General features: G+C 37.6%; 21 protein-coding genes, 4 long non-coding RNA genes and 1 other non-coding gene across 59 annotated transcripts; 16 read left to right on the top strand and 10 right to left on the bottom strand.

Annotated features, from left to right (window-relative positions):
- Window positions 1–658: 658 nt before the first annotated feature.
- On the bottom strand, window positions 659–33,752 carry LOC124178100. The gene is made up of 3 exons (XR_006869741.1): window positions 33,685–33,752; window positions 13,528–13,632; window positions 659–1,766 (listed from the first exon to the last, which is right to left on the bottom strand). It is a non-coding gene; the product is annotated as an uncharacterized LOC124178100 (long non-coding RNA).
- Window positions 30,135–32,949, top strand: LOC124178099 (venom carboxylesterase-6-like). Its single transcript, XM_046561244.1, has 8 exons — window positions 30,135–30,352; window positions 30,452–30,758; window positions 30,830–31,027; window positions 31,125–31,303; window positions 31,415–31,589; window positions 31,678–32,013; window positions 32,127–32,250; window positions 32,324–32,949. The coding sequence occupies exons 1-8, from the start codon at window positions 30,152–30,154 to the stop codon at window positions 32,577–32,579; spliced, it is 1,776 nt and encodes a 591-aa protein (XP_046417200.1). The 5' UTR covers window positions 30,135–30,151; the 3' UTR covers window positions 32,580–32,949.
- A 5,354-nt stretch (window positions 33,753–39,106) lies between the features above and the next one.
- LOC124177995 (tubulin alpha-8 chain-like) lies at window positions 39,107–47,526 on the top strand. The gene is made up of 4 exons (XM_046561012.1): window positions 39,107–39,127; window positions 45,911–46,127; window positions 46,312–47,305; window positions 47,397–47,526. Exons 1-4 carry the CDS (start codon window positions 39,107–39,109, stop codon window positions 47,524–47,526), a joined length of 1,362 nt encoding a protein of 453 aa, XP_046416968.1.
- A 7,247-nt stretch (window positions 47,527–54,773) lies between these two features.
- LOC124178416 (modular serine protease-like) lies at window positions 54,774–73,355 on the top strand. Of its 5 annotated transcripts, none has more exons than XM_046561723.1 (13): window positions 54,774–55,223; window positions 59,794–60,117; window positions 60,196–60,255; window positions 60,289–60,516; window positions 60,589–60,611; window positions 61,528–61,835; window positions 63,137–63,247; window positions 63,549–63,826; window positions 65,603–65,818; window positions 66,986–67,150; window positions 68,319–68,617; window positions 68,892–69,048; window positions 70,030–73,355. In XM_046561723.1, exons 1-13 carry the CDS (start codon window positions 55,160–55,162, stop codon window positions 70,218–70,220), a joined length of 2,424 nt encoding a protein of 807 aa, XP_046417679.1. In that variant the 5' UTR covers window positions 54,774–55,159; the 3' UTR covers window positions 70,221–73,355. The 5 variants fall into 5 exon arrangements, with proteins under 5 accessions (XP_046417679.1, XP_046417678.1, XP_046417680.1 ...); XM_046561724.1 differs by having other exon boundaries at window positions 54,776–55,223; window positions 59,794–59,922; window positions 59,968–60,117; window positions 60,196–60,516; XM_046561722.1 differs by having other exon boundaries at window positions 54,775–55,223; window positions 60,196–60,516.
- Window positions 72,984–83,362, bottom strand: LOC124178427 (dihydropteridine reductase). Of its 2 annotated transcripts, none has more exons than XM_046561750.1 (5): window positions 83,234–83,362; window positions 75,360–75,443; window positions 74,547–74,793; window positions 73,731–73,923; window positions 72,984–73,373 (listed from the first exon to the last, which is right to left on the bottom strand). In XM_046561750.1, the coding sequence occupies exons 2-5, from the start codon at window positions 75,423–75,425 to the stop codon at window positions 73,274–73,276; spliced, it is 606 nt and encodes a 201-aa protein (XP_046417706.1). In that variant the 5' UTR covers window positions 75,426–75,443; window positions 83,234–83,362; the 3' UTR covers window positions 72,984–73,273. The 2 variants fall into 2 exon arrangements, with proteins under 2 accessions (XP_046417706.1, XP_046417704.1); XM_046561748.1 differs by lacking the exon at window positions 83,234–83,362 and adding an exon at window positions 81,672–81,872.
- LOC124178421 (E3 ubiquitin-protein ligase KCMF1-like) lies at window positions 82,292–99,886 on the top strand. Its single transcript, XM_046561740.1, has 8 exons — window positions 82,292–82,522; window positions 84,589–84,756; window positions 86,642–86,781; window positions 86,886–87,082; window positions 88,188–88,380; window positions 88,695–88,915; window positions 91,908–92,370; window positions 97,076–99,886. Exons 1-8 carry the CDS (start codon window positions 82,507–82,509, stop codon window positions 97,271–97,273), a joined length of 1,596 nt encoding a protein of 531 aa, XP_046417696.1. The 5' UTR covers window positions 82,292–82,506; the 3' UTR covers window positions 97,274–99,886.
- A 2,455-nt stretch (window positions 99,887–102,341) lies between these two features.
- LOC124178424 (ribose-5-phosphate isomerase) lies at window positions 102,342–106,482 on the top strand. Its single transcript, XM_046561744.1, has 6 exons — window positions 102,342–102,522; window positions 102,667–102,727; window positions 103,728–103,843; window positions 104,249–104,382; window positions 104,969–105,110; window positions 106,052–106,482. Exons 1-6 carry the CDS (start codon window positions 102,367–102,369, stop codon window positions 106,244–106,246), a joined length of 804 nt encoding a protein of 267 aa, XP_046417700.1. The 5' UTR covers window positions 102,342–102,366; the 3' UTR covers window positions 106,247–106,482.
- A 1,143-nt stretch (window positions 106,483–107,625) lies between these two features.
- LOC124178428 (ADP-ribosylation factor-like protein 3) lies at window positions 107,626–113,111 on the top strand. The gene is made up of 4 exons (XM_046561751.1): window positions 107,626–108,147; window positions 108,778–108,964; window positions 110,018–110,199; window positions 111,353–113,111. The coding sequence occupies exons 1-4, from the start codon at window positions 108,004–108,006 to the stop codon at window positions 111,551–111,553; spliced, it is 714 nt and encodes a 237-aa protein (XP_046417707.1). The 5' UTR covers window positions 107,626–108,003; the 3' UTR covers window positions 111,554–113,111.
- On the bottom strand, window positions 111,878–122,661 carry LOC124178423. The gene is made up of 5 exons (XM_046561743.1): window positions 122,557–122,661; window positions 120,074–120,080; window positions 115,036–115,299; window positions 114,439–114,778; window positions 111,878–114,066 (listed from the first exon to the last, which is right to left on the bottom strand). Exons 3-5 carry the CDS (start codon window positions 115,134–115,136, stop codon window positions 113,299–113,301), a joined length of 1,209 nt encoding a protein of 402 aa, XP_046417699.1. The 5' UTR covers window positions 115,137–115,299; window positions 120,074–120,080; window positions 122,557–122,661; the 3' UTR covers window positions 111,878–113,298.
- Window positions 121,147–125,409, top strand: LOC124178418 (threonine--tRNA ligase 1, cytoplasmic). 4 transcript variants are annotated; one of them, XM_046561729.1, is made up of 6 exons: window positions 121,147–121,293; window positions 122,555–122,594; window positions 122,946–123,032; window positions 123,094–124,649; window positions 124,784–125,073; window positions 125,187–125,409. In XM_046561729.1, the coding sequence occupies exons 1-6, from the start codon at window positions 121,280–121,282 to the stop codon at window positions 125,333–125,335; spliced, it is 2,136 nt and encodes a 711-aa protein (XP_046417685.1). In that variant the 5' UTR covers window positions 121,147–121,279; the 3' UTR covers window positions 125,336–125,409. The 4 variants fall into 4 exon arrangements, with proteins under 4 accessions (XP_046417685.1, XP_046417684.1, XP_046417683.1 ...); XM_046561728.1 differs by lacking the exons at window positions 121,147–121,293; window positions 122,555–122,594 and adding an exon at window positions 122,330–122,462; XM_046561727.1 differs by lacking the exon at window positions 121,147–121,293 and having other exon boundaries at window positions 122,458–122,594.
- On the top strand, window positions 121,858–121,930 carry Trnar-acg. The gene has a single exon. It is a non-coding gene; the product is annotated as a tRNA-Arg (tRNA).
- LOC124178434 lies at window positions 124,721–126,642 on the bottom strand. The gene is made up of 2 exons (XR_006869805.1): window positions 125,582–126,642; window positions 124,721–125,010 (listed from the first exon to the last, which is right to left on the bottom strand). It is a non-coding gene; the product is annotated as an uncharacterized LOC124178434 (long non-coding RNA).
- Window positions 126,643–126,727: 85 nt separating this feature from the next.
- LOC124178432 (bis(5'-nucleosyl)-tetraphosphatase [asymmetrical]) lies at window positions 126,728–127,587 on the top strand. Its single transcript, XM_046561755.1, has 2 exons — window positions 126,728–127,146; window positions 127,236–127,587. The coding sequence occupies exons 1-2, from the start codon at window positions 127,035–127,037 to the stop codon at window positions 127,550–127,552; spliced, it is 429 nt and encodes a 142-aa protein (XP_046417711.1). The 5' UTR covers window positions 126,728–127,034; the 3' UTR covers window positions 127,553–127,587.
- Window positions 127,588–127,590: 3 nt separating this feature from the next.
- Window positions 127,591–130,398, bottom strand: LOC124178429 (GTP-binding protein Rit2). The gene is made up of 5 exons (XM_046561752.1): window positions 129,828–130,398; window positions 129,703–129,759; window positions 129,568–129,641; window positions 129,288–129,479; window positions 127,591–129,179 (listed from the first exon to the last, which is right to left on the bottom strand). The coding sequence occupies exons 1-5, from the start codon at window positions 129,976–129,978 to the stop codon at window positions 128,943–128,945; spliced, it is 711 nt and encodes a 236-aa protein (XP_046417708.1). The 5' UTR covers window positions 129,979–130,398; the 3' UTR covers window positions 127,591–128,942.
- A 1,408-nt stretch (window positions 130,399–131,806) lies between these two features.
- LOC124178413 (spatacsin) lies at window positions 131,807–141,841 on the top strand. 6 transcript variants are annotated; one of them, XM_046561709.1, is made up of 23 exons: window positions 131,808–132,166; window positions 132,254–132,583; window positions 132,664–132,830; window positions 132,976–133,329; window positions 133,390–134,190; window positions 134,293–134,465; window positions 134,551–134,825; window positions 134,907–135,077; window positions 135,160–135,360; window positions 135,436–135,627; window positions 135,709–136,003; window positions 136,953–137,173; window positions 137,269–137,429; window positions 137,584–137,902; window positions 137,977–138,145; window positions 138,225–138,608; window positions 138,694–138,852; window positions 139,255–139,403; window positions 139,486–139,596; window positions 139,790–140,083; window positions 140,539–140,610; window positions 140,806–141,128; window positions 141,385–141,841. In XM_046561709.1, exons 2-23 carry the CDS (start codon window positions 132,311–132,313, stop codon window positions 141,593–141,595), a joined length of 5,475 nt encoding a protein of 1,824 aa, XP_046417665.1. In that variant the 5' UTR covers window positions 131,808–132,166; window positions 132,254–132,310; the 3' UTR covers window positions 141,596–141,841. The 6 variants fall into 6 exon arrangements, with proteins under 6 accessions (XP_046417666.1, XP_046417665.1, XP_046417664.1 ...); XM_046561710.1 differs by having other exon boundaries at window positions 131,807–132,583; window positions 140,809–141,128; XM_046561708.1 differs by having other exon boundaries at window positions 131,808–132,583.
- Window positions 141,842–144,092: 2,251 nt separating this feature from the next.
- LOC124178426 (aquaporin AQPAe.a-like) lies at window positions 144,093–149,748 on the top strand. Of its 3 annotated transcripts, none has more exons than XM_046561747.1 (6): window positions 144,093–144,319; window positions 147,909–148,084; window positions 148,901–149,044; window positions 149,139–149,369; window positions 149,460–149,540; window positions 149,632–149,748. In XM_046561747.1, exons 2-6 carry the CDS (start codon window positions 148,013–148,015, stop codon window positions 149,734–149,736), a joined length of 633 nt encoding a protein of 210 aa, XP_046417703.1. In that variant the 5' UTR covers window positions 144,093–144,319; window positions 147,909–148,012; the 3' UTR covers window positions 149,737–149,748. The 3 variants fall into 3 exon arrangements, with proteins under 3 accessions (XP_046417703.1, XP_046417701.1, XP_046417702.1); XM_046561745.1 differs by lacking the exon at window positions 144,093–144,319 and adding an exon at window positions 144,836–145,171; XM_046561746.1 differs by lacking the exon at window positions 144,093–144,319 and adding an exon at window positions 147,300–147,694.
- Window positions 149,749–152,368: 2,620 nt separating this feature from the next.
- On the top strand, window positions 152,369–155,246 carry LOC124178430 (odorant receptor 9a-like). Its single transcript, XM_046561753.1, has 6 exons — window positions 152,369–152,809; window positions 153,391–153,490; window positions 153,641–153,745; window positions 154,297–154,358; window positions 154,741–154,834; window positions 154,930–155,246. The coding sequence occupies exons 1-6, from the start codon at window positions 152,619–152,621 to the stop codon at window positions 154,978–154,980; spliced, it is 603 nt and encodes a 200-aa protein (XP_046417709.1). The 5' UTR covers window positions 152,369–152,618; the 3' UTR covers window positions 154,981–155,246.
- Window positions 155,247–156,223: 977 nt separating this feature from the next.
- Window positions 156,224–159,228, top strand: LOC124178433. Its single transcript, XR_006869804.1, has 3 exons — window positions 156,224–156,376; window positions 156,938–157,062; window positions 158,120–159,228. It is a non-coding gene; the product is annotated as an uncharacterized LOC124178433 (long non-coding RNA).
- LOC124178431 (protein lethal(2)essential for life-like) lies at window positions 156,280–166,135 on the bottom strand. The gene is made up of 4 exons (XM_046561754.1): window positions 165,995–166,135; window positions 163,201–163,449; window positions 158,473–158,694; window positions 156,280–156,708 (listed from the first exon to the last, which is right to left on the bottom strand). Exons 2-4 carry the CDS (start codon window positions 163,447–163,449, stop codon window positions 156,619–156,621), a joined length of 561 nt encoding a protein of 186 aa, XP_046417710.1. The 5' UTR covers window positions 165,995–166,135; the 3' UTR covers window positions 156,280–156,618.
- Window positions 166,136–168,407: 2,272 nt separating this feature from the next.
- Window positions 168,408–189,887, bottom strand: LOC124178415 (high affinity cAMP-specific and IBMX-insensitive 3',5'-cyclic phosphodiesterase 8-like). Of its 7 annotated transcripts, none has more exons than XM_046561715.1 (20): window positions 189,505–189,887; window positions 187,063–187,167; window positions 180,350–180,435; window positions 174,492–174,551; window positions 174,180–174,370; window positions 174,030–174,089; window positions 173,885–173,951; window positions 173,613–173,780; window positions 173,331–173,545; window positions 172,981–173,216; window positions 172,773–172,909; window positions 172,118–172,222; window positions 171,830–172,032; window positions 171,389–171,667; window positions 171,177–171,303; window positions 170,771–170,914; window positions 170,430–170,591; window positions 169,418–169,547; window positions 168,887–168,954; window positions 168,408–168,728 (listed from the first exon to the last, which is right to left on the bottom strand). In XM_046561715.1, exons 1-20 carry the CDS (start codon window positions 189,614–189,616, stop codon window positions 168,648–168,650), a joined length of 2,736 nt encoding a protein of 911 aa, XP_046417671.1. In that variant the 5' UTR covers window positions 189,617–189,887; the 3' UTR covers window positions 168,408–168,647. The 7 variants fall into 7 exon arrangements, with proteins under 7 accessions (XP_046417671.1, XP_046417674.1, XP_046417675.1 ...); XM_046561718.1 differs by lacking the exons at window positions 187,063–187,167; window positions 189,505–189,887 and adding exons at window positions 181,825–182,234; window positions 185,972–186,257; XM_046561719.1 differs by lacking the exons at window positions 187,063–187,167; window positions 189,505–189,887 and adding exons at window positions 181,825–182,110; window positions 185,972–186,257.
- Window positions 169,431–195,565, top strand: LOC124178419 (protein Cep78 homolog). Of its 8 annotated transcripts, none has more exons than XM_046561737.1 (6): window positions 169,431–169,562; window positions 191,882–192,190; window positions 193,155–193,378; window positions 194,227–194,393; window positions 194,460–194,912; window positions 195,023–195,565. In XM_046561737.1, the coding sequence occupies exons 2-6, from the start codon at window positions 192,042–192,044 to the stop codon at window positions 195,554–195,556; spliced, it is 1,527 nt and encodes a 508-aa protein (XP_046417693.1). In that variant the 5' UTR covers window positions 169,431–169,562; window positions 191,882–192,041; the 3' UTR covers window positions 195,557–195,565. The 8 variants fall into 8 exon arrangements, with proteins under 8 accessions (XP_046417693.1, XP_046417694.1, XP_046417692.1 ...); XM_046561738.1 differs by lacking the exon at window positions 169,431–169,562 and adding an exon at window positions 190,304–191,059; XM_046561736.1 differs by lacking the exon at window positions 169,431–169,562 and adding an exon at window positions 192,826–193,052 and having other exon boundaries at window positions 192,056–192,197.
- LOC124178435 lies at window positions 192,223–209,158 on the bottom strand. Its single transcript, XR_006869806.1, has 4 exons — window positions 208,410–209,158; window positions 207,887–207,944; window positions 207,468–207,763; window positions 192,223–192,300 (listed from the first exon to the last, which is right to left on the bottom strand). It is a non-coding gene; the product is annotated as an uncharacterized LOC124178435 (long non-coding RNA).
- Window positions 195,901–199,965, top strand: LOC124178422 (coiled-coil domain-containing protein 112-like). Of its 2 annotated transcripts, XM_046561742.1 has the most exons (5): window positions 195,901–196,151; window positions 196,226–196,335; window positions 196,413–197,268; window positions 197,381–197,605; window positions 197,696–199,965. In XM_046561742.1, the coding sequence occupies exons 1-5, from the start codon at window positions 195,901–195,903 to the stop codon at window positions 197,709–197,711; spliced, it is 1,458 nt and encodes a 485-aa protein (XP_046417698.1). In that variant the 3' UTR covers window positions 197,712–199,965. The 2 variants fall into 2 exon arrangements, with proteins under 2 accessions (XP_046417698.1, XP_046417697.1); XM_046561741.1 differs by having other exon boundaries at window positions 197,381–199,965.
- Window positions 198,673–207,400, bottom strand: LOC124178412 (nipped-B-like protein). Its single transcript, XM_046561707.1, has one exon. It carries the CDS (start codon window positions 207,368–207,370, stop codon window positions 200,726–200,728), a length of 6,645 nt encoding a protein of 2,214 aa, XP_046417663.1. The 5' UTR covers window positions 207,371–207,400; the 3' UTR covers window positions 198,673–200,725.
- A 1,362-nt stretch (window positions 209,159–210,520) lies between the features above and the next one.
- Window positions 210,521–238,164, top strand: LOC124177592 (aryl hydrocarbon receptor nuclear translocator homolog). 5 transcript variants are annotated; one of them, XM_046560113.1, is made up of 12 exons: window positions 210,521–210,696; window positions 211,011–211,059; window positions 220,495–220,575; window positions 228,010–228,170; window positions 231,852–232,172; window positions 233,384–233,587; window positions 234,040–234,234; window positions 235,159–235,317; window positions 235,384–235,692; window positions 235,817–235,998; window positions 236,082–236,229; window positions 237,002–238,164. In XM_046560113.1, exons 1-12 carry the CDS (start codon window positions 210,654–210,656, stop codon window positions 237,226–237,228), a joined length of 2,079 nt encoding a protein of 692 aa, XP_046416069.1. In that variant the 5' UTR covers window positions 210,521–210,653; the 3' UTR covers window positions 237,229–238,164. The 5 variants fall into 5 exon arrangements, with proteins under 5 accessions (XP_046416069.1, XP_046416068.1, XP_046416067.1 ...); XM_046560112.1 differs by lacking the exons at window positions 210,521–210,696; window positions 211,011–211,059 and adding an exon at window positions 213,768–214,429 and having other exon boundaries at window positions 234,067–234,234; XM_046560111.1 differs by lacking the exons at window positions 210,521–210,696; window positions 211,011–211,059 and adding an exon at window positions 213,768–214,429.
- On the bottom strand, window positions 237,672–240,974 carry LOC124177593 (U3 small nucleolar ribonucleoprotein protein MPP10). The gene is made up of 4 exons (XM_046560116.1): window positions 240,736–240,974; window positions 238,971–240,318; window positions 238,742–238,850; window positions 237,672–238,655 (listed from the first exon to the last, which is right to left on the bottom strand). The coding sequence occupies exons 1-4, from the start codon at window positions 240,810–240,812 to the stop codon at window positions 238,282–238,284; spliced, it is 1,908 nt and encodes a 635-aa protein (XP_046416072.1). The 5' UTR covers window positions 240,813–240,974; the 3' UTR covers window positions 237,672–238,281.
- Window positions 240,975–243,793: the final 2,819 nt, after the last annotated feature.

Genomic DNA, 243,793 nt, shown 5'->3' with positions numbered 1-243,793 from the left:
GCCGAGCCCAAGAAGATTTCCTGTACAGACACCGTGTTCCCAACAGATCAGCCGTGCTCTGCATCCAATTATTCGCACCGCTGGTCCTGAGCCGCCACTTAAGTTGTGTGCTTCGCCGAACACCGTCAAGCTCCATACTCGATTCCACCTTCTCACCCCATTCTCCACCCATTCTCGATGAGTTCTGTGTATCGGTGCATTCGGAAGACTGTTGTACCTTGGGATATTTTTCCTAGTTTCGGTTGTACGTTGGGCAAGTAACTTAAGTTACGTTACTTGCTACCAGAAAAATTTACCAACTTTGACGGATTACGAGAGATTATTAATAATAAAAATAAAAATCCGTCCATCAAAACGACCGGTAATACAAACCACCTTTGCCACGTTGAAGGGCATTAGATAGAAATAACATAATCGTACGATCTTTGTATTATTATATCATATTTTTCACTCGAAAAGTTGCTCCCTGTTAGATGGCGTTGGGATCACAATTTGAAAATACTTGCCCAGTGTATGAATTGGAAAGTTTCTAGTTTCATTTTAAAGAGCAGCTGTTCCAGGACAAGACTCACTAGCATTTATTCATTCAAATAACGTGAGTTCAGTTGAGAGAATTCTAAATGAAAAAAAGAATTGCACCAGGGTACAATAACCGGCAAACTCGGACAGATCCAATCACTACTCGTTGAAGTAGAACTCACAACAGACCACCACTTGCATATTACATTAAATATTTCATTTCAATATTTGTCGACACCTTGTTCTAAGGCGAGGTGGTGATGATATAGTATATTGTGCTACAAGTGCGAAAAGTGGGTGATTGAGGTATGAGCCGCAAATTAAGCGAGGGCTGCTATCGCATGAGTACTACATAGTATGATCGCTAAGGACAGATGTCGAGTCCATGGCGACCAGCAGCCCTCTTCTGAAACATCACATACCACCAGATTGGCCAATTTCAAACAGCTATAATTCGCAAATAGCAAATTTCCTGGATATATATATATATGAATATATATAAATCTATTCTTATACTGTTTTTTTCTGAATTTATTTTTCGTTTTTCTCCCGCAAACCTAGTTTCTTCTGGTGCCATCAGAGCCGCTTAGGCCATATTACGAAAATTATTTATTTATCAGTACTCGGTTCCATTTAAAACCCGATATTATGTTAACTTTTGATAAAGCAAGACCATTCGCGTTAATTTTATACATGTTATTTTTGAACAATTAGAACTGAAATTTTCCTAGACTTCTCACAACGACAGAAATTTGAAGTATCGACGTCAGTTTCGTTCGCCACTTCTAATTTTGTAGAATTATGCCAGTAGCTGCTCGTAAATTCTTACGTAAGGCCGTTAATATAAATACCGTTATCTACGATCCCTTCAGGTTTATTCTACAACCAGAAGTATCATTTCTAAACAACAAAGAACGATCCATCCTTTCCACAAATTCTCCAGCTAAAGTAAAACGATGGAAATCAGGTGCTTTTCGCCACGCATTGGTTCTGTGAAGAATCGGAATCAGGGAATAGCTGGCACGAGCAGGTGCAGCATGCCGTTCAGTCAAGGGCTTCTTGTCTTCTTGCTGGTCTCGCCTCTGCCAGTCCAGTAGACGATCAGGCATCGTGAGCCATTCCACCTGCCGATCACGTGATACTCACCTTACCTCATACTCGATTTGGTTTCCAAAGTAGGTACCGACATCGTTGAGTACAAGGTACAGGACTGCACGTTAAAAACGGGTGAGCCACATCCTCTGGATCTATAGTCACGGTTTAAAAACCGTTCAAAAAATTTCCAAGAATGTTATTTCTGCCAATTATGGTGAACCCGAGTGAAAAAACATCCCTACTATGTGACAGAAATGAATCCGGGAAAATCCCAATATCACAAGCGAAGATACGAACGATTGAACTTGAAAAGATATGAACTTGAAAAAGTGTTTTTTAATTGGAAGGTTTAATATGATGTTTCAATAAAAAAAAAATCTTACGCTGTAGTATAGTTATAGTATTGACAAACATGTGTTGTACCGTAATTACACAAATATACTTTTAGCCGCTCCAGACACGACTATTTGTAAAAAAAAATCTGGAAATCTCGATTTCCAGTAACATCAAAATCTGATTAAAGACACCAGAATTCAATTGTCTTGAACGTTCGAATTCAAAACTTTTTTCAAATTCTTCTGATCTTAGTTTGGGTTGTTCGCATTTGCTGGCAATCACTTCTATTAAGTAAATAGAAACGTTGTCTTATTCTTTTTTAAACGGTCATTTTTCTTCCATCTTTTCACTCCGTCGGTGCGGCCAATTTATTCTCAATAACCTGGAACCGACTAGTATGGCCACACTTGAATTTCTGCATGCTGCTGTAACCGCAAGATTTAAAAAGGTAACATAAATGCACAGTGGCTCCGATTACAGCAAAACCATCATCGTGCATTCCTGCACATACTTATTTCCTTGAGTGGAAATTTCTATGTTATCCACTACTTATCTCTTACAACTAGTGACTGGCACGATTGAATACTGCAGAGTTACGACATTATTTATGTGTGCCGCATTTTTCCATCGCCCTTCGCTTGTTAAGCTCACCTGGTGTTGGATCGTGGAGGTTATTTTATACAACACAAAAGACTCCTGTACTCGATATGTTCGTTCCTTCTGATCAACCCTGATAACAATTGGCTCGTAAAAGAAAGGGTGTAACTCCATGTCCCGGAATATATCGACCGTATAAGTAAAAGAATGCGTGTGTTTCGATTGCCTTAACGTGATCCTATCGGCCCCAACCTACAGATCCCATAAACCCCCTCAGAACGACGAAGACACATATTAAATTGGGCAGTAAAAACATTGTGTCCGGAAGTGAGAGAGTTATTTTATTGAAATGTAAGAAAGAAAAAATAAATGATTTAAAAGAAAGAGAATTAAATTGTATGAAAAAGGAATTGATAGTCAAGAACACGCATCTACGAAGATCAAAATTTATAAGTAGCATAGAGAGAGGATTGCAAAGGAATGAAGTATATACCTAGGCCATATGTAAAGGTTTATACGAAAAATAACGCAAGTCCTATAAACTCTAAGAGATTTGAGACATAATAATACAAACGTGAAAAATTAAATACGTAATCTGGATCCAAGATTTCAACTACCGATGACTAACGAGGTTATTACAGTGAGTTATCTAGTGAAATGATACACTGATGAATTAGATTTGTTAAGAATAGTTCTTTGTTATTCGTCGCTTCGTAGCACCGCTGTTTTAAAGGCTTGACTTTATCTTTGTATTCTACTTTATTCTTATCTGCACTCACGCAGCATTTGCAAACTCATCGTAAAATCAAATACTGACTGAATGCCGAATCAGTGATCGACGAAATTGCAATTAGTCTTTTGAAAAATTACAAATCAGGAATATAATTTTTAATCGAGACAGCAATAAAATATAAATTATCAGGTTTATAATTCGTAATTGAAACGAAATGCAGCATCGATTAGATTTTTATTTTATCGTTAAAATAAATGTAATATAATTTGTGAAATTTTATTTTACTCTTGTCGTTACGTAATTTGTATTTCATTGTTCTCTTATTACAAAATACAGATGTTGGATAGTTTTTATTTTAGTAACTTACTAATTACAGGATACCATTCTTTTTTATTCTTACCGGCATACGTTAATTTAATGGGAAAAACTTCAGGACAAAGCGGGAAGAAATTACTCGTTAAATACACAATAGTTTGTAAATATTTGGAAACGTTCATGTCAGCGACGAAACTTGTCTTGAATTTGAAAATGTTGTACATTTCCATACGGACAAAAAATTCTATGACAATGCTCATCACAAAGAACGGCAGACTTTGTTTGACGAATTTAAATAAAATTTTCATTAGGTATTCGAACCTGTCTTTGCCTCAACCCTTTATTCACCCCTCCAGTTTCCAACATTATTAGTTATTTGTCTGCTGCCTAATTGTTCGGTAGTTCCTACTGATTCCGCTTACCAAGTTCAATATTTTGAACGGAAATTGATCTGCCTCTACCGATACGAGTGAGCATCTCACACAGTTTCACTTGAATTCCCGAGATTTAATCATTCATTTACATTTTACGCACCGGAATTTCTACTCCGGATTTCACTGTACTGTGAAAATGCAATCAGCCTAGAGAAAATATATTACGAAACAAAAGCTTTTCTATCATTATATCGACTGATACTTTTTGATAATAATTTTTTGCTGACATTTTAAGACTGATTTATGAAAAATGTGCATATGTTTAAATTATACTCGAGGTATTTGAATAAAACAAACGCATACGTACGTATGACGTAAATTGACGCATATTGATTACCGCTTTAGCAAATACATTCGAAACTTTCCACGTAATAAGTTGCTATTTAATGGATGACGGTTAATGATGCTCTATTTTCAGGGGACTAAAACTGGTGTACACTTGTTGACAATAAACCTGAGACGGTTAATGTTTTGGACAGTCGGTTACGTTGCAATGGAAAAACAGCCCGTTAAACGTAACATAACCCATTCGAATTTCGTATCGTTGAATCTATTCTGATTTTCCATTGCCAACGTAATCGACTTGTCCAAGGAATTAGTCGTCTCTGAATCACACACTGAGAAAATTTTCATTTGTTACAGTAACTAGAAAAATTGAGTAAAGCAGGTATCGTTGAAAAAACTGTTTGAATATTGTTGGAATGACGAAAAACGAGATAAACGTAACCATTTTGCGCTATCGTCGATCCTTTTTTGGTAATTGCAACGCAAAATCAGTTTCTGAGGTTAACTCTACATTTTTAGTCATACAAAGCTTTAACGTAAGTTTATTGCAGCACAAGCGTTAAATTTTTGCAATAGCTACAAGAAAATATAGTAAGAGTGATCGTAATGAGAAAGAAAAGTAACGGATACTAGACTTTCGGTAACGGCTAGAAAACTAATTTTCATTTTCTACCTAGAACTATATCTTTCGATTGCGGTAAAAAATAATAATAGTCTATGACCGAGCGGTAACCGGAACTACAAATTTCTCTCACAAGTACAGTCGTCAAGCGTACCCGAAACAATGTCTCACGGCTTTAGTATTCAAATTGCAAACTCGCGAAGCTTTTTCTGACCTGAGATACATACCCACGTGTATCGCAGACGAGAGTTTAAAGCGCGCATTAGGTTCTAGTGAATTGGAAAGCCGATGGCGACGCTTGTCCCATAGAGGTAGCTTGTATCCACTGTCGTCGAGAATGACGAGGGTCGACAGCAGGGATGGTGCCGGACCTTTGACGATTTTCTCGACGGCTAGACAACAGGGGTAGGTACATCAGCGTCGAGATGGCAGGAAACAGGAGGTGTTATTAAGGAATGCCGCCTCATAAATAACTTCCGATCGTTCGAGCCACGAACATTTCATCCCGGTGCGTCCGTGCTGAACGTTGAATGCTGGAAGCGGATGATTCCTTTTCCAATTACCGTTCAAGGAGGCTATCACCTTTTTACGCGCTAGTTTTTAGATCACTTGGAATAGCTGCTGTTGCTGCAGCAAGGCTCGCTAATAATCAATAAATATTTCACTGAAAGATACTAGTTTTGTTCCATTTTTTAACGTTTTGGAATTCAAAAAATTCATACAGCACGTTACGTTGCAGCAAGTTCGCTGCAAAATCCTTTTGCAAGATTCTTAATGTTATAGTTAATCTACAGCGATGTTGTGACAACGTTGTCACGTCCGTGAGGAGATTCTGGCTAGATTGCTACGGGGTAATATCGCACCCATACAAATGGGTGAATAGTTTGATACTCACAATCAGTAAGAGTAACAAGATCGGACGCAATTGGGAGCAATGCAAAATGCTAATACAGCAACATCCTTTTTGTGAATCGGAATGAACAAATTTTACTCGAGCAAAATTCGCTTCGACTAATTAAATATCCGAAATATCAAGTCTAACACCCAATATCCTCACGATGTGATAATTGTGCTATATGATTGGATTTGTCGCACGAAGCGTGATAATGAATTGATGGGCAAAATGTTACAAGAGCCTAATTTGTTCAACGATTCAACACGCGTAAAAATAAATTCAACGAAAAATTATGCTAATGGAATATCGTGTACGTACCGACGTATAATGTAGAAATTGCAAAAAAAAATGTATCCTGTAAGTAACAAAAAAATGACTACCGCGACGTTGCAATTTCGCAACAATATCGTCGAATCTTATTTCGCAGTCGGAGATATCCGGAACATTCCATCAATATTGCGAGTATGATGCAAGATTGCAAGCTCCGTTCGATATTGCGGCAATATAAAATACTGTAAGGGAACAGAATACGATATCAGGAGAGCCGTGGAATTATTTTAAGAGCTGTTAAATTTTTATTAGAGAAGGTTTAGCGCAAGAAGCTTTCGAACGAACGTCAATTTTTAACGTTATTTGACACAATGCTTCGAAATTCACCAAGTACAATCGATCCAAACATGCGAGTAAAGAGTCGTTTATGAAACTTTACCGATAAGTCGTTAAAATTTCGTGTCAAAAGAAAAACTTTACTTTCTCCGACGTGTCCCTTCAGACAAGGTTGCGAGTGTACCAGAAATTCGTTCAAATATATGGCATCATTCGAATTCTGAGGCATTCAAGACGGAAAAAATATTACTGTTGGCATAAATTTTCTCTATGATTAATTGTACTGTCGATCTAGTAACCCGGAGCATTTATACAGTAACTTCAACAAAAACCTGCACGCATATTTGCATACCAAACGTTGTTCAGTTTTTCAATCTCTTAATTGTCAATATTCATATACCTTTAATTTTTTTAGTTCTCAACTCTGAAATCTAGTACTTTTTTGAGTGTAATCAAAATTTGAATCCAATTTATGCTCTCCGTAATAGTACATACGGTGTTACTAAAGTTTCAAATTTTTCACATTCCAATTAACCAGCATGCGTTCTAATCCACCACAGCAAGATTTTCTCTACTAAACTTCACCAAAGTTCACCCATCCTTGTGGGATGCAGTGGTAATTTGAAACCCTCACTCGCTGAAAATAGCAAAAATTTTCTTTCCGCGAACCGAGCATCCGGAACTCTGATATCGAATATTATGCAAGTAGCGTAATAAACTACCTCCAAATATAACTTTTCAATCTTTACTGAGCACGGCAAGGCTAAAAGGATTTCGCAAAGGTACAGACGTAAAATAAACGGCGCAGGTAGCTTGCAGAGAGGTAATTGCAGCAGCGAAGAGACACGCGTAACTTTCCTTGAAGGCAAAGGAAGGCGTCGGTGTTAAGGTGAACGTGCAATGTAATAAAAATCTCGAGGTTCAAGCGCGCTGCACAAATATTTAGTTCCCAAGGCGAAATAACAAGAAGTTACATCGTCGCATCCCGGCGTCTAGGTACATGTCCGTGTTAATTGCCAACACCTGGTTTCGCCTAGAGTAGCTTGCACGTTTCGCGTATTTCATCCCCCTAACGAAGATGGAACTATCAAAAAAGGTCATCCTTGTAGTCGGCAGAGCCACTGCAATATGTTCGCAGCCATTTTCTCGGAAACATCCAAAGGGGGAATACTACTGTTTGACTGAACCTCAACGTGTTCTGCTGTAATTGAGAAAAAATCTAGAATTTTCGATGGAATATTAGGCTTAGTGCAGATGTTAATTAAATCAATACAAATTTCAACGTCAAAGAAGCTGAATAACGATTGCTTAATTAATTACTCAGTCATGGATTCTGATACAGATAATTTTTTCCCTAGTCGATTACATTGGTAATGGAGAATTTCAGCGATCCGGTCGATCCAAAAATAGCTAATCAGCTAATTCTAACCGGCCAGACTTAAAATTGCAGAAAATTGAAAAGTAAATGAATCTTTCATCTTTTCGTTACGAACTTTTAACCAAAATACCACGTAAATAGATGTTTGCAACTTACAATCAGACCCGTTTTTGAGCGAACCTAACTTTAATATTACTGAATAACGTACTAACTACAATTGGGAAATAATAGGCATTAAATTATTCGAAAATAGTCTGAGCTTGGTAAGTTGCTTTGAAAAGTTAATCCAAACAAGTATCGCGATTTGACGGATGTTTATTTTTATTCTCAGTTTAGCTGATTACACTGGTCTGCAACAAAATCCTCCTTCAAAAATCTATGTCATAAATATGAAGATTTTGATGCTCTGAATCTGTTCCCGATTGCCGATTTTTTCTATCACGTCTCAATTTTTCGATATGAATTTTTTTCCGAAATATCATAAATTTAGGTTTTTGTTTCATTCGTTTTATGCGTTAACATTATATACAACGTATACACGTACGAAATAGGTTTTAGCTAGTCGTAAGAGAAAGGAGGAAAATGGTCAGCAGCAATGCTTGCTGATTTTTGTTGGTCGATTCGCCGAGAAACTTCAATGGAAACGATGGAAAGAAAAAAAACTACAAAATAACATGAATTATATTACCATAACAAGATGAATATACTGATATTTTTATAACTTGTCACTGTAAAATTAGTATTTTTCGTTGTGAAACTTAGACCGTAGTCTTTTAGTCTTTTTTCACTTTTTTGTAATTGTTGTTACTTTGATCATATCGCTTTATAATTAAATGAACATTGTATGTAAAATCTATGTGCTGTATTTATTTGCATGTTAAATTCCGTGTTTAGAGCACCAAACACGATGTTATCATGCGTGAAAACAATGGGGACAAAAAAAATAATTTTTCTTTGCAGACCAGTGTTATTATTGACCGATAAATTTTTTTAGATCACCTCTGACAACTGAATAACAATAATTTTGTAAAGTGAATGTAATGAAGTTTATTTCAGTTCCAAGTTCAAATCCAAAAGGTGAAAAATGCATTTCCTTGCCGATTTTCTAGGCTTTTAGATCCAGCCGACCGAAATTAGCTAACCATCAACTCAATCAACTACGCCAGTTAACCAGCAAACTTTTTTGACCGGCTAATCGTTTTAGCCAGCTAACTTTGAGGAAATTAGTCAGATTAACGGTCCTGGCCGGCCAAGCCGGCTAAATCTTACAGCACTATTATTTATCATCGAGATCAATCGTACAAATGCGCTTCAAGCATTGAAAGAATATAGTTCCTTCAACAGCGGAGCGAAAATGCTCGTTTTCACGAAGGGTACAGCTTAGATTATGTGATCAGCTAGCGATATTTCAAAGAAGCAATTTTCCAGGGATGTTTGCAAAGCACGCTGTGTGCACCAGGTCCTTTGAGACCCGCAACCCTGTTCCGCGAGGCATCGTGAGCTACGATTATAATCAATGCGCGAAAAGATATTCCGCTCTCGCAGAGCCGAGCTCAATTAACTTTAAACGAAGCGTGAGTAAATATAATGGCTGTAACGTTCGTACAATAGTTCCTGCAGCTTTTGAATAGTTCGAAAATCCAACGGTAGAGATTTATTGGCGAGAAAAATTAGCCCGTTACAAAGTTTCAAGTCCCGGAACGGTGCTCAATTCGCTGGTTGTGTGCCGTAATTTCATGAAATGTAACCTCCCTGAGGTGGATAAAAAACAGCTGGGTTCCCCCTGAGATATATCGGCGTCGTTATGCTCAATTATCGCAAATCATTGCCTCGGCACTATTCAGAAGTATCTTTCCTTGGTAATATTATGCTAGAATTTAGCACGAAACCCTCACCGAAGAAAATGCCGCGGAGCTTTCAGGGATAATAACGATTATTTGAATTTGCATACTCGTCTTGGATGATTTTCTTTTCAGGATAGAATTTTTTAATGTCCCGGTCTCACGCATTTATCTGCTAGGGCAAAATTTGTGTACGAAATATTCCAACACAAGCATTCACAAATTCTCTTTGCCCTTAATTGTAGATTTTGGCTTTGATCGGTTCGGTACTTTTATAATTATTTAAATACTTGACAAAATTTCAAAGAATCAAACAAAAATAAGGATATCTTGAAAATGGATGAATGGATTTGAATGAAAATTGGCTAATCACGAATCCGAGGTCAGATTTGTAAAATTTAAATTATTCAATAAGCTGTAGAGAAACTAAAAACATTTGAATTTTTATGAAAATTGGTACTCGTTGGGTGGTTGGGTGGCTGATCACGACTCTGAAGTCAAATTACAAAATCGAAAATGACAATCCAATGTGGTGTAAAATTCCGATTCACGAAACACATCCGTCTTCAATTAATTCAACTACGATATTTAGTTGCATTGAAAATACGTTTTATCGACATAACAGGTACAGTCGAATAAGTGGCAGTTGATTTAAACAATCCTTTGCCTGAGTTATACAATTAAAAATGTTTGTATTTATTTGACTTTTTATCTCTTCGGAATTCGACGAGAAATTTTGAAAAAAAAAAAAAAAAAATGTTTGTAAAATTGTTAAAAATTTTTGATAAACCGCCGATCAAATACACGCCGGCACTTTTCAGAGGTTCACCAACGGCCGTACGGACCACCCTTGTGATATAAATATAATCAAATTTCAACGCTGGCTGATGCGATGGGGGACAACCATCCCTCCAGGAGGTCAGATCTAATTTTGGTCGACCAGAGTCAGGGCCGTTTGGGGTGCCGGGGGTGCAACGTGGCACGGCGTGTCATATCGATATTGTAAATAATTGATGAGTTGATTGCAGCCCGTCGAGCGTCGGTCACAGTTAGACCGGCAGGGCGCGAGGGGGAAGAAAAAATATTTCCCGAAGCCGAACAGGAATGTGAAATTTAGCTCACGGTGAGGGCGTAATTTCAACGTTCGCTGGCTGCATTTTTACTTTTTTTTTTTCTGCAATTTTAGTCTTCGATACAGAGAAGAAGGCAAAGCCTGCATCAAGACTATCAAGGATCTCGGATGGCTGCCGATGACGTTGATTGAAAAGTATCGGGAGTTGAAAATAGCCGTATTTGGTGAAAAAGAAATGGACGATGATTTTTTCATACGATTGATCGCCTTTCCGTTTCCGCGTTTCTTTTTCTTCTCCTTAGACTTTTTACCTTGTCGACAAGAAATAAAAGTCGGCCAATTACGACCGAGCAAACAAATTGGCCGAGTTCAAGCACGTGCTTTGAAATAATCCGTTATTTGAAACAATTTTCGCGAGTCTCTGTGTTGCCACGACGTTATAAAGCTCAAAACGAATTCAGGGATTCTAGAGAGATGTGTACCGAAAATATTTTTTCAGAATTATAGAAACATAATGAACAAATTATACATTCACTTTCTAATAAGGTTGAAATGAAATTCGAATTACATTTGTAATTAGTCGTTATTCTCGGTTCAATTACAACTTTTGCGAATAATTGATATTATTATTATTATTGTTATTATTATTATTATTATTATTATTATTATTATTCCTATCAATTGTAATTTTCAAATCTAATCAATATTATTGATGCAATAAATTACTGCATTAGGTATAAAGTTTCTTACAAGTGAGTATCTACGGTAAAATGCGAATGTGTACGGAAGTAAGTATTAATTATTTACACGTATACCGACATATTTTGTGTTCCATTTTGTTTTAATTACAGAGTAAACTTTCAATTTATACTAATTTTTCATAGGCCGTGACTATGAAATGAAACGTCTAATCTTGAATATAGTGAAAGTCCTTGTTTATTCTACTCTTGTGTATTCAACCGAATACAAATTGTATATTTGTGTTTTTCAACCTCTAAAAGTTGACGCAGATGCGACCCTTTACCGATGACTCGACCGAGAAGAAGAAATTGTTTATCGATTAAAGTCTACCTTGAGTTTTTTTATTCGACATTTCATTCCTGTTGTATTCCATTCATTTCACCGTTTTGATTTGATATCTTTCCTTCACCGTTCAACTCTTTGTAAAGAAATGAATGTTCACCATGCTTGAGTAATTTTAATTTCCTAACAGGCACAGTACGCTTGCTTCACAGTATCAGCACGGACGAATGAATAGTGCTCCATTTTCAAACGATTTGTTTGATCTTTATCACTGGCAAACGGCAACATCGTTGAATTTACGTCGCATCTGGGGAAGAAAAACCCTATTTCAGATGATGAGAGATCCGTTAACTACTGGAAGCTGCCATTTTGTTCGTTAAAAATAAAGCCTATGATCATTGGCAACGGCACGAGAATAGAATGCTTTATTTTCGAATTGTAGCCCAATAAAACCCGTAAATATATCCTGAACTAAAACAGATTCATTGCAGCTCAATATTCCAATTTAGATTCAGAATTAGTATATTGAAATAAGTAGTACTACTCGTTGAAATTTGCACAGCCAAGATTAATTTTACGGGGTTCTCGTCAGAGTTTGATCGACAACGATTGATATTTTCTTTTTCGATAGCGAAATGAATAATACACTTCGTTTCATCACCAGCATTATTTTTACAAATTTGAATGTACCTTTTAATCATATTTTGATGCTTAATCAAACTCAAGGTACATTCAAATTTGTAAAAATAATTCCGGTGATGAAACGAATTGTATTATTCATTCCGCTATCGGAAAAGAAAATATTAATCGTTGTCAATCATACTTTGATGCTTAATCAAACTCTCGCTAAACTGAAATAGAAAATTAATTCATCCGGTAGAAGAATCGAGGAGTTGTTCGCTTAGCGCAAAAATTGAACAGGCTAGAAATTTGTGTAAAAAAAAATATCACGCAAGAAATTTGACGATGTCTGTTTCTGAATCAAGAATAGAGTAAGAAAGTAATTAACGATTCTATAAAGATTTTGTGCAATTTACGGTCATTTAGATGACCCAAAAATATCTAGTCTAATTTTTTAAGAAACTGAAGGACTATAATCATCTAGTGTTTTAAGAGAACGAATGAAGACGATCTTGAACGGCGTATTCGTCTTAATGATATTTTTCCCTTTTGATTTCAACGTTTTTACATTACACCTATTTTTAAAAAAAATATTTATACAACAATGCCTAACGTCCCTGAATATTAGACCCATTCAGCATCACCTACGTATTTTAGGGATTGATATACTCTTTTCATAACACATTCCAATCTTCATCGTTTCATTTCAAATCAATCTTGTATTTTCCTCTGAATATCTTTTATCTTCCAACCGTTTTGGGAAACATTTATCTACGTTTACGCTAATCTTGTAGTTAAATAATATTAACGGCAGTCTAAACCCAAACAGACTTACGTGCACGTGCGTACCAGAAGGACCGTACCAGAAAACGACTGGTATCCTCTCAATATGACATGGCAATGGTCGAAGGATCTTTACAATGCCTTTTACAGTTCTATCTATTTGTTTTGTCAGAACTTATCGAGCAACAGTCCGTTAAGACAAACCAGATGCCCGTAAATCACCTCACGATATTTTCGGACATGCAGGAACTGGCCTGCACGTGCAGTGCAATAAAACCTTTTATCCTTCAAGTGGTGGTTGTTTGGGCATCGACGACCCAAGGCTAGAATAGGGTATCTTTGTATACGTTGTGCAAGTACGGAAATTCTTACCTTCATCGGTGGGAAAGGCTGAAGTTGGCGTAAGTAATCCAAGGCGAATAAGAAGGCCCAAAATATCATCTCGACGTACGTAGATCTTCCTTCTTGGTCCTCGTTCTATTAAAAAATGGATGGAACCAATTAGGAAACACGTTAGAAAACTACACGCTTAATAATGAACTCGAAAAAACGTTTCCCAGTGCAGTTCGTAAACGTCATCTAACCAGAGCAGACTGTAGTAACTCTGAAGAAATTTCGTACTTCTCTTCTTAGTGAATGTTATCATTTTAATGATACTGGTGCAAGGATCTTGTTTGAACAATAATTAAAGGCCCCCCACTTCTTTGTCGCCCTATGGCCTCTACGCCTTTAAATTCGACCCTGCAACTAACATTATCCAATAAAATATTCATTGAGACAGATCTAATTACCAAGTAACTCAAAAACTAACAGTTCAATCGAATCCAGATGTTGATGAGTTCTCAAATTGAAAGATCAGCGTCAGTAGAGATCAAAATCGTAAGAATCCGTTCATTCGTTCCCGAGATGTATCGTTGGACAAAAAATTGATCACACACCCAGCCATCTGTCTAAAAATCGTTCAAGGTGATCTTCTAACCTTAAATCGTGAAGATCTGGTGAAAACTCAACTTTTCATTTTTGGGATGGTTACAAAGGGGTTACACGGGTTTGGAAATGGAAAAAAATCCATTTTTATTTATCTAATAGTACAATATGTCAAGAATATTATTCCAAACTTTCGAGTCAATTGGAGTAAAAGTCTAGGAGAGAGATCCTTTTGAAATTCCTCTCATTAAGCTCGACCATATCTCGTTCTTTTCTCAAAACTATATTTTCGAAATGTTATTCAAATTTTTTACACGTCTTCTAATTAGCATCGTTAATGGATATATCTGCTGCCCCGAGTCCCGCTCAGCGACTTATCACACCGAGTGATAATTTTAGAATGATCTCTCGCGCCGAGCGCTCCGATCCTCAGCTTGATCGCTTCGATTGCCGGTGGCGCCCTCTGATCGCGATACTGATTTGTCGCGCTTTTCCACGATACAGTCGACAACAAGTATTGATCAGTGATGGATCGAAGGATTGTCTTTTCTTCGATCGCAATTGATTTTACAAGGCAATGCAAAGCGTGGATTTCACCGAAAATCGCACTTTTCTGCATCCAACTCTGCCAAAAATTCAAATTTCAATTTTTTTAACAATCTTCCATTCAATCACGAGCTACACTTACCTGCTAACAGAAAATATTTAATCTTTTGATTTCAGATGAAGCTGTCGGGAGTTATCATGGCCACCGAAAGGATGCTTCTTTCCAACGCGGCTGAATTTTCGACATTTTTTAATAAAAATTTTACAAAATATTGTTCGAATGTTGTTCTTTTGCATGCTTAATAGATCGAATAAAGTAATTCTTTCATAAAGTAAAGTAACTCCTGAAGGAAGCGGAACGAAAATTGGAAAGTTGAAAAAAATGTTGAAACGACGTGTTTGTTGAAACACTGTGTCTGAATTATCTGGAAATAGGTATTCCTCACATGCGAGCCGCAAACCTCCCAGCTACTCCGGCTCAATAACGATGCACCGTTGCACACGGGATACCAGGAGAACAGCACAGCTCGGTGCATCGGAACAAGTAGCATCCCGGTGCAACGTCGTTCGCCTGCACTTCCGCCTCCACGTAATAGTTATATTCTTTTCTGCCCGCGAACTAAATTAAGTTCCGTCTGCATTTCCTTCCTCTCAGCACCCCTTCTTTCCGCTTTCTCTCTCTCTCTCTCTCTCTCTCTCTCTACCTCTCTAAAAGCTCTTTCTAAAAGATACCAAAATAGCAAAGAAGAAGAAGAAGAAGAAGAAGACGAGAGTAGCGTAACTGATGAAAAAAAATGTAAAAAATCCTTACCTTCCTACACTGAGAGAAATTTTTACTTCCGGTTACCGCTCAGTTCTTAACTATCTAACAAATGAAATTTTTATCAGTGTACAGCATGAGCTCATTAACCTTTACCAAGAACAGATTAGGATTCTTTCCCAAAATCATCGAGACAGTATAAATTCTAGCTGCAAAGTGTTATAACTAACGAAGGCAATGGCGCGACGACTGCAGCGACAACTAACTACTATAAGCACTAGAAGTACTTCTATGTTCTTTGGCAAGTGGCCATATCTCTATTCCGCAGGGCGCACATTTTCCTGATAACACGAAGAATGCACCTCGAGATAACCTTCGACGTCTAAAGGGTGTAGTCTCACATTTCGATGCCTTTTTTTAGTAAATTTTTTTTCGTAGTATAATTTATTCAATAATTTCAAAGTTTGTACATACAACTTTCATCGATCTGAAGAAAAAAAAAAAGAAACTATCAAAACGTACACTTGTCGCTATTTTCTAAAGCACTATGAAAATTACTTATCAATATTTAATTCATTGTTTAAACAATTCAAGTTGAAAAAAGGCAGAAAATTCCAAGAGTTCGCGCCATTAAATATATGTATATATTTTTTTTTCATCAAATTTACATGATTCTCCTTCAGACGATCGTGAAAAATGTAATTTTTCATAATCTCTTTGTTTTTTTGTTTTTTTTCAGACGCGTGAAAGTTGAGATATCGTGCAAGCCAGATCTAATAAAGGTAACCAGCAAGATTTACCATCAAAAAGGAACAAACAAATTTTCCGTGTTGCTTTACAACGTTCTCTTTTATGTGTAAAAAATTTTAAATTATTGCAAAAAGTCATTGAGATGTGAGACTACCTCCCTCATTAGGTTTGGAAAATATTCCGACCCGCGTAATATTGAAAGTAACCTTACTGATTTACACAGGGTGTTTCCAAGTCAACATCGTAGCATGTCAATTAACTACTTGCACCGCATTCCATCCAATCGATTTCCGTAACAGTTGACTATGCGAAGTGCAAACACATTCATGTCCCGCAGCGAAGATCGTGTAGCGTACTCATTTAATAGACAAAGTTTTGGCTGCCGCGTAACGTCGAGTTTACGATAATTCGATGTGATTAGTACAATAATTGCCAGCCTAGCCGCCACGTCTTCATCGTGAGAGCGATCGTTTACTAGCGTAATTATTTAATCGATTTACACGTGACAACGGTCGGTGTAAAGTTTTGCGGCAGCGGCAGATTGGCGATTACTGGCAAATTTTAAGTGAAGAGAAGAAGAAAGTGTTTTTAAAAAAAAACGGGCATGTTGATGGATTTGTGTCGACCAATGGCTTAAAGCCAAATATTTGTAAGTAACGAGTTCAACCCCGAAGTACAAACTACGGAAACAATTTTACGGAAGTCGCGAAAAATGTCAATACGTTACAGGTTTTCAGTTATCTCCCGCACTGCTTTCAAAATTGTCCTCAATATTTTCGTCACAAATACGACAAACTGTCGTCAAAAAGCTGCATGATATGTGCAAACGAAAACTTTATCGGCCATTTCCATAGGAATTATGTAATTTTGTCCTTCGCTCTCCAGGATACGTGAGATGTTTTTTCATAGCAGTGAATTTCAAGACAAAGATCTGTGCAAAGATCACGTGAAAGGAATGCGGCTTTCCGTTATCACTGCACGTTTTACGTGTGACGATCAGTTCCGACACATGTAGCTGATGGTTTATAAGATAGTTTATCTTTGAATTATGCGGAATAATTTAAATTACTTATCCTGAATTAGCCAGTGAAGCGTCCAAAATTTTCAGATTATTCGAAGAGTGAACCCACTTAACGATCAGTATCACGTACAAGGCCTCGCAAGTCTTTATCGAATGTAATCCTGAGTACGGAGAGTTTAATAATATAATTTACGTAAGAAATTGGTCTGCACAATGCTTCGAGACCCCCGCTTGTTTCAATTGGCTGCGCAGATTAAAGTCGGCAGTATATACCTGACATTAAGTAGGAAGTATTGACGGCCTCTGAGTAATTTCCTCGTACATTTTATAGCCACTGCACAAAATGCGAAAATCAAGGGTTCGAAGAGGACAGATGGGTTCAAATCCACATCTGTACCTCGACTATGGAACCTTATCAAACCCCGATCGTGAGCAGCCCTTATCTGTCTCAATCTTGTCTTTATATTCTCCTGGACCAGTTGCTGCAGTGGGCAACATTCTTTCTATCGCAGTCTCAATCACACCATTTTCGCATTTCTCGTCATTAGTATGCGTCAGTGTAAAATGTACGTGAAGCTGTGAGTTAAGTAAGTCGATAAACCTGTAATTATGTATACGGTGTACCTCTGATCGTGGCCTCTTGGTAGAACTTTGATTGGAACTTTACGAAGTTATCACCTTATAGTCTGTATTAGCAATGATCTAGATAACCAAATGTGTCTGTGTAAAGAGTGAAAAGTCTCTTTCACTTTATTAGTTCGATTCTTATTGCCCCTTCGACGAACACTTATCGAGAAGGATTCCTTTGCAACAAAGTTACTGTAATAATTGTTACGTCACTTCGTGAATACATGATGCTATCTGGCGTGAGTAGAAGTGTGGCCACAGGGTAAGTTGCTGTTGTAATCCGGTGTGCATATGCCCTATAATCTCATGTGCCCTTTGCTATCTTTTGTAATCCTACATGAACCTTGTAATTTAGGTAATCCTTTGCAATCCCTTGTATTCCTCAAATCATCAGTGTAATCCGTGTTGACACTTGTGATCTTTTTAAGCCAATTTACGATGGAATGTTGATATTTTTGAATCTTCAAACGCAAATGAAGAAGGAGGAAAAGAGCAATGATGATTAAATTCGATATTGGATGGGCCGAAAGTAATCTCTTTGATCAACAGGTATTTTCTCACCAGTCGCTATCGTTGGATTGAAATATCGATGGCTCTCCATCCATGTTGAGTTCCGACAAGCTGTTAGCTGATTCGTAAAACCCCTTGGAAAAGTGGCGAAAGCGAACGAGAGCTAAAGGCGGAAAGGCGGAATTGAATTGCCATCAACTGTCTACGACTTCGGTCTGTTCTTGAACATCGTTGTGCGGAACACAAATATCATAAAAAATGTCCTCATCGAATATTTTTTCGTCGAGAAAAGTTAACTTTTCTGCTGAACTTTGTTAACCCCGAATTAATATTAAAATTTCATCTAGACGCTGCAATATCCAAGTGATGTATTAATACATTAATCTGTGAAATTTACTATCAGTAACAATTATCGATTGTCACTGCGTTTGTTTCTTATAAATTTATCAACCTTCTGCCGTTTTGCGATACTCGAAAAAAATAACTTATTCATACGCATCTACAATACTGTTACGGTAAGCAGGATATTCGTGTAATAATTTGTTCATAAAAATCACATAGATTCAGTAATTAGCCTAAGATCCTATAACAGTTTGTTTCCAATACGAATCAATAATAATTAGAAATAATTTTTGCAATGGTGAAACGTTCGTTTACGACATTTGTTATTATAAAACCAGTTTTAAATCCGTTTCAGGGAATGAAAAATCTCAAGTAAATGAATAACAATAATCATCAAACGGCGTGGAATTTCACGTACATTTCGACCCATCCAAGAGTTTCAAAGAAGAATTTTTAAAAACTTCGTACATCAAATCGATGCTAATACAATATAATCGGATATTCGACTATCGTTTAGCTTACTAGTCGTACGACTAGCGTATCGTAATAAGCACCGATTACCATGCACGACGAGTGTGCGGCGGAAGGAAGCGGTAGTAACGTGTTCCGGAGCCAGTCAATCGGTGCCACATGACATCCGCGCCTCTACGATGCTTGAGGAACCGCATGCGTGGCGTCCTATTATAGATCATAGAGTAAAACCCAGTTTGTTTGGGCCAGCTAGAGGCTAGACAAATTACTGATTACGATTGCAATTTGTAATGAGATAAAAAAAAAAAAAAAAAAAACTAATTGTCAATTACGATTGTAATATGTAGGAAACTTTTTGACATCTAGTTACTAATCATATCTGCAATTTGTGTTAAAATTTTGTTCAATCATAAGATACAATTGTATTCAGTATCGATTTTTTTCTAGTCACTAATTGTAATTGTTGTTCCTGTCTAACCACAGTGCACATGTGTTTACACACTGTAACGTGGCGTTTCAGAGTCGCCCGTCACAAGGGCACACAACCGTTATTATTTCTAGTTTACGCGTCCTCAGCAGGGTACTCCAACCGAACTCGATACAAAATAGGCAATAACTACTTTTAACTAATTCTTTCTTTGTAAATTCTTTATTTCGCGCTTCGGCGCAAGCTAATAAGGTACTTGGACGACAACGATCCCGACCACCGAGGGACCGATATCTACCGTTTCCAGCTCTCGACGACTTCGCCTACCGACGGTCTAATCGGACTATACCGGCTACCTTGGTGCACCTTTATATACACCTGGGGTAGCATCCACCCGAACCTTCCGTATCGCCTCGACTGCCGATGAACAGGGATATAAAAATCCTCCCGACGGCCGAGGGCACCGCTCCTCAAGGAGGAACCAGCCGCCCGCTCTATCGGATGCCGCAAGGATGGCGTGAAGGGCAGACCGTAGCCTGCCATCTTCCGACTTACCGGCCTGGTGCCGGACCGACCCCAAACCACTACGTCCAGATTGATAAAGCCATCGTTCCGAGGATCGACGCAGCCTTCCTGTCGGCAAGGACTAATTGTGTGGGTCGTGGTCCACGGTTTAGCCAACCGTCTGACTGCACGACTTCGGGTATAGGCAGCCGGCTACTGCCTGTACAAAAGCCGGTGGAAGTGAACAGTGAGGGGTCACTCTCCACTCGGTAATTCTGACCGAGAGGCACCCTGTGTATGCCTCTTTCAAAGAGGTCCCCGATGATAGGCAACCTGGACAGTAAACTGAAGCAGCTATTGAATCGTACGAGTTGGTGTCAATGAGGAAATCACGAGCAGCACATTAGGGGCCGTACTTAAATTACGTAACGGAATTTGAAGAACTTTTCAACCCCTACCCCCCCTGTGTATCAGATCATAACAAAATGTCAACCCCCCCTCCCCCCGTCCCAAATTGTACGTAATTTTTCGGAATCAAATAACGAAATAGCATAAAATTTTATTAAAATCATTTGTATTTTTCATTATTCTTTTATTTATTAATTATTAATTAATTATTAAATTCAGTTTGAATTTTTTTATTAATTATCAAAAAATTTTACATTCAATTCAAAAAATTACGTACAAGCATCAAAAGACCCCCTCCCCCGTATCGTAACAAAGTGTAACAATCGAGTCTGACCCCTCCCCTCCCTTACGTTTGTTACGTAATTTAAGTATGGCCCCTTACGCCGCATCTAGTGGTCATTTTCGAAAACGCTTGACCGCGCCTTAACCAACATTCGCCACAGGAGGATGGCCTATTTGCGGTGGGGGTCAACCAACCAATTAAAGGAGAAAAGAATCATCTCACGACAACCGCGAGATCGGCGAACCGAACTCCGACCTCCTGCTATTTTACACTGGACCTGCTGGGTGATAGTATCGAATTTCTTTTATCCTCCCGATTCAAGCTACCGATACTTCTCCTTTTACCGCTGCCGTTTCCCTATCGTTTCTATCGTTGATCATCCCGCTACCGTTTTATCACTACTATCGTTCGTTCTATCGTTAGATTTCTCCTGTAAATCTGTTTCATCCTTCCTTTCTTCCGTTCCGTTTTGCGAATTCTAAGTTATAATTAAAAATAAATTCAGTGTTGTGTGCCAGAAGTCACCGACTAAGGTAAGGCTTCTGCCTTTGGGCTATTCCGCGTCAACCGGATCAGTTATCTCTCAGATATTTTTTTAATTTGGCATGTGGATTGTGTGGGAGGAGTTAGATTTTTGTGCCAAAGCGCGAATCTCATAATGCAAAATTCGATTTTTTATTAACAATAACAAATTAGACTCCCATTTTTTTCAAAAATTCATAACTTTGGCAAAAAATTAGATACAATATATTTTTTTTTTCAAATTACGCGGAAAGCTCCACAGAGTTTAAAAAAAAATACGAAATGTTAAAAAAAAGTTGTTATCAATTGTTTATTTAACAATTAATTTTTCAAAGATTTTTAAAACAGTGACTGACGCGATCAAAAATTTTTTTAAAATTCTGACATGTTCCTCGAACTGTACTTCAACCTGTGAATTAACTCCAGAGGGGTGTTTTTCTTCGTTTTCGAGTTAAAAATCATTAAAGGTGTCGATGCGCATGAAATTGCGGCGCGCCCAGTCTCTACGTAATGGCGGGCGAAAAAAAAAACGAAGAAAAACACCCTTCTGGAATTAATTCACAAGTTGAAGTACAGTTCAAGGAACATGTCAGAATTTTAAAAAAATTTTTGATCGTGTCAGTCACTGTTTTAAAAATCTTTGAAAAATTAATTGTTAAATAAACAATCGATAACAACTTTTTCTTACCATTTCGTATTTTTTTTTAAATTCTATGGACCTTTCCGCGTAATTTGAAAAAAAAAATATATTGTATCTAATTTTTTGCCGAAGTTATGAATTTTTGAAAAAAATGGGAGTCTAATTTTTTATTGTTAATAAAAAATCGAATTTTGCATTATGAGATTCGCGCTTTGGCACAAAAATCTAACTCCCCCTACACAATCCACATGCCAAATTGAAAAAATATCTGAGAGATGACTGAACCGGTTAACGCGGAAATAGTCCCTTTGTATTGTACCGTTACGAAGTTGCTCATAATTTGTATTCTTTCTTACGGTATTCATCGACTTTATGTGAATCATGGTCCACGGCTTAGAGTTGCAGTAAGCCACGGCGCGACTGCATGATTTCGGTCATTAACACTGTGAAAGTAATTACAGTTCGACCTCCGAATGAGAGACCCGGCAATAAGAAACTTTCCCCAGTTCCTCACTCGAGCGCTTCCCCCACTCTGACTCGAACTCCGAGCTCGAGACTTTCGTGCGCGAAACCTCTGGTTAAGAAACCATCCTTGAAGGGAAAGAGTGAGAGAGACAGACAGAGGTAGCGAGCACGGAGCGCGCGCCGGGTGGGGGTATGCGATATATAAGAAAAACTCTTCCCCTTGGGGGCTTCTGGTTTCTTATTGGGAGGTTCGACTGTAATAGGTTTAGGTAGATAGGTAAGCAGGTAAGTAAAAGCACACAAGGTTAGCGTACGACTACGTTTAATAAGGTATAGTAAGTATGTGCGTTAAGCTACATAGTGTATGTATATATTATACATACATAAAACATATATAATATAATATATACATACACGTATTTTTTTTTTTACGTATTATACATACATAAAACATATACAATATAATATATACATACACTATGTAGCTTAACGCACATACTTACTATACCTTATTAAACGTAGTCGTACGCTAACCTTGTGTGCTTTTACTTACCTGCTTACCTATCTACCTAAACCTATTACAGTCGAACCTCCCAATAAGAAACCAGAAGCCCCCAAGGGGAAGAGTTTTTCTTATATATCGCATACCCCCACCCGGCGCGCGCTCCGTGCTCGCTACCTCTGTCTGTCTCTCTCACTCTTTCCCTTCAAGGATGGTTTCTTAACCAGAGGTTTCGCGCACGAAAGTCTCGAGCTCGGAGTTCGAGTCAGAGTGGGGGAAGCGCTCGAGTGAGGAACTGGGGAAAGTTTCTTATTGCCGGGTCTCTCATTCGGAGGTCGAACTGTAATTACTTTCACAGTGTTAATGACCGAAATCATGCAGTCGCGCCGTGGCTTACTGCAACTCTAAGCCGTGGACCATGATTCACATAAAGTCGATGAATACCGTAAGAAAGAATACAAATTATGAGCAACTTCGTAACGGTACAATACAAAGGGACTATTTCCGCGTTAACCGGTTCAGTCATCTCTCAGATATTTTTTCAATTTGGCATGTGGATTGTGTAGGGGGAGTTAGATTTTTGTGCCAAAGCGCGAATCTCATAATGCAAAATTCGATTTTTTATTAACAATAACAAATTAGACTCCCATTTTTTTCGAAAATTCATAACTTCGGCAAAAAATTAGATACAATATATTTTTTTTTTTCAAATTACGCGGAAAGGTCCATAGAATTTAAAAAAAAATACGAAATGGTAAGAAAATGTTGTTATCGATTGTTTATTTAACAATTAATTTTTCAAAGATTTTTAAAACAGTGACTGACACGATCAAAAATTTTTTTAAAATTCTGACATGTTCCTTGAACTGTACTTCAACTTGTGAATTAATTCCAGAAGGGTGTTTTTCTTCGTTTTTTTTTTCGCCCGCCATTACGTAGAGACTGGGCGCGCCGCAATTTCATGCGCATCGACACCTTTAATGATTTTTAACTCGAAAACGAAGAAAAACACCCCTCTGGAGTTAATTCACAGGTTGAAGTACAGTTCGAGGAACATGTCAGAATTTAAAAAAAATTTTTGATCGCGTCAGTCACTGTTTTAAAAATCTTTGAAAAATTAATTGTTAAATAAACAATTGATAACAACTTTTTTTTAACATTTCGTATTTTTTTTTAAACTCTGTGGAGCTTTCCGCGTAATTTGAAAAAAAAAATATATTGTATCTAATTTTTTGCCAAAGTTATGAATTTTTGAAAAAAATGGGAGTCTAATTTGTTATTGTTAATAAAAAATCGAATTTTGCATTATGAGATTCGCGCTTTGGCACAAAAATCTAACTCCTCCCACACAATCCACATGCCAAATTAAAAAAATATCTGAGAGATGACTGATCCGGTTGACGCGGAAATAGCCCCTTTGTATTGTATCGTTACGAAGTTGCTGATAATTTGTATTCTTTCTTATGGTATTCATCGACTTTGTGTGAATCATGGTCCACGGCTTAGATTTGCAGTAAGCCACGGCGCGACTGCATGATTTCGGTCATTAACATTGTATTTATCGTTTTTTGGTAGCATCGTGTGATACCAGTTTTGTGTGAATCATGGTCCACGGATTCGCGACGCAGTAAACCGCCGTGTGACGACATAATTACAGTAATTAATTATTTTCGTGTCTGAGCAGCCTCGTAACTACCGAATAATTAATTCTTTGTATTTATAACTTTTCTGATTATTTGTGAATTTCTATTAGCCTGCTCCTGTATTTTCTATCGTATTTTGAGCCCTATTGGATTTACGTTTCATTTCATACTTTTTTGTAATAGTAGTGTGCCTTATATTTTATTTCTGTTATTGCTTATTATATTTTTATTTATTTTTGTGCCTATTGTATCGTACATCGAGTTCCTTGGAGTACAACCGAGCGTAGAATCAGCCTCTAAATATTACCGCACCTTTTTTTTCTATTGCTATTGGCAATTTTATATTATTTTTGCCTGTTATTCTTTTCTCTGTATCTTGTTAAGTTAAGTTCCGCGTATTATTCTTGATTCTTTTGCACTGCGGTGTTTTTAGTGTATTTCTTTATTTTGTGAACTCTCCGAAATTCTCACTCTCTCATAATTTTGTATTTCGTATTCTCTCAAAAGTTATGTTTAGGAATTCATTGTTTAATTCCTCAGGTCCGTAGTCATTAAAAATTATTGATTCTATCGTTTATGAATAATTCTACCGAAAGTTATCTAGTCGATCGTTTACGCTACAGATTTTGTAAATTGTTAATGAATGTCAACCTCTCGTACTGGTTATAACCTATGGTAAATTCGTCGTATTATCTACCGAGCTATCGTTACCTTGTTTTCTACCGATTGCAGTAAAGTTCACTCGTTTCTGATTGACGGAATAATAATTTTCGTAGCGTCATTTGTACCTCGGGTAAGATCACGTCGCCCAGTGACGTGTAGTTTTAAATAAATTCTTGCATCATATCGCATCTCCCGACCTACGTTCATTTTTCTCTGTTAACTGCCGTCTCTCGTTTCAAAGCTACCGTTTAATTCTATTCTACCGAAATTATTGTGAACAACGATTGCTATTTTATTAACTACCGCTGTCGATACCATTTCATTTGCCTGTCTCAACCATGTAACCTTCTCGACAATATATGATCGATTGACCCGTTGATTTTCCTTCTGACTTGAGTTTATTCTTTATTTCATTATTTTCTTGAATTCTGTAATTATTGTTAGCTGCCTTGAATACCGCCACTCTACCAGTTCGTACGTGTGAGTACCTGAGCCTAGCCAGCCATACAACGGGTTCTCTATTTATTTTTCGTACGGTTTCGTGTTATTTTTATTGATTCGTATTATTGTTTGAAAATCGACGCTAACGCGTCTGGCGCCCAACATAATTTATTTTGTTATAGTTTAATGTTTTGAATAAGTGGAGAATCGCGCCAAAGTGTCAAGGGTAAGTCCTCCTTCGAGGGTAACGGAATTTAGCGTTACAACACGTGTATGCAAGTAATACGTTTTTTTAACATGTTCTTCACCTCCGTTCTGAATATCAAGAATAATCGTATTTCGTATCGGTAAAACTATTCCACATGAATCCTGTTGTAATAAAAGTGTCACGAGCGCCGCATATTTACCCAAAACTGTAATATATTACCGATCATATCATTTTTCATTATTATTATCTTAGAGACAGAGAAGCATAGTTTTAGTTAGTCTATACAAAATATTTTATTATAATCAGTTCGTGGTATAGCCAAGCGCAACGGCGTAGTTGGACAGCCAGCAACGTCACACGGTGAGTGTTAATATTTTTAAATGAAAAGTTCGAGGACCCCAAAGCTACGATTGGAAATTTGTTATAAATCGTCTCTATAATACATTTTTCATTAACTTGAAATAATCCCCTGGGCCGTTTTTTTTATTTCTTAAAAATTCGTCAAAATTGCTATGTATAATAACTTAAACGCTAAATAATAACAAAATACATACACATTGTAAGTTCGTGTAACTTTTTTCAAATAAAAATTTCTTTTTCAAAAAAAAAAAATTATTTTATTAATTTTATAAATATGGCTAGTTTTTAGTGATTGTTGAAAAATACTTGAATAAAATATTCATGTTACTATTACAATAATGATTTGCAAGTACTTTAACTTACTTAAATATTTATTCAAACTCGTATCATAAGAATGAACCAGCTTATTTAGCGTTTAAGTTATTATACATAGCAATTTTGACGAATTTTTAAGAAATAAAAAAAACGACCCAGGGGATTATTTCAAGTTGATGAAAAATGTATTATAGAGACGATTTATAACAAATTCCCAATCGTAGCTTTGGGGTCCTTGAACTTTTCATTTAAAAATATTAAGACTCACCGTGGTCAGCGTCTGCGCCCCCGCCAGATCCCGGGTGTAATCGACACCGGGATGAGGCGAGCGCGAAATCACGCGCTTCGAGGATGACCGTTGCGAGGCGAGCCTTTCTTCGAAATTGCCGAAATGTCACCGAAAAACTCGCTCGCCGCCCGACGTTCCAAGGGGTGTCGGACGAGCGAGCGAAGCCAGTCCCGATAGAGAAAGGATCAAACCAACATCAACGGAAACAGGCTCCTTCAAAGCTGTCGAGTATAGAGTTGTAAGTCTTGGGTCTCTGACGATCAGAGAGAGAATTCCTTTAAATCTACACGCGGTCATCCAAGCGTCTCGCGTCGCGACGTTAGTCTTCGAAGTTAGACAAGTGAGCCGTTCTGCGAATTGAGAGCTGAACCACCGAAGAGTAAGTGCGAGAGAGAGAGAGAGTAAACATTAAGATAAGGAATATTGTAAGCTTCCCCGTCTCCCATTTCTCTTGCTATTTTTTTTTTTTCATTAAACATTTTGATTCTATACAAAACATTCCTAAATTAATAGTGAAATCCTCCAATCCATTTCACACGGAACGCCCTGTAGAGAACGTTCACCTCCGAATCCACCAAAAATTAAATATAAACCTCTGAGAGATCAAGAGGGTTGAAGTCGTCGCGTGCGAGACCGCTCCGCACGTGACAAAAGCATCCTGCCCGAAATCGTTTAAATAGCAAGATTAATTGTGATTTTGGTCGATATCTTTCTTAGTTTTAAAATAGAATTATGACTGGCACCAAATTTTTTTACAATTTCAAATAATAAAAAAAAAAAAAAAAACAAATTTCAAATGTAGATTCGAAATTACGTCTAAGAATAGTTTGCTGCGATGTCTGAATCGTTGGAATAAAGAAATAGCTTGATTTTATCAATTGCAAAGTGCAACAAAGGATAAAAGACTTATCATTCGAAAGATTACGTATTTCAGTTTTACAAATTATTGTTAAGTTGACCATAAATTGTAAAACGCAAAAATAGAAAGGTGTTATTATCTCAGCATTGATTTCGGAAAGCACTACGTAGTAGGCATACAGAGACGGATGATGTCATTCTTTCATGACATTCTTGGTTGGTTTCCCCGAAAGTCGGCAAAAATTTCCCATATGCGTTATCTTCACATCGCATCACCGGATGGGATTCGTATGGACGGCAACGGAAAATTTGGAGACGACAATTTTTGGCTCTCAATCCCTTTTCGAGAGAATATACCAAAAACCGTAAATGAAACCCGTGTGTCACTTAATTAAAAACGTGAAGTTTGTATAATGAATTACAATATAGATAAGATCATTCAATGTTCACTTGATGGAGTCCATTTTCAACCACTAGGAAAACTTATCTTGGAATCCCGTATATCTGCCTGCGTCAGTAATCTGTGGTAAAACGTTATTAACGTCACTGTTGATTAGAGGAATAAAACCTCCGTAGGATGCGGTCTGAATTGTTAGTTATATTTATAGACTTCAATCGGAGCTGCGCCAACGTAACAGATCGTGCCGGAAAACTTGTTTCCGGAAGTATTACATCGTTCCGGTAACTCTGTTACCCTAGCACGAGCCGCGTATAAAAAAAAATACTGTAAAGATCTACTTATTGTGAACCAATAAGAGAATTTCGAATGTAAGAGGCATCACGGAAAATTTCTCTTATTACCTTCATCGGTACAAGAACTGTTCTTGTTAGCCCGTTTCGTTTTCCATTTGACGTAGATGACAATTTTGGTAAGAACATCTATGAACGCGAATTAAATAATCCAGATTGTAATATTGGCCAACTGAATTACCACGATTCGTCGATCATAAAAGCAATTGCGTTTAAAATGAATTCTTCGAATTTTAATGTGCAGGGTGTCCCAAACGGTCCGGGACGCAACTGAATAACTTTAATATTTCGAGTCGTGACAAAACATTGGATGCTGCGGTCTAGGATTTTTTCTTGACTATCTGATCGAGACTATAATTTTGATACAACTTTTGGAACTACAAATCTTGACCTCTGAGGGTAGTCTCAAGGTCAAACACTCGGCTTAGACCATGGACGAATCACGATGTAGGTTCGTGTAATAGGTTTCTGAGGTCGCTAAAAGCGAATCCGATGTTGGGTTATAAAAATTAAAGATAGCAGATGCTTTCACCGACTTCAAGAACCCATCACACGTTCCTACATCGCCGCTGGTCCTTGGTCTAAGCTAGTGCTTACAAGTGGATCCAAATTATTCGGATATCCGAATTACTCGGACTAAGTATTTATGAAAATTCAAATACGAATCGTTCAAGTATATCCCGGTGATTCGGTTATTCGGATGTAAGTAGAATCAGTATAATTGGAGTATACGGATAATTAATATGTCCAGAACAATTGTTACGGGATTCGCAAGTGAATTGCATTTACACCACAAGTTTAGGAAATTTCAAAAAAAGTTGTGTATTTTTTCAACACAGTTTAGTAAAATTGTGAATAATCCGTTAAATTCATACGGAATGTATGGGAATTCCACTTTGCTGTACGGAAATCGTACTCTCGATCCATTCAGCGTAGTAAATTTATAGTCGATTCGCATATGTTTTCATAAGTATACACATAATAGTAGTTATAACCAACACGTAGCTTTAATATTTGTAATACGTCAATCTTAACACAAACCCCGTACGGGAAAACGAACTATTCCTATTATTTGGATGTTTGAAGTATCCAAAGAAGTCAACTGCTCCAACTATTCGAATAGTCCGGATAGTTCGGGTACTCGAGTCCGGATATCCGAATTTGAAGCATTGAACCCGGTAAATCCGGATCGTTCGGATAATCCGGATACCCGAAAGAGAGGCAGTTCTCGATCATACTATTTCCGAGCGAAAAGCATGAGCCACGTTGTAAAAAGAAATCAGCTTGGCCTTAAAATGACCTTCAAGGTCATTGTCGAGGTCAAATCGAAGGTCACGACTTAAAAAATACGTTTCAGAAAATTCTACTGCCTTAGTACCCCACATTTTTTCTGCGACTCGAAGTATTCATGTTCTTCAGCCATGCCGGAACTCTTAGGACATCCTGTCGAACGTGATAAGTAAAGAACCAATCCTTCTGGAAAGATTGTTAGCGGTTAGGATTGATGCAAGACGCACGTTGCCGAGACACTTGCGTACGTGGATAAACACTGGTATGGATTTCCCGATATTTCCCCGCGATCCGTAACTTTCGCGAAAATACACTTCTAGACGGCAGAAAAACGATACTTCCGTGACGGGAATAAGATCACGCTTATCAAGCAGGACGTGGAGAACCGTATATATATATATATATATAGAGTAGAGCATTATTGCAAAGTAGTCTATTCAGTAGTAGACGGTGCTCTGCGAAACAACGAACACGATGAAGCCGACTATTGCAACGATGATTCTGCTGGGATGTGCTCTTTGCCTCACGAGAGGACAGAGGCGTTCGGGACCGGGAGTCGTTACGCCGTTGGGACTAATCATAGGGCGCTACAGTATTTCGAGTGGAAACCGTTCGTACGCAGCTTACGAAGGTGTACCTTACGCCGAGCCGCCGATGGGAGAGTTAAGGTTCAAGGTGAGTCTATTTCCGACGCCGCACTTACGGAACTGTTCCACAGTATCGGCGCACTGCGTGATACCTGATTCTGTAATCCAAATTTTCACAATTACTTAGGTCGCAAGACCCGTCTCGCCGTGGCTGGACGCCTTGATCGCGAATCGAGTCAGTTCGACTTGCATGCAATACAGTCTCATGACACAACTGATGGGTCCAAGCGGAATGACCCAATCGGAGGATTGTCTGTACCTCAACATCTACACCCCGGTTATGAAATCCACGAAAGCAAGCAAGCGGCTACCCGTGATATTCTTCATTCCCGGAGGCGCGTTTAGATCCGGAAGCGGCGGCATGTACGGACCCCAATACTTGCTTGACAGAGACGTCGTGCTGGTCACGATTAATTACAGACTTGGACCACTGGGTAAGTCTTGGCTCGCGTCAAGTTTCTTCGACAACGTTTGAGAAATTCTACAATTTTCAACGTACGTTCAGGATTCCTCAGTACGGAGGACGACACGGTGCCCGGGAACCTCGGACTCAAGGATCAAGTAGCCGCGCTTCGATGGGTCCAGGATTACATCGAGTACTTCGGCGGGGATCGAAAAAGCGTAACGATCGTTGGGCAAAGCGCGGGAGGTGTCAGCGTCCAGTATCACTACCTGACGAACGTCACCAAAGGCTTGTTTCACAGTGCGTATAACTGATTCAACGACTTGACGGAAAAAAAATCCAATCCCTGCCGTCCTCTTTCGGATCGTTTAAAACCATATCACTTCTTCTCTCTTAGGAGGAATTTCGATAAGCGGTACTGCTTTGAACAGCTGGGGTCAGACCAAGGGGTCTCTGGAGAAGGCCAAGAAGTTAGCCACGATATTAAAATGTCCAGATAACGACGTCAAAGTCATGGTGAAATGTCTGAGAACACGAAAGGCGAGCGACATCGTCAATGCAACGAGCCAATTTCAGGTAAGTGGAACACAGCGATCGGCTTGTGACCATTCGAAAAATTCTCGACGCGACTTTTCGCTACGGAATCATACTGTTAGGTCTCGTTATCATACGTCTATGTAACATTAGGGATGGTTGGACAACCCCTTCGTTCCTTTCGGTCCGGTGGTTGAAAAGGGGGTCGCGGATGACGAATTTACTTTCATCGATCGTCCGCCCATCGAATCACTCAAGTCCAAGAGAGTTCAGGATCTACCCTGGATCACGGGCGTCGTTAGCGAAGATGGCCTCTTTCCGGCAGCCCGTAAGTCACGCGTTCGTCTGATTGTAAATTATACGATGTAGCGATATGCTTTCGCCGTTGTTAACAATTCTTGATTGCATATTTTCAGTGCTTACGGCAAACAAAATGCAGCTAAAGGATCTGAATGACAAATGGGAAACGATCGCGCCTTATTTACTGGATTTCAATTACACCGTTCCAACGGCTGACCAAGCCCAGGTCTCTAAGTCGATACGGAGACATTACTTCGAAGACGAAGAGATCAGCAATTTGACATTCCGCAGGATCATAAAAATGCGCAGCGATCGTTTGTACTTCTACCACGCCGCGGAAGCTGCGGAATTACAAGCACGAGTTACAAAAAGCCCCGTCCTGTTTTACTACTTCTCATACAGAGGAGAGCACAGCGTAACCGAAGCTCTCACCGGCAAACAAACGAACTTTGGTAAGTTATCATCGAGCAGAATGAAGAGCATTATTATCGTTACGTAAAATCTTCAAAATTCTGTCGCGAATCAAAAGCGTCGCTAACAAATTTTTCTTTCACGCGTTGCGAAGGAGTCAGCCACCTCGATGATTTGGGATACGTGCTGTACACATTTTTCAACGCAACGACAACGCCCAATGACCGAAACATGCAAAAGAGGCTGATCGATTTGTGGATGTCTTTCGCAACTAACGGGTGAGTACGATACGCCTGACGCATTCCGCCGGTTATCGAAACGGCATTGACAGTGTGTTACATTATTCTTCAGCACGCCCAAGGTAGGACAGCATTGGGATAGAGTGGAAAGCGACGCGGAGGCGCTACGTTACCTTCACATCGCAAAGCACGACGATCTTTACATGGCCGGACACGCAAACTTTGGTGAGAGGCAATTTTGGCACTCTCTCGGGTTTCAGGAGAATCACGATTCGAAGCTATGGATTCCTCAGAACGAGTATTACAATTATCTTCTCAACGGCCAATCGCTAAAGGATGTGATCGATATCGTGTTCAACGACGTATAAGGATTTACTTTTAGCCAAAAATTTTTAATGACGATTAAATGTACCTGCTGTTTTCGTCGCGTCGTTTGTGAGAATTTGAAAATAATATTTAAACGAGTATTTATACAGGTATACGTAACGTAGCTAAATTATTTCATGTTTATTGGTGTTTCAAGAAACTTATCGATACAAATGTCTAAATATGGAAAGCAGGGAAGTTTCCTGTGTACTTCAACTGATTAGTACATGAGAAAACGGCTTATAGACCAACAAGTTTTCGTTGCATGAGTAACGTTGCAGCAGCAACCTTAACTTTAATTATTTATGTACTGTGGAGTGCAATTTCAAATATCCAAGAAGTTCGCTCGTATGTATTGTATTTATATATTTATCCTATCTATTGACTAAATAATAAACTTTTTTGTCCGAACGGTATCAAATGTTTGATTTCAACCCTCAAACGCGCGTACGAATTCAGAATCCGATTAATATCGCTCGAAGGCTGTTCATCGACCTTACGGATCTGGCGAACCTATCGATCAAAATAAATAATTGTAAGCAAGTTCGGCCACCAGATTTATAGAAATTCACAAGAATATATGCGAATCAACATGCTTTATAGAATGATGCCGTGAACATGCGTGGTACCATTCTTCCAGTTGTAATATTTTCTACAGAGAGAATCGTCAACACGGTCGTACCATAGGGAGCAGTAACCTTCCCGAGTTACGACGAGTGAACAACCTTTTTTCCATAGGTTCTTTGATAGCGGAAGCCATCGCGAGTGAAAGGGTGAAAGGGTATGAAAGTACGGACCTCCGTGTTTTATATCGGTACAATTGCTTCTTCACCTAGCGTATCTTTTGTTAAAGTCTTATCGAACCTCCTCATTTCGCAGTGTACGTATCAATAAATTTGACCGATCCCTTCCAGCCTCTGGGAATACCCTGATGTTTCATTTTCGTAATGGATACATGGTGGAATATTGTCAGTAGTTGTTACTGATTAATGCCGGTGTAATAAGGATCATCACCAACGAAGTATCATTCGATTGATTCGTTATCTACGTCTGTCTACTCCAGAAATTATTACTGTTGATAAATTTCTCTCATAGTCACTTACTTACTCAGAGTCTGCGTACGTGATTCAAGGAGATTGAGGACATCCCTGGTCATCTTCATCATTCCACCGAACCTGTAACTGAAAATGTGCATATCAGTATTATTTATCCGGAAAATAATCACGGCTTTCGAATGTAGTTACATAGCGGCACCCAAATGATGAGGATGAAGACGAGAGCGGGGACTGATGGCAGCTTGGCAACATCAACAGCGTTCCATGTGTTCCCATAAGTTATCGCTTGCGTGGCACAATGCTTATGGCTCTTATCCTGAGGGAAATAACCCTGGAGCGCGTTTCGCGGAGGGTTTTTGATTCTTTGAAGCCGCTGCATTCGTGCGTTGCAAATATGCAACTATCGCCGCGCCCAGGGACCGAGATTGGTGGCCCACATTTTCAGACTAACAAAGAACACATCTTCCTCGTTTCCATTTCACAGTTTCTACCGAACTAGGACTCCGGGCAAACAACCTGTCTAAAACAATGGCGCTGTACTCGGCTTTGTTTCTCTGGACTACTGGTGGAAACTATCATGGAATTCCGGCAGTGCTCAATTGCCGGATAAAAATAAACTGAAGGGAGAAACGACTTTTTTTGAATCCGAATATCTCAGCCGATCAATGTTCATTGTTTGCATTTTATCTCGGACAATTATACATTCAACCACATTTTTGCCGAACTGTCAAATCTATTCGATAGCTTTTCTTCAACATTGTAGTTTGGTAAAATTCTCACTCGCTCTTAGGATACAATTCTACTAAAATTCTGTTAAAAATCCAATTGTGATTAAGAGAATTGAGAGATTGAGGAAAACCTAATGGTTTTTGGGCATAGAATACGAATGTGGCCGTGAAAGTTTCCTACTCGATTAGTAATTTACTGATTAATTTAGTTTGAACTAAAAAAAAAAAAAAAATACTGCATTTCATACGTTTTTGAGAAGGTTCAAGATACATTTAAATTTCCGTCGCTTATCCTGAAAAATAATGTCTTTGACTGACTTCTCGCGTGAATTCTGGCGTAGAATTAGGGTAAGCTGTCTTACACTCAATGACACGTTGCGTAAAATTGAGTTATTCAAAAGTGTGCAGGCGCCAAAGAAGGTCCTAGAGTGTAAAATGTAGCATTTCAATTGTGCGTTTGTGCGAACGTCGATTTGTCAAAAGTTTGGATGTGGCGCACTCTACGAATGCTCTACAAGCTTCGAAAATCGAACTTTCCAATGAGGTGTTGAACGTCTAACTTTTCGTACCATTCGGTGTTCTGCCGTTGTCCTATGAAATTCAGAACCCTTATATAAAATATAAAAATACGATGTCAGGATTGTTTTTTGATACGATCTACAATTCAAAATTATAATTCTACCAAGAGCAGCTCTTCCGGTCCTTCTGATAATCTATTAAAGTCAGAATTTCAATTTTCATTACGTGTATAAGCTGGCCGGTGACTTGGCTTGGAGTTTTGCACATGGAAAGATACAATCGTCAGCCTTAATATCGCGTGTCTTATGGCATGAGGTCGAACCATTTCTTTTTCTCGTATTTATGTTGAGCATATAAAAATTCGTTTAGAAACGTAAAAATTTAATTCTAGGTCAATAAAAGTAGCAGGTTTTACGTATCAGTGGTTGTCGCCTTTCAACCCTGCTTTAAAAAATAATTGCTTTTACTAATTGCATAATGTCACAACCGCCAAAAAAGAAATTGATCCTTTTTTTAACTCGAGTATAAATTTATCAAATAATGCCAAAAGGACTTATATACTTATGTCAGATATGATTTTTTAGTACAAAATGAAATTAGCGCTTACAACCTTCTGCTCCTATATACTTATAATATATTCTCTCAAGTTCTTTGAAACACAGTTTTTTTCAATTCATCTTCACATTTCATGGATTTACATGGCTATTGCGCGAAGATAGTGAAAAAGGCGCTTACGACTGGTTTTGACCTACGGATACTTTTTCGGAACTCTTGAAACTCCGATCACTTCGATTTTTCCATGCGTACGAGTAGTTTGTATCGCAATTGTACAAAAAAATAAAAATACGTCCTTACGCCTTTTTTTACGTATAAATAAATTCGGTGAATTTTTATTAATTCACTAAGTTCTCATTGATTCAGTTATTGTGCACAAATTTCTATGATTCTCATTAATTCAGGTAAATTATAGTTAATTCACAAACATATCGACACGTCAATTAAACGACTTATTTCCCCCTGGGGTGTAATCTCAATATTGCGTTTCGACGAATTAGGGCGTTTAACATTACTAAACACACGAAAGCACGATGTACTCGAAAATCTTGTCATTCGGCAATCGATTCGTTAGTTATCGCACTTAACACCGCGATTGGTATGCCTGCAAATATAAATAACAAATACCGCGCAAGCAAGTATTTGAAAAAAAATTTGGAGTTCATATGACTGTCAGAAAATTCACGGTGTTAATAAAAAGTCCACACCGATTGGTGTAGAATTAAACATGATCGGTGTAAGTCGTTCGATTATTGACACCAAGTGGTTTCAAAATCAATACCAAAACGTTGTGGACTCCCGAATATTTTCGGTGTTACATATAACACCACATTTCTAACATCATATACGTATGTTGATATCTATCACATCTCGTGTGAATTACTGATTGTGAGAAAGAAAGAGAGGGTGACGGGAAGGCAAAGAGGGTTCGGAGGTCACGGTAGCAGGGCCACGGTCGGGGCCATATTGATCCCCCGGAGATATCCTCTTTACACTAACTCCCACGCTCCTGGCGGCTTCAAGGCTTCCTGCTTTGTTCAACCGACCAAGTATCTGGTTTTCATCTGTGAGTGATTCTTTCACTAATATGCCAAAGGGGAAATACGCCAAAACTTCCGACTGCCCAGCAAAGCTGTGGTAGCCTTGCATTCGGTTTCCTGTAACAATGACGTCACGTCAAGCTCGAGCTGGTTTACACAGTCGATAAATAAGACATCGTTGTTTAGTGCCAGTGGCGCGTAAGAAGCCTGACCTAAAAAATAAATAAAAAGAACTGGGCACACCGAGTTAGTTTTTCCGATAGAGCGTGCTGTGTCTGCAGGCAAAATCGTATCAAAGTGCTGAAAATGTTGTCAAATGATTTATCCGGTTCTAAATAATGTTCGCTCGTCCAATTTACCGAAACAACAAAACCGAAGCAAGACGTAACAATTCACGATGAATGTGATGAAATTTCAATCAAAAATTATATAGAAAAACAAATCACACTAATTGATTGTTTTCCGACTAATGCACGTGATTACCAAGCCACCCAATATCTGTACGCACGCGGTCGTCAAGTCGTCATCAAGGTCGTAAAGTACAATTTAATGTGATTGGTTGAAATGAGTTCAATAAATCCATCACAAATAAAATTGCTTCACGTTCATTTACGGTTTCGTTAACCATTAAGAATACAAAAACATTGTAGATCCCTGACTATAGAAGCAGAAGTACATGATATTTTTAATAATAATAATAATAATAATAAATTTACAAAAATAAATAAGTAAAAATGGCTACGTACAACGACAGTTACATTTGTATAGATGTTGATGAAATTTTGTTTTCTATTTTCAGATAACCTTTTACCGGGATATCATTGCCACGATGGAGGGGGAATTTTTCTACTAGTCCTCAAGTCAAGGCCCATATTTTGGTTAATTTTGAATTTTTTTTAACAAAAATTTTTATAAAACAAGTTAAATGTACTAAAATATATATAAAACGTCGTCGGTTGAAAATTAACACGGCACCGTCGGTTCATCACTTCGGAAACTCGTCGTTTTAGGTTTTTTTATATTTTGTTCTAAGCTGGATTTAACAAATCCAACCATCTCAATTTTATAGCGTTGAAGCTCCACTGTATCTCATATTCAGCGGGGCGTAAAAGAGTATTCACGAAAAATGCGACACATTTTTTCGCATAAAAAAATAACAACATCCAATTCGAATTTTTAAGTATAAATTCGGATTTGTGATTAACGATTCAAATTCCCTCAGTTACCATATTACATGTGAATATGATATTTTTTTTATTTTCATCCACTATAATGGATCCACCGTTACAAATTTTGGAAGTCTGATCTTGGATACGTTATCGGTGACTAAAAAAATCTTCGTCTACTAATTTCTAACAATATCCGAATATTTTTTTTTCCGAAGGTTTTTTTTTTCACAATCTAGGATCTCCATTTTGTATTTCGCAAGTCTGACCTCAGATTCATGATCAGCCTCCCAATAAACCTTCGAGTACCAATATTCATAAAAATCAATGACCGGATTCCCCAAAATCGCAATAGTAAAATCGTAAAATTCGTGCGATTTCTTTATGTTTGCATCAAATAAAAATAAACTGGAATATTTTCGTTCGGTATTGCGTAGAGAATGGATCCGTTAAGCCCTTTTTTGTGTTCGAGATACGTGGACTTCGATATTTGGAGATGTATACCTTTGGGTCGGATCACCTACAGGCCGTAGCGTGCACTCGCACGAGGATCCGACCAATCACGTGTGCGAATGAACGAGCAATCCGTAGGTGATCCGGCAACCAACGCAAGTCGTTTCTTGTGCTCCAGGCATTACTAGGGTCAAGGATCGAAGCCTTGGAGCCGGTTCGCAAGCCTTAGCGAATTTTTGTTACACGTACAGCACACAGGCACGAACCGCGTCACATTTGCGATCTGCTGCGGAGGATCAACGTGTGCGATGTATACCTGGTCTATGCCTGACCTGTTCGTGGTCCGATGCACAGGTAAACCACTTATGTATGTACCTCGTTAGGCACAGTCATAAATCTAAAGGAGCGTGGCGAGAATTCGAACTGCGAGCGTGCAGCCGTCTCGGCACGGACTCGCATTGGTGCCGGAAGACTCGCCGAGGCAATAAGTCCGACCGGACACCTTCGCTGCCTCACCGCTACCTTTTAAATAATTATTATTGCAGTTGTTGTCGCTTTTTAGTCGTTTGCGTTAAGAGCGGACTTCTCATTGGCAGGAGTGCGATTGTAGATGAATGAATTATATTCTCATTGAAAAGAGATGCTTATGTTTAACTGCAAGTTATGTTACGTTTCGTAGTTTCGTAGCAAGTATGACCGAACCCTGCCACCTGAATCGGAAGTTAGGACAAGCAATAAATAAAGTCTGAGAATCTCCAGTGGTGTAATTTACCTCGATGATGGTGAGCGCGAATGAAACAACATCCGTAATATGTGATAGAAAAGAATCCGAGCGAAGTTGAACAGCACGCACTAATTGGATATCATCAATTTCGGAAAAAGCTTCATGGTTAGACATTCTGAATGACAGAACTCTGGGTTCTCAACCTAACCAAATATTTTTGGAGTCATTTTGCTCCCTGACCAGATTCCCACAAATTGTTACGCTAAAATTATTATATCAGATCTCTATGATGAAGAAAATAATCCCACAAGTATTACAGCTATAGTTTGTAGACAGCAGAAAAATTCAAATAGTAGCACGTCAAATAATGTATTGGCTGGGTGTGTATGGAAATATCGAGTTGATAACACAGATATGTAAAACATGCGTGATATTTATTATTAACCTTTTTGATGCCATCAAAAATATAACAGATATTGCATTAAATAGTTCACGAAAAAACATTACTCTTTTATGCCAAAATATTTTTTGTCCGACTTCAACCATCCATTATATATACGGGTTTAAAAAAAGAATCATTTCCGAAACGAGTAAATTAAAATATCTCAAAAAATTCACAGAGAGTCCCTTAAAGTAGTACTACTATATGTATAGCCAATTATGGCGGAGGTCCGAGAGGATAAAAAAAAGTGGCTGAGTTGGTTGAGAACGCCTCGTATATGGAAATAATAAATCGATACTGAAACTCATTAGCGTCACAAGGATCTCATGCCAGTGTAATTTTTGAAGGAAATTTTTATTCAAGCTCATTATATCCTAAGCATTAAAATATTTTTTTTAGATTTTATATAGCAACAGCTTTGACTGAAGTAAAATCGATATGACGTGCGCATGGCCAGCTAAGTTTTTCAAATATAAATGGCCAGTCGTAGGATTGAAAACCATAATCGAGAGGCCATTCACTTGAGAGATTAGTTGAAAATCAATAAGACGACGAAGGATTTTGAACGTTTAGTAATCACTCAGAGATCAGTGGAATTCTAGCTATTTTTTAATATTGGGAATCACTAGGAAATCACTTGTAAATTGTTGGTGATTTTCAAGCGACGGACCCTTTGGGCCATCATCGTAGAATCTGGCCACAGAATTCTTCGTACAACTTTATGATACCTCGCAAGTAATTTTATAATATTGCTCTAGTAAGTTTGTAAATTTTTAAATTTTCAGAATATAAAGTCGAGTCTTTCTGAAAGATCATAGTAACACCAATTCAACAGCAAATTCTCACTTTTGTCCACTTCTATTTCATTGAATATTTATTTATCAATGGCCTCAAAAACTTGCGAACTCCCTAAAGAACATCTCAGGTAAAAAAATCTTTTCCCAAGTACATTAAAGTAAAAACTACTAATAAAAATTTACTTTGCCACCAAACTGACAATGTACGTTGAAATAAGTACCGACAACGATACCTTCACCAACAAATAATATTTAAAACAAAATCCTAACTGCCAATTAACTTTTTTGCAAAAATAAGTAACGAACGCGAACAATAAAGAATGGGGGACGATATGAAAAATTCGAAGTTAGTTGTACTTGGTGGGCTGTTTAGAAAATGAAGAACGATTTACGGTGCACGTCGATAATAGTTCATCTGGTACTTATTTGAATGTTTTTTGTCATTTTGTTGGTTTATAAATCACAACGTGAATTTTTTATGGTAGTTTCCACTTTAATATGTACTTGACACAAGAATTTCGCACCTTTAATAAACTTCTGTATAGCAGGCCACGGGAATGATTTCCAAAAGTCAATCCAAATAAATCAATCCTCCAATAATTTAACAGTATTCTTAGCGGATGTGTTACGGTAAAAAATTGCGTAAACTCATAGCTATTATAAAACAAAAACTTTATTACAGGCAAAACATCGGATCATTTCGAAAGAATCACTTATGCAATAAACATCATTAAATTGGGATTATACGGAATCGATCTGCCGTAAACATCTGAACGCGTAGCCTGCTCAAATCCACCTTATTTCAGCCAAATCTGTTGAAAATGAAAAAAAAATCCCACGAGTTCGCGTGCCTGCATGTAATATTAAGTTTCATAGAGGGAAATCGTGTCTATCAACGCAAGCGAAAAAGTGTCCGACTGTTCGCGGATAATCTTCGTCCTAGACGCCTGCAGACTTTGCAATATGGAAGTTTGAGGAGAAGATTTACCACCCACCAAAGAATCGGAGCTTTTCAAGATGACGTGGATATACGTGTGCGTAAGTGTATATCCGCATATACTGTACAGTGCAAACTCCTGCCTGACTTATGTAAGCCCCCCCACCAACTCCCAAGTTCAAGTACATATAAAGTATAAAACACGGAATCTTCTAACGCAGGTGTGACAGTTTCACAAGTTAAAAAATTCTACCATAGACGGAGCAATTTATTCGGAAGAATCTTCACGGTTTATACTATTACGGACGTAAGTGAAAGGTGAAAATAATTTCGTATAACGCGAGCATGCTTTACACGGTTTTTCACACGTGTTTTTCGTGTACAAATTACCCGTTTTTACGACGATAGAACGAGTCTGCGAATACGCGTGTGCGGAGTACAGAAAAGACCACTTTTAACTTCAGTGATTTTTTTCTGTACTGCGCGAATGCGTTGTCGCAAAGAAATCTAACGTTACGCGACCCTCAATTCAATTTCGTGCTTCGTGAAAAACCGCGTAACATACTCTTGTTATGTAAAGAATCGTATGCAACGAAAAAAAAAAAAAAAAAAAAACCGTTCGGCCCGAAAAGACCGAGTTGGCCTCCTTGTTACAAAATATAATATTCTCGTCCTGTCCAGTGCGAGAAAATGTGCTCACCGAAAGGTAAAAAACCATTCGACGTAGGCCGAGAAAAGTGAATATAAGTAAATCTCTGCTGAGCCGAAAAGGTGGCAGGGTGGAGGAGGAAGTATTAAAAACTTTTTATCACGTTAAAGAAAGCACGCCTCCAACGAATTGGGGCTCGACTTTGCACGATGTGTAAGGGGGCGTCAGCCTCGAGATAAGAATGTGCTGCGTCGCTTCCATCAGCGCGAAACACCTTAAAAATTTTTGGTTTTTTTCGGCCGAAAATTTCATGCTGAATTTTAAATCCCCGAGTGGCTATGTAATACGTATACGTTCAATGTGCATCTTTATGACACGCCATCAATTTAACGATACTTAGGTTATAATTGATGATAATTATACCTTGGTAAAATCACAAAATGGGTCTGTTTCATTTTACTTGTTTCACGTATTAAAAAATGTCTACTTACTGCAATTTTTATTTAATGATATATTAGGCTGTTTAATATTGGAACAATTTTATTTCTGCTACATCAAGGTCTGAATATTAATTCCCGCCTGCAAAATGAAAAATCCAAGAATTCATAGCGCTAAATCAAAAATTTAACGAACTATAAGGCTAAAAGATGCCTTACAGTTTGTCACATTTTCCCCTTTAAAAGGAATGGTCTTACATGAATATAACCGTGTAAATAATTAAACTATCTTCAAAAATGATTCGAACAGCTTCTTGCACGTTCCAGTAACCGGAAATTTGATATCAGCACGATCAGGACTTTTTCTATATATTTTACAAAGTGGATGAATAAAGTCGACCTTCCAGCCGACCATTTTCGTGCGATCACAATTTTCCACTTGTCAGAAATTTCCTACCTTCGGCACTTTTAACACAATGTACTATTTACATCCCTCTTGTTAAATTTTGCTGGGATGTTTACGCATTTTCATATTTAATAATGAAAAAGCGTAGATTCTGCTAATATCCCGGAATGTGATATCAAGAGCGTACTCAGAAGAAACGAGCGATACCGTAATCAGGGCGGATCTCAACTTTAACACGGAAGTTCCTTGAGAGAAAATTAAGCAACCTTCAGCCAGAAGCGCGTAGGCCGTTCCCCTTCTCGCCGCAATACTGCCAGAGAGGCGGAATCCGTAAAAATGGAAAATGAGGGTTACGCTTTTTTGGCGGATATCCGGTCAAAATTTTGAGGATTTCGAGCGCTTTTTACGTACATTACGGCGTAGATGTTTTAGTTCGATTACAAAGGATTATTCGAGTGATTTGTTGTTGGTATTGATCAAGTATTTTTACTTGTAACCATTCTTTTAACCCTTTCATGCTTAGTGGTAAGTATACCTACCACCTCTTTATCCTCACCATTTCTTCTTTTCTACGTATCCGATTACTATAAAAATTGGTATGCAGGGGTTTTCGAGGTCACTGATCACATATTCACGATCAAATTGTCGATGTTGAACATGGCGGTTCCAATATGGCAGACAAAAATTCTAAAAAGCCATCAGAATTAGAAAAAAAAAAAAAAACAGTAAAGAAATCTTACGATTCTCGAGCCACTGAACGTAGCCAACATAAGTCTGTGAATCGGCTACACTTTTGAATGTTTTACTGCCTCTTTCAAAGCATGATCCATACACGAAACGGCAATGATAGAATTCGATTTATTCCTCAAACTATTTTTCTAAAACGCCCCATCAATTACCACTTCTTAGTTAAACCTCTTTTTATTTCTGGATTCTCGACTTCCTTCGCTTCCAACAAATCAAACGCTGTCTAATCACTATTTGTACGAACCAAAACGATTTCCTGCGCAAACAGATGTATTACGAAAAACCTGCCGGTAATCCAGTAAAAAGGAAATCAGAGAACCTTCAACTTCATATTCACTCTTGTATCAAACAGATGGTAGTCAGATTATTTACCGTCAATACGTAGCCAAATGATGCCACAATATCTCGGCCTATTGTTGACACTATGGGACACATAAATTTCAATTGCTTGAAAAAAAATATTGTTGCAATCGATATGAGAGTCGAATTTCAACTAAATCCTATCGCGCTGATCAAAAAATTTGTCTGCCGTGCGCCTTATCATACGCATCAAGATAAACTGTCGCGTAGTTGCAGTTCTTGCTGATGATACTCAGGCGGAGTTAGAGTCCGACTCAATGGAGGCAACCAAAGTATCTATTGCGATTGCTTTTTCCGACAACGGTGCAATATAGAGCTAAAAATTATTATTAAAACATTTTGGAGCGGAAATTTTATGATACCGTTTAGGTGCAGGTGGCATGGTAATTGCCTACCTCCGGGAGTAAATAGGAAACCTGCTGTTTATATTGTTGCATCGATTGTCAATAACAAATTGCTTTTACAAACGACGAGATTATAAAATTTGAAAAACGTGAATAAATGGTCCAATTGTTGCGTTAATAAGATTCCAATTTTCGACAATATTCTATGACGGTGAGGTAATGATTTTACATTGCGAGACATATATTTAAAATTGATTATCCGTTTTGTGTACTTTTCGTAGTGCAATGAAAACTTCAACATACAATTAACACTCACTTTCGGATATTTTACCAACATTCAATCAATAAGAAAATTGCATTTGAGATGAACGGCTTTTTTATTATTCGTCTCGGACTAAGGAACAAGGTGAGGGAATGACTTTTAGCGAAGTAAATTGACCGAATTATTTTTTCTCCAACGATATCCCGGCAGACTCGTCAAGGTCGTATCCAACAAGAATTAATAAATTAACGGTCACGCTTCAATTTTGTGGGTTACGCCCTTCCGGCAGCAAAAGGGCGTATAATGCACGAAAATTGAAGAAAGATGTTTCCTCCCTTAGGCCCTTTTGATTCTCATATCTCGATATTAAAGTCATGGCAGGATCGCCGTAAAATATGCTTTCCCATGTCTCCGGATATTTCGCCAGACCGACCAAGAAGGCAGCGCTGTGTAAACAGAGGAGGTATTCGCGTTTCGCAGGAACGAGGGTCGGTTTGATGTATAACGTCATTTCCGTACGAACTCGAACACCGTGAGCGGAAGAACGCGTTTATCCGTTACGATAAACTACACTGGAAGAAGTCGCAAAAGGAACCGAGGCACATCGGCGGAGATACAATTTCCCACCGCTGTAATGCCCCGGGAAATTATTCTAATGCAGAGACTTTTTGTGCAGTAATAGTAGAAAAAATTCAAATTGATAAATGGTGATAAATTTGTTAAACCGTAAAAGGAGGTCGAGAAATATAAGAATACAGGAGGGATATTGTTTTTTCAATTCGGATGAAATTTGCATGGAATATTTTCGATTTCTTCCGTTTGTTTTCGAAAGCAGCATTAACGATTTTTTTGAAATCATATTCAACGTCTTCAAATAAACATTACTCAATAACGAAACAAAAAGTCAAAAAAGGCGAAATATATTTACGAAATTTTGCAGTCGATTGAGCGATACTTTGCGAGAAAAATTTATTTTATTTATCACAAAAAAAAAAATGTTTTTAATATAGGTAAAAAATTAATTTTACAATAAAAAAACACTGTCTTGTACTATTGCCCATTGGACTGCTTCGAATAAATAATTTTCTCACTTGGTGAGAAAAAAACATCAATGATCCTTTGGATAGATTGAATGGAATTAGTAAAAGTGAAACTCGACCTTAAAATTTCGTAGATTTCAAAAATAAGGCCTCAGATATGTGTTTTACGAATATCAGAATGTCGTTTCACATATTAAGTAAATCGTCGCCAACGCAAAATGGTAGAAACAGGAAAATCGCTTGGAAAGGATCACTGTGCCAGAAGAGAATCTCCCAATTATTGTAATCTCCAAGACAACCGAGAAACAAATCAAAGACTTCTCATGTTTCCTCCAGTTTCGTCTCACCCGTGTTCGTGTCAAGATCGTTCGTTCATCCCACCCCCATTTTTTCGACATTCTTCTTCACTACCAATCCTTGCAAGATGGTAATGTACCACTGTTCAACCATCTCGGCGGGTCTGATACTGCCTCGCACCTCGCGGACAATGTGCTACAGAAGTGATCATACGTGAATATAAGAGAATGTTGTAATATCATCACGTAGTAAAAAGCCAATGCCTGCGGGGCGAGAGACAATATCATGCCAGCCATTGCGGCTGCATAACTGTGTTTCGGAAACTGATCACATACCTGACCCGAATTAACCTGATAACCGTCGTCATTCGCGTAGCGTGAGGTGCTTTCAATCCACATTGGCCAAGGGGGCGTCCAAATGGGAAATGCATGCTGGGAGCTCTATTGTCTGGAGCACGGAATTCAGCCCGACGGTATGCTGCCCCCTCAAACATGCACCAACGATGAGGGATTCCAGACCTTCTTCAGCGAGACCGGAGGCGGAAAATACGTGCCACGAGCAGTCTTCCTCGACTTGGAGCCCACTGTCATTGGTACGAACCTTCGTACGCCCGCCGTTTTACATTGCTTTGGCATCGATTTCGCCGTACAACCGGTTACACACATAGGATTGGAATAAGAGATTTAGTGATGATCACACTCATCCATGCGCGACAACCCTTTTCACTCTTTGTTTTTCCTGCCACGCCCTGATTCTGATTCTCGCAATCCATACAGACGAAGTCCGTACCGGGACCTACCACCAGCTCTTCCATCCGGAGCAATTGATCTCGGGGAAGGAAGACGCCGCGAATAATTACGCCCGAGGGCACTACACCCTTGGTAAGGAAATAATCGAGCTGGTGCTGGACAGGATCCGCAAGACTGCTGACATGTGCGCCGGGCTTCAGGGCTTTCTGATATTCCACGCCTTCGGCGGAGGAACCGGGTCCGGGTTCACATCCCTACTGATGGAGCGACTCTCCGTCGATTATGGGAAGAAGGCAAAGTTGGAATTCGCTATCTACCCGTCGCCCCAAATCTCGACCGCCGTCGTCGAACCCTACAACGCGATCCTGACGACCCACACGACCCTGGAACACTCGGACTGTGCGTTTCTGGTCGACAACGAGGCCATATACGACATTTGTCGCCGGAACCTCGACATCGAGAGACCGACCTACACGAACTTGAACAGACTGATAGGTCAGATAGTGTCGTCGATCACGGCGTCGCTACGGTTTGACGGGGCTCTGAACGTCGACCTCACGGAGTTCCAGACGAATCTGGTGCCGTACCCTCGCATCCACTTCCCCCTGGCGACGTACGCGCCTATCGTGTCAGTGGAGAAGGCCTACCACGAGCAACTCACCGTCATGGAGCTAACCTCGTCCTGTTTCGAGCCCGCCAATCAGATGGTGAAGTGCGACCCGAGAAAGGGGAAGTACATGGCCTGCTGCATGCTCTACAGAGGTGACGTCGTGCCCAAGGACGTGAACGCATCCATCGCGGCGATCAAGACCAAGCGGACCATCCAGTTCGTTGATTGGTGTCCGACTGGGTTCAAGGTCGGAATCAATTACCAGCCGCCAACTGTCGTACCGGGTGGTGATCTGGCCAAGGTACAGAGAGCCATGGCTATGCTGGCTAATACAACAGCCATCGCGGAAGCCTGGACCAGGTTGAACAGGAAGTTCGACCTAATGTTCAGCAAGCGAGCTTTCGTGCACTGGTGAGCTGCAGGCTATGTTGTTTCCATTCATCTTTTTTTCTTTCAGTAAAACTAAGTGATTTGAATTCGGTGATGGGCGATTTGTTCGCAGGTACGTCGCGGAAAGCATGGACGAGAGCGAGTTTAACGAAGCTCGCGAGGATCTCGCGGCTCTTGAGAAGGATTACGAAGAGGTGGGCATGGACTCTGCGGAGGGTGGTGAAGGCGGGGACGAGAACTGACGAGTTAGAAGAAATGTTGTGGCGTGGCTCGGACGGCGGATGATCGGAGAACGTCTTTCTTCGGAGGGAATAACCAACGATCGCCGACATCCGGAGTGCCACAGCTTTTGGTGGGATGAACGAACACACTCGTCGCTGCCGAAGCGACAATGTCCTTGTCATTTATATTTTGATACAAAGTATTGTACAGTTTTTTGTAATCGTGGGTGTTTTGTGTAGTATTTTTATTCAAGCTTATTTTTTTTATACTGTCTTTTTGTCGTATTTATCGTCCTAGAAAATACACATGTATAAAAACGTTGATGTAACTTTCACAATTAGCATGATTTTTTGAATGATCATTCCAAAAGTCATCGCTTGAATCTTAGTCTTTTAAAATGAGTCCTTCATGGCAATCACTATGTTCAGTTACGAGTGCATTTGAAGCTGTTCAGCATTTGGCAGCAAATACAACGCTGTTTTATACTGATTGTGATCCCTGACTGGGGAAATTTCATCTGGCACTAATTCGGAATGCATTCCAAATTTTAAATTCTTATCAGGAACAATCTCTCATCATGGCACTTCCACTTTTTTTCAATCGCAAATAAGGTTACAAACACGGAAACGACTGGCTAGATGATTTACTGAAGATTACTCAGGGAATGATTGCATACAATAAGTGAGAGTTAAACTGCACAAAACGAAATCGAATACGTAACTTTTTATTGACATTGATGCCAATTCCAAGTAAATCGATCTCCTCGGTTTCGAGATTTTAGATTATTTCGCGAAAATGCAGCATGTTACTTTTTGCGATCGACATTATTTTGTTCCTAATACACGCAAATTTACCCTGTGTCAAGTTATCCACGCGACACTTCAAGGTTGGCAGTAGCCTACAAGCAATGCCACGATTCGTTTTCATCAGTAAGGATTGAAAAAGTAATGGTACGTAATAGTGGTAATTGCGGATACTCGAACTCAGGTCATTATTTCACGATGATGCGCTAACGAATCAGATACGAAAGAATTCGAGATTATATTGTTCGGTGAGTCTAGTCTGATCTTTTGAGAATAGAACCTCCGGAACTCATAATTCCAGACAGCTGCGAAATTATCTTTTAGATTGTCCGGGATTTCGGAAATGGCTCTAATCCGAAATTTACGAAAGTCGGATTTTATTTTTGAAGAAACGAAAACAGCCGTGACGAAAATTTTCAAAAACTTCGCAATTTTCGGCAAACCCGATATTTCCGGGTACCCGAAATTTTTGGGTAATCCATTTTACCCGACCCGACCCGACGCGGAGAATTTCAGTACCCTAGTGGTAATTAACATTACTCTAGCTATATTACGAGCAGAGCAATCCGAAATCAACATTTATGCAAGGATGAATATTGTTTTCTCCAATTTCTGGTAAACTCTGTGAAATATCTCACCAGAAGTTTGCGAATTGAGACTGTGTAAAACATAAGAGAAAAGATAATCAGAGATGTTTCCTGTAAATTTTTTACTTTTTTTAACAAGCTCTCCATTCTTCACACAATTTCTTTCTAATATTTCTGAAAAATGAAACAATTCTCTGCATTTTGACATACAGTTTCTTTACATCCCTATGAAGCTGTGATTTATTTTACTACACTAGTCTGAAGAATTCAACACTACGAAAAAAAGTTTCATTAATCGTACCCAATCATTAACATTCAACGAGTTATATTCTGAATATTTATTTAGTATACATCAATATCAACTGATATCAACGGAATCTTATTGAAATATTGACCACATCAGTATCAGACATACTATAATAATTTTTTTCATCCTCCCAGCGACTTTTTCAAAACCCGTTTTTCAAGAGCGCGTAACTCAGCAAGAAATTAAGATTTTCCATATTTTCTAAGGCAAAACAAAAGATTCATTCTTTTAATTTTGAGCAGAAAAAAGTTCCTGAAATTCGGTCAACGTGTTCGAATTTTATTCTCGTTTTAAATTTGTCGTTTTTTCTTTTTTTTTTTCTTTTTTATTGTCCACCGTATACGTAACAGCAGCCCGCCGTGGCTCTGGTCATAAATATTTTCAATTGCTTCTTGTGGCAAAACTATTAGACATAGCTATATGCTCGCATAGACTTTTTGCAGATCTCACTAAGACCGTGAAAACTCTTGAACGTAACTTTCCACTATCTGCAAGAGCTTAATTGGCGTTCGCATAAGTGTGAGATCCCGTTCTGTTTCGACTTACAAATATCGTTTTATTTGATTTGAGTTTATTTGAAAAATTGCACGATTTACATTTTAGGGAAAACGAAGCCAACGGTAGCTACCGCGGAATGATATTGTCGAACGAAATGAATGTTCCATGTAGCTGCGCTCCGTAACGTCAACCAACTAAGTGACCGAATGAACGAGCGATTGAGGATTCTGAACGATGTATGTGCGGTACAGGTATATCCGATGCAGAGGATGAAAATCGAGCAATATATATACTCGGATTCACGTTCTTACGTACCACTTCGCGGTGATACGGGATGGGGAAATAAAAGATTACCCAGTCGTCACATGATTATTCCATGAGGATAGCGACCTTTTTATACCATGAATCGTGAAAAGCTTTTAAGACATACCACTCCGGCTCCCTAGGCGTGAAAAAAGCCCCGAATTGATCTGCTAAGCTTTCGTGGAGTTATAGGATGGGCAACTTGACTCTGCGTGTGGATGCATGCACATGGGTATGAGGAATTAATTGATTATCGAGTCTAAGTTTCTTAGATTAAACATTACCTAATTGTGGGAAATTCAGGTGGATAATTATGTCTGTACATTGATCAGAACTTCATTTTAGTCAGCTTAGAATGAGTATCATTTTGTACCATTTAAACTGTGTTTGGTTGACTTCATGCATTGAAGTGGATGTCAGATTGATTAGCGATGAGAGATAATATTGATGAGGCGGTTATCGTTGCAGTGAGGATAAAGAAATATTACAGCCGAGATGATCATCGATTACTTTCAAGCAAACGCGTTTTTTAGTACGTTCCAACCCACCACAGTTTACCCTTCCAAACTGTTTAGAGTTCAAGTCCTCTCCCGGCACCAGAATGGAGCAGCCAATTAACTGTACTCTAATAACTCCAATAGTCCAATCGTACTCTCTTCGCTCTATTCATCCCTGCGTTTGTTCATTCGATGACTCACCTCTTTTTCACCACGCGGAAATATTATATGAATTTAATAAAAATTTCGTATCCAGAATTAACATCTGCCTGACATTGAATATCTTGTTACGAGTTCGCAGATTGGACATTATCATATGACTACACGCGTTCTAACGTAATTGATGTAATTAATGATTGAATATTTTGCACCGATTTAAGTGAAGTGGTGCCTAATTCCGTTTCATGGATTAGTATAGTCGAGGAGCTCGTTAATTAGTTTGCCCTGTACATAGACGTGTACCTTCTCCCCTGTACTTCCCCGTTTCCCAGGCGAGGCGTAGCAAGATCAATGGCCAACCACGATGCGGTCAGCTCTGATCCGGTCAGGCAATCTACTGTACAAACTCTCGAACAATCAAATTCAATGCAACTTGATTTGGAATACACTTGTGTTTGCGTCTACGTTTGTTCGGGAGCCTATAAGCTCTTTCTAATTATCGAGGTTCTCTGTATCTTGCGGTCTCCGAGAACGCTGAATCCGAATCTGAAACCAGATTTCCAAAATTCTAAATAGTAACTTCGTATCATCGAACGTCGGACTTACCATTTTGACTTTTTTCAGCATCGGATATCAATTTTAACTGATTGTGAAATCTAGATATTTTTTCAAAATTCGAATCTACCGTAATGGATCAGCGATGTCGAATTCGGAAGTTCTGTCTTTAGATTCAGATCCAGCGGCCTGATTAAAAAACTTCAGATATCGAAGTATACTTGAATTGTAATATTGTCAACAGGTTTTTTTAAGACGTGCATGTGTTTCGTCCTGCAAAAATGGCACAACATTTTCCTTGCCCCTACATACGTGTAAAAAATATTACATATGTAAAAAATATCCGATTTTTCAGTCTATTTTTTGCCAACAATGGATAGCGATTTTTTTATTTGGACAAAACGTTGACTTTTTGTGATCAAATGATAGTCGATCTCTGGATAAGGGTGCTACCCGGAGCACACGACTTAGCGAGAATAACAAACAAGTATCAGAATTTTATTGCAATAACTAAACTCCATGAGAGGGTACGTAGGTCTCACTAGCGCTGTCATAAGTCCGTATAGTCGGGGCATCTACTTTACCAACAGTTATCCCAAACGTTTTTTACTGACAATGAGTCTGAACTCCGTTGCGGGTGTCCATTCACCTAGGTGTTTAAAGCTCCGATCGTAATTTAAGTATTTTATTTGCAGGCTAACGTTGAAGATGTAACGGTTAGATGTGAAATTTATGTATACGTTAACTATCCTTGTCTAGATACGATGTGTAAAAATTAACGATATGGATCTAGGATCTACGGTATGAGCGCATGAAACTCTCGTATGGTAAGTGCGTATATCGATATGAATCTAAGAACTGTGGTAAGAGCATATAAGACACTCTGATGATAAAAGCTGCACGGCGATAATTCATGGCACAGAGAGCGCTAAACGGTGAATTTATCACTTATCGTTACGTTGTAATATAGTTTTTCTATAAGCTGCGAGGAAATAAGAATAATTTCAAAGCGATTTGCAAGATTTTATCGCGTCTACATTCACAAAAATATAACTTCACGGCGATTTTACCATGAGTTTATAATTCGCACTCTTGGCATTGCATCATTTTTTTTCGCAAATTCAATTGATTACTTGATTTTGTAAAAAATCCAAAAATTATTGTAATCGTGAGAAAAGAAACATTTTTTTTGTAAATTTTACTCATTTGCGCGGAAGCTAATTGACTCATACTAAGTTTTTCCAATTTCTAATTATTAATTATTAGATATTCTCATATTCTTCATTTTTTCGTGCTACCTTAAATCTGGCATTTTTTTATCCCTTGATGACATTGCAGGCGAATATTATAGTATTACCAGTGCATCTTCCTCTGTGTCTTGGCAAAACTCGCACCACAGTATTCACTGTCGACTATTGGATATTATACTCTGTTAATGCGATACAAATAATATCGACCGATAGAGTCAGTGAGCATGGAAAACCTGACTTTACTTCGGCACCAGTAATTGTCAATACGACTTTGGAAATAACCCGCAAAGACTGATACTACACATAACCCACATCCTCACATGACGATTTAAGGGGGTGCCTGGTCGATTTCGACGTTCACCTATATACCCTCAAATATCGAAGTCTACGTATCTCAATCGCGAAAAAAGACTCAACAGTCCCATTTCAAACACAATTCTCAACAAAAATACTCTAAAGCATTTTCATTTGACCCTTTGACGCATAAATAAAAAGGTGCCACGGATTCTACAAAATCGCAATACTAAATTCCTAGAATCCATGCCATTTCTTCGTCGATGAGAATTAAAATCATATTCCGATGGTGAATTCAACAAATCATCACGGTAATAGGTCAAAGTGACCGATGAGAGTGATACTTTATACTAAAATTAGGTACTTAATTTCACTATTTTTCATGAAACGCATCGTTACTTTGAACTTGGCTGTCACCAGTTGCCAGTGCTCTATACCGATAAAAGAACTCATCGTCATTCCAGCACCAAGGCATGTCTAACAGCAGTTCCCAGTGATGTGTCGAGGTGGGACCTTACGGTTGTACCAAAACCGGTACAATGCCTCGCTAATGGTCAGCTGACATATTGGGCCAATGATCCGCCGACAGTGAGACTTTGCAATAGTCCATGTCTGGCACAACGTCCTGTCAAAGTTGGACCAGTGACGAAAGTCAGCGATGTACCGATGGAAAACCCCAGCCCAACGGCGGCCCAGTATTGGTACTACCTTCTGCCGAAGGTTAGCAAGTCATTGGCTGGAATTTTGTTACCTGCAGTGTTGGGATTGAGTGCCGGTAAAGCCCTGGGCCATGTGATAAATACGGTAATGTCATATTCCATTCACCATTGGTCCCGTGTTGGGCAATGGTCTGCTGAGCTTTGGCTTGATGTTTGGCAAACGTTCACTATGTCATTTGGTGAGTAGTGTTGTGCCGGTATATTTGGTAATTCGTAAGGATTGGTTGGACACCAAAATTTCTACACGGTCGTGATGCGAATTTTTTGTAACTACGCAGGTCACAACTAATCGTGATATAAGTGATTCGTGAAGGGCTGGCAAACATTTAATATTAACTGACTGATGACTGCTGCGAGTCGTCAAGACAGCGTAATTACATTCGCTACTTGACGCGAACAATTGCCATTCGTTACTATTGATCGACCCAAGAATATCTGCATATCTGATTTTGAAAATTCTTAAGTTATTACAAGTATAAAATTACACAAATAAATATTTGAGCTGATTCGTGGATGCAATTAAAAAAGATATTTTGTGTCACATCATGGCTAGACGTAATCATCGTGAAATTCGATAAAACTAAGAGGAAATGTTTGAAGTGGCTTATCAAACAAATCATTTAATATTATCAAAAATTAACGGAAATTATTATCAGCGGAATGTTTTCCGGTCATTTTCTATTATGTCAGGTTTCACCACTTACAATTGAGGCGTGAAATATGGAAAGAATGTTTTATGTATTTATTTATCTGTTTATTAATTTCACAACTCTCATGGTGTTTATCTAATAGCTTGTATGTTACATTTATTCCTTATTTCGTGTTTTCAATTACCTTGTCCGACTACAGTTGCAAGTTAATCTTGTTCCGATGACTATTTTCGACCATTTCTACTAATTTCTAATAAAACTGAAGTATGCTCCATTGTGCGTGAATAAATTTTCGTTTTGTCTCCCTTCAGAACATGTACCGATTAAAACCTGTCCGGTAACTACGTGATCGTACTTGAAAAAGCTGCTGCATTCGTCAAAGAAGTAAGTAAATAGAATGGAGTGTTATAATCACTGTCGATGCAACCATACGGCACTTGAGACATTAAACCGAGAATAATAGCGCGCTTGGGAAAATATGCAAGTAGCGTATCGTAATTTCCATTCAAACGCGGATATATCCAAGTATCGTATATTTACCGGCGTTAATATCCCGTCTCTGGTATATATATATATATTTTGGACAGACATTCGTATAATGACGTAAGCGATACGGCCCGGGGCAAACCGGGCATCGGGACATCCCGGATAAACCGACAGCTATAGTCCGAGTACCAACTGACCGCGAGAGTGACCAACGACGGAAGAAGAGACGGGGACGTGCAACTTCGGTCAGACGAGAATGGGACAGGCAGATAGGGACTAGGAATAGTTTAGTAGATTAGTACGGACGCGTTGGTTATCTTGTTTCTTCGGTCGATGTGGAATCTTCACTCCGATACCTCCTAGTCGCGCAACGTGAACTTCCGAGCTTTGCAACGTATTCACCTGGCGTTGGTTAAAGTCCTGTTATCGTACTTACTGGCAGGAATACGATTCAAGTTCACACTACCCCGGGGAGTGAGGTCTTTCGAACAGTTTCATCAGGTACCGTAGTGTCGAAGTGTAGGTAGCTGCACTTGGCTTTCCACATGCGGTGGGATACTTGCATCTCTGTTATACTGGTCGCAGCAGCCATCGCCGAGACATTGTGCAGTGAGTACCACCTGTCGTTCATAGACTTTAAGGTCATCGAAGTGACGATCGTCTGGCGTAACGAATAACTCGTACACGGACAATGATTCGTTGTCTTAACGTCACGACGTACGTTGCGCAATACCAAAGTAAAAATACTCCATGGAGTTTCCTTGTTACATCGAAATCTTTCGTTCTTTTTTCCTGACGTGCCTATGCTCGCCTATGATTTGTCAGATGTTCGGTACCATGACGCTCGGCGTTTCTACATGTACCCTATTTTACAGTGTGCCCGTTTAATCACTCCAAAAATTTGTCCCAAAACCAAGGTAATACGTACGATTACACTGTGCGTATGCTGACAGTGAAGTCAACTCTTCGTGTGCATCGAAGTGAAAGTGCAAATCGATCGAATCATATGTGTTGGTTCAATATCGTGCCTCGGTGTAACAGAGATTTTTACGTACAGGCTGCACGCCTTGACAGTGTTCATTAATTGCATTCTTCAATCGTTAGAGCGATGTTGCTCACATATATGCATAAAAGTTTCTAGTGAATCTTACAATACAATCGCTTGGTAATACAATATGTCGTTTGCCGCACATTTCATAACAGTACCGCGAATTATCAACGCACACTACTTTCGTTATTCGGTATAACTTGCCCCTTTGCTCGCGTGTTTCATGAAATCCGTAATTTTTTTTCCTACTTGACCGTAACAGGAATGTATTAGACGGATATTGTATACCTACACCATCCCAAATGTTTAATGAGCTGCGACTGTCTCCATCTTCAGACTGATTCGTTACCACGAAATGAAAACCTTTATGTCGCATGATTATGTCGAAGGAAAATTTATTCGTACTTCTTTGTCGTCTTTTTTCTCTGCTGCAAAGCAGCAAATTCATTTGCAAGACATATACAAATGCATTTCTCTTATCTGAAGCTCGTTACCGATATAATGAGTAAAAGCTGAGTATTGCACCATTCTATGCAAGAAATTCTTCCCGTTTAATTTCAATTATCATCTCTGCCACAACGCACGTTGTATTTTCAATTAAATTCCGTCACTGTTTTTGAATTGATCAATACCGTGATACGTCTCAGTTAACGAATAATTACTGGCAGTAAAAGGAATGAAATTAATTATAACGATGAAAGTTGAAGGCAAAATAGTATTTAAAAAACTTGTCTGAAATTAAATTCTTTGCAAACAGTCCTTGTCGCATTTACAGTGCGGCACACTTTTTTTTTTGTTCATGTTATGTCATTATGTAATTTTTCTTTTCTTCTTCTATGTTTTTCGCCCATTAGGGTCCGAGTTTTTTCCAGTTTAGCCGTCGATGATAAACAACGAGTTCTTTTGTAGAAAACGATCGATAAGTTTCAGTGCCGGCATTTGAGTATCAAATCTTCAACCTCAGCACAATATTATATTAATATAAAATCATATTATTCATTAATTAGTGAAAGCTAGTGAGGCACAGTAAATCAAGAAAATTACCAATCTAGTAACAAAGCTCGTACTCTGTAAAACTTCAATAGTTGCAGTAGCTAAATTTGTTTCCCGCACGTTTGTCATAATAATATGAGTGTCAACTTTGATCTGATATCAGCGGCACGTATATATACGTTATATTATTTACGTAACGGAGTCGAATGTGTGATGTCAAAACTAGACGTGAAGTTTAGCATACTTATCTGCTGTATCTCTCGAAAACAGTTTCCAGTGACCCTGAAACGGTCGGGTCACGGAAACGCATACTTATATTCGATTCGTCAATATTTCGGAAGATTACATTACCCCGAAGTGTGACGAGGTTTGATAAGTCGATCCACTTCCATACCAACATTCATTAATTTATTCACACGTCTTTCTCGCATACGTTTCTTGTTATGTTCACCCGAAAACTTTTGATATCTCCAAAGGTTAATATTATAAGTAAAAATTGATCGCAATACGCAGAACAATAATATATATAATTTACAGATATGTTTCGAATATTTCTGCGAAGTAGATATATTATTATTCAGTCAAAATCGGGTCAGAGATGTCAGTAATGAAATCTGTTACCGTTTTCCGAACTAACTGAAAATATTTATTTCCGCCCTTGCATTGAGTTATTTATTAGACCCTGTCATTTCCACCGTATTTATACAATTTAGAGTACATATTACCGATCGAAATTTCTTTCACGATTCACGATTAGAGTCGATCAATCTTAAACAAGGAGACAAATGACGGTCGATGAAATGTAGTTTGAATTGCCAAAAACAGCTGTATGATAATGTAACTTAAATTGCATAAATCCAGTCGAATTTACCCTATGTTAAATTACCCCTGTAACATTTCCACGAAATACTCCCCTGTTGTGAAACATAACACGAGTCAAGTGTTTCGGTATCGGAATTGAAGTTGAAATCTCTACGCGTCCAAAAGCCAAAAGCGGCAAATGGCAAAAAATATCAACTCAGCCCTCCTTCAACCCACATGATTAGCTAATCGCTTATGGGAAGATACCCGAAAAAATATGGCAAGCTTGATTTAATTATTATTAATTATTGTTATTAAACAACCGCTTATCAATAATTCCACTTTTTTTTCAAACTAACAGGCTTAACTTTTTTGACCAACCAAACTTAAGCATAACATATTTTTATACGGTTTGGAACGTACAAAAAGACGTATAACTCGAAATTTCTAAAAACTTGTCCGCGATAGCAGAAACCATCATGATTTTGATACCTCAAGTGCTCAAATGAGACAATTTCAGCTAGGCGAAAAATATAAGAACAGTTGAGATTTCCAATACGCAAATTTTTTGCTTTAGAAACAGTTGTGAAAAAATTTTGAAAGCAACGTGTAAGCATTGACAAAAATGTGTAATTCATCGTGGTTATATTGGTAAGTAACAATTACGAACGTCGGCAGCCTTCGGCCAGACATGCTCAACATACCTATAATATGCGAAACTAAAAAACAACAACCGTTTCCACTTTTTGTGTTCCTAACTGTGAAATACGAAATTTCTAGAATCTCGAAACGATGCTGATTTATTTTTTTTAAATATTAATAACCCACTGGAATGACATTAAGTTAATAAAATATTCCACTAGGATGTTCATCAGTCGTTGAATGAACTTTTTCTGCGTTGAAGAGTATTTACCCTCTAGCTATAAAATTATTTACGTAATTCAAAAATAATCGAAGAAAATGACGGGCCTTTTATTGCACAATAAATAAAACTTCGCATCTGTATAATTTCGCGTGTTTCAATACAATTAATTTGACCGTCTGCAGTCGGTAAGATATAACTGCGGTTTTTAAACAATTATTTGGTTAGGAAGCAACGAAGGTTGAAATACCTCTAAGAACGTGTAAGCACAATCGTGTTTTTAAATAAATATGAAAGCCTAGGGACAAAAAAAAAACATAAATTATACAACAGGTGTGTTTTAACATTCCAAAAAATCAGCTGTCACCATTTATTCATCCACCATTCGTTATTCCTAATTGTTTTTCCGGTAGCGAGTTCCTGGTATTTATCGAAAAAAAACTGTGCAGAGAGGTCAACAGAAAAAAAAACATGTAGTAAATAATTGCGAAGTAAATCTGGTCTTGAGTATGTTGAACGTTCAAATTTACGTATTATGTTTTGTATCAAAACGTACGAAAATCGTGAATAAATATCCTCAAATTTTCATAGAATTTTCAGTTAATAGATGTATTTTATGTAACACTAGTATGATTTACGCATCATTGTTGCCTGCGTTCCGTACGTAAAGTAATCATTTTAGAAACAGTACAAGAAGGAGAAACGGAGTACGTAAATGTACACTTTTACGTCCTAGTACTTAAAAGTGTTCATTTGTACACTCCGCCATAAAGAAAGAACTTGTAAACCCCACTTTTGCTACATAAAGTATTGTGTGCACCATGGAGACAGTCTTTTTCGCCTCGCATATTTGCGATATTCGTCTTCGACTTCCGAGAGCACTGGCTACTTTTGCATGGGTAATTCCAGAATGATTTCGCGGAAAACGACCCTGGGTTGAATTCATCTTTGGCTTATAGTTTCTTTTTAAGATCAAGGCGGCTAGTTGTCGCTTAAAGAATCTTCTTACTTAAGCATTTGCAATAATAAAAAATAAAAATAAAAATTTAAAAGCAGTTTCAAGTTAATTCTGACCTCGGATTTCCATACACTTTACTAAATTCTCTCCAAACTGTTTAATTCCAAAAGTATAAAGGTTACTGCTAACAACCCTACATCTATACATGCACGTATATTGTAGTGAATAAAAGTACTCTATCGAAGTGAATAAAAAGTTCATTAATGTACATAAATATATGTACATTCATAAGCTGTCTGTCATCACACGCGTGTGAGTCGACACAGAAGCCGGAACCTTGAATATGTAAGAATCGGCGCCTCGAGATCATAACAACCTGTACCGGTTTTACCTATAAAATTCCCAAGTGTTTTTTTTTTTCTCCACTCGGGCCCGAAGCAGCCTCTGAAGTACAGTTTTTATCGGTAAACGTTTCAGAGATACAAGTTCCTACAGTTTTTCTGTTCTCTTCTCACAGATGACGTGGTGTCAGATCTACCCACCGAAACACGCGAGAAAAGACAGCTTTCTCTAGGATCTCTGAGGCAAACGCTGGGAAGACCGAATCGCCCTAGCAGCAACAGCGAGAGGGAATACAGCAGGATCATAGAACCGTCGAACAATCGCGGTTATAGAAATGAACAAAATAGTCCAGATCGCTACACGGAGGATCAGCCTTCAGGGCGGCAGATACTCGGCTTGCAAGCCCAACCGTTGATGGGCGGCCTTGGTGGATCCTCTGGTATAGCGTTGGGTGTCCAGGCGGGCGGACTTGGAGTTTCAACCGTCGTAGGTCTGGGCGGTGGATCCCAGAACTCTGGGTCGGATGGACTCTACAACACCAGGCCGAATTATCAGGAACGTCCGCAATCGAACGGAGTTCAGGGACCTCAAAGACCAGAACCCAATGGGCCTCAATACAGCGAAGGAAGGCCGCCAGGCCACCAAGGACGGCCAGGCAACAATCCCCCAGGTCTCCAAGGACGACCAGGCAACAATCCCCCAGGTCTCCAAGGGCGGCCAGGCAATAATCCCCCAGGTCACCAAGGTGGGAGGCCGCCGGGAAGGCCCGATGATAGACCGGGAAGACCCGATGACAGACCGGGAAGACCCGACCAAGGATTTGGACCACAAGACGGAGGACCTGGAGAACGACCCGGACCGTATAATGGAAGACCGGAGGAACCGAATGGCTTTCAAAATGGAAGACCCGGCAATGGAGGATCGGGAGGACGTCCTGGGGAACGGCCAGAGGATTCTCAGGGCTTTCAAAATGGAAGACCTGACCAGGTTGGAAAACTATCCGTGATTACTCTCGATTATAATATTCTTAAATTGAAGCTAAGAGATTGTCCAGATATGCTTTTCATGCTAACTTTTTAATTTTTGATCGAGTCTTTCAAAATTTTTAGAATTCACGATCTATTTCTCACATAAATGGTTTCAAGTAAAACAACAAAACACACATGTCTCTTAGATCAGTCATCCAATACTTTGGCTTGACCAAATCGAGGGACATGGCTGTTTTGTTTTGAAATCTCTTCTACAAGCTGGAACCACAGTCAATAAATAAAAAAATACAAATAGTGGAAGAAGACGGTTTTCTTTTCGGTTCTATTGAAACAACTCCGAAACGAAAGCTTTGAGCATAAAGATGTATCGGTTATTTTTTGTTCGTCGTGAAATTTTCTAAATGATGAAGTTTTTTCCAAATTTGCAATTGTAAAGTTCAAGTTACAAAATGCAACAAAACAGCCCAAGAAAGAGTCTTTTTCAATGGCTGTATAACAATATTAAAATTCAATATATGGTTACGAAAATCGAGGATTGAGTGGTTCGTTCTATCCTGAATTTATACCCAACGCGCCGTTCTTTTTTTATGTTGTTTTTATTTATTGATTGAACAACGGCTTCAGTTTCTAGCAAGTCGCAGATTTCAAAGCATACATTGTTTCGAAGAAATTTCAGAAAAAAAGCAGCCGTGTTTACCAATTTGGTCACATCACTGTAAAGTCGACCTCAGTTTTGTCAAAAAAAATTTGTATTGAAATACAGAAATTTACAATTTATTATTCGGAGACAAGATTTAGTAGAAATTAAAGATTTCAAAATTTTCAAACGAACCTTTTTCAACCAGGGTGGAGTTGAAACACAAGGACAAAGAGTACGACCTGGTGAAGCAACTCAAGGTTATCAAAACTACAGGCCGGACGTTGATTCACAAGGACAAGGTGGGCAACGTCCAGGGCAGCAGAATGAGAGACCTCAAAGCACGCAGTATGATTTTGAAAATAATAGACCGATAACTGCGAATAATGGTAACCAAAACTCAAGGCCGACACAAAACAACGCAGGGAGACCTACTCAGGGAGGGAGTGCAAATGGCTACCAAAGCAGTGGAAATAACGTTCAACCGTCAAATAACCAAAACCGTGACGAAGATGAAATCAACGGTTACAATGGCGTATCCACCGCATCTCAACCGCTATCAAACCGAGGACAAGGGAATAAAAAATGTCGGCAAGTAGGAGGATCTGATAATCAAATGAAATCTGACAATGAATTTAAGGGGAAGGGCCCAATTCGCCTTATTTCGATTCGCCTCAGTCAGCCGATCTTGCGTAACAACAAATTACGCACTATCTTATTACATAGAGTATTATTCGACTCAGGGATTATTCGAAATGGCTTTTCTCATACGCGATTACTCTACTGGCAGTTGGTTGCATGTATGTTATTAACGTTATTTGACAGTATCTGTGCGATGGTAAAGGTGTTGAAAAAAGGGTAATTTTCATTATTGTGCCACATAATTACAGTATTAGAGTGACCCGAGCAATGTCTTCCAGTAAGAAAGGAATCGGGTTAAACTCACCTTCTAGAACATTGGAAATTACATTTGGCGCCACGTTCTTGGATAATAAGGTAGTAGCGCTACTTTCCGCTAGCTATCAACTTTGAGTGTACGATGCGTTGTCGAGTTTAGCTTCAGAACACTTTTTGTCCACTGCGGCATAGCAAGTTTAGTGTATTTGCAGTGGTCGTTTTTGAGCTTTTTAGAAGTCTCTTTTGAGAATCTCAAGATGGGCCACTCACGCAAGAGAGAGAGCTGAAGTTGCGCGAGGAAGGAAGTTCAGAACCTTTGGTCTGCGAAGTAAAAAAAAACTACGAAAGAAGCTGAATCGCCAGAGGATGCGCAATAGTCGTGATAGTAGCAACAAAACCTCGAGTCAAACGGGTAATGCTTTTTTCGACACCTGTACCCTTGCACGGATACCGGTAAATAACTTTCTACTTTTGACAAATCGAAGTAAAATACACATCCCACAGGACATAGGAAATGAAACCTACATGCAATCACGTCCCGGTAGAATAACGCCGTAACAAATATCACACGTGTAGATTAATGTTCTGTGGAATCAGATCGTGAACAATGTGTAGTGTACAAAATATCCATTAACCGTACCAACGATATTCATGCGGTGACGCATTGAATGTTTTGAAAGAATTCAGCATGTAATTTATTACAAATCACATAATAAATTACAAGAGCAAAAATCATCAAATATACTAGATCAAAAAGTCTCAGCAACAAATCGTATATTCAACTACACGGGATGAAGTAGAAATAAAAAAATAGGTATCCCCTTATTCTCCGCGAGGAATAACCCGTAAAGTAGGTGCAGGAAATAAAAATCGCGAGAGTATGAATATGCAAGTTTCACGTAGAATGCCTAATGAGAACTGCAGGAAAAATTTTTAAAGAATTCTTATGAAAATTATAAATAATGATTGCATAATCTGACGGTTATTGCTTACAGTGGAAACCAGTACACGTGTCAGAACCGAGAGTGCGTCCCGAGGAACGCCCGATGCAATGGTATCAACGAGTGCCAAGATGGATCCGATGAAAATAACTGCCAAACAGGACAGTAAGTTTCTGAATTCTGAGCCACTTTCAATTTTAACAGTATAATGAGGTAGCAAAGATCAAACAAATTCCCCATCAAACGGTAAACGAACATAACAAAACTGGCATAAAACGTTCATCAGCTTCATAGATGAGTCGCCTTCGAGTCTCGCAACGACGAATCGCCGCAAAGTATCCTTAGACCAGTAAACGCTGATCAAAAATCATTTTTGAGTTGCTATCAAGGTTGCTATCAGGCATGAAAGTTTCTGCGGTGTAGCTTCCTGACAATGAGTTTTGACTACCCATTTTTGGATTTAAAGGAATCGTCCAGGCCAGGATTCGTCTAGCGATTACACCACAGCGGCACCAATCACTCCGACATCCGGTAGTACCACGGGTGGGTGTATTCTGCCGGAACAACCGACGGGAGGACGCTATGAGCTCGACTCATGCAAGAGACCATGTGTGCCAACCACAGGATCCAGAGTCCCCCTCAGCAGCTTCCTAACCTACATGTGTAACGAGGGCTACACTCTGAAGGGAAACAACGTTTCTTTTTGTCATAACAACACGTGGTACCTGCCCCCAACTTGCGTCAGTGAGTTTACACGATCACATGTACGATATTGTGCAAACGTGATCGGAGACTTTATCTTAAGGGAATGCTATAGTTAATCATTACCGACTGAGAATTACCTGAAAAATGATGAATCGCAATCACGGTTTCGCATTTTTCGCGTTGTATCTTCATTTTTTTTTATAAAATCATATAATGTATTGGTTTGATTTTGTTCAGAATTATGCGTAGAGTCTGGCTGATATTCCTTTTTGACGTGCGTGATCCGTGGACTTGGATGTTGAGAGATATCTAATTTTAAGTCCACGTTGAAATCGAGTATAGCATCCCCTTAAGGAGGTTAATCGGACAACAATCTATCCTTTTTATTCACTTTATTCCGAGATACTCGTACGTTCAGTGCTTATCAAATTATTATAATACGTTAGCTACAAGAGTGTCTGAAAATACAAAAGTAGAAAACACTGGAATCATGAAAAAAGACTTAGATGTCGATCCCTCGTTATAAATGGCTTCGAAAATCATAGAAATATAATAGAATCGTCCTTATGTTGTTCAGGCGACTATTTTTCACGAATTAACCAATAGACTTTTTTTAACATGTTGGATTTCGTATTAACATTGCGCCGATATTAATTGTGAACAACAAATGGCATTATTAAATTGAATACGGGAAAAATCTGTTTCAGTGACTTTGTAGAAAATAGCCCGAGTAAAATAAACCACCGTCAAGTCAGATCTAACGAATCTACTAGCTTTCTAACAATTTTGAAAGCTCTTGTTTGAAATTTTAGTATTTTTTATTTTTGCATTTTTGAAGAGAACCTTCGCAGTTTACGGATATAATAACTTCCTAAGTACTGTAAAATAAAACGATATCAAGCTTTGGCCAACCAACCTCCTCAACGGTCGATTAATTTCTCATAATCTAATACTTATTACATGAATCCTTATCTTTGTTTTTGAGCCCTAGCTCTACCTACAAGCAGTTATATTCTCACATGAATTCTTCGGGACTTGACATCTCCTGATTTATATGCAACAATACTGAGATACCCAAATACTCCCACTTTTCTTCATACGTTTGCATTGATAGAAATGAAATTTCGAAGTAGACTGAATGAATTTTTGTCGTTCCATAGGGCAGTATTTGCTATTCATTGTCAGATAAATCCTCAATAGCAATATACGTATTAATTTGGCTGTACTATTATATTAATCAATTGATTTTCAACTCACTAAACTCTTTGAGGAACTGTTTTTTTGCCGCTCATTGTCGTGCAAACTGCGTCATTAAGTAAACGCTTATTGAAGATAAATAAGTCATACGCGGCTAGGATTAGATGCCGGAATAAATCAAGAACAAAGTTTGTCGCTACCCTTTCAGCAATTTTCTAGCGTATATCAACACGGTGATATATGTCCGCATTTAATCTTGTGTTTAACGAATTTGAGATACGTTATTACATTGTATCGATCTGTGTCAGAAAATCGCTGCTAACGAAAACTATAGCCTTTCAAACATGAAACCAAAGATATCTCATAGACTTCTTTAACCCATGCAGTAATGAGTAACATTTAAACCATACCAGAAAATGTTAGATTTACCGTATTTTAAGCCTGTTTCAATTAAAACTGACAGACGTACCTTCGGAATTTGACAAGTCTATTCAACTTTACGTACGTACGTACGATGTTGTCTGGTTAAATATTCACATTTCTTTTCGATGAAAGCATTACATCGCCATAAATAGAGAATCAAAAAATACAGATGTGCGTATATTCAAAATGCTTCAGAAACTTGCTCACCGCTGAAATCGAACAGCGTCGACATTATCTGCAAGCTTAACGGTGCGATCGTTTCCTGCGAATCCAACATCTCGCCGGGGACCAAGGCCACATTAAACTGCAAGCATTCCTACAAACTTCCACTTGCTGATGATCCTGTGTACAGGGATCTAACATGCCTTGAAGAAGGAATCTGGGACCGTACCCTGTTTCGCTGTCTTCCTGGTAAAATAGCAGTTTTCTGGATCTTGATATGCTCCTGGAATAAATTAAGTTAAATCAGAATGGGCCGAAAACATTTTTCGATAATAAAACGACGTTTTTTTGACTAACAAAACATTATCTGTCTACTCTTTTGACGTATATTTTGCGTAAAAAAGTTGCTGTAGATTCAAAAATTATAGAGTCAAAAAACTAACAGGCGTTGACAGTGTCATATCATACGAAAAAAAAAATCACTTCTAGTAAAATAATATACATCGAAACGAACCGGTACATTTTAGAATTTTTTTTTTTTTCTTACATTTTATCCATTTCAAACTGATATTATCATTACACTTGATAATACTAGTCAAATAAAAAAGTCATGCAAGTATTGTTGACCGTTGGATTGTATATTCTGGGATATATGAGTTCTCAGTTAAGCAGTTAACATTTTTTTTTGTTCTTTGAATTCTTTCTTATTACGACGTGTCATTGCCAGTCTAACACAGTTAGCCATTCGTCATTATCAAGTCTATAATTTTTTTTAAAATCACGGACATTAAACTTATTCAAGATTTAATACCAATGTGTATTTACATGATAACGGGAGGAAAATTACCATTGCTCACAAGAGTCAGTCAGTTGTTGGGTGAACACATCGTAAAGAAGTGACAGGTATGAAATGGAATTTAGAGACTAACGACCAATGTCAGAGAGTGATTTGAAACTGGCGATTACACACTAGTCTCAAAACTTGATGGTTTCCATCCTTACTCGAAAAGCCTTTTTGGTTGTAAAAAAAAACCGCTCCGAGTCGGAATTGATTACTAAGTAATAAGTTTAATGTGATGATTAAGGTTTTAAGAAAAATTATAGATAAGATGATGGTTAGCCGTGCCTAGCCGAAACATCATTATACCGAAGGAAATTTTTGAAAAACACGATTGACCGCGCATCTCTAAACTCACACGTCTCACAATCAGCATACAACATATTTTCAAATTAATGATATACGTATATTTTCACAGACTTGTACCAAATTTATCAACCTTTCAAAATCATATTCAACAGAACAACTGTAAAATAAGATCCCGTTAAGATGTGTTAAAATGTGTATTTCGTTGGGATTTGAGAAATTACATTGCAAGTGAAAGTTTCGCAACACAGGCTAATATTTGTGTGTTTTAGAATGCGGAACAGCGGTGGCACACGGAAATACTCTGATTGTCAACGGTTTTACGGCGAAACTTGGCGTTTTTCCTTGGCACGTTGGTATTTATCAGAGAAATTCGGCTGGCTCTTTCATGCAAATATGCGCCGGAACATTGATCAGCCCTGTCCTCGTCGTATCCGGTACGTAACCAATTTCTTCGCCGATTTACCAATTTATATGTAAAATTTTCAGACTTTAATTAATAATATTTCAACACGCTGGAACAATCTATCGCGGGAATTAGTATAAGAATAAATAGCAGAATTACAGTCGGATAAAAATAATTTACGTGACATTCTATGAAAATACGAAAAAATCTTTATTCGTTTAATTTTTTTTTTTTTTTGCGAATATTTCACAGAAAACGATGAAATTATCTATAACAAAAAAAATCAACTACCAAAAAAAATTAAAATATAAGTCCGTGAATTTTCGTAATCGAACCTGAACTTCTACAGAAGTTATGATTGCCGACAGTTCTCTGCGTCAAAAATAAAATAAAAACTTAATCTGCCACAGGAATCAAAATAAAATTCCGCGAACTCGTTTAAAATTGTACTAATTTATACGACGATATTTACAGTTAAATAGAAACGGTTATAGATGCATGTAGATAACTGCGGAAAATTGTGAGTTCTAACAATAATTGAGGAAATCTACAACTCGGAAACGAACGAATTTTTTTACCAGATTTCACGAAAAAATATTAATTCCTAAAAGTGATATGACTCTATTGGATTACTAATACGTACGATAAAGTGCGAAATACTATTCTTGATCGACCGCTAGATTTCGCTTCTCTTTCACAACTAAAGCTTACTGACGAGTCGTTAAGTATGTAGCCGATGACGATTTCAAGACTCATTTTACCTTCTAATCATGATCGCAGTAGATTTATATTATTTTTTGGTGTATTTTCGAATTCACCTTATCTCGATAAGTGAGTTTAATGCAAAAAAAAAACAAAAAAAAGAAAACATTAGTCATTTCTGCATACCAGGAATTCCAAGATATTGTAAATGTTGAGTGCATTGTAACAATTAATGTACGTAGAATGATCGCTAAAAAGCAAGCCATTCTACAATTATTTATAAAAAACCGTTCGATTAAAGAAAAATCTTTTTAAAAAACCATTATAGTATTCCAAATGCTGTAAAGAAATACAGTAAAATAATATAAATAAATTTTTGTAAAAAATCATATAAATTTTTTCGACTACAACTCAACTTACAATATCATTCCTAGTCACACGATAAGCGATAGTTTCAGTTGAACTACATGCTTTGTACTGATAAAATTTTTTCACAGCTGCGCATTGTTTTTACGACGATACTATCAACGAAGTGGAAGATGCGAGCAATTACGCGGTGGCTGCGGGTAAACATTACCGATCTTACAACGCGCGAGAAAAGTACGTGCAGAAGTCTATGGTCAAGAAGATTGACGTTGCTACGAGGTATTACGGAGCCAGCGGAAATTTTGCTGAAGACATTGCTTTGGTGCATCTGGAGACCACGTTCAATTTGTCGACATTGGTCCGTCCGATTTGCATGGATTGGGACAACAGATACGAGAGAGAACAGCTCCAGAATGGGAAAACTGGAAAGGTATGCGAATTCTGACGATTCGACCCCATCAGCTGAATCAAAAGTTGGAAAAAGAGAAACAACCGTTTAAAAATTTTCCAGTCAATTTGTTTGCGCCAACAATAGTGAACGCGAATAAAATAAGATCCCGAATATGAAGCAGAAACGATCCTAAACAAACTCAAATAACGCAGGCAAAAAGTCAACGATTTGAGACAAGTTTTTACAATGCTGTTTCTCATGTTTTAAATTATCGATGAACTTTATTAAACTATGAGTTTTCTCTTCTAAACAGGCTGTGGGCTGGGGCAAAACCGAGGCAGGGGTTCCTAGCGAAGAGCTTCAGGAGATAAACTTGCCCTTCATCCCGTACCAGGAATGTGTGTCCGCAGTTCCAGAAGAATTCAAGGGTTATGTCACAGCCGATAAATTTTGTGCTGGTTACTTGAACGGTACGTATGTGCACAATATATTGTGTACGCGCATCCAAATTTCCTGTGAACTTGTCGGATTGTTCGTAATATCTGGAAATCAGTCGTAATCCATTCTGATAGATTCCAAATTGAGCCAATTTTGATTGTGTTAGTCGTCAGACGATAAGAAAAATGTATTTTCCACGAGAAATCGATAGGATGTTAACTATTGGGCCGGTAACTCAGGCAGAGTTCTAATTTCTGATCATGTACTAATTCCATTACGATAAATGGTATTATTCAAGATGGGATGTCCATTGACAAAAAGGAAGAAATCGGGAATTTTTTTCCCCCTATTGTTAATAAGTTTTCTTGTTCGGTTCATATTCAGAGAAATAAATTTCGAGGAAAAGATGGTCTGTCATGTTTTCTTACTGTTTCTACAGAAATTCTACTAAAAAACTTTTATAGCCTGCCAACGTTTTTTCCAAAATCCAAAATTTGCCAAAAATTCACGGAGGCTCTTGATAATGCATTAAAAAATTCGGTTACCTTAACCTCACCACCTTTATCCAAAATAACTTGAGTAACATCGTGGAATGCATTTTTCTAAGCCCTATAACGGTGCAAATACTGCCGTTGAATTTTTATCAAACTTCTTACACACTTATGTACATTTTGTTTGATCCTAACTACAAAATAAAAACTACTTTATTCCATTAAATATCATCTCAATTTCGAAATACAAATGTAATCTGCATTACGTTGCGTTTCAATTACAAAATTATAGAAATGCAATTCGGTTTCTATTTTATCATATCAACAAAGAAAATACAAATTTCATTTGTATTTCACGCATCTCCAATTACGAATTACAAATGATGAACTTAATATGTATTTCATTGCCTTTTCAATTACAAAGTGTATATATTATTTAGAATTCCGAATTGACTAATTACAATTTCACCCGTTACCGTTACTTCTTTTCATAAATGGTAATTTTTTTTTTTTATTTTACAGGATCGAGTCTTTGCGAGGGCGACAGTGGCGGTGGATTATGTTTCCAACTTGATGGTCTCTGGTACCTTCGTGGTATCGTTAGCGTCAGTCCCGTGTCCGAAAACACGTGTGACAACCATTATTACACAGCGTTTACGAATGTCGGACGTTTCCGGGAATGGATACGTGCTGCCTATATTAGTGCAGTATGAATGTAACCATACAATTAGCATGATTTCGCACGATCTATTAGCCTTTTATCCATCCACGGTATATTCAACCCAGGATTACACGTCACTGCAGGAATCGATTGATTAGAAACAATTACTCAATGTTTACTATACAACCACGGAGTAAAGGGTCGTTCAATTATCTCTGCGTAACTGCAACGACTTTCTAAACCAGTTTAACCACCTCCTGGATGTCGCAAAAATCACTTTTCAACAATTGAATCTTACCCCAATTATACGATATTTTGGCAATAATGTTTTGCTATTGTATAGCCTGAATTATTTTACACTCTGACGCATATATATCCAGCTATGTTTCATTTCAAATAAATTTACCGTTTAATTGTAACATCACTCGACCACGGATTGGAGTCGCTCTATACATGCACGTGTATATATATGGGAGAGTTCACGTCAAATCGAACGAAAAAACGAGATTTTTTCCCTAACCACTTTTGATGTTTTCGCCATTTTACTCACTTGAAGTTTGCAGATTTTCCTGATCAAATATTTTCTTACCACAGCTAGTCGAAAAATTGTCGTTTGACGATTTCTTATTTTTTCAAGTTAACATAGCTTAAAATTCAGATAACATATGAAAAAAATTCCTACACAAAAGTTTCGGATCTTTGTATGAATATTTAAAAAAAAAAATTTGGGCGATTTTTCGTGCCTCGTTAAAGTATAGTTTTAATGAAAAATCCACGAAAATCGTAACAAAATAGTGCCCGGCTCAAGTTGGCTGAAATTTTTACACAGCATGTCTTTTTCAATACCAGAGATTGTCTGTAAGATTCGTAGTGGGCGGAAAAGTAGATCAAAAGTTACTTACAAGTAACAGTTTACATGGAACTGTGAAATTTGTCATTCATACGTACTGTAATGTAGCGGTATGAACGGTAAAAGTTATACAGTCGGTATTACGATACGCAACACATCGTTGAATTTTTACCTTGGATGAATACTCTTCAAAAATATTCTCCGGCCTCACGTATCGTGTCAGGAATCGTAATAAATGACGGACTGAAGTATGCTCCTCAAGAAAAAATCGTCAACTGTTATAAACAACACGCGTAACAATTGAAGATCACGCTCGAGTGCGCAGCAGCGCCACGCGCAGGGTAAGCAAATAACTTGCCGCGCCGCGAAGTTTGAACCGAATTCTCGCCACTTGGTGAATATTCGTTGATATATCTTCTGAACCACTGAACCGCCCACTGTGAAATTTTCAGACAACCTTCCCATCGAAGAAGGATTGTTGTGTATAAATTGAGGCCCATTTGATTACGGCACTTTTCACTTACGAATTATTTGCACGCATTTTGTAATAAAACTACACGGAAACGGGGTATGAAAAATCCGAAAAAAATACTCTCGAGAAGTTCACAAGAGAACCTGAAATTTTTGTCAAGGAACTTTTTTCATATGTTATCCAGGAAAAATCAAAACATTGTTGAAAACAATTTATTGGATGAGTTGTGAATAAATCATGTGTCGAAAAAATTTGAAAAAATTCAAAGTTCATCCTTTCAATATGTACTTTGACTGTGTGAAAGGGCAATCAGATTAAAATGGGTCAGAGAAACCGAAAGTTCGGTTTGACACGGAATACGCCATATATATGTTTAACAGGGTGCACCAAAAGTACTAGAACTCCTGACTAATTTTTGAAAAGGTGTAGATATCGAAATGAAATTTAGATAAAACGTATCGGACCCAAAAATGAACATTTTAGAAGGGTGTGCAATTCCTCCACACACTTAGGGGGATGGATGAGTGGAATAGAGTGAACATTTTCAGTAGGGGATTGACTGCATCAATCAGGCTGAAATTTGGTGAAGACACGCTGTTCGAAAAGATCTTTTAAACTAATCATCATTTGTCCCTGAGTAGTTCAAGATTTTCATCTCACCTGCCACATCCATCCCCCCTGGATGTGGAGCGAATTACCCATCCTTCTAAATCGTACCTATTTAGTCCCATACATTAGATCCTCCACATATTATTTCGATAAATGCATCCGTTTGAACGATAGTCAGGGATCCCAGTACTTTGGCCTGTACATGTTATTTACCAAATACATTGCAAATGACCATAATTGTAGTTACACGTTCATTCCTATTCAAGTGCGTATACTCTACTTTAAAATGCGATTCCTCCTGAATCTAATATAGGTACAAAACACGAGCAAAAATCAACGAACCGTGTATATAACTTATAATGTTTTCAATCACATGTATTTGTAAATAAATAATAATGTGTGCAAATTTTAAGAGCTTGAATATATAAAAAATTTTGCTCTAAAGTACATACTTTAAGTTATCGCATTGTTTTCTGACTTTCCACTCAATCGATTCCCCTAGAATTTTGAAGTATCCCCATTTGTTAACAAGCGGACTTGGGCTGACCATGAGGCAGCTTTTGAACTTCTTGTTTTCAAATTCGTTTCGAGCTGAAATAATAACGATGATGATGATGATAATGATGATGATGATGATGATGATGATGATGATGATGATGACGATGACGATGATAATGCTTACTGTCATCTTTGCTGCTGCGATAACTGCGGCCAAGGTGAGCGGGTTCAAGCTCAAGAACCGAAGAGAAGCAACTCACCGCCAAACGGACTCAAAGTCCGGATTTACCATCAGATTACCAAAGAAGGATTTACCATCAAATCGGGCGTAAATTATAAAGTCATGTAAATTCAATGCAAGGTACGGACGAAAAACGGTTAAGAAATAAATCGAATCGATCAATTTATTTGCTTTACATATATCTGTATCAATTATTAGAAGCACCGTTTGGAACGAGCAAAAGTATATTACCTTTCGAGACGCAAAATATGCAGCAAATTTAAAAAAAAATGCTTAAAGCTGTACAATTTCTACATCGGATTCGTGTTGAGGGCCGACTAAAAATAAAATTGGTCCACGTTCAAAATCGACTTATGCCTACAAATATGTTCACAGAATTGCAGTATTGTCATGGTAGTTCGTATTTCATCTTCGACAGCTTGGTTGTTTCCAATCTTAGACAGTTATTAATTCCGTCTGATTATTTTTAGTGATCAGCTGCAAAAGGCTTCCATTTGACGGTCTGTCCTGATTTTGACCCCATTTGAAAAATAGCCTGTAATGGAAATAACCAGTTCGTAGAGATGATCAGAGAGGTATCGTGCTGAAATTATTTACAAGGCACAGGTGTGAACAAAACTGCTACATATTGTCCAATTGTCTTAAACATGCAATTACCAGGTGAATTATGAAACATTGGATAATGAACACAAAATATTATTATTGGGTAGTGCAGCGTAAATTTATCAGAATAACATCTATGATGATTTCTCAAGTTTACGATACATAAGAAAGATTGTTGGATTTCAGGTAGCAAAAATTATACTGCTTCATCCGGGAACAACAAACTCCATCACTAGAATTTCGAATTCGAAAGATATCATTTTTCCGAAAATTTGGCTTTAGTTCTCACCCTGCTACAAATTCCAATGGCGTCCACGTTGACGTATCAGCATCTGGCATCCACTTCCTGTTCATAGGAGTATCTAGTGTGACGGGTAAAATTGTGGCAACAAGAGAATCCTTAGGAAGACCGCTTCCTTCATTAGCCAATGACTTTGTCAATTGGTGAACAGCCGCCTTGGCCATTCCGTACCCAATCATACCTGAGAAGAGCAGCAATAAAAAAATATTCTCGTCACAAAAGCGTGGAATCTGTGAATTTATACAATAAAAGTTTTCAAGATTCATTTGAGGTTGATGAAGGTGATTTTACTTGGAACAACTCTACAGTACGACAAAAAACACAAGTCGAAAAAACAATTTCTGTCGTGATACTTTTCGTCAAATAGGAAAAATTATTGGTTGGCCGGTATAGTGACAAAAACGAAAAGTATAAAAAAGTGTGAAAAAAAATGGAATAAACTTTTATAAGCTTCAGAGATCATTGCGGAAGTTTGTCCATCTGAGGATTCATCTGAGTATATTTGCCACTAATTGTACATTTTCAATTAAAATGATGGCCTAGTTTTTCTCATGATGAAAGCATATTTTATCAATAAAAATGAAAAGTATTAATTTAAAATCTTTCTTCCGATAGGCTTCTGCGACACTCTAGGAGTATGTTTCATCCGTGCATGAATATTTCTTTTTACATTAAAAAATTAAAGAATATGGACTTAATAGCTTAAGGTATCGTATCGATGTATAAAAGTAGGTGTAGTACCAGAAAAAAATCTATCGTTATTGGCTGTAAAGTTTTTAGAAAGGATTTCTGGAAATCACAAACCAGGTGTTCCCTCAATTGCAGGCTTGGCACCAGTCAGCGTTAGGAAACCTCCCTGTTTCAAATGGTGGGCAGCAATACTAGAGGCAATTACTGAACTCCAGACGCTTTGCTTCCACATCAGATCACTATTTTTGACATAATCTTTGCTTGCTGCATTACCACCAGCCCAGCCACCTGCCACGCAAATAACACCGTCCAGCTTCTCCCCTTTCAGAACTTCTTTAATTTGCGACAAGATCTGGTTTTCCTGAAAATAAATGTTCAAAGATGAATAGGCTGTTCTGCCTGAATACAAAGTTAAGAATAGAGAAAAACTCGTTTAAGGAATTTCCATTGGTGTTATTTTTGCCAATTAATGAACACACGTGAAAAAACATCCTTACTGTAATAGAGTGGTTATAAGCAAATTCGAATGACACAAGCTAACGATAAGATATCAACGATTTGAGACGAGATTTTATAATTAGAACGTTCAAAATTCTCAAACTCTGATATTTTTCACCTGAATTCAATATTTTTTGGCTTATTCTATGCAACATTACGATTTCCAGGGACCATTTGAAAAGATATTTACAAATTGTTATCCCAAAAGTGGGTAAAAATAGATTTGTGTAAATACGATACAATACATTTTTGTAATCTAAGATTTCTTGGACGTTTTTAGACAATATCTGAGGGTCAGATCAGAAAAGAAAATGTGCCCAAAACATTAGAATTGGATCTAAAGTATCAGAATCTAATCATTTGTCCTATTCATTAAATCTAATTCCAAATAGTGGTGAACAAGAATTAGGTAATTATCTGTTTGAGTACCTGTTCTTCCCATGTTGCATTGGATGGGACGATAACGTTGACATCTGCGAGGTCATTCTCTCTCATGTCGATGGACCCAACCCACTAAAACAACAATTCGAAATTGATACGAAAAGTATATGTTGGTTATAAAATGATAAGCAAACAATCGTAGAACTATTGAGATGTCACAATTTCAACATATTTTGTTTTAGTTGCATAATTAATTAATTAACTTTATTGACTATCAAGTTTTTTCTTCCGAAAATGGCATCAAATCGGATAACCTTTGGCTCTGCTTTTATCACAGTATGTCAACATTTCTAACGTACTCGTATGGCCTGTTTGCTGTTGGATTACTGATGAAACAGTAGCAAAATATCAATTCCACTGTTTTAAAACATTAGTTTTCAATGTTGGATGATGACGACTTACCAAGTATTTAAGAGAATTACATTTTTCTATCTGATTAGCACCTACAGTATTTTCTTAATTTTTCACTATTCTGTGTTTAGAAAATTTGGGTAGTTATTACAATATGTAAGTTCAAAGATGGTTGAAATAAGTTTTCAACACGCGCAGTGAAACCAATTTTTGTCCTGCGATCTCTCAGGAACCAAAGAGGATAGGACGAATGAACAGATTTTATGATTTTCGTCTTAATCGATGCGGTTCTCCGTAACCAACTAGACGTTGTTAGATTTCAATCGAAATCTGTACTGTTTGTCAATAATTTCGAGCAAACTACTGAAAAGATATCGTAATCCGAGCTTGACTGAAAAAATTTATCATCGGACGTTTGTAGATTTTTTTAACCGCATTCTAGAGAAAACAATTTCAATTGTTTCCTAAAAATTTCCAATTTTTCGCAGAAATCCATACCAGTTTACCATAGTACGAAACAGTGCAGAAACACGTGCAGAACTCTGATTTTTCTGGTTCACGATGCAAACTGAAGTTATGAAAGATATTCTTACACTTAGTAACAATCTGAGTGAAAACTGGTCAGATAACTTGATCAGATTCTACGGGTTATCTGGCATATCGCTAATCGTCTACGTCCTTATTTAATTGCGACTCTTAATATGCTTGTTAGATCCGTTTGCCCATACGGTTTTTGGCCTCTGGAGGTGGTTTCTTTTTCCAAGAGAATTGTTTTCTTTCGCGCCGCTTTGTGGCATAAGCTTAGTATAAGCACAATCAAGTTGTTTTCTCAAAAAAGAAATGGCCACGCTAAGTGCTGGAAAATACGAAATGTTTCGATCTTCGGTTACTGCTTTGTACTCGGTATTCCAATTTTGGATCTCACCGCGGCCGACGCATCCACCTACGCCGGTCATATTGATAATCGATTGATTGGCCTTCGGGCCGGCTAAAGTCTTTGACGTCTTTCCCATCCCAATGAAACATGATACAATACACCAGTTACCTGACCACTTGTGCTATTTATGCAACTTTCCATAATAATAACACTTGCTTAGTCGACAAAACACAATTTTACGCACTGTGTCAATGAGTGTAAGTTACCTAATGCAAATTTTACGCGCTGTCAATGGCACAGTAACTGAAAAATTGGTGAAAGGATTTTTTTTATATGACTTCTAGTAAGGATTTTCAAAATTTCACCGAAGTCGCCCCTTATTCACATTTTCCTTCATAGGAGTTGGAAAAAATAACGTATGTCACACGTGCAGATGGTGGATATCTGACTCATGTGTACAGCGTTCGCCTTGGCTCATCTTGCAGTACTCGTATTCGTGTGATTACGCTGCAACTTCACACTAATCAGAAATCACCCACTTTCCGCACTTGTAACACAATATACTATTTCTTATTGTTTGAATATATACGCCTGATATGTTAAAGGTTACTTAAGCCAAAACTCGATACTTTTTATCAATTTTATTCTGAAATAATTGTACATTGAGTATTTATCAAATTACTATACACTACCGCACGTCAACTTAAAACACACCGCCAGAATCAGAGGGTTTGTGAAAGGTAATGTATACAGAAGAATCTACTTTGATGAATTTAGAATTATTTGAGCAAATACAAATTAAGATGTCTGCGAATGCTGAAAATGTTTTTAACGGCAGAAGGACTTATTTTCGTGCAGAACACACGTATTAAGTTCATTCTTTATAGGGAAATCGACAAATCTGAGGGTGTATTGGAATTAATGATCGGCAGTGTATTCGTAAGGTCTCTCTAACAATCCACAATATTAGGATTATAAGCAAATGCGTGTCGTTAGATATCCATGCTGCGTTTCAAACTACTCCAAAAAGGTTCAAAATCTAGTAGATTAGACCAATGTTACTCCAGGGTAATTCATTTTAATCAGAAAGACTTTTCTTTCATCATGTTGGCATCAATATCTTATTTCAATACGTAGCACCGATATTGATTATGATAAAAAAATGTCGTTATGAATTTGACTACCGACAAAAATCAATGTTGCGATCTTCAGTATCATAAGCTTTCCGTATAATCTAGAACTTTCTGACCACAGGCTAGATTCCATGACTTTCTCTGACTTTCACTTTACAGGGTGGCCACTCAATTCCGATCACGGAATTCCCTGACATTTCCCGGTTTTCCCTGACTAAAATCATTATTTTTCCCTAACATTTTGATGCACAATTTGTGCAGAAATCACTAAAAACTATAGTAACCTAGGTAAAGTATGGCTAAATATATTAAAGTTATAAAAGTTTTAAAAAGTTGTTTATTCCGTTCATTATGATTTTTGAAAGTTGACAAAAAATGAAAATTTCCATTTCCGTGGTCTTGTTAAGTATACATTTAAGAAGGGGCTCCAAGAAGCGAAATATTTTTAGAGCTATTATTTGAACATTTATGCTGTTTGCAATGAAAATCGAGGTTCGAAGAATTATGACTAATTAACGAATGTGTAACTTTTTGAAAAAAAAACTTAAAAATTTTTTTCCAACGGGACATTTTTCTTTCAAGTGTTAAGAATACGCCACAATTTATCCAAATTTTTAAATTGATATTTATTACAGCAAAACAATTATTTTGTGCGGTGTACTGTCTAGATGCGGCGCGTCTATGCCACAACAGTTGCGCATAGCCCTATTTTCAGCCTTAAATTAAAATTACTAATATTGAAGATAGAATTCCGGGTGCTCGTACTTTTTCATTGAAAATTTTCTCCTCTTTAAGAATCGTTTTAAAATTTTCTCTAGCGCTTTTACTTTTTGAGTTATTGCCAAAAAACTGAGGCTTCGTTTTTTCTAGACTATTAGGCGTCGGTGAACGTGCGTCTCCACACGCAGTGACGGCCATAGATAAATCAGACCGATGTCTGCTCGTACTACTGAATTCATGTGACAATCAACAACTAAGCTTATAATCGTCAATAAGAAGAGAAGAAAAATTGGGACGATGCGGTGATAGCATCTCAATTTTATGGACAAGGCTTTTGAAATCCGTGAGTTCTATAAAAAGTCCCTGACCAACCAAACAATTCCCTGACATTTCCCTGACTTTTCCCTGACATACAAAATTCCCTGACATTTCCCGGTTTTCCCGGTTTTCCAGACGGGTGGCCACCCTGCTTTATCTAGCAAAATTATCCGATATTTTCAAATCTCACCAGTTTTCGATTTATTACTTGCGTTAACGTTTCTCCACACAATTTCGGACGTTGCAAATATATCAGAACTTCATGTCATACCGAATATTTTCATACTTTGCCGAATGTGCAATGGAAAAGTAATCCTGTTCAACTCAAGTTATTTCTTTACGTAATAAATTCTTGCCAAGCCGTTTACCCATGTAGAGAAGTGCATGAAACATCATATTAAAGAAGTATTTTTCAGCATTAATCGATAAAATAGACAGTCTGAACTCTTTCATTGCTTTGTACTGTCATAATATATTGAAAGCTAGTAAAAAAAAGTTGATAGAAGCAGTAGTTCAAATGGAGAGTCTAGTGTAAGTTGAATTATTGAAATACTATCATTTTTACAGCTTATTCCTTACTGCATACCCAACAAGTACACCGAGGTAGGTGAATTTCATAGTAATGCAGGAGATTATAGCAACCTAAGATTAAATGGTATCTTTCACGTGAAAGGCTCCAGTGGTTTCTAGCATTGGCCTTGATACAGTTTCCCTCTCACTTATGCAACATTGATCAATATAAATCTAACGATTGAAAGTGGAAGGAATTGCACATAGAAATAAAAAATAATATGATGGTGTACATGTGCTTATGTTAATAATAGTCAAATTGGAGGGCATTTTTCTTTCGCAATATGTAATACGTATAACATATGTACGTATGCAGACAATCGGTCCAAGCATAAAACGTTTTGACGCAGATCATACGCCGAACAGTTATTTCAGTAAATGAATACGGGTTTGTTTTTGTTTTTTACCTTCCCGTTCTTTTTTTTCGAAAAAAGGAATAAAATAAAAAGAATAAGCATAGTTATTATAATCACTCCGAAAACTAAAAGTTCAGTTTTTACTGCCGACGTTTGAAGGTTTAGAAAATCATTCCGATCATATTCGGATGGGCGTCTGGGTTTTTGTGTGGGTCAATTTTTTGTCCTACGATATCTGGAGAACGAATGAATAGATGCTGATGATTTTGATTTCAATTGTCAGGGCTTTTCTTAACTTGAAATTATTTAGATTGCCATGCAATTTTTGAATTTGCACTTGTTTCATTCTGTAAGGGTTTCGAATTTAAAGTATTAATTCATTCGTGAAAACGAAAAATTATTAGGTTTAACTAATACAATTTTTATGAATACTTAATTTTTGTATTTAACTTTATTACATAACAGTTGTTCGAGAAATTTAAAATGTGCTTCAAGTTACTAACGTCGATGTTATGATGCATTTAGTTTAAAAATCGTTACTTCGCAGCATTAATATTATCTGAAAGTTCATTATAGTTATTGTAATCTCAATTCTTTCAAAGTAATTCTAAAGTTTCAAAATAGCGGGTATTTGAAAAATGTTTTGTTGTGTCAAAGTTACTAACTTCAAGCTCGTAATTTCAATGAGTTCAATGAGAGAATTATCTGAGAAATGAACATGGGATGCCATACAAATTTGAGGTCCATTTGAAATCTAATTTATTTTCCATACAAGATTTATATTCATGACACGGGCATTAATTATAATATCGGTCTGTGTAGTATGTAGTAATCGTGTGTCTCTAAATTGTTATGTTACGAATTGAAAAATTTTATCATTAGTAGATTTCCGTATAATCACATCGTGACGTAATATTTAACTCCGGTAACTTTTAAATTGCTACATCCCTATTAATTTTCGTAAAATTCCAAATAAAGAAACGAGTTTGATACTGTGTAATTTATGATAATCTATCAAAGTACGTCAGTATGAAAGATCGATTAATTGAAATGTTCTAATTGAAGAGATTTCATTCCGCGTCAATAAATAGGAAGTCCAACAATAAGTATTTAATATTGATATAATTTTCATCTGGGATTTAAACGACGGAGAGTTTCACCTGCTGATAGCTAAATGGTGCAATTTGGAAAAACCCAACAGATTTTGAAATATGACTGTTACTATTCGTCAATGTATGTGTATGTATGTGATGCGATTTAATTATCGAGGTGAAACTAAAAAGAGGATAAAATTGAATGGAACTTGTTGCTCATATACACAGACGCATTTACGCAACGCGACCTCGATTAGTAAAATACGGAGAAAATGAACTTGCGGTTTAAAAAAAAGTGACTGTAATATCGTCAACGTCTGTATCATTATAAAATTTCGCAACCCGGGTACGGCAAAATAAAATTGCGCCAGGCGGCACTAACAATAACTTGTAGTCACGGCCTTATTTTATTTTATTATTACCTATACGATTATGAGCAAGTTATTTTTCCAGATAACCGGATATCCGATCGATGGCAGGAACCGAGAGCAAGTCCTGAGAATGACGAAATACTTTTTTTCCCCTTTTTCTGACAGTGCCGGTTGCCGCCCATAAAAAAGTTCTTGAATTATCTTCAAAATTTCGACCACGAGCCACGTCGAATAAAAAAGGGCACACAACTAGACTAAATTAAAACAACGTAAGAAAGATTCTATCAACTGTCAATAAAACATTTTCCGAATCAACAATTCGACACGTGTAAAGCGTCAATGAAACGACAGCTGTCATAATTTCCTTTACTATAATGCGAGGAGCCAAGATTTATCCGGATAAAAATGTACGAATTACAGACCGCGCGACATACACATCCTCTCGAGGGAAAATAAGTATACTGTTGAACCGTATGAACGTCGATATATCAAATAAAAAGTTCAACTCACCCAGTTTTTCGATTTGAATTGAGTGACGCAAGTAGAGCCGAGGGCTCCTTTGCCCCCGTACACGAGCACGCGACCGAGAACGGCGGCTGCCATTGTTCAATAAACATCAATAAGTGAATATAACGATGAAAATCCAGGGTAATATAAGTACGAATGCGTGGAGAGAAACGCGCGGAGTTCAGCGCATAGAGGTATAAGGATATAGTGTAGGAAGGGTACAAGCTCTTGTAACAAGTGGGAGTGTCTCGCTGTTGGAAAGAGACGGAGAATGTAAAACCACTACTCTTCTCACTCTAATGACGCATGCGCAGTGTTATAACCGTAGCAGCCGTTGTAGCTGACTACAAGACTCGATGACATACGTTGGGTTACTTAGTAGTCTGCGCATGCGCCAGTAGAGAGAGAAGGGTAGTGGTCTTACGTTGTCTTTGTCTTTCTACAGGTCGGACACGTTCAGAGCCGTCTTTCCTACTCTATCCTTATACTTCTATGGTTGAGCGAGCGGCGGCGAAGATGGCCGAGCGTGTTTCGTGAACTTCCGCCGGCGATCGGAGGACCTCGAGTGACTTCGGCACAACTCGGCACTTCCCAGCCCGCAACGCACTCTGGGAGTGTAAATCTAGTGTGACGTCACAGTAGCCTAGTTGGGTTAGGTTTTACGCTGGAATTTGTAACGAAAAATTTTTTGTTTAAACGATTATTGTTTTTTACGCTGCACCTGTCGACCTGATAGCCGTGCAGACTGGTTCAGCGTCGGTCAAGTATTCGTCGTCTGGTATAAAGTGCTCGCGCGCGGCTCGTGCTACGCGGCGTATATGAAATTATTAAATAGAAAATGAGTCGACATGAAGGTACGTGTATTTCAACTTCTTTCGTGGGCTGATCGCGGGCTGGCTGACTGCGAAACGTCGAGCCAACAAATTTCCAAAATCCTAACACTGGGCATCGGATTATCCCCCTAAAAAAACCAACTCATTCCACAAATACGTCCAGGTGCTTCTCCCAGGCCTGCCGTTCCCGATTAATCATGATAAAACATATTTCGTATGGCCAGGGCATCGGGATATCCCCGAGGAGCGATATAATGTCACCATACAGATGGCACCACCTCATCAGAATCTATTAGAATTTTTGTAAATTACCTTTTGAATTCGATTTTATTTCCATTCCAGATTAAGTGACGATTGCGTAACCTAAGATGACAGGAATTCCGATTTTTCAACCGAACCTCGTCCCCGATTTTCAGACCTTTAAATCCCCGTCTTTGGTGACGGCCGAAAATTTTACTAAGCAACTGTCATTTGGAAAAGCTAACTCTTACACCTTGCTTGAAGTCATTATATCCTTCCGTTTTCTCATGCAGCCTTCCTTTCCCTTTCATTCATGATTCAACACATGTCATATAATGTACCCTTAACTTGCCATATTTGTCATTTTTTGTTTCACAAAAAACACTCTACCAGATTCTTATTCGCCTGGACTTGCAATATCATGCACGACTCTTCGTCGGAGAAGCAACAATAGTTGTAGTTTCTCTTCATTTTCTTAAACTATTTACACACCTTCCACAATTACTTTGCTGAATAATAATTTCATCGGATATATTCCCTTTCAAATAATAAAATATACAGTAGATTCATACAATCGATTTACTTTCTCTTTTCTCTCACACTTTTTCTCTTTGCCATTGTTTCGAAGTAGCTATTTTACAAAAATAAACATAACTGGGGATATACTTTTGGCTCAAATCCAGCTTACAAGTTGCGTCTTAGTTCACTGTATAGAACTACATATACTAAACTGTTTGTCAACAAGTTGATGAGAGATGAAAGACTTCCCATTTAGCAGACCCCTAGAACACTGTTAATTTTCTGCCAGTGATAAGAGCAATTCTGTTATTACCCTGTTATGTTGACCACTCTTGTTTCTTTTTCCTTAAAAAATATCACCAAAGTTGTAAGGGGATGATTTGTTTCTTTGTTCAGTTGATAAAACTATGAACTATAATTAGATCATTTACCAAGAATTGCGTGTTTTGCATTCTTTATTTGAGTAAACATTTCACCTCTTGGTTTTATACTACGTGCAAACACATCGAGCATAGTTGCCACATGCATTCCTAATTTCTACGATAAAATAAGACAGCAGATAAAATATCCTTTACCCTCTGTGCTCCAATTTATTACTGGTTGTAAAATTTTTATTGGATTGTCGGTTTCGAATGTAAGAATAATTCACTTTTGTCTTATGCCACTATTGTATCACAAGTGTCATGTGTGATTAGTTAATTACTTTTTTATTTTAAATTGTAAGTTAATTTGTGTACACATATTTTTGTAGTGTATCATATAAATAGACAAGTTGACACAGTAATCTCGACCCAGAAACTAAACGTACAGGTTGCTGTCTATTTAAAGCCCCCCAGTAACCTGGATAACTTGACAATTTTGCATATTTATTGAGTATTATAGAAACATACCCTGAGATTTTGATCGATCAAAGTATTTAGCCATAATCACACCATTTCGCACTCTGAAATGACCACCCAGATTTTATTTACTCATCAGAAATTTACCATCAAATCTCAGTATTAGGAGCAAATGAAGTATTCGGTAAAACCTGACGGTTCGAAACTTGAGATCCATTCAAACAACATGCGAATATCTTTAAGCTTGTAAATTTAAGACACAAAAGTAAGCATTTGCGATTCAATGCTGAAAAATGAATTTACTTGTATGAAAAATAATCATTTATCTATATAATCTTCTCTTATTTCTACACGATGTGCATAGCATACACGTATACTCAATGTGTTGATCAATGTTTGAAAAATGCTATGAGATATTGATTAATTAATTCTTTTAAATGATATGCATTTTGTGTTAATCTCTGTTCTTGCTTTTCTTTGTGTCTTCAGGGGTAAGTTGCGATTCCTGCCTCAAGGGAAATTTCCGTGGACGCAGGTATAAGTGCCTGGTGTGCTACGACTATGATCTGTGCGCAAACTGCTATGAGGCAGGTGCTAATACAACACGGCATCTCGTCGATCATCCTATGCAGTGTATCCTGACAAGATCCGACTTTGGTAAAGCTCAATATCTTTCATGTAGCATTAAGTTAGTCGAAAAGTTACAAGAATTCCGCAAATGAATACTTTTCAAAATTTTATATCTCCCTGAAGAATTTTTTTTCTATTTTGTACTGCAGTTTAGTCGCAGCAGGTCGACGTGACTTCTTTCTTAGCATAATTAAAGCATCTATCGTGTATTCAGCTTACCTTTTTGTTAGGTAGGAATAGTTTACTATAATGGAATTATTTCCAGGTAGACTAAGAATATATTGAAAGCTATGCATACAAGAAATAAGGACACAAAATAGTTTTTCGAGTTCACGCAAGGCGACGCTAAGTAGCTGATTGTAACACTAATGCACATGTATTGTTCTTCCGACTAGCATACACCGATCTATGCTTAGTGTTCAGAAGCTAGTAGCATATTTCTTCCGATTTTTCGGTTTTTTTTAACTGTAAACGAAAAAGATGTACCTAAAATTTTGATTCACTAAATTTAATCGCAAACTTTATCTACAACTAATACTGGTTTACGAATGTAGATCAGTGCAATATTAAACCTCTAGTTAACTTACTAAGATGTTTTTATTTCTTGAGATCTTGTTATCAGAATTCAATGTTGGAATTCTAAATCCAGCTCACATAGTTTGAGAAAGTAATCGAACAATTGAAGAAAATATATATGAAATTGTATTCGTTCCACAGATTTGTGAATAATTTGGATCTTGATTGTGTTTGCTGATCAACTTACACAAATGTAATTTATAATTAAATTATTCAACACAGGTTATAGATAAAAATATTTTTCTTAATCCTTGGTCAAAGTCGACTTACAGCCGGAGCTTTTAACAAACTTTTTTTCTTATCCTTATATTCACATTTGTTATAATAATTTGTTGTAATAATTAATATTGTAGTAATTGAAATAATTCTGTTATCACAACTGTGAAGTTTCATAATTGAAATGTGAAACGTAGGTTTAGAAGAGGTTTCACTTTAATTATGCAATATGCATCATGTACAGTAGATTTGTAATACTAGAATAATCCAAAGACAAGATGGTTGCTATGAGTAACCTACAGAAGTGAGGAATTTTCTTCAAAAACGAAGTATTCTTGAATAAATAATATATTTGTATCATATTTTGCAACCTTCGTAAGAAGTACACCATTCACAGTTTTGCTCTGTTGTGTGCAATCTGGATAAAACAAGTAAAAATAAAAAAAATCAAAGCTTTTCATGTTTTTCCTCGTTCACTTGGTCTTTATTATTGCTGTATTTTGTTTTTCAAAACGTGAAGAAAAATTTGTTTATACCTTCACTTGTGCTTAATCCAAATTTTAAAAAATTAAAATTTTTTAATTTCCATCGATGAAGCTTAATTCAAAATATTTTCAATACTGGACGAATAAGTCAGTGCCATGTTTAGTGTTGGCCATAATTTCACCTTTTCGTTTTAAACCCAAATAGCTAACATACTTTTGCTCAAATTGTGTAGTCTTCTTCCAAATTTTATTTTCAGTTCCAAACTAATTATACTAATGAAATTGAAAATCTATTGTAACAAATTTTGTTATTAAGGAATTTACTTGAAACTTTCCAATCTAATAATAACCAGGTTGAAGTTAGTAACGTTAACGTAACAAATTATTTTTAAAAACATTACTATTATGTAACTTTAGAACTACTTTGAAAGACTTGAATTCGCAAAATATGATTATGTTTTGTTGTATTAGATTTTACCAAATTTCAAACAATGCTGAGGTTGCACAATAACGATTTTCTTGAAAGATGCATCGTTACCATAATGTTACGAATTTCAACCTTGTTAAAAATAGCGTTATCTCCTTCGGTGGAGAACTGGATTAATTAAGGTAACAATATCTAATTTCAAATATAGAACTCTATTACGGCGGAGAAGGAGTGAGCATTGAGCAGCCGCAATCTCTGACGTGTCCTTACTGTACTAGGATGGGATTTACAGAAGCTACGCTGCAAGAACATGTTGCAGCAGATCATCCGGATACGTCGTTTGAAGTGGTGAGTACATCAATGTATTCCATGCAGTAGCCTCTTCATTTGACATACATTAACTTACTCGTTTTCTTTTTCTTCACTTCTCCTTATTTAAAAATTTTCAACAGGTATGTCCAGTGTGCGCATCTTTGCCTGGGGGGGACCCCAATCATGTGACTGATGATTTTGCTGGACATTTGACCCTTGAACATCGAAGCGGTCCAAGAGATTTAATATCCTTCCTTGATGAACCAGCTTCTAGTCGCCACAACGTTCGACGAATGCCACACCCGTCTCGAGGTGTCGGAGCTCCGCGAGCCCGGAGGTATGAGAAACCAGTAAAATGATCACGCCAACAGTGGGTGATGGATTAATCATCAGGTCTTTGTTCTCGTACATTTATTCCTAGCTAAAAAAAAGTTCTCTACATTGTATCTGTAAATGCCTGCGAAAATGTATGTTAACCTTTAGACGGCCAGCCTGGCTTCTGTTAGAGCCAGCAGGTAACTTGGAAACTCGACTGGACGTATTAACTATTTATATACGCTATACGATATAAATCATACCTCTAAAAAATATGGAATTTTTAGGGAAAAATGCCAGCCCTCTAAAGGTTAAAACTTTCCTATAACAATGCGAAATTCATTGATTAGTTGTGCAAAAACAGTAGATACTCAATGTATTACAGAAACCTCTCCGCTACCTCATTATACAGAATTTTGTGGTTCTTCCATCGGTACAAGTGAAGTTTATTTTACAGAGGAATATTATACTTAAATCAAGGAGTTCTTTGATTACAGAGCATTTTCTGTAGAGGAAAAAATTACCCTGTCATGTTATTGGAGAAAAAAATATCGGTATACTGAAATTGTCTGTATAATTTGACAATATTTTATTGTTGAATTTAAAAGGCTGTATGAGAGAAAATTTTAAATATAACAACGTAAGTTGGAGGAATAAATAGCAATTGATTGTCACATATAAATTTGGTTGTAGAGACAAATCTAATCAGAAATTCTTTCTATCACATTATATAGCAAACAAATTACTATAGTCACTGTATTTCAATAGTTTCTGTGTAAGCGATGGACCCAGAACTTGAGAGGCGGAGAATTCTCAGAATTCGTTTTATGAGCCAAGAAAGTCGCTAGAATCACAAACTATTTGTTTTTTCATGTACCATTCTCTGTGCACAATATCTACCATAGCCACATTTAGTAGATCGCATCAGTACCTGCCACCTTTCACATATCTCATCAATGTTTCATGAATAAAGACTTGTAGACTTTTACTTCATTTTATGTTTATTGATATGAAACTGGTCCATTTTGTCATGTATAATCTGATGATCATATCATATAATTCATTGGAAAGTCAAGCCCGTCATCTCATCTTAGATATTGTTCATTGGAATGACATTGGACCTGCAGGTCCAACATGCATTTTAGTTCATCAGGAGCGCTGAGTCCTAGCAGTCGAGAAGGTATCGATCCAATCACAGAACTCCTGTCTCAACTGTCAGGAGTACGACGAACTGGAGCTGGCACAGGTCAAGGATCCTCTGCACCTTCGCAACTACAACAGTTGCAAATGCAGTTGCAGCTTGAACGTCAGCAAGTCAGGGTACGTTGTAAAGACTTGCTTAGTACACAATGATTTTATTTTTTACAATAGTTTTCTTTTGTTCGTCTTTTGTTTTTTGCTCTTTGCTCTTTTTCGTTGTTATCATGCGGCAAATCGATTAATGTCGAAGTAGCATGTCAATTGTGAAAGATTGTCATGAATATGTATTTCTTTGGTATGACTCCAAGTCTGTCTTAATTTATATCGTACTTGAGACGAATGAACAAGATCGTGCACAGTGTGCATTTTCATATGTTTAGATTTATATATACATGTATGTATGTGTCTGTATTGTGTGTGCTTATGCGAATCAGGCTGCACGGCAACAACTAGAGAGACTGCCAAGGAGACAGCCGCAAGTTATTGGCACAGTTAGCGGGGGTGTGGCCAGCAGTGGACACTCAGCCACGATGGCCAGCGTGGTTACCAACAGCTCGGCCAGCAACAACAACGCTGCTGTCAATGCTAACAACGCTGCTAATCCATCCAACCCATCGTCGCTGAACTCTCAGAACTCCATGTTTCTGTTACCCAGGTAAGTTTTGTCTGAAATGCGTCACACTGTAAACTCAATTTCAATAAACTTGCCTAATAAACTGAAGACGGAAGATTATTTGACCATCAAGATGAAGAAAGGGTTCTTACGAGGCATGCACTGTGGCACCAATTGCCATTGCCGATTCTATATTGTGCTTTTAATATTTTATTTGCATTCTTATCTAGGTCAAACCAGTATATTTTTATCAAATCGCAAAGGTAGTTATTATTAACCCTGGTACTGCAAAACTGAAAATCCATGATGTGACTTGGTTTAATTTCATTTAATTACGAAAGGTCATTATTCCCTATCTTTTTCATAAATTTTTCCCTAAAGTTCCATTCACCGGATGGTAATAGAAGCTGAGACTTTGAAAAACCTAAAAATATTACAATAGTTTCCATAGTCTAAAAAAATAAGGGAAATATCGTGGAAATATTTCAAACTGATTCATATCAACAATGGTAATAGCACAATCAAGTGTAATTTAGTGTTTTAGTAAATTCAAATTTTTAAATCAGGTAAAAGATGAAAACAAATCAATGGTAATAGTTAAATCATTGAAATTGTGAAACACTGAAATTCTTCAATAAATTTCACGACCCACTTAGAACTGAGAAACATAATGCATTAACAATTACTTTTATTTTACTTTTAAAGAAAAAAAATAATAATCAAGTTCGGCGAAGATAACTTTTCACTATTGAATGAAACAATATGAGACCCCAAGACCGTATGAACGGTTTGAGCATGGTTTACGGTCAATGTAAAGTTCCACAACCACGGAATTACAAAGAACCTGAAAACAGCCCGCTGAATATTAGAATATTGTATCACATATTTGAAATGAGTCCAGAACGAGTCTCAATTCATACTGAGAATTGTCTTTTCGCTTACAGCATTTGGGAATATTGTCGCGGATAAAATCTCTGGTCATTAGTAATCATGATGTAAACCTACTGCTTATCACAAATGCACAGTTATAAAAACTGTGGTCTCATGTTAGAAAGTATAATGCCGATACTTATACATCTTGATTAACTTGGATATTCGTTGCATATAAAAAATGTTTAATAAATGCCGTAAGGTTAAACTCAGATCAACAAATATTATAATTTCTTACATGTGTGCATCACACATGTGTTACTAATGATTACGGAATACTCATGAAAGTTAACAAAGAAATGGAAACCTGAATTTTTTTTAATAACTCAGTTCATTACTCTTCGTTAAATTCTGAACAAGTATAAATTTAATGAATAATTGAATAGGTAATCAAATGGTAAATCTTACTGATAATTCACAGTGATAATAAATTTGTATATTTCAACGAAATGACTTGCGTCGACATGGAAAAAGTTTTGTTAGCAAGTTTAAAGTTTTTTTAAATTACGACAGAGCTAGAGACATCTTAAAATTCTTAAATTTCATATATTATTGCATGAGACTCTGCTACCAAAGTCCTATCAGTTTATAAAATTAATTACAAGCAGTGAAGTCAGGTTGAAGTATCCAGTGAAATAAAAAGTTGTTGGCAGATTTATATGTGAAACACCTGCGCTGTTAAACTATCTTTAAAAATGAATGTTAGTTTATGTTTGAAAAATTTTACAGCACATATCTTGTATGTGCCTAATTTCCTGACATGATTGTATTTGAATTCGCGATTTTGCTGTTTTCAGTTTTCGTAAATTATCGAAATCTTTGAAAAGCTGTAAATTAGTAACGTAAAGTGCTGTAACAGATCGCACACTTAATTTCGTAAAAAGTCTACAAAAATTCCAGAGCTGATTTTCTGATCACATGTGATAATTAAGTTTGGAGACTCTTATTACCAGCTTTTCCCAAGTAAAATATTGTAAGAATGACTTTGATTATTATTATCTTAAATCAATTTAGCAACTTCAAAAATTTGTTGTCTCTGCTCTTCATAATCATTATTAATGCATTCTAAAGTACGGAAATGAATGCATAATTGGCCTTAAAATGATTGAAATTTTTTTTCATGTATCCTATAATCCAAATAAATAGTTAACAGCTGCTCCAGTGTGTTCAGGATGTTGACGAGCATTGGCATGATTTTCATCAGCTTTATTCCTTTACTATATCACTTGTCTTAAAAACAACCGAAAAAAATGATGAGATAACTTTGTATCTTTGATGGGAACAATAGCAATGGCTCAATTACAAATTGAAAAATACAAATATAATTTGTAATTAAAATAAAATCATGTACAAATTGCTATTAATATTATATAAGCGAGATACAATTGTTTCTAGTGTCTTTGGGCAGATATAAAAACTAGTGCGACCGTTGACAACGTCTACTAAAAACTCAATTACATTTTTTGAAAAACAGTGATAATGGGTTATTTGTCTAATTTGTAAACCTTGAAACCCGAAAAATTTTTTTTTATTCACTCACATTTGCTCGTTTTGCATATCTCTATTCCATTTTTTATTGGTGTGTCCAGAAAAAAATCATAATGAGATTCTTACTGTGATATTTTAAAATCACCGAAACTTTTTATAGGATTTAATCACACTTTTCCACCTCTGAATATAGAATTTGAAAGTATAGACATTTGTTGGATTTGTACACAAAAAAGTGCTATAAATAGGAAAGGGAAAAAAACAGTAAATAAAAATATTCCGTATTAAAACTGAACAAAGATCCTCCAGACAGGCTATGTATACATGTGAACCAAAAACTGCATGTCATCTGTAGGCTGGTCATTGCCAAACTAATTTGCGAACACTATATTTTGCCAAAAAGTGTGCAAAAAACAAATCAACCTCAGTGATCATATCACATTAGATTTTGTTTAACTTCAACCACTGCTGAAAAATCTGTTATCCATAAAATAACTGAATAATTTGAAAACCACACTTTTCAAGTGATCTTTGCGTTTACAATGACATCAAATTTGACAACAGATCTTGAAGGTTATACAAAATTATTAATATACCCTCCTCCTCGGTTGCGCAGGTGCATGACGAATACGCTGTCCGACTCCCAGCTGCAGATTATTGAACGAGAGAGTGCAAACAGGAGTTTGTTCACGCGGGAGATTGTCGTAAGCACATTGTCTCAGGCTCTGCCTGAGCTGATTCAACAATCGGCTGTCCAGACTCCTGGATCGACAGCAACGACAACACCAGAAACTCCAAGCGGTGTAGTGGCACTGGTTCCGGCGAAGAAGAGTAACTCGAACCAAGAAGTGAAAAGGGATCAAACAACCACGAACAAATATGTTGTCCAACAAAATCCACAGCAGCAACAATCGCATCAAACTCTACAGACAGGAGCGGCTGCCACAGGAAGTCAGTCCCAAGCTGCAACTACGGTTGGCCCTACAAACCAAGGACTTCCTCCTAATCCCAATGCGGTCTCTGCTCAGAATACACCCATAGTCCAGACTTTAATGCACAGCGTATTGCCGCAGCCATTGGTGAGCTTTGTTACTTTGTATGTTGATGGAAGAACGTAGAGATAATTGGTCTTACGGGACTTACTGTGTTTCACTAAGGAGTTCAAAGCTTCGGGCGGAATTTTAGTTTGGAGTAGTTGAGGACTTGTTCACATTTGAATGGAATAAGGTTCGGTAAATTTAGGAAAATGAAACTATTCCCTGGTAGACCCAAAGCCACAAACATTTACCCGGGAGTAACTGTGTTTGCCTATCTTTAGTCAATCCATTCTTTGACAAAAGTTTTTCATTGACTTTATTTGAACAGAGTGTCAAACGTGAGGTCTTATAGTTTCGAATCAGTTCCTTCTACTTTTCTTCCAAGACATCGAAAACAATTTGAAACTGTCTGCAAAGACGAGAAATAAAGTAAAACTACTAAAATTTCACATATTTTTGAACACTTGCTCTACTGTTACAAAAACCGTTATTCTAATTGGTGATTGGCACAAAATTGTTGTCTTGGATTCAACCACCGGTTATTATTCCTCTTCGATCAATTTACTTATAGTGATATGTGTAAAAACTCCTCCAAATTTGAATTCCGCCAAAAAATATGTTTAAGCATAAAGTTGGATTATGCATCCTCGCTTCTACTTGAAAAAGTCCTAACTGTGCATACCATTATAGAGATTTGCGAGATAAGGCACTTTTGTTATTAATTATAAAAAATTGATCTCATTTCCACTCTTGCTGTAACAAAGATAATTAACAGTCTTCTGAATTAAAACTTTGAAATTACATTCTTGAACGTGTTACCTTTGCAGTTTTTTTTTTTTAATGTTGGTTTAATTAGAATAACATTTGAAGAAAAAAAAAAACTTCTTTGACGTCTTCTGAACATTTCGGCCACTGAAAATTTAAACCTACTTGAACATCTCTTGAATGCCAAAACGTTAAACGCATTGATGTGTTATTTGGATAACGATTTGCAAATAATATAAGAACTATATTCAGTAAAACATTCCATAAATTTATAGCACACTATTTATTGCAGAACACGTTCAAGAATATGCATAGCAACATTCAAAGTCAAAAAACCACTGATTGTAGAGATATAACGAGTTGAAGTTATAACAATAAAAACTTTCTGCATATATTTCAAATATTTTGTAACCTTTTTTTTTTATAATAATTACAACGATACGCCATTTTATTTTATACTTGAATATTTTTGTGGAAATAAGAAAAGAATTATAAGACCACACCGCATACGTATGACCTTATTTAAATTATCAAAATATCGCTATCCTTTATCCGAGGATGATTGAACAAAGACATAATGTTTCAGTATAAAAAATAAACAACACAGAAGTGAAACAAAAAGTATACAAGAGACTGCATCCTATTGATGCTAATACGTTATATGCCATGATTCATATTATTTTACATAATGACTCTTTAAACTATGGAAAATTATCATTTGTGCTGACACAGATTTTGAGGAATATTTTTTCAAAATTTACAGAATAGGCGGGTTACTTTACTTAGAAACTTAAAACTGAATAACGGCTTTAGAAACAAATATTTGAAAAATAAGAACCGATCGTTTTATCTTTAGAGTCAAGGTTATGATGGGTATGAAAGAATATGGATTAGATTCGAAATTGTGAGGGTCAGATGTTCATGAGTTGGTATTGAATACTCCGTACAGATATGCATCCACACTGAACTGAACCACCAAGTGATTGCACATTTTGCAAAATAGTTTATATCTGTTATTGCTTATTAAAGAATAGCCCATCGACACATATTTCAGTGGAATACAGGTAATATGACTCAAAAAATTCAAGGACACTGTATAATGGTAAACCTGGCAGTGGCACGCAGGAATTTAATCTATGGGAAATATGGTACAATAAGTTTTTGTCAATGCACATGAAGCTTATTACAACGATATTTTTTTTTTCACACTGTGTGCGATAATTTTTATGAGCAGACAAACATTATATCATACTTTCCAAGTATTACCTGTGTGTCAAATAAATCATTTTATATCAAATATTACGTACCATAATTCCTATTGACATACCACACAGTTGTATCTTAAATTTTCTGTTTTATAGGCAGCAGTGTATCGAAAGAATTTAGATCTACTAAAAATTTTGTGTGCAATAATTCTTGTGCGCTGAAATTATGAGTGGTAGTGCTCAGTGAGCCATTGCGCTATATAACAAAACATTATGCCAGTGCACCACTGACAAGGATCTTTCTATTTCGTACTTTCGTTTGACAGAGCAGATTTGTAGCATTAAATAGGGACGTGTAGAGATGCATAAGTGGTTTTTAGAACTTCATTATACCAAATAAAAACAAATGTAACAACATCATTCAATTTACGCGTGCTTATTTTAATTCAATTTAACTATCATTTAATTCCATTGTTATTCTGTGTGGGATACAAGAAGATAGGATGGTCTGATAATCACTCGCTGTACTTCATACGTACAACAAAAATGACACTGCGTTTGATGGACAACAGTGTTCGGTAAAATTGTAATTTGTAATTGACACAAAGTCTATGACAAAATACAATCGGGTCGTTCCACGTGGATATGAAAAAAATAGTAAAACAGATTCTCACAAACGTGTTAGGATATTTGTTACCGTGTAGCACAGAGTAGTTTGTGTACAACAATTTCATTAATGAGCCATTGATTTCGAAATTATGAAACGTTCTTAAAATCACACATTTTTTAAAATGATATATCTAGACTAAATCGAGCTACAGAGTTTGTCATTTCAAAACTAATAATCCAGACTATCACGAGATAGACAGAGAAAAATTTGTCAAACAATTTTTTCATATTTTGTTTATATCACTACATCTTTTCAATGCCGCTACCACGTCGTTTTTCTCATTATTTTACATTAACCTAGAGTAATATTTTTGTAGAAATACGAAAAAAAGATTTAAAAGTGAATTTTCTTGCTTGAGATGAGAAATAGAAAATGGTTTGAACATGAGAGTATAGTTTCTTTTTCAAGTAAACAGATTTGTTTTGAGTTTATACCATGTAGGAAATAATTAGAAAAGTATTTGGTTGAAAATAAGTATCTACATCCGGTGTTACTATATGAAAATGACTAGTTGAAATACCCTGTAGCTCAATGCAATCTCCAGATATTATTAAAAAGCTGTGTTTTTCAAAGTATGTTATGCATCCGAAATAAATGACTTTTTCAACGTTTTTTACTCGTGCTCGTTTGTTGGCCATTATGACATCCCAATATTTATGACGACATCGAAAGAGGTGAGGTTTAGTTCGTGATAGGATTGGCATGCACTGATTCAACTATATCTTATTTTAGATACCAAATCCACACATAATACATTTGTAACATGCAATTCAGATCCAACCAAATACTTACGTTGTGAAATATCTTTCCAATTCTTAATTGCTACGAAGTCAACTACAAAATATATTGAAATTTCGCATTGGCATGAGATGAATAACAAAATGCATTTATGATGCAGAATTAAGATGAGACCAAATGCAAAGTACCATTGTGAATTATAATTGAGCGGAGCTCAATTACTTGAATATTGATATTTTATCGAATAAAAATATCCAATTACACTTGAAATCTATAATCAAAGCATATACAGATATGAACCACTTTCAAAAATTGTAATTGAATTTATGTAATCAAAAATTATAAATGTAACCAACATAATTTTTGCTTTTAGATTTTTTTTCATGAAAATTCACTAGATTGAACTGTTAGCTTAGATTTTCAACTATTACAAAGAGAGTCATTAAAACGTCCAATCTAATGCATTAATTCATTCCCTAAAGTTTCTCATACACTAAAGCCACAGATTGTTTGAAAGTTTAATCTTCTGTTTTCATTAATGAGCCATTGAAGAAAGAAAATTTTGTCTAGATTAAATTTTTAACGTTAAGTAAAATCCTACCATCAATTATCATAATTAATTGTGAGCATATCAAAAGAAAATCATTTTCACAATTGCTAACAGTTGCACAGTTTTCTAAAAAAATCCACGAAAAATCCTAATAATTTCTAGGAATTTTTTAGGAATATCTTAATTTCTGTGCAGCAAATTGAATTTTTCAAATTTATGGAAAACATTGGGAATTTTTTTGAGATACTCAATAGAAAAACAAGTTCAAAAAGCATCTCGAGCTGTTCCTAAAAATTTATTTGATGTTTACATGGAATTCGTCTTAGTCAGGGTAGTGATAAGAGCTTTCCAGGTTTTCGATATAGTAAATGAAGTTCACAAAGAACATAAGTCCTCTCCAGGAATCCAGACTTATTAGAATAGTTCAAACTTTTTCAGAACTAATTCAGAATTTTCTCTCAGGACTGTCCAAAAATATGGAATAATTTCTAAGAAACGTTTACAAAAAAATTATGAGAAACTTCTAAGAACTTTTTTTCATCAGAGTGATAAATCATAATTTTTCGCTTCACCAGATATTCTTTGTAAAGTAATATGTTTCTGTATTTTACATTTATATTTAAAACTACACAAAAAGTGGTAAAATTTAATGGTATTTAAGAAATTCTTAGCTGTAACTCGTATGTATATTGTCCAACCCTGCGCGCAGCTAATAATGTTACCTCTGTAGAATTGCTATATGTACTGGATTTAAGTACATTGTATTTATAAATTTTTCTGGTTTCAATAAATAATAATAATATTTGTTTCACACTTTAGGTACTGCAACAGCCTCTGTCCCCAGCGCCAGTAAGGAACACTGGAACTGGTACGATTAGGGAGCCAGTTGCTGCTCCAGCGCCAGCTTACATGCGGGGTGGCGTAGGTCCTGTAAGTGTGACAGGACCGTCACGCAGAAAACCTGTAAGAGCTGTCGATGGGAGGAACCAATCCACTGAGCCGCCGCCACCACACTAACCCCACCCTTTTGCCGGAAAAAATTACCCCTATAGGCCCTCTAGCACTAGTCCTAGCACTGTTTAGAACACCTCATCATTATTGTTATTATTATTATAATATTATATATTGATAATTATTTGAAATACCCCCGACCCCCCACTTTATCTTCTTCTGTACCTCAGCGTAATTTCTTTTGCTGTAGTACTTTTTCTGCCTCATTTATTCCACATGACAACTTAAACCACCTTGGTGAAAGGTAGTCTGCCGATAGATGGCGAGAGTTGAAAATTTACTACTGCTGCTACTACTACTACTGCTACTGCTACTGCTACTGCTACCACAACTACTACTACTACTACTACTACTACTATTACTATTATTATTATTAATTATTATTAATTATTATTATTGTGTTTGAATATCGTGATATTTGAAACAGTATGCATATTTTGATTGAAGAATATTTAATAAATATACATATACTCTTGTGCTTTTCCGCTGATTGAAGGACTGCTAATTCGGTAACATATACACACACGAACTTGCTACACGTAGACTGTGATATGGTGAAATTTCATTTCGCAAAAAGACTCGAGACATGCGTATATTTCTGGGAATGGTGAAATAATAGTAAATGTAAAATAAAAAGAATAAACTGTTACACGTCGGGTGGAATAATATTTTTTGCTGTGTCCATAATTAACGCGGCTGACTACCTCTTGCAATACAAAAGGCTTTAACAAGGAAAATGAATCAAATGAAATAATAATTGATAATAATTAGGTTATATAATTTGAAAGAATCGTATCGGGGTCATTTTTGATTATGATACACTACTGCTATTAGTATTACGACTACTACTACTATGACTACTGAGTAAAGTACTGCTTTTGAAACTCGCTGCTGGTGCCGCTTCTGTGGATTTAGACTACATACTGTAAAAAAATATTATTCTGTTTGTTAACTGTTGTCATTTGCCAAATCCTTATTGTTCAATTGAGTTTGATTCTTTATCTGTCACATGACTAATTTATCTTAATTTTTGGGGGGTAGTTGAACATTTTTGAAAATTAAACTACAAATCTGTGAATTGAATGTAAAAAAAGAAACGTTACAACCAAAAATGTTTTAATATGCGTGAATGAGAAAATATTTTATCAAACGAGAGGTGAAGAAATAAATTCGGAAAAATGAAACGAAAAATGCAAAATTGCAAAATATATTACCTGGCATGTGATTCTTGTTTGATAAGGACGGCAAAAAAAAAAAAAGGAAAAATACTACTCGTTTGCAGTAATTATTACTATACTAATTATTATTAATATTATTATTATTCGTTGAGTACGTTTTATACCCATGTGCTAACTCCTGGACATGCTGAAGTTTCCTGGTAAATGCATATTGAATTATACCATACGCTGTAGTTTAACATATAAAATATAACGTGAGATACGTTTGTAAAATCAATTGGTGTCTCATCAATTAATTAATTAACAATATAAAGAACACTTGAGTAATTAACGTGGTGAGTAAGTATTATCATTGGGTTAATTGGATTCTAGAAGAAAAAAAATTCTTGATGCTGTTGATATGTACAAAACGAGAGAAAATGCATTGAACAAAATCAATATATGAAAATCAGAAAAAACAAAATGTAGGTACATGAATACTAATTTCAATCTAACTATATCTATAGTCAAGAGCATTATGATATTCTTTGTTCTATCAGTGTGCATAGTGTACAATAGTACTCGCTCCGATGTGATTCTGATTTATCAAAAACAAAAAAACGAAATTTGTAAAATAACTTAAGTTATAAATAATAAATGATAAATATAAAGTTTTAAAAATACCTAGAATTTAGAACATGGTGTCAAACTTACTCAATTTCAAATCTCCCTAATTATTCCTAGAGATTATTACAGTAGGCATCAATTGAAGATAAATCATTGGTGGATAAATCAATCTTAATTTATTATTACTTGGCAATCAAAGAAATAACTATTTTGAACAGAATTATTACTTTACTAATGATCATTTTGCATCTTTACATCATATTACCATCAATATTTCCTTCTTACATTGGCGCCAACCGACTAACATTTCAAGCGACATGAAGGATGATAAACGTTTTCTGATGATGGTCGGCCGGGACCGGGGCCAAAACGTCAAATAAAATTATGTGACTGTTTTATACCCAAGAACTCCATTCACTCATTACCTAATTACGGCAATGAAGTCTGTCAATGTTAGATCAATATTTAGTTATGCGATCCACTCTTTTCTATTTTCGACCTCATTATCGCATTATTTTTCCTCCTCACGTTTCAAATCAATTATTGTACAGTACAACCTAATTTTTATCTAAAACTTGTTGCTCGATTCTTTGGATTTACGATTGTAATTTGAGAAACTCTACAAGTAACACGCACTATTAAAAAATAGAATGAACGAAAGATGATAACTTGCTAAATTTTTCACATCACCTATTGTAAAAATGAACGGAGCCCAACTGGACACGTATTCGATAACATCCACTACATTATAGTACATTTTTACAAAATTGAATTCTCTGTAATGCACGTTCATCATGTGTATTGTAAACGAATAAAGCTGATCGGTATAACTGAATTCTGTGGTCTGTCTTAAGAAATTAATTAATTATCCATGAATTCGCTTGTTATATTTCTTACCTGCATAGAAAAGACCAGAAATTTTCGGTAGTACAATAATCTACCATATTATATTGTGTTACAAATGTGGAAAGTGGGCGGTTTCCGATTAACGTAAAGTTCGCAGCGTGAGCCGCAAAACTGCCCATCTGCACGCATGACACACGCTATTCTATTTAACACCTGTGAAGGTTTGATTTGAGAAGCAACGAACGTGTCATTGGCAGTACGTAAAATTGGGGTTAAAGAACTTACGCTCACTAACACAGGGCGTAAAATTAAATTTTTTATAATTACCCATGTGCCAAAGAAACCCCGTGTGTAAAATCGAGCACTTTAATTATGCGCATGCGCTGGCGTCGCTTTACCGCACTGTTCGAAAATGAGGCGCTTCCCGCACATTCCACAGGCTTCGAAACTTAAACTTTTCAAGCAGGCGTTGAAAAACATATTTTTATTACCTTGATGAACAAAATAAAGAGAAAATCGTGATAGATAGAATTTCGAATTTTTCAACATCAAGACCCCAAACAAATATATTTATGCGATTTTCTTCGTACACTATAATTCACACGCCGTATGTACGCGCCCTTAAATACATACCTATGCAAAATAGTATCATCAATAGCTGTTTTTTAAGAGTTATCTTCTCTGCAAATGGTCCCCTTCTTTGTTATAAATAGCTTAATTGTTAGCGAAACTATGAGTGTTGTCGAAAAAGTTTCAAACTAACAATTTTTATTTTTGGCCTTTTGATAACAATTGTCGCATACACTTGTCTTGTCTTTAATCACCAATATATAACTGTGACATTTATTTATATTTACATGAAATAAAAATACATTGGAGTGTTTTTGTTGAGAATCGTGTATAGAATGGGGTTGTTAAACCCTTTTACGCGTTTGAGATACGTGGATCTCGATCACCAGGGATATAAACGTCAACGTCGAAACCACCAAGGCACCCCCTTAAATTGTGAGGTATTAGACACGCGTATTACGTACTTATATATGTCAATGTCGTCAGCATATATATTTATCTTTATTACATAGCAGGATATATAATACATATTTAGTACGATGTAGTATATTTTATTCGAATGCGTTTATATAATAATTACAGATGAGGATATTTCTTATCTCATTATAAAAACTGTCTTATCTAAATGTAAAATGCTTGACTTTTTCATACCTAATGATTACCTAAAGCTTTTATGCTTTCGAAGATATAAAATATACATTACTTTTTAATAATCTGTAAACTATAGCAATACACATAACACTTACTATTATATGAACACATTTCCCTACTGAAAATGACCATTTCTTAAATCGTATAATGTTATGACCGAAATCAACGTATAATTTATTGCATGATTTATCTTGTAAATTCGAGTAAAATATGTTAAAAATCACATATACTAGATAAAAAATGTCATATCGTCAACTGTATAATGACTTTTGATATAGTATATTTGATGATTTGTGCTTTTGTAATTTATTATACATTTACTATACCTGAATTTTTTACACATTTTTCTGGAATTTACAATCTAAACACAAGTTTCAGTTTTTGCGTTCACAGACTCACGTTATGTATTTCTTACCCTAGTTCTGGAAATGGATTTATTTTAAACCCGTATATCATGGAAGATTGCAGTCGGGCAAAAAAAATTTAATATAAAAACGTTTTGTCTGATTTAAATCATTTGTTACTATAATCTTTGTAGTTAAATGGAATCGTCCGAATGCCCTAAGTAAGAATATGCAAACACAAATGCGATATCTACATTTAGTAAATATCGATTTAATAAAGAAGACAGAAAGGCGCGAAAGATTACCTTTGGAGGAACGTAACTTTTAAGGTGCCGCCGGATCATTAGTGACCCAGGTGTAGACCAAAGAGTTAATCGTATCCGTAAGTTATCTGAAAACATATATCTCAAAGGCAACTTTCAGAACACTGGGAGCATTCTAGGTAGAGTACGCTTACACAGCGGCTGATCTTTCGGTTTTACTATGGCCGACATAGTAATACCAGATTTACAAATGCGTGCAAAATTAAATCGGATATAACTGTTTTATGTGAAAAAATATCCGACTTGCATTAAATTTATTTACGAATTACATAAATATTCCTATTCGATACCGTACAGACTTCAACTGTGTTTCTGGTATCTATTGGTATAAAAATATCTTACTTTTTCCAAACGAGTCAAGAAAATAATAAATAAAAATTAGTCTAAGGTAATCGCAATACTGCGCCATTCACTTAATTTCTAAATGGTTTGTATGTGGCGCGCAAACACTTCCTACCAAGATGGCCGACATGGCTGATCCCCCTTCCGTCTGTGCCGTACACGCCGCAGGCGGGGAAGGCGGGGAATGCTCCGCCGTTTCGTCCCCTCCGTCCATAATATAAGTCCGGGATGTTTCAAATATGATATTCAAATCTGCTGTAACACGCGTGGCGATCTCAAAGTCCGTTCCAAGCAGAATCGGACGTTACAGATACGAACAGTTTTCCAAAGTCATGGGTCCTCTCGAAAGTGCTAAAAAAGCTGCCGCCTATAAAGCGGTTGACGAATACGTGAAGGTAATGTAATATGAAATACAATTTCATCGTACTTTCATAGTCCTCTCGAGGAAAGTGAGCTGCGTTAGGTTAGGTCAGGCTAGAATTATTATCAACCCGGTACAAGCTATTTTCCTTTTTCATTGATTAGTCAATTTTACACAGGATAACAGCATTATCGGCATTGGCAGTGGATCTACAGTTATCTACGCTGTTCACAGATTGGGTATGAATTCACATAATAGTGTTTTTTTTAATTGACTGGTTTATTTTTATCTTGATTTATGTAAAAGTATCCATAATAATAATTTAGCATTATTATCTGTAACTTCAATCAGTGAAATTATTATATAGATATACGTCAAGTGTTCTGGCACAATTCAGCAAAATTGTTACTGTTGTTCCTATGTTATTACAGGTCTTTATGCGAAGTCATAATCATAGTAGGCTACCATCGTTTCTTCGCATGTATCAATTACAGAAAGTTACGAAGTTGAAATTGCTTAAAAAAAACCACATCTGTAAGATATGTTAATTTATGCTTTCATGACAACGTATGAATTTTATTTCATGTTCTCATGCATTACATATACTTGTGATTTGAAGTTCTTCAAACATTTATTTGTTAACATAATCTTTATTAATCTGATTTCAATTAATTTCTATAAGTCTTGTTTTTCTTTTCCTCTGCCTCTTCATGTAATAGTCATGTAATTGTTGAGCTACCTAATGTTAATATGGCAAATGTATAAATGAAAAATGTAGGTACTGCAATCACCAAAGTTAGTTTAATCACAGTATGTCAGGCTAGGAAAAATTAAAAATAATTACCAGTTGTGAAATGAATAACAAATCTTATGCCTAGTTTTTTGAGGCACTTGCTGCAATAATGTTAAAAACTTTAATCACCTGCTATTGAAAAATCTTTATCCCATGCATTTCCTTTACTTTCATTAATACTCTATCAAATCATTAGTCGTTTATAAAATTTGCTTCATTCCTTTTCTATGTACTGCTGCTAGTACCAGTTAATTTAAAATGTATATTGATTCTAAGAGTTTTAAAGATTAAAAATTATTCGTACCTGATGAATTACTCACATTTTTTGGTGGAAAAAAAAGAGGTCAGGTAATATAATAATATGGTCAGGTATATATAATAAATCTACTCAGGCTTGCGATCTCAGAGATTTTTGCAACAAATTCAGTCTCATAAATTATTTACAGCCGAGCGTGTGAGAGAAGAAAATTTAAGGGTAATATGCATTCCAACTTCGTTCCAGGCCCGTCAGCTCATAATAAATCATCATCTGGCATTGAGCGATCTTGAAATTCACCCAAAAGTAAGATTTCATATTTTTCTTGTTAGATGTAAGTTGATTACGTCTATTGAAATGGCGATCACAGGTCAAAGGAGTCTTGAACGTCAGGTATTGTGAGGAAATATATAATTAGTCTGAGTAATAAATAATAACACAGAATATTTTGTTATTATGGAAACGTTTCAGTTACAGGATAGAAGATGTAGATTCATGTCCAACAAAAATTTATTCACATCTTATATATTCATCCTCTTTGGGGTCATATATTCTGTGTGTGAACATTGTTGATAGTGTGATTTTGGTCAGAAATCTTTTGTCGTGGCCATTATGATTGACAGTCATTTTGTTATATTGAACTTCTTTTGTACTGCAACTAGGTTTTCGTATTCTACTCACTATTATAGTTGCAAACTTTTCTCTACTTAGCTCAGCTGCACCATTGATGGAGCTGATGAAGTGGATGCTGAAATGAATCTTCTAAAAGGTGGAGGTGGATGCTTGTTACAGGAGAAAATTGTTGCATCTTGTTCAGATGAGCTCATCATTGTTGCTGACTATACGTATGTTTAAATACATTTTTTTTCACTCTTATAATAAATTATTTAGAACTTTGCGTATTCTGAGTAAAGTAAAAAAATTATTCATTGGTTTATTAATATCGATAACTATAGCAGTGTAATTAGAAAGTCGAGAATTTTTCGTCAGATTGCTTATTTTGTGAACTTCAAACATTTAAGGTTGAGATTACATGGTGATGATGTAATTAACTATATTATTAAATCAGCCTTCTTTCGTTGAAAATGAGCCTATAATGGAGCATTTAAAGTTAAGAGTGGGTTTCTTTTATACGCATAGGAGGGGTCGATCTACCTAGGGTTCCTTGTTAGTTTAAACTTCAAATATTTAAAATTCGCGAAATAGGCGAACAGTACCCTGAATATTTTGTAATAGCAAGGTCGAAGATCATTGTGTAAGTTCAACACGACCTTTGTATTTCACCTCGTTACTTACTGAACAATCCTAATAGGTGTAGAAAACAAGTATGTCAAATAAGTAGTTCATTTAATTGGCAAGTTTACGAGACACCGTTCAAATTGTCACATTCTGAATTAAATTTTATTTTTCCCAATCTTGTTAAAATTTAAGCAAAAACTCACAGAGGCTTGGTGAACAATTCAAAAAGGGAGTATCGATTGAAGTAATTCCACTCGCCTATGTACCGATAAAACAAAAAATACTGGAAAATCTTGGAGGTAGTATCGATCTCAGAATGGCAAAGGCAAAACTTGTAAGTATTATTTTAATTATCCCGATAAATTTAACCAACATCATTACATACCTAAGTAGCCTAAGCCAATATAGAAAGGAGTTTTACAATTGCATATTGACAAAACCCTACTACCAAATATACAAGATTTTTTTCAACAGTGGTTCAATTTTTGAATATTGCGTTGTAACTTGGGAACTATAGTGTTTGAAGTAAAATGTCAAGTAAAAATGGCTGATTTGTTTTTTTATTTTGATCATGTTATAATTTTTCTTCTAAATCTTTTCACCACCATTTGTAGTCGAAAATCTGACTGCTATCTTATCAATTTTATGGCTTAACTACCCACCAGAAATTGAATTTAAAGTTCACAAGTGTCGAACATAAAATTTTATTGCACCGTTAAGCAGTTAAATTGATAAAACAAGGGTAATGGTGAAGCTGTAGGAATATGAGCAAATAGATGGGTCACAATAACAACGCACTCACATTTTCCACATTCAATCATTCGTGTGTGAACCTCATAATAAGAATGCCCAGCTTACAAGAAAAGAAAAAGAGATACAGAGAGAGTCAGTGAGCGAGAAATGTGGGCATGATGGGGGTACTTGAATTTGTGGAAAAACTCTTCCCCTCGAGGGCTTTAGCATTCTTATTGAGAGGTCAGACTAAATCTAAAAAAAAGAAACTCGAAAACCTATTTCATATTATTTGTGAAATGTAGAATGTCAAAATATGAAAGAATGAAAATAGTGGCATGAGAAAAACCATACCATCCAGTGAGTGCCAAGAAACTTGTAGAAAATTATTAAAAAGTGCGTAATGAAACTGGTTCTTTCTCATTTCATTTCCCAATTGGATGATTCGTTTTCACCTTTTTACAAAATCTGTTTACCAGCGCTACCATATTGTATATTCTAAATGATGTTTATTCTACTTTTTTTTTTTCTTCACTTTTGCAGGGCCCAGTTTTAACTGATAATGGGAATTTTATTCTCGATTGGCACTTTCCAAACAACATTACTGATTGGAATAAAATAAATACAGAAATATTACTGCTACCTGGTGTGGTGGAAACTGGCATCTTTATTAATATGGCTAAAAAAGCATATTTCGGAATGGCGGATGGCAGCGTTAAAGAACAGTCTCAAGTTTGATTTCCCATAATATCTGTGAAATGAATCTTAAGTCGTATGATTGCGTCAAAGATGAATTTCCATTATCTCTGTAATTATTACGAAACATTTATAACTATAAAAGTAAATGCAGCAATGATTTTAACTCATTCTTCCAGCATTTACTGACTTGCCATTAGCATATGTAACTAATAAAAATCTTGATGTGTATGAAAATTTCTTATATTTATAAAGAATTATTTTGCACAAGAATTAAACGTCAGTTTGATTGAATTTTTTTACTTGTAAGGGAACACGTACTCAAGTGTTGACTTGATAATTCTGCATTGTATAAATAACGTTTAACGGATGTAATATATAATGGGCTGTTATAATCTTCTGTTTTTATTATTGTTATTCTTATGAAACGTATAACCAGTGTAAATTTGACAGTTGAAAACAATAAAAAATCAAGATTATAACGGGTCGTTATTTATTACGCTCGCTAAACGTTCAACGGACGTTCGTAAATTGAGGGGTTAGAAGGGGATTGTGATTACCACGTGATAGAATTAAGAAGGGGAATGCCGTGATCACGTGATGTAAACAATAACAAACGGACGCCATGGATCTGACATCTTAACACCATGCTGGAAACGGACTCTGAAATCCACTAGATTTCATCTACATTCTGATCAGTCATTCAAGATTCCGGCGATTCGGCCCTACATGGGACGGCATAATTGGTGACCCAAACTACTGATCATGAATCTAACTGTGCTTGCGCGATCGATACTAGTGTCTAACTTCTGGAAATCGTCGTGAAGTGCTGTTCGACATCACACAAGATTCAATCTGATTGGCGCTTTCTGGAACTTTTCCTGCATCAACGCCATCTTAATTTTGCTCTACCTTACGGATACTTTAGTCCTTAAGCAAAAACTATGGCGCATGCGCCATGTCTGCATTTTGCTTTATAGCATCTGAATTTTCCTTGAATTTTCAACCCACACAAAAATCTACAAGCATATTGCACGGCATAACGTCAAACCAACGCTGAACCGGTAGAAATTAAACAACATAATACATAATAGTAATTTTGCCAAGAAATGGATTAATATCAACACAAAAGTACTTTCGCAACGTGTGAATAAATGTATTTTAGATAAATACTATTTGCTAATATGCGAATCGATTCAAGCATAAGCATGTATTTGATTATTTCACTTTTGTAAGAATACAGTACTTTGAGGTTAAGCTGATTTTGTATAAAAGTGAAATAATCAAATAACTGCTTATAATATCGAATCGTGCGTACATAGCGAATAGTTTTTATCCACATACATTTATTCAAACGTAGCAAAAGTACTTGCTTTTGTAGCAGCGCATGCGCTATGGCTTCTGCGTTCTGCCGAATGTTTCTGGAGTTTGATGTGCTTCAGCTTTTACCTCTGCGCTCCATACATACTCCGGCCAAACGCGATACAGCGGGTGACATTTTGTGACGCTGTCACGTTGAGCAGACAAATATATGTATATATACGTATGCAGGACATGCATATTCGGATTGCCATTAAACGTTCACCGAAGTCCAACTAAATTGCAATATTGCATACTTGCAGCGACCGCAGCGACTGCGATTACCCGTACGTGCGGGGTGTAGTTATTCCATTAGTGTAGTATAATGCGATAAGTAATTAGCTGTACCACCCGAATAAATAAAATAGAAGGCCGCGTTTTCTATCAGGCGGTTCATAAAGAGATTAAACGGCGCGGCAGGTAGTTTAAAAAATTCTGATATGGTTGGGAACGTGACACGGTGCGGTGGTAGGAAAACCGTTTTTCTTGTCGGCTGTGCCTGCGTCGGGGCTTACGTCGCCTACAGATACTGGAGGAAAAGAGAATTGAAATCGATAGACGAAGGTTTCGAGGAGGTCTCGAAGGTTAGGGAGACTCATTCATATACAGCTCCATATTATCGCTTATACATGTATTAAGTCCAACAGTACTTTCACTTGTTCCTTTCATTTAAAACTTCACTCTTATATCTGATTCGTCATCACTCACCGATGGAACAATGAAATTTCAAGTTTTTGTTAACGGCTCATTTCCATTGCTGTATCGAAAGTTGATCTTTTGAACTGCTTAAGTAGCTTACATTAAACTTGATGAAGTCACAACATTATTTATACATTCCATTTTCCATGTAGTAATCATACGTTCGTTATTGTTACGTAATAGATGAAAATTTTTCTATTGCTACTGTCATGAAGACAGTATTATAAAGAACTGCATCGTCACCGTTGACCAATGTACATGAAGTGTTGAATGATCAAGTTTGAACATCATATGTACAAAATATCACTGATGTAATTTCTGCTGATAAACAAGCAGTTTATTTTGATTTTGAGCCATGATTTCACTACTTGTTGCTCTTGGACTCAAATTATTTTTAGATTCTTGGAACTTAGTATCAGCTCAAACTTGACTTTGCATTTGAGCTTGATCAATCAAAACTTCATATACATGTTGATTATTATATCCTTAATACAACTAAATTATTCTGTTTACAGATCGATGATAGCAATGAGAAGAGAGTGCTTCTCCTAGGCTTGGATGGAGCTGGGAAAACTTCAGTTATGAACCAAGTTATAGCAGCTACTGTCACTGGAACCTCTTACTCAGTTCCTCCACCATCAACAAACGGCTTTGCTGTCTTCAAATTCCAAACTGGATCCTATACACTCAACATTTGGGAAAGTGTGTAGATTGTTCAATATATCATTGTCCGTTTGCCCCAATTAGATTCCATTAAATTTCTCTAAAATTTGTCAGAATAACATAGCAAGTTTGAGATTTGATTACTGTTTTATCCAATTTTTTAACAGTCCGTTAGACTGGTATCAGATGATTGTAGTATATTATTTTCAATATACATGTATCAAGATTTTTGATGCTGCATGTGTTTGAAAAAAACATCCATATTTAGAATGTATTAAAAAAATAGTACTGAAACAAAGTCTTATTAGAATCAGAAGTAGGCTTATATTCAGGATCAACTATACTTGGTACAATATACTAATATCAGTGAGGAGATATATATGAGTAGACGGCTGAAAAATTTGGTAAATTTTAGGAACCTATATCCTGACAACTAATTGTTCAATTTAATTGCAACTTTTTTTTATTCAAAAGTAGATATGTCGAGCTTCATTTAAATTGTTTATTATTAGAATCAATTATTAGGAAGCATTTTTACTGGCAATAACGTCAACCATTTTGCTTGACATGTTTTGCAGTGCCTGTAATACCTAAAAAACAGCTCCACCAATTTATTTTTAATTTGGAGACAGTATTCTAGGATAGTTCACCCTTTTTGCCATGATGAAAAACTTTTTTCTTAATGAAACTGTGACCGTTCAAAGTTGAAATTCGATTTATCGCCCAAACTTTACATGTTTTTTATTCGATTTTTGTTAAAGTACGGTAGTTGAAAAAATGCGTGATCGCACCAAAAAAAAAAAAAATATCCAGTAATAAATCGATTTGTTTCTAAATTTGAAGTTGGGTTAACTTTATTGGTAATAACAATGCTTCCTATCGATTGATTCTAATAAGCAAATATGTAAATGAAGCTCAATCTACACATTTTTGAATAAATAAAATCCTCATCGCATTGAATAATTTTTTATCGAAATATGAATTCCTAAGTCACCCATTTTTGTAGCTATCTATTCATATACACCCTCATCAAGCTCTTTATTATCACACATAATTTCGTTCACACATGACTTATGAAATTTCAACTCATAGTTGGCGGAGCTGATGGAACAAGAAACTATTGGAGCAACTTTCTTCAAGATACAGATCTGCTAGTGTTTATGGTAGATGCTGCGGACACGAATAAATTATCACTAGCAGTTTCAGAGCTGAAGCAATTATTGGGTGATCCAAGGATGGATACAGTGCCGATCTTAGTTATTGCAAACAAACAGGTAAATCCTTGAATTTTTGTTTTTTTCATGTTTTCATCGATTCTGTTCCTCTCATCCCCTTTGAGTAATTAAACAAATTCAATCAATACGTATAAAGAAGCATTTCATGTCAAATCAGATGGAAAAGCTTGATTCTTCCTCTAAGGCCATTACAGCACTTACACGTAAATCTCGTAAGTTTCGAATAGTATTGCACCATATTTTTTTAAATTCGTAATGGTTTGCTGTTATTTTGTAAATGAATGTTTCTCTTCGTTTAAATGTAGTTTTTACATGAAATCTGGATAAATCATGTGACGCAAAATGCCAATCAAATGTTAAATTTTTTTCACAGCATGCATTATCGTTTGTCAATGTTACTCAATATGGGAATAAAATTATTTTTCCACCACGACCTGGTTTTCAAAAAGTGATCATGAGAATTCTTTTATGACATTATTTGTAGTAACATTCTAAAATTTGTAGCAGTAATAAGAATAATGAAGAGTTAACAAGTCAGAAGTAACATAATTATTTTCTTTCTGGTGTTAGTGGTACCTTAACCAGGAAAGTATACAGTCATTTATGTATTACTGAGTATTAGCAATATACCGATGTAGTCATATAGAAATGTATAAACGAATTTCGATTAAATTTTAGCAAATTTTTAATTTTATAAAGCCTTTGAAAGCTATGCAAATACAATTCCACTCCTGGATGTCAATAATTATCAAAATCGATGCAACGAAAAAATCATTCGTCTTCCAACATCAATATTTCGAACAATAAAATTTAAACCCCCCCCCCCCCCCCCCCCTATGTCACATTGATTATGCCGTTTTATTGATGGATAAGATTTATGAAAACATTACGTGAGAACCATATTTCTAATGGTTTGGAAAAAACTTCTATAAATAGGTAGTTTTAGAAAATATTCATACCAAACTGTGAAGTTATATATAAATTATAATCTATTTAAAAAAAGCTTGTCCCCTGGATGAAATTCATTTCAAGATGTGTCAATGTAACGAAACCATAAATTATTATAATTGCTTTTTGTGAATGGTAACACAAAAACATGGTCGAGTAAAATATTCTTGAAATTTGAGATGAAATATGCCATATAAATGGGATGCATATTATATTGTGCAAAATTTTTGAAAATCATTTTCAGGACTCACCTAACGCCTTGAGGCCAGATCAAGTTAAGGAGGCTTTAGACTTACACAGCATCCCACCTAATAAACACAAAGTTGTAGTTATCGGCTGCCAAACTCGACCACTACCAGACCTTCCTCCTGGACTCACAACCTACACCTGGCATCATCCGTCTATCGAAGCAGTTCGAAAAAAGTTATTCACTATGGCCGCATGAACTTCATTAACTTAATTTCAACATATGCTTAATCTAAGAAATCAATTTATTATAATAAAAAAACCAAGAAAACAAAACGGCAACAAAAAACAACTACAAAAAAGCTCTAGCCGCAAAAAGACATGAACAAAGTATATCAATAGATGGTAAATAAACAGCGCACTAATACTTTTTATGCATTTGATGCATCGGTTGAGCTAGAAATCTTGAAAATATCTTCAGGATACCTCATTTTGTTAATAAACTCTACTAATTGCAGTCATCTTACAATAATAGTTTGGTTAGTTCGCTACTGCAGTTACGTATATTTTTTTTTTTTCGTTCTTGTAATGCAATTTCACAAGCTCATCTGCAGTCAATGTTTTTCTGTCAAATTTGTAAATCTTACGTCTACGGGTGGTGGTCTTCGAAGATTTGCAATCAGGGAGGGTATCATGGATGGATCAAGAGAGAATTTACATGTTTCTATACTATTGTTTCTGAAATGAATTATGTTCCGTCTATTACAAATTTATTGCCGTGATTTACAACGAGCTTTCCTTAGTTTTTTTGTTCTATTTATTATGTACGCAACTCAACGATGAATTCTGCGAAATCTAAACTATTATAGTCGAATACAGTCATACTTAAACCAGATATTCGTACGGAGCATATTACCAACTGAAAACCTTGGAAAAGGTAGTTGAAGTTTTTTACAATTACGGTATTTTATGTTGATTCGAATTTACTTTCGACCTGATAATATTTTGATACGTTTTCAGCTACTAAAATGTTAAAATTTGTCTGATCTTTCAAATTTATGAGAACCGAAGCTGACAACTTGAACATTTTATGTAGTATCCAGGATTGTATCAGTTTGTATGAAAGAAGCATTTGTGAAAACGGAAACCACAATTCTGATACGAATCAAATTTTCTCTGACTTCTTTTGACAACCGAATGATCTTACATTCTATTGTATACCAAGTATTAAAACGAATAAGATATAATAAGGTAGAACCAAAACCAAATTTAGACAAATTTGTTTCAATTATTCGTAATTATGAATGATGGTGGAATGAGATTTATTTAATGAGAATTGCAGCTGAAGTATAAATAACTTCTGAATTATTGTTAATGTATTCACGTAGACTGTATAAAAGTATGCATGAGTCGCATTACAAAATAAGACATTTGGTTCATATCAATATTGAGGTGAGATGTATTTTTTTAAAGTTACATATTTTTGAAGTGTGAATAGCGCTCATGTTTTGGCTCTTTTGTATACAAATCTGTAAACCTATGATTAATTATTATTACACCCCGTGAGGTACTGCCTGTATTGATTTTCGCTGATAGAAAAAATCCTCATGAATTCACAGGGTCAATAGTGAACGTGTATCGTGTTAAAATCTAGTTCTCTTTCAGGCTTCGGCATGTGCATGTCAAAAATGGTAATAATTTCTATTGATAAAAATCTGAGGATAATAAAAACAACATTTAACCGTCAGGGTAGTGCCATATGAGAAATCGATGTACTGTTACTTGTCATTAATATAATAAAAATTCATTCAATAATATCACAGAGTTTTCATTCCGCTAAAAATGCTGTAGCACCAACTAAAGTGGAAATAGAAACGAAAAATATAGATGCTGCATTCACCAAAGATTTTGGATTTTTATAACAGAATTTTTATTATTATATTTACAGCAATACTTGGTCAGAAAAGATATGAATTTTGTACAATACAAAAAGAGGGTACTATTTTAATCACTCTCATCATTGCTGTGTGTTAGGAATTCACCATCGTCTAATATATCATCTTCCGAAAGTTCTTCCTCGCCCATATCGCTCAGATTAACAAATCCATCAGCTGGATTATCTCCATCTAGTGATGCTTCTTCATCATCATTGTCGCTGTCACTAGAGTCGCATTTTTGTAGCACCAAGTTACTCTTTCGACGCTTATTAGCCGAATCTTCAGTTTGATTTTCTTCAACTAAGTTACAGTAATTCCGCGAATTAGAATTATGCTTATGGTCTATCGGTATATTTTTTTCATTCAAATCCAGTTGTTTTCTATTTCGATTTGCATTCTTCAGCTTAGCAGATGTTTTTTTATCTGTTTCAACAGGTGCATGTTCAGCATCACTCTCATCGTCAGAGAATAGTTTCAATTTTTTCAATCCATTCTTGCTGTGAATACTATTGGCATTGTTTGTATCATCACTCAAATTTTTATTGCCAATATGGAATTCATCAGTCTCATCGTCATCTCCAATGGACTCAACTTCCCACAGTGATTTTCTTTTTTTTACAACTTTCTGTTTGTTCGGAACAGAATGTTTCATTGCATTCTCTTCGCCGATCCTTTTCTTGGTTTCTTCAAGCGGCGTTGGATCATCGAGTACAATTTCACCAGTCTTCAAAAGGTATTCTGCATACTGCTCTGGTATACTTTTGAGTTTGTCTATTTTACCTCGGATTTGGCACCAAGTCAATTGGTAATAATTCTTTTTATCCCTAGCCATAGCCTGGAATAGAAAAAAGGGTAAATTCAGAAGAGTAGTTTAAGAGATCCAACTGCTATTACAATTATTTCTTGCAAATTTTCGTAGCGTCAATATTCTGCAGCATTACATATCAGTACCGTTAAATAACCTCAGGAATAATTAGATGCATAAAGTGGTTTTCATTTTACATTTTGCAAACTGAGGTTTCTGGAAAATTTCTCGATTGTGCGACAAAATGTTAATATTACATATACATTTTGAATGTAAAAAGAATCCCGGCAACTTTTTTGATGAGATCGGAGTTCAAAACAAATAAGTAAGATATGGATTTAAAAAAAAAACCTCGTCAGTCTTATATTTTTGTTTTCTCCTTATGGTTTGATTGGTCCTTACCTTATAATCATCTCCATACTTTTCCATCATATAAGTGATAAATTGAACCTGATTCTTGGGCAGACGGAATAAGCGTTCCCTTGGTGCCTTGGCTTCATTTTCGAGATCGTTGGCAACATGGATCTTTCGTTTGAAAAGACTTATTTGATTCGTAGAATATTCTTCATCTACTTCCTGAACGTTATTCTCGGTGATAATTTTATCCCGCTTAATAACTCCAATCAAATCTTGCTTTATTGAACGAATTTGCAAAACCTCGTTAGGATCGTATGTTAGGCCCATTTCATTTAAATTTGAGCGTATCGATTTCTTGCGCTCCCACTCATTCTCAATTTCTTTGCTAGAAAAAAATGATTGATTATCGACAAATGCATCAAAGAATTGTATCTGAGAATGTGTTTATGTCTCTTGTCATACGTTTTTCCTTTTTATTTTGTTTTAATATAAGAAAAAAATGAGAATAAAGACGAATTGCGAAATGAAAAAGATTTATAAGAATATTGGTATCTTGTGCAAAAAACTTATAATTTCAGTCAACTTGCGATATCAAATAATTCCAATTTATAGGATAAGTCAGATTAGGTTAGGATTGCTTACCAATCGATTTTCGGTAGTTTTTGAAGTTTGTTTCGCAAACGTTTGCGATTCACGTTCGCTCTGAACCTCTTCTTGCGCTTTTGTTTGCGTACTTTTGTCATATTGCGTTTGGTTTTTCACTTTTTCAAATGTTGAATTTCATCCCGAAAACATGTGCCAAGTGTATCATGGCCACATTATAGCATCATCGACAATGAGGACCTCAACTATCAAGTGTCGAGTTTTGGAGTTCCGTTCCTTCCACACAGGTAAGTTTCAAACTGACTGAAGGAACAGAATGAATGCGAATTTGCATTATTTCTAAATATTAAATATTTTTACTATTTCATCATAATTTCGTACGTAAGGGTCATAAAAAAGGAAGCATTTCTATAGGAAAATACGTAAATTGTTTGACGAATAAAGCGAAAAGGGCAAATTTGCTTTCATTCTATTCCGTCATTCCGTTCGAAATTTACAACGTGGGATATAAGATTAGATTTTCATGGGCAGCAAAATTACGCGGCAGCAAGCAGTGCGAGGCTGCGACAGCGAATATTTGTCCGTGAAAATGTGTCGGCAGCGGAAGCAAAATGCTGCCAACAGACATGGGCATACCGCATACGAAATACCGAGAGAGAGTAATACGATTGGAACATCCGACCGACCCACTACAATTTTTTCCCTTCTATTTCATAACCCCGACTACCATGGACGTATAAGAATAGTCAACCCCGTGAGTGTAGTAGAATTGAAACTTCGCCTAATGTCGCATATTATGGCAATGCTTTTTAAGTTCGTTCGTGTTGCGCATAGCTTGCGTGGTGTTTTTCTTACCCGGCTGTTGACACCATAGAGATATATAAAATAGAGCGTGAACAACGGCGTAGCGTCCCGTCAACGGATTTGAATCGGTCCTCTAAAGGACAGAAGCTAATAATTCTCCCGCCCTCTCTGTTGCTCTACCAACGCTGGTAAACGGGGTAGTCACGAGGGGGGAAGAACAGCTAGACAGGCGTGTGCAGATCACCTACCCCCACTCCGCGGGAAGAGGGCCAGGTACGCGGAGGGGGGGATGATTATCTTCCGTGCTTCAGAGAACTGATTTTATTCGCTTCTGAGCGCCGGGCGGCATCAGTCGGTTCCAAACAATCGGGCCGAAATCACGTGGTATCGGTATTAGTTCAACATTCAGACTGCGTTCTTCGGGTTGTGTTACGTTGTTCGGTCAGCGCATTTCCACCATACTCATCTGTGAATAATACACGACGAGCCGCGTGTAGCCTGAAGAAAAACCGAGTTACGAAATAAAAACATCCTGCGAACGTTGAAGGTGAATTTCGTGTCCCGAGTTTTCATTGTTTTGTGTAACTTCGGACTTCTGTGATGTGTATTTTTGTTTTTGTGCGTCGAGTGTCAATTTTATTATTTTTTTGCCTGATTTTCGGCGAATGCGCAGTTGCACTGTTAGCAAATTTATTCAGTCGGTGCAAACAGACAGCTACAGCACAAAAAGTGAGTGTAGGATCGAGTGTTATTGCGGTGTGGATTTGTGCATAAGAGATTAGTGATCTGAATTATGTGAAAAGTGCGTCGCTTTATCGATAAACCTGAGATGCTACAACTACTACATGTGAAAGTGTGGAACAGCCCAGAGTCGAGGTAACAATACTTATTTTAATTATTGATTGATAGTTCACGGTGGTCATTTAAAGCTGAACGAATTCGTAAATATGAAACAAGACATCAGTAATAATTAATTTGAAAACTGAAAAGCCAATTTCCTAAATTAATTCAAGTGTCGTGTTTTGTTTTTCACAGATTTAAGCAGAGACTTCCGAGTAACTTTTCCATTTCTCGGCAACGTTGGTGAGTTTGCATGTGTTAGGTTACGGGTATTTCCCTGGGATTCCTTTGTCACGTGGCGTGGCGGTAACAATTGTTACACAAGTCTTCGATTTATTAGCTGCATGGATAGGCTCATTCACAATCGCAACGTGCTTGACTTTCAGTCGGATCATTTTTTTTTCGCAATGCAATTTAACGTAGCTTACTTAAAGTTAGACGTTTTACACGTTGCTAAAAGTGGAATGAGCATCGCGACAGGTAACCATCGCTTACTCGGCACTCGCGAGATGGAATTGTGTTTCGTAACTGATGTAATAATCTACGTTTGAATTTACCGATGATGCCGTTTAAGTGGTGGGTTCACCTGAGGTTTCAAAAGTATTCAATTATCCACAATTATGCACAGTTAAATTGATAAAATTCCAAAGTCTGGCATAACGTAACGTAATCAATTTGCATCTTATATATCATTTTCAATCTTTTAACAGCCAACAAGTATTGATCAACTGCAGGCTTAGCTCGCTTAGAAAAATGCTAATTAGCATTCAGGATGTTTTAATCAATTTTACCAAAGGTTAATGTACCGATAGTCTGCCAACATTTACTAAAATAACAAATGCAATATTAGAGTTAGCGGGATACAACCGCGATACTGTATTCTGAGAAGGCAGACTACGATACAAAAACATTTTGCTCCCAACAGGTAACCAACGAAAATGTAAGTCAGTGACCACGGCGCAAATGATGAAGAATGATGTGTGTTGGAAAAAATGGAGAATCGTTTAGGTCGAATATAGGTAACCGGGTAGGTAGGTGGACGTTTTGGGATCCGTCGCGGGGTTTATGCATGAGTGTGTGAATCTCTCTTTTCCGTTGGGTGGCTTCGTTGGGAAACAGGCGAGGGTAGGAAGGTCGCGACGTACCGTGATGTTACTAACTTTTGTAATCCACAGCGTCAAACGATCACAGACATTTTTTTCCCAAAAGACTCCACATTCGAGTCTCTCAACCATTTGTAAACATTTGAGTATTAACGGGATTAAATTTCTCTTTTCTTGTCACTTTGCAACGATTTTTCAATCGTTATGCAATTCGATTATTTAGTCATCACCGATCGTTATTCCATTAGATTAATCTCTGTGATCGTCTGAATGGGCAAAACGTATCTCTGGACCATTTATCGCGTTCCGTGGTACGCTAGATGGGGAGAGATGCTGAGCTCGAAGACTTCGCGTCGAAGAGGATCGCCGACCGTCACGCCACACAATAATGCATGCCCTCCAACCTCCCTCCCAGTTTCAATTTGATTTGTAATCTGAGAACAACAATCCGCATAGCAATGTATCTGATATCTAAAAGATGCAGATGCGGATTGGGTTTCTACAGAATTTTTAGGACAAGTCCCAGAATATACAAATTTTTTGACAGTTTAATCTGTCGCGCCTTATTGCGCGTACATTAATCACGAAAATTGAACGCAGCATCATGCGCGTAAATTAGCAACGAGAATTGGACGCAGCTTCATGCGCGTAAATTAATAACGAGAATTGCACGCAGCTTCATGCGCGTAAATTAATAACGAGAATTGGACGCAGCTTCATGCGCGTAAATTAATAAGTGAAGTTGGACACGTTTTTTGCACGTCGATTTTGAAAACAGTATATAAAAAAGTTACGCACTCTCGATGTGCTGATTTTTCAGTTCGTCAGCAACTTTTTAACCGATAAGAAAATTTTCAAGTTCCACGACGCCTTTTGCGCGTGGACTTGATACCTTTCAGTTATGATAGAAAGCGCGACATTTGAAAACCAGCGATCAACGCGCAGGAACAAAAATCTCGGTAGTGTATACTGATAGTAAGAAATCTTGGTGTAATTATTTATGAAATATATCCGAAATGTACAGAAGTACTCGTTTAACTGATCACATTATTTTCTATTTCAGAGTAACAAAACCAATTTTGTAACAAATGCAGTGAGAACTATAGGATGTTCGGTCGAAAAAAATATTCACTTTAATAACTCAAAACAGAAAGAGATGTGGAATCAAAAAATTTAGAATGCTTGTTGCTCAGCAATGCAATTAATAATCGAAGCAGCTAATATTAAAGTGAATATCATGTTGGACTCAACCCATTTTTTGTCAGTGTATGACTTGTGATTGTGCTAACCATACCTCTGTCTGTTTCAGCTAATTAAACCTTTTGTCTGTTTCAGCCATTCAAACTTTTTGTTTGCTTCAGCTAATCAAACCTTTCGTCTGTTTCAGCTAATCAAACCTTTTGTCTGTTTCAGCGAATCAAACCTTTTGTCTATTTCAGTCAAACAAACCTTTTCTCTGTTTCAGTTAATCAAACTTTCTGTCTGTTTCAGCTGATCAAACCTTTTCTCTGTTTCAGCCAATCAAACTTTTTGTTTGCTTCAACTAATCAAACCTTTCGTCTGTTTCAGCTAATCAAACCATTGTCTGTTTCAGCTAATCAAACCTTTTGTCTGTTTCAGCCAATCAAACCTTTTATCTATTTCAGTCAAACAAACCTTTTCTCTGTTTCAGTTAATCAAACTTTTTGTTTGCTTCAGCTGATCAAACCTTTCATCTGTTTCAGCTAATCAAACCATTGTCTGTACCGGCTAGTCAAACCTTTTGTCTGTTTCAGTCAAACAAACCTTTTCTCTGTTTCAGTTAATCAAACTTTCTGTCTCTTTCAACTAATCAAACCACTTGTCTGTTTCAGCTAATCAAACCTTTTGTCTGTTTCAGCCAATCAAACCTTTTATCTATTTCAGTCAAACAAACCTTTTCTCTGTTTCAGTTAATCAAACTTTTTGTTTGCTTCAGCTAATCAAACCTTTCATCTGTTTCAGCTAATCAAACCATTGTCTGTACCGGCTAGTCAAACCTTTTGTCTGTTTCAGTCAAACAAACCTTTTCTCTGTTTCAGTTAATCAAACTTTCTGTCTCTTTCAACTAATCAAACCACTTGTCTGTTTCAGCTAATCAAACCTTTTGTCTGTTTCAGCTAATCAAAGCTTTTGTCTGTTTCAGCCAACTGAACCCCCTGTATATTTCAGTTAATCAAACTTTTTGTACATTTCACCCAATTGAACCTTCTATCTGTTTCAGCTAATCAAACCTTTTGTCTTTTTCAGCTAATCAAACTTTCAGTCTATTTCAGTTAATTAAACCTTTTGTCTATTTCAGCTAATCAAACATCTTACCTGTTTTGTCTAATCAAATTGTCTGTCTGTTTCAAAAAATTAATTTGTCTCATTTTTCGTTAATTGTATGGTTCACTTATCTAAGCTAATTCTTAGTATATTTTTGTCTATCAATATATGTCACTAATGGCATTATCATCTGTTCCAGGTAACTGAGGTCTACTGATATACTGAAAAATTAACGTCTCATTTTTTAGGCATAGGTCTGATTTAGGTCTGGTTCAGGGTCAGTCATTGTGATTTCACCGCTACATAGATTTAGCGATATAGTTCAGAATCACCATGATCACAAAGTGTGGTAAAATTTATTCAGCTCTAGTTTTAAAAAAAATGGTTTTACAATCTTTTATTGCGATCGTTTTAGTGTCAGAGTTATTTTCTCGAGTCGCTCATAGATCATATTTGATTTGTATTTCACTGTAGAATTATACAGCTCTGTCGTCAGAGATTTCTGCATCGTCTTCTGATAGATAAATGCCAAAGTCTTACAGGGATCCGTGTTTTCGATCTTGGTCCAGTTTTTGATTGATTTGCGTATTCACCAGGTTCTCTGTTTCAGTGGTTATCTCATATCTCATAAGAAAAAAATCCATTTGCGAACATCCAAAGTCAATCGTCGTTCGGATATAAGATAACAATCACCCTTCATCCATAATTAAAACAGTCATCTTTCATCGATACTATTCAATGCTACTATTCTCCGTGGAGTAGGCCTACTGGGGATACCACGTAAAAAAAAACGCTCCGGGTGCTCTACCGCTCGCGGTGGTGTGGAAACGAGCATAAGTAAACTTACTTTCACTGATCCAATACTAACGTATTGTAAATTCTTCAAATGATACTTTTATTTACGCGTAAATTTAACTCATTCGATTATGCGTAACGCATGTCGAATGTCGCATATGTAATACCTCCGGATTTCTCTAGTTTAATCAGAGTAAATTCCATGTAAATATATTTTTCTTTTTGATAATTTTCGTTTCTTAATTAAAGTCGAGAAGGTGCACATACCTTTGGCAATTCCAACATCTCTCCCTCGCTTGACCTTTCGCAATCGACACAGTAAAAGCGTTGAATTATAAAATTCGAAAGTTTTACTCGCTACTCATTGAACAACTCAATTTTTCGGAGATAATAGTTCAATTTCAATTGCCTATACATACTTATACATTAATTCCTATTGTTAATGCTGGTTTCTTATGTTTTACATTTTATTACAGTATATGATAATACAGTATGTACGTGTGTGTATTATTCATGTTTCCATAAAATTGTAATAAAAATGAATAACAGCATTTTACGATTTGATATTCTTTTCTTAGCTTATAAAACGCTGAGCGTGGATGCGCGTTTAGACAGAGATATAGGGGGATCCATATGCGGTTTTTTCCTTCTGCTGCGCTTCCGCATTCACCCTTGGGCCACCTCCGTACTTCCAAGGTCTATTCTTACATGTCCATGATCTTCAAAAACCCTGCCATCCCATGTACCAAAATCACACGGAACTACAGAACGGAGCAGATTCATAGCTGTGCTATTCGGCTTCATTTGTCCATTTATAACATTGATTTCTCAGTAACTAGATTTAGTTCAAACACGGATAATTAGTGACATAATTTATATATTTTTATCTAGACTTAATCTATTTTGTATTATTTTGCATCATATAAAAAAAAATTGTAGACGCAAGTAGAGTTTGCAATCCTGAACATCAAGTTGACACTTGTTAGAAGCATTGGTTAGAACTAAATTGTAATTCCACATCTCAGCACAGCATGGTCCTGTGGCGCAACGGATAACGCGTCTGACTACGGATCAGAAGATTCCAGGTTCGAATCCTGGCAGGATCGCTTGTACGGTATTTTTTTTCCAAAAGTTGCGTACTTTTTTGGACGAGCATGATCAGATGGAATAGCAATTTGCAATATAATTAAACGATCTTGCAAATCAACGATTTTGTGGTGTAGAAATCCTCAATGTGGATGTAGACATTACACTTGTTGCATGTGATATGGCTGCAGCTCATACACTTGATATATCGAACATGATTTTTTTTAACAACTTTGTAGTCCGCGACACGTCGTCAGTTCCAAACTGTATTCGTTCTTCGGTTCTATGCGCATAATCAATGTCAGATTATATATTGTATGAGAGCGTTTTGCTGCATTTGAAGAGTAAGCACCCGACATGCACGTATATGTATAATGCATCAGCGGTTTCGGGCCGCAGATGTCGCTGGCTTAAGCTAACCTAACCTGACCTAACCTTAAGCTATATATCCACGAAGCAGGTGGAGTAGTTGGTCGGCGAGTTCGTGCGGCAGCCAAGATGAGCGACAGCGTAGCCTCGGAGTTACAAAACGTGAATTTGAGTGATAAAAAGGCATGAGCACGCAAGTTTCACTATTATAATCAACTTATTCCATTATTCTGTAACGTAAATATGCTGAAAAACCTCGCTTTTCGTAGTCCAAAACTTGCATTATACCACGGCACGGTGCGGACATATGCTTCGGTTGGTTATGACATATTCGTTCTTACACTTCTGTGAATGTAGTTTTGCTATTTGATCTTTTTTTAATCTCTCGAGTTCGTTTAACATAAACCGAAAAGCAGCCCTGACTCCATATTGAGAATACTAAACATTAGAATTCAGACGTTGAAACACTGTTTTTTCCGTTTCTGACGCAACATCAATTACTTGTACCACCGAAGAAGATCGATAGACTAACGTAACCTTAAATTCCGTACGCACATGTGTCTCTGATCTCGTCAATGTATATCAATCAGTCATTATACTTGATGGCTCTGCCAGTATAAACAATAAAACAAAATTAGATTGTAATACGCATTGTTGTTCATTCAGTCAAAAATGAAACCACCGAAAAACAAAAAGCCTCCGCAGGAACAGCAAGGCATTTCTGAAAAGAGACCATGGCCATCTTACATTCAGGTAATACTTCTGTCGTTCACTGAACTTGCTGCAAAATTGACACAATTTTTCTCCCACCCAGGAGCGGCAAGTATTATTTGACAAGCTAAAAGCTGAATACGACGCTGAATTAGCTGCAAAATCGACCTTTGATATTAAGGTGACATTACCTGATGGAAAGCAGGTTGATGCTCAGGCTTGGCGAAGCAGTCCTTATGACATTGCCAAGGGAATAAGCCCCGGATTGGCTGATAACACTGTAATAGCAAAGGTGAACGGGGAACTGTGGGATCTGGATCGCCCTTTGGAAGCAGACTGCAAGCTACAGCTAATCAAATTCGATGATCCTGAGGGTCAGGCGGTCTTTTGGCATTCCTCTGCACACGTCTTGGGCGAAGCCATGGAGCGGGCGTACGCAGGTTGCCTATGTTACGGACCGCCCATTGAGAATGGATTTTACTATGACATGTATCTAGGTGATAAAGGAATATCAAATCAGGATTTTCCCCAGCTTGAAAGCCTAATAAAGGGTATAGTCAAGGAAAAACAGACCTTTGAGAGACTCGAGATGAAGAAGGAGGACCTGCTGGAAATGTTTAAATACAATGAGTTCAAGGTTCGCATTCTTAATGAAAAAGTGAACACTCCAACAACAACTGTGTACCGTTGCGGTTCCCTGATTGATCTCTGCAGAGGGCCTCACGTACGGCATACTGGTAAAGTTAAGGCAATCAAGGTGACCAAGAACTCTTCTACCTACTGGGAGGGCAATGCCGAAGCAGAGACGCTGCAGAGGGTCTACGGCATCAGTTTTCCTGATACAAAACAGCTCAAGGAGTGGGAAAAGTTTCAGGAGGAAGCAGCCAAGCGGGATCATAGAAAGCTCGGTAGAGAACAGGAGCTATTTTTCTTCCACGAGCTTTCTCCTGGATCATGCTTTTTCCAGCCTAGAGGTGCCCATCTGTATAACACTCTGATAGATTTCATCCGCACAGAGTACAGAAAGCGTGGTTTCCAGGAAGTCGTTACCCCAAACATATACAACAGTAAATTATGGCAAACTTCGGGTCACTGGGCCCACTATGCGGAAAACATGTTTTCTTTTGAAGTTGAAAAAGAGGTGTATGCTCTGAAACCAATGAACTGTCCTGGGCACTGTCTAATGTTCGACCAGCGCACAAGATCCTGGAGAGAGCTACCCCTCAGGATGGCAGACTTTGGAGTCCTGCACAGAAATGAATTGTCAGGGGCGCTTACTGGCCTGATTAGAGTTCGAAGATTCCAACAGGATGATGCCCATATATTTTGCACAATAGATCAAATCAAGCAGGAGGTATCAGGGGCTCTAGATTTCCTCAAACATGTTTACTCTGTATTTGGATTCACATTCAATCTATGCCTCTCCACAAGGCCTGATAAGTACATGGGAGAGTTAGCTGACTGGGATCAGGCTGAAAAAGCCCTCGCAGAGAGTCTGGACGCCTTCAAAGAACCATGGAGAATCAATCCAGGGGATGGAGCCTTCTATGGGCCAAAAATTGACATTACCATTATGGACGCGCTCAAACGCTCTCATCAATGCGCTACCATTCAGCTAGATTTTCAGCTACCTATCCGCTTCAATCTGTCATATATCAAGTGAGTTGACGCAGATCGATCTTAGTTGATATTTGTTTCCTCCTTGACGAAGCAACTTGGAAACTAACCAGTTTTGGTTCTTTCAGTCTTAAGCTATTGCTATTTAATTACTACACAATCTTTTTACATTACAGCGAAACAGGGGAAAAAACCAGGCCAGTTATTATCCACAGAGCAATATTAGGCTCTGTTGAACGGATGATAGCCATCCTGACTGAATCCTACGCTGGTAAATGGCCGTTTTGGCTCTCACCTCGTCAGGTAATGGTGATATCGGTCAGTAGTCAATTTGATGATTATGCTTTCAAAGTAAAGCAGCAACTATGGGATGCTGGTTTTATGGCAGAGGCTGATGTTGACCCTGGCGACACATTGAATAAGAAAATTCGAAATGCTCAATTGGCTCAGTTTAATTTCATTATTGGTGAGTAGTATCTCCTTATTTCATCAAGAATCGTAGAAAAAAAAGTGCTTTAATTCTGAAGAGATCGTTTTGCAAAAATTCAAGTTTGACTTTACACATGTACTTCTTTACAGTTGTTGGAGAAAAAGAGCGCAGTGCTGGTACCGCAAATGTGAGAACCAGGGACAATGTGGTACATGGAGAAATATCAGTGGAAGAACTGATTAAAAAATTCAACACATTCAAAGAAACGAAAGATAGAAACTGCGAGGAAAATTTTTAATGCAAACTTGAGATATATTTCAATACGTGCGTCCGCCGTAAGAAAAAAAAATAAAGTAAACAGATAATGATTGATTTTTATATTTTCAATATCGTATGTTATCCACTGCTTATACTTGCACTATAGTTTCTAATAGATTAATATAACAACTTTAGGTCTCTGGATAGCTAGTATCGAGCAATGTTTCACAGCATTTATGAGTTTTATAGATGATGATTTGTATAGGGTCATCTATTGAATACTGACCATCTGTGACCCTTGATCGAGACAACCGCTTATGTGGGCTTCAAGTAAGATCGGTTGCGTCAGTTGTTTGTTGTCAGTTGTAGTGATGGCCAGTATTTAAGAATACTTCATTAGCTCCGACGCTGCGGGAAACAGGCGACCGGTCCCAGGAACAGTCGGCCTTCTCCACCAGCCACACTTCGCCCTGCGAAACCAGCACACTTGCGCATTTGCTTGTGTTTGTGTTAATTAATCATAAACGATGCTGACGAAGGGATTCAAATTTCTTATGCAAATTCCTACATATATTCTCAGTAGTTTCAACAGCTCTTTGTTTAAGTTTCTTATTTTTAACTAATTATTCTCAATTCAGAACGCAATATTCCTTGCGTCTTTTATAAGAGTCCATGCCTGAAAATTCAACTGTCTCATTTTAATATTCGTGCACAGTGTGGACAGAACTTCTTAAATAATTCAGGTATATCTCTACAATAGTGCGGAGAATATTAATACAAGGTTTAGAATTTTTTTGCACTTTTATTACACTAGTGAAACTGTGATAAATGACCCTGTAGAACAAAACATCTGAAAACTATTCTTCACATACTTGTTTACACTGTATGCACACGAAGATGTATTAGGTATTTATATTTATTGAACAGTGCAAAATAAATTTCCTGCTTACGTTAACATAAGATGCATGTAACGTATTGTTCTATTCAAATTGATTGAATAAATTATTGGTATTCCTCATTCGTTGAATAATGTTTGTACAATCATTTAGCTGCGATGATTGTGATTTCTTATATCAACAGATTTAAGTACCGTGAGGAATCACTCAGAAGTTTTTTTTTTTTTATTAAATTCAATTCTCTACTCCAATCCCCAGAATTATCCTGGATCGTGTAATAACAATAATAGTAATTACAATCAAACCCGTTATAACCTATATGGAAGATGTTCGATATGCAAAACTGCAGAAAATATTGCTCGGGTGTCTCCGGATCGAGTTCAAACCTCAGCTTGACGATCCGCCTGACAACCGATAAATCAATTTTCTACGTTTCATTAACGCGCTGATGATTTAGATTTAAGTCTACCGATAATCTCTGTAGTATCCTCCCGTTCCGTAGTCTCGCATGATTCGCACGCTGTACGCACATTGATCCCTATTGTATAATAGAGATCAGTGTAGTCGTGACGCTGCTGCAGTCGGTCATAACCATAATCAATGTAACTTGAACTTTATTTTAATGAGCGCCGTGGCCTGATTCTCATTCTCTTTTCACCAGTGAAAACTGACAAACGCGATATAGACCAGCAGGAAGCAGCTTTAAACCTGCTCTGAACGGAAAATCCTCTTTTAGTCGGTGAAGCTTGCATGCATACGTGCATGTATAAGCAATCTAATTTTCAGAAACAGTGGAACCACTGATATATAGTGTAGTTATATATCAGTGAGTGAAACACGGGGATGGCGCCGCCACGAGCCTGCGGTTTCGTGATATTTCGTAGGTTTTTCGGACAAGTTGAGTATTTATTGATGCAGACATCGTACGGAATTCATCACTGGACTCCCCCGAAAGGTTGTTTGATATTACATTGATGAAAAGATTTGGAATAAGCGTTTGTTCCTAATCTGTTAATTTTTATTCATGACAATTGACAATCGCAGGTCACGTGGATCCTGGTGAAACAGATTTACAAACCGCCTTGCGTGAGACCGAAGAAGAGGCTGGTTTGTCGCGCGAGGATTTGAAAATATTTGACAACGCTAGACAAGAGCTTGTTTACAACGTTAATGATAAACCAAAAACAGTTATTTATTGGCTTGCCGAGCTGATAAACAGAAATAAGGACGCCAGACTATCATCCGAGCATCAGGAATTCCGATGGCTTTGTCTCCAAGATGCGTGTCGATTGGCGGGATACGAAGAAATGCAAAACACCCTGAAATACTTTGACAGATATATCGTAGAGAATGAACTGTAATAATTAACATATAAAAATAAATAATTTTTTCCGCATTATTTTGCTTTCGATATTCATGCATACTGTAGTTAACATTTCGACGGACAGAATGGTCAGCTTTAAATCTTTATACACATTTTATTTTTCTTTCCTCAAAAACCACGAGTTATATTACAAGTTGTATTCGTGGAAAATTTGGTTATTTAAATACTTCATTTTTCTTCTGCTCAATTTTTATATTGTACATCATTGTTGGTACATACAGTATTCAAATGGGGTATACTTATAAATTGCATGAGGTACACTATATTGAGAATGATTCTTTTATTGACAAATAATATTCTGCTAGTGAAGCTAGAGGTGCATGTTTTCCTTTCTTTTATTACTTAATTAAGCGATACAGTAAACAAATATGGTAAACATATTCTTATCTAATTTACGTGTTTACATACATTTTATGTACGCGATAATAATTATATATCATTTGTTTGTATAAATATAAATCACATCTTCAGTGTTTTTATAATAAATAATAATAACAGTAAGAAAAATAATATTTAAACCGTAGCTGCATATCAACATTATTTAATGTTTTTAACTTGAACTTTATTTTGTGGCTCCTCTTTATAAGTCAAGCACTCAATAACAGCATATCTATTACTATTTTTTATACGAAAACTATAAGAGACTCATCTCTACCGTAATGCTTAATTTATTCAATTTGATTATTGTCAGGCGACGATTCAAGGGTCTGATTGCTTCTTCATATTGATAGGTAAATTAAGCTTTTAATTATTTATCTTTCGTGTCTCCTACGAGTAATAAACTGTGCAGATTAAACATATACCCACTAAGCATGCTCTTCTGTGTTAGAGAAATTAAAATTACGATAATCATGCACAGGTATTAAATACGAGTTATACTCCAATTCGATGATTAATAATATTTACTCTGCTGTTATTTGTACATACATACACCTATAACAATAAACTGTGAATTTAACGTAATTAAACATGAGTGTAAACGAAGTTAATAAATATATGTATGCATACAAGTATACTGTATGTGTATTGTATTTGTTTCTGTATCTAAAAAACCATAATTAGAAAAAAATTTAAAAAAACTTAAATCTTCAACCCAATGACTAGTGAATAGTAATATTCTGTAAATGACTAGAGTTGAAAACTACTTTTACACATGAATATGTCTCTCTGCTCAAAGAGAAAAAACACATTAATTATGTCTTGTATATTGACATTGCCTATTGAAAAATACTTCACGAAAGACCTGAATATGATCATCAAACAACTTCGGAAGAGTCGTTTATAGTCAATTCTCAAATAATTATTGTTCCCCTTATCATCATCTCAGAGAAGAAAGTGCCACGAATTTCGACTGAGAGATGCTATTACTAGGGTGAATAGTGATCAGCGTGCCGATGTCTTCTGCGGAATACAAAAGCAAATATAGACCTGAGACGCCACCAGCGACTGTGCTTTCGACTCGCTCCTTGCGGCCTTTCTTTAGCACGAATTTGTCTAACTAGCGAGTGAAAAGCATCATCCACAAAGTGCCTAAGAGCTGCAGATGTCTCATAGAAAGGACATCCCAACTGCCTAGCAAGTGCTTTACCCTCCTCAGTAGTCACCTAAAAAGTAGAGCAAGAATCTGTCTCAACAATTCACTTTCTGATTTAAATAACGTTATTTCAGTATCACCGAAGAAAGTTGTTGACTGAAAAGCGAACAAATCTCACTTTGCGCTGGTGCTGCAAGTCAAATTTATTGCCCACTAGTACCAGAGGAATGTCTTCCTGGGCTCTAACACGGGAGATTAGTTTACGATACTCGATCGCCTCCTGGAAGCTGTGTCGGTCTGTAACTGAGTAGCAGATCATAAAACCTTCGCCGCACCTCATATACTGATCTCTCATAGCGGTGAATTCAACCTAAGAGGAGAGAAGGTGGTGCAATGAGTAATGGACATTTGTCATTAGATGAAAATCTACTTCGTAGCGAAGTAGGTGGAGGACTCACCTGCCCAGCTGTGTCCAGGATATCCAGTAAAGCGGCTTCTCCGTCAATGACTGCTTGCTGCTGGTACGAATCCTCTGAAAACATTAACATGAAACGATCCTTGCTACGCCAACGACTTGGGTACTTATAGCTCACCTATAGTGGGATCGTGATAGTCGAGGAAACTGTGGCTAACAAACTGCAGAGTAACAGCTGAAACGAAAAACCAGTAGTATTAATGGTCACGCAAGTCTAGCCTCTCGTCTCGATCGACGTCTTACCTGATTTCCCAACGCCGCCATCTCCCAGTACAACAATTTTATAAACCCTGAGACCACCTCTGGTGGTCGGTTGAGTGGGTATGGGAATGCTGTTGATTAGAGGGGCGACGACGAAGTTGTCATCGGCCGAGGGTGGCTCATTGACAGACATAGCGATGGGGTCGTTAGGTCGGCTCAGAATGAGTCTGAGCCCGCGTTATTCTGTTATCATAACCCGGTTCTCGGCTCAGAGACCCGGTGTTCACATACTAGAATGGAATTAACTGGACGAAAAGCAGGTGGATGATCGGGGATAGCTGGTGACGTTTCGCGGATTACGCAGCTGTGATCGATTTCCAATCGCCTCTCGTGCATATTTGGTTACGAGGGTAATCATTCGGCCACCGTGGGCCGACCGCTATAACGTTCGATTGATATTTAACATCGATTAAACCTTCACCGAACACACTCGACCGCGTTTAATACGGATGTACTAAAAATCATACTCCGACAGCCGCTCTCGACGACCCTGAAATCATTACGCACGCGTAGCGTCGACCCGAAAACCGCCATCTTGTACACAAATGTCACTTTTACGATCGCGTGTATACATTTCACATTTCACGAATGCGTGATTGCATACATACATACATAGGTATGTATGCCTTTAAATCACGACAGATGTGCGTGCTGGCTGTTTGATCGCCTGGGCTAAGATAAATTCGACTGATGAGCGTCGTTTCAACGTAAACGGAAATATTTACCTCAGGAATGTGGATTATATGGTGTAGATTTCAAGCATATCTCACGCAAACGAAAAAAAGAGACAGATTTTTTGGATAGCCACTAATCCGAATTTTACAAGAAAACTGATTGCATAATAAGAATATTAATATGAATTAATCTTTGTATTGTTGTGATTAATTGCATTTAACAATTGAATCGTAATAGTATAAAACAGGGTATATTCAAGTGAAGAACCAAGAATTAGGAAGAGTGAAATGTAATGTTGAACACTTAAAAACATAATATAATAACATGTAATAACAAGAATGAAATATTAATACTATTATTATACATACCTACGTATTTAGTCGCTTTCTAGTTTTTTTCTGTTTGAATTGTAATGCAATTTCAATTCGATCCAATTGTACTCCGGTAGACATAATTTCTACTTTTATCTATGAATCCGATTTTACGATTAATCAGAGAAATTCGGACACCTGCGTAGTTTGAGCTTAGAATTTTTTGTAGATTATCGTATTCGTTAGTGAAATATTATACTTTTTCGTATATTATAGCTGTTTATTATAAATGATTATAGAACGGTTCGCATTTACACGATCGTTTTTCTTATATGAAAGCTTGAAATAGATATATAATGTGTTGTAGAATATCGTAGAATTCTTGCTATAGAGAAATAAATTTTAGTCATTTCGTGAAATCCACCTGTCAGTTCAACAAATGAATGAATAATGAAAAGATTAACATTTGTTATTTCTCTATATCAGAATTTTCACAATATATATTTTACAATAAATTATATCCATTTGAACTATACGAATAACGATCACGTAAATGCGAGCCATACCATAATTTTCTATAATACGAAAAATTACGATTAACTACGAATATCAAGTGCTAAAACTAAAAGAAAATTGTACCATTTTACGATAATCTGCGAAAGATTACAATATTTTATAAAAAAGTACAATAATCTACGGAATACTGTGATTTTCTACGAATATCAAGACCAAAAAGTTTAGAAAATTAACGAAAATTACGAAAAATGAACGACAACGAGTTAGAGCAGATTAAAAAAATCTACGAAAATCTATGAAAAAGTACATACAATGATCTACAAAAGAATTCTACGCCAAAACTACGCACGCGTTCGAATTTCTGTACTAAATCGTAAAAATTTTCGTCAACATCGTAAAATGAAATTCGTAGTTTAGCGTGGAAATTATTTTCATCCCTATTCGATCCTAATTTATAAATTTAAATACACATGGGAGGAAATTTTGAAAATTAAAAAAATGATATCAACAAAACTAATTAATCTGAAACTTTCCGTGTGTATCATACTACTTTGCAAAGCTTAGTCAACAAATCAGAATTCTTCGATGGTGGGAAATGCGAAAAGTGAAAAAATGTAATACGCTCCTAGGTCTTCAGGCTTCTCGCTGTTTCCTGTGTAAAATGAAAAATGTTACCAGGCTTGGTTTTGTATCAAGATGGCTGCCACCAGTTGTCAATTGTCGATCGGTCAACGAGTAGAATAACTGTCAGTAAATCTGAAAAACTTTTAATCCTGATCTATAATACGTTATCGATTACCCAGAACGAAAGATAAATATGCAAGTATTTTTTCATGTAAAGGAAAGGAGGAAAGGTTAGGTTAGATTGTACTATTGTCACGTGCAGTACTTTGCCCCGTTTGACAGCTCATCCTGTTATCTCACGATCCCTGTGATTGTCGTTAATCAAATGGTGTTTGAACAATGGATACTGTGGGCGGTATTCCGGTCGAGTGTCTAACGGGTGAATTGGCAGGTGTTTGGTCAGGTTGGCGTATACTGGGGGACCGTGAGATAGTCAGAGAAGCATCGGCAAAAGGGACGCACATTAATTTGGCCATAAAATGTCTTGCGACAAGGAGAAACTGCCCACTTACAGAGGCAGAAGCTTATTTTTATCGCGAGGTCGACGTTTGGGTAAAGGAGCTGCTTGACAAACAGCAAGTCTTCAGAGCCACCCACATACTAAAAAATGCGGTGAGCTTTAGTTCTCTCTCATCTATCTTTGATCAAGCTGATCATTTTCTCACTATCATTCTTATTCTTTAATACTACAGGGAAAAAATCCCAAGGAATATATCACCGTCATTTGCATCAATAGCAGAGATCAGAAACTGCGCGATTACTTGGTACAACATTTGAGGAAAATAGACGGGCTCCAGGCATCAGAATTAAAAGCGTGGCAGCTTTTTAACATCATGAATGACTATAAGGCCAAATATTTGTACGTGTGATTTAAAAGAAAATTGGCTCAAAAATTCTCCTTTTACTAACTCTACTTGTTGCATAAATGCAAAAGCTTTGAGTTAACTTATTTTATCAAATATACCATGATTTACATTAGGAAAGTTAGTTTTTTCTAATTCTAGCGTGGAAGATGATCCTATAACCAATAAGTCAATTGAAGAGATTATCCAGATGCCAGAAGATTTGAAGATAATCATATGTACGGATTTATACTTTCATACATTCCAAGGAGAATTGGTAGAGTATTTGTCGAGCCAAATTGTTTGGGATTATCTATTAATGAGGAATAAAGTTGACCTGATTTTATTTTGGATTGACATCAACTATGGAGTCCATCAATTGAATCCTTCATCTAAAGACAAAGAGCTGTATGAAGCACTGAAGCATTTGAAAATTACTGACAACGTGATAGACTCCACTCAGCAGTCAAGCGCTGCCAGTATCACCAAAGAAGTAGTCCTAGATTACTTGGGCAGGTATGTAAAACGTGTCTGCAGACTTTGTTGTCTGTCTAACATGCAATTTCCAAATTTCAGGTATGGAGTTTTCACATCCAATGAAGCTGTAAGTGTTAAACACGTGCTGACTAGATTATTAAACAATAAAATAGTTCCAGCAAAATTCGAGAAGATACTCAGTCAGCATAGCTGTAATATACAAAACAGGAATCTGCTGTCCAAGTTGAATATTGGACTCTATTCAAAATCTTATTTGGAGGAGGACCATATGCTTGATGTTGACAAAAAAATACAGAGGTTTACCATTGCCCTGGAACGTGTTGCATCTAGCTCTGCGAGTATTGAAGAGTTTGAGGGATGCATTTTGGCAACGATTGATTACATTTCTGACGACGCAGTTAACTATCTTGAGACAAATCCTTTGGTTTTTTTGAGTCTGATATTTTTACTGTATCGAAAGAAAACTGCACAGTTTGTTGAGAGTGACAGAGCTCCCCATCGAATTCTGGGTGATACTGTTATGAATAACGAAGGTGTTCAGTTCGGTAGTACTCTCATGGTTCCTAGAGACGTTGTGAACAGCATTTTGCACCGCTTTCCACACTTTGAAAGAGCCATTCTGGGGAAAACTGTTGCACGAGATTCAAACATGTACCAGCTTTTGAACGGTTTCAAGAACTTTAATGCCTCGCGAAGCTTTCTGTGGCGCCAAAGAACTAACCAAATGCCCACGTTTTATAATGAGTACCTGGTCAAAAGATACGGACATAAAGAGAAGCTGACTTATATTAATTATCTGAAACAAGGAAGACCGAACATGGCTGTGCGACTTTTTGTCTATGACCAAAAGAAATTTCACCATGACATATCTTCAAAAATGTGAGATTACCCTTATTCTATAGTATTTCAATATTTATTTTTCTTATTTCAAACCAATATTCCTACGAATGATTTTGAATGTCGATGAATTAACTCCTTTAGGAAATGTCAGGCATCAACCGAAGCTCACATTCTTGCTCTGCGGAATATTACCTTACCAGAAATTACCTCAGCTTGCGTTTCATTCATTGAAGCAATCGGCGTCGATTCGGAGACGCTACGGCTGCATCTCACTGTTGCTAAACGCATTCAGGATCAACTGGAAATTTCTGCTGGTAAATTCTAACAAGTCTTATTACTGGTGTGATTTCAGCAATTACTCTACTTTCTGAATATCTTGACTTATTTATGAACCACTAGGTGAACTATTAGAGTCAGTTGTCTACAAGAATGCATCAGACTTGAAAACTTTATCATCACATCTCGAACATTGCTTCAAGCAGCATCTAAAAGAAACTATTGAAGAAAATCCGTGTGAACTGATTACTGCCATCAAGGATTGGGACTTAAACATTAAGTTTGCTCAAACTCATAAAACTTTGCTGCCAGAATCATTTCTTGAATATTTAGTCCAGCGAGAGTTATGCTTCGAATTTCTTCTTGTTGGACAGATATTTGATTACCCCATAGATCAGGTATTCATGTTCCATTTGTTACTATACCCTACCATAAAATGCTATCAAAAATATCTGTGTCTTTTCGAAACTGTCTTTCAGATGTTAAGACTCGTCAAAAAGTTAGCAAACCCTAGCATCAAGGGTCACCTGCTGGCATGTCTCGATAACCCAAATCTGTGCAGTGGAGACTCAATCAATTTTGTGGATCGTCAGTTGAAAAGTCGTGATTCAAGGCAATTCTTGTACTCAAAAATTGGTCTGAGAAATTGCGTGAGTATATTTTCTATTTTTTTCCAAAGTGCCATACATTTTAAATTCACAGAATTTTTTCCATTCAATTAATTTATCGCAGAGTTCTGGCAGCGGAAGTCCAACAGAGTCTGGATCTCATGCTCCTGGGAATTCGATGGAAAGCTTCATGTGCTTGTCCCACGATGATCTGTGGATGGCAATTCTCAAGTGTCACTATAGTCAAGATCCACCTGGATCATTGGTGCAGACAGCACACTGCCATGGAGCACCGTTTTTGGTTGTTCTGGCAACTTGTTACGAGGTGATAATCTTGCAGATTGTATTCGAAGTGATCTTTAAATAGTCATACAAAGAATTTACAACTTTCCAATCCCAGCCATCAGCGATTCCAGCATACTGGTGTTCCTGGCTTGTAATATCAACTAACGACCGCTCAATCATTACCGATTACAAAGATTGCCTGGATCGCCAAATTTGGCCTGCCGATAGGGTGCTGAAGTTGTTGACACGGCTAGTTGCTTCTGGTTACACCAAAACTATCACCAAAAGCTTACAAATATTCATGCCGGTGAGCTAAAGTGCCTATTCGATTTCTTTTGTCTTGAAATTGATTGCTCACTACAGGAAATTTTGTATTTATTCTGAAAAGGAAAATCCACTGCGTCTCTTCGCTGAGTTTTTGACGCAATGCGTTAATCTAGGGGACTTTGAATCTGGTCAGGAAAAGCTGCATATGTTCAAAACTGCTTGCTCTGGTCTTGTGAGCAACATGAACATCAGTTGGATGGACTCAGATCCATCCTACTTGAAGAATTCATACTGGATAATTCTTGCTAGTATTAAATGTGCAACGATCGCTCTGGGTTATAGTTTTTCCAGCACTGTTTCGCAGATGGAGTTTATCAAGGTGCTGTGCTCGTCTAACTTCAGTGCTGACCTGCCAGGTGAGAAGCAACTCATCGAATTCGTGTGTTAGAAAAAGAAATAAACCTCGTATTGCAACTCGATTTGATTAATCAAAGAGGTATATACGAGTAGACTGTTGAAAAAATAGATAAAGTTTGGTAATGTATAGCGCCAAGAAATTATTCAATTGGATTAAGGTTTGTTTTATTCATAAGTATGTACATTGACTTTCATTCACGTATTTTTTTTTTTTGATTAGACTGAACTAAGAGAAAGCAAGATTAATTATTTGAGAGAATATATACCTGTGCAACGAATTATTTAATTCGATTCAGGTTTATTTTATCCAAGTATGTGTAGATCGAGCTTTATTCACATCTTTTCTTTATTAGAATCATTTAATAAGAATCATTTTCATTTACAACAACGTTCCATTTTAGTCGGTGACATGTTTTTGCAGTGCCCACAATAGCTCGAAAACGGCTCGACTGATTCACTTCAAATTTAAAAATAGAATTCTGAGACAGTTTATCATTTTTGTCATGATCCAATTTTTTGTTTTAACATAATGGAGACTGTTTGAAGTTTAAATTTGACTCTCATTCAAAATTTATAACTCTTATACTTGATTGACATAAAACATATGACGATTATACAAAAAGTGGTATCGTAGCAAAGACGATAATCTATCCAAGAATACTGGTTCCAAATTTGGAGTAAATCAGTTGAGTCGTTTTTGAGCTGACGTGGGCAACGCAAAATATGTCAGTGAGTAAAATGGTTGACGTTGTCAATAACAAAGCATCCTACATACTCATTCTAATAGATAATATATGCAAATAAGGTTCAAGCTATGTACTTTTTGATGAAACAAACTTCTATCGAATTGAATAATTCAATGCAGAAATATATATTTCCCAAATTCACTGACTTTTTCAGCCATCTACTCAGATATGTCCCTTAATAAGTAAATTAATTTTATCCCAGATGCTCCAGACTTTGGACAGCTGTTCACGATCATGGAGATTCTTAAGGATACTGAAGTTAGCTTGAACTTTACATACCTATCTTCTTTCGACGATCCGAACTTGCTTGAAAAGGAGATACAAAGGTGCTTAGCTCAGTTAGCACAGAGTGACAATTACAAAGTTGCTTTGAGACTTTGCAATGCATTGAATATTAATTGTTCGGACGTAATAATAGCCGAAGTAAGGATAAGTTACTCATTTATAAGTTTACCTACATTTTTTGCTCTGTTTATTCTCATCCACAACTACTTTTGCACATGTATGCTATTTTTCAGTGGCGGAAGGAATTTGAAAAGACTCTCATCGAGGATGGACAGTTGGTAACAAAGTGCTGGATCAATTGTTCCAAGGACTTTGAAAAGTACCATGTCAGTTATGAAACAGCTGCTCAATTTTATGTCGAATTTGCCGAGAAAGTTGTTTCGCACAAAGAACGGTAAGTGTTAACAAAATTTGAAGAGTTGCAATTTTCTTTGTCATATTAAGTGTGTTTGATAAAAGAATTATGCTACTGACAATCAGTACAAAAATCTTGTAACTTCTGTCAATATAAATAAAATTTATCGAATTAAAATTTATATTTTGTATAGATTTGAGATACTAAAGCTGGCACATGAAATTCTGCAAGGAACTTCTGTAAATCCGAATATCAAACATGGCGTAGAAATGGCGATGTGGAAGTCCTGCATTCTGGCTGATCCTGACACCATCGATTTCAACAACGCGCCAATTTCACTGAATAAGTTGAAAACTGAACTCATGTCTGGCCTGTCGGAACTTCAAGTCTGTTGTGAACTGACAGAGCCTGGTGAAAAGCTAGCTGCGGAAAAATTGCTCGAGCGATTTCTTGATACTGGACATTTGGGTACAGCCCTAAGAATAGCGAAGATTTTTAACTATAAACATAGGGTACGTTAACTTGTAAGAGTTTAGTTAAGAGTTTGCTCCAGCACAACTAATAAAGAGAAGGTTTTATCGTGTAGGATTTACAAATTTTGATGCTGTGTCTCAGCTTAGCCGAAGGAGAGGTCAGTCCCTATGAGTTAACAGCACAGCAACGATTGTTGCTATCAACAAAACCGAAACTCAAGAACCAGTGGCAAGTTGCGTACAGCGGCAAAGGATTTCCCAAAGTTTCATCAATGAGTTCACGTAATTGCATCTTTCTGCAAAAACTCTGTTTTTCACTTTTATATTTTCAATTCCTCTAATGTCCATTCCTAATTTACAGAGAGCCAAAAGCTTTCGGAAGACGAGACTGGCGATATATCGATGGAGGTTGCATTAGAGGCGGCGAATTCTACCCCAGAAAAGCTGGTCAAGATAGACTGCATATTTCAGCTTGAAAGATTCACTGAAATTCTCTCCCATGGTATTGCTGCTGGAAGAAAAGTTCTGTTATGCTACAGACTGGCGACTCATCTCGGAAAAAGTTATCAGAATCTTTTAACTTTGACTGACCCAATTGCATTTCTTGAGGAAATAGTCGCTGGTGAATGTGATTACAAGCTCGAAGTGATTAAGGATGTTGTGGCTGCTTATAACATCAACAATCATCAGTTAGCCGAGTTTTTATCTGAAAAAATTGAGAGCTCGATTGTCAGACACATTGAAGGTGTTTATTTCTGTTTTTCTCGAAAGTACTGTGCTTGATTCGAAAACTTCCTACTCACTCAATCAGTAATAAATTAATTTTGCAGGAGGCCACATCGACCAGCCGATGACCATGTGGGGATACACTTTGGATGGGAATTTCCACGTAATCACAGAATTATGCAGTGAGCCTTCCTTGCTCGGTTCAAAGCTGCTTCACACTACTACGAGGCTGCTGGGACGTTTTCATGGAGAGAATCGTGATGGTAAATTCGTGTATCCCTCATTAAGCAGATATGTACCAGCACACGGATAAGAAAGTCGGTAAATTTTGGGAATTTATGTTTTAACAACGAATTGTTCAATTCAATTGATGTTTAGTTTATAAAAAAGTATGTAGACGAAGCTTCATTGGCATTTTTTTTTTTCAATTAAAATAAACTAATAGGTGGCATTTTTATTGAGCATAACGTCAACCGTTTTGCTCGATGACATGTTTTACAGTGTACACGATATCTCAAAAACCACTCAACTGATGTACTTGAAATCCGAAGACAGTATTCCTCCATAGTTAGTTCACCCTGATTAGCACGATCCTACGTTTTTTAATTTGTCGTATTTTATTGTTAATGAATCCTCGGTAATATCTTGATGATTTATTTGTATAGCCAGTACCCTCAGAGTGATCGTTGAGCTTCTCATAAAGTCTCATGACTGTTTTACCGCGGCCTGCAACATGGAGGGAATAGCATCGATCCTGAGGAAATCTCAGCAGTTAGCTAACTCCCTTCAAAATCTTAAGCAATGGGGATTGTTGGTAAATTATGATAAGAAATTTGATCAACAAATATAAGAATATCTATAACGGAAAATTGTTTTATGCACCTGTTCCTTTGCAGGTACGGCTATTGACAGGTGTTGGTCGCTTTACTGAGATGAACTACATCCTGCAGATAATAAAAGAAAATGAGCAGTTTGAGTTCTTGTTGACTGGAAGAGGTCTTGAGAAAGTATGAATATCTTTTGTTTTCAAATGTGAATTGGTAGTGGGTTTACTGTGATGAATGACAACCCACGTCTTAAGATTGGCGCAAATGACCGCAATTCTTTGGTCAAGTTCGCGAGTTCAGTCTAGGCAACAAAAACGGACTATGCATATCCAAGCAGAGTGTATTTAAAAATATTTTAATTATTATTTCGTAGATTCCGGGACTAAAAACGGCTCTTTTAGATTTCTTGAAGCGAAATTGCCCGGATAACGAGGATCTGTTTAAACTTGTTGCGCACCACTTTTGTCTCTACTCCGAAATTGCCTCAATATGGGAGCAAGAAGCAAAGGAAGCGATTAAGAAGGTCCTGATAAATGCAAGGATCGAATGTAGAAATGAGGGAAATCTCAACCCCGGAGATATTAGACTAAGAAAAAACGACATAACGGAGAAACAGCTGCATCTTGCAATGATCAATTACACCCATGCGACAGAATACTATTTGCAGGTAATGTGTAATATATTTCGTATTCAAATACAGTTGAATAAGGGACAAGAAATTGGACGGTATAATTCGAATAAATTTACCGCACATTTAAAACATGATGAATTGAATTAATAGATTTATAATATTTTCCCTCAAAATATATTACTCACCCATGTGGATAAGTTTATATACGATCGTTTGCAAACGTAACAACATGCAAATTTAAACATAAAGAAAAAGACAAGAGCTCCAAATTATTTTATGCCTGAAGATTACCCATTCATAAGGATTTTTTGATATTGTACATACATGGAAATGGAACAAATTGTTGAATAGCCAATTGAAAAAAATGAAACGAAATAGTAAATGTTGGCAGATGTTATGATTTCGGTGATAGTATATTCCAACTTCTTTCTCTTTTATATTGATGGATTTTGGCAAAACTTGTTTTAGTTTAGCAGATTTATTGTTCTCAGGATCAGCGTAAGTATGAGAACCCGCTATTCGACATCAAACGGCGATTATATTCAGGGTTTCAAACCCACCAAGTAAGTATGCCGGTTTTTTAAACTACTCAGATTTCACGAATTAGCCAGTGCTATTAATATGTTATATAACGAAGTGAGCTAAGTTCCTGTAATCCTTTGGCGTTTTCCGATTACTGTAATCAGTGCACGCCGAGTGCAGTGAGTGAGAAAACGCGTTCTCTCTCCTGGAATCTACATCAGTTCCTCTTTATTTAGCAGGACAGTAAGCTTTCGCTTGCGTACCAGTGTTGTCATCTTGCTGAGTTGGTGGCACTCCAAATATCCTTTCTTAACTCTGTGCATCAGAATCAACAAGTTCTTTGTGTCCTGAATTTGGGGAGCGCTGACATTGACAGGATGATCTGTAACGATTTAAATTTTTCACAAGCTAACATTCTTATTCGCGCCTATAATCATCCAGTCGACTGGGGAAGCGTACTGTATGCTCAGTGCATCACACGAACCAACGCAAAGTATCTAAAAGACTTTATGACAATCAACGAGCTCACCACCGCCATTGTCAAAGATTCTGTTAAAAGGTGAACACGGTTTATATCATTGTACAAGACACGGTATAAGTCAAAACTTCAGTGCAAATTATTGTTTCATATTGATTTATTGAACAATTAACATATTAACGGGGTTGTATATTATATTAACAATTTGCATTCTGTGAAATGTCGTTAATTTTGAACATTTGATATAACTTTTTCTTTTTGTGTATCTTGAAATTTTTTGATTTCGCTTTAGATAAGTACTGTCCAATTACATGCACATTATTTGTCTTCCCAATAGGTATCAGTTGGAGAAACATATAACCAAGGAAATGGTAGAGAACATGCAACAGCTGATATCAAGGTTGAAAGACGTGAAGTGCAAATATACTCTGGCTAGTCAGCTGGGATTTAAAAATGTGATAGAAACTATACTGGGAGATGCCGCGGTCAGTGCTTATCTGAAAGATACAGTATGGAGGAAGGGATATACGAGCACAGCCTTTGAGTAAAATCGCTTTTCTTCCAGGCTTATCCTAAAATTTTAAACTTTGACTGAGTATAATCATTTTATAACATAACAGACAATATTTATCATTTTGTTTTTACCAGTATCTGATCAGTTAGGCCACTTACCATTAAATAATGTCATAAGAAAAATAAAAAGTTACTTGTTTCTCTAGCATTTTAGTCGATGACGAAGTATATATGAACGATATTTAAGTGTAAGATAAAGTTGAATAAAGCAAGTTTTATTATAATTTCCAACATTTATGATTTCATAAATACGGGTGGTTTCCGTTGTTGGTTTGGATGCCAAGATAAGCCATGAATAGAAGACGGATAGGCGGTGAAGAGAATTAAATGAAATTTTATGACTTAATGCGCTGATGGCTTCAACTGCATATAAGTAATTGGATTAAGCCATAAACTATTTACGGAATTGAATAGCTCCCAGCATTTTCTTCAACTCTCCACCAAACGTTTATCATACGATACAAACACAGTTATCGGTTATTTTCTACACGTAGATAGGTACAGTTGATGAAAAAAATTACTGTGCAGAACAACAACACGACTTAGAATTAATTTCAAGCACAGCAAACTTGTTCAAGAATTTAGTAACACAAACTTTGATTCGAGAACATTGTATAATATCTTCGTGCAATTTTTTAATTTCTGTGTCAAATGAGAATGTATTGAATTATTTTTATTCCGAATCGTGTATATAATGGGGTTGTTAAACCCGTTTACGCGTTTGAGATACGTGGACTTCGATATTTGGATATATATGCGCCACGTTGAAATCGACTATTAAGATTTAGTTAACAACATTTCTCAAGGTTACGCCACTGCTGACTACGTTTGATTTTTGTACCAAGCGAGTTTCAGCTAACGATAAGCCAGCCTTTGAATTTCCTGTTTTTAAACTCATTCCGTTTTCAAATAAAAAATAAAAAAAAATGAAAAATAACTACAATAACAACAACAATGTCATTCTTATTCAAATTTTGGAAGCGCTATGTCAACTTCGTGATTAACGAGTTTTTACTTGTTGAAACTCCGCCCCAGGTACCATAGTAAACGATAAGTAGACAAGTGCCGGGCTTTGGACTACCATATTTGACCTGCAGCTATAAATTACAGTTCTTTCCAATTCACGTTGGAATCATGACCAGCGATCGTAAAAACCTTATAATACTAAATTTAAATATTGCAAATCTGACTTTATATTCGTGATCCGCGACCCAAAAAACCTTCTGCTACGAATTTTCGTTTGAATCCGTTGATCCATTCTCAAGACATCATCATTTTTATCTTATGTTTTAAAATTGCATTTAAATTATTCGAAAAACACTTGAATGATCAAAGCCAAAATCTAATCAATTTTAAGTTTAAAAAAGCGTGAGTTTAAACCAAAATCATTAAAATCCGCTAACTCGTTTTCGACGTATCATCGGACCAAAAATTGATCACAAAAATTGACCTATACACGATGACGGTAATTCTGAGACTTCTAATTTTTGGGACATGTTGGTTTCAACAAATGAACGGGACGTCAAAAAATCGATTTATCTGAAATTTGTTTTTCTTGTGGTACGTATTAAGATGGAAAAGGTCACCAGGTTTGAACATTCTAGGACGTTCGCGAGAAATGCCAAATCCAAGTTTATTATTTCGACCTGATTCAGGTTTAAACGCGAATTGTTTCCGTATCGTTATCGGCATGAAAAAATTGTGAACATATAGGTATATTATATGGAAAATTCTCACTTTTCCGAAGATGTCATTAATTTTTGGAAAACTTTTCGAAATCAACCACAAAAATACGTTTTTCGGTAAAAACAGCTTTTTTCATGCCCCATAAAAATTTATCTTACGTTTGAGTTTTTCATGTGAAAGCTGAGACTTAGGGGAAAACTCAACTACTTATTTTCGGGGTGGTTACGATAACCTTATTTTTTCTCTAAAAAGAGAGAAATATGGAGTTAAAAATATTGGTGCCGCTTAACTTAAAAAATGAGATTTAAGATTCGATCATATGCCGAAAAATATTATGTCAATATTATTTATCAATAAAGAAAAAATACCAAATCTCAATCACATTTTACGTGTCAACCTGCAGTACCAACGTCTTTTCAACAGTCGTGTAGCCTCAAAGATGTAAACGAAATCTTGACTTGTCGTACCAAGTTATTAAACCAGACTCTGAAGCACGATGTTTGCAATTAAATTCTAAGATATGAAATTATTCTAACAAATTCTTAAATACGATATTATTCTCCTCAATCGTCAAAAAGACGGAAATCAAGCAATCCTGTCCTCAAAATAATATCCGGATTCCAATATCAGAATTCTCTCATTCAACGTAGCCTTAAAGTTTGAATGCAGGTTTATTGACAGTGTAATTAATCGTTCGATCCATTAAGATTAAGATTCCCTCAAATCCTGTGTAAGCCATAGGGACGATAAGAAAATTCTTTAAACGTTTTCGTTTCAACAAATTTACTGAATTGCAGCGATTGAATCGATGCGGGACATATTCTAAATTCGCGTAGCACGAAACTTGCGATTCCTTCGACGCCTGTTCGGTAAATAATGAGTAATTTGTGACTCGTGTTTGTGTACAGGATATACATTGTATGACCTCGTTCACAGTGAAATTCAGCAGTTAGAACTTGGTAAACATTGATTCAGACAAAATTTGCGCATTCTGACGCACACCTCATTTACAGGTTCGAATTTTTTTACATATTTAATAACTCGAGAACGTAAATACATAGTCCAACAAAAATCCATAATCAATAGATAGTAAAAACTTATAATCGGTGTTTTACGGTTATAAGGAAAGTTTAAATAATATTGATAGTTCGATCGAGTACTTCTGGTTCAATAAGTTTATAATTCGATGAAATCTGTTGTCAAGTATATTTGGACAGTTTGTCTTGGCCATCAAGATAGTCATGATATAATGATTAGATATTTGATTTAACTTATCCGCGTTGATCTTTCGTTTGTACCACAAATTTATTTTGTTCGTTCCCTTCGGTCCAGCAAAATGAGTACCGGCAACTCAACGATGTATGTATCATCACATTAAAGCATTCGTTACTTGTATTCAGGCAAAGCACTATAGTGAATGTCAAGAAAAAACGCGTGAAAAGGAAGAAAGAAATGAAAGAATGGAAAAAATCAACAAAAAATCTAAAGTCCCAATGCAACGTCACCTTATATTAAATCTTAGACAAGTATCTACACCTAGTTGAACGAGTGCCACCAACTCGAGTGCTTCGTTGACGATTGAGGCAGAAGCTCCCGGCGTGTAACGAATATTATATCTCGATTCAGAAATAAAATTTTATCGCCGCATTTCAATTCATTGAATAAGATTTTTCTGAAGATTTAAACTAAGAAGAGCTGTAATTTATGATCGAAAATCTATCTTCGAATAAATTTGCCGTTGCAATTAATACTTACATATAATATAAAATACCGATACTCCACTTTACGACCGAGACAATCAGTGGAGATGCTTCGTAACAGCAGAGAAATTTCGGAGGTGAAATACAACAGTGCGCACGCAAAAGGTGTTTAAAAATTTTGTTGTATAAATATTTATCGATCGTATACACGAAAAGAGTAATAATCAAATATTCATAACTCACCATACACACGAGAATTCGATGATTCAAAAATATATTTTGTATCCAATTAAAATTAATTTGTATTGTAAGTTTCGAATTTATCGTTGACACACAGCAGCAAGGATCCCAAACATGAGATTTTCTTTTCTTTTTTGTTAGCCACTCAAGAGTTTCTGTAATTTTGATTTCTCGAAATGCTAGCATTTTTTCATCCGGTAATATCGTATTCCTATCCGCATCCGTTGTTGATTAAATATCTTTCTCTTTCAAATTTCTGGACTATTGTGATGTCTAGTTCTGTGTGGTAGACAAAATTTTTTTTTCCAATACGCCTCACTTTAACTCATTTCTGTACTGTTCAAATTTGAAATTAATCAAGTAGTTGCAACAGTCGAAATTTTTGTTTCTCTAAGTAACAGCTGTCTCGATTATAATTTAGATCTGCGTTAAAATAGATAAGAAAATTATAAAATATATAATTCCCGGATTAAAAAACGGTGGAAGTTTAAATCGTGATTGAAATAACGTCGCTCGACCGCCTATATTTTTTGGCAAAAGTCAAAATTGTTATCACGTTTCCTCAGCGATTTATTTTTCTCAAGCCTACACATCTCGATGGGTATACAGATAAATTTTCTTATGATTGAAATCATTGCATTCTATGCTGTATGCCGGCCTGCATGTGCTTTATAATTTTTTTTGATTTCAAAGTATCTGTCATTTTTAATTATTTAAGTTTCTATCTGTTATACCATCGGGCAGCCAAACTTGAACACCAATTAACACCAATGAAATCTGAAATTCGACTCAAAGATTTGCGCCTTTGAGTATTTCAAGTCGAACTTTTTCCCTCACTCGGTTTCGCACGGAAGTTTTCCGTAAAGAATTATGATAACGATCGATCGGTACCCGCGAAAATGATGAAAATCTCTATTATCTCTGGATGCCATAGTCCACAACGGATTAAGGGGGGAGCCTGCTTTAGAGGCTTCAAAAAATCTATTTTTTTTTTTTTTTTGCATAAATGTCTTCCCAAACTATCCAAGAATGTGTCCCTGAGATTTCAGTCGCAAATTCGAAATATTTTCGGAGTTACAGAAGAAATAGTGAGCAAGCGTCGAGCAGGTATACGAGCGGTTTTTTAAAGTTTTCAACCAGTTTTTTGAAGAGTCTGAACCAGTTTTTTGAAGTTTTGAAACAGTTTTTTGAAGAGTCTGAAGGGCAACTCTATGGACCAGGAATCGCCGATTAGCATATTAATTCGGTAAGTTCAAGAAAATTACGATTTTTTATGTACGAAAACTTTGACGTACGATTTCTCCGTTTTTCATTTTTACGCTTTTTCCTAATTGGCGGGAAAGATAGGGAAAAAACTAAACGTCCTATCGAAACGAGATAAATTGCATTGTACTCGGGATAAAATTTTCTTCTAGTTGAACCTAAAAAACCTTAAGAAAGTTAAGATTAACCCACTTTTTAAACAATCTGAAGTGAATTCTTTTCCCAAGAAAAATGAAATTTTTTTTTAATTTGCGAAAAATTGTTGAATTTTTCACTTTTTGTGGAATTTTCTTGGTTTAACTAGAAGCTATACTGTTGAAAAGTAAAAATTTTTTTGGTTTCTTTGTTTCAGATGGAAATTGCGACCTGCACCTTTCCCGCCGCACGACGAATGCATACTCGAGACGCCTCGGTGAAATGCTTGTACCAGGCATAATATGACATGTATCCTAATGAAAAAATTCGAGAAGACTGTTGAAATACATAATAATAAACCCTGAAAGTTTCGTTTTAATCGGATATTTCTTTCCTTCTCAAAAAAATCCTCGAAAAAACCGATTTTTTGGAGCCTCTAAAGCAGGCTCCCCCCTTAAAAGATAACGGGTACCAGAATTAATATAACGTAACGATGCATTTGATCGTACTATCGCAACTAATTTATGTGTACAAATAATTCGAGCTGTGCGATCACAATTCACGGTTGCTCAACACGAACATAATTTGTATTGTCACCAAGAGGAATAGAACAGTAGTCGTTACTTTTTTTTATCTAATCTGTGATAAACTTATCACTCGTTACCCGACAACGGGACAATTTATACCGTCACAAATTGGAATGGAACAACAGTGATTTCTGCTTTACTCAATTTGTAATAAATTTGTCACTCGTTTACCCGCGAACGGGACAGTTATAGCGTATAAATTTTCACCGTAATCTCTGCATCGCAACATCTCTTATCGCAAATGTCGCACAAATTCAAGGGTTTACTGTACGGATGTATACATAAAGATGAAAAGGGACCAATTTGCTTCGTCTCTGAGAAAAATATAAAGTTAAATGTAATATTCACAGTAGCGATTCAACGAATCTGAAATATTTTCAAATTTTAAGAACTAATTTACAACGAATAGACTAAATTATAAAGGGAAAAATAAAAATTTCAGTTCAGTTTGTAATAAACATAGGTACGTGGTAACTACCAACTTTTGTGGGTTCAGCAAATGTCTCCCCGATAGATTGCTGGATCCTTTACCTTCTCGAGGCTTTGTCATGCCTGCATACTAATGATTATATTTTTGAGGCGAATTTTGGATTCATATTTTATCAGGTTACGAATTTTTTGTACATGTATTTTTAGGCACTTAAAGTTAAATATACTTTACATTACCCTCCCCACAGCTACAAAATGGAAACTGGAACAAGGAACATGCGTCAAAGCGTTCGGCGAGCTACTCGGAACGGCTTTTCTGCTCTTCATCGGATGCCTGACGGATGTCGGCAGCATGACCGTAAATCCTCGACCGGAGCATCTCACTGCGTTCAATATGGGACTTGTAGTGAACAGTATCATCATGGTTAGTGAATAATTGACTAATCGAAAAGCTATGTGTAACATACAGTACACTGGAATATACGTAAGGGGCATGAAACCTCTACTGTATAATCTTCCGCGAGAACCAATTTTAGACTGTCGTGCATATTTTTCTGTTTTTTCTTCCTATCTCGTTTCTACGAACGTATACATACAATTACACATTCTTTATTAACAGGCGTAAACTGTATGCATATCCGTTTGATAATAGATACATTTTGCAGAGAGAGAAAAAGCAATTATTCTCAATTTCTTACAGGGAAATGTTTAAACTACATCACGTCCTAATTTTTCACGCGAATCCGTGTACAGTGTTTTCTGTACTTGTCTATCGAAATTTGATCACTTTTTCTCAAATTTCCTTACCCGTCTGAAATTGTTTTTCTGTACTGCCGTGCAAGAAAAAAAACTTGGAACGCTAAATCACTTCTACCGAACATCTTTGAGTTTTCCTTGAACCTTTCTCTCATTTTTTCTCATCTTTTATCTTTTCACGTATCCATTAGAGTCAGAAAGTTTTAATGAAATTGAAGTATTACTAATTAAGAGAAATAGATTTTAGACAACAACAAATAACGATAAGGCTCAATACTCAAAAGCGTGTAGATATATAGATATCTAAAAACTGATCATCTTGAAACAATCCAAGACTCAACGGTGTACCGAAAAAAATCAGCAATTCGCAAACTCCCGCGCATATAGTTCGTGGAGGATACAACCACGAAGAGAAATTTCGAGAGAAAAAATTCAATCGATCCTCACACTTAACATTGCAATATTTCTTCTTCGTATGTATCAGATGCTGGGTCACATAAGTGGCGCGTACATAAACCCCGCGATGACAATCGGCGCCGTGATATGCGGTTACAGAAGCGTACCGACTGGCATAATCCTCATTATCGGCGAGATAGTCGGCGCTGTATTGGGATATGGACTCCTACTGGTAATTCCTTGGCTCGGAAGTTGAAACGAATCCATTAGGCTATTTTGAAATGTATCACGCAAGGGAAAGCCAAGAAAAAATTCCTTTCCTTCAGGTAGTGACACCCCTGACCCTGAGGAACACGGGGTATTCGGAGTCCGGCGGAGTGTGTCTCACCTTGGTTTACCCGGAGCTTTCGTCCCTTCAGGGGTTGATAGTGGAGATTGTCTCGACCATCGCATTAATGATGGTAAACTGCGCGGCTTGGGACTCGAGGAATACTCATAATTCAGACTCCACTTCGCTAAGGATCGGGTTCGCAGTGACAGCCCTCTCGGTTGCCGGCGTGAGTTTCGCGCTTTGAACCCTCTGCCTCAGTTACACTTGTTGTTGTTCGAAGTTCCATGCATTTATACCCGTTGTCAATGTTCCTCAGGTTCCGTACACGGGTTGCAGCATGAACCCAGCGAGGAGCTTCGCCCCCGCTCTTTGGAACAACAACTGGACCAGTCACTGGGTGAGTCGATTGAGTCGGTTAATTTGTCGTCTAACCCCTGCAAGTGCATTTTAGAATTGTGAAAATGAAACAATTTTCACATACACTGCAGGTGTACTGGGTAGGCCCCGTGATCGGTGCCATCATCGGCAGCCTGACCTACACCATCATTTTCAAAGACAGACCGTTAAAGTCTGACGAAGACACGAGGGACTGAGGCTCTTCAGGGTTTACCGTAAGGTATACCTATTGTCTTTATACTTTATTTGTAAAAATTGTTATAATAAATATTCAAGAAAAACACCTTATAGCTACTATGCGATCCCTGCACTGCAACGTGTAAGGAAATGAGATGATCGATTCAATGCGATTATTCTGATCTTGTGAAAATCCGAAGAATCGTAGAGTAAGGTAAAGCGAATCTTGAAACATTCCTTCAAATCATTCGAAGAACGTTTCAAGATCTTTTTCTTTAAAAACAGATTGGGCCATACAACGTTTATTTCGTCCTCCATTTTTAGCATTTCATTGCCTTTTCCATTATTTCTTGTAAAATAGTGACGATATTAAGTCGCGGGACTGTATCGAATAGGGCGTATACAATTTAAACAGAAAGCAATAGATCGTATGTAGGCAGCTGGATTGTTTCCACGGAAATAACGACAGCCGTGTATTAGAATATGAGCACGTAATATGCAAGCAACCCGTCATTAGGTACCCTTTACGAAAAATTGCTACTGGTCTCTAGTAGAATAGTACTGGTCCCCTGCAATAGTGTCAAACATCGGAGTGCAGCACCACGTGAGTGAGAAGTACAAGTACTACCGAGTAGTCAGCAATACTTACATCGTGGTATTAAGGATTAAGGAAGAATCGGAACGTGTGGATCAAAAGTTGGGGGAAAAATAAAAGAAAAAAGGTTAAAAAGAATCTCCAGAAATGTTATCTGCGCTAATGATAGTGAACACGAATGAAACAACATTCTCACTAGGTGTGTGATGTGAATGAATGTGATTGTGAGCGAATTCGAATGCCACAAGTTAAGATATCATTGATTTGAGACAAGGTTTTATAATCACATCGTTAGAAATTATTGAATTCTCGTGTTTTTGGGCTTATGTGTTGTTCGCCATATTTATCTTCAAAGATCACGCGAAAAGACATTCAAACATGTTTATGTCCAGAGGGAATTAAAATAGATTTGTGTAAGTACGTTGCAACGGAATCAGTCGTTACATTGAGTGTTATAACTTTGATATAATGTGAGATTTTTTTAATGCTTTTCAGACAATTTGTGGTAATATGGTCAGAGAACAAAATGAATAACACTTGAGTTCAAACATTTCAAACGTTCTAATTATCCAGAACGTTTTCTTAAATTGTTGCGATATGTATTTCTGTGAGGATGCTAAATAGGGGACAATTTACGTGACAAAGGGTCGTATAAGGGTTCTAAAATTTCTGCAGTTCTAAAAAAAAGAAAATAAATTTAAGGTACGAGCACCTTTTTTAAAGTTAAAAATTTCTGTAACTCGACTCAATTTAAGTTTTCTTCAGTAAGCCCACCGCTTCATAATTGTCATTGCAACGAATAAACTAATTTGATCATGATACTATCTTTGTAATTCTAACACGGCAATAAATCTTTTTTTTCAGTTTTCCGTGTTTTCACTAAACGTGTGATATTGCTTACGAGTGCAAAATGAGGTAATAACGATATATTATATTAGAATTAGAAAAAATACAATAATAGTGTGACACTGAAAAAAGAGAAGCGTTGCACGTGACTCATTGAGACTTATTGTTAGAAGTATTGAGATCAAAACGCGGTTTGTCAGCCACGTGCGTAAATTTTGTAAAGCCTTCGTAAGTGAAAACTGCGCCTAATCAATCCCGCAAAATTGAAAGAAATAAATGAAAAAACTTGGCAAATAGCTAAAAACAACGTCGGGTTCTTGATAAACTTGTACGTTTCAGATTACGTTTGACAGAAGCGTTTAGCTTTATAGAGTGATTTTAAGAAATAGCAAAACATAGGCTACTTTTAGAGTAACAGCGGATCCACTGTGAAGCCTTGTAGAAATGATGTTTGATTTGTATTCATTGTCATTAGCGCAAACATCATAGCTCGAAATTTTTCCATCTTTTTTCCACTTTTCCTGACTTTTCGTGCAGGCGGTCCAGCAGATTTATCCTTAAACTACAGTAGTAATGAATTGTGTATCCGTTTTTGATCCGGTATGAAATGTATTTTCATTGCTCTTTAGAACCCAACCCATCTCAGCCAACTGCGTGTATCAATTGCTGCAAGCAATTGAACGAAACCTTGTTCCCACGTTAACGAAATAGAATACAAGCATCAAACAATGGACCAGAGAAGGTTCCTCTGGTGGCACGAGGCTGCTTTGTCAGTCCTGGGGCTCTGGCCTCCGCAAGGCATATCCGGGGTTTCTTTCGGCGTTTACTGGGTCTACAGAATCCTGTTCCTCTTCGTCTTCTGCTTCGCATTCAACGCGTTCGAGATTGCTGGTTTCTTCGTCATCTACAACGACCTGCAGGCCGTGGCGTCAAACCTCTGCTGGTCCCTGATGCACTTTACGGTGTGCCTGAAAATCGGCCTATTCTTTGCGAAGATAGCAGAGTTGAAGAGAATCTGTGCCCGCCTTCGGACCTCCGTCTTCCTTCCAAACCAGGAACGGAGCCCCGGGGAACCGGAAGTGGTCGCCATCGCGGTCAAGATGAGCGTCGGCTACCTCCTCGTCTACTATTCGATGACTGTGGTCATTCTTGCGAACTGCTTCATCGCCCCGCTCTATCGCGAAAAGCCCCTTGGTGAAAATAATTAAATTTTCTAAAAAAACTCGTAGGCATTTGACAGAAGGGAATCATAGGGACTCTTTTCCTCCAGAGACGCTGGATGCCAATCCAGCCGATTCGAAGCCGGAGCCTCCGCAGAATCCGCTGCCCTATTACACCTACGTTTTTTGCAACGCCTTGAAGTCTCCATGCTACGAAATCGCCTACATCTACCAGACCCTCTCTACCCTCGTTTGCAGCCTCGTTCTTATCCATTGCGATAACCTCTACCTCTTCATCGTCATGGTCTGCACCTCGCAGCTGCGAATTCTCAACGCCTCCCTCGAGACCGTCATCCGTAGGGCCACCAGGAACTGTCCGAAACAACGGTGGAAGGATTACGCTGGACTGAGAACCAAGCGGAACGACGTCGTCGATAAGGAGTCCTTCAGACTTGGGGCCAACTGCGTAAAACATCATCATGCTATTCTGGAGTAAGGGAGATATAATGCGCGCATCTTTTTTATTCCTTGCATACTCCTGTGTCTGTTTATTTTTAATTTTCACGTCTATTTTAGTCCGTTTTACACGTAAATGACTCGCCTGTGATGCTGGTTGAGTCAGCTGGTAACTCCGTCAGATAATACGGTGTATGTGCACTAAAAATTTGAAAGTTTAATCAGAGCTCGAATATGGATTTCCTTTCATTATATATTTCCTTTCATTATAAAATTGTATTTTCTACGGTGTAATTCTCTTCGATTTCTACAAGCGTTTTCGAATTGTCGTTTCTACAGTTTAGATACTTTTAAAGTAGCTTAAACGTATTTTGAAGCTTCTCTCATTGAAAAGTCAACCGTACGTTTTTGGTACAATTTGACACGACATTTTTTTTGTTAGTAATTAGAAAACTTGAACATTTTGTTCAGTCTATTGATTGAAATCCGTGTGATTTTTTCTCCTAACAGGATTATATCACTGGAGAAACGTAATTGAATCCCGAAGATATTATACAGATAAGGAAAAACTGAACTATTTCTGAAAATCACCTAACGACTTCCCTGTTGTGTCACAGAGTCCTGGATGAGCTGGAGGGAATATACAATTTGGTTATACTCATACAATTTCTCTCACATCTGGTACAGTTGTGTTTCCAAATGTTCATCGTTTCCGAGGCGAGTACATAATTGAAGTTCCAAAGTAGAGAAACCATTGCGAATAAAAATTTATCGATCCTAGTCATTCATTGAAAATATATTATTCACTATTTAATTTGTAACCGTTTTTAATCTTGAATAGTGTATTTTCATACCCTGATTACACAGATTTCTCTGCTGAGCTTCGACGGTCTTAGCATGCTTGCTTTCGTCGTTGCGATGGTGATCGAAGTCTACGTTTATTGCCAGTGCGGAAATGAGATCGAAATAGAGGTAAGCAAAAGAATCAAGTAACGTAACAGCTGTCGCACCTGTTCCAAAGTCTGTGCTGAACATACAATGCATGAGAATCAACTTATCCTCGCGGCCAAAAACATCTTGCACATACTGTGGAAAAGGGAAAACAGTAGAATTGATTTACCACTGGATGAATCAATATTTTAATTGTTGATCATTTTTTACTTTTCATGTATCAAATTTATTTCAATGTAATCACAATTTTTTCGGACACGATTCGTATAGATCAGTGCGCGCATTTCAAGTTTACGTTTGGATATTTGTATTTGAAAAAAATATGTTTCTAACTCAAGGAAACACAAGATAATTTGGTCAATTTTTTTCTTTTTCTTTGAAAAATTTAATTGTAGGTTTTCGGGTTTGCAGTAGCAATTGAATTTCACTGATTTGAAAAAACAAAAAATATGACCCAATTATGTTTTGTTTTTATGCTTAATACGTATATGAAATTTTTGCTTGCATAGACTTAATTAAGGTAATGGTGGTAATATGAATTAAATCACCTCACTTCAATTTTCTGTTTACAGAGTTCCAAGATTTCCCAGTCAGCCTACAACGCCCAGTGGACCTCGAGCTCGGAACCCGTAAAGTTAATAACAAATTTTCTCTCTATTTGCCTCTGTAAAAGGGAGCAACATGTTCCAAGTAACAACAAACAATACTTAAACAAATAATTTTCTTTCCATTCAACACTGTAATTCAGCAATTTTGGTCTAATTTTCAAGTGACCACGAATATCCATGACCTTCGTAAAAAATTCACCTCATACTACAGTTTCAAATAGAGAAAAATTATTTAACGCAGTAAAGTGTCCGATATATGTAACACGTAGAAGGAGATAGCGTTGCAGCTTACGACGCAGTTTGAAATTTGCACGGCTCTCCTTGATCTGCCCCTGAGGGCGCAGGGCTCGTAGTATTGATCAAGTGCCGAACCGACTCGCACACAAACATATATTTAAACGTTTGCAGGAGAATGCTGCTGATCATCATGCTGCGCGCTCAGCGGCCCGTTGAATTCACAGTCGGAAAGTTCGTGAAGCTTTCACTTAGGACCTTGGTATCGGTGAGCCCTTAAACTCGTGTGACACAAACCTGCGGCGATTCTCCGCAGCGGTCTAAATACTACGCAGTAACGACCCCTCGTTCGTTGATTTACAGGTTGTCCAAGGCTCGTTCTCATACTTCATGGTACTACGAAAAATGCAGTAATAGCCATTCGCCAACGCAGCTATTATGCCTAATGTACAATTGTACGGCTTAATTAAACGCTTCGTATAATTGATCTTTCGTAATTTTGACACACCGGTTGTTTGTTTTCATTCAAAACGAACCTTCGCAACTTAATGAATGGCAATTTAACTTATAGAGTAAGCTGATATTACTGATCGTCGCTAGCGAATCCTAATACAACGTGATTGCGACCGAATTATTAGATCGAGGAATCACAGCAGGTGACTAATAGATCCTTGGGTCTACAGTCGAAATGGGAAAAAGACACCGTGATTGAATAATGCAGGGTTCTTAACCCTGAGCCAGAGCGGAGTTAAGTCAGTTGCGCAATACTGCGACATTTTTTTTTGTTATTGTTCGTATCGTATTTACGCTCGTTATTACGTTCTCCTTCGGTAAGTTCCAGCATCATGTGATACCCAAGCCATTGGAAGGTTCTCGAGTCGGTGCGAGCTGCGCACAACCGAGTACACTGTGTCGGCATAGATACACAGACACAAGAACAGCCGGCCGGTTTTGCTGCCGCCGAGTCTCGAACGATCCGTGAGCCTCTGGACGACGTGCTCAAAATCTCTTACATCCCCACCCATGCCCGTCAGCCCGGACGATCAATACTTTCGTTCGCAATCCGAGATCGCCGCCACGCCTAACATATCGCAGTATATGCTGCGTAATTTTATTCGTATTCGCTCTTATTACCCGATACGAAGCGAGTAAGCCAGTCAGAAGTCACGCGTTACCATTAATACGGGATTTTTATCCTCACTTTCAGGATTTCAAATCGACTCGTTCGAATGCATGACGGTGCTCGACGATTATAGTAACAACATTTAGCTCACGACAATACGAGATATTCTGTTTATAAGTTATCACGTTTTACGGAGTAAATAGCGGAGATGGAAGTTGTTCCAGATCCGCGTAATAACAAGTATAATAACGTTACACACGCGGACGTGGATGTCCGTTTGCATGTGTTCAATGATTGTGAGAATGGGTTTTGTCTGTAGGACAGGATCCTGTGGTGTGAGGTATGGAAGTTTTAACTGCGCATTTGCGCGGCGGAAACCACCGGCAGGCACAGCGACGCGCATTTGTTTTGACTGGCTGCTCGAACGTTCGAGATACGAAACTGCGTCGCAACAGCCGAGTAGGGTATAAATTCACGGCGTTGCGACGCCGGCCGGCATTCCCTAACAGATTTCGAAGGTGCGCGCATCCCTCGGTGGACTGGCTCGTTCTTAGTTTACGAAAATCATCATTTTTCTTTTTTTTTAAAAATTCATTTTATTACACCTGACAGTGGGCGATAATACCATCGACGGTACGATGTGAAAAGACGACAGCGCGGGCACAGCGGCGGTCCGTCGAGCCTCAGGTTAATATGATTATTAGTACGATATACTTAAGATTATCTTTGTTCTTACTCAATCAAGAATTACGTTTTTAATTACATAAATCGGGTATACGAACGTTGGTTGAATCGTGCCTGTACCGGAGCGTCAAATCCAGAAAAGAAAATTTCCAAATTTTGTAATTTTGGTATACAATTGTATATATAGGTACAATAACTTATGCGACGTATTTGCTTATCCTTAATTAATTCATTCCGTTGCGTGGTTAGCTGCTCTTCTGTTCCTCGGGCTTTGCGGCAGGTACACCAGTTTTTACGATGTTCACTACTCTCTCCGTCCCGGGTGCGGTCACGGACTGCAATAATTAAGTGAAATATAATATTGAAAGACTGAGAAAATATGATCAGATAATTCAACTACATGTCTACAGGGTATCGAAAATCAAGAATTTCATTTCGGTTGGGAGAGGGGCAATGATATATTCTGATATAGTAAAATATTTGTGCAGTCGAAATTCAACTTCTATTTCAATTAGTTTCCACGAATTTAAACATTTTTAACATTGATTTTTTTCAAATTTACAGCGCATCAGGAATGTGAGTGCTTGAATATTCGAAACCCGCAAGCTGGAGCGAGGAACGGAGCTATAAAGAAGAAACACCGCAGTTGTGATTACATCGTCAGGAATTTCGCATAGCGAGACCATTAGGTGAGACATAACCTTGATATTAGAATACCCAGAATCTCGAAATGTTTGCAATCTTGCAAGACTCTACATCCTCGTATCTTAAACAGAAATTTATGTTCAAATTTATGTCCAATCACAATTTTCAACGTTTGTGATCAACTCTTTCAGTCGCAAAAGCCGCTCCAGTGTGGCACCCCTTTTTCTTTTTTTTTCTCATTGTTTTTATACAGCGTGCAAAATTCTGAATTTTTATGCATTTTCAGGTAAGATTATACTTAAACTTACGAATGATCAGTATTTATTTTGAATCCATGATTGTCTATAATTGTTATAAATAAACATGTGCAAAAAAAAAAACGTATTTTCGTGAATGTAATTAGCTAGCGGAGAAATTTGATAATATACTAAAAACGCTTGGGATTCATCGATTGACAGAGATCTCAGAATAGCCATTACGTACACAAAATTTAATGCACAGGGATAGTTTTCACCCTCCTTGGGGTGCATATAGATAGTATTGGAGGTTACTATTCTCGGCCAAAAATCTTGTTGTCTCAAAATGAATATTCACATAAATATCATTCAAAAACACTGTCTAAAACAGTGTCGACGTTTCACCCCGTTGTCATCCACTTTAGGGCTTGTTTTTATTTCTATTAAATTTGTGACATTAGATTCGCATTCAGCGTCGAAAAATACATACGAAACTAATAATTGCACTTCCGTGCCAAGAAAAATTGAATTGCGTGACTGAAAGGGTTAAAAATAATTCATTTTTAAGGCAAATTTAATTTTTTGTCCAAAATGATTCAATTTGTACCCCTCGAAACGGGAACTCGCTATAGGAGGCATTACCGGTTGCCGGTACAAAGGCGCTTTGCCCCCCCCCCCCCCCCCCCCCCCCCCCCCACTTATTCCCTCCGGACCCGGTTAGGGATCGATAAACCGGGAAAACTTGCTTACTCTCAAACTGTTTCACTGACTTAGTAGTATCAATCAGATTGTGTAAATTCTTGTCCTCATTTAACGGACACATCAACTTGGTCGTATGTCACGTATGTCATAATTCATTTTGCAGAACAATCTACGCGATGCTGTTGTAGTTTTGAATCCTTGCGTCGAGGTCGGCGTGCGGTGAAACGCAGTTTCATGGATTGACTGTAAATCCAGGACCTACGGGAGACGATGGTGTAGAGGAAAGGAGGAGAGTAGAAGCAAAAACAGAGAGACTGAAAGGGAGCAAAAGGAGTAAGTAAAAAAGATTCGACGCGCTCTGTAGCGCTTTCGGGCGCGTGATTAGAAAGAGGAGGAGAATAGCACCAAGGAAAAGGGGAGAAAGGAGCAAGCTTCGTGGATGTATAAGGTCTAGGCGATCTCCGGAAGGCGATCTGCGTTATCCCATCACCTGATCGCTATTGCAGTATAACTTACCTTCTTTGGAGCAGTAATAGTGAGAACACCATCCGAAGATAAGCTCGAGGTAACGTCCGAGACTTCGTGGGTCGGGGGGAGGAGATAACGCCTAACGAAGTGCCGGCTGATGTAGCCGTGCTCATCCTGCTTCTCCTCGTGTTTCGCCTCGACGACAACGTTATTGTCGACGGTTTTGACCGTTATTTCATCCGGTGAGAATTGTTGCACGTCAAGTATCACCTGGAAAGAAAAGAAGAGAGGATTTGAAGGAGGTAAAACAACAGCGTAAAATAAAAAATAAACATTATACCAGTGCCAGCAGCGCGTGATTGATCGTCGCGGTATACTGAGAGGTACTTATTGCTAGGCCTACGCTTCGTACGATAAAATCATTTCGGCTGCATCGCGTTGACGATCAAGCCTTGAATAACATCGACGAGCCCAGCAACAGTCACTGTGTCCGGAACACTGATAAATCTGGCAATTGCCTTCTATCCACCTGCAGCCGTCATCGCAGCCTTCCCACGTGAGATATACAATATCACTACATCTTAATTATTAACTGGTACACAAACAATTTCTGGTATCACACATGCGTATATTCCCGTAAGGCAGCAAAGAAGTTGCGATTTGTTGTTCTTTTTTTTTTTTCCTTTTTACTTTCTCTTTCCTTGTTCAAAGATAATTGATACTGTTTCAAAAAGGGAAAGTTAGGCGAAACTATGAGTAAATAAGAGTTAAAAAAAAAAACATCTGATTGGATTGTGTCCGCGATAAATTATCTAGAGACGAACGAAGAAAGACGCGAGGTGATATTATCGGAGGACAGAAAAAAAGAAAAAGGAAAGAATTTCTTCTCGTTATTACGCTATCGAGATTCGACCAAATATTAATGAATTGCTGAATTCCTTCATTAAAGACTGATATAATTTTATTTGACTGTATTGAAATCGCAACCGTAAAGATGTAGCTACACGGATCGCCTGCTTGTGCTTATTTCACCAGTATATACAAGTAAGGCGTGTTAACACCATCGGTATTGTCAAATTTTACGGATTCGCAGCGGTTGCTGCTCGTGTTGCTGCTGTCTTTAGAACTTTATATATGTGATCGTTGACTCGTCTCTCTCATCTTTCTCATCTTGTTGCAAAAGCAGTAATTATTATATATATATATATAAAAAAAAAAAAAAAAGAAAACCAGCAAGTACAAGCAAATGTAGAGACCGAACCGAGGAACAAAAACCATAAATCTGATTCATACACCACCGAAACAATAGTCGGGGGATAAAAGGCAAAAAAATCAATAATTTGTACATATACATGCGGTACTTTGTGCATGTGTGATTAAAGAATAACAAAAAAAAAACATCCAACAGCAACCAGAAAGAAAGAAAAAGAGAGAAAAGCATTGATTTCTTTCAAACATGTTACAGATTTATTACCATGATTATTATATCGTATAAAATTTTCCTATATTTTTTTATATAAAGAAAAAAGCAAAAAAGTGAAGAGAGCGTAATATATACTTACGGCAAAAATATTTATATATTATATATCAAAATAATAAAAAAAAAAAAAATAAATAAAATAAATATAAAAACATCAATTTAAACACGGTAATAAAGAAGCGGAATATTCAATTATATATCATACGTTGATCTGATCGACCGTCGATCTTCCGGGGAGCCCAGCTCACTGGGGGGTGCAGGCACCCGCCCCCCGAGCCCATTTTCGTACAGAAAAACACAAATTCATTAATTCAATCTGCTACTCGTTACAAGACCCATCGGTAAGAAAAACATCCTAGCGTGAGTTCTGCAGAATTTATGTAGATATCTGTGAAAAGTCGTAACTTGTTTTCCTTTAAATCACTTTTTCACATAGGCTGACATATTTACGAACGAATTGATTTTTATTTTTAATTTTTCTTTTCGTATCCTTTTAATAAAAAAAAAAAAAAAAAAAAGAAACGATACGATTGACCGACGACCAATAAGATTTTGGAAAATCTTCCGCGGCGTGGGATTTTAAATACCACCAACCCACGCCGCGCGGTGGAAGGGACGATATACAAAAATATATACTCTACATTCGCCTCTCTTAATATAGAAACGTGACTGAGTCAAGAACTGAGCATTTTGAGGACGTTTTGTGTGTTATAACGCGAGACGAAAATAGATTTAGTTTATTATGATTCCATCGCGAGAATAGTTACGAAGTCTCAGGTGTGAGGGAATAATACAAAAAACAGTCGAAAAACCGTCTAAATAGTAGATTTGTGATACTTCTTTACTGTATTTTACTTGAAAAAAAAAAAAAAAATCCCAGCGTATGATTTGACCGCACGGTTGCAATCGTGTCTACTTGAACTGCAGCGTAACGCTGTCGGAATATATTTGAGGTGTGTAGAGATAATACCGTACGCGATTATTCTTTATTTCAAGTTGAAATTAACCAGACGATTATTGTATTCCACGGATATAAAATTACATGAACTCACTGCAGGACTTGCGTAGGACGTTTTTAACCGCGATATTTGAACTTGCAGAGCTACAAACACACCACGCAAATACAGACACAGATGCGCAGATTTGCTTATCGTATAACATGTGAAATACTTGGTCATTTGTCCCATGAAAATTGACACTAACGTCATAGATACAAGCCAATATAGTTGAGATTGATGAGATATTGAATCTGTGTAAGAGTTTATATAAAGAACAAGAAACACAATATACGATCGTGTGTAGCTTCCGCATTCTATTTCTTAGAATATGTTCTTGAAAGACAAGTAAAACAATATCGTTTAACACTGTAAATCGAGAAATAGCTGCATCAATTTAAAAGAACAAAAACAAAAAAAAAAGCAGGAACAACACCGATGCGATGTATAGATTATGAGTACATTTTAGCCAGTAGTACGTATAATAAGTTATGTTTACCTAACATCCAAAATGAAGTAAGAATGATTACGAAAGAGAAAGAAAGCGTTTTTTTTTTTATTGAGAAAAGAATAGAGTGAACTAGAAGATAGCAACGAAAAGTTGATTTAAAAAGATAAGATCGTTGATAATTATTAAAATATAGTAATAAAACGCACAAGTGCAACGAGGAGGAGGAGAGAGCCTCGTTGTCTCGATTAATATGCTTGACTAACCATGCTGCATTTGTATAATAAGAGATTGGTAAAAAAAAAAAAAAAATAACAAAAGTACATTCTGAAATGCCACTTATATTAACGATTCTGTATCGACGTCGTACCGATTTGACTGGCGTAATTCACACGCGTTGAAGCGATAATTTCCGCAATTCGAACAACTGAGTAGAAGATTATCGGAATAAAGATCATTAAGAAACGTTGAATCAATCGACGTCATTATCGCGGAGTATTGAACGCCTTGTTGGAAAGTATAAAACACCCACAATACACGTTAAATCGTAACTAGGTGTACCGTAACATCGTGAACTCGGTATTAAAATTAAGATCTATCAGAAAACTGTGTGTGTGTGTGTATATGTTAAGCGTATAAATTCGGTAGTTTAGTTGGGAAAAAAACATAAAAAAAAAAAAAAAACCTCAAAAACAACTACTTAAAAAATAAATAATAACCGAACACAACGACTCAGGTAGAACCTATTATTATTAATATTCTATCTTTATATAGTATTATACATATATCGATTGATATGTGTATTTTATGATAAGTTGAACATACTCTTGTGCACAATAAGACGCGGTTGGATACGAGCGTTTCATTTTCCACTTTCAGTTTTCTTCTTTGAGTTTTTTTTTTTTTGATCGTTTTGTAATCTGTCAAATATCTATAACGAATTGCGTGATCTCAAATCGCCAAACTAAAATCCTTCGCGTTGACGGATGAATTTGTAGATTGTTATTCCGGGGAAAATTTTCGTGACTAGTATCGACGGGAGCATTTAACACGCAATAAGGGTAACTGTCTTTTTAATAGTGTCAGTGAACCCACCGTGCAAGAGCTTGTTATTATATAAATACGTACCTAATTTATGTATGTATAATACAAATAATTCGCAAGTAAGTCAGATCGACTAGGGTTACAAATAGACGAGTGGTGAAGAGGAAGAAAGAGAAAAGGGATAACTAGTAATTTATATTGGGTCATTAATCAGCCGAGAGGAATTTAGGAACCGTATTTTATCGAGAGATCTTCGTCTAACTAATTGTACAGAAACTAGAACAGAGTCAGAAACCCACGACCGGATACTGATGCAGTTTCCGGCCGTGGGTTTCTGGCAGATGACATACTTTCTGAAACAATAATTGATGAGTACAAAACCAAAAAGAAAGTCAGCATTGATTTTTCAACATTTGACGGTCTTCTCTTAAACCGATTTTGACAGCGGAACAATACATAAACTTTGTTCCTGAGTGCTTTTTCTATTTTCAGATCTCGTCAAAGCGCTAAATTGTAAATTTTTATCGGTATTCCAAGCTTCGGAGATGAATATCTGCAGATACAATTTTCATCTGTGCGAAATTTGGAATACCGATTGAAATTTACAATGAATTTAATACGTCGGCAAATTTTACTGTTTATTTCTTTGTCTTCTTTCCGAATCGATTTCATTAGTTTCTTCAGTTTATTATAAGTGTACTTAAGAACTTGTACAGGTATAAGCCGTCCGTTGTTACCGACGTCGTTATTCCCTTCGTGCGAGAAAAAAAAAAAAAAAAAAATTAAAACTAAAGATCTAACAAACTTGCCTGAAACTTTTCCTTGTCGGCTTGGACGGTGCTTGCACCACCCGAATTTTGCCTTACGATGTTGCGCCAAGGCCTGTAGTATCCCGGGCTGCCAAACACCGGCCTTTGCCTAGCTAGACTCAGACTCGAAAGTCCTGAAAGCAGGTCTTCCCGGTCCAGTCCGCTTCCAAAATGTTGGTCTATCAGGCGCGACGTGGGGCGGTCAAGATCGTCCCACCAATCTCTGAACATCAGAGGAACGACCGACATCTGAAACCGAATTTGTACATTACGGTCTCATATGAAAAAGATATTCCCCGGAAGTATTCAGGTAGTGCGAATTTCGTAATGAAAAATCGAATTATCGCCAATTGTGATATTTTACTGTCACAACAACAGAGGCAATTAATGGCGAACGATTAGTCTCGAGAAGACGGAGAGGCAGTTTAGATCTTCGTTCGAATTCAATTTGTCACGTTATAGCGTTAGATTCGTCGCGTTGCGCGTGTTGACCCGATCGCTCTGTGATTTTTCGTTAACTCCGGACAAATCGCGGTATAAAAAAACTGGAAATTAGCCAGCGATACGAAGGTGAGAAGACATGGTATACAGTCGAGTGATATGCGCTTTGATTTGAAACTGCAAATGACTTCTCTTACGAACAGTCGAGTATTTCGCGTCCCCCCCACCTCCCGCACGAAGCAATCAAAATATCAGGACCAATTTAAAAAACGCAAGGTTTAAAAAAAAAAAGCAAGAAAAAAATGAATCAAAATAAGAACTTACTAAGCGAAGGATAGAAATTCTGTGTTTAGGGAATCTCCGTTGTCATGCCACGTTTTCGTCATTTCGTCATTTCGTCGTTGCATAGTTTTAGAATTGAATAATAATTATTATAACAATAATAATAATAATAATAACGAAATCACGAGATTAAATGATAATGATAACAACAACAATGATAGCAGTATGTAATAATAATTTACCCGCGCGAGGCCGACTAATCATTATATTAACATTACATAGCGGTGTGCTGATTAATTGTAAAGATTATGCGATTAGTAAGAGTTAGTAGTAATCTAAACTTGGTGCGTTAACAATTCGTTACTAATGCCAGTTCACTCGTACTATGCCTACGTCTTGTTAGCATTCCTAGTTGATTATATTACATACGTATGAGTAATAATAACGTTGATGATAAAATTGAACAAACTCATTCTCGGGTATACGTGAAGTAATGTATGTAGTAGAGTTTGTATAACAACAACAACAACAACAATAACAATAACAATAACAATAATAATAATAATAACGATGATGGTAATGATAATAAAATAGTGTTAATCACATGATTGCGAATAGAAAATCCAAATCTATTATAATATATGTCTTAAATAAGTTACAAATCAGCCATATCGTCCATATTTTGGGTACTCGTATAATTTATGCAGAATCGACTAATTGCTTTATCGGATTTAATTTGATTGAAATGACGGTGTATGAAGAAAGTGTTTTTTAATTTTCAATTTTCCGGGAAAATAATCACTAAATTTTGTTTACTGTATAATCGGTATTCAAGACAGTGCCGTACACATGATACGGATAGGGTGTATACAAACAGTATGTGTATTTTCTTCGTAAATTTATATATGCTCGGAAGTAGAGATGCCACAACTACGTTCGCCCATAAATATCATTTACGCGTAATGAGTAAATAAATTAAAAAAATAAACATAGGAAGGGAAAATTTGTCACTGCAAGTGAGTGGCGTCAGGTTTTCTATTTTTTTTTTTTTCTTATTTTCTTTGGTAAATCCTTTTCTTGAAAATATTTAGAATATCCGGAGAGGTTGCATGTTGTAAAAGAAAATTGTAATAAAAAAAAAAAACAAAAAAAAAACGACACCATTCGATGAGTTCCGCAGCTTGAGACGATTTATTGCAAGTTACATACCGATTTCATTACACGACTAGTTTTTAATTCACATTACAGGCATGTATGTGAGGATATGCTTTTCTGTCATCTCATATTTAATCCACGTTAAATTTGGTGCATTTTCTGATATTCTTGTACCATAGCAATTGCCTAGATATACTTATACCATGTTATTATCAACTATACCCGCTCTATGCGTCAGAGTGCATTTACTGCAGCAATTCGCCGACTTTAAGTAGAATGCAATTATGAAGAACGCGAGTTTTTGGAAAAAATACGTAAAGCTGTAGAATTTTGTGCTGTTACAATATCTCGAATTTCAACGTAAGATGCTTGTGGGTAGAAAATAACTGAAAAACCCCGGATGGTTTTACGTAACCAAGTGCAGGAGGAACAGAATTTAAAAACAACGTGATCGGGCTCTACGTTAAATTGCATTTGACTGCAATAATATTGATGAAAAAAGCCTTGACACAAAATTTGATTTGATATTTCAAGAAGTAAAAATAAATTTAAAAAAAAAAAAAAAAATACCACAAGTGTACAAAGATTCTTGTGTACGATACGCATCTTTACAGGTATATTATATGTTATAGATTATATTGCAAGCACTAGATCGTAGGAGCGTAAGGCTAGAAGAAAAAAAAAAAGAAAAAAAAAATTGAGATATAACAAAAAATTGTTGAAAAAAAAAACTTAGCGATAGACTAATCATTATATAAATACTATTAGTATATGAATTACTCTACTAGCTAAGCGATCGATTATAAGCACGCAATACGTCTTTAGTGATATAGAAAAAGTGGCCGAGAAAATCATACGGTATAATAATCGTAATAATGATAAAGAATTTGAAGAGAGAAATAAAACTATTAATTACCGTGCAGAGGGGAGGTGGCGGGTGGTTGACGATTAAGAATCCCGTGCGAAATATCCGCGCAACACTTGAAACGCGATTTGGTTAGATTATGTGATTAGAAAAGGTAAAAATACCGGTTTCGATGGAACTTGGAGAGCGAAGAGAAAGAAAATGAGCGAATATCTGACTGTAATACAAGCCAGGTTTCGGCCGGAGTTTAAATAGACGACGACATCCGGCGCCGCGACGCCCGCACGATAGATGTAGGAGGGGATTTTCGGTGATGCAAAACGCGTCTGTTCAACGCATATGAACATTTTGCTTTTAATAGTACACTCGGCTAAAAATATCCAGGCGTTCTCATACCGATAAAATTCACTCCCCGCTCTCTACGGAAAACGCGCGAAATTTCAGCACTGACTAAACATAATTCGCAAAAATAGCCCAACAGAAGTGAAACATCCGGTTGAGAAGTCAGCTGAAAAGTTTATCTCGAAAGAGACACAATTACTAATAACGACGTGTCGGTTAATACCGTGACTGTACAGGTAACGGCAACATCAAAATAATAACAACTAATCACACATATATGTATATTCCTACGATTGTAAAGTACGCGTTTAAGATTTTGACTGGTTACTAGTATTCTTGAGTTTTAAGGTTTATTTTGCGACTGACTGCTGTGTTATTAATTAGCATTGTAAGCATATCTTCTCCGCTTACACAACTCTTTTCTTCTCTTTCGTCTGTTTTGTTTTTACAATATTTTTTCCACGCGTTAGTATTTCTTTTCCATTACTCCGTAATGGATAGAGATATCTAAGATTTATTTTTTATTAATCTATGTAGCCGCATCGTTACACATCGTCGTAAGAGAGGAGATTTAATTTACAATTAGGTATATATCTAATGTGTTTAGGGGTCCTTATGAATGTATTCTGACAATTAAGGATTACAGAGTTCTTTGAGGTATTCGATCGGTAGTATAACATTAATATATGTATACATATATACGTGGAATATGATAAGTGGCATTATAGAAATACATTGTACTTATAATTGTAACGTGTAAACCGTGTATAACTATTCGTAGGTGGTAACCGTGTTACGGTAGATTGAGTCACCGATGATTATAACTGTTCGATGTACTAATCGTGATGCCTCTGCATGATTCTGTCTAATAACAACATCTAATCGTAACCTAATCGATAATATTTCATTAATCGGTAAGACATTTGATTTGATTGAAAGAAATCTTCGTTGAATTTGGTGCAGAGTGACGGTTGCCCTGTTAAAACAACGACTGCTTGTAAGAAAAACAACTAAAAAAGCTATGACATGTGTCTGAAAGAAAAACAAAACCAAGAGAAATGACAACAATATACAACACCATTAAAATATAATTACTCTACGTTTTACTATTAAGTGCGGATTATTTCTATTTCATGTAGTCGAGGATAAAGTTGTGTGTACCTAATTAGCATAATAATTTTCATCAATCCGTAAATAATATTATAATTTTTTTTTCCCATTTCGTAAACTATTATAATTCAAACATTCGTCCTAATAATGTTAGATATGTCTCTGTATTATCGTCCAGTATACGGAATAGAGCATTGAGTGATTGATTGGCAAACGTTCGGAGATCTATAAATGGCTTAAGAATTATATCAACTGTATCGATTCACCACGCGTCGAGAATTAACGATTGAAATTCGTTAGATGAGTATCATTCTGCTGAGATACTTGTATCGGTCAATATACAATTGATACATATACCTATACGTACTACATATGTAAAACTTGTGTCATCTGCTATACATATATAAACATATTTTGAATATTCCGCATGAAACTAATCGCAGTTTATAAAATTACTTAATAGAATAATCCATCAGTTTCATCTGTTTTGGCTGGTATGGTAATAAAGTTGATAAACCTATATCTCATCACGGTGCGGTGTGTTCCGTGTCTTTATTTCAATACAATATCCATTCCTCGTTGTTCGTCAATTTACTCACTTTTTTTCATGTCGGTCGTCTTGTTTACGGGTCGACGTACAGCGGCTGACGATTTATACAAGGTATGTGAATCAAATCTCGATATCTCAAAAACTGATATACCGATGATAGCACGTGGTTTTCAAAAAAATTGCAATGGCTTGTACTAGCTTTTTCACTGAACGGTATGTACGGAATATTACGCATTTCTATAGTGTATCTTGACGGTATAAAGGAGTAGAAGAAAGTTCAACTGTTTCATTTATCGCTCGGCCATTTCAGTGTATAATTTTAATAGTTTTATATTCTACCAAGTCCAGTTGCACCTAGTACTTGAAATAAAAACGCCGGTTGTTTGTTTATGAAAAGTATAACATGGGCGAATAAGGGAAATTTTGAAATGAATAATCAACATATAGTATATATATTTTACATATATATATACATATATATATGTGTGTGTGTATATATTATTTATAGAGTACGTATGACAATACGAAAATAATTTACAAACGTATATTTATTTCATTTTATATTCGTGTCTGATGGCGGTATGCTATGTGCCGTGTACCAGTTGTCGGGGAGTAAGCGGTATTCAGAGTATTAATCGATGTCCCGCATTTCATAAGTTACGCCACTCGTCAGATTTCTCAATTCATTATCCAAATATAGTATTACGTAGTTCGTCGCGGTATTTGCAGTTCTGGCGATGTCTGCAGTTTTTCAATATCTTGGAGCGTCGATATTCCTTGTTCCTGCGAATTAGAATTCAGAAAAAAGTATCACGTTTTAAATAATTCAAATTAAACGTGGTGTTGTTTTACACTTGATTATTAAAATTGATCATACTGCTAACCGCTGTGTAATTCGTATAAATAATTCATGTGTGCATTTCAAATATAACGTTGCGTACCTGATATTCCTTCCACTTATCGTAGTTCAGTCTCATGTGACTAATTAATTCGGGCATGTCAACGAATGCTGAAACGTGAATAAACGATGTGAAATATCGAATCAATAAATACCTTCGACAATTATATATTTTCTAAAATATTCCTTTCGTGGATGCGCAACACAAGGACCCCAAATTGTTATACGTAATTCAGGGTACAAAGTCCACTCTAAGCACTACCGAGTTTCGCCAGAGCGACATCAGCCGTACGGTACACATTAAGCTGCTCAGAATGGTCTTATATTCCGAATTGCCTATAATCCGGGGTCCTAATGATGCGCTTCCAGGAACGACCCATTATAAATAATGGCTCGATGCCCCTTGTTGCAGGCAACCCGCATAGCACAGTGCTCGGTTAATTATCCGCAGCGAGAATGAATAAGCTAGTGGCGCTACCCTGCGCGGCGTTCATTATGTTTCTGTTCATTCAATTGTAAGCACAGTTCTGTCGTATTCACGAATTTGTTGCTGTTAAGTAAATTCTCTACTCACTGTCCCAAGCCTCGACCATGTCATTGATTATAAAGTCGACGAATCCAATTTGCGACTTGGGTATGGAACACGTCAGTCTGTCAAACATCGGCATCACGACCGGCATCCCGTTTTGCTTCTCTTCGTCCGTCTGAAAATATTACAGGTATGTGTACGTGTGACTATTTGGAAATTTAGCGGGTGTATTTGGGGCAATCCCGTGTAATTGACCTGAACAATAATCTTATCCTTAGCTTTGAGATTTTTCGAACATCATACTTTCTTCACTGAAAATTTTGGAGGATACTCCTTTGCTAGTGTAGAAAAACGTGAGAACGTTTCATCGCGGGCCGGAATTTAGTACTTGAAAAGTATGAATGATTTGCTGAATTGATTTCTCAGGAAAAAAAAGAATAAGTTGTCAACGCATAACGAGCAGTCGGCGAAATCAAAGGAAACAAGGCACACAATCAAAAGTTCTCTTTATTTCATGGTTTCTGAAGATTTTATGAATCGATACAGAGTCTGAATGCAAAATGGTGTCATTTACTCAGAACTGTATTCTTCTAATACAGTCTTTTTATACACCGATAGAACCTTCGAAAAGAACTTTTGATTGCGTACGTGTTTTGTATCGTGTCTCTGTCCTTAGAATTCGCAAGGTGATTTTTATGTGCCAACAAATTGGAATTATTTTTCTTTCAGAAATTATTTTAGCAAAAAGTTCATCGCTTATCATCTAAACTCGGAATCACGATATAATTTTCACACGTTTTTCTACACTAACAGATGAGTATTCGGTATAAGACTTTCAGCAACATGTAAACATCACCGAATAAAATTCTATAAAGAATCACACAACTAACGAAAATATTTCATAAAGTTTGACCGGTATAAGAGAGTGAGGGTTTTAACCAGATCGATTAGACGTCGAATGCCCAATTTACAGTTCAAAATTAGAATCAGGGGGGATGATTTAGTTGAGAGTAAACAAGATTGGAAAGAAAACATGTTTGGCAGTGTATTTTCATACCTGCCGAAAATATTCCTCAGCGATTCGCCTCGCCCACTCAATGCAAGCCTTCAACGGTCTAGTCGGGTTGGATACATCCGCGCATTTTATCATCATTCTTTTAACCAGGGTAATGTTCTCTGGTTGAAGGAGTACGGTCATGTCGATAACCTCGGAAACAGGCTGAAAGAAAGTCAATAATACGGTACATTCCGAACTGCATTTATGATGATATGGCAACTCGTTGAAATCACTTCACCGTATTTTTCTCGCTTATATCAAAACTGACTTCATCGATTTGTTTCTTCAAGTAAGAAGTATAATACAGCAAGTACAGTGTAGAACGAAGGCATAAGAGATACCTCGGACTGTGAGTCACCTGCCATTCGATTGCTGCAGACGTTGACGAATTTCGCGAGGTGTTCGAAGTGCCTTGTCATCTCGGTAGCGAGAATCATATCAATAACGTTCTGCCTTGCCACTTTGTACGACTCTCTGTCCAAGCCCTGAAGAACAATAGTTTAAATAACAATCCTGGTAAAAATAGATTTCACGATTATTCATAAATTTCTTATGGCGCAAATGATCACGAGTTTTTACACACAATTTCTTACAATTTTTGGAATGAATGAACTCGATTCACACGCAGTTCCTCGAGTGCAAAATATTTTTTGATTCACTTCGTGATTTTGCACTTCGGCGAAGTTAGGAACGTGGGAGAAATTTCTGAACAGTTACTAGAATTGAACGCAAAAACGCGATAATTACCTTAAAAATATTCGCCCTGTCGTCGGCCAACGTGAGCTTGAAAGTAAGGGCAGCGTGGTGCGACTCAAGAACCGCCAAGTCGTTGTACAAAATTGCAAGTTTGTTGTTAGCGTTGCAGAGAAATTGGCTGAAATGGTAAAAATATTGTCATCTTTACACACTTCCTCAATCAAAAGTATCGTTGGATGTCAGAAGCCTCGTCTCCAGCTTACCTCGATCTTCCCGGATGATCTATGTCGTGAGCCGCGGCGGCTATCAGAGCCGTGACTTCGTCGAGCGGGTCGAATATCATCTTGAGTCTCTCGGATCGCATGAACTTGGCGGTTGCCTGAAGGACGTCAGCAGCGTGCGACGAATTGTGGTAACTGTTGTCTGCGTGGTAATGCATCTCGACGAGGGTGAGCCAGTTGAAAAACGTTTTTTCGTCGCAGCCCAGTGTCGCAGGGCCTTCGTAGAGTCCGATAAGATTCATCCCCAAGTAAACGAGCGGTCTGAGAGTACGAAAAAATTAAGCGTATGTAGCAAGATTCAGGAATGAAAAAATTTCCCCAAAGAACTGTCAGGTGCTAATTACATTATCAGAGTGAATTACAATGATACAAGAAAAGTTTCGATGCCAGACCAGCGTGCATGCCTGACCACCTCTACTCTACCTTCCGCAGGAAAGAACCTCTAGTTTGAATATGTCGAAGTCCCAGTCGAGACTCTTCTCCATCATGTCGTGAATTTCTTGGGGTGGCCTGTAACCCTTGAGAGACATGCGATGAGCAGAGGCATTGGTCAGTGTCTTGCTCGTTGGTATCCGACTCACGGAGTCGTTTGACGACCTTCTCGAGTCCCTCGCGTAGACCGGAGACTGCACATGGATAAATCAAGCACAATTACTCTCACCCATCGATGCACGTCAAGAGTTTATTATCGCCGACTCGATTTTCACTCACCGCTAAAAGAGCGCCGACGAGGTCTTCGGTGACCGGATCGTATCCTCTGGTATCCTCCCTTAGCTGTGGCGTGTACAATTCCGTGCCCTTAAGCAGCTCGATCGCCTACGAAGAGAACAGAAGTGAATTTAGCCGGACCACTTCAGAAGTTTACATTTTTCGCAATAGGCATGACGACATGATCGCATTAGTAGTTCTCAATAGCTTAGTTTGATTCGGTCGAACCATTCCTCTGGTAACTTAGGATATATTGAAATAATTATTGAAAAATTTGAGAAACGTGGCTATTCGGTAACCGGAAATGGTAAATTCCTGCAAAGTTTCACGAATCATCTCCACCCAATACTTGATTTTCCGTCCTACTTTCATCCAAACTGATGAAACCGATTTCCTGGGATTCAGGATACAATATTTTCTGCGTACACACACATGAGTCGTGATTGACGAAACTTGTTTCGAATTTGAAGAGAATTTTTTTACTTCGAATCGTCGGTTTTTTTAACAACACATTGTAACAATATTCGTTCCGCTTGACGATCATACCTAAAAACTACTTTGGTTGAATATTATTCACCCTTGTTATCACAAAAACTTCGCTATCAGACATAATATTCTCTCTTTTATAACGTCGTCACCTAGCTGCTGTATAACGCACCTTGTACATCTGCAGCGCGAGTTCCGGACTCGTCGTCGACATGTCGTTTAGTGCGGTTGAGAGTATACCGATGACACGAGTGATCGGTGCTTCCAGTGGTAAATTGTGAATTTTCGTAAAACTGGATCGCCTGTGGGCTGAAATAAACCGATGCTCATTATTCGGTTACGGGCATTCTTAACCAGCTGAATGGGTGATTAATATTCACTGCGTGCATTTTCGCATTGGCACTGATTTTCGATCGGGACATGCTGGTAACTGAATCGGGTTTGGAGATCGGGCGCCTTACTCTCACTCCCCGTCGACTTGACGTCGAACGATCCTCTTCTTAGCGAGTGAACGCTTCCTCTGGGCATTTGCTGCGTCCCAGTGTTGCCCGGACCAATTGCCATATTTTCGAGGAGGTAGGTGGTGTCGTGGACGTAAATGTAGTGGGTCGGTGTCCTGGTTAAACAGATTGGACGATCGTGAAGCAGGACGGAAGAACGATCTTCTTGCGACTGATTATACTAACACGACAGATGTTCAGCCTATGTTCATATTATACGTACGACGCACCTGCCCGAGGCGGAAAAAGGGACTATCCGGCAGTTGATGGTGATCGTCTTCGACGATTTTCTCTTGCAGTTCATGTTACCCTCCCATTCTCTGCCTCGCCGAAGGTGCTGATCCATTAAGACAAAGTTGTCGGAGGACACGATGTCCATTATTTTGTTGCCCAGAAGCTCTTCCGGTTTGTAACCGAGAAAACGTTCGCTGGCCTTGTTTGCAAACTGTGAAAAAAGAAGACGAAAAACATGAGTACCGGACTATCGATCGGATGAGGTCTTGAGATTTCACCTGGACAACGTGGCGGTCGTTGGTTACGTGGACCATGTCTCTGCACCTGTCGACGGCTACGTAAAGCGCGTGAAAAGCGGCGAGGTGCAACCTGGGCTGGAGTTCGCTTGCGTGGATATTGACGAGTTCGTTGGCCAGAAGATTTTCCTGGGAGCACTCGAGGAGCGTCTGTCGAGAAAGCATCCGATGTGCGCTAGTTAATTGCAATGCAGCGATCATCAATTTACTACGATCAGAGATTTAGAAAAAACCGGCTAGCTCGCAGTACTCACTCTGTTGAAGCCGATACCCATCAGTCCGATCGTCATGATCTGGTCCTGATCCGCGTTGATGAGGAACCTGGAAACGACGTCGCGAAATCGCGTTTAGTAAACTAGGAGAAGAAGAATGAGACGAGCAAAGAAGTATTTTACTTACGACTTTCGAACGAGAGCGACGATCACTGTGTTTGGATTGACGCCCGAAGCCCTGATCGATCTATCGGTAAGAAAAAATCAAGCTTGTACTACAGTAAATCATTTTGCTAGTGACGGACACGATTGAGGTGGTACCTGCACGTCAACAGACCTGCAGAGAGAATCGGAATCTATTCCTCGAGATCCCCGGTGATCTATCACGACAATGTCATGCCCGCGGCTGTGGAAGGTCTCGAGGGCCGTGTCTGTGCTCCTTGAGTAAGTCACCGACCACCCTAGTTTCTTCGCTGCCGATCCCAATACTTCTGATTGGTGATCGTCCCGCCCGAAGACCAACATTATCTTCGTCGTGTGAATGGGAATTTTAATTTCATGAAAATTACCAGACACCCTTTAAGCATCGGGTTACCGTGAAATTCGTTACGTTTGTTTTTGTTTTTTTTTTTTTTTTTTTTTCTTTTACCTTGGTCGAGCTGGGGCTCCATGATGTCAGTAGATTCGACTTCAAATCTTGAGGTCCCTTCTGAAATCGGAATTAATAAGTTCGTTTCGTACGTGTAATTTTTTCATGTTTATTAAAGTCGATGTGCAGGCAAAGACCGTAGGGGGGATAAGCACGGCAAAAATACCTTTTCCGAATATCATAATGACATTTTATGGATAAGTAGGTACTGTTAAAATATTAATATCCCGAAAGTATCAGACCACAATCTCAATTGGTTTTCGAGCAAAATAGAGAAAACTGAAATATGTAAAATGATTTTTTCCCTAGAATTTATTTGACCGATTTGTTTAAAAATTTAATGTGTTATTGAGGGAGTCAAGAACTTTCACGAACATAATGGATAGATTTTTAGCTCAATAAATTCATGATTGAAAAATTTATTGCATTCTAAACTTTTCTTTTCAACTTGTTTTTTTTCCTAATGGTACACCGTAGTAAAATAAAAATTAGCAACAATTTTTTCAAGAAAAATTGACTTATCAAGGGTTACCCTGTCGTGACGAACATCGAAAAGGGTTAATCTTCAGGAGTTAATTTTGGAAAAACTACCGATGCAATATGAAAGTCTTTTTAATATTCAACTCATGTACACGTTGAGGAGTGTGTCCAGCAATTTTTATTGTCAATAGAATGCAATTCGGTAAAGTACGTCTCTTCGCGACTTTCGATATTTTTCGTGCGCGGCGAATCGGTTTACATTATATCGCGCGTATCGGTGATTTGACAATAAGAAAAAAAAAATAAAAATATGCACATTAAGTACATTGTATCAGTTTTTGGCTTACGAAGGTTTTCTCTTCCTTGGTGCCGAAAAGATATTCCTGAAATTTTTTCGACGTTTTCGGCTCAAGAATACGTTGCATTATTATTAACAACTGTTTGATAAAAAATGAAAAGAAAAAAATGGTTCTTCGGCTGAAAAGTAATATTGCTTTGAATACGGTGTACCTATTTCGGCAAAGTATAAGCGAAGTCGTGACAATTTAATTTGAATTGTTGTCTCGTACTCATTACGTTCATATTTCATTCGCGTATCACACTTCAAAGAACTCAATTGCACATTTCATGTACATCGTCGACTGTCGTAAAATCATATTTATGTATCACCTATGTATTCTCTCGATTTCGTAAAGCCTTAGTTGTCGTTCTGATCTCTCGCGATACAGTTCGTATCGCTATCTCGAATAAAGTATATCGTTTAATTGTTATTAATCGTGAGAAATCTTTAATTAACAACCCACTTTACCCACTTTTCTCCTTTATCGCTGATTTCGTGGATTCTCCGTTGATGATCCACCATCTACATCTATCTCTCTGAACAGTAGTAAATTTCGAGTCGACTCATCGATTACAGCTCGAGATAGCGTGCGCGCAGTTTTATAAAACATAGTTTCTCGAAAAACACGTTTCAAGTTTGAACACCAATTTTTTTGAGAGCAGAAATGGAATTTACATTCACCATTCACCAACGTAACTAAATCATTTCATGACATCAATTATAAAGTAATAATACGACTGAAACCCATTAAATAATTCAATTTTTCCGATAAGAAAAAGGGTGTTTCATTTTTTCTAACTACAGCGTGCCGTTACGAAAATTTCTAAAAAAAATTCTAGTTATTGACCAATCTATAAGGAATGTAAAAATAATAGTTTCATAATTTTTCTCGAAAAGTAACGCGGTAGAAAACAAAAATTTGAAAGAGAATAATTATTTCTATCATGAACGTATTGAGCTAAAAATTTATCCATTGTGTCTATGAACGGTCTTCACTCCCTTAGTAACATTTAAAATTTATACATTCTGTAGATTCTTTATTCTTATCGAAAACCAATTGAGATTGAGGCCTGCTACTAAGAGGATCTTAGTATTTTGATGGTACTTACTTCTCCATAAAATGTCATTACGATATTTGCAAGAGGCATTTTCACCCTACTTATCCCCCTGTGGCCTTTTACTGTCTTCTTTTTCGTCGCTCATTCGGCACACAGTTTTTAATACGTGCACTAGTTGATAACCATGAATGGCCTAATCCTTGGGATTACGATCCACTCGATCTACAATTACTTTTAAATACATTAAAATAAACCGGCAGCACTGATAAGCACTATCCCAAAAAAGGTACTAGAACCAATAGTAAGGTACAAGCTTGTGCAATGCGTAATTTTCACAATAGATTCTTGATTTCATGTATCTTACTTCGATAAGCTTGCCCTGATTCATTGTTCATAAATACTTCAGAGACAGCTAAACTTTTCTTTACTGAGGCAGGTGCTGATCATGGATGATACGAAACTGCATCGAAAAGTCCATGTGATAAGATGACAGAAAAATAATCAGAAGCGCATTTTTAGCAAAGCAAAGGGGTGAAGTCGAATCAATTGCTCTAGGAAACCACAAGAAATTTCGGAAGTGAGAAAAGGGGAAAAATTAATATACATAACGTAGAAAATGAGTTGCTGAGGTAAATCAAGAATAGAAACTGAACAGGGTACTTCCACTTGATAAAAAAAAAAAAAGCACACTAGTATCAAAGTGGGAAAAAGAGAGGGAAAACGGTGGAAGGATGTATGGCCAAGATAAAAGAGCGTAAACGAAGACTGTTTCGTTGGCGTGCACCTTAAGTAAACATTATCACTGGTATTACTCCTACTCCTACTACTACTACTACTACTATTACTACTACTACTACTACTGCTACTACTTCTACTACTATTACTACTATTACAGATCCACGTGCAGCCTTTGGTCTTATATAACCGTGAAAATTTTTTCCAAATTTACTCTCTCAGACGAATACCATACTGTCTCTTTTTTCCTCGGCCTGCAGCGTCATACCGACAGTTAAGCGTCTCACTGAATCTAGACACAAGTGCCTGAGGTTTCTCTACGTTTTATCTCGTGTAAGAGGCCAGGAGGAAGAGCGGATAGTTCAACGCGTCTGGGCAAATTTAACTCTGTCGCAACATCTTGTCACTTGAGAATGCGGACCCCAAATCGAATAGTCGAGGACAGAGCGCTGCTGGCTCGATCAAAGAAAAGAAGAAAAACGACGGAGGGGTGAGAAAAGGCGCTCGTTTTTTTCCCAGCTCCGGTTTTTTTTTTTTTTTGTTTTTTTTTGTTTGTTTTTTTCTCCCAAACGGGAAAAGTGTGCAACCGGAAGCAGGCTCCTTACGTATGTTACTGGTATGACGATGGGGATCGCGGGCTCCTTGACCTCCATGACGTATCTGCTCTGACAGCAGGTGGCGGCTAGTCGAGTGCAGATACCAGGTATCAGTCTGGTGAACCACGTATCACTGTCCTCGATACTAGTGTTCGGATTTTCACTTTCCGTAGGACCGTATACGTAAAGTATCGGCTTCGTCTGACGCCGCGTGTCCGGCATGCCGGCGTTACCGTCCAATTCTTCGCGGTCGACATCCGCGAATGACTGAAAACTTTGGACGCTCCTGGTCGACGACCGAGGAGCGCGGTTCAGTGCCAAAGTATTGGCGTTCTTCATCTACGCTCCATAAAACCCAACGATCACACTAGCTCTCGACACTCCTGGATAACGGTCAGTCAGGGTTGCTACTCGATCGCCGATTTTCCACCTCAACTCATTGCACCTGATCCGTAAACGCACCGATTTGCGCGGAATCTAGCGTTAATACTGTTTCGTCAGGACTCTGGCGTTTCACGCACTCGCCGATGGCTGTTTACTCCTTAAACTGGCTCTAAATTGACCCTTTCCAACTCCCGCTTATCAACCATCGTGCTGATTATCTTTATCACTGATATGTTCGACGTACGTTCTTTATGTCTCTAATCTACAAGTTGATACCTATATACCTGCCACTGATTAAACCTCCGAGTATAATACAGTATCGGAGATACGTCATGCGATTGTGTTTCAAAATCTTCGCTAATTGATCGTTAGACAGTTTTTGTTTTCACTTGTTCTCGTTTATTCTTTCCGGATCCAATCTTCCCCGAATGCCGTAACGTATATCTATAAGCCTTGTCACGCGGACAGGATCAACGATCATCTGTGCCCATAGATACAAGGTACCTTGGATCGGTACATCGGTTTTCTAGTCGTTTTGTACCTGCTTTTAAATCAGCAACAACAAACAACCAAGCGCTCCAAGTTATTGAAGATTAAAATGATAGATATCTATTTGAACCGCTGATACGAAGCTCGAGGTTCGTTATCATTGTCTATAATAAAAATGTGCGGTTATCGATGATAGTTTCTTGCTATGAATAACAATCCTTCGATCACACTTTTCGTAATCGTCGCGATTACACCCCGTTTCACACTTTCCCAGATGCATTACTCGCGGATCAGTAATCGATCCCAGATTTTCACGGATTAAAATTTCGTTCCTAGATCGTTACAGAAATTTCTATTACGCGATTTTCGTTACACGGTTGCATCTGGGAATTTTCACCAACCGCGCATCCGACTCTTAACTCTCCTATAGAGAAAATATTTACACTCCGTCGAAGTCCTGCAGATAAAAGATTTAACGACGATAATTTTTCTAGTTCGTAAAACACGAGGCTTCGCTTTGATTAAACAGAATACCAATGCGTATACAACGTGGACGTGGCTGATGAGGAAAGAGGAAAACGTACACTCCTGTTGCTTACGGTGGGCAACGAAGTGCCCTGAAAACGCCGCAGCATCACCCAGTATACAAAACTGTGTACATTCGCGAACTAACTATAAAATCGCTATGAACCAGGTCTCGAGTCGCTTCCCGTCGTGTTTACGCATCTCAAGTTGAGCTTCTTCTTTATAGCTATTTTCACGATCCACGCTGATACCTGTACGGCCTATTAGTTTTATCTTAGCCTAGATTGATGGGGGACTTGAGGATTGAAAAGAACCGACGTACTTCTTGTTCTCAAAATGTGTTTTGAATCGAAAGACAGGAAAAGAATGAGAGATTCCGATGAAAAGAAGAAGCGCCTGCACGCCGTTAAAGAAAGGTACATCCGTGGGGCAATTCGCTTGGAAATCAACTGACAATGATTGATTACAATTTATCGGCATCGATTTCGAATGATTCTTGTTGACCTCTAGCTTATCCAATCATTTTCAATGATTTCCAGTGTCACCCTTGAATGCTGCTGGTTTTCGGATGTTCTTGGCGTTATTCTGTGATCTCCGGATTGAGTCAAATCACAGGTATTTAGAATAAATGACTGAAAAGCATTGGAAATCAACGTAAGCCAATGGTAGGATAGAAATCTATAGAACGTTAAAGAATGAAAACTGTTCGGTCTGTACCGCATGACGAGGGGGTATTCGCTCATAGATCGGGTGACAGGCGATTACAATGATTTCAAGGAATTTCATACGATTTCACGCGATTTCAAGTAAATTCAACTGATTCACTTAAAGTTATTTCAAGCGATTTTCAAGTGACTGCTTTCCAAAGTGGTTGGTGATTTCAACAAGTGAATACACTCGTGATTTCATGCAATTTTACACGATTACACGTGATTTCAAGCGATTTCAACTAACTTCCAGCAACTTCAAAGTGAATACCCCCTCGCTGCAAGACTTACAACGGTTTCTACGATTTTCAACGCCTGTCACGCTATCTCTTCAGCGCCATCGTGGGGTTTCAAGTGATTCGCAGTGATTTCCAATGAGCTCAGTTATCTCTCGATTGATTCCTCGTAATAACAAAGAATATTTCAGTCATTGACGATAAGTTCCATTAATTTACTGTTACTAAATTGATTTCCAACTGTCAAATTTATGACTTCCTTTAAATTAATGGCCCCTCGACTAAAGCGACAAGAATATGTTACTCACAATAACGGAAACCTCCCCATCTTCTTCGGGAAGGGTACGAATCCGGGACTCCAGACCCTCCGCGATTGATTCCTCTTCTTCAGATCCTGATAAACAGAAGTTGCAGGTTTTTACAGAATGAGTCGCGTTGCAAAGATATGGGTGTAGATTATACTCTCAATTCCGAACGGACAATTATTTATATTCTTCGCACGTTAAACAGTGGATCAAAGTGGAGCTTTCAAGAGTAATCCCTTGATTATCGATCCGATTGCTTTCTTTTTTCGATTTTTCGCTTTTTTTCTTTCAACGGGATTTCTAGCCAACCCGAGCGCGATAGCTCACGGCAACGTTATCGGAAATTGTACTCCATCTAATGCGTAGTGGAGAAGAATTGACGTCACGATTCTTATCAGCGGGAGGAGATGTGCATGGGAGAGAGTGGGTGGCTAGAAGGGATATATCCAGGTTCATCCTAAAATGTATGTGCCATAAATATTTTATACAAGGTGACGTTTCTCGATGTATGATCGCGTCGCTTCTGTGGCCCAGTAATTTATTGCTCCGTTGTATACGCTTATAACCACATGTACAACATATAAACTAACGCGTATAATAGCGTGTCGAAATTTTGAATTTCCAGAAAAAAAAGACGAGGAAAAAATTGGGTCAGACCTTGAAAAAGGTAAATAAATTATCGTAGCGTTTTTATTTTGTAATGTTGTACCAGAAAATTGTTCAAATTATCGTGTTACCGATACATTATGCATGTTCGTTTGGATGATACGATCGAATTATGGGTATACCGGGATTGATGTGAAATTTATCAAGTACATGTTCGTACACTTGCAATTTTGAAAACTTGAAAACAAAAGTAAGGGGGAGAAAAACAAAAGTCTGCCCAGGAAGAGATGATTTCGTATTTCGCCCGATTCCTGAAGGGTGACATGGCAAAATGGTGCCAGTACCATCATTATGATTTTTCAGGAGAGCAAAAAAACTTTCCGAAAATTTGAGTAATTGATTCTTTTTTTTAATAAAAAAGGAATTTTCCGAGTTTTTCAAGCTCTTTCAAATGTTAACTTTTTTTTTTAACTTTGAATGCTGATCAAAAACACAATTGCGATATTAAAAGTACAAAACAGATATGAATCGAAAGCTTGAACGTTACCGAATAAGATTTGGTTGTAAATTATAAAATTTGAAGACACTGTAAAATATTACGGAGTAAAATGGCGGGCTAGGAAGGGGTCGAAAATGGCGTAAGTGCAAAATGGATATAATTTGCGAACAAAATTGTGACATTTTAATGAAAAAAACAGTAAAACAGTAAAGCAAATTAATTTTATTTAAATAAATCACGAAGCGAAGCATATTGGTGTGATCCTTCTTTTTCTCAGTCGAGACGTTAAGCGATTTTGCGAACTTTCATTCTTATTTTTATTTTGTTACGTTTGTGTTTCCCCCACCGCGCGTATTCGGCTCCGATCACCTACCGTTATAGTTGAAAAGAAGCTGGCTGATACCCAGCACGTCGTCCACGTCGTCGTTTGGTATGTAAAACTTGCTCCCAGACGATGTCATGGAGCCGCGACGCGAAGGCACGACCATCTAGGCTTGTAATTACAATTAACCCGCGAGGTTTCCTCATCCGCGATTTCTGTCGATAGTCCTTTATTGGGTACACACAATGTGTAACATATTTACTTGTAACCTCCGTACAATAACTGTCTCTTTTGCTTTATTTTTGTGTTTTCTTTTTTGTTTATCACTCCCTCCTCGCTTGAAAATTTATGTTTTTTTTCACACGCGAAAACACGCGTGCAAGTTACGTGCCCGCTGCATTCGGATCCGAATCGCGATTTTTCTTCCCTTCATTCGGTATTCGTTACATGCTCGTGTGAACCTATTTACCCAATAATATATTTATGCGTTCGAAAGTCGTATCGTTCGAAAACGTGCGTTGCATGTGGCGGGCGATTAATTTAAACCCGGAGTTTATTACACCGCATTGTATATATTTTCGTTACTGTAGGAAACGGTGTCGTAAAATTCTGATAATAATTACCACAGGAATAGGAGTAAGCCTAAGGCAATAGATTATGTAAATGTCGGTGGTACTTTTTGTTTCGAAGAGGATATGTAACGTGTGATTATTGGATCAAATTTTATGTAGGAAAATGTTAGCAAATCTACGGTAAAAATTCAATGTTTCGTAATAGTTCACGCCGCATCTTGTTAGGGGAAGGGTTGAAGTTCCGAAAGCGCATAATTCAGAATTATTTGGTGGGGAAACTTGAAAATGATCGGAAATCCGACGTCTCAAAGTTCCGAAATGCGAGATTCCAAAAATTCAAGTTACGATAGAGCGAAGTTCCAAAAAATAAAGTTTCGCGAGTGTAAAATTCTAAAAATTAAAATATACTCGCACAGTGTAGTTTACTCAACGAGTGGGTATGAAAAAATCAGAAAAACCGAAAATCAGAATGACCAGGATTCCGAAAGTAAAAATAAAATTTTAAAATTTTCTCATTTTCGTACTTTCGGTACTTTGACTTGTCGGAGTTACGTCCTTTCGGCATTTTGTCCTTCCAGAACTTTGAAACTTTGATGTTTCCTCAAAGTTCGATTTCTTTACTTCAAGTTTCACCGCCAAAAATTTCGGAACTTTTCAAATTCGGAATTTCAACCCCGCCCCTCCTGTTATTCATGTCTGTTCGGATCACCGTGCGAAAAGCGACTGGTTTTAAAACTCAGCGTCTGGTTAAACTTTCCGGCCGAAGAGTCGATACCGGCGATAAGCTCGGGTACATAATAAACGATAGATACAGGTACAGCTTTACTGATCGGTGATGAGCACCTATCGCTCTCTGACCATAAAACCTTCATCACTTTTACGAATTCCTATCTTGTCATTTCGGCAAATAATTCGAGCCGCAAAAACGGGCCTGTCGGAATCAAGAAGAGAGTGAAAAAATAGAACCCGTGAAAATTCGCATTAATTTAAGCATTAATACCCGTTCATAAATATTTTGCACTGCACTGCAACCGAAGTCTGCATGTCGATGCGGCTATAAGCGGATAAATTTAGCTGTTTGCAATTTATTGTTAGAGGATGTATGGAGAAAATACTTTAAAAACGCGCAGTTCGAGTATTTGTTGTGATTTTCGGAAGTTGCGAGTTTATTGCATTAGTTTTTCATATTTGAGGTATAATGCTTATTATTATCTCAATGACTTTTTGGGTAAAAAAAACGGATGCTTTGAAGTTGAAATGTTGAATCGCAGTAGTTTTCTGAATACTTACAATCCGAACTTGAAAAAATACCATAGAATTACATCGTTTGAATAAGAATAATAATAACGAAGGTGATCATCGAAATTAGGAGAATAGACAGAGAGAGAGAGAGAGAGAGGAAGAGGGAGCTGCCGACTCTTCGGATGACGTATAAAGTAAACAAAAACGTGCACAGCTTGGATCCAAAGCAGATATCAACGTCAACGTGGCGTTAATTTATCGACCCAAAAAATAAAGTTCTCCTCCGTTCGTGTTTTTTTTTCTCCTTTTTTTCTTTTTTACTTCTTTCATCGACACACGCAAGGTCTTCGATCCTCGCGTCGTTCGCTATAATCACGTGCCTATAATACAGTGTTTAGACGATTTTATTCCAGAATTTATAATAGAGGATATGTTTGCACGCATGGGCCTTGAGGAAGGAACTGTTTTTTACGTTTTCGAGTTTCTTTCAGTTGTAGAGATCACAGAAACGCACGTTTTGACAGCTAGAATGACAAGAAGAGAATTTCTTATTTGTTTATCGATTATATTTAGTGGATTTTCTTCTTTCGCTTCGTCCTGCTAAATATTTTCCTTCAAGCCTTCCAGCTCATTTTCACCGAGAACATAATATATTGTTCCTATGTGTTGGATGGGACGCACGACAAAGATGCTTCAGCCCTACTTTTGTCGAAAATCTTCTTTTCTCCTTTCGTTCAAATGCTTTGAAATTCCCCTGCACGTGATTCGAAGTAATTTAGAAGTCAATAATCCTGAAGGTTTGTACGACGTAATCGCCTGTCACGGGTTATAATCGGTTGATCATAATTCTGAAACGGTTACAGAGAGCTTTTTAAACACTGAAATAATTTATATAACATTTATGTATATAAAATAAATTTCAACGAATGAATGCGTGTTGTATTGATTAAAAATCACCCGTGTTTCAACTAACAGTTAACTCACCGTTATTCATTTTTCTCATTAATCTTATCGTTTTTCCACACTTTTATACCCCAAGCAGATACTGCTATACTGCAACTTTATTCCGATCCCAGAGATAATTTTACAAAGCGGCTGGAACTTCACGATTTTTTCTCTAGATTGCGTCAACTTTTACAATTTTTCATTCCGCGCTTCAATTCGAGTCATCGAATAACGTAAACTCTGTGCTTATCAAAGAATTCGGTGTACATTTGCGAATATCTCTTCGCTCTTCTGAAACATTTAGTTTACTCGAATTCAGCGCTTGTGTCGTGCGACCTTTCAATTATACACAGGAAGAAAAGAAAACCGCATCGATGATGAATCGATATGTATTACTTTCTTTTTCTCTTCCTACGTTTGAAACATATTTTCGCTTGAACTCTTCAAGTAGCCAAATGCCAAAAAAAAACTCTGCCTACGGATTTAGTAAACAATATTAAATCTACCGGCAAACGTGAATTCGTTCTAACCTAAAGATTAAAATATTTTTTATAATTCGAAAGCTTACAAGTCTCGGTATGTATACGCGAGTAAATTTTTGTAACACATGTGCTTTGGTTGCTCTAATTAATCAATAAATTAATTGATTAACTTCAATAGGAGATCAGATCAAGCAACGCGATTATCGTCATGTATGTTCACATATGTATATTATCTTCGCGCTAATCTCGATGCGGTATAACAAAATGAGAATAATCTTTGAATAGAAATCATCTGCCCACTGCCATTGCACGGGGCCGACGTCCCTCGCTTCTGATCTAAGATGCGTATTACGAAACTTACGTCTTATATATATATATATATATATAATATATATATATAACGCACGTATATACATGCATACGTGCGTATGCACGCACACATACGTAAGTCACACGTGTATACACGGGTACGTTTCTACCAGTACCGAATTGGGTTACAGCCGCAGCCGCAGACAAGACCAGTTCCGAATCACTCTCTTTAAGCCCGCAGGCGCGTAGTGGAAAATACTACGGCCTCTATTCTACCCTGCAGTGCAGCGCCCGAAATCACCTTCCGCGCCCCTAATTCTCAGCAAAGAAATAAAAATAAACCTAAAAATAAAAAAAATAAATGAATAAAAAATGCGCCGATTAGAATGATCCAATTCGCGTATAACTGATATTTGGGAACTCTGTAACGGCCCATTTTACGGATCACAGTTTTTATTTATCCGCGATTCACAAGAACCGCATTCATTCATTCATTTATTCATTCATTCGTACAGATGCACTGTTGGTCACTGCGATTCTGTACAATATCATGCAACACGATCGCGAAATCGATGTATTAGAATATTAAATAGCACGTGGTTCTGTGTTATATCGTTGAATGATCGTTACTATTGCTAGTGCGTATACCGTTATTAAAAATGTGTCGTTACGATTATTAATATTTAAATTTTCACTGTAAATTTTGTCGTAATTTTTACACGATTGATTTGAATTTCGAAATTATTTATGTAACAAACACGCGGGCAGCGAGTGCGTTGGTTAGACTTGATCTTGTTTCTCTACTTCTCAAGCGTGTAAAAATGCGTGGGTCGAACTTTTCGAATCCGCGGCTCGCGACGCGAACTTTTCATGGGCTACGACCGGCACTGACTGACTTGAGTCGCGGATTGACGGAGAATACTTTCCGACCAGCTGCCTAGCTTATACTCTCGATCAACGACTAACTAACACCGATCGTTGCCTCTGGTCGTTTGCTGTCAAGAAGAATCGGAAAACGGTTGCCGCTGACGACGATAAAAAAATCCTTTAATCCCCGGCAAGATTGACGATCGAAGAATTCCCGATAATGTGCATAACGCGCGAGATGATCCCTGTTTCTTCACTGACAATCGTACGTCTAATGCCCTCTGACCACGCGGTGCTTGTATGACCACGATGGATTCGAACATTGTATAATATGTACAATATACCGTACATGCATGTACAATTATGTTCATTCAATTACATTACACTGATTCGCGAGGTAGTGTTGCAGTTACATTGATAGCAATGATAGTGACGAAAATAAAAACAACAAAGTATGGCAAATCGGAAAGCCCTGGATTTATTGATTATTTTATACCGACTACACCCTTTACGCTGCAGGCGTTAACGGGCGTCAATCAATCAAATGATAATACAAAAACACATATAGGTGTGTAATTTCTAGATCCCGCTTTCGAATTTTAATTTATTTGATCGATTACAACACGTGTTTAACTCTAGGATACACATTGGCGATTGTGCGGTTGTCTTAGCTCTTGAGAAGGGGATGATATTGCCGGATCTGTGTATTTTCAAAAGTGCCGATACGTCGAATTTCAAACAGTATTCGCGCAGCATTGACGAGCGCGAGTTGAACGGTAAAACGGAGAGAAAACGTGCTTTCTCTCGTTTCGTTTTTACAGATGACAAAATTATGAATCTAGGCTCTGCGTTGTTAAAAAATGTCAACTTACCGACGCTGCGAAGTGTCTGTCTCGACGGATCGCTTGACTTTTCAGAGATCTGTAACGAGAGCCTCCGGCAGTAGTCGTCGGTGTTTTTGAACCTTTCCGAGAGATCTGTAAGAACCGTATTATGCGAGGCTGAAGTTATTAACGTTAATGTAACGAACCGTTGTGGCGAAAAACTGCTATTTTTCAAGTTTACGGTGACTTTCAAATAGTCAAGTATTCAAAATACGTGTAAGATGTGATAATTGAATACATTTTGCCTTATTACGATTAACTGAATTTCAAAAAATTCCTGCAAGACTATGAAATAACGATTTTCCGGAACTTTAATCGTTACAATAACGTTACTCACTTCAGCCTAATCATATTATAGCCTATGTACAATGTTAAGTCGCGTTACAACGCTTAAACTGGTAGATTCAACGAAAAACCTTGCCAAAAAACGACGAGGATAAAAATTGAAGAAGCAAACAAGTTAAAAAAAAAAAAATAAAAAAGAAAAAAGATAAAAGAAAAAACACCACATCGTGTGTATGCGTTCAATACAAGTTTTGCGTGGGAATTAGTTACGTAACTTATGCGTCTACGTATGCAATACACACACGCATGTATTTATACTCGTGTGTATGTACACACACAACGCACACATATTTATATGCGTATGTAAGTTACCCGCGGAGTGGAGCAGATCGTTGAATGAGTTTCACGGGGTAAAGCTCGCGATAAACCAGAGCAAACTCTGCAGATAAATGGCGCATGATGTACGAACATGTTATTATATCTACCACAAATTTACCAAATCCAAGACAGATTGTGTCTGCGTTTGTGTATGTTTGTGTGTATTCTGGGAATTTATTTACCGTAAAAAAAAAAAATAAATAAAAAAAAAAACGTCGACACCAAATTTCTTTTTTCTTTTTCTTCCCGTTTTTTTCGGCCCACATTCGTCATAATTATATAATACAAATATGAAATATTGATGTCGCAACGCTGCGGCTTATTATCGTTGTTTCATTTTCTAAATTTGTGTAAATATGAAATAAAAATGAATCGTTGCACATCCGGTCATTATACACTATAGGAAAGAAAAATAAGGAATGGGAAGGTAATTTATTTTGCAAACGCATCGTGCAATGATTTGGATCGGGTGTCCTAAGTTTGTATATATTTATAGGCTCGGAGCCTAATTATCACTTCTGAATTCCTTCGGTGAGTTTTAAACGCAAGTCGCGGCCCGGCATACATCCTACGTATGATCTTATAGAACGGCACCGAGGGGACTGGGTCAAGGGGAATCAGACTCACCTATCACGGTCCCCTTTCTATATAAGATGTGAATAACGAGTAAAACGTGCGGGTGAGAAAAAAAATCCCACGACTTGCCGACATGTCTTTTCCCTTCTCGTTATGCATTATTGTACCTTGTATATACGCACGCAGACTAACGATGTTATATTGAATATGTGTATGTATGATGTACGGAGTGATTACCTACTGAACGTCGACCGACCTTCCCATCCTCGACACTGTACAGATCGTTATCTAAAATTTTACGCAATTTAGTCGTCGGTACGTCATTATAGGTACGATACTTTTTAAAACAATCCAGTCTTTCATTGGACGTTTTATGATCATGCTGTCTCAACTCACAGTATCGGAACTAACGATCAATCGAAATTCTATAACAACTGTGATAATTTTATTTTCAATGTATATGGAATACAAACTGATTTATATTGGAACGAAAAAGTTAAAACCGAAACTAGTGAAAGCCTCTCGTTCGTTAATCATACGTATAATAAGCCTCCCGTGCAACGTTTAGAAATTTTTACGAGGTTGAACAACGAAATATTGGGTAAAATTGCTATTTTCTTATTTTTAAAACGATTTTGAGGAAACTACAGGTTGGAAAAATTTGAATACGTTTAAGTTTTGTTTCGTTACGGTTCACTGAATTTCAAACAGTTCCAAAATCGCAAAATAACGATTTTCTTCTCATCATGAATCGTTACGATAACGTAACTAGCTACAACGTGACAAGTCTTACAACATCACAAAGTCGAAACATATTATTAAGACGACGATTTAGAAACTTGGTCAAAATATGCGATATTCCTTTCCGCACGTTCTACGTTATAAAACCGTCTTGAAATTGAAGCTTTCCAATCGCCGGCCAATCGACGATCACCTTCGACAAAGAGTGGGAGAATTTTGAACGTCACCCGATCGGCAGGCTTTCGGGAACGTTACAAAAAAAAAATAAACAGCGATTGGCGGAACTCGACGATGACTTCATATTGAAACCTCCAAGACCCGTGAATTTAGTTTTCTCTCGATCGTTTGCATCACGACCAAAGCACATCTATAACCCAAAATTGAGACGATTTTCCCGGTGATCGAGTCGCGATCCGCACAGTAATTCACACCGTAATTTGAGCGGCTCACCTGTTTTTACGAGACTCTTCCTTTGCTCCAGTTTTTCACTGGGAACGGGGATCCCATCCAGCTTCTCTCTAGCCTGCATACAACGGAGAATCGAGCTCGGCGAACATCCCATCGCCCTCGCAACTTCCCTGATCACCTGTCTCCACAAATATCGTACATACGTTTCATCCGGAGTTCGCGATGGGTTTGCGCAGAATTGCAGATTTGTTTTTTTGTTTCTCTCCCTGATCTTATCTTCGTCCGTTTCCACTTCGTCTTTGTCTTCTCTTCTTTTTCCTTTTATTTTTCTTCCTCTTCTTGATTGGAAAAACTCGAGTCAACGGTCACATTTTAATTGCAATACCGTACCAACGTGGAGAACTGATCATCCGCAACGTCGAGCTGCGACCGCGACCACTAACTACTACGCACCTGTACTTCCGGCATGCGGGATGTGCGAGGAAAAGAGCGGCCAGATCACAGTGCGATATTTGATCTCGCAGATGTGATAATTGGATCGGCATACCGTGGCGCAAACCTCAGAGGTGAGGAGTTTACGGGTAGATGTGTAGGAATTAACCATATTACGATTGCAGGGAAGAGGAGCCGAAATCTCAGCTAACGAGCGAGTAACAAGTCGAACAAACTCGGCGGCGTTAATCGTTACATATCGCTCTCATATCGCGTCTCAATCGGTTCCGAGATCGACGGTAGATGCGTTGCGATAAGGATCGGTGAAATTTTTAATTACGACCGAGCGACCGCGGTGAAGAGAATAAAAATATAAACCCGTTAAAATTCACCGATATAATGTACTTGTACACCAGATGGATAACACAATTTATTATATACCGGTCCAGAAATTAACCCGCTAAAATATGTGTGTATTGTCAGACAAATAAAATGGCATATTATAACCGGAGAAGCTACTATTTGACCAGAGATGTTCCTGGCAACGTTCTCGCGTGACGTAACTTATCTTTGCTCAAGACCTTATCAGATGTTTGTTCCCGCTCACATATTATTATACCCACGTATATCGGTATGCTTATACATGGGTGTATGTATAACCGACGCAGCGACTTATCTCCACCGCATCTTTCGTCAGGCTAAAATCTTCGTCATGTGTATCTGTCGACGTCTACGCGATGTAGACCGACAAGCTATATTATCTCGCACCTACCCTACGATTCGTACACGAAGGATACCGCAATCAGAATAGACTCGACGACTCGACTGACCCAGCGGAATTCCATCATCAACATGTATTATACATTTTCACAGTACAACGCTGCAGGATTTAATCCAACAAACGTAGGATCGTACAGTAATATTCGCAGTTCAGGAACTTTCCTTCTTCGTGGTAATGGCAAGGTAGCAGAACGAACCCTGATGCGGTACCGGCTGAGCTGCCAAAAACGCGCCGCCATCCGGCGACATTTTCATAACCATGGGACCCTCGCCTGAGTTTTCCTCGAGGGAGGCAATTATCTCATCAGCATTCTCCGTGTTGTCGATTCTGCCAGGCTAACCGGGATTCGTTATGATTGGGGAAACCGGTATGAGCAAACTTTGGGTGATAGGTTTTCGTAAAAAATAACATCACCGAAATAAGTTTCGATATGACTCATCTTTTGTGTCATTTCACGTATAACAATATATAGGGTGATCTTTTTTAATTCCCTCGGGCGAATATCTCAGAAACCAGACGAGATACGAGAATAAGTTTGATACAAAATTTGAAGGGTTTCTTCGAGGGGGACAGTTAACACCGATATGCGTTCCGAAATTTCGAAAACTCTGTGACTTTAGACAAGGAACACATATTTTGACTGCAACCGGCTGATAGTTGGTTGGAAGAGCAATTCAGAAACGTAAAACAATATATTAAATCGTACAAAATTGTCAAAAAAAATTTCCAATTTTCGGTAAGTAAAGTATTCGATCACTTTCCTACGAAATGAAGCAAAAACGTGTTTTCGAGGTGATCAAAGCATCTTCCATAGTCTCTTAAATGCAAAAAAGTGATGAATTTTTCGGGATTAATGCCTTGCCTCAGCTAAATATGGCCGAATGTATCACTCACAGAAAATTTTTAAAAATGTGGCCATATTTAGAACATTTTTTGAAAATGTTGATAAATTTAGTATTTTTTTACCTCTGTGAATTTGTCCTCCAAACCGCTATTAGCCGGTCTTAGTCATAATACGCATTGTCTGACTAAAAAATCTCAAAGTCGCGCAATTTACAAATCAACCCATATCATTATTACCTTCCGCGTTCAAAACCCTTCAGGTTTTGTACAAAACTTATTTTCGTATCTCTTCTACTTTTCGAGATATTCGCCTGGGGCGATTAAAAAAAACCACACTTTATACCGATTTTTTGTTCTTTGCAGGTTCAGCGAGATTCGGTGTTCATTGATTCGTAACTATGCAACACGAATGAACGATCAATTGTGTAACATTACTACTGACAATCAGACCAGCGATGTCAACGATGCTACTTGAGGCTGGCGGTTCCTCGTCGAAGGGGGGCCTGAGGACGCCTTCTTGAAGATGGAGAACCAGATAATACATGAAGTCATTCCTCAGCTGCATTTCTTGGATCGATTTATTCGCAGACATAAGATAACGGAGCCACTTCATAACGCGGCGACGATCTTGGATATTAAAACGGTCAAGAAAAAGATTTTAACGACGTCTCTGTGAGAAGTTAGCCTTTCTTACCTTGCATATGCCTCATGTCAGCTATTAGTCTTTTAGCTAGGAACAGGTTATAGTTGCAGTCGTAATTCAAGCTGGCCTTTTCCTCTTCCTGCTCCATTATGCATGAAAAATATATAACAACTATCACTCGGGACTGGACAGAAAAACGGTAACAATGTTAAAGATAAAATGAATAAAAAATATGTGTAAGTACATTTAAAGAAAGACGAGAAAGACCATAAAACGAAACAAATTGGGACGGGAAACAGTCATCTGCAATTGACGTGTGAAACGATGCGCTGTGTTCAAGCTGTAGATGAGATTATCAACATTTTCAGCTGTTTCTCGGTACTCTCAGATTATCATTTTCTACTCAAGGAAACGTGTGATTTATACAGGATTTTTTTTTTTTGCTTTTCATTCTCAAATTAGTTCTATTTATTTTTTAATAGATCAAGAATCATCAAATGAGCAAGTCAATTTCCTACCCATCTTTCAACCGAACGTACGAAGTAAGCCGTTTGATGTCTTAATCATCTTTATTCAAAATTACTGCCTTTCCCTTCATCGTGGGGGTTAACCTAACCCAAACAATTTGTCCGCGTTTCACACGATTGATATTTTTCACGTTCAGCTGATGTGCAAAGAGGATCACGTTCAGCCGCTACCAGCGATAAAATCGCACCTCCGCAAAGGTCGACTGCGTTTATGTGCAGACCGGATAAATTTCGAAGACTGGTCACCGGTGTTACATACCATCGCGAATGATCGAAGCCTGTTCGAAATAATCGTTTACAGTCGTCACAGGCGTAAGAAAATTAGAGAACAAGTAAACAACGCGGAGAGGATCGAAAAATTCCGGTAATCAAGGACTCGTCATTAATTACAGAACCACACAGTCGTAAAATGTTGATCATTTCTTTCCACACCACTGCTAATTCATCCCTTAAACAATTTGTACAGACGACGGCTTCGCAGCAGAGAACCGATGCTCTACACAAATTTCATCCTCCGTTGTTTTGTCGATGCAATTTCATCCTGCATTGGGAAATCGCCGGTGATTACCTCGCTGACACTGGACGGCATCCCTTTGCCCACCAAATATTTGGGCCCTCTCTGCGAAGGCTTGAAATGCGCAAAGAATCTTACAGCCCTTCGACTACCCCGATGCCGCATCGGAGATACTGGTAATAAAACCCTGTGATGATATACATTTGCTTTGACTGGATAGTGGAAATAAATTTATTGAGGATGAATGGGCGGAACCATTTGATTAAAAATTTAGGAATGTAGGAAAATTATTTCAAAAATCTCTAAAAGTGTTAATGGTGCCAATTATGGTGGTTAATTATAACACAAATGAAACAACATTCCGTATGAATAACATAAGCTATGATTTTAATAATTCGAGAACACGTTCTGCACAATTAGAACGCGCAGAATGATCAAGCTGTGGTGTTTTTGATCCGATCTACATCTTATTTTAGTTTCTCGGGCATTTTTTGTTCGTTATCGAGATCTATAGCAATCATTTGAAACCAATGTTGATAAAAGCTATCTCCAGAATGGATAAAAATAGAGTATCTGATGAGTACTATACTACAGCTAATCATCAACAATTACAATTGCGATTTATATATAATAACTATACTATTAAGAAAGATTTCATTAGCGTTTTCGGATATTTTATGTGGATCTATTCAGCTAGCAAACGGAGAGCAAAAACGTTGGAAACTGATCGAAAATACTAAAATTTATTGATCTTAAAAGTTCTAATTATAAAACCTTTTCTCAAATTGTTGATATCTTTGCTCATATTATTCGAATTTTGCTCTAACTCATTATCTATCACGTAATAGGGATGTTGTTTTATTCGTGTTTATCATCATTGGCACAAATAACACTGCTGGACGTTTTTTTAACGATGCTTTCTTTCTTCCTAATTTTTCATTCGGACGGCGGGGTCCAGTAACCTTCAAGCATGTGAACAATCTCGTCAGTAATTATCTTGTCATTTTGTTACTCTAACGAAAAGGGTGCGACTTGGTACTGAACGTGTTGGTGGACTGCGTTAGTCTTTGCATCCTAGACCTGTCGTCTTGCCGCTTGACCATCCGTAGCTCGATGTCGCTGTCGACTTTTTTGAAGAAGAGGAGAACAAACCTGCTTCACAGCGCGTGGAGTGACGCGCAAGCTGTGCAGGTATAACAAAAAATCTAATTCCGAATATTGCCCTGTGTTCATTAGATCTGTTAAATGATTGGAAAGGGTCTTCACACCCTGGTGCTGAACCACAACCGTAAACTGGGCGACTGTGGCGTTCGACTGCTAGTCGACGAACTAAAGGAAGATTTTTGGATGAAGACTTTCAACATCCGACATTGCGGACTGACTTCGAGAGGAGGTGAAACTGTCGTTAGACTCCTAGAGACGAACAGCGTGGTAACATCTATCGATCTCAAGGAAAACGATATCCCGGAGACGATTATCCACAATATGTCAAAGATTTTGCGCAGGAGAAAGGAGAACGGTGAGCGGGCATCGATGAGAAAGAGGCTGATCACTGCAAAAGAGATGAATTTTCAGGGGAATAAAGACGATCGAAAGAAACCAACGACAAGGATGACGGATCTTCTTTTGAAGAAGAAATCTCACTTCGTCAGTACCCTGAACAAAAATTTGACGAAGAACCAGCGGTCCTGGACCCGGTTATTCATCAAGGTTATTGCTCTCATTGTATAATAAAATTTAACACGAAACAACTCAACCTACGTGCTTAATCATACCAACCGAAATATAATCAATTTGCACTCTCATTTACATATTGAAAGAGCTCGACGAGGCGTATTCCTGGATGGAAGGTCACGCATCCGAGGTTCCGTAGACCGAAGAACACAGAACGCGAGAATTTCGATTTGAAGAAACTTTCGGCGCGACTGTCTAGAACGATTGGCAGTAACGCGGTCCTTCTTCGAGAGCTGATAAACGACCGAGAACTTTTAGGCGAGGTGAAAACACGCAGACTGGAAGCGGAGAAAAAGTTTTCCGAGCTTGAACCGCAGCTTGAAAAGCTACGGAAAAGCATCTGCGAGCAGGATAAGCTTCGTTATCGAATTTCGCAAGAACGAAATCTCTTCGACTATCTGAAGAGGCTCTTCGCGCGGTTAGAGGAATTTCCTGAATCAGTAGCTGTTGTTTCTAATCCGGAAGATGAATCGACGGGTGCCGAAGAGATAATCGGCGGCAATCCTGCCTGGAAAATCGTTTCCGAAGTCGACCTCTCACCCGAAGGAAGAAATCTCCGAGCAAACTATGCCTCGCAACGTGGCCGACCCCATTGTCCAAGAAAATTGCGAGGGCAATGAGAATTTAAAAGCGTGTAACTTGTCCTCAGAGCATATCCATGTCTCGGTACAATCCTCCGATGATGCCGATAATGAATTGAAAAAGAAAAATAAAGAAGTTTCCCCGATTACTCTACACTTTTTTCGTTTTGTTAAAGTCGAGCGCACATTACGCGCGCAGATATCGATCGAAGGTTCCATCGAACGATGATTGGCCCTTGCAATGAATTTTTCCACCTGTTGCCACTTGTCGTCATAGAGATACGTTTGTTTTCATTTGCGTTGCCGGCTTGGCAGAAGCTCGGCAATAGAAGAATATGACCGCTGTGTTCCGCGACTGTTTCTGAACTCTGAACACTGCAAGTATGGATAAGAACTGCACCCTGAGTCCAGAAAGGCGTGACAAGAACCCGACGCAAGTCAGGGGTGACTCGAATATTGGAAAGAGAGTTCCTGTCTTGACCAAAAAAATTGAATCCGCGAGGGAATATAGAAGGTTGAAACTACAAGAGGATTTTTTGGAAAAGGATCTTGCGTCAACGATAAAGCGTATGAAAATTGACACCGATATGATTCATGAAATAACCGAGTACCGGATAAAAACGCTCGATGAAAGGTAAGAGTGCGCATATCAAATATTTACCTTCTCCAATTTGCTCGTCAAACATTCGTTTTCGCACGTTGTTCCAGGCAGCCAAGCTTGCAGAAATTGGAGTGGACGACCCTCGGTATTCTGAATGAGTTAAAATCGGTGAAATTGATGCTTCAGCAAACTGATCCTTCGGCGATTCGAAATCTAGGCGAGTGTTCGAAGTATAATTGCTCTACCCAAAACGAACCCACACTATTAAATATACCGTTTCACCTGTCATTTTAGATATAAGCGACTTTCGTTTGCGGCTAATGAGACTGTCAAACCAGATCGAGGTCTTGAAGGATGTGGAAAAAAGTCTCGCTAAACTCGGCGAAGAAGAATCGGCGCTAGATTCCGATCAACGAGCATTCGACAGAATACTTTTCACCGGAAACACAAACAGAGCTCCGAAACGAACTGGAGAACGGAAGTGCCCGACTCGTACCGGGGTAAACGATCAGTTCATTGAGCTCGTTGCTCGCACCGGTCACACGCAAGGATGGTCCGAAGATGATCATTCCGAGTTTCTCAAGGTAAGGAGGAAGTGCGATTCGGTTCCGAACCTCGTGACCGAAATGCGCGCGCGACGAGTTCACCTCACAAACGAGCAAGTGATAAACCACGAAGCGTGGTACAAGCTGTATACGGAACTGCGACTGAAACGGAAGAAGGACATCGCCGAGTGGCGGTCAAGGCGACAGGACCTCAAACCGAAAGCCAACGGGGAAACGGAAGGGAACGAATCTTCCTCTTTTTCTCATGATTGTGCCCCTGCAGGTGGAAAAGAATCTATTCCTCGATGCAGGAGCGCTGACGCAAAAGCGAGTGTTGCAGAAAAGAAGCAGAAAATCGAAGCATGGAGGGCAGAAAGAGCGAGGAAGGCTGCGGTGAACGATGAGCAGAAGAAACGTCTAGAGATTGAAAAGGCTGATAAGGAGAGAAGGCGACGGCAGGCGCTGCGAAACGAAGCTAAGACTAAACTTCAAGAGTTCGATGACCGGGAGACAGCGAGAAAATCGAGGTCAGATCCGAACTTACAGAGAAAGGAGATTCGTACGCACGTGAGGTCCGAATCACTGAAATTGTTGAAGTCCTTCAGGTATATATTTTTGCCACTTCTTCATTTCACTTTAGTGGGAAACAGTCGATACTACGGTTACCTATAATAGATTCGCCTACCCGCTTATAATTCGCGCAATTTCGTAATTCAGAGAACAGGATGAAAAATTCATTCGAAAAAGGCTTAGCTCTCTGAAGACTTGGCGACAAAGTTCCGCTAACTCTGTAGCTCCTGATTCAAGGCCCCTAAAGTCGAACGTCTCCTCGGTCACGACTTTATTTTTACCAACGAAAGCCTGGGAGCAGAGATGCAAATTGGAACAGAAGGCGGACGAATCCTTTGGCAAAGTCAATTACATCAAAGATATCCAAAAATTGTCAGTAGGAACGAATGACTAGTGAATTTTGTTTATTATTTATTTATTTCTTTTTCCCCGTTCTGACTTCAATTTTATCCTTTTTTTCAGAGCTCCTCCGCGATGAAAATGGTACCGAAGACTTATAGTAAATGTGATACGATCTGAGATAACGTATATGTATATTGCAATAACCACATATGAAAATTTCATGTCTTCAGTATAAAAATTCTCGTATTTGTATAATATGTTCACATATGTGTTTATTTTCTCTCATACGAACGGAACCTTTTTTTCTTTCATACGATTTACATAATAAGTTATGAGTAAGTGCGCGTCGATTCTTATCCAAAACAGTTTTAGGGTTATACTGGGTTCCATAAGATTTAATAACTATGTACCTATATCGTGTGGATATAACGTATACAACAATAATAATAATAATAATAATGATGATGATGACGATGATGATGATGAAGATGATAATAATAACAACAACAACAACAACAATAACAATAATAACAACAGTAAAGTATGCGATAAAAGGAAAAAAACGCTAATGAAAATCACGTAGCAGGTGAATTGTTGCGGGTAACATGTTAACGCCGTTTCGACTTTACTCAAATATATAACATACTTTCTATTTACCTTTTGTTTATTTTATTCATATTTTTTCTTTTTAATTATGATTACCAAATACAAAAACATAGGTGCTATGTGATAATGTTATAATACAAGAGTGTCGTCATAATGTTATATTGGACACAATCGCTCTAGTCTGGGCAGCAACATTCTGTACAACGTAATGCGAAAACAGCTCATTCAAATACTTACGAGTTAGATTCTTATCGGTAGAACTATGTATATACAAGTATGCATTTTAGCATATACGTGTATATAATAGATTTTTTTTAGAAGTACCTTTTAGATAACCTTATTAAAACAAATTGTGTATATATATATGTATATATATATATATATATATATATATATATAATATGTATAAAACGAAGCGAACCGTTCTTCCTCAAGTCTTTTTTTCTGCGCAACTTTTCTCGAGCCAATTTTTTTTTTTTTTTTATCTTTTCCTATCGTGTTTTTTCCTCTTTCGTTTCTTTTCTTTTTCTCTAGTGCGCAAGTCGATTTATCTATGTACACGCTCTGAAAATGTTTGCAGAATGGTAGCAGATTGTTTGCGATTTTTAAAAAATATAAATATATGTAATATAAATCAAGTGAATAAAAAATAAAAGTTCTGACTTCTGCGCTTTCTCTTGCATTTCAATGGTAATAAGTCCCTTATTTTCGTGTAAAAAAAAATGTTTGTCCAAGTCGAAAGAAAAATATTTGGGATTCCTCCCCCTTCCCGAGTTTTATATACGTATGAAATTACTGGTAAACAGTTTGGCGTTCAAAAGGAAAAAAAATAAAGAGACAGAGGAATAAATTTGACAAAATAATTGGCTTTTGAAGATCTTTTACTGATTATAAAAATCGACTTGATTTAATTTCTCGTTTAATTATTAATTTATGGTTTTCTTTTTCGGAGAATCGCAAATCTATCGCATATAATATATTTAACGTTAATCTACACACGTACAAAACTTATTATACTGAGAAAACATTGAAACGGATCAAATAGCATTCGTTTAACAAACTGTGCTGCGGTGATTTTAATAATTATCACGACTGTTAGAGGTCGTTAAATATTTGACACCGGAATGGATTGTTTAAATCCATCAAGATTTCAAATACTTTTCGCAAAGCTGCTACCACCGCCGCATAATTTGGCACGAAAATCAAATAAAATAACCCTATATACGCGAAGTTTTATGTACACATATTACAAATAACTCTTTATTTGTTGTATTATATATCTATAGATAATGCATTTACTACATACACTCTTTCTTTAAGAAATGAGATTTGCCTATTATACACGAGAATAGTTTTACCCCATAGTCTCTCATCGCACAGTTCAGTTCGCAATTACGATTTTTAAATCAGAAAGAGACAGAGACAGCGTGGATTATGTGGTGGGCATGTTTCTTTTTTCGATTCATGAAACAAGCTTTCAGTTCAATATTTATATCCCCACATTCAGGTTAGTTCTTTCAAAGAAAACCAATAAGAATATTACAATGTCCCTTTTTTTCGTTTTCATCATTTTATTCGGTAATTTTCATATTTATTACTATTATTATTGTTGTTATTATTACTATTATTATTACTGTTATTGTTATTATTATTATTATTTACATAAAAATCTTATCGAAATGAATCTAGTAACGAGACTATTGTACTTTGGATCTCGGAGAAAAACTTGGCTCGGAATATTCCGTCGAGATGGTTTTGACGAGGAAAGAAAAAAAATCTCAATGCATCGGATAAAAAATATTTCTCCTACCAAAGCCAATCAGCGGATGAGATCGAGATAATAAATAGCAATGTTGTATGTCTAAGGAAAAAAAAATATAAAAAGAAAAGAGCTTATTAAGAATGATTGCGTGAAAAAGGTTTCGAAAAAGAAAAGTGTACTAAAATAAAATAGCATCCGAGCAAAGCTATTCCCCCTGAAATTTGTGTGGAATTTTTGTTTCTTCCTTTCTCACATTACACAGTGTAGGTACAAACGATTCATTAGTACGATAAATCCTTTGCGTCTGTAACTTGACCATTAGAAAGAATAGATGATTAGGTTATCATTTTTTAATTATTTTTTTTTTTTTTCGAAAATAGTCTCATTGTATTATGATAATTTTTTATTTCTTTCTTTTTATCCGCATCCATTTTTCACTGGGTCAAACTTTTTCCGTGTCACATATTTAGCACGTCGCCGCACTCTTGTGTCCTATTGCACACTAAATACGAAAAAAGCAAGATTAAAAAATAAAATTGAGAAAAAAAACATCTGGCATGAAAAACGCCTTCGAAAATGAGCGTCGGGGATAATAATAGTAATAATAAAAAATAAGACAAAGAAAAGAAAAAAATCCCACAAAACACGCATCTGGCATGTCAACGTTTTTCATTAAATGAGAAGAATGATTGTTTAGTGTGTGTATATATATATATAATTTATATATATAATTTATATATATATATATATATATAGATAATTTAGTTATTTACACTCGTTTTTCACACTAGAAAATCAGGGTCACTATAGTCCTCAGCACTTTCGCTACTGTCTGAAATTCTTCTCCTTTTTTTCTTCTTGTGCTTTTTAACCTTTTCCGTTTTATGGGTACGATGCTGTTTTCTGTGGTCCTTGTTTTCGCTGTGGGGGTGTATGGTTAGTTTAGGTACACGTGGGGTGGTTGCCGCAGCCTGTGGAGCTGCGGGGATTGAATTAACAGAGTTAACTTGAACCGCAGGGTTACTCATGTTAATCTGATTCTCATTTAGCTGTCTGTTCATAGAGTGAGTGGGTGTGGCGTGAATATCTGCAACAGTTGGTAATCTACCGCTAGCAGCAGTTGGATCAATTTGATTGGCTTTTTGTAAAGCTTCAGGGTTTCCCCCCTCCTCATCGGGTTCCTCAGGATCAAATTTGAGCATCAATTGCTTGAAGTCGAGGTATTCTTTTATCAACTTCTTTTTACCACTTTCGTCCAGCTCATCATTATTTGTACCATCTTTCAGTTTCTGTAGCGTTGCTTTAGGCCGGAAGTGGAGATTATTTTTTCTACTAACAGCCTTCTCGTAGACCTTCGCAGATTCTGAAGGTGAATACTGTCCAATTTTAGCATCCGTGAATCCGTAAAGATCTTTGAGATGCTGTCTCAGAGTAAGCAGCAATAAAAAACCTTGACTAGCCGTTATATACTCCCTGAGTAATGTCGTGTCTTCCGGTAACCTTGCCATTATCGTTTCCTCGTCTTCTTCGTCATCCTCTTCATCCTCAATATTCGGTAAAACTGGAATTGCCAGTGGTTCTCCATCAGGCCCAAATTTCATAAGTGAGGGATGCTCCTGCTGTGGCTGCTGTTGCTGCACCTGCGATTGCTGGGGATGAATCTCCTTAGGCAACAGGGCCTCCTTGAAAGACTGTAGGAGATTTGTGCCAGACATTGAAATGATGATGTCGATATTATGGATGATAAACAATGGCTCATCCTGAACCTGGTAAGTGAAGTAAGACAAATTGTCTGCCAGATAAAGCATTTGTGACAAACTTGTCTTCGCACTTTCGTCAAACTGTTTAAGGAAAGAGAGAACAATCGCCCTCCGTTGCTGCTTGGTATTCCTAAGTATGGTGTACAGAAAACCGTTGAGAGCAGATGGAAATTCCCCCTCCTTTATTCTCATCCCTCTAACGGTATCGTCGTTTTGCAGTATCTTCTGAAGCCGGTAGCTCAGCCTGATTCCAAACTGTGACTTCATGTGTATGAAGCCTGGATATTTCTTCTCGATGTCTTGCAGTTGTTTGTCGGCACTATGACTCACCATCTTTTCGCAATCTGTACTCATGCAAATCAGGTACGGAACTATTTGCACAGGATGTACGAGACCCTGAGCCAATATCAGCTGGATTACCTTGAGAGCAGCGTGCCTCACAGATACATTTATATGAAGGAACGACTCCAGTATCTCTTTTAGGTACAACTGGATTACCGTACTAGCCATACCCGATGAAACGTCGCCCATTTCCTTGAGGTTCTCTTGCTTGGACAGCTTAGCCCATTCCTGATCCTGTTTTATCATTCGCTTTTCTTCCTCTTGCAGATATACTTCAATGTTGTTGAGGACCTGTGACCGCATGTTGATGGGCGCATTTTCGGAAGTGAGTAAATGGTGATAAAGTTCTTTGAGCTCGGGTGTCATCATGAATTCGTAGTGCCTGATGCACAATGAACCAATAGCCGAAAGTGTGAAAAATCGTATGTCGTCGTTATCCTGATGCACAAAGTAGCTCAGCGTCTCAAAAACTTGGTCCTTTATATTCTCTGGTAGGCCCTCGGTTACTTCCTTATCAGTGAAGTTGAAATGCCTGAGCAAAAGTCCGACAGTGAACAAAGCGCGTCTGAAAAACGGTCTATTCTTCTGCAGAATCGGATTGGTACGATTTTTCTCATACAATGACTTGTAGTCGGTCAAATGTCCATAATATTTCTTAAAGCAATCGCGTATCAGCTTGAAATTCCTCGTTACATTGTTTACTATAGATCCCAGACAGGAAAGGCAACTTGCAACGACAGACTTATCATGGAGTAGAATCAGTTTGACAGAATCCTCTTCGAGCTGAGCCAGAAAGGTTTCGCTGGGGTGTTCCATCAGCGGAACAACAAGCTCTAACGTGTGAGCGACACTGCTTATTATCTGATAGTCACCCTGGGTCTGGCATTTTAGACTGAGATAGGGCTGTAACGTTATCGCATGGTTGACGAGGAGCTGCGGTCTTATTTTTGCAAACAAATATAGCGTAGTTAAACAGGCTACTAGCCTTTGCGATGAGCCCTTCTTCTCAACTTTCTCAGCATCATCAAGGCCCGTTTCTTCAAGTCTTAATACATTCTCGATAAGACAATCAACGATCTGCTTGCAGGCTGTGAGCAACGCCTTAGGCGGCTCAGTCATTGTCTTTGTGCTATCCTCTTTGTCCTCTTTAGGCTTGAACAAGCTCACCAGGAGCTGCTCGAACCACTCAAGTCCCATGTCCTTGCTAGCAGTAACGACATCTGTGATGTTCATCACCTTTCTAAGCAGTGCCTCAGAATCTACAACAGGTCGTTCCTTGACAGGAGTGAACCACATGTTCTGAAACACTTCCATGACCAGTTTTCTTATTCCCTCTTCGTCGTTAACCCTTCTGATCATCTTGACGCATATTTCCGGTATTTTGGGGAAATTTGGGCATTCCATACATATATCCTTGAGTATCTTGATGACACGCTTTCGCACGCTGACCCCAGTGTCCAGAATTCGCGTGGAGAGCATATCGTAGTATTTGTCAATCAGCTCTGGCCTACTTAGGACAAATTTACCAACGAGATCGACAGCTGCTTCGCGAACAGACGTGGATAGGTCGAAAAACGAGTGTTTTACACCAAGCTGCATGTCAACTCTGGCCAATACACTCGAATCAGCCTCGACAATCATTGTAAGGCATTTCATTGCCTTGGTGCGAATAGCGATTGAAGATTCAGTCAGAACGTGAAGTATCTGCTTGAGATAGCGATCGAAGCTTTGTGAGAAGGGCCGCTTCGATGCAAGGTACTGTGATATCAATTCCGCAGACTTATAGTCGATGTAAGTTTGTAGTATATCACTTTTAGCGGTGGAATGACTGTAAGGTCTTATCTTATTTATAATTAATTTCTTTTTTAGTTCAATGAGCCGATATGACTCTGAGTTTTTCTGTTCATTGTTGTCATTCTCATCCGCGTCACACTCATTCTCATCCGATTCACTTTCCTCATCGCTGCTGAGATGCCTATTTTTCTTTATTGACTTTTTCTTCTGCATCTTTTTTGTTGGCGTATTTTTTGTCTGACCAACGCGAGATTTTTCAACTACGGTATCTCTGTACCATTGTGCTAGGTAAAAGTGCCTCGCATATCCTAGAGCAGCGTCGTTCGTTCCATTTACTGCGAGATAATCGATTAGCACTCTCTGCAGAAATATCGTTCTTTCTTCATCCTCACTGATCCCAACAATGTCCTTATCCTTTGTCACCTCATAGTCAGTGTCTTTCTGCTGTTCAGTCTTTATGTCTTTTACTATCTGATCGATTGTCGACAGTTTACAGTGCGAGTTTACTGCATCCCTGCGCAGTCTGGCAGCCACAACGCCAAGATATTCAATGGACGCTATCCTGAGCGACATGTCAGATCCTTTGTTGGAAAAATGGCTGACAAGCAAATTCCCCAGAAGACTGAGGAGCAGTTCAGCGGCAGGCCATTCAGGTTTGTTAACAGTCGCCAACAGATCCTGTACAAAGTTTTCAAACAACGGTCTGTAGTCGATTTCCTCGCCTTTGCTTCCACATTTGTTTAGGAAAACATTCAAAAAATTTCCAGCTGTTCTTGTCGCAGTTTCGTACTTGTTGAGTATAAGAACGTCGATGTCAACCTGGTGGGATTTCTTCTCTTTTTCTTCACTCTTCTCATCGTCATCTCTCGCCTGTTTATCACGTGGCATTAAACTCTCCGGTAGAACTACGACACATTGAATTAGCTGAAGAACCAAAGCAGTAAGCATTTGTATATAATCTTCAGAGTTCAGTCGGTAAGTCCTAAGACTCCTTTTACTGCTTGGCAGCCGTGCTATTGAGGCCAAAATATCGTCGAGTAGCAATCGCCTGTGTTTCTCATACTTTGTAAAAATAACTGTTACAAGTTTCAGCGCACTCAGCTGCAGCTCACTCACAGATTCGACAAAGAAAGGAGCAACACCCAGGGTAGAGGCATGTAGCACACTTGTGTCGGTCAAGACCTGGATACTGAGGAGTTCGGCGAGCAGACCAACAAGCACGTGCATTTTATTATAAACTCCAAGGATACTTTTCTCCCTTACTTCTTTAGTATGGGCTCGTTTTTTTCTACCACTAGCATTAAAATTTTCTGTCTTGTTTTTAGAGTCTATTCTGTAAACAGGGTCAAACGAAGGGTAAATCGTGTTCTGTAGCTGAAATTTCATAAACAGCACAATTCTGTCTATAACGTCCTCAAGGTAAACATGCTTAGACATATTTTGTGACGTCATGATGTAGAGAGCGGTAAGTGATGCATCAACTGCACGCTGCACCCTCTCCATGGCGAGTTCCATCCAGAGGCGGCTTTCATCTATGTCATCATCTGGATCAGCAAGTGGCGAGACTCTAGCGCCGTCACGTATGTTCTTCTCCAATATGTTGAGAAGTCTGACCAAGCGGTCAGGTGGGATAGATTCCATAGCCCCAAGACCTTTGAGCTTGGCAGCTTCGCTGCATAAGTCGTGAAGCTGATATTTAGATATGAGCATTTCAGGAGCTACGTCGCCGTCATCGTCAAGATCAGCTGTTGCTGCAGCGTCTTCAGTGTTTTCAAATATCGCGTCTATAGTTCTGTTGAATCTCTGATACGTGTTAGTGTCCATAAGCTCCTCAACGCTGAGTTTATGCAGTACTGGAACTAGTTTTCTTTCTACTTTCCTGATCTTAGGTTTCGTCGGCGAATTTGGTTCTTCGTCCTCTCTATAATCGTCATCATCATCTACTATCCTCCTGCGTCTTCTTTGGGTCTTGTCCTCCCCTTTCTTTCGCTCTGCTCTTTCTTTTTCTTTTTGGACCTGTCTCTCCCTGGCTCGTGCCTTGAAGTGCTTGTTATTCCTGCCTATTTCCTCTTCGCTCTCCGAATCACTCTTCACCTCATTGTTGCCTCCCATAATGCCCATTTTTGCTGCAAGGTTCGGAGATTTCTCCGCAAAAGCGCTGAGGCTCTTTTGCATCAGAGCTTGATCGGCCAGTGACAATCTTTTCAACATAACAATAGGCTCTTTCATTTTTTCCACTGGCGTAGCTGCCAGTGGCAGCGTTGCTTGGCTCACTTCGCTCTTGGCGAGATTATTATTTTGAATACTCGAAGGATTCGTCATTCTATGTGGTGAGCCGTAATTTTCGTTTGCTTCGTTTACTAACAGGTTAGGATTAGGGTGAACCGGAATTTGCTGCAAATTATGAATGACATCCCGGATCGGCATTTGTGCAGGATTCCGCCTCTCGTCCAAATCATGCGATATAGGTAGTTGAACGTCCGGAAAGCCAGTGACCGGATCCAGAATGAACTGTTGATTATCCTGAACACTGTTACTGACATTATCAAGTTGGTGGGATTCTAAGGGGTGAGGTAGCTGCTGATTCAGTACAGGATCGTAAATACTTTGTTGTACGTTCATACTATGATGATGTGTAGGAATTCCAGCGTGCATTGGTGAAGTATGGTGTATATTGTGCTGAGGCGTGAGACCGCCGACGTGATGCTGAGGTGTGATGTTGCCCAGAGACGTAATTGCGCTATTAGGTGAGCTGAGATGAGCCGGGGAGTAAATATTTTGTTGCGGGTTCATCTGGGAAATTGGATTCACACAGTTGACATCTTCCTGCATATGTTGCGGCGTCGTCGATGCTCTGGTTTGTTCTGTGATGACTGTGGCTCTTGGAGAAGGTGAGGGAACAGCAAATGGTGACATTTGCGAAAGTTCGGCGTGGTTCTGAGGCGCGATACTCATCCGAGGATGCTGTGGCTGGGCCACCGCTCCTGGCGGTGGCAAAACGATGCGCGCAGCAGCTGGATGAGCAGGACTGCCCTGAGGAGTGTGGCGTGATCCTGACGGGCTCGAATAAGATGGTGAAAACTGTCCGTAACTGGCTGGCGACTGATTGGGGTGCATCAGCGAAGTATTTTGGGTTGTCCAGTTTCGTGGAGAGTTGTACTGTGGCCCTTTAAACACGTGGGGATTTATCTGAAGTATCGCTTTCAGCAATTCCGGTGTATTTTGCTGGGGATCTACGAGCTGCTCGGTGTTGGCGTAGTGGTCCTTGAGCTCAATGTGGTCTGAGGACGTCTGCGAGAGAGAGAGAATTAACTGAGGCACTAAGTTCTCATCCCTTGCACTAAGAAGTATCTGCGCCTCCTGCGCCACACGTGGATGAAACAAAAGCGATTTATTTGTCAGAGTCTGCGGAAGCGGCGTTGGCAAAGGCATCTCTGGTAACAAGTCAGTCAGACTTGCTATGCCCGCAAGGGTAGTTATCGGTACGCTCGGTATAACCCCATTCATTTTGGCTAGGATTTGTTCTGGCATTACAGCCCTAACGATAAATTTATTTTTCTCTGGTATTTTTTGTTCGTTTTTGCTTCCACCCCAATATCAATTATTCCAAATTCTCTGAATAGCTCACCTCAGAGATGGATTGCGTTAAAACTAAACGATTCTCGGCTCTGCTATATCCGCGTCTCTGACGTTTCGATATTGTAGATGCAGCAGCGGAATACCAACTTTCGACGGAGCGCTACATACAAGCGCACTATCAATCAATAATATCTTCGAGTCTTCAAACTTTCTACCAAGCTTGGGAACCCAACAAAGTCTCTCTAAGTTCCCATTGTTGCTGTCACTAAGAAGTCAGCCAAATTTAGATGACGCTCTAGGGTCCTGCAACAGTCGATTCATGTTTGAAGTACGGCCCGTTACTACCTGCAACAATTGAATTTAAATTAAATTTACATTTTTTACTGAACAACATGGATAATTATTAACTAACGTACAAGTTGATGTTCATTGTCAAGTAATAGATAAATCATTAATGTATCATTTTACCGTTGTCGCAAATTTTCAGGGAGGCGCCGAGGTTGTGATCTTGAAATAATGTAAAAATCTGAAATGTGCAAAAAAAAAGGCTACATAATTGAAAAAAGAAGCATGCAAAATAAATAAAACTAAGAACTAATTTCGGTAAGCTAAATGAGTGAACTGTGAAATAAATAAACAATAACTACAGACGATGGTATCATCGCATGCAAATATGTGCATTAAATCAAGAAAAGTCATCAACTTATCGTGGTAACTAGTTCGGAGCAATAGATGATAACATTGCATAACAAACGTGGTTAAAAATGATTAAAGATGCTATGGTATTCGCATCAATTTGTGCTATTTGTAATATTGTTTAAAAATTAACGAAATATAATCGCGCCAAAGTTAGCCTGACATATTGAGGGGGGTGAGGTAAGGGTGTTATTCGATTCTTGAATGAAAACAATACTAGTTTTGAAAGTTATGAAAAGTCAAGTTCGGTATGCGTAGCTAGGTTTGATTATCAAATGCATGATATTTCTCTTACCAAGCAATACCGCTGATTATTTATACGCTGGAATGCGCGGTGGCCAATACTGTTTTGGCGGGATGCTGGTGTATTTTCTTTAGTCGAAAATAATACGGCGTGATGATATTACAGGTTGCCGATCTTTCACGTCCATCGGTGTCTCGGTTAGTTGAACGAAAAGACTTTTTCTCGCAGCGAAATATCCACTCAATTGTCATCCGCGGCTGTGGCCTACATGATTCTCTTAGGCCTCAAGTCATATCGTAACAAAACAGACGGCAATCAACACCATGCACTTGTCACTCTCATTTCACGAGACACCTTGTACTTATTTAGAATGCGGGGGTGATTAGTTCTAAGGATTATTTTATTTACGGGGTATGAATACCAAGAAAATAGACACAAAGGCGTCCATTTTGATCACCAGCGAGTTGGCGGAAGTGGCGTAGTAGGTATAAGGCATCAATGTATAATGGCAGAACTCCCAGGTTACGTTTTACCGGCTGGCGTATGTCAGTACACAACGTTGCATTCCTTAGCATTATTCCATCCTATGAAATTAATTACACATCTAATATTTATACGACATATGCTAAGTGAACTCTGGTCAAACGATTTTCTCTTTTCTGGATAATAATAAACTCTACCTCACGTACTCAATGGTTGTATATAGTTTCATTTCACCACTCGCAGCTATCTACAAGCTGCATAGTCTTTGCTCGTGTAACGCGTACGGCTGGCGCGCTGGCATAACGTCATATATACGACACGTAACTAACGTATTATCAAATCCAAATTGTTTCATCGCAATTTCTGATCACAATAGAACTTATCTAGCTGTCTGTAAATCAAGCTCCACGAATCGTATTATCACTAAATCTCAATCTCTAATTAAAAATCCAGTTACTTTATTACTCTGCCTTTATACGTGAATTGTATGTATTGAAATGTTTGCTTTACATTTGTATCCATGGATGCATATGGAGACGCTACATATGTAATAGCAAAAATATGTTATACATGCATAAATTTTTGTAAAGTATGCATATTGCACTTGCTTGTCAATACCAGCAAAATGTCGCGCTGCGACGACATCGTCGTGCAACAGCTGAAAAATGAAGCCAAAAAATGGCATTGTCGACATCGGTAACGGCTAACTAAATTACTTAGTCAGATCAAGTCAGATATCTCCGACATGTCAAAGATGGCACATTCCTGAAAAGGAGATAGCCGTAGGGAAGAATAAGAAGACATAGAACGTAGTGCATACTCCTTACACTAATGTTGTAGAGCTTGTCAATTCAGTTCAGTAGGTTCAGTAGACTCTTGACTAATCGGATTAGTATACTCACACCACGGTCTCTACTGACCACGTTAAATATTATCCATTCTAACTATTATTATCCAAGCCTACGCATCACCGATGTGATAATACCGCAGTTAGCGCAATTCGACATATTCCAATGCCAAATACAAATACCCGAAAAAAGGTTGGTTTTTCGCAACAATAACGATGAAAAATGGATTCCTGCTGTTGAATTACTATTTGTTGCAAAAATACATTCCCTAGTGTCACTCTCGCATAAGACAAAAGCGTATTTGGACATTTTTGTTTGATATTGCCTGTAAAATTGTGCTGGAAGATTATTCCAAAGTTTGCAAATTAATCAGAATGCTTGGATGGTGGGAAATGTGAAAAATGAAATTATAACATAATTTCGGCCATGACAACGGCGTTTCCACATCAGTGCCGCATAGATTCGATATTAATCAAGATAAGTACCTTTCAAGGCCGAAGTATATAGAATTCCATAAGCTATAATCAGGTTGCAAAAGCCATAACAAGATGTTGCTACAGCTTCTGCAATCTGCTTACGGCTTCTGGAAAAGGATCCATAAGTATGGGTATGATCCACAACGGAAAGGCAAGAAAAAGTGAGCATAGAGATACTAATCGTGATATTTTCAGGCATTTCAATCGGTTCTGGTCCTCCATTTTGAAATCTCGAAACGCCATCTATAGGCAAGAACATGTATCATCAGTCTTAGGGCCGTATTTCGACACGTCTACGACTATCTTCTTGCTTAATTTCGTGAGTCTAGTCTATGCCGTGTCCGCCAGGAAAAAAGAAAATTACAAAATGGCGTAACCCCTCGTTGTAAACACCCAGTTTTGACGACGTACGAGAATAAGCGTCACCGTATTATAACGCACAGTCTGTTATTGTGTCAAAATGGTGTAAAACAAATAATACAACCTGAATGTTTACTATTCAGATGTCTGCTATCACCCATTCTATGCCAGGTAACGATAAACAGTTAATAATATTAACGCAACGTTAGTATACTGTACATACTACATACCTGCATACACGCCAGATCCAAAGTCAGTTTGTTGTTCATTCTCGATAAAACTCAATCGTTATTTTCCTCGTTGTTCCGTGAAGTGTTTTAACCAATAATCAGCCTCTCGCACCAGAGCGAATCTCCATTACAGTGATGAATAATTCCAAAATTTTTGTGCGGGTTAAACGTCATCCGTAGCTTTGAAAATTCTCTCTAATAATAACAACCATTCATCTTTAATCGGTTCATCTCTAACCTCATCACATTTTTCAGGGACTGACCCAAGCAAGATAATAGAAAAACGCAGAGCTGGCAGTATAGGGTGAGTACTAATAACAATCTTAAAAATCTATCTCGCATTAATCCTGCCCCCGTGTACAAAACATCGGTAGACTCGCGTGCGATCTGCGGTCCAACAATCTTGAAAAGTTCCGATATCAGCTGCGTTGATTAATTTCTTGGAAAAGTCAATGGCAATTGGTAAACCAATTATACTTTTGTCAGATTCAATCAACTCAAACGAGGAATTGTTAACAACATATCACGTCCGATTTATCTGGTCTACTCGTATTCTAATAGACCGCAGTTTCTCGTATCTCGTTACCGACCGAGCGAATAGCACAGAAACCTCTGTTACCTTTTTATGCGATCTAATTCGCACAGCGTACCAAGAGATGAAGAAAAAAATCTTTGTGCACAAAAAATAAATTCATCAAACGTCGAGTCGAGATCGGAAGCGGGGCCGCATATTCTCCGATATTGTTGTAATGATGTATAGTCCCGAGGTGTGAACCAGGCGGTAAAAAAACGAGGCAACGTCTTGCCGAGGCATTATTCACGGTACGTTGTTTTTTCTAAATCCCTATCCTTTTCGCTCCTCTGGACCAAACTGTCGTTCCAAGAAGAAGAAAAGGAAGAAAGATCGGCAGAAGTACTGGAGGAGGAAAGTAAGGAGACCCCGTTAACCGTGGTACATGTACAGCATGCAGGCAAGTGAGGAACGTAGAGAAGATCAGTTACGGTTAGACCGCACGTTGCCCTCCCCCCTTATTGTCCCCGGCGAGTTAACGTTTTCGGGAAAGCAGCTCGGACAAAAGGAGTTCGAGTCGTTTTATGACTCGCCGACAGGCTAGGTAGGCTTCTTAATTCTCAAACGGTACACGGAACTTGAGTTGTCCGCGAGAGGCGGGAGTCAAAATATGGCCGGTAACTCCCTCCTCTTCACTTACTCGCGACGTGCTTCATACTTGGGCGTTGAAGAATTTTTCCTGATCGTCAGGAAGATTTGCTTCTTCTGGGTAATGCGGCATAATCTCCCATTTTTTACGGTTATTTCGAAACCTCGGAATCCGTTAAGGCATTTTTTCCCTAATCTGCACATATGTGCTTGCTAAAAGACGTGTTTGGATTCCAAGGTGTAGGTGGATGTATGTGAATAATGTTTATCGTCATTTTTATTACATTATATCGTCACATGTTGGCGACTCATCAGAGAAAACCGAGAACTGGGAATTTGAAAAATGGTCGGGCAAGTCAGAGAAAAGATGGGGAATTGTTGGGTTGGGTAGAAAATTTTGTGGCAGGTACGGAAGAAGAAAGAATAAACTTTCTAATTTTTTTTTAGTTAGAATCTAGTTTAGGTAGATGGTTACGAAGTTAAAAATTTTAGACAGAGACAAATCATAACTTCATCGAGGAAAGTTAGGAAAAGTCATGACATTGGTGACTTATGAATTGATTATCACAGGTATTGATTTTTTGAACACAAGTTCAATATTGCAACGGAAAATTATTGACAGTTATTCGCAACTAAAAATCTTAACATTTATCCAATTTATTCGAGACTTGCAGGACCCTCAGATCTCTCATTTTTGTGCATTTAAGAGTTAATGGTGTATTGAGTTTATAGAAGTCGGATGAAAAGATTCGTAATATATAGTAAGGTTCGTAAAGTGTAACTGCAAAAGTCACTGAAAATCGAGTTCAGTGGTTGAATTTCCTCAACGGCAAATAAATTCGCTACTCACAAATTTTAAGTAAAAAATCCACGTTAGTTTGAACTTGAGTCTTACGTTTTAATCTTGAAAGACAGAAATTAGGAAATTGGGTGAAATCGAAGAGCCAGCGTAACCCGCGAACCAGCCAACGCAGTTCTTACGATGTTTTTCAATTCATTGCAAGTCGTCCAGGCGAGCGAGTATGATTTAATTCTTAAAATTCTGATCAATCAAGCTTGATGAAAACGTCAATTCATTGCTACTGCAGAGGTTTGATAATATTATACGTCGCTGAAGTCAGTAACGTTAACGTAACGAAACGTATAAGAAAAAAATCATCATCGTGCAATTTCCTAATGACTTTCAAAGAGATGACTTTTCGAAATACATGACTACGTTTTATTTATCCTGGATCGATGAAATGTCAGACAATCATAAAGGTGCGAAGTAACGATTTTCCCTAAACATTCATCCTCACACCGCAACGTTACCGAATTCATCCTCGTCTTCTTATTTCTTAAGGGGTGAATGACTACCGAGTCATTTGTAAGTTGACTTAATGCTGAATATCGAATCAACCTACAGTCGTTTCTTGATCGTAATATCAGTTGTAGCAACAATTTGTATCATCGATCAAGCTCATTGGAAATTTCAATAACATCGAGTATGCTCAACGGCAAGGTCTCGTTGTCCGTGAGGTGTCTCTTTACATTGACCCGATCACGCTCGCCTTATCGCGTCGGTCAAGTGAGTCCAAGAAATCGAATAAAAGTTTCGTTTTTCGCTTACACATAAGCATTATAAGATCCGAAGATGGACTCGTCGAAGGAACGGGGAAGAGCCGAGGTCCTCCTCTCCTTAGACTCGGAGGAGGCAGTCAGTACAGGACGACACCCGCACACGGGATATAGACTGAGTAGTAACTGCACGCGGCGGTTTAATGGTGGGAGAAGTGATAGTCTTTACCGGAGCACCACCAGCGCACATAATGCTCCCGGTATGGTGGAAGAATCAGCACCAGTCAGTTGGATCGAGTTGTGGGTGGTGTGCAGTGCGGGTTACCACAACTTCTCCCGGTTAACCGTCGTTGGAACCGATATTCGAATCGCGGATCGGCACTGTCATTATCAGCGCGAACCCCGCGGATGCGGTGTGCAAGGTGCTGTTGTGTTCTGTGTGCTGTGTTACTCGTTCATCAATGAAGCTTGTGCCGCCCGGACCATCGTCGGATGATAATAATGTGATAACAGTCCTCGGGTTCAAGGCCAAAAAGCGAATCAGACCTACAGGAGGTGCGAGATAAAAATCGAGGGGAAAAAACAGCCGCACCTGAAGACTTTGTCCGATATCCATCCATCCATTCTTACCCCCCCCCCCACCAATAAAGATAGATTACCCTGGCACCGACGGAATGTACGGAGGCAGTGGATCCGCCGGGGGTGGCGCGGGCTATGCCGTCGGACTTCATCAGGGTTCTGGAAACGCTCCGGTTTCCGGTTCCTACGCCGGGGTTTCGGCCCCGATCGGCTACCAGCTGGGCCCCAATTCTGGAGCTCCAGTATCCGGTGGACACTCCGGGTCTACCCCCGGTTCTCAGCTGCTTTCGTACCCTCAGGGTAACGCCGCCTTGTCGCCGCACCATATACACCAGATGCAAGGTACACCGTCCGATGCCGCGCAGACTAAGAGGAGAAGGTAAACTTCACCGAAACATGTCCAATGAACGCTTATCATTCAGGGTGCCACGGATCGAAGTGGCGCCGGTAATTGCGAATATCATGATTTAATCGGTTTATGGAATGGCATGTGGAAAGTATAGGAAAAGCTGTTCAAAGAAGAACCTCGTGAAAGAGAAACATATCGCACTATAGAAAACACTCGTGTTAAAATTTATGAAAATTGCCAGCTGTGGACTACTATAAATATATATATATATAATATATATATATTTTTTTTGTGAATTTGGAAATTCAATACCAGATAGTATTGGATTGACACCCAACTATATACTTTGAAAAAGTCCACTCTGCGTTTTTCTTATAGAACGCAAGATTGCCAATCTACTTGAAAATCTGGAATGGTGAAAGATTTTCGTTTTACCTGGAAATGTTGACATTTGAAACTTAAATTTTCATATCGTTTCAAACATTACGGTTTTAGCGAATATTTGTATATATCCGTGATTTAGTTCCGAATTAAAATCTTGGGTATACGAGTGCAGTACAAAGACTTTGAATAAAATGTAATTTGTAGCGATAGATTACATTTTTTGTTCGGTACTTTAATTCTCATCGTGTCGAAGAATGTCTGATTTAAACGTAGGTGAACAGAGTTGCCTCCTCATTCTGCCCTATTTCCTTCTTCTTTACATGGTAAAAGGTATTAATTTTGATCACGGATATTTATTGTTTACACTCTTACCGTTAAAAAAAGTCAAAATTTTCGCCGCCAAATCACTCATTTAACGATATAAGGCGGCATCGTCAAGAAGACGCGAATTCTGTGGGCACCACAGCAGAGAGGAATATTATTGAAATGAATACATTTTCAAACATCAAAAACAGCCGAACGACGCTTGTGAATTTAGTTGCTCATCCTGAAAATGTCATTAACTGTTTCAATTTTCATGATGATTGTGCACAAATCACAATAAAGCCTCACTTTTTAGCTTCAAAATAAAATGTCTGCTTTGTTGTTCCGGTTTGATAATGTTTGTCAATAAAATTCAAAACCTCCATAAAACACACGATGTGTGATCTGTTTCTTTTCTTTTTTTTTTTTAGCGAGATCTACTTTTCAGAATTATGTTCATTATGTTCATCATATATCTACCGAGATTAGTTCTCACATCAGATCCTGTGTTGAAATAATCAGAATTTCCATATATTTTCTTCCCATTATTTCGTCGGTGACTTGACTTTTATACTTGGAGATATGTAATCGTCAGTTTTAAAATACTTGAACCACCACCCGAAGTGCAGATGCAGCTGCTCTTTTTCTCATTTTTCTAGGGAATTGAAACTGGGTATTCGGGGTATGAGACAAAAATCGGAGAAAATAAAAACTGTAAGATTGTTAAAAACTTCGACAAATCATTCGGGGCATTCGATCATATACTGAAAGGAAAATTTGTACAGAGAATTCTAAGACAGCATATAACATATCCCGTGGCAACTTTAAAACTCGCAATAAATGCATTTAGTCGTAAAATATCGTGAAATTCAATGTACGCACCTATGTATTTCCGCATAGTAAAAATCGCGGTAAAACAAGCGCTTTTATATCTTACTTTTAAGGATCAAGTACTACTGTCCGAAAATTCAGTATCAAATTATCAGAAAAGATGTTATTAAAACTGAATTTCACAAAGCGATATGTGTTTTCTCTTCAACTCGTTACAGATTTCTATTAGAGGAGCACGTCTTATTGTAGCATATCGATCAATTGCAATTCGTTAATCTCTTCGAAATGAAAAAAATCTATTAACAATTGCGTCACCAGACCATTTTTATTCTGTGATTCGCTCTAATGAAATAGCCAAGCATAGGTTTACTGTTAATAGATTATATTTCTTCCCTTTCCGTTCTTAAGTTTTTTTTTTTTTTAATTTCCTGCAGTTTAATTCACATCATTCTTCATCAAATATCCGCTGAAACGTTTTCTGGAAACCCAGGGAAAACGAAGAAGTTTTTAATGTAAAAAAAAATTTGAAATCTCTAATCAAAACAAGAAAAGCTGGAAAAACACGTTCTCTTCATTCTGTAAAAATCACGCGCATGAAAAAGAAAAGGAAAGCATAAAAATACGGGCAGTGTTGATACACACAAGGTTTACAGGATTGTGCAATGCAACTTCCTCGCGGTATAATATCACATTTAAACATCGTAATCTTTCACTTTTCTATATCACGCCGATTATATACGTATAGTAATTATTTTTCTTCTTCTGTTTTTTGTTTTAAATCAATTTTATTTTATTATTATTTACTTTATTATTCTCGTTCTTTTTTCCATTCCATAATTCTTCTTTTTCTCCTCGTGTCGGTTTCGAGACGGTGAAATCGCTTCGTGCATTATTATACAATGTGTACACACAGGCGTTTGTATGCGTATATCTAATCGGTATTTAGGCTATTATACCCGCAGTTGCACATGCATACCGTAACGCCTGTTTTACACTAGTATTACACGTATGGCCGGCTGCTCCGTCGCGATGAACAACGCTCGTAACATTAGAAACTGGCATTTTTATGGTCTCAGCGGATATGGTAAAAGTACCGCCGAATCTTCACCTATCAAAGGAAACGATCTCGTATCATTTTTTTGAGTGCACTAATTCTACGATTATTATTTTCATATATATGTATATATATATATATGATTTCTAGGTAGTTGCAGTCGGGCAAGTTCATTCATAATACGTAACGATTTTACATTTAAATGAAAGCCTGAATTTTCCTGAAAATGTTGTAAAAAATATCGAAACGTATAATGAGAATACAAAGAGAAATGTTCGGTTATAAATCGCGATCTTGTGTTACGTCGCGTATCAGGTAGTCGGTTCCAGTATATATAACAACTCGCGACTCGTGTTTAATATACCAAATATACGTATAATTGTTGCTGCACGATCAGCTGAAATTTTGAGTAACAACGAGTGTAAACACACTGCCATACACGACCTCTTGCAGTTACATCTTGACCATTTCAGTCAAAATGACGACTTACAGCTCTGATGAAATTAACTCTTCATTCGTTTTGTGTTAATTTTTAACAATATTTTTTTTTCACTCAAATTAAGGAGATGTTTGAAATACCGCGGACAATTATTGCTGTACAAAAAAAAAAAGGTTTTATAATTCAATTTGGTAACTTTGATGAAAAAAAAATTATTTTTTATTACGAAAGGATCATGAAAAAATCAATGGCGAGCGGTAAAATTATAGCGCGGTAATTTGAAATATAATTCCTGTACCTAAACGTTAACATATAGTTGTTATTGCACGGTACATATGTTACAAACCGATCCGATGTACACGCAAACTTGGTTGATCACGTCACGTAATAGAGATTTGTGGTCATTGGCTGGTTAATTCCCACGGTGTACATACATTATACTCATATATGCATTCGTATTTACGGATACAATAGAAACATGAAACATATATGTATAATATTTGTAGCACACGTTGTACCAGCTTATATCTTTCTATATTTCCTAACAAAATATTAGTTACTTACCGTGGCTTCAAACAACTGAAATAAGTTTTTGTGTTCGGGTACAAATGAGTGGAAGCACGATGTTCCGCGTAAAAGAAAGACCGGTGGTAGGACTCGTTTGGGGGTTTCATAACATTGCGTTGTTAACAGAGCGTTTCAAAACATTGCGTTTCACAAGATTCTGCAGTTACACCCGCTCAAGAAGTTTCACCTCAATATCCAGCCATAATTGTCCCGAAAATTGATCTAAAATATGTACACGCGAAAAATTCAGTTGCTAAATTTCTGTATACTATAAAGTATTGTTAAAAACCGAATAATAATACGAAGGAACGTGGGTGGCAGTAGTGGTTGAAAAATAAAGAAATAAGAAATCGTTACAGTCGCATATGCACGGATATTAAACTTCCCCAGTATTAATACGTATATACATATTTTATATACGGGTTGTACCGACGCGTTAAATACAATATCCGCGACTATAAAGATACCTGCACTGACGTATTTAGATGTACTATATATACACACGCGTGCAAATAATTTATACATATATACATGTCGCGTACACGATCGGAGGCAATCGAGTACCGATAACGGTATTTTTGTATCGTAAAACAGATGAGAAAGAGAAAGAAAGAAAAAAACGGAACGAATAGCCACAGTCTGCCGCATGTATAATTATACTTACAGTGTGAATTGCTAACGACAGAATGGCCCGTCGTCTGTTATAATTTAATACGTATGCGCTACAATCCGACAGCAGTCGTTTGCTGGTTTTGCGGGTAGAGGTAAGGAGAACTATCTCATATGGGTGTTTAACTGAAAAAGCTTCCACCCAAAAAACAGCAAGTAGTATTTGAACGAGTCACCAGAATGGCGCTCATAAGCAATAAGGGTCACAATCTGATTCGCGCTTTGTAAAACTTTGCTGCAGCAACGCCATCTTAATTTGCTTCTACTTTACGGAGACTTTTTATACACGGAGATAGTCTTCCTTACCTCTACCCTCCATATTTGCCAGGGCAACCAACCGTCATGAACGTAACCTCAAAAAGTTTAACACTTATTCCTGGCAGTTGTGTTCAACACCGATTTTTGAGGTTACATACACCGCGGCGATCTGTGGTTTAAATTTTGACGGTTGGTCGCCCTGGCAAACAATTCATTCCTCTCGAATGTTAACGCATGTGCCTTACATTGTAGCAATGACGGCCCATTCGGTCGTGTGATCATCACTCTACATATCATATTGCAATAGCTTCTGTATTTAACGTGAAAATAAGAATATACCGAGAGTTCTTCTCGAAAAGACCAGCTCGTATCGCCCGCGATTCAACTTACTTAATTTTGATTGGCTGACTTCCGAGCTTGCAGCCTGAAGCAAACCTTCGCTGACCAGAACAAATTCCCTAGAATCGACGATCATTCTAGCCACCATGCTGGTAACATTTTTACGAAGCTGGCCACGCTTACGAACTAGACGAGTCGCAATTGTCAAGCATGTCCTTTCAAGAAGAACTCTCGGTATATTGATTTTTTATTCTAGAAAAAATAAAAACCCTAATTTAATTTCCCGACTCGTTAAATCAATCCATTTTTTTTCTGCAGTTCGTACGGGCGAACAACGTCTTATAATATACTTGGGGCAGTACAGCTGACATGGGTTCACATAGGATGCTCGAGGCGCATCATTGCCCGTCGTACTCCATAAATCGCCATTCGCCTCTTCTCATATTTCTCTCACAGTGGCTTCGGTGCCGGCATTACATATACATCCAACCAGTGCACTAAATATATATATATATATATATATGTATAAATATAATATATATGTAACGCCATACCGCACCGCACGGCGTTAAGCTGCATTTTGTTGTTGATGGTTAGAATCGAGGATGATCCTGTATACATACCTGTGTAGAAGTGCAGGGTGTGCGCGTGTATGTATCTACTTATACCTAGGGGGGCCCAAGAGGTTCAATCCGCGTGGTACCCGGATGCGCTGATCTCGATCCTCCTCCTCCTCGTCTCTCCCCGTTTTCTGCCCCTGCCAACCCGCGATTCTTCTTCCCTTACCTCCCCGCCGCATTAAGGTGATATACTCGGTCCTCTTATAACGCGGCAATGCCGCGATCATGCATCGGTTGCATGTGCATCAAGAATTACAGGGTTATGCGTATTTCGAAGTATGTATGTGTTACAGCCTTCGCGGGTTTAGTCCCTGCGCACTCATCAGGTTGAAGTTTTTGCTCTTTTGAAGAAGCATTGTATGTACGGATTTTTGTATGCACAAAAAATAATTAGCGGTAGGGGATCCTTCGCGCCCCACGTTTCACGTTTCCCTAGTTACCTGTCGCAACTGTATTACATAGCTATTGGATTTAAAAAGAAACTATTATGAAATCAGATTGAATAGCTAGTGTTCGACGATTGAAATCGTTGTGGTGATGTATTTTTTATTTATTTATTTATTTTTCATCTTCCGAATCAAGCGAGTGACTATTTATTTCTACTAAATTTATTGTTGTATTCTTATTTCAGATCCGATGAGGACGACCCGAGCGGGGGAAAATACGGCAGAATGGAGGACGACAGTATGCAAGACAAGGAAAGGTTCGCCAGGTAATAAGGATTTTTACTTAAAAATACGATTATGTATCAGAAATTAAAAGAGAAAAACAACATAAATCATCCGAATTTTCACGTCTCTTGCGAATGTATTTAAAAAATTATTTATTAGAATACGAATCGTTTCTAGGATGAAAGTAACGAATAAATTGTAAACGCATACTTGCAAACCAAAAAGAAGTCAAGGTTTAATCGGAAATCTGTCTGCAAGAATTATTCCGTATTTGCGGATAAAGTCAAGAGCCCCAATTCATAATAATTACAGGGGTATCGGGACTCTAAATATCAAAAGACGCAGAACAAGTACCGCAGCGTGGATCGAGTCGTCTTCAACTATAAAATTTATTTCTCATCGTTCATTTTACGCCTCATTAATTCAATGTAACTAACAAAACACGAGTTGTTAGTACTGAGAGGAAATACTCAAACTTGAAACCAATTGCGCCTGCGAAAAATAATCGAATCCTATTGGTCGGTCAAATCGTATATCGCGGTAATATTTTCGTCCGCAAGGCAGGGCAGCCAAGTTACTAGAAACGGAGGCATGAGATGACAAATTTTCCCGCATCAAGGAGTGAATTCGCATCAGTCAGTTAACAATAAAAATTCCATACATTCCCGAATCACTATATCAACTATTTGAATTCTTCTTAAGCTAAAAACATTCGCATTACCAAGCCACTACATAACCTCTATAAGCCAAGTTTGTCCAGCCAAAGCTTGAGGTGGCCAGCCTGCATGAAAACACGACGAACCTCGCGCATGCGCAGTCGGACACTGAATCTGCTAAGTTTCACAATTTCTTCCGAGTGTAATAACAGCCTGCACAAAGTTAACCGTGCGTTTAAATTTGTATTATAATATACCTGAAATGATCTGTACATCTTCGAGTATGCCACCATTTTTTTCTTAAAGCCATGCCTGTGATATAAGAGAAAGAAAAAAAAGCAAAGAACAATGAGAGAAAGATGAGAAAAAATGTGAATAAAGCAAAACCGCCGCCGTGTCCTCAGCAGACGGAGTCGTTGCTTTAGCGACGACGCGACGCTGTAAAGCGGACCATTGCATTATACTTTTCAGTTATAATAATGCAATTATCCTCGCCGCAAATCTGTGCCCTCCGTGATAGCGAACTGCTGCAGGTGGGGATCAAACCTCAGACATGAACCTGCTGCTTACCTGGCAGTCGCACTGTTCTTATCGTGTTTTCACGGTGATATTTCTCGATTCCACCGTAAACCGAGAAGTCCCGTTTTTTTACTCCACTATTATAAGCCTATACGTTTATGATTGCACATATATATCGGTGCGTAAAATTATCATAATACGCAATTTTTTTACTAAAAATGGACTGAAAGTGGACTGAAAATATAAAAATTGATACTATTCGGTCATATTAAATCAGCCATTTTTAGTTTTGAAAATATCTCGGATCTGATCGTATTGTTGAAACCAGTGACTTCGGGAAACCTTATATACCCAGCTTAAAGGAAATTTACTGTAAGGAAAAATGTATACCACTCAAAATACGTTCATATTTTAGAAACTCAACTTCTTCAAAGTTATTCTAAAAATGGAAAACAATAGCTTTATACGTTTTAGTTATAAAACCTTTTCTCAAATCGTTGACATCGAATTAGCTTGCACTATTCGCGACAATCCAGATTCATTCCTAATTCTACGTAGTAATTACAAGTGATGTTGGTTGATTTGAAGGGTCGCGTCGCGAGGAAGAACCTCTCTAGTCCATTTTTCACTGAAAACGAATCAGCGATAGCATTGTTGTGACATTAGAGAGTACTTTTCGAAAGTACATCTTTTATACTCCTTAAACCTTCCAGAAAAATTGCTTTCGAATGTGATAACAGCGAATTATATTTCTCTTGAAATCAGCCCGAGTGGCCTAAAGCGTTTTTTCCCCAGGACTCTTCACTTGTTTCCGCCGTAATATATCGGCGCAAATAACACATCCGGATGTTTTGTAGACGGAATACGAGGAGAGGAAATTGTCGGCAAAGACTAAATCCTTCCGCATCCCGTTCGTGGTGGGATTTGCGCGCATCTCGGGGACTCCGCGTGGGAAGCGCGGAGACGTCCGAACCCGACGCTCGTTGATCCCCGCGGTATCAGTACGATCGAACGGTCAGCGTCGAGACGACGTCGCCGTCGGCGTCGAGAGTTTATACGTACAAACCGCGGCCATCTTATTTATTTAACCGCGACACGGGTTCCGGTATACCGACCTTCGTGCCACCCCCTCTTATCGTATAACCCTGCAGCGAGACACTGCACGTGCCCTCGTTGGAATCGAGGTAAAATTATACGACGAAAATAAAGCCAAACTCAAATATTTGAGAGGAGAGAGAGATAGAGAGAGAGAGAGAGAGTGTGCGTGTGTGTCTAAGAGAGAAAGAGAGGAAATTCGAAGATGTTGCAGACAAATGGATATTCGTCGTTAATACGAAAATGAAAATAAAATGCAACATTGATTTTGCTTGGCACGTTGAATTTGGAGGGAATTTTACTCGTATTTATAGTCTCATCGTTTCTATTCGTTATCAAATTCACTTGATTTTAATTCTTATCCAGGTGATACTTATGCCAAATTTTTCTCCACCGAACGCCTGACTCTGTTATGTTATCTACGTGTCGGTTCGAATGACGTCGATCGGTTAATTTGAAACTTGTGAGAGTTGCGTAATTTAATTACAGGTACACTGTAACGACGTCAACGTCCATGCAGTGATGAGATAATTTATACCCAAGTTATATTACTCCCGTGACATTGGTGACTGCAAAATGTGGAATGCGGATTAATTTCACTCACGGAAAACTGCACGTATGACGTGTCAGGTACTAAACACAACAAGACCCAACGCGGCGCTGTAACAACGACGATGGTGAAAACTTCAGGTTAGAATTACGCGTGTTGACAAATAGGGAAACATGAACAGAATAGATGATGATCACGGAGAAACCGAAAATCGAATTCAATTGCTTGATTGCAGATGTTTAAAAAGCAAAATCTGGCTACCGTGTCGATGTATAATGTAATCGTGAGACCGAAAATTACTGCGGGTATAAATTCAGAATGACGGGACGTAAAATAAGCGTCAAACATGCAGGTGTTTGGACAACTTGCCTTACAAATGGATGAAGAAATTTAGTTTCTGGAGATTTTTCGACTACGCGGGTTACTAAAATTGCGTGAGATAAGCCGATGCACGTTAATTAACAATTACATATCGCGTACCTGTATATCAGCAATCAGCATTAACGATGCCACCGAAGCGAATACAGTTAAATACCTGTTTTATCGAAATGGGGACAAGAAAAGAAACTGCGTTAATTATAAATTCTACATATGATGCCGGATATGCATCGTTGTTTGCCAATCATCATTTTCAGACCTAAAAGTAAGGCTTCGTTTCATGACTATCATTCTCTTCGTTCCTTTTTACTTTATTGCTTTGAAATCTGTATACATATATATACGTATACAAGAGAATGAAAGAAAAAAAATGTACTGCCACATGGAAAACACATAAATCTATTATACATTATTATACATTAATTTTTTACAACAATGAATACCGCTGAAAATAATAATGGAAACGTAGGCGATTATTGAGGAAGTGGGTGGAAGAAGATTCGCAGCTCAGCAAATAGCAGGCTACACAGTGGGTCCCCTATTTCTCTGAAAGTATCCTATTTTTTTTTTTTTCTTTCCCTACGAGCACTCCAAAACATCAATTTCCACCTAAAACCCCCGTATTTGTGCCAGACAGTTGCATTTTTGCATAAGCTAAACTGGGATGAAAAAGTCAATCGATGCTTGAAAACAATGTTTACATTTTCAACAATATAGGAACAAATAAATATACACTGAATCTCAAAACTTTCTTACATTTCACAAAACCATCATTTTTACAGCTTAATTTGAGTGTTATTATCTACGGGTGACGTGTGCTCACCCTATATTATTTTATTGCTACATCTAAATGGAATTATAAACATTGTTCTTAACCATCCGTTCCCACTGTTACTTTTTAATACGCGGTTCCCACTGTGGACACTGTAGTGCTCGGATGTTATTTTGCAGGGAATTCTCCGTCAAAGAATTTAAAAAAAAAAAAAAACTCGTGTACAGACGTATACGTATACGTATTTTGTGCTCCAATAGGTTTTGGATCCAAATCTTTTGCTAATTCTTTCAAAGAACAATTCTTAAACTTAGCTACAATGAGAGCTTTGCTATATCCGCTTGGCAGTAAATTAAGCATGAAATTGAGTTGTTTCATCAATTTTAGTTTATGAAAAAAAAAAAAAAAATAATAATTACGAAACACCGAAAATTTCAATGTATCTTATATTCAAAATTTTAATGCCCCTGCGGCACGCGTTAATATTATCCGAAAATTTTTATAGTAACAGGTGATTTTTTTTCTTCCATATTACGAACATATTTTTGTGATGCAATCGAAGCAAATCCAAGATAACTGACACCCTAGTGTGTACCTAATTTTGCTCTATTTGCTCAGTAATGTGAAAAAATATTGGAACCCTAACCCCCCTATTTCTCCTAAAATTACCTGGCTTTAGGACTTCGAAGCCTGAAATGACTATGTGAGGATCGCGCGAAGAAGTAAATAAATACTTCGGCATACAATGCTTATTCTATTCTTCTCTTCTCGGGACCGAGAAGATGCTCGTCTCGGTATAAGCACAGGCCGCTGGAGAGGCTGCATGCAGACGCTAGTATGCGTGACCTCTGACCCATGCAGCCCGATCCTCCCGGGCTCGCTTCATCCTTGCTGATTTTGCTTCGACCGAAGAAGGATAAACCCTACCGCAAAAGACCTGCAGTACCCTCTTCGTATACACGTTTTAAACTTACCCACAGACGTTCTTCTTCTTGTCTATTAGTGTAGTTCAGCACATACTTATGCACATACACATATGTATCTATATCGCCTGTTAACGTACGGGGCATTCCGTGCCAATTGAATTTCAGCGACCCATTGAAGAGATTGGTTGACAAAAAAATGGATGCTTTTTAATAATTTTACTACGTGATGGTTATAGGTTGAGCACGTTTATTAAATTATTAGATTCGTGAATGCAAAGATCTATTTGAACATGAAAAATACCGGGATTATAAACAAAAGCTTGGTATCGATACTTTATTTCAAATTGCTTGTAATTTTAAACATCTGTAGTAGTAAGATTTATTCGATTTCACTCTACGGTATGTCAATTTTATTTTACACAACATTTTCTACTGAGTCACTGAAACGGATTTTCTTTTTACTCGGTAATCAGGTTAATACATAGTTATGGCCATTCCTTACGATTAGTTGATCATAACCAATATTCGTGCAATTTTGTAATATCAAATAGTTATTAATACCAACTGAAATACAAAAAATAAACGAACAAAAGGAAACATTGTAGAGTGGAATGGAACAAATATAATGAATTTTCAACAATTTTAAAACGATTCAAAATGAAGCATCGACATCTACACTTTTACTTTACAATTGCCTTGTTTTCTATTTCTTTATTTATAAGAAGATCTTCGTAGCTTATGAATATAATAATTTTATAAATACTCAATGTACCACTTTATGGTAATGAAATTAATTAATAAAAACTTTATTTTTATGTTTGTATCAATTGCTAATTAACCGTACGAATTTGTGTAAAACAATTTATGTAAATTACTCTGCGGGTGTAATTTCGTTGTCACTCGTGCAAGTATTTTTTCTCCCTACTATGCTGACAATGATTCAAATTTACAGGAATTTGTATAACGACATTAGTCACGCTTGATACTCTGATGTGTAAAAGTAAATGAAGCAACACAACTTCGTTTTCCCAGCCCATAAATCGATGGTTCAAAATAAGCACCGTCAAAAGAGGGAAAGAAATACTGTAAAATCTGTACCGTATAACTAAGAAAAATTTGACTTCATTTTTCAGTTATGGGACGCAAACGTGTTGTCGATTCGGTGTGGAATGTACCGTATAAGTATATCCCATCGAACACCTAATGTACCTGCAACGTGGCTTCTTCCTCTTTTTCTGCTTCTTCTTCTTCTTCTTCTTCTTCAAGGCTCGCGAGAGCTGCTGCTGCTGCTGCTTCTCTCTCTCTGCCTCTTTAAATTGCAAAGATAGCCGGGCATTACGCAAATCAGATGCGCTTCGGAGGTACACACATGCACTGACTCTTTACGTACGTGCGTCATACGTGTGCAACCACACACACACACGTATGCCGAGGTACACTCTTCGCCCTGCGTCGAAACAGAGGATCGGGTCAAAGGGCGGGCAGACTCTGCGCGGGAAACGCGATCACTACGGTTTCTTTCTTTTTTTTATTTTTAGTATTCGACGAGATACTTCAAAGCTTTATCACTGCAGATATTTACCTATCCTACCTTTGTATTCAGTTACAGTACGCAGTATGCCTAACAATATGCAATATGGCATGGCGGTGATCGACGGTTGAAAATGAACCTTCATCGTCGTCTTCTTTCCGAGCTATAATGAGAAAACCCTCATGAAACTGACGAAATTTTTCATCGAACACCCGAATCAATCATTGGTCCGACTTTTTCAGGCTTTATAGGTTTAGTTTTCTTCGGGATCTGATGAGGGAGGATCTCCAACCAGCTGAGGCACCGCCTCCTTTAATTCATACTCGTTCCCGTCACAGTAATAGTGTGTGGTTATCGGCTGGGTTTTACCTAATTCCCAATCTGTTTACATCTACACGTGTAGCACATATACGAAATTCGGTTAATAATCATACATTGCTATTTTGTCGCGAACGAGTATGAATAAAACGGGGAGGAAAATTCACTCTGTATATTACATTAACGTAATTCGGCGAACCAGTAACGAACAAAGAAATTCACGTACCACGGTTACATAGCGATGGTTTCTTGAAAAAAATGTATGCTTAAAAGTTATAGCTTGAAAGCAAAATCGAAAGTAATTCCATTGAAATGATTCACTTTTTGCACCGATGAAAAAGTGTTCTTTTACTTTTTAGTACCAATATTATGTGTATAAGATTTTTTCAGATTGAAAATTAATTGATCCGATTACAATGAACTGTTATAGAAATAGAAAAAAAAAATCGGTGAACAACAGATTAAAAAACCATATGATGAGAAAACTTCAGATGGCTAAAAATTGAACAAATAAGTGATCAAGCTGGATCGAAAGAATCTTGCGAAACTGATGGAATGATAATTTTCGTATTGCAGAAGTCTTTAAATTAAACAAATCGTTCCTTGATTATTGATTCTATTCGTTACTCGGGCGAGAAAAATGTTTCTTGGGTGTGGAAAAAAAAAAAATGCCGATAAAATTGACTTGATAAAGTGGTGTATAATTGAGCTTTATTTCGTGTTCTTTCAGCCGGGAAAATCATTGTGAGATTGAACGTCGTAGGAGAAACAAGATGACCGCGTACATCACCGAGCTTTCGGACATGGTGCCAACGTGTTCGGCTCTTGCTCGTAAACCGGACAAGCTAACGATCCTTAGGATGGCCGTTGCCCACATGAAGGCGTTAAGGGGTGAGTTTTAGTCGAGGGTAATAAATAACTATCATATCATATACCATTATAAGTGGGTGAAATTGAAAGAAAGGTTGAAAAAGCATAATATAAGAAGTTTGTACACATGAAAGAATTGGCTATCAATTTGCTTTGAGGAAATGTAAAAATGTATCTTAATACGATACTGTAGTCAGTCTTTACCGACCGAGTAAAATACCAATTTTTTTTTTATTATTGCCAAATCTACGCAGCACCGAAGTAAAAATGCTGAAGTCAGCGCGATTCTACATGCAATGCTGAACAAGAAATATCAAAAAAGTATTTTGTTTCACGTAGCAAGCTAGACCAAATATATTCCTACACTCAATGGTAATTTAATTGCAGGAATACGTTTCTCAGCATCATTCTTGTGTGAAACAAAACTGTTTTTTTGGCATTCGTATTCGGCATTGTATGTATAGTACTGCGCTGCTGCGGATTTTTCACATCAGTGATACGTACACTTTGACAATAGTAAATATGCATAAGTGACATTCATCGCCGTCGGTAAAGACTGACTATAGCATGCTCTTAATATGCTTAGTAGACTCATTGCTTCATCCGATATTGATATTTTAGCTTTTCTTTACGTTACTTCTGAGGTAACAACACTGCATCGACTCGCAGTCAGTCGAACGATGCAACGTATGTAGTCGCTGTTAAGTTATCGCATCGGCCTTGAAAAAAAAAAAAAAACGGAGACCTAATTATACATATGTATACAATATTGTATGTGTAAATATATCTGAGAGATAAGAAAATCAGCGATACGTCACGTCATTCCCGCGAAATATGACAACTTTTATCATGTTTCTTATTTTAACATTTTTTTCCGACCACCTTTATGTTTTGGTTTCTTTTTTTCTCCTTTCAATAATCTAGTGACGATCGTATTTGCGCATTTTTACGAGCCCCGTGAGCTTCAGATCGTCATAAATATGCGTATAAAAAAATTTCTTCAAACTTTATATTCAAACTGTATATCGAAGTGTTTCTTCCGTTCAACCATTCTTTTATACGGATAGAACACTTGCAAAGCTAAAAATTTCAGTACTTAAGCAAAGAGGAAAGAAAATTAATAAATAATCTTCAGTTATATAATTTATAATAACACCTGATCAAAAAATAAAGGATTTACATCCGAGGCGAAACTCTCTGGCAATCGAAAAATGTCTATTCGTCGGCTCGCAATGTGGTGATGTGCAGCGGATTAGCTCGAAGCACTTCGTATGTCCTGCCTTTTACTTTTCATCCTTCTCTTCGACGTCGTCGTCGTTTCCGTACCCATAATACAGCCGTTCGTCAGGGCATTCGTATGCCAACAACGAATTCCTCCAGGATCGCCGTTCCGTCTCTTGACTCAGTCACTCGTTATTTCTCGCTGACTACCTATTTACGTTACATTCACTGACATGTACATACGTGTAAGTTTGCCGGAGGAATTTATAAAAATCTTACCTGAAAGAAAGAAAGAAAGAAAAATGGAGTGGAAAAATGTTTTACGCTGCAAAAGCAGAGTGTAGAACAAAAAATACCAAACATTACCTTACTTGTTTTTTTCAACCACTTTCTCTCTGTTATAGTTCGTTTCTTCGGTTCTTCTTCAACTTTGAAAGAGAGTGATTCACTAATTTTTTCTACAACGAGTAAGAAAAAACTCATGCTTTGAATACAAAAGTAACAGAGATGGCAAACTGCAGCGTTGAGTGAAATCTTTTGTAATCGTGTCAAATATTTCAATATACACGATGTTTAAATTGTTGAGATATAGCTAAATATTTGAGAATCCCGTGAATTGACGTCAAGAAGCCGTCAGATAGCGCAATTCTTATAGTTGCAGTATCGAGAAACTTTTTCGTTTCATGCCGAGAATAGCACCAGAAAATTTATTCCTGAAATTAATTGTAGTTCTTCAATTACGGGACAACATTTTCTCGTGTTATTGTTCAGAGAAACGAACATTTTCTTTTTTTATTTATACCTGTGTTTGGCTATCGATAGAATATTGCGATGGGTGTAACTTTTTCGCTTCAACAATTCGCATTGTCTTTGACAATGGTAAAAATAAGGGACGCTTTACTCGGTCGGTAAAGACTGTCTTATAGTACCATCTCAATGAAGTAGAAGACTCTATACGCATAACGAGAAAACATTCGTTATTCTTTGCAGTTTCTTACGTCGTCCGGCATATCGTATTCTTCTCCATCTCCTCGTCCTCCTTCGCTTGTTCATAGCCTGCACGTCATATAATCTCAGCAGGGAAGAACGCGTGTCTACGCACACATCGACGCGTAACGTTCGTTCGTATTTACTTGGAGAAATTTGTATTCAACCGCCGATGTTAACTCGTTGGTATTATAAGAGAAAGAGCTCTGGCTATAAACAATACGACACTTCCACCACCACCGACGCGATGACGCCGAAGAGGACGACGGCGGTATGTCCATCTCCCCCGTCTCCTCCTCCTCGAACCGCTGCCGAGGCACCGGAAGCGTGTATCGTGCTTTCTGCATTCGATATGATCATGCTGGGGAGAGGAGAGAAGAAAATTTTCCTTTCGTACGCCATTTATTTCCTTATTTTCGGCTTTTTTCATTCCTCCTTGTTTCGAAGAGCTTGAATCTTTGTTCAAACGTATCCACACTGGGAGTTTTTCGTGAAACGAAACACCCAACGCCGGCGGATAGGCAACCGAAGCTACAATTTGCGCTTCTACATATTCACAACGTAGGTTTGGTTGCCTATCTACCGGCGGTGAGACAGTCAGGTTCACGGAATTCTCCCGGTATGTATAATATCGTTAGGGACGCTGACTCTTATTCCCGGTATCCCTCTACGATGTTCCATCGGCATACACACCGCATAAGATCAGATCTCGTGACCGCAACAACGGCAGCCTGCACAGATATTCCCCTCAACTCGAACGAGATCTTCCTCTTGATAGGGGGCGAAAGTCGCGACAGTCTACGCGCCGTATTTTCTACCGTCGAATACTAATTATTCGACCTTTTTTTCTATGAAGCATCCACGTGTCGTGCACGCGTAGAGATTCACATCTGAACCGAAAATCTTTTCTTCGCAGAGGGGGAAAAAAAAACGGATCATAAAATTCAAAGCGCGTAGAGGCCAAATTGGTTTATTCATCCATTTGAGGGGGAAAAAACGTATCATTTTTTTACGATAATGTAGAGCATGAACATTTGTAAAATTGAATTGAAAAAATTTCATCCACTTGTTTATTTGGAAAATCTACTACATTCCCCCAAGCTGTCAATTAAGTATGTCAAAATGATGTACACTGATGACGATTAAAAAGATTACAAAGATTACACAAAGATTGTAAATAGTATAACGAATTATTTGAGATAACAAAGATTGCAAGTGGTTGCAAATGTTACCAGGATTTCGAGGATTATGAAGTAACACAGAATACAAATGATTACAAAACAATTACAAAGATTGCGTGAAGAATGCAGAGGGATTAAAAGTCATGAAGAATACAAAATTGTTACAAAAGATTACAAAGAATTATAGCGATTACAGCAGATATGTACACCATATTCCAACAATAATTTAAACCCTCCCACCCACCATCCGCCCGTCCCGTCGAGAAAAAAAGAAACCTAACTGAACTCTTCCCTAACTTTTTTCTTTTTTCAGGGACCGGTAACACCAGCACCGACGGTACTTACAAGCCGTCCTTCCTAACGGATCAGGAACTAAAACACCTGATCCTTGAGGCAGCGGACGGTTTCCTCTTTGTCGTGAGCTGTGAAACGGGACGGATAATATACGTGTCCGATTCAGTTGCGCCTGTGCTGAATTACTCTCAGAGCGAATGGTATGGTACGAGCTTTTACAGCCAAGTACACCCCGACGATGCTGAGAAAGTACGGGAGCAGCTGAGCGCTGCGGAACCGCAGCACGCCGGCAGGGTCCTCGACCTCAAGACCGGGACCGTCAAGAAGGAGGGACACCAATGTGAGTTTCATTTTTGATCAGTGGCGCGTTTTCCGTGTTTGGATGTGTTGAATTCTAAGAAGAATGAGAAAACATTTTTCATATTCTGATTTCTCTGCTTTTCAGAGATAAAATGGAACAAGAAAAGTTACTTGAGTTTTCATTGAATTCATCCACATTTTGGGATCTAAAAAATCTCCGACCTTTTTCATGTGTGTTATCAATTTTTTGTTCAACCACGTCTCGAGAATGATTGAACGGATTTTTATGATTTTGGTCCTAATCGGCCGAGACTCTTTTTAAATCGAAGTCGATTAGATTTTGAATTTTTTCGATCCAGTAGTTTTGAGTTATTCAAATATATCATGAGAAAAATAATCAATTGATATCTCAAGAACGGACTTACGGATATTGATGATTTTTGTTTCAACCTATGCGGTTCATTTGAACTTAAAATTGATTAGATTTTAGAAATGGTTGATTCGGTAATCTTCGGTTTGTTTGAATACAATTCTTTTTTTTTCATCCGTATGACATTTCGAAAAGGGATCGAGAATTTTGAATTCGATTGATCCCTAGATTCCAAGTTATTTAAATATCAAAATTTAAAAGAAAACATTATATTCAGTTATGTTTTTTGAGCTCCAAATGCATCCGAACCGAAAGTTCATTTAGGGCTCAGACTATTTGAACACTTCGATTTTTAAACTGCTGACTTTCATTTTTCTTGGCAGTACTGGTAAATTTTTTTTTGAGCAAACATGGTGTTTTTTACTCTTAAGTATAGAACCCAGATCACACAAGTGCTTCTACATATTATTAGTTTTCGCCGAAATCACATGATGTAGAATGCTCATCCTTTATTTCTATAATCCAATTAACTCCACGGGCCCCAATGATAAAACAGTTAACTCATGTGTATATGAATAGAAGACAATTGCTTTATTATCGGGGTCGGTAGAGTTACATGGATTATAATCGTCACGCCAAACTTAGGTCTTTAATAATCAACCTCTCTAAAGTTGAGTGAATTTTATTAGAGACCATTGACATAAATGTTACTTCAACGGATTTGTTTGTAAAATACTAGTAATCTGCTGTAAAAAGACTTAGTTGACCAAATATTCGATTGCAACACAATAGTCTTCTGAATACTATTTTTTACAACGTTCGTACATAATCTAGACAAAAATTCAACCGTTTTATCATTTCAACTCTTACTTGAATTTCAGCATCCATGAGACTTTGCATGGGCTCTAGGAGGGGCTTCATTTGTCGTATGAAAGTTGGAAGCCTTCAGACAAGCGGTGACATGGCCGCGGCACATGGTTTGCACCGTCTTAAGCAGAGAAACTCTTTGGGACCACCCGCAAGAGACGGTCAAAGTTATGCAGTAGTACACTGCACTGGTTACATTAAAAACTGGCCCCCAACCGGTGAGTATGATGGGCAGTGGAAAGTGAAGTTGGCCCATTTATCTGAACCTACGTTTCTTAATTATGTCTGCAGGGTGGTCACAGCAAGGCAATTCAGTTTCTCGATTTTCGGTTTTCACAAAGAGAAACAATAAAGAAAAAAATTAGTCAATGTGTTGTTTTCTTCGGGCAATGAATATTTGGTAGAAAATCATATCTTAGGATGTCGAACTTTTTGATACTTGCTTTCATTGTCAATAATTACGCTTAATCGAAACATGTTTCTTTCAATACCCAATAATCACTGGTTTATTTTTATTCAAGAAAATACTGCATTTACATCTGAATGAAAGGACAGTTATTTTTTTTTTTTTCACTTATATCTGTGACCACTCTCTACATGTACATATAATTAAGTTTGTTAAGTTTTCGATGGTGGACCTGGGTACCTAACAGGCTCTTTTAAATCGTAGGTGATTTTGTTTCCCCGTGTGTACCAGGTGTGGGTATAGGTGACAGGGGTCAGGGTGGGGGAGTTCCAGGGGCACCTGATGGGGTTGTTGGTGACGACAGCGGCTCGTCACACTGCTGCTTAGTAGCCATCGGACGTCTTCAGGTCACAAGCACACCAAATACCAGTGATTTAACTGGTTCAAACAGTAACAATGGTGAGATGCTACTTTATCTTGTTTAAATAACATTAACACACTGAAGGAATGCTTATCTGTTTCTTTAAAATCACAGCAGTAGAAAAAATCTATTTAAGGTATTAATCCCCATCATATAGACTATAAAAAAGTCTCAATCAGTACGGACTGGGTTTGGAATACTCGGTAAAACTTCAGTCATTTAGATCGTTTGGCTTGAATTGGTCAGTTGAAACTGTTCTCTTTTTTTTCTCACAACATATCTTTTCAAAGTGCTCTTTCCACACAGGCTTATCGTATTGTAAGCATTTATAACGCGTTTTATGGTCGGGAGAAGAAGGGCACAAGTTGAATCATTTGGTTTTCGCTATCTTATTATCGGCCAATTCATGCTGGATATCCTATTCCTCTGGCATATCACTAGGCTTTAAAACATCCTCAATTGAATTTTGCAATTTGAGATGTCGAGTGGGTATAACCAGTCTCCTAACTAAGGTTTTACAAGTTTTAATGATAGTTCTTTGATAAATTTGTTTCTTTGTATGGCTGTTTTTTTCATTCAAATTACATGAAATGAAACTATTTACACTAGCTTGATCCAGCATACCATACAACATTCTTACAGGCCATCTAAACGATTTCTTAGCCGTTTTATACTGATGGCATTTCTGGTCAAAACTATCAATGCATTTCGAAATGACGATGCATTTTTAGAAAAATCGTTATCTCCCAACTTTAGTATGGTTAGATATGCAGTAAGCCATAATAATGCCAGATATCTTCATGCTTTGCAAACTAAACTGCTTTAAAGTCATTCTGGAGTTGCGAAATAGAGATTTGTTTGTTCAATATTTCATTGTGTCAACATTAGTACCTTCGATATCGTTGGAAACTTCAATCGCTAAAACTGACTGTCATCCAATGGTGAATTTCTCTGTACTACAGAATTCATCTCCCGTCATTCAGCTGAAGGAAAATTCACTTTTGTCGATCAGAGGGTCGGTGGAATCCTGGGATACACGCCATCTGAGCTCCTCGGACATCCCTGCTACGATTTTTTTCACCCTGAAGACCTGACGCACATGAGGGAAAGCTTTGAGCAAGGTAAATAAAACGTAGGAAAAAAATGGTCGAAACTTTTTGTTGACCGCGTTTTTTCTTATATCACAGTACTGAAACTAAAGGGCCAAGTTATGTCGGTGATGTATCGATTTCGGGCGAAAAATCGGGACTGGGTTTGGCTCAGAACGTCCGCCTTTGCGTTTCTCAACCCTTACACGGATGAAGTCGAGTACATAGTCTGCACGAACACAACGGCCAAATCCTTGCATCCTGGTGGTGAGGGACAAACCGAAGGAGAGAATGTCTCTGGTTATGGACAACCTAGTCTTGACTACAGCGTCCACAGACATCCTGCCAGAGAGGCTATTTACCCAGCCCATCAAATGATGCAGCATCCTGCGACAGTTGCTACTGCAGGTATGGTATCTTATAACTTGATTTTCCACCTGTCATGAAATTCTTTGTCAAGTGCCGCAAAACCTGAATGTCGCCAAACGAATTTTGACCAAGTTATCACTTCATCTCGGTCACCTACTTACAGGACCCCAACAAGCAAGACCATCCAGTGCTCAAAACGTTTACCAGGGATATGAAACGACCCAGTCACCAATAGCCTATGGATCCCCTGGTCAGCAGAGCACCTCCTCCTCGGTTCTAAATCGTATACCAAAACCGGCAAACACATCGCCGACTCCCGTTCAGCAAGCCTGGACACTCAGACAGGTAAATGTCAATGGTGCAATTATTGTTCCGCATCAGGTCCTGTCAGGAATTGTCTCATTCAATGCCACCCTCTTCTTTTATAGCAACAACCTGTCACCGAAGGCTACCAGTATAACCACCAGTTAAGTCCGTCGAGATCTCCAAGTGGTCCAACTTATACTCAGCTTAGTAGTGGAGCTCGAACACCTGCGGCGTCTTACCACGCGGTTACAACAGTTCCGAACAATCCGGGTAAGTCAACGTGTGGTAGGGTTAATGATTAAATTTATTCGATTAACAGGGTTTATACCAGTAGGTGCCTGAAAAAGTGAGTGAATTCTAAGAATTTATATCCTGACAATCAATCATTCAATTCGATTGGGGGTCGTTTTATTCAAGAGTATGCAGGTTGAGCTTCATTTAAATACCATTTTTATTAGAATCAATTATTAGGAAGTATTGTTAATGACAATAACGTCAACTCTTTCGCTCATTGACACCTTTTGTGGTGCTCACGATAGCTCAAAAATGGCTCAACCAATTTACTTCAACTTGGAGCTGGCATTCTTGGACAGTTTATTCTTTTCGCCACAATCCTATTTCTTTCTATCATCATATTATTATGTTAACTAAACTTAAAAAAAGTGGTACATTTTTTTGTGAAAAATTATATTCCAACTTTAAACGTTTCTTGTTCCGTTGAGAACAAAAAATTTTGGATTCCGGAAGAGAAGATAAACTCGCCGCGAAAACTCTCTCCAAATTTGAGGTACCAAAACTGCCACTGAGCGAAATGTTTGAATTTAGTGTCAATAACAATGCTTCCTGTTAATAGATTAGAATTAAAAAAAAGACCTCAATGAATCTCGATCTACATACTTTTAAATTACATAAACCATGATCAAATTGAAAATCGATAGCAGAAATTTGAATTCTCGAAATTCCCCCGCTTTTTGAGCCGTTTACTCGTATACGTAGGTATACCCCCCCAGCAATTGATTTTTTTATTTGATCATCATTTTAGGCATGTGGGGCTGGCAAGGCCAGCAGCATCAAGGGCCGCATCAAGCACAGCAGGACGGTGGACAGGCGGGTGCACCGGTCGCTAATCAAGGCCAGGGTCCTCACCCCTCGCAAGGAGGTCCAGGAGCGCAGCCTCAGGAGTTATCGGACATGTTACAGATGTTACAGGACCAAGGCGGAGCCCCTGGTTTTGAGGAGCTCAATATGTTCAATACTAATTTCGAGTAGGAAGGGGGGCAGGGGAAATCTTGGTGGTAGAAAAATAACTAATGAATATAACTATTATTGATATTGTATTTTTCCACCTTCAATATTACTCCCTTTTATTGATATTTTTACTCAGCCCTTACCATCCTTCCTGATCTTAATACTTTCAATTTAGAAAAGAAACAAAGTAAATAAAATTTAACAAAATTAAGCGAAGTCAAATAAGGATAGTTAATACGCAGAATTTCCAATTTCTACTTGGAATGGTATTTTAAATATATTTAATTGTGTACATTTTATGATCAACTTTGAATCATTGATCGATCCATGTTCCATATACTTATTTGCCAGTGTTCTGGAGAAATTCATTGCAAAAGTGGAAAACTATTTAAAATGAAGAGGAAAAAAATGAAAACTACAAGGAGTTAACAAAAAAAAATATTGAAATATTTTTCAAACTTTTCAGAATAGTTACGAATAAGAATTTAAACTTTTCGACTGCAAGCTTTCAACGTAGATATATATGATAAGGAGTAGCTTAATGAAATTGTTTTTTCATATATTTGTAAACCGTGCAATTACTATAATGTTTTTGATGACAGATATTAGACAAAGACACGACCGTGACAATGTACAAAATTATATGACTCACTCGAAGCTGCTTGTTATTTACAAAATGATGTCATTAATGGATATCAATTTTCTAAGTAATATTTTTTCTTAGATATTAGTAATAACATAGCACATAATTAAATAATTGTAATTATAATAAGACTATCACTTGTGAATTGTTGCATTTGTATATGTTTAGCAATATTTTAGATTGAGAGCAAGAGAGAGATTGAGAAATAACAAAAAAAAGTTTTAAAAAACAAAAAAAAAACCATAGCATATCATAATCGTGAGAAAACGGAAACACTTTTTCACTAATATATGGGGAATACTATACGGAGAAAACTCGTGTTTTAAATTTCATTTATTAATAATAATAATGATGAATACCTCTAATTGTAACTAACGTACTTTAAAAAAATAGTAGAAGAGGAAATTGTTTTAATTATCGACTATACAAGTTCAGAGTTTTAATTTCACCGCGGATAATGCCTTCTTGTCTTTCTTGTTCCGCACATTGCCGTCTTTCGATTTTATATGAAAGTTGACTTGATCCTGAAGCTGATCAAAGAATGCTGTGGAAGACTTTGCCGTCTTTCCACTCGTTTCATCTATCTTTGAAATATTACGCTCCTTACTCAAACTGTCAATCATCTTTGCTGCTTTTTCCTTACTGTACTTATTTCCAAGACCAGGTTTCAATTTCCCAACAATCTTTTCCCGCTTTTCTTTAGCCTTCTCTCTGTCTCGTTGATTCAACTTCTTTTGACGCCTTTCACGTTTCATGTCCGTCTCAGTTCTCTCGGCTCTGCCGATCAGGTCGCCACGCGATTTTGCTGCAATGAAACGGAATTGAATAATTTGTAATAGCGAACTTTTTCTGTATTCAGATAGATACTGATTGCTGTATTATGTGGTTTACCTTTTATTTCTTCTGGTGCCAATAAAGTTGCATCACTTGTGGCTATCGGAGCTACTTCCTCCATCGTGACAGCAGGAAGGTTGCTAACGATTTTGACATCAGGCCTGGCCTGAAATAAAATGCAAAAACCATTATCGATACATTATGAATTTGTGAATTCTAATCTCTGTCTCATTTCGGATCTAACTAGAATTAACAGATGCTGCATCAAGAGAAACTGATGGCTTACCAATTTTGGAGTGTAATGAAAATTGGAAAGAGCGTCAAGTTTGCTGAACAAAGAATGCATCATATTACGAATTTCAATGTGTTCTTTAGGTTCCTCAGTTTCTCGTTCCTCGTTGTCAGGGTTCAACGCTTCCTTTTGTTTCAAGTATTCATTTTCATAAATCTGTGCCAGACTAAGTTTGCTCTTCTCCTGGTCTAACACCAGCTTTTTTTTATATTCCATTGGGGTTTCAACAGGTTTAAATTTCTTCTCAACATCGTCCCAAGCTTTGTCTTTTATTCTCTGCTTTATTATATCCTCTAACTTCAATGTTGTCTCTTCAGTGATCACAGGAGCTGGTCTGGAAGTTATGTCAAACTCAACGTGCTCCTGCAGCAGTGAATCCTGTGGCCTAGATGCAGCATCAACTTCACCCTTTAATTGCCAAGGTTTTTCTGAAATTGCTGCTTCTTCCAATTCCTCTATTTTTCTTCGCAGTCTTTCTTGACGTGTTTCTAGGCTGGATTTTATCTCTGTAGTCCCTTCCTTTTTAGATTCATCTTCCTCTGAACTACTTGAAGCCGATTGATCATTGACACTGAATTTAACGCGTTTCTTATGAGGTTCTGTTGTTTCTTCTTCATCTACAGATAGGTTGGTATCGTTCTCAGATTCTTCATTAAAATGATTGCTCTCAGTCTCAGAGTTTGATTCGTCGTTGCTCTGTGGTTGATCGAAGAAATCTTTAAACTTTACTAGTCTTGGGTCAGTTTCGTCGTCTTCGCTTCCATTATCAGAAACATATTCAAATAAGTCGACAGACTCCTCATCGGCATCATCACTGTCTTCTTCATTCGACTTCCCTTTTTGCATTTCTCTTTTATCTTCTTTCATGAGGTACTCATCCAATTCTTGGAGTTTGAAGAATTTATCATCTACTACCGAGGGCGGTGTTTTTCTTTTGGCCACTCTTTTCGATTTCTTCTTCCTCATCTGCTTCCCCAGTCCTTCTATGTCTAAATTACTTAAGTCGCCGTCACTTAGGTCTGAATCGTAGGTAGATACCTGTTCGCCATCCAAAGATTGATCGAGGCCTGATTTACCATTGCTTTGTTGTTCATCACTCCTCGTTAGCTTGACAGGTAGTTTCAGTCTCTTACCCGCAATCAACGATCTAGAGACTCCTGTCAGAATATGGGGCAATTCTCCTTCATTCTGGAGTTCTAGCTGTTGCCATATTTGCTCAGTATCAAAACCCTCTGTGATTAACTCTGGCAACGCCTCTGTCATGCGACCAGATTCTTCCTTAGTAAAATCATAAAGGGATTTTATCGTGTGACGGAATTCCAACGATACACCTGCCTGTATGCTACAAAGATGAAAATTATCGGTGTTAAGTGGGCCGAACAATGAAAGGTAATCACTGGTTGCGTAAATTATTTGATAAAAATCGTAAGATGAAGATTTTCTTTCTAATTGAATATATTTTACATCTACTTCAATTTCATGGGACTGAAGTTAGTAATGGATAAGTAACGCAACGTTAAAAGAAAAATCGTTTTACAACTTTAAAATGAGTTTGAAAAGTTTCAGATTATAAAATCTGAGTATGCCGACGGTGTTTCAGTGTACACTGAATTTCAAACAAACCGGGTTTTGCTAGAAGTAGAAGTACAACTTGAAAATAACGTTGAGAACTGCAGCCTCATTCAATTTTAACGTACTCCAGTCGAAATAAAAATTAGACCTGTAAAACTACGGTTGTTAGAAATGAATTAGAATTAACCTCAAATAATTTTCAGTTTTCTTGGTGTTTGCTTCTACGACGTTGATGATGTCGTGGAAAACCCTCGAGCTCTTCATGATAGGTGAATAATTCTATACAATAGATAACTTAAACTGCAATAGTTCTTGAATTAAAAGACATTGTCACAACCATGTGGCATTCGAACTACGATTCGAAACTTTAAGAATGCTAACCACAGTAGCCACATGCATTCACACCATGCATACTATGGGCATTGGTCAGGACAGGGGACGAATCACAGACTTTATACGTTGACTGAAGATATACAAAGACTGAGAACCCTGGGTTATTTTTCGTAACAGTTTGTCGGGTCTGGCCGGTTTGGAGGTATTAGCAGATTCCCGTATTATCAACCAAGCAACTGAACACGCCCATAAACGAAGTTCATAACCAACAACTATCGCGTGCAAAACATTGATAACATACCGTTGACATGGTGAAATTGCAAAGTTGAGAAAATCCCGTTCAAGACATATGTGTGCCGAAATTATACAACGGAAAAATAAATGTCAATCAAGGACATGAACGTGTATCATTTATATTTACATGAATACATCAAATCTTTTGCGGGCGACAGTATCATCTCTAAGACGCTCAATTCATTTTTTCAAAGTTTTTTACGTAGTATTTTGGAAAAATATTGACATGCTCTATTTTTAGTTCCAACCATTTGAAGAATGTTTCTATAAAGAATTTTTGTTTGCTTTGATGAGCACTTTTAAGATTACGATTTGAAGAAATTCGATATCTCAAGTTTTGAAAATATCCGAAAAATTCTGAAACACTTTTTTCTTTGCTAGAAGCATGTTGAAGATATGTAGAAGAATGAGCCTATTTTATGAGTTTTTCCCAAAATTTGTAAACGATAATTGGGTTTTAATTAAGAAAAATTCCGCAAGTTCTTGAATAAATATAAATATTAATAATGGAAATGAATCTATCATGAGATTCATTGCAAATTAAGTGGAATGAAGAATAAAATATTTGCGGATTTATTTTAAATTCTGATGAGGTTTTAAAATTGTCTTTCAGTCATACACCTTTTTAGAAATGTGACGAAACAAAAAATTTATTTTATCTTCTGTATAATATTGACTTATCAAACCATATTTTTTCTCTCAATTGTTGAAATGCTAAATATTGATTGTTGTCAATTCGTAGTTCTTTAAAGCGCTAAAAAAAATGGGAATATCTCTTTCTTTCAGAGCAAATTTTGAAATGTTCTGAATGCCATAAATAACATTATTGAAATATCAACGGTTGTTTTTCAATAAGTGGTTTTCAAGGGTAATAATCCGATGACTTTCAAATCGTTAAATCCTGTTACCAACGCAACATTATTCGTAAAGTCAATTTTTATCCTGTCGGCTATACGTACTGCCGTTATCAAAAGATACTCATACTTATAATCTACTGCTATTCCGCATCAAAGGAAGTTGAAGCACGTATAGTTAAACCTTGCACCACTGCACATTTATTTCATTTTAAGAAGTGAGAATTGACTATATAATTGTTACGTTTCCGAAAGGTGGAGTTAAAAATGTTGAAAAGGTTGATCAAAGAGATACTTGATTTGTAGCCACCTACAATGAAGAGAGTACCGAAACCGGTAATCGATGGTAGTATAGCTAGAAGATAACTCGAAAGTTTCCTTGCGCGTATTTATAATTGAACATGCAGATAACTTTGTCCCAAGCCATAATCATCCTTGTCAATGGAAAATATTTTTTTGGAATATTTAGAGTTCAAAGTGCGCGACATAGATTTTTATTATTATTTAGGGGTGTCAGCCTAAAACTCGAATTGAATTATGAATTCATTTGTTTATTTATTTATTTATAAATTTATATATTTTACGGGATAAAATTCATTTTTACATAGAAAATACAGATTGGCGTTGATAGGCAAGCCAGTATCTACTTGTATGAAGAAGTAAAGTATCAATTCTGAATTGTTTTTTATTTCTTGATTCATAAAATTAGATTTGTGATTATTTTTTTGTACTCCAAGAAATTGAAGTGGGAATTATTTTTTATTTCTTACTTCGAAAAATTATACTGGGAATTTGTTTTCACTCTCGTGATTCGAAACGATGAATAAAGAATCAGTTCTTTATTTCGATAATTGGAATAATTTAATTGAGAATTAATTCATCTTCTTCAATGAGCAAATTCGTATTATTGCAATTACTTTCAATTTCTCAATTCAAAAAATCGAATTGAGAATTTTTGTGACAAATTTAATTTTAGTAGCGTAATTAAAAATGAGTGCTGTCAATTGTGATTTTTAGTTTGAAACTAAAATATGCCCGACACAGCTACATTGTATTACATAATTGTGTGAAAAATGTGCATGCGGCGGGTTGCAAGCCGGTGTGTTTACCGGTCCAAGGATAGTGAGTGGGGTGAGGTTGCGATCGAGCCTCTGTGCTGCTGGGCGTCCTAAGAAAATGAGACTCGCGTAAATACTACGCAAAGGACGTCGCTTTACGATGTGTTTATCTCGTTCATTTTTGATTACGAAAAGTCCCATAAGACTATGAGTCTTTGCATATCTTCAGTCAACGCCGTAAGTGGCCGGAGAAGTGATACTTCGCCTGACGTCGCACGTTTCGGCAATCTTGTAAACATTAGATCGCGTTGCGCGTAGCTTGCGTGGTGTTTACACCCGGCCGTGAGACCATAAATATATAAAATAGAGCGTAAACAACGACGTGAGCGTCCCGTGAACGGATTTGAATCGGTTCTCTAAAGGATAGAAGATAATAATTCTCCCCCCCCCCCCCCTCTGTCGCTCTTCCGTCATCGTCGTGCGCGGGATGGGGAACGGGAGAGGAAAAACAGCTAGGTGGCGGGTGCAGCTACCCCCACTCCACGGGAAGATCAGGAGAGAGGGCGGGAGCGCCGAGCAGAATCAGTCGTCTCCGAGCAATCGAACTGAGATCACCCGTCCTCGGTATCGGTTCAACATTCCGACCGGTGGTTCAAGTTGGGTCACGTCATTCCATTAGTGCATTTACAACATACTCGTCTGTGAA

The sequence above is a fragment of the Neodiprion fabricii genome, chromosome 3, assembly GCF_021155785.1.
Source record: "Neodiprion fabricii isolate iyNeoFabr1 chromosome 3, iyNeoFabr1.1, whole genome shotgun sequence".
Taxonomy (NCBI): Eukaryota; Metazoa; Arthropoda; class Insecta; order Hymenoptera; family Diprionidae; genus Neodiprion; species Neodiprion fabricii.
This window is presented reverse-complemented; position numbering and strand designations above follow the sequence as displayed.

Bases quoted from the DNA above. Each gene is read 5' to 3' on its own strand.
- LOC124178099 (XM_046561244.1), top strand. From the start codon at position 30,152: ATGAAGCCGACTATTGCAACGATGATTCTGCTGGGATGTGCTCTTTGC. The intron at 31,028-31,124 runs GTGCGTATAACT...CTTCTCTCTTAG, and splicing joins CACCAAAGGCTTGTTTCACA to GAGGAATTTCGATAAGCGGT. The intron at 31,304-31,414 runs GTAAGTGGAACA...ATGTAACATTAG, and splicing joins ATGCAACGAGCCAATTTCAG to GGATGGTTGGACAACCCCTT.
- LOC124177995 (XM_046561012.1), top strand. From the start codon at position 39,107: ATGAAGAAAATAATCCCACAA. The intron at 39,128-45,910 runs GTATTACAGCTA...TCATTCGCGTAG, and splicing joins TGAAGAAAATAATCCCACAA to CGTGAGGTGCTTTCAATCCA. The intron at 46,128-46,311 runs GTACGAACCTTC...CAATCCATACAG, and splicing joins CTTGGAGCCCACTGTCATTG to ACGAAGTCCGTACCGGGACC.
- LOC124178416 (XM_046561722.1), top strand. From the start codon at position 55,160: ATGCGGTGGGATACTTGCATCTCTGTTATACTGGTCGCAGCAGCCATC. The intron at 60,517-60,588 runs ATGGAAGACCCG...AGGGCTTTCAAA, and splicing joins GGAACCGAATGGCTTTCAAA to ATGGAAGACCTGACCAGGTT. The intron at 63,248-63,548 runs GTAAGTTTCTGA...TTGGATTTAAAG, and splicing joins AATAACTGCCAAACAGGACA to GAATCGTCCAGGCCAGGATT.
- LOC124178427 (XM_046561748.1), bottom strand. From the start codon at position 81,764: ATGGCAGCCGCCGTTCTCGGTCGCGTGCTCGTGTACGGGGGCAAAGGA. The intron at 74,794-75,359 runs GTACTCAAACAG...ATTTATTTTCAG, and splicing joins ATGCAACATGGGAAGAACAG to GAAAACCAGATCTTGTCGCA. The intron at 73,924-74,546 runs GTTTGTGATTTC...TGCTCTTCTCAG, and splicing joins TGCAATTGAGGGAACACCTG to GTATGATTGGGTACGGAATG.
- LOC124178421 (XM_046561740.1), top strand. The intron at 88,916-91,907 runs GTAAGTTTTGTC...TCGGTTGCGCAG, and splicing joins TCCATGTTTCTGTTACCCAG to GTGCATGACGAATACGCTGT. The intron at 92,371-97,075 runs GTGAGCTTTGTT...TTCACACTTTAG, and splicing joins GCGTATTGCCGCAGCCATTG to GTACTGCAACAGCCTCTGTC.
- LOC124178424 (XM_046561744.1), top strand. From the start codon at position 102,367: ATGATATTCAAATCTGCTGTAACACGCGTGGCGATCTCAAAGTCCGTT. The intron at 102,523-102,666 runs GTAATGTAATAT...AATTTTACACAG, and splicing joins CGGTTGACGAATACGTGAAG to GATAACAGCATTATCGGCAT. The intron at 103,844-104,248 runs GTAAGATTTCAT...TTCTCTACTTAG, and splicing joins ATCTTGAAATTCACCCAAAA to CTCAGCTGCACCATTGATGG.
- LOC124178428 (XM_046561751.1), top strand. From the start codon at position 108,004: ATGGTTGGGAACGTGACACGGTGCGGTGGTAGGAAAACCGTTTTTCTT. The intron at 108,148-108,777 runs GTTAGGGAGACT...TTCTGTTTACAG, and splicing joins GTTTCGAGGAGGTCTCGAAG to ATCGATGATAGCAATGAGAA. The intron at 108,965-110,017 runs GTGTGTAGATTG...TTCAACTCATAG, and splicing joins TACACTCAACATTTGGGAAA to TTGGCGGAGCTGATGGAACA.
- LOC124178423 (XM_046561743.1), bottom strand. From the start codon at position 115,136: ATGACAAAAGTACGCAAACAAAAGCGCAAGAAGAGGTTCAGAGCGAAC. The intron at 114,779-115,035 runs GTAAGCAATCCT...ATTTTTTTCTAG, and splicing joins AAACTACCGAAAATCGATTG to CAAAGAAATTGAGAATGAGT. The intron at 114,067-114,438 runs GTAAGGACCAAT...TTTCTATTCCAG, and splicing joins AGTATGGAGATGATTATAAG to GCTATGGCTAGGGATAAAAA.
- LOC124178418 (XM_046561727.1), top strand. From the start codon at position 122,523: ATGCTGAAAAACCTCGCTTTTCGTAGTCCAAAACTTGCATTATACCAC. The intron at 122,595-122,945 runs GTTGGTTATGAC...TTGTTCATTCAG, and splicing joins CGGTGCGGACATATGCTTCG to TCAAAAATGAAACCACCGAA. The intron at 123,033-123,093 runs GTAATACTTCTG...TCTCCCACCCAG, and splicing joins CATGGCCATCTTACATTCAG to GAGCGGCAAGTATTATTTGA.
- LOC124178432 (XM_046561755.1), top strand. From the start codon at position 127,035: ATGGCGCCGCCACGAGCCTGCGGTTTCGTGATATTTCGTAGGTTTTTC. The intron at 127,147-127,235 runs GTTGTTTGATAT...TGACAATCGCAG, and splicing joins TCACTGGACTCCCCCGAAAG to GTCACGTGGATCCTGGTGAA.
- LOC124178429 (XM_046561752.1), bottom strand. From the start codon at position 129,978: ATGTCTGTCAATGAGCCACCCTCGGCCGATGACAACTTCGTCGTCGCC. The intron at 129,642-129,702 runs GTGAGCTATAAG...TAATGTTTTCAG, and splicing joins CTATCACGATCCCACTATAG to AGGATTCGTACCAGCAGCAA. The intron at 129,480-129,567 runs GTGAGTCCTCCA...CTCTCCTCTTAG, and splicing joins TCCTGGACACAGCTGGGCAG to GTTGAATTCACCGCTATGAG.
- LOC124178413 (XM_046561709.1), top strand. From the start codon at position 132,311: ATGGATACTGTGGGCGGTATTCCGGTCGAGTGTCTAACGGGTGAATTG. The intron at 132,831-132,975 runs GTACGTGTGATT...TTCTAATTCTAG, and splicing joins GACTATAAGGCCAAATATTT to CGTGGAAGATGATCCTATAA. The intron at 141,129-141,384 runs GTGAACACGGTT...TCTTCCCAATAG, and splicing joins GTCAAAGATTCTGTTAAAAG to GTATCAGTTGGAGAAACATA.
- LOC124178426 (XM_046561745.1), top strand. From the start codon at position 145,114: ATGCTTCGTAACAGCAGAGAAATTTCGGAGGTGAAATACAACAGTGCG. The intron at 148,085-148,900 runs GTTAGTGAATAA...CGTATGTATCAG, and splicing joins TAGTGAACAGTATCATCATG to ATGCTGGGTCACATAAGTGG. The intron at 149,370-149,459 runs GTGAGTTTCGCG...AATGTTCCTCAG, and splicing joins CAGCCCTCTCGGTTGCCGGC to GTTCCGTACACGGGTTGCAG.
- LOC124178430 (XM_046561753.1), top strand. From the start codon at position 152,619: ATGGTCTGCACCTCGCAGCTGCGAATTCTCAACGCCTCCCTCGAGACC. The intron at 152,810-153,390 runs GTAAGGGAGATA...GTTGTGTCACAG, and splicing joins CATCATCATGCTATTCTGGA to AGTCCTGGATGAGCTGGAGG. The intron at 154,359-154,740 runs GTTAATAACAAA...AAACGTTTGCAG, and splicing joins TCGAGCTCGGAACCCGTAAA to GAGAATGCTGCTGATCATCA.
- LOC124178431 (XM_046561754.1), bottom strand. From the start codon at position 163,449: ATGTCGGTCGTTCCTCTGATGTTCAGAGATTGGTGGGACGATCTTGAC. The intron at 158,695-163,200 runs GCAAGTTTGTTA...TTTTCTTTCCAG, and splicing joins CCGACAAGGAAAAGTTTCAG to GTGATACTTGACGTGCAACA. The intron at 156,709-158,472 runs GTAAGTTATACT...TAATTATTGCAG, and splicing joins CTATTACTGCTCCAAAGAAG to TCCGTGACCGCACCCGGGAC.
- LOC124178415 (XM_046561714.1), bottom strand. From the start codon at position 178,039: ATGAAGAACGCCAATACTTTGGCACTGAACCGCGCTCCTCGGTCGTCG. The intron at 173,217-173,330 runs GTGCGTCGTACG...CTGTTTAACCAG, and splicing joins CCTTTTTCCGCCTCGGGCAG to GACACCGACCCACTACATTT. The intron at 171,668-171,829 runs GTAGAGTAGAGG...TCGTACTCTCAG, and splicing joins GAGGTTCTTTCCTGCGGAAG to ACCGCTCGTTTACTTGGGGA.
- LOC124178419 (XM_046561732.1), top strand. From the start codon at position 192,486: ATGCGCTGTGTTCAAGCTGTAGATGAGATTATCAACATTTTCAGCTGT. The intron at 192,540-192,825 runs GTACTCTCAGAT...TTTCACGTTCAG, and splicing joins ACATTTTCAGCTGTTTCTCG to CTGATGTGCAAAGAGGATCA. The intron at 194,394-194,459 runs GTATAACAAAAA...ATGATTGGAAAG, and splicing joins GTGACGCGCAAGCTGTGCAG to GGTCTTCACACCCTGGTGCT.
- LOC124178422 (XM_046561741.1), top strand. From the start codon at position 195,901: ATGGATAAGAACTGCACCCTGAGTCCAGAAAGGCGTGACAAGAACCCG. The intron at 196,336-196,412 runs GCGAGTGTTCGA...CTGTCATTTTAG, and splicing joins TTCGGCGATTCGAAATCTAG to ATATAAGCGACTTTCGTTTG. The intron at 197,269-197,380 runs GTATATATTTTT...TTCGTAATTCAG, and splicing joins AAATTGTTGAAGTCCTTCAG to AGAACAGGATGAAAAATTCA.
- LOC124178412 (XM_046561707.1), bottom strand. From the start codon at position 207,370: ATGCCAGAACAAATCCTAGCCAAAATGAATGGGGTTATACCGAGCGTA.
- LOC124177592 (XM_046560111.1), top strand. From the start codon at position 214,146: ATGTACGGAGGCAGTGGATCCGCCGGGGGTGGCGCGGGCTATGCCGTC. The intron at 220,576-228,009 runs GTAATAAGGATT...GTGTTCTTTCAG, and splicing joins GACAAGGAAAGGTTCGCCAG to CCGGGAAAATCATTGTGAGA. The intron at 235,693-235,816 runs GTATGGTATCTT...ACCTACTTACAG, and splicing joins TGCGACAGTTGCTACTGCAG to GACCCCAACAAGCAAGACCA.
- LOC124177593 (XM_046560116.1), bottom strand. From the start codon at position 240,812: ATGAAGAGCTCGAGGGTTTTCCACGACATCATCAACGTCGTAGAAGCA. The intron at 238,851-238,970 runs GTAAGCCATCAG...ATTTTATTTCAG, and splicing joins TTCATTACACTCCAAAATTG to GCCAGGCCTGATGTCAAAAT. The intron at 238,656-238,741 runs GTAAACCACATA...GTTTCATTGCAG, and splicing joins GGCACCAGAAGAAATAAAAG to CAAAATCGCGTGGCGACCTG.